General features: G+C 44.5%; 1 protein-coding gene across 1 annotated transcript; it reads right to left on the bottom strand.

The window, feature by feature from the left end:
* Nucleotides 1-88,449: 88,449 nt before the first annotated feature.
* On the bottom strand, nt 88,450-278,726 carry BICRAL (BRD4 interacting chromatin remodeling complex associated protein like). Its single transcript, XM_030195782.1, has 12 exons — nt 278,686-278,726; nt 211,537-211,582; nt 187,043-187,091; nt 186,878-186,946; nt 148,008-149,708; nt 139,253-139,361; nt 127,168-127,268; nt 126,552-126,625; nt 119,758-119,903; nt 111,194-111,288; nt 104,525-104,627; nt 88,450-89,766 (listed from the first exon to the last, which is right to left on the bottom strand). Exons 2-12 carry the CDS (start codon nt 211,575-211,577, stop codon nt 88,979-88,981), a joined length of 3,276 nt encoding a protein of 1,091 aa, XP_030051642.1. The 5' UTR covers nt 211,578-211,582; nt 278,686-278,726; the 3' UTR covers nt 88,450-88,978.
* Nucleotides 278,727-288,358: the final 9,632 nt, after the last annotated feature.

The raw sequence follows: 288,358 nt of genomic DNA, 5'->3' as shown, positions 1-288,358 counted from the left end.
TCACATTCACTCTCTATGTGTCACAGTCACTCACACTCTCTTGGTCTCATGCACTCAGTCTCACAGAGAGTCTGTGTCTCACACACATTCTCTCTCTCGCACACACTGTATCTGTGTGAAACACTCTCTCTCTCTCTCACACTGTGTCTCACATACTCACTTGCACACACTCTCATTCTCACACACACACTCTCTCTCTCACAGACACACTCGCACCCAGACTCACTATCTCTCTCTCACACACACACACTCACACATTCACTCTCTGTCTCACACACAGTCACTCTCACATACACTCTCTCAAACATACACACTCCGAGGAAAACCTTGCTAGCGCCCGTTTCATTTGTGTCAGAAACGGGCCTTTTTTACTAGTATATCATAAAGAACAACACGCATAACTCTACCTTCTTTAAGATATTCAGGAATGTTCTTTAATGTCTTCAGCTTTCACACTATCATGCACCTAACATCTATGGTTTTAACACTATCATGTATTTTACCATCATGTAATCAAAACTTCTGCTAAAACAAATGTATACTCTTTTCTATTTCTAATATTAGGTATTTCACCACCATGTACCCAAAACTTGCTGTAAAACCAAATGCACATTCTTTTCTATTTCCAGTATCCACGATGAATTGTAAGCCACGTTGAGCCTGCAAAAAGGTGGGATAATGTGGGATACACATGTAATAATAATAATAATATATAGATTTGCATGGGATTCTCAATAGCTGCTTTGGCACACAGTTAAAGCCACACAAACGCCCTTTGCGCCTTCGATGCTACATAACACCGGCTCTAACCGGTCTAAATCAAATGTTGCAACCATGGTAAGCTTTGTGCATCGGCCCCTCGGCGTGGTTTAAGCAGGCAGGAGAGGCTTAAACCTTAAAACTGAATATCGGCCATACCTACATAACTTCCAGGTGCCACTGATATTCACAGTGGTGCCCAGACAGGACCTGGCATTCAACATAAAGGTCTACTTTATCCAATGTTGGTCAGTGCATAAAACATTTCTGACCACCACAAGCTGAATATTGACAATTTTGAGCTGAATATTGACAATTTTGAGATTTTAAGCCCTCTGGGAACAGGAAAATACCTACTGTCCCTGAATGTAACTCACCTTGCACTAGCACTGAAAAAGCGTGAGCTAAAACATAGAAATATAGAAACAGTGAAAAACGAAGGCAGATAAAAACCATATGGCCCATCCAGTCTGCCCATCCATGCCATGTACTATCCCTATCAGAGATCCTATGTACTTGTCCCAAGCTCTCTTGAATTCAGACACTGTTTTCATCCCCACTGCCTCCACTGGGAGGTCATTCCATGAATTCACCACCCTTTCTGTGAAAGGGAATGAGGCTTGATATACTGCCTTTCTGAGGTTTTTGCAACTACATTCAAAGCGGTTTACATATATTCAGGTACTCATTTGTACCTGGGGCAATGGAGGGTTAAGTGACTTGCCCAGAGTCACAAGGAGCAGCAGTGGGAATTGAACTCAGTTCCCCAGGATCAAAGTTCACTGCACTAACCACTAGGCTACTCCTCTACTAGCAACATTTCATATAGAAGCCTGCCCTTGCAGATCAGCAATGCGGCCGCGCTGCTGATCTGCAAGGGCAGGCTTCTACATGGAATGTTGCTAGTGGAGCAGCAACATTAACATTCCATGTAGAATCTCAAACAGTAGCAACAGAATCTCAATAGTAGCAACATTCCATCTAGAATCTCCAATAGTAGCAACATTCCATGTAGAATCTCAAATAGGGAAATGGGATTTGATATACTGCCTTTCTGAGGTTTTTGCAACTACATTCAAAGCGGTTTACATATATTCAGGTACTCATTTGTACCTAGGGCAATGGAGGGTTAAGTGACTTGCCCAGAGTCACAAGGAGCTGCAGTGGGAATTGAACCCAGTTCCCCAGGATCAAAGTCTGCTGCACTAACCACTAGGCTCTCCTCCACTCCGCACTAACCACTAGGCTACTCCTCCACTCCTAGAGTGGTATATCCTAGAAGAAGTATTTCCTCAGGTTACTTCTGAGTCTGTCCCCTTTCACCTTCATCTTATGCCTCCTCATTCCAGAGCTTCCTTTTAATTGAAAGCAACTCACCTCCTGTGCATTAATGCCAGATTTTATTTTTTATTTTATTTTTGTTACATTTGTACCCCGCGCTTTCCCACTCATGGCAGGCTCAATGCGGCTTACATGGGGCAATGGAGGGTTAAGTGACTTGCCCAGAGTCACAAGGAGCTGCCTATGCCTGAAGTGGGAATCCAACTCAGTTCCCCAGGACCAGAGTCCACCACCCTAACCACTAGGCCACTCCTAGTGGTTAGGGTGGTATTTAAACATGTATCATATCTCTCTCTCCCGCCTTTCTTCCAAAGTATGCATATTGAGTTTTAAGTCTGTCCCCATATGCTTTATGACGAAGACCACTGATCATTTTAGTAGATGCCCTCTAAACCGACTCCTTCCTGTTTATATTTTTTTGAAGGTGTGGTTTGCAGAATTGTACACAATATTCTAAATGAGGCCTGGGCATCATCACCTCCATTTTCCTACTGGCCATTCCTTTCCCTATGCACCCAAACATCCTTCTAGCTTTTGCCGTCGCCTTTTCTACCTGTTTGGCCACCTTAAGATGATCACACTCATGTTCCGCTCCTCTTTCATGCACAAAAGATCCTCACCCCTAAATTGTACCATTCCCTCGGGGTTTTTTCAATCCAAATGCATGACCCTGCATGTTTTAGCATTAAATCTTAGCTGCCAAATTTCAGATTATTCCTCAAGCTTCGCTAGGTCCATCCTAATGTTATCCACACCATCAGGGGTGTCTACCCTATTGCAAATTTTGGTAACATCTACAAAGAGGCAAACCTTACCAGACAGCCCTTCAGCAATATTGCTTACAAAAATGGTTAAAAAAAAGAATCAGACCAAGAACTGAACCTTGCAGCACACCACAGGTAACATCATTTTCCTCAGAGTCGGCTCCGTTTACCAGTACCCTCTGTCATCTTCCACTCAACCATTTTCTTACCCAATCAGTCACTTTAGAATCCATGCCGAGGGCACATGGTTTATTTATTAGTCATCTATGCAAAACTGTGTCAAAGACTTTGTTAATATCTAAATACACCACATCTTGTGCTCTCCCTCTATCCGACTCTTTGGTCACCCAGTCAAATAAATTAATCAGATTTGTCTGACAAGACCTACCTCCAGTGAAGCCATGTTGCCTCAGGTCGTGTAATTCATTGGACTCCAAAAACTTGACTATTCTCTGTGTTAAAAGTATTTCCCTTAATTTACTTACCACAGACGTCAGACTTACTGGCTTCTAGTTCCCAACCTCTTCCTTACTTCCACTTTTCTGGAGAGTGACCACATGTGCCCTTCTTTGGTCCTCAAGGACCATTCTCAACCTAATCCCCTTTCACTTAACATTTAGCCTGTCTTTCCAAAGAATACTTACCAAAGCTTATGGGATTATTTTTCTACTTGGGTAAAGTAAACACCTGTCCCAAACAGCTTACCATACAAGTTGGTACCTGAGACAACAGGAAACAAAGCAACCTTGCTTCCCTGGTGCTCAGGTCATTATTCCAACCACGAGCCACTCTCACCTCTGTACTCTGACCTTTGTAACAGAAGCGCAGCCAGGTTGAAGGCACGGGGAGAGCGGACTGCCGATGGCACCGGCACGTATTTTAAACACGACAGATCAAAAAAAATAAGTGCCATCAGAGGTCTGTTCGGGGAAGAGGCTGCTCCCCTGGCGCCCCCCCCCCCCCCCAAGCTACACCACTGCTTTGTTGGTGTATATATTGGCTATGACGTCACCATTACTGTGCACTGTTAACCAACTGGATATAAGTATGAATCGTTTATGATGCTCTTCCAAACATTTATTTATTTATTATTTTATTTAGATTTTGCTCACACCTTTTTCAGTAGTAGATCAAGGTGAGTTACATTCAGGTACTCTGGATATGTCTCTGTCCCAAGAGGGCTCACAATCTAAGTTTGTACCTGAGGCAATGGAGGGTTAAGTGATTTACCCAATATCACAAGAAGTAGCAGCAGGATTTGAACTGGCCACCTCTGGATTACAAGACTGGTGCCCTAACCACTAGGTCACTCCTCCACTAGCAACATTCTATGTAGAATCTCAAATAGTACCAACATTCTATGTAGAATCTCAAAAAGTGGCAACATTCCATATATTTATTTATTTGGATTTTGCTCACACCTTTTTCAGTAGTAGCTCAAGGTGAGTTACATTCAGGTACTCTGGATATTTCTCTGTCCCAGGAGGGCTCACAATCTAAGTTTGTACCTGAGGCAATGGAGGGTTAAGTGACTTGCCCAAGACCACAAGGAGCAACAGTGGGATTTGAACCAGCCACCTCTAGATTGCAAGACTGGTCCTCTAACCACTAGGTCACTCCTCCACTATAGCAACATTCCATCTAGAATCTTCAGTAGTAGCAATTCCATAAATTAATAGCTCAAGGTGAGTTACTCTGGATATTTCTCCGTCCCAGGAGGGCTCACAATCTAAGTTTGTACCTGAGGCAATGGAGGGTTAAGTGACTTGCCCAAGATCACAAGGAGTAGCAGTGGGATTTGAACTGGCCACCTCTGGATTGCAAAACTGGTGCTCTAACCACTAGGCCCTCCTCAGCTTGTTATTCCTTAGGGTTCTACATGGAATGTTGCTACGATTCTGCATGGAATCTTGTCACTCTTTAGGATTCCAGAATCTTTTTATTCTTTGGGGTTCCACATGGAATGTTGCTATTCTTTGAGATTCTGAATGAAATCTTTATTCATTTAGATTTTGCTCACACCTTTGTCAGTAGTAGCTCAAGGTGAGTTACATTCATGTACACTGGATATTTCTCTGTCCCAGGAGGGCTCACAATCTAAGTTTGTACCTGAGACAATGGAGGGTTAAGTGACTTGCCCAAGATCACAAGGAGCAGCAGTGGGATTTGAACCTCTGGATTGCAAGACCAGTGCTCTAACCACTAGGCCACTCCTCCACATGATTGCTCTTGGGAGATGTGGATGACTGCATCAGTGCAGCTTAGCAAATTTAAAGGGCCCTGTTTCCTAAGGTGCGCTGGTGTTTTTAGCGTGCTTAGTAAATAGGGCTCCTAATTAACAATGTGTTCACAACAAAAAGCAAATTTGAATGACATAGAGTGAACACTAGCAACATTTCCATGGCAGACTAACCAGTTCACCTCACAACAGCAAGCCTGAAAAGGAAACATGAAATAATTAAAGATCATTCAAAGGGTAAAAAAAGGGGGGGGATTTGATAGACCACCTTTCTGTGGTTTACATATTAGATACAGGTACTTATTTTGTGCCTGGAGTAATGGAGGGTTAAGTGACTTGGGTGGTCACGAGGAGCTGCAGTGGGAATTGAACTTGGTTTCCCCTGGTTTTCAGGCCACTGCACTAAGGGATCCTTTCAGTCAGCGGCGGTAAGCCCAACATGGGGTTACCACTCGCTATACAGGAACTACAAACCCAGTGATACTTTCCACCCCTAGGACACCGTCATTTCCGGCACTACAAAAATGTTGTTGTTTTTTTTTGTAGCACCGGAGTGTACCCGGTGGTAATCGGGGAGTGCTGTGTGCTGCCCAGTTACTGTCAGGTTAATGCAAGAGCCCTTACCGCTACCTCAATGGGTGGCGGTAAGGACTCCCCCCACCCCCACCCCACCCTGAAATGGTCGCATGGCAAGTGCTTTCCTTGCCACTCGGCTACTTCCTGTAGGAAAGCAAGACTTCCCTTTTACCAGCTACGGTAATAGGGAGCCTCAGCTCACGTGTAAAACACACACCGACACCAGCACCAGCCCCCCTTTGCCGCAGTTTGGTAAAAGGGGCCATAAACATTAGGCTACTCCTCCACCGGGAAATGAAAGAACGAAACTGAAGGTGTTAGACTCTAAGATAGCCCCGTTCAAAATAGCGAGCTTTTGACAGGGATTGTAGGAGAAAGAATGAAAGGAAATATAGGCTTTCGGTGGACTAGTTTCAACCTGGAAAAAGAATGAGCTTTTGGTTATGAATAGGAACAGAATTACGGCTGTTCCCAATCAGGGTCGTCAAATTCCAATCCAGCAAGAAATTCAATATTAGGAGTTCTGCTGGATTCATCATGCTTATTTAAAGCTCCTATAAGGCTGGTTAATAGAAATGCAATTTTCAAGCTGAGGAGATTGAGGCCAGTTGGGGATACAGATGTTTTCGTACAGTATTGAAGCAACTGGTGTTAATTCCTTTGGATTATTGTAACCTGTGTAATTAGGTTTGTCTCTCTCTTCGTTACAAGTCATCCAGAATGTTGCGGCCTGCCTTTTGGCTGGAGCCAGGTTACGTGATCACATTTCTTCTGGGCTGTGCTCTTTGCATTGGCTGCCAGTCAAAATGTAAAGCAATTTGCATGATATTTAAAGCAATCCGATTAGATGCTCTGTTAAACTTGAAATTTGCGTAGAGTCTGTATTAGCCAACAAGGAGACCACGTTCTCATCACAAGGTCTTCTATCGACTCTCACTTTAAAACGAGTGCACAAGGAGGAATTCTAACATAGGTGCTAACATTTATGCAGCGCGTATGCACAGTGGTGGCCCTACCATTAGGCCACCTGAGGCGGGGACCTCAGGCGGCACTCTTGTGACGCCAATTCGCCCCCTGCCCTTCCCTACCCTGGAGCAGTTTTAGTGGGTACTGCAGTGCACTTCAGGCAGGTGGACCCAGGCCCCCTACCTGTTAAACTTGTGGTGGTAAATGTGAACCCTCCAAAACCCACCACAAACCCACTTTACCCACATCTAGGTGCTCCCCTTCATCCTTAAGGCTATGGTAGTGGTGTACAGTTGTGGGAAGTGGGTTTTGGGGGGGGGGGTTGGGGGGCTCAACACCAAAGATAAGGGAGCTATGCACTTGGGAGCAATTTGTGAAGTCCACTGCAGTGCCCCCTAGGGTGCCCGGTTGGTGTTCTGGCATGTCAGGGGGACCAGTGCACTACGAATGCTGGCTCCTTCCATGACCAAATGCCTTGGATTTGGTTGTTTTTGAGATGGACGTCCTGGGTTTCCGTTATGGCCGAAAACCGGGGACGACCATCTCTAAGGTCGACCTAAATGTTGAGATTTGGGCGTCCCCGACCGTATTATTGAAACGAAAGATGGACGCCCATCTTGTTTCGATAATAGCGGTTTCCCCGCCTCTTCGCCGGGACGTCCTTAGAGATGGGGTGCCCTTAGAGATGGTCATCCCCATTTGATTATGCCCCTCCACGCGTGCCCAATGTGCATCAATTTTGATTTACCGCCCGGCTACTTCGTGGCCCTTGCGGTAATTTCATTTTTGACGCACGTCCGCTACTCACGCAGGTGGTAATCGGGCGGTAATCGGCATTTTACGTGCACAGACCATTACTGCCCGGTTACCGCATGAGACCTTACCACTAGGTCAATGCTGGCGGTAAGGTCTCAGACCCAAAATGGACGCACGGCAATTTTCATTTTGCCACATGTCCATTTTCAGCAAAAATTTTAAAAAGGCATTTTTTACAGATGCGCTGAAAAATGCTTCTGCATGAGCCCAAAACCCGCATCTACACTACTGCAGGCCATTTTTCAGCACACCTTTGTAAAAGGTTCCCCATGTAAATATTCTGGACTCGCATTGTTCCGAACTTTAAAAGTCAATAACCAAGACTTTAAATTTGACTCTCAGTGTGACCAGGAGCCAATAACGTTTAGAATAATTTTAGACTATGTTTCTTTGTTTTATTTATTTGGATGTTGTAGTCTCTTTTGAATATGGTTTTTTGTCAGTTTCTGAGGTGCTTTCCTAGCTGATTGTCTTTTCCAATGATTATTGTGTTTTATTGGAATCTGCTGATGATAAATTATTTTACATATATACATAGTTTACTCCACACCAAAGGGGTTCAAAGGGAGAAGGTGTGGGAGGAAAGAGAATGAGCCCCATCCTTGGCCACTTTTAAATCTAGACTGAAAGCCCACCTCTTTAACATTGCTTTTGACTCGTAACCACTTGTAACCACTCGCCTCCACCTACCCTCCTCTCCTCCTTCCTGTACACATTAATTGATTTGATTTGCTTACTTTATTTCTTGTCTATTAGATTGTAAGCTCTGTGAGCAGGGACTGTCTTTCTTCTATGTTTGTGCAGCGCTGCGTATGCCTTGTAGCGCTATACAAATGCTAAATAGTAGTAGTAGTAGTAGTAGTAGCAACATTCCATCTAGAATCTCCAATAGTAGTAGACTTCGCGCCTTCTGTCTCGCTGCACCCTACGCCTGGAATAAACTTCCTGAGCCCCTACGTCTTGCCCCATCCTTGGCCACCTTTAAATCTAGACTGAAAGCCCACCTCTTTAACATTGCTTTTGACTCGTAACCACTTGTAACCACTCGCCTCCACCTACCCTCCTCTCCTCCTTCCTATACACATTAATTGATTTGATTTGCTTACTTTATTTCTTGTCTATTAGATTGTAAGCTCTGTGAGCAGGGACTGTCTTTCTTCTATGTTTGTGCAGCGCTGCGTATGCCTTGTAGCGCTATACAAATGCTAAATAGTAGTAGTAGTAGTAGTAGTAGCAACATTCCATCTAGAATCTCCAATAGTAGTAGACTTCGCGCCTTCTGTCTCGCTGCACCCTACGCCTGGAATAAACTTCCTGAGCCCCTACGTCTTGCCCCATCCTTGGCCACCTTTAAATCTAGACTGAAAGCCCACCTCTTTAACATTGCTTTTGACTCGTAACCACTTGTAACCACTCGCCTCCACCTACCCTCCTCTCTTCCTTCCCGTTCACATTAATTGATTTGATTTGCTTACTTTATTTTTTGTCTATTAGATTGTAAGCTCTTTGAGCAGGGACTGTCTTTCTTCTATGTTTGTGCAGCGCTGCGTACGCCTTGTAGTGCTATAGAAGTGATAAATAGTAGTAGTAGTAGTCTTGTAACCAGAGCTAATATTGTGATGTCATAATGCCTCAGGCCACCAATAAGAGCCAACCTCATCAGTGATGTCACAATGGCTTGATTGTCCTATACTTGGCTCACTTTTATTACATAGCTCTTTGAGCAGGGACTGTCTTTCTTCTATGTTTGTGCAGCGCTGCGTACGCCTTGTAGCGCTATAGAATTGCTAAATAGTAGTAGTAGTAGTAGAACAGGGAAGTATTTAAAGTGTGCGATTATAATTAAACATCTTTGAACACTTGAGTGGAAATTTGTCAGGAACCAAGTAGCAGAAGTACTTATAATGGGAAATCCAAAAAAAATGTTAAGATACGCAGTACAACTCCTTAAAGGCTGAAAAGCCTTGGCAGGGAAGTCTTTTGCCTTGCCTTTCTAGCAAAAGAAGGGAAAACAACTAAGCTGATCCTGTTCAGTCCCTCAAAACAAATACTTGGTTTCCTTCTACTGTCTCCTTTTTCCTGAAAGCATTAATGAAACTGGTGATCTCTTGGCCTCCTCATTAGGGCTGAGAGCCAGCTAGATTGACAGGTCTAATTTTCCTGTGGCCCAAAGCTATGTTTACGAACTGTTTTAATGTGAGAAACACATAATGAGAGTCAAGAGAGACTAAGGTAGACACCGACTGGATTAAGTTTAACTAGGTTCCAGCATTAAAAACTTCATTCCTCTTGTCTTGATGCTAGAGGGCAAAAGAGGTCATTGGAACTAAGGTTCCTATTTAGGTTTATTAGGGCCTCAGTCATTTTCACTCTCCTTTATAGCAGTTGTTTCAGGGCTGCTGGTTTGGGCAAAGGCTGTTACCTGAAATGTCAGTAACATGATATCTTGCATTTCAGTAGCAAAAAGGTCAAAACATTTTGCATTTCTGGAGCTTTTTTTTTTAGGTAAAGCTCTCCTTACAGGTTAATTTATATTCCTTAGGCACAGGGTAGAGCTATACAACATTTTGCAAGTAAGTGTTTAAGAATCTGCAAAGGTTTCATACACCAAAATATCTTTATACAACCAGCGGTAAAGTTTATAGTGTGGAGGGAAGGCTTCCGTAGAAGTGACTGACTTCCAAAGATTTCTGCATTTATGTTTTTAACATAGTAACATAGTAGATGACGGCAGAAAAAAGACCTGCACGGTCCATCCAGTCTGCCCTCATGTGTGCTACTTTTTGTGTATACCCTACTTTGATTTGTACCTGTCTTTTTCAGGGCACAGACCTGTATTAGTAGTTGTTTTGATCTCAAATATGAGAAAAATCTTTATAATCCCTGCCGGAACTGCAGACGATGCTATGAAAATTAGACCACATCTGCCTGATGTCAACGTTGACGGCCTTACGGACTGGTCATTTGCTGCAACACTATAAAACTTGGGCTTCATATGAACAATGGCTGTCCTCCCAAGCCACTCCTGACTAATGTTATGCATAGACATGACTAAAGAAAATGAGTGGAAGACATAGGTAGAGGGGGGGAGATGGGGGGGGGGAAGCATATGAGAGAAGGAAAGACGGAAACATGTGAATGTGGTAAGAAGGAGTGTTGTAAATCATACTTTGTATAATGATACGGTTTCTATGATGTTCTGCTTCTAATTGAAAATAATAAAATAAACATGGGATAAAAAACCAAATATGGCCATCTAGTAATATTTGAATTCCATATTTTTGCACTTAACTCAGCCCATAAAACATGTCCATAATTGATGACACATAGGACAGCTATTATTAAAGAAAAAAAATATTTTTTTGAGAACGAAACAGGATTTGTTTATTACAATAAAAAAAAAAATTAGCAGCAGCTGATCTCCTGGGGGGTGGCCTCATTTGAAACTTCAGTATAAAGAGTAGGATTTAAGGGACTCTGAGGCCGCTTGTCATTCATAGTTCCAATGTCAGAGGGAAGAAGAGACTCATGGGTAAGATGGTCATGGAAGGGAAGCCTTATGGAGGTTGATATGCAAAACAATTTATCTGGTTAACTTCAAAGCTAAATCATGTGAATTGTTCTGCGTGAAAATTTGGGCTATATCTGGCCAAACGTTATGCAGTTATAGGATAGCTTGCCATGTCATAGTAACATAGTAACATAGTAACATAGTAGATGACGGCAGATAAAGACCTGCATGGTCCATCCAGTCTGCCCATGACAAACTCATATGTGTATACCTTACCTTGAATTTGTACCTGTCCTTTTCAGGGCACAGACCATATAAGTCTGCCCAGCAGTATTTCCCGCCTCCCAGCCACCAGTCCCGCCTCCCATCACCGGCTCTGGTACAGACCGTATAAGTCTGCCCACCCCTATCCTCGCCACCCAATTTCAGCTAAGCTTCTGAGGATATATTCCCTCTGCACAGGATTCCTCTATGCATATCCCACGCATAGAACTCTCCTGAATGTCTTTGCTGATTTTCCTTTGTTTATTTATTTATTTTATTTGTTACATTTGTATCCCACATTTTCCCACCAATTTGTAGGCTCAATGTACCGGAGGGGCCTTTGCAGGCTCTGGTGTGAACAAATACAGGGTGATGTTGTGGTAAGATCAAGTTCATGTGGCACAGCCACATTAGGGAATTGGAGAACGGAAGAGTTGTGTTATGTCCATTACGTGCTTTAGTTTGGTTGTGTTGCAGAGATTAGGCATTTAAGTTGGATCGGTAGGGTATGCCTTTTTAAACAGGTTGGTTATTAGTGATTTCTGGAAGTTTAGGTGGTCGTACGTCGTTTTCAAAGCTTTTGGTAATGCGTTCCATAGTTGTGTGCTTATGTAGGAAAAACTAGATGTGTAAGTTGTTTTGTATTTAAGTCCTTTGCAGCTTGGGTAGTGCAGATTTAGATAAGATCGTGTTGATTCGGATGTATTTCTAATTGGTAAGTTGATAGAGTCGGTCATGTAACTTGGGGCTTCTCCTTAGATGATTTTGTGAACCATGGTATAGATTTTGAAGGCGATGTGTTCTTTGATTGGGAGCCAGTGTAGTTTTTCGTTGAGGGGTTTTGCGCTTTCAAATCGCGTTTTACCAAATATAAGCCTAGCTGCTGTGTTTTGAGCGGTCTGAAGTTTCTTTAAGGTTTGTTCTTTACATCCTGCATAAATTCCATTGCAGTAATCTAAGTGGCTTAGTACCATTGATTGTATCAGGTTGCGAAATGTTTCCCTCGGGAAGAATGGCTTCACGCGTTTGAGTTTCCACATTGAGTGGAACATTTTCTTTGCTGTGGATGCCACTTGGCTCTGTAGTGTGAAGTTACGGTCCATTGTAACGCCGAGGATTTTCAAGCTGTCTGAGATAGGAAGGGTGTGATCTGGGGTGCTGATACTTGTGGGGATGTCTGCGCTGTGTTGGGATGAGAGGATGAGACAATGAGTTTTTCCTTTAGGATGTTTCTCCACTCCAGAATATGTTCTGTTGTACTGCTTCTTGACAGTAGTGGCAGCAGTGAAATGCGCTATGAGGTTACTCATTAGAAAGCGTGGCTGATTACACGGTCAAATATCGCTCCCTCTCTTTTGCTCATTGCTCATGGATGGTCGAAAAGAGGCCTACTACTACTACTACTATTTAGCATTTCTATAGCGCTACAAGGCATACGCAGCGCTGCACAAACATAGAAGAAAGACAGTCCCTGCTCAAAGAGCTTACAATCTAATAGACAAAAAATAAATAAAGTAAGCCAATCAAATCAATTAATGTGAACGGGAAGGAAGAGAGGAGGGTAGGTGGAGGCGAGTGGTTACAAGTGGTTACGAGTCAAAAGCAATGTTAAAGAGGTGGGCTTTCAGTCTAGATTTAAAGGTGGCCAAGGATGGGGCAAGACGTAGGGGCTCAGGAAGTTTATTCCAGGCGTAGGGTGCAGCGAGACAGAAGGCGCGAAGTCTGGAGTTGGCGGTAGTGGAGAAGGGAACAGATAAGAAGGATTTATCCATGGAGCGGAGTGCACGGGAAGGGGTGTAGGGAAGGACGAGTGTAGGGAAGGGGTTGGCAGGGAGGGAGGCAGGGAGGCGGGGGGGGGTGGGAAATCGCTCCGGGCCCCGCCCTCGCATCAAACGTCATGACGTTGGGGGCGGAGCAATGGCAGAACAACGAAGGGGTTGGCCAGGGAGGGAGGGGGAGGGGGGATGTTGGCCCACCCTTTACACAGTAAAATGCACATGCGCTTCAGGGGTTCCTTAAGAAATTAGACTGTAGAATCTGTTTGTATGAGCATATATATGGTAACATAAATTGAGGGTTCCTTGGTGTATGAAAAATATTTTAGGGGTTCCACCATAGTAAAAAGTGTGGGAATCACTGCCTTGGCGCCAGTACTGTTTGTACTGTCTACTATATTATATTACTACTACTACTACTTATACTATTTTTTTCTATTTATTTGTGCTTGGTTTTAAATTATTGCTCTGATCTGTTCTGAAAGACTGGTGGTTCTTTTATTTTCTTCATTTCCTTTATTTTTCTCTTCTCTTCTCTTCTTTTATTATCTTACTAGTAAAAGAGGCCCGTTTCAGAGCAAATGATGCGGGCGCTAGCAAGGTTTTCATCGCCAACACCCCCTCCCTCCCTGGCCAACCCCTTCGTTGTTCTGGCATTGCTCCGCCCCCAACGTCATGACGTTTGACGCGAGGGCGGGGCACGGAGCGATTTCCCACTCCCTCCCCCCCGCCTCCCTGCCTCCCTCCCTGCCAACCCCTTTGTTGTTCTGCCATTGCTCCGCCCTCGAGGGGGGGGCCCGGAGCGATTTTGGTGGCTTCACCACCACGAACCTTCGAGCCTTCGAACCTTTTTGAAGGAAGTCAGGGCTTGGCTTCACTGACGTCAGTGTCCTCAGAACGTTGAGGATGAGTTTTATTATAGTAGATTTCCTCTGTAAGGGTCCTTTTACTAAGCCGCATAAGCGTCTATGCGCACCAAAATGGAGTTACCGCCCGACTACCGTGTGGCTCTTGGGGTAATTTCATTTTTGGCGCGCGTCCACTACGCGCATCTGAAAAATATTTTTTTTATTTTCTGGCACGTGTAATGGACGCGCCAAGTGGCATTTGGCATGCGTAGATCATTACCACCCGGTTACTGCGTCAGTCTTTACCGCCAGGTCAATGGCTGGTGGTAAGGTCTCAGACCCAAAATGGGCGCGTGGCAATTTTCGTTTTGCTGCACGTCCATTTTCGGCAAAACAAAAAGAGGCTTTTTTTTTTTACAGGTGCACTACAAAATGGATCGGCGCACGCCCAAAACCTATGCCTACACTACCGCAAGCCATCTTTTAGCACGCCTTTGTAAAAGGACCCCTTAGTTTATCTAAACCTTAAGAAGTTTATCCGAGATTGGGAGGCGGGGCTGGTGTTTGGGAGGCGGGGCTAGTGCTGGGCAAGACTTCTATGGTCTGTGCCCTGAAAATGGCAGATACAAATCAAGGTAAGGTATACACAAGAAGTAGCACATATGAGTTTATCTTGTTGGGCAGACTGGATGGACCATGCAGGTCTTTTTCTGTCGTCATCTACTACGTTACTATGTATTTATTTATAGCATTTATATTCTATTACAAGCATAACTTGCAAACTGAAATACAGAGATAAACTAAACACATAGTAAAAAAAAGAAAATAATTTTAAGGAACTTACAGCCAATCTCTTTCTTAGACCACTATTAGCAATAAAGAGGGGGAGAGATTGATAGATGAGGAGATCCAAAATGAAACTCAGAAACAAAATAATAAGTAAATGGCCTGGCCTGAATATTCCCACCCTAAGTTATTCCATTTATCATTCCTTCGGTATATTTGACTAGTTTCTTCATATCCAAAAATGTTCGAAGTTCTTCTGGCTCAAAGAAAACATATTTATTACCCAAGAACCGAATTTGGTATTTCCATGGATATGCCAATAGGAATGTTGCTCCTAACGCCCTCGTCTCTTCCCTAAGAGCTAGAAATATTTTCCTTCTGTCTTGCGTTGTCTTTGTCACGTCAGGAAAAATCCATATTCTATGGCCACAAAAAGTTTTTAATGAGTTCTTAAAGTATAACTTTATTACTGGGTTTAAGTCCTGTTCAAATACAAACGATACTATTAAAGTCCATACGTGCAGGACATCAGACTCACAGAAGCAGAAGCCTGCGCGGCCACATTGGTGATCTGCAAGGGCCGACCTCTACATGGAATGTTGCTAGTGGGAGCCAGTGGGACTCTGGGCAAGTCACTTAACCCTCCATTGCCCCAGGTACAAATAAGTACCTGTATATGTAAGCCGCATTAAGCCTGCCATGAGTGGGAAAGCGCGGGGTTACAAATGTAACTAAACTAAATAAAATCTGTTTAGGCTGGAAAAGATGGAAATTGACCGGACAGACCAAGTTGACCCTGCAAGGTGGAAATGGAGTTGAAAGCCGCTCCTTTAACCGTCCACTCCAACTCCCAAGGCATCTGGCGCTATGACCCGCACACTCGCTCAAATCTTCAACAAAGAACAGCTGATTAAAAGGTGGAAGTTGACAAACAGTCAAATCAGGCCGTGGTCGCAGTTGTAACTTTAGTTATAAAGTTTATATATATATGCAGATGACATATTCATCTTACTACCTGTCCTTTTAATACCTACTGAGACATCATGTAGTATCTCAGACTGCAATCCGCAAACGAATCTTTTCCGGAGATGGGAAGGCGGTAGAACGAGAGGACATGAAATGAGATTGAAGGGGGGCAGACTCAAGAAGAATGTCAGGAAGTATTTTTTCACGGAGAGGGTGGTGGACGCTTGGAATGCCCTCCCGCGGGAGGTGGTGGAGATGAAAACGGTAACGGAATTCAAACATGCGTGGGATATGCATAGAGGAATCCTGTGCATAAGGAATGGATTCTCAGAAGCTTAGCTGAAATTGGGTGGCGGAGCAGGTGGGGGAAAGAGGGGGTGGTGGTTGGGAGGCGAGGATAGGGGAGGGCAGACTTATACGGTCTGTACCAGAGCCGATGATGGGAGGCGGGACTGGTGGTTGGGAGGCGGGAAATACTGCTGGGCAGACTTGTACGGTCTGTGCCCTGAAAAGGACAGGTACAAATTCAAGGTAAGGAATACACATATGAGTTTGTCTTGGGCAGACTGGATGGACCATGCAGGTCTTTTCTGCCGTCATCTACTATGTTACTATGTATTTGCTTACTGAAAGGATGGATATGTGATCATTTTTTAAAATTGAATAAAGATGAAACAAAATTTCTTCTGATTGGTCAATCCAATGATACCTGGAATGATAGTTTGCTGTACCTAGATAATCTCAATTTTTTAAAAATTTAATCCCAATTAAAGATTCTCAGAGTAGTATTCGATAATTCCTTGATCCCGGAGATACAGATTTCTAATGTAATTTAAAAATGCTCTTTTTGTTTAGAAAATTATGTTGAATTAGAAGCTGTTTGGAACTACAAATTTTTCAGTTAGTGGTACAAAGTCTGCTAATCTCCCAACTTGACTACTGCAATTTATTATAATCTGGTTGTTCTAAACAACTTGTTAAAAGAATGCAAACAATACAAAATACGGCAAAATACTGCACATAAATCAGATAGAACCTCTCCTCTGGCTTCCAGCTGAAGCAGGATTTGTTTTTAAGATTTGTACAACGGTTCATAGAATTATTTCTGGTTTGGCTCCATCTTATCTAAGAAATGTTATCTGCATTCCAAATAGGGAGGTTTCCAGACCAATCTCAGATATTTGAATGCTTCATTTTCCTAATCCCAAAGGCAATCGTTCAAAGAGAAATTTTATTAATACTATTTCTTATCAAGCAGCTCTCTACTGGAATTCCTTACCTATTCACATTAGCAGAATAGATTCATATCTATGGTTTCAGAAGCACCTGAAGTTCTATCTTTTGAAGAAATATCCGGACTTGGGATTGCAATATATGTTGTAGATTTTTCTTGTAATATTACTCATACTTTTTAATGTCTTTTGTAGTTCCCGATTATATTTGGTTAAATCAATTGAAATCTGCATTGAATCTGGTGGTATTTGCAGAATATAAGAATATTTTGTATTTGCATTTGGAAAACACCTCATTAATATGTAAATTGAATAACAGAGCAAGCTGTGCTACTCCAGGAAAATACATGGCCTAGTGGTTAGAGCACCAGTCTTGCAATCCAGAGGTGGCTGGTTCAAATCCCACTACTGCTCCTTGTGATCTTGAGCAAGTCACTTAACCCTCCATTGCCTCAGGTACAAACTTAGATTGTGAGCCCTCCTGGGACAGAGAAATATCCAGAGTACCTGAATGTAACTTCCCTTGAGCTACTACTGAAAAAGGTGTGAGCAAAATCTAAATAAATGCCAACTCAAAGCTTGCATTATTTTTCCTGTCCACGAGTATTGAACCACTAAGAAGCAGCCCAGTGCTAGCGGGTGCCACATGTTGGCATATGTGAGCTGCAGACAAAGCACAAATCATAAAACTCCTTTAGCCTCAGAGTGAATCATTCAGTCCTTTTTGTCCTGAATTCTGTATAGTTCACCCAAATTTAGGCGCAGATCCCAAATTTCGCATAAACTAATTAGTCAATTAGGTGCTAACAATCAATTATTAGAGTTAGCGGGTACTTAATTGGCATTAATTAAAAGTTATGTGTGGATCCACCCTATTCTATAAAATGCTAATCTAGATTTCATACCAGCCGAAGTTCAAAGCAAGTTAACCAGCTGGGAACAGCTGCAAACCGGTTAACTCTTGTTTGCAGGTATCCGGTCATTTTCACTGGCACTTATCCAGTTAGTTCCAGTGAAAATGACCAGTTAGCGCCAAACTTCAAGCTTGCTATATCAGGGGCATTTACGTTTGGCAGTGAGCCCTGGACAAAGGCTGAGGCCTATGTCAGACAGAACCCACGCTAGCAAAAGGAAACTAAAAGGCCGCAAGGCCCAGCACACACAAAGAGACCAGAAAGCAGGACACAGGAGGAAAAGGTAGAACGCTCATATGAGCGAGCCGCAAGGCCGAACTGGAACCCATGTGTAACAGAATCCAGGCACATGGGCCGTAAGGTTGAACTGGAACACAAACAACAAGGAAGAAAAGGAAAAAGAACACAAGAAGTGGGCAGAAGCAAGCACTAGGCTAAAGGCAAGTCCACACAAACACAAGCAGCAATACACTGCCTAGGAATACTCAGCAAACACACAGGTAAAAGGTGAACCCACACTGGCATAAGCAGCACACGCTGCGCTGATAAAACACAGAGACGCAAGGTCAAGAAGCAAGCTCACACAGACTGAAGCAGAAATACTCAACAAGCACAGGGTTGAAGGAGAACCCACACTGAGACAAGGAGTACATGTCTCAAAACCCACAATACCGACAAACCAAGGCTGGTGCAACTTTGACACTAGAGTGCACCTGGCAAGCTACCCAAATGTACAAACATTTTATACAAGTTATTCCTGGAATTGTGGATTTTTCCCAAGTCCATTTAGTAGTGGTCTATGGACTTGTCCTTTAGGAAACCGTCCAATCCCTTTTTAAACTCTGCCAAGCTAACCGCCTTCACTACGTTCTCCTGCAACAAATTCTAGAGTTTAATTACACATTGGGCGAAGAAACATTTTCTCCTATTTGTTTTAAATTTACTACACTGTAGTTTCATCGCATGTCCCCCTAGTCCTAGTATTTTTGGAAAGCGTGAACAGACGATTCACATTCACCTGTTCCACTCCACTCATTATTTTATATAGACAGTTTCCTAAAGAACAAGTCCATAAACCACTACTGAATGGACTTGGGAAAAATCCACAATTCCAGGAATAACATGTATAGAACATTTGTACGTTTGGGAAGCTTGCCAGGTGCCCTTGGCCTGGATTGGCCGCTGTTGTGGACAGGATGCTGGACTCGATGGACCTTTGGTCTTTTCCCAGTGTGGCATTACTTATGTACTAAAGAGAAGCTGACAGAGGGTAAAGAGCAGGGAAACTACCAAAACGGGGAAAAAAGGTATCACGCTTAAAAGAATTGGTGCTGAAAAAAATATATGTCTAGACATATTCTGTAAAGTAGGGGGTACTTTTTAGAATACTCTTAAATTTCCACATGGTTTATAGAATACGCTGAGCATCCTTCCGCGTGACTAACTTTAGTCGCAGGCAGTTACACCAGGTAAAGCCGACGCCTAAATTAGGCACAGATCAGGTGTATTCTATTACAACACACATTGATTTTAGAAATGCCCACGAGCCGCCCATTTCACGCCCCCTTTTCAACTATGTGACTTAGAATTTACGAGCATCACGTTACAGAATATGCTTAGACAATTTTGTGCGTAAATTCTAATTAATGCCAATTAGTGTCAATAATTGTTTGTTACTTGGCAATTGTTGGTACTGATTGGCTTGTTAACTAATTAAGTTTGTTTGTTTGTTTGTTTGTTTATTTATTTATTTATTTATTTGTTACATTTGTATCCCACATTTTCCCACCTTTTTGCAGGCTCAATGTGGTTTACATAATACCGTTAGGCGATCGCCAGTTCTGGTATGAACAAAGTACAAAATACAGAGTGATGTTATAGTAGGGTAAAGTTCATGTGTGACAAAAACATTTGGGGATCGTAAAGAGGAGGAAGGGTTTAGTTATTTCCAGTATGGTTTTGGTTTCGTTGTGTTGCAGGGTACAGGCATTTAGGTTGGATCTTTAGGGTATGCCTTTTTGAACAGGTTAGTTTTTAGTGCTTTCCGGAAGTTTAAGTGGTCATAAGTTGTTTTCACGGCGCTTGGTAGGGCGTTCCATAATTGTGTGCTTATATAGGAGAAGCTGGATGCGTAAGTTGATTTGTATTTGAATCCTTTGCAGGTTGGGTAGTGGAGGTTTAGGTATGTTCGTGCTGATCCGGTTATATTTCTGGTTGGTAGGTCTATGAGGTCTGTCATGTATCCCAGGGCTTCGCCTTAGATGATTTTATGAATCAGGGTGCATATTTTGAACGCAATACGTTCTTTGATTGGGAGCCAACGCAATTTTTCTCGTAGGCGTTTGGCGCTGTCAAATCTCATTTTGCCAAATATGAGCCTGGCTGCTGTGTTTTGAGCAGTCTGGAGTTTCTTTATGATTTGTTCTTTGCATCCCGCATAGATTCCGTTGCAATAGTCTAGAGGGCTTAGTACCATGGATTGTACCAAGTTGCAGAATATTTCCCTCGGGTACATTGAGTGGTACATTTTCTTTGTTGCGCTTGCAAATCCAGAATACAACCACATTTGCACACGCAACTAAAGTCACACTATATAGCATACTAGCCGTTAAGCCCGTAACAACGGGCTAGTTTTTTGTTTTCCTATGGCCTCCCCCCGTCCACCAACCCTGGTCTCTCCCCTGCCCTCCCCCCAGCGTCTGTTTCCCTCAGTTCCACCCCCTCCTTCTCTCCCTGCTCCCTCCTCCTCCGATTTCCACGCCCATGTCCAAGCCCTCCTCCCTATTGGGCTGTACTGCTGGTGGAGGCGGGGCTTGGACTTCTACACTCTCAGCATTCCGACTCTACTGCGCATTTGCAGGTCACTTGCTGTTTATATGTTTGATAGGGGTACATATTTCCATCCCAGTACCAGAGAACCTGTCTGTAAGCAGCATACTCGTAAGAACAGAGGTTGCACACAGTTCCGAGGAGTTTCTAATCCAGAGCTTCCCAAAACTGTGATGGGAACCAAGAGGCAGTCAGAATATCCATCATGAATATGCATGAGCTAAATTTGCATACAACAGAGGCAGTGCATGTAGGTCTCTCTTGTGTGTATTCATTCTAGATTTCCTGAAAACCTGACTGGTTCTGGGGTCCCCAGGACAACCCTGCTCTAAGCTCAATTCAACCATTCGTGAGCAGTTCTGAGAAACCTGTTATAGGCAAATGTTCATACAGATGACTTAAATTTCAAGTTCAAAGCCAGAACAGGTCCAAATTTGGCTTATTCCTCCAGATGGATTTTAATTTTATCTGTGATACTTCTAGACTCCTCAACAGTCTGTAGGTCAGAAAGAAAGAGCGCCTGTTAGAAATCGGTCAGCTCAGAAGAGGTGTGTGAAAATCTAAGCTGGGAGGTTACAAGTATTATCTGTTTCCTTAAGTATAAACATCCACAGCTAGAGGTAAAAAGGAGAAATGTCATCCATGTGGTGCAAGTCAGCGATTTTATTTTTTATTTATTTACTAGTAAAAAAGGCCCGTTTCTGACACAAATGAAACGGGCGCTAGCAAGGTTTTCCTCAGAGTGTGTATGTTTTAGAGAGCGTGTGTGTGAGAGTGACTGTGTGAGAGAGAGAGAGAGAGAGAGAGAGAGTGACTGTGCGAGTGTGTGTGTGTGACAGAGAGAGAGTGAGACTGGGTGTGAGTGTGTCTGTGAGAGAGAGTGTGTGTGTGTGAGAATGACAGTGTGTGCGAGTGCGTATGTGAGACACAGTGAGTGTGAGAGAGAGTGTGTTTCACACAGATACAGTGTGTGTGAGAGAGACAGAGTGTGTTTCACACAGACACAGTGTGTGTGAGAGAGAGTGAGTGTGAGAGTATGTGTGCAATACACAGACTCTTTGTGAGACTGAGAGTGTATGAGACCGAGAGTTTGCAGAACTCCCTCCCCCCCTCCACCCCTGTCTGAGTTCCAGAACCCCCTCCCACTTCTTCCCATCTGAGTTCCAGGACCCCCCTCCCACTTCTTCCCCCTCTTCCCTCCCCGCTCTGTCTCTTCCCCCCCCCTCTGAGTTCCAGGACCCCCCTCCCCTTCCAGTGGATTTCCAGTAACCCCCTTCCCCCTCTGTCATTTCAGGACCCCCCCCATGTCATTCTTGACCCCCCCCCCTTTTGTTTCAGGACTCCCCTCCCACTCCCCATCTGTCTGGCCCTCCCCTTCGTAAGAGCTGTCTGCTTAAAAGTTTTTACCTCCTGCACGCAGGGACGCCGCTTCCAACAGCTTTTTCTTTCGCTTGTGTTTCAGCTGTTCCTGTGGGCGGGACCACAGGAACAGCTGAAACAGAAGTGAAAGAAAAGGCTGACGGAAGTGGCGTCCCTGCGTGCAGGAGGTAAAAAATTTTAAGCAGACAGCTCTTACAAAGGGAAGGGCCAGAGAGTGGTGGAGTGGGAGGGGGTCCCAAAATGACAGAAGGGGGGAGGGGGGTGTTTGCGGCGCCATTATCGTTGACGGAGCTCCTTCAGCAGCACTACCAGTAATTCTAACCTCCAACGTGCTTTCTTGCCTGGGACCGTGGCTCCCTCGGAGTTGGTCTGCTAGGGTCACGTCATTTGCGGCCAGTGACGTCAGTCTGATCTACGGAGCCTTCCTGACCAACTCCGAGGGAGCCACGGTCCCAGGCAGGTCAGAACGTTGGAGGTGAGAATTATTATATAGGATCTGCTGCATTTGTATCCCACATTTTCCCACCTCTTTGCAGGCTCAATGTGCAAAGATAGCAAAGTATCGCATAACCCACTTTCCTAAGATTTGATTGCAAAGTAAGCATTGAACCTTGCTCTGCAGCTCTTCTAGTTTCATGCTTGATTGTTACAACAAAAAAAGTGCACTGTTAAAACAAAATTGATTTCCATGCATATCCATATACATTGATCCTGCACTAACAAATTCAGGGGTCCTTTCACTAAGCCGCGATAAAAAGCGGCTTGCGGTAGTGTAGGCTTGGGTTTTGGGCGAGTGCAGAAATATTTTTCAGCGCACGTACCAAAAATGCCCTTTTGAAATTTTTTTCCAAAAGTGGATGTGCGGCAAAATCAAAATTGCCATGCGTCCATTTTGGGTGTCTGACCTTAGGGCCAGCCATAGACCTAATGGTAAGGAATCTGCGCAGTAACGACCTACATACGTCAGATGCCACTTGGCGCGCGTCCGAAAATAAAAAATATTTATCAGAAGCGGGTCAAAACTGAAATCATTGAAAGAGGCACGCTGTAGTCGGGCGGTAAGTTCATTTGGCGCACATTGGGCATGTGTACACGCTTACGCGGCTTAGTAGAAGGGGGCCCTTAGTCTTTTTGTTCTGCTCTGAAAATACTTATCAATTCCAGTATAAAATTACAGTTGTGCGGTAAGGTGCACCAAGTGATGTGTATAGTTTATAATACTCTACAACCTACACAGGTACCTGGGTCACATGCTCTTGCTATGCCCATGCTCTACCTATGTGTACTGTCCCCTCGCAGTTAGGCACTATGGCACTTAGATATCACCTTATAGATCAGCACCTAGGGCACATAGGATGCGCCATTTCATAGAATAGCTCCTTTAGGACCAAATTCTATATATGTACCAAAAAATCAACACTGAAAAAATAAGCGTTAAGCGCTATTCTGTAGACAGCACTCTAGTTGGATGCTGTGTTTAGAATAGTGCTTAGAGCCAGGAGTCATGCCTAACTTAGAGAAATGTAGGCAAATAAAGACCATATGGCCTATCCAGTCTGCCCATCCATGCCATCTACTCTATCACTCCCTTAGAGATCCTACGTACTTGACCCAATCTCTCTTGAATTCAAATAACTTTCATCTCCACCACTTCCAGCAAGAGGCCATTCCACAGATTTGCTACCCTTTCCATGAAGAAGTATTTCCGCAGATTACTTTTGAGTCTATCCTCTTTCACCTTCATCCTATGCCCCCTTCGTTCCAGAGCTTCCTTTCAACTGAAAGAGACTCACCTCCTGTGCATTTATGCCGCCTACGTGTTTAAATGTCTACCATATTCCCTGCATTTCTTCCAAAGTATATATATTGAGATCTTTAAGTCTGTCCCCATACGCTTTATGATGTCGACCACTGACCATTTCAGTAGTCACCCTCTGGACCGACTCCATCCTACTTATATCTTTCTGAAGATGTGGTCTCCAGAATTGTACACAATATTCTAAATGAGGTCTAAATATTCCATTTCTCCATAATACCAGTACCACTAACAGGAACCAAATTACAACACAATCCTGGTACCAGAAGCCTAGAAGGATTATTAAAGTAAAACACAGAAGCAGATGGATAAAGTCCCAAGAACTGTATTTTTTTTCAACAACCAAATAAAAAATATATATAAATATAAAAAAGTATCATAAGTACAAAGGACTAGAGTAATATTTGTAGGCATCAGGATTCACACCAACTGAAACTTGGTGTGCCTAAATTAGGTGTGGATCAGGCATATTTTTTAACAGTGTGTGCAAATTCCTGGAATGCCCCTGCCATGCCCCCTTTCCGGATCCATGCACTAGAATTTATGTGTGCATCTTTATAGAACACGCCAAGCAAGATGCGCTTGTACACGCTAATTGTTGGCAATTAATGTTGATAATTTATTATTAGCACCCAATTATAAACACTAATTGATTCATTATTCAATTAAATTGCGTGCAGAAATTGGGCACTCGTCCAAATTTCCATACACAATTTTGAGCGCCATGTGTAGAATCTGGGAGTTAGTGTCTTACAACATATTCAAAAACAAGATCACCAGACATTTAGAAAAGGACTTTATTTGATATTGTGAGGAATACGAGGGTGAGAGGGAGAATGAAGGCACATGGAGGAACGAAGAGGCTCGAGAGGGAGGGAGACTGGGTAGAGAAAGGAAGGAGTCTTTTCCCCGGGGGGAGTGGAGAAAAGGAAAAGACTACAATTCCAAGCAGCTCCTGAGTAGGTCCCATGGTAGAAACAGGGACTTCAATCCTCAACAGCCCCCAGAGGAGGTCAGGGGAAGGGCAAGAGAAGGGAGTTGGAAAAACTTTTCCCAGAGAGCCAGGATGAGGGAAGGAGTTCTGAACCTGCCCAATCAAGCAAATGGAGAGCAGCTGAGCAATGGGTGTGGGGAGGAACCTATGGACTGGCAAGGGGAAGAAAAGGGGGAGGAACTAGAGCAAGAGGAGCTGATGGAGATTGCTGCAAACTGGAAGGAAAGAAGGTGAAACAGGAGAGGGCTGCTCGGGAGGAGAGCCTGGTAGAAGGGCAAAGGTGGAGCTGAGAGAACAAGTTTACCACGGAAGGGTCATGCTGGTGGTGGTCAGGGTATAATGCTGGTCTGGTTGAGGAGGGACTCTTGCCACTCTCCCTAGGTTGATTTCTTTTGAAAGGGAGAGAGGATGAGTGGTGGTTTGGGGCATAACTGCTATACATGAACTGCTGGGGAGTTTGAACCCTTTCTGAACTGCTGTGTTTTGGGAATTGTTTTGTCTAACTGCTGACATGAACTGCTGGGGAGGGTTTGAACCCTTTCTGTAGCTACCGTGTTTGGAGAATTTCTTTGCATACCTGCTATACATGAACTTCTGGGAGTTTGAGCCCTTTTTGAGCTACTTTGTTTGAAGAATTGCTTTGCATAACTGCTTTATATGAACTGGTGAGATTCTGGAACCTTTTGGGGTTTTTTTGTTTTGAATACTATGCTGTTGAACTGCTTTGCTTCTTGAGAAACGCTGTGGTGAGAACTACCTTTGCAGGAGCAGTTGACCCAAAAGGGTTACAATAAAGTATAATGATCTGACCTTGTGGATTGCCGTGTGCTCTTTAGCAGTGGATTACAGCACACAGCTCAGCTAAAGGGCCGAGGGACTCAAGAGTCTCCCGGTGCTGGAGACTTTTCCAAGAGTCTCCCGGTGGTGGAGATCTTACAATATACAGGGCTTTTCAACTTTGTAAGAGAATGAGACGATATGAGCAATATTTTATCAGTGAAAAAGATCAGTAAAAACAAGAACTGAAAAGAAAACAATAAGCATTACAAAACAAACATCTCAACAGAATTGTGCCATCCAGTGGCCTAACAGCAGACTGCAGTTGGCTTCAACTTTTGGCTGTTACGTATCTCAACACATTTGTCTTAGCAAATCCTTTATATGAAAATATCCAAATAGTGCACATGATGGTCTAGGATGACCCAACAGATCAGTGAATTTCAGTGTATTTTCCTTCCCAGCCCAGAATTTAAGCACTCTATCTTTTGTTTATGGCCCCTAGTCTTTGTACTTTTTGAAAGAGTAAAACATTGATTCACTTCTACTCGTTCTACACCGCTCAGGATTTTGTAGACCTCAATCTTATCCCCCTTCAGACGGGTTACAGCGCCGGCAGGTAGCAGCAGCAGTCAGTGAAAAGCGTGCGAGCTGCTCGGTGCTTCCTTTCCCTCACTCAGCTCTGGTCCCGCCCTCATTTCCTGTTTCCACGAGGGCGGGACCAGAGCTGAGTGAGGGAAAGAAAGCGCCGAGCAGCTCGCACGCTTTTCACTGGCTGCTGCTGTTGCTGCTACCTGCCGGCGCTGTACCCGTCCCGACGTCAACGCGAGGTAACTTTTAAAATCCAAAGGGAGGGGGGACTGGAGCTCAGGAGGTCGGGTGGGGCGACTTCAGGCGCACCGCGCGGGGCCCCCTTGAGCACGAGGCCCTATGCGGTCGCCTCGGTCGCCTCGCCCTAAGACCGGCCCTGCTGAGGCAGATGTTTGTACGCCGAAACACGGCCCGTGTCGGGTCATTTTCAGAATAAAAGGACAACATTTATCTCAATCCTGAAGGCCCAGTGTTTGCTTTTTTTCTGTTAATGCAACTGGGTTTGACATAGGTTTGGACAAAATTCCTGGAGGAAAAGTCAATAAACTATTATTAAGGTTGACCCGGGGAAAGCCATTGCATATCCCTGAGGTTACAAATCATGGAATCTTCTTGCTTTTTTGGACTCTGCCAGGTACTTGTGACCTGGACTGGCCACTACTGGAAACAGGATACTGGCTTAGATGGACCTTTGGTCTGACCCAGTATGACAACACTTATGTTCTTAGGTTCTCTTCTTCCAATGGGTAGACCACATCCCACTGGCTGAATTTTCCAGCACTGGCTCTGTTAAGGTGGCCCAGTGGGGGAATGTGTTTAAGGACTCAATCTGCAGCCCCCCAGTACCTCTCTACACTCCTCTCCCCGTATGTTCCCACCCGTAACCTCTGCTCTCAGGACAAATCACTCCTATCTGTACCCTTCTCCACCACCGCTAACTCCAGACTCCGCCCCTTCTGCCTCGCATCACCTTATGCCTGGAACAGACTTCCCGAGCCCATACGTCATGCGCCCTCCCTGCCCATCTTCAGGTCCTTACTCAAAGCCCATCTCTTCTCCCTTGCTTTTGGCGCCTAACCACCTTCCCCACTCATGATACCTACACTGACTACATAGTTTGTTACCTTTAGATTGTAAGCTCTCTTGAGCAGGGACCGTCCTTCCCCATGTTAAACTTGTACAGCGCTGCGTAACCCTGGCAGCGCTATAGAAATGCTAAGTAGTCGTAGTAGATTTTATATGCTTCCTCACAGGGCTTCTGTTGTATGTTTTAAGTATTTTAACATGATTGGATTGCTGGTACATTGTTTTAAATTTGGTATAAAAGTAGTTTATAAATAAATAAACCAACTTAGTCCCAATTCTGGTAAAACCTGGAACTAGGGCATATAGATGCATAACATGTATGTTACATGTGTAACATTTTAGCTTTTTATGAATATAACACTTTGTTCCTTCATTAAATATTTTTAACAGGCTCCGAAAACTGATTTAAGATCTAGTTTTCTGGATATATTTTCTCTATAATAGTGTGCAATAAGATGAGATAGCTCTTATGGACATAGGAGCCAACTTTTCCAAATTATTGGGGGTGCTAAGCCCAGTGGAAATAACCCCTCCCTGGACACATACAAGGAATTTTCTCACTATTGGGGGTGCTCAAGCACCCACAGCACCCACAGAGTCGGCTCCAATGCTTATGGATACATTAAACTCGTGGTCTTCACAACTGTGAACATTCCAGTAATTATCTTATAAATTAATGGCTTGAAATCTCACCCTATTCATGAATGAATATTTAAATTGGATATATCTTATAAGATTGCAATCCATATATAAATGCACAGTATAAACAGCTTTATATATGTGTTATATAATGGCTTATTCATTGTAATATATAATGGTTTCTTCATTGTAAATACATTAGGAAGGTATCATTAACAGTTCTTAAGCAGGTAAACCTGTGATTTATCTTTGTTAAAACAGCTTAGTAAGATGACGGGAACAAAAGAATACGGTTTCAACAGTGCTAACACCAGTTTGGAATGTATTGCTGTGATTGGTGGCCCTCTAGTGGCCAGAGCAGGAACTTTTTTTTTCAATAGGGCAAAAAGACGTTTAGGGCCACTTTTACCAAGCTGCGGCAAAAGGGGGCCTGCGCTGGCATCGGCGTGTGTTTCTGATGTGCGCCAAAGCCCCCTTTTACTGCAGTGAGTAAAAGGTAGGTCTTTCTTGAGGAAATGGCTGTGCGCAGTGGCGTTCCTAGAGTGGCTGACACCCAGGATGGATCACCGATGCGCCCCCCCCCCCCCCCCGGCGAAAGGACACACCCCCCCCCCGGGTGCATTTTTACTTGCTGGGGGGGTGCCGCTCACCTGTCGGCTTCACTCGTTCCATGCTCCCTCTGTCCTGGAACAGGAAGTAACCTGTTCCGGGGCAGAGGGAGCACGGAATGAGCGGAGCTGAGAGGCATGTGGCACCCCCCCAGCGGGGTGCACCCGGGTCAGACCGCACCCACCGCCCCCCCTAGGAACGCCACTGGCTGTGCAGCAAGTAAAGCACTTGCCGTGCGACCATTTCAAGAGACAGCCCTTACTCCCACTCCAACACAAAGCAACAAGAGGGATTTGATAGTTGCAGTGAGGGAAAAGTAAGAGTACTTCCCTTTAAGGTCATCAAGTGTATTCTGGGAAGTGTTACACTCTACAGTATAATTAAGAATCTATAAATAATCATGTTAAAAGCAAAGTCAAAACAAAAATCAACCACCAAGGGGGAGAAACAAAGTCTGCTATGGGTAGAACAAAATGGGAGACAGAAAAATGATGTAAAAATGGGGTCTTTATTGAAATAGACTTGACACGGCATCGTGTTTCAGCAATAATGCTTTCCTCGGGAGTCTAAAAAATGTAATCACAACCAATAAATACATAAAATGTATATACAAAACATAAAAAATTCTCTGATTATAAAGAATAAAAGCAAATCAAAATATATGATCAAAATATATTCATAATAAAGGCACCCATTTACCAAGGTGCACTAGCGTTTTTAGCGCGTGCACAAAATTCGTGCGCGCTAACTGTGTAGGCGCCTGTAGGAATATTGTGCATGTAAATCTATCTCATGCACATTCATTGTGGATATCCTGAAAACCTGATGGGACTAGGTATGCCTCAAGACTAGGTTGAGAAGCACTGACGTAAAGGATTGGAATAAAACTTGGGGTCCCTTTTACTAAGCCGCGTAGGCACCTACCCATGCCCAATGTGCATCAATTCAGCGTTACCCCCCACCTACCATGTGGCCCGGGCAGTAATTTCGATTTTTACGTGCGTCTGCTACGCGCGCTAGAAAATCATTTTTATTTTCCGGCACACAGCAGAAACCAAGCAGTAGTCATCATTCTATGTGCGTAGACCATTACCACCCGGTTAACGTGTGAGGGCTTACCACTAAGTCAGTGGGTGGCGGTAAGGTGTCAGGCCCAAAATGGACGCGTGCCAATTTTTATTTTGCCGCATGTCCATTTTTGGCCAGAAAAAGGGCCTTTTTTTGCAGGTGCGCTGAAAAATAGACCCGCGTGCATCCAATACACGCATCTACACCAGCACGGGCCATTTTTCAGCGCACCACAGTAAAAAGGACCCCTTGGTAATTTTGAAAAAAAAAACAGGATTGTAAATATTACTATGCAAATTCAGGTGGCTATGAAAAGGTCTTTCAAATTTGAACTTTTCTATGTTTGTAATGAGTAAGAAAGTTTAAAGGTCACACCATAACGGTATGCCTCAATGGGAATGCCTGTGGTGTGACACAAGTATGTACTTGTGAAACTTGTCAGCAGCTCCATAGGAGTCCCTTACGAAGTATGTACAAATTTACTGCATACTATCTTCAGATCACGTTATGTAAAGTGTGCAGAGCAATGTGCCCTGAGAAAAGGTCAGAACTACCCCTGGACTCTGTAACCATGAAAACCGCAAGTTAAAAATCATTACCCAGACCTAAATAACTCTGAAGCGATAGACAAAAGGTTGACAACTCATGATGGTTTTCACAAATAATTTAGAAAGTTAGAAAATTTCAAGAGAGAAGGTAGTCATTTAGGCTTGTAAGATTTTTGTCAAGGTGTCTTTTCTTTGATACTAGCCGCGTGATAATCGCCGAATTATTTATTTTATTTATTTCTTTGTTACATTTGTATCCCACATTTCCCCACCTATTTCTAGGCTCAATGTGGCTTACGTAGTTCCGGAGAGGAGGTTACAGACTCCGGTGTGAACAGTACAGATTGGTTTGTACAAGTACAATTAATTAGAATTGGGGTGATTCATTCGTCCCATGCAGAATGCAAGGGTGGGAACTGCGGCAAGGGATAGGGTATTGTCTGTTTCCCAGTTTGATTATTGTGCTTCATATTCGACGTTTATGTCTGTTCTGTGGGGTATGCCTTTTTGAAAAGGTGAGCAGTGGCGTAGGAAGGGGGGGCAGAGGGGCGGTCCGCCCCGGGTGCATGCCGCTGGGGGGGTGTCGGCTCCGTTGGTTCCTTGCTCCCTCTGCCCCGGAACAGGTTACTTCCTGTTCCGGGGCAGAGAGAGCAAGGAACCAACGGAGCCGACGCAGCTCCCAGCGACGTGGACTCGGGGGCGGATCGGCCCTCCCGCCCACCCCTCGCTTCTTCGTTTCTTCTTCAATTAAGAATGCGCTCCGGGGGGACGCTGGGGGGGGGTGCTGTGCAGCACCCGGGGGGGTGCACAGCGGCGACCTGCCCTGGGTGTCAGCCGCCTTCGCTACGGCTCTGAAGGTGAGTCTTTAAATTTTTTTCGAAAGTTTAGACGGTTATTCGTGGTTTTCAGATCTTTTGGTAATGTATTTCAGAGCTGTGCGCATATGTAGGGAAAGCTAGAACCATCTTTGAAATAAACAGTATTTAGTTATGTGGTATGTGATATAGGGGAAGGGTGGGAATCATCATCTTTGAAATGGCTAACATATTCACAAAATGAAGATAAACAAATTCCATGGTTCTTCTAGAAATAAAAACGTGTGTACGATGGGCTTAAAACATCATTTAAAATCTGTAATTTCACACAATATGACCAATTATCCTCCATTTCCATGCCCTACTTGTGAACGTGTCAGATCTGAAATTCACTTCCTAAGCATTTTTTTAAATCAACCAGATCTGTAAGTAATTTAGCTCTTGTTTTCACAAAACATAAAGAAATTCTGTTGTTTACACAGGAGACAACTTTCCCTCACTTTATGCAATTCTGTTGATTAAAAAATGGCTTTATCCTTGTATAATGACAATTTAAGCCTTATATCATGACATAAAACAGATAAATGGCTGTTATAAAGGAAAGAAGGTAATGTCATTCGTATATATGTTAAGCAAAAGACAGTTTGTGAGGTCTAACCAACTACATAGAAAACGGGAACCTTTCTAACTTATCTTCTTAAGACATTCTTTAATTAACACTGAATTGTAAAATTGGAGAATTGTATATTTATGACTGATTCTTGTTAATTGTATCTTTTTCAGAATATTGTTAATTTAATTGAGTTCTGTTAACTGTAAGCCATATTGAACTGAAATTAAATTTTTGGATAATGTGGGATATAAGAACAAATTAATTAATGAATTAATAGGTAGTTCAGGTTCCTGTTACCTTAACCAAGCTGAACACAGGAAGATAGGCCATTAAATAAGGGGCCCTTTTACTAAGCCGCGTAAGCGTCTATGTGCGCCCCACGTGCGCCAAAATGAAGTTATCGCCTGGCTACGGTGTGGCTCTTACGGTAACTTCATTTTCGGTGCATGTCCGGTACGCGCGGCCGAAAAATAATTTTTATTTTCAGATGCGTGTATCGGATGCGCGCCAAGTGGCATTGGATGCGCGTAGGTCATTACCGTCCGGTTACCGCGTGAGACTTTACCACTACATCAGACTCAAAATGGACGCACGGCAATTTTAATTTTGCCGTACATCCATTTTTGGCAAAAAAAATTTTAAAAGGCCTTTTTTTACAGGCGTGCTGAAAAATGAATCGGCGGGCACCCAAAACCCACGCCTATATTACTGCAAGCCATTTTTCAGTGCACTTTAGTAAAAGGACCCTTAAGTCTCTGAAAGGTCAGTGACAAATCGAGATATGGATGGTTGGAAATGATCAGACGTTAACCAGGTAAAACGAACGAAACTGATGTGTTGAAGGTGATTCTGAAAGCAGTTGTCTAAATGTAGATGGCATGCAGTGGCATACCGAGAGTAGGGCGGTGGAGGCGGTCTGCCCCAGGTGCACGCTGCTGCAGGGGTGCAGAAAGCAGCCGTGCAGCTGTCGACTCCGCTGGTTCCCTGCTCCCTCTGCCCCGGATCAGGTTACTTCCTGTTCTGGGGCAGAGGGAGCAGGGAACCTACGGAACCAACAGCCAGGTGGCTGCTCCCAGCAGGTAAGAATGCACCCGGGGGGGTCGATGCGCCAGGGGAGTGTCGTGCTACACCTGGGGGGAGAACGCCGCTGCACCCGGTGGGGGGGGGGGGAGTGTGCGCATGCCAAGGATGTCCTTTATGGATGTCCCTCACTCAAAAAAAAAAAAAAAGGACGTCCCTGACAAGCAGGAAACTCAGAAAAGAAAGAGTTTACTGATACTGGTAACAGCTAAATGCGCTGTGATTGGCTGAGAGAGACTTGGAGGGAGGAACGTCCAAAAAGTTTTGATTTGGACGTCCTCGCAAGTCCCGATCCTGTGGGGGGGGGGGGGGCGCAAGCTGAAAACAACCTTGGAGGGGACTTTTGAGAGAACTGTGGTTGTGGTCGGTTTAGGCAGGTAAGAAAAACAGGGACATTCTTTTTTTTGTTGTTGTTCAGAGAGTCCTTCCTAATTGCCTGATGTAAGACTGCCTTTAACATGCAAAGCAGTAAACAATGGGAATGTTACACACTTAAAGCTCCAAAGGTCCAAGTGCTCGTCAGGGATGTCCTTTTTTGGTTTTATGAGTGAAGGACGTACAGTGGTGTGCTGGAGCGGGCTCTCACGGGCTCGCGAGAGCCGTTTGTTAAGTTTTTAAGAATTTTGGGAGCCGGTTGTTAAAGTAGGCCACCCCATGGCTACTTTAACAACTGACTCCCAAAATGTGGGCTTGGGCCCCCTCCTGAATTCATTCTTACTTTGCTGGTAGTAATGCTGGCCCCACCAGCCAATAGGCTGCTGCTGCTCCCAGCTCCTTGTTTCTGACTCTGAGCATCAGGCTGGGACTTTTCATGCAAGCGCAAGAAGGTTCCATCATGCTGCTCAGAGCCAGAAACAAGCAGCAGAGAATGGTGGCAGTCCATTTATTGGCTGGTGGGGCTCGGCAAAGGTATGCCTAGCGTGCCCGCACAAGGGAGGGGAGAGAGAGGCATGTATTACCCCCCCCCCCCCCAAAAAAAAAAAAAAAATTTCAGGGCCAGCTATGCCCGGAGAGAGAGAATCCGTTGTTAAAAATTTACCAGCACACCCCTGGACGTCCATGTTAGGCACTTTAGAAGGACGTCCCTGACGAGCACTTTTTTTTTCCCTTCCGATTCCCTCACAGCAGCCCCAACGAGAGGTGCAGACCTCCCATTAGGTTTTCCACGGTATGGGGATCGGAAAATGGTAGTGCATTTCAATATAATAGCCTTTGGATCATTTGCATTCCGTTTTCGTTAGCTGCTACCGTGATCGGAAAATGCCCTTTTGTGCATGTCCCTGTTTACTACTTGCACGTTAAACTGGCTAAAACCAGTTTAAAACCCACGTTGCTGGCTCGGAAAGCTTAGTGCATCTAGCCCTTACCTCATTACTACCCATCTCTGATTTTATTGCATGACCATTTACTGGCCCATTTTTTTTTTTAAACTTTTTCCCAGCCATGGTAAAAAATGACCCAGCGCTTGCCAATTTCACATATCCAAACTACCAGAGGCCACTTTTTACCAATGCTTAGTAAAAAGGCCTCTGTGTTGTGCATATTTCAGAGACTTTATATTTCGAGTGATTGGTTCCGCACTGTACAGAACAATTGTTCGTTGGACATATTCTAAGCTGGACATCCTTTCTAAAATTCCACTCCACGCATCTTTCTAAAACTCAACACAGAGAAAACACACTGTCTTATCCTTTCATCCCAATACAACACGAACAAACCCACAAACATAAACACTCCAGATTACACCCTCCCTATCTCAGACAGCCTGAAAATTCTCGGCATTACAGTCGACCGTAACCTCACACTAGAGAACCAAGTGAAATCTACAACAAAGAAAATGTTCCACTCAATGTGGAAACTCAAACGTCTGAAACCATTCTTCCCAAGGGAAACATTTCGCAACTTGATACAATCAATGGTACTAAGCCATGTTGACTACTGCATGGAATTTATGCAGGTTGCAAAGAACAGATCATAAAGAAACTTCAGACTGCTCAAAACATGGCAGCCAGGCTTATATTTGGAAAAACGCGATTAGAAAGCACAAAACCCCTCTGAGAAAAACTGCTATGGCTCCCAATCAAAGAACGTATTGCTTTCAAAATCTGCACAATAGTTCATAAAATTATTTACGCTGAAGCCTCGGGATACATGACAGACCTCATAGACCTACCAACCAGAAACACAACAGGATCAACACGAACATACCTAAATCTCCACTACCCAAGCTGCAAAGGACTCAAATACAAATCAACCTATGCATCCAGCTTTTCCTACATAAGCACACAACTATGGAACGCACTACCAAAAGCCGTGAAAACAACGTATGACCACCTAAACTTCCGGAAATCACTAAAAACTAACCTGTTCAAAAAGGCATACCCTACCGACCCAACTTAAATGCCTGAACCCTGCAACACAACGAAACCAAAGCTCGTAACGGACATAAAATAACTCTTCCTCTCCACGATTCCCTACTGTGTCTGTTACATATGAACCTTATTCCACCACAATATCAATTTGTATTTGTTCATACCGGAAATGGCGAACGTCTTTACGGTGCTATGTAAGCCACATTGAGCCTGCAAATAGGTGGGAAAATGTGGGATACAAATGTAACAAAGAAATAAAATAAATAGGCACCTTCCTGCCCAATTAAGATAGGCAACTTGTGAAATTTTCCTTGTTAAAGCGGGTTGTTAGTATCCCTCATTCAGGGGTCCTTTTACTAAGGTGCGTTGGAAAAATGGCCTACGCTGGTGTAGATGCGTGGATTGGGCGTGCGCAGGTCCATTTTTCAGAGCACCTGCAATAAAGGCTCCTTTTTTTTGTCTGAAAATGGACATGTGGCAAAATAAAAATTGGTGCACGTCCATTTTGGGCCTGAGACCTTACCGCCACCCATTGATCTAGCAGTAAAGTCTCACACGTTAACTGGGCGGTAATGGTCTACGCACGCACAATGCAGATTACTGCCCGGTTAGCGCCGCATGTTAGAAAATTTCCAGTGCGCTTAGTGGATGCACGTAAAAAAATTAAATTACCGCCTGGGCCACGTGGTAGCCGGGTGGTAGTTCAAAACTGAAATGCGTAGGACGCATGAAGGCGCCCAAAGGGTCCCTTACAGAAATGTTTATTACTTGTTGAAACGGGGTTTAATAGTGCATCCTTTGCTGAGTGAATACATTTAGAACGGCAGAGGAAGTAATTGGGTGGACTGTTGCGAGGATGGTTGTTACGCCCATTACTAGAAGGAATCATTGTATTACCACCAAAGCAAGGAATATTACATTGAAGGATAAAATATAGTATTGGGAGGCTAACACCTAATCAGAAGAAAGAGATTAAATTTAGACAGGTGTTCTCATCTATACGCTGAAATCTTCTGCTCAGTGTACGGCGGCGGTGGCTAAAAAAAGCAAACAGGATGCAAGAAATTATTAGGAAAGGGATGGTGAATAAGACCGAAAATACTATAATGCCTTTGTATCGCTCCACAGTGCATCTGCACCTTGTGTATTGCGTTCAGTTCTGGTCCCCGTATCTCAAAAAAGATATAGCGGAATTAGAAAAGGTTCAAAGAAGAGCGACTAAAATGATAAAGAGGGTGGAACTCCTCTCGTATGAGGAAAGGCTAAAGAGTTTAGGGCTCTTCAGCTTGGAAAAGAGACGGATGAGGAGAGATATGATTGAGGTCTACAAAATCCTGAATGGTATAGAAAGAGTAGAAGTAAATCGATTTTTCACTCATTCCAAAAGTACAAAGACCAGGGGACACTCAAAAAGGTTACATGGAAATACTTTAAAACAAATAGGAGGAAATATTTTTTTCACTCAACGAATAGTTAAGCTCTGAAACTCTTTGCCAGAGGATGTGGTAACAGTGGTTAACGTATCTGGGTTTAAAAAAGGTTTGGACAAATTCCTGGAGGAAAAGTCCGTGGAGGGGCATAATCGAACGAAAACGTCTATCTCCATGGGCGTTTATCTCCTAGAACGGGTCCGTGAAGGGGCGGACCGAACCGTATTTTCGAAAAAAATAGATGTCCATGTTTTATTCGACAATTTGTGAGCTGGACGTTTTTGTTTTTCAGCGATAATGGAAAATGAAAGCGCCCAGCTCAAAAACGAATAAATCCAAGGCATTTGTTCGTGGGAGGGGCCAGGATTCGTAGTGCACTGGTCCCCCTCACATGCCAGGACACCAAACGGGCACCCTAGGGGGCACTTTTACAAAAACAAAAAAAAAGGTAAAAGACCTCCCAGGTGCATAGCACCCTTCCCTTGTGTGTTGAGCCCCCCAAATCCCCCTCAAAACCCACTGCCCACAAGTCTACACCATTACTATAGCCCTAAGGGGTGAAGGGGGGCACCTACATGTGGGTACAGTGGGTTTGGGGGGGGTTGGACAACTAAGCATTAAGCAGCACAATTGTAACAGGTAGGGGGGGATGGGCCTGGGTCCACCTGCCTGAAGTCCACTGCACCCCCTAACAACTGCTCCAGGGACCTGCATACTGCTGTCAGGGAGGTGGTGGGTATGACATTTGAGGGTGAAAATAAAAAGTTGTGAAACATCATTTTTTGTGGTGGGAGGGGGTTAGTGACCACTGGGGGAGTCAGGGGAGGTCATCCCCGATTCCCTCTGGTGGTAATCTGGTCATTTAGGGCACTTTTTGGGGCCTTATTCGTGAAAAAACAGGGTCCAGGAAAAGTGCCCTAAATTCTAGCTACAAACGCATACTTTTTTTCCATTATCGGCGAAAGGCGCCCATCTCTGTTCGGGTGATAACCATGCCCCAGTCCCGCCTTCACCACGCCTCCGACATGCCCCCGTCAACTTTGTACGCTTCCGCGATGGAGTGCAGTTGAAAACGTCCAAGTTTGGCTTTCGATTATACCGCGTTATTCGTTTCTGTGAGATAAACGTCCATCTCCCGATTTAGGTCGGAACTTGGGCGTTTTTCTCATTCGATTATAAGCAGGATAGTCTGCTATTGTGATAGACATGGGAAGCAACTGCTTGCCCTGGGATTTGTAGTATGGACTGTTGCCATGATTTGGGTTTCTGCCAGGTACTTGTGACCTGGCTTGGCCAATGTTTGGAAAACCATTGGTAAAACCATTGGTCTGACCCTGTATTGCTACTCTTATGTTCTTATGTGTATGTCATCCAGCAAAAGGTTTAATACAAGCAGGCAGGAGAACCACCAGTGCTCCAGCAAAGCTCAACTTATAGAGGAGCTGCTGAACCTGAAATTTTTCTCATGATCTGGAAGTCTCGGGCAAGCAACATAAGGAACCAACTGACTCCCACACGAAGCCAAGCAGAAGTAAGAAAGATGGAAATGACCACATTGACAAACCAGGATGACAAGAGCAAGTCTTTTATTTAAGCTGTAGATAACAGGCAAAGAGCGTAGACCCAACACGGGCTATATTTCGACTGTAAAGCCTACCAGAGGAGTCTTTGTGATGCAATAATAAGCTTAAACACCTTGCATACAGAGCCTCATAAAGGACAAGAGCACGTCTCGGGAATCGCTAGGTGATCGTATCAATCACAATTGCCAAGTACCGCTGCGGATTGCGTGAAGCTTGTCAAAGACTCCTAAGGAAGGCTTTACAGCTGAAACATAGCCCGTGTTGGATCTACACTCTTTATTTATTTATTTATTTATTTACAGCATTTATATCCCACAATTTCCCAATGAGGCTTACGACAATCTACATAAACACACAACAAGTCAGGGATCAAACAATTAATGTCCTAGAAGTATAATGGAGAAAGGGCAAAAGCGAGGTCGAGAAAAAGAGAAAGAGCAGTGGTGAATAATATGACACCGGGATAAAGACAGTTCAGAAGTTAGAGATGCCAGGCGGGAGTGGTGCATAAGCTTTGCCAAATAGAAAGGTCTTGAGGCGCTGTTTGAAGGTAGGGTGATCAGGAGTAAGTTTCACCAGTTTAGGTAGATCATTCCAGAGATGAGCGCTAGTGTAGGAGAAAGTTGATGTGTAGGTGCTTTTGTATTTAAGTCCATTTATTTATTTATTGCATTTGTATCCCACATTTTCCCACCTATTTGCGGGCTCAGTGTGGCTTACAATACATTGTGAATGATGGAAATACAATTTGTTACAATTCGATTATGGGTTACATTGTGAGGGTTATGGGGAGACAAAGTCAAAATATCATTAGGGGAATAGAACAATGGGAAAATGATAGGGCGATAGAACAATAGTAAGAAACATTCGGGTATAACAATTTTATCTGTGGGTAGAGTTTTAAGTGTGGTGAAAATACGGGGGAAGAGAACTCAGAAGAGAGTGTATTGATGCATTTCTATTAGTGTGTATAGACTTCATGTGTTTTGATCCTTGCAATAGATCTTCTCAAAGAGATGAGTCTTCAATAGTTTGCGGAAGTCAGTTAGTTCGTAGATCGTTTTCAGGTTGCGTGGTAGTGTATTCCAGAATTGCGTGCTCATATAAGAGAAGGTTGATGCGTGCAGTACTTTGTATTTTATGCCTTTGCACTTAGGAAAGTGGAGATTGAGGAAAGTTCGGGATGATCTTTTAGCGTTTCTGGGTGGCAGGTCTATTAAATCAGACATGTATGCAGGGGCTTCACCGTGAATGATTTTGTGGACTAAGGTGCATACTTTAAAAGTGATACGTTCCTTGAGTGGGAGCCAGTGTAGTTTCTCACGTAAGGGTTTAGCACTTTCGTATTTTGGTTTTCCGAAGATGAGTCTAGCTGCTGTGTTCTGGGCTGTTTGAAGTTTCCTCAGTATTTGCTCTTTGCAGCCTGCGTATACTGGGTAATGGAGGTTTAAGTACGATCGTGCGGATCTGTGAGAGTTCCTTGGTGGCAAGTTGATTAGGGTGTCCATGTATGCTGGGGCTTCACCGTAGATGATTTTATGTCTCTTATCCACAGTTTTAATAAAGGACTTGCTGTTGTCATCCTAGTCACCTCTCTTACTTCTGCTGCAAGTCTTGGGCACCATAGAAAGAAGCAAATACCAGTGATATACATTTCTAAAGTGCTTGAAATTCTACTAGAGTGTTAGGTGCAATTCTACATTCTAAGAACAGCCTTAGGGTTTCTTTTACTAAGGTGCACTGAAAAATGGCTTGCGGTAGTGTAGGTGCAGGTTTTGGGTGCGCGCCGATCCATTTTTTTAGCGCACCTGTAAAAAAAAGGCCTTTGGGGGGGGGGGGGACGAAGATGGATGTGCGGCAAAATCAAAATTGCCGCGAGTCCATTTTGGGTCTGAGACCTTACCGCCAGCCATTGACCTAACGGTAAAGAATCTGGGCGGTAATGACCTACGCACGTCAAATGCCACTTGGCGCACATCCGTTACGTGCGCCTGAAAATAAAAAAATATTTTTCAGACGTGCGCCAAAAATGAAATTACCGCAAGAGCCACGCAGTAGTCGGGCGGTAACTCCATGTTGTCACGTGTTGGGCATGCATAGACGCTTACGCAGCTTAGTAAAATGGCCCCTTATTTTGTATACTTGCTGGGGAAAGACGGGTTGTTTTCCACTGTCCCTTGAAATTAATCTTGGGCTAGTTCAAACAGCTTTATCACAGAGCTCTTTATCCTTTTTCAGCTGGTGGGTGTAGTTGCAGATAAGTAGTGGAGACCACTGGGTATTTTTGTTCTGATCTCTTTATAATATACTAGTAAAAAAAAAGGCCCGTTTCTGGAGCCAATGAAATGGGCGCTAGCAAGGCTTTCCTCTGGCCCCCCCCCACCCAACGCACCTTTGTTGTTAGTGACGCCATTGCGCCGCTGTGGCCACCGTCGATGTGTGACTCTGCCCCCCCCACCCAACGCACTTTCGTCATCAGTGACGCCATTGCGCTGCCCTGGCCACTGTCGATGTGAGTGAATTGCTCCGCCCTCAACGTCATAACGTTTGACGCGCGGGCGGGGCCCCGAGACTGTGATTTTCGTGGCTTCAGAGCTTCGAACTTACGAACCTTGGCTTCAGTGACGTCAGACAATAGAACGTTGAGGGTGAGTTTTATATACATAGATTTCTGGACCTGAAGCAGCAGTTATGTCTCTAAAGCGGAGCCCACATTCATCCAACTAACTTCAATAGCCTGTTCCTGCTGGCTTTAATTCATTATAATACTAGTAAAAGAGGCCCGTTTCAGAGCAAATAAAACGGGCGCTAGCAAGGTTTTCGTCGCCAACACCCCCCCCCCCCCCGGCCAACCCCTTCGTTGTTCTGCCATTGCTCCGCCCCCAACGTCATGACGTTTGACACGAGGGCGGGGCCCAGAGCGATTCCCCCCCCCCCCCCCGCCTCCCTCCCTGCCAACCCCTTCGTTGTTTTGCCATTGCTCCGCCCTCGAGGGCAGGGCCCGGAGCGATTTTGGTGACTTCACCACCACGAACCTTCGAACCTTTTTGAAGGAAGTCAGGGCTTGGCTTCACTGACGTCAGTGTCCTCAGAACGTTGAGGGTGAGTTTTATTATAGTAGATAGTAAAAGAAGCCCGTTTCAGAGCAAATGAAACGGGCGCCAGCAAGGTTTTCGTCGCCAACACCCCCCCTCCCTCCCTGGCCAACCCCTTCGTTGTTCTGCCATTGCTCCGCCCCCAACGTCATGACGTTTGACGCGAGGGCGGGGCCCGGAGCGATTTCCCATCCCGCCGCCTCCCTGCGTCCCTCCCTGCCAACTCCTTTCGTTGTTCTGCCATTGCTCCGCCCTCGAGGGCAGGGCCCGGAGCGATTTTGGTGACTTCACCACCACGAACCTTCGAACCTTTTTGAAGGAAGTCAGAGCTTGGCTTCACTGACGTCAGTGTCCTCAGAACATTGAGGGTGAGTTTTATTATAGTAGATAGTAAAAGAAGCCCATTTCAGAGCAAATGAAACGGGCACTAGCAAGGTTTTCGTCGCCAACACCCCCCCTCCCTCCCTGGCCAACCCCTTCGTTGTTCTGCCATTGCTCCGTTTTATGATCAAAGCTCCAACAAAACACAAGGGGTGAAACTAAAAGGGGCAAAATTAAATCTCTCTGATTTCTCTCGATATTTTCAAGCTCATTCTTTGGTGGCGAGTTCAACGTGCCGATTCGTTTGATCTATTGGACATCTGCCATAAACATACAATGACATACAACCTCCAGTTATTAAGCAGTTTAATTTCTGCCCGAGTAATATCTTCCTTGTATTTATTTTCAGAGATCTATTTTTTTGTGACGACATGCTCCCATTTTGCACGTTAAGTGATAGCAGATGTTTTTCTATGGCATGAGGCGGGCAGGAAATGAAACCACGGTGTTTTGGATAATGCTGTGCAAGTAGTTTTCATATCCTAGTGGAAGAATTCTATGTTGAACAAAAAAACTCAGTTGAAATAGAAAATAAACTGTCAGGTTACCGATGTGGTGTTTAAATCTATTCCATATAATCAACTGAGAGTACTTGGAGAACAATAACCACTGCTAGTGCTACAGATAGCAGTGATACTCAACTGTCACTAAATAGATAATTTGCACCCCAAATGTTCCATCGCTGTCTGGCTGCCTGGGTTCGTAACATCTCCCCCTCACTGCCCCGCCCTCACGTCAAAACGTAATGACGTCAGACGGCGGAACGGTGAGAGGGAACGGAACGCTGGAGGCCAGCTGACGTCAGGATGTTACCAACGGAACGGAAGCCAGCCAGGAAACGATGAGGTACAAAGGAAGAGAGAATCGCGGCACATCGAGGGGAGGGCAGGGCAGAGCAGAATCGATGGACATGGATGGGAGGAGAGGACAGGAGAGAAGAGACTCGCGGGACATGGATGGGAGGGCAGGGAAGAGGAGAATCGCTGGACATGGATGGGAGGGGAGGGAAGGGAAGAATCGCTGGACATGGCGGGGAGGGAAGGGAAGAATCGCTGGACATGGAGGGGAGGGGAGGGCAGGGGAGAGACAAAAAATTGCTTACAAGAGAGCCTTTCTAGGGCCCGTTTCATTGTTGAGGAAACGGGCTGGGTTCCACTAATTGTATATAATACTTAAATAGATTTCTTGTTCAAAGAGACTTATTACTACTACTACTACTATTTAGCATTTCTATAGCGCTACAAGGCGTACGCAGCGCTGCACAAACATAGAAGAAAGACAGTCCCTGCTCAAAGAGCTTACAATCTAATAGACAAAAAAATAAAGTAAGCAAATCAAATCAATTAATGTGTACAGGAAGGAGGAGAGGAGGGTAGGTGGAGGCGAGTGGTTACAAGTGGCTACGAGTCAAAAGCAATGTTAAAGAGGTGGGCTTTCAGTCTAGATTTAAAGGTGGCCAAGGAAGGGGCAAGACGTAGGGGCTCAGGAAGTTTATTCCAGGCGTAGGGTGCAGCGAGACAGAAGGCGCGTAGTCTGGAGTTGGCAGTAGTGGAGAAGGGAACAGATAAGAAGGATCTATCCATGGAGCGGAGTGCACGGGAAGGGGTGTAGGGAAGGACGAGTGTGGAGAGATACTGGGGAGCAGCAGAGTGAGTACATTTATAGGTTAGTAGAAGAAGCTTGAACAGGATGCGAAAACGGATAGGGAGCCAGTGAAGGGTCTTGAGGAGAGGGGTAGTATGAGTAAAGCGACCCTGGCAGAAGACGAGATGGGCAGCAGAGTTTTGAACCTAAAATAAGGCATACTTTATAGAATATGCTTAGGCGAATATAAAGGACTTATAAAAAGGATCCTCCATAATGAATTAACTCCTAGACTACACCAGAACTAACTTTATTGAATTCTCCCAATTTGATTACTTCAATCGCATTCTCTATATCTTGTCCTGTTCTCATTTACGTTATGAATTATCTATTTATCAACTTCTAGTTTTTACCTGATTTTCTCACGCACCTTACTTGCAATAGACTCTGAATTTCTTATTCTGTTAATGTGATTGTTATTGCAACTTATGTAAGCCACACTGAGCCTGCAAATAGGTGGGAAAATGTGGGATACAAATGCAGCAAATAAATAAATAAATACGTTTCTATTCTAGACAGTGCTATGGTTAATTTAGTGCAATAAATAATAGTTCTGATGGGGAAAAAAGTCGTATTTCAGTACTGATACCATAAAATCTCACCTTTGTTAGCTAAATGTGGGGGTCCTTTTGCTAAGGTGCCTAAAACAATGGCCCGCGCTGGTGTAGATGTGCGTATCGGCTGCATGCAGGTCCTTCTTGGGGACCGAAAATGGACGTGTGGCAAAATAAAAATTGGCGCGCATCCACTTTGGGCCTGAGACCTTACCACCGACCACTGACATATCGGTACGGTCTACGCGCGTACAATGCTGATTACTGCTCGGTTAGTGCCGTGCGTCGGAAAATTTCCGGCACACTGAGTGGACGCGCGTCAAAAATGAAATTACCGCCCGGGCCACACAGTAGCTGGGCGGTAGTTCAAAATTGATGCATGCAGGATGCACGTACGCGGCTTAGTAAAAGGGCCCCTGAATGTGTAATCCTAACTTGCCCATGGTGAGCATCAGGCAGATTGCATTAATAAATATTAATATTTGGGTCATTCCATGTCAAGTGGTCTGGTGGTCCCTGCGCGAAGGCTGCAGCATGGGGTCAAACAGATTACTATATCTCAGCAAGTATTGCATCGGCGGATGTAAAACTTTGCCAATGTTCATTGGGGACATGTATGAATATTCACAGAAAATTTCATCGAAATCCGTGATGGTCGCGCAGGGACCACCAGACCACTTGACATGGAATGACCCATTTATATGGAGGTCAGGGCTGGGACCAGCATGAGCCGGGAGGCCAACTGACACTGTAATCCACTCACTCGGCACTCTCCTTTCAGCCAATAAATCAATCTAGGCCAAATTTTGATTTCAAAACCAAAGAAACTTGGATTCTTATGCATAACGCAGAGGATAGTATTCAGCATTAAGAGGCCCTTTTACAAAGGCGCAATGAAAAACGGCCTGTGGTAGTGTAGACGCATGTTTTGAGCATGTATAGAATCATTTTTCAGCACACCTGTAAAAAATGCCTTGGTGGAGAATTTTATTTATTTATTAGGATTTATTTACCGCCTTTTTGAAGGAATTCACTGAAGGCGGTGTACAGTAAGAGTAGATCAAACATGAGCAGGAGGCAATTAAAGCAGTAAAAATATTCGAACAACAATACAAAGTATGGCATGGTATACTACTTGCAAAGACAACACAATATGTACTAGAACATTATAATTGGTAGTGAAGGGTGAGGCAAAGTTGTAACATATAGATGAGCAAGAAAGTAGGAAGAATTAGAAAGTAAGGTGATTGATTTGAAGAAAGTTGCACGTGAGGTCAGAGAGATGGTTAAATATCATCTCAGCTAGATATTTATACATTAAATCTAATATCTGCTCCTACGGAGCTCCCTACCTTGATTCTAAACTTGGACCCCTGAGGCAAGCATTGTGTACGCCGAAACACGGCCCGTGTCGGGTCATATATCAATAAAGGACTCCTGTTGTCCCAGTCTTGAAGGTCCAGTTGTGCTTTTTTTTCTGTCTGCTATTTTGTGTATACTGTTTTACCCTCTCTGGTTGCCTTGCGCGGCAAAATGAAAATTGCCACACATCCATTTTGGGTCTGATACCTTACTGCCAGCTATTGACCTAGCGATAAGGTCTCACACGGTAACCGGGCGGTAATGGTCTGTGCGCATAAAATGCTGATTACCGCCCACACACCAGAAAATAAAAATATTTTCCGGCGCACGTAGCAGATGCATATCAAAAATGAAATTACCGCAAGGGCCACACGGTAGCCAGGCAGTAACTCAAAATTGATGCACGTTGGGCGCACGTAGGCGCCTACGCGGCTTAGTAAAAGGGCCCCTAAGTAAAGTAGAAAAAATTAGCTCACTCACTTAAAGTCTCTGAACAGAGGCTTCCCTCAACAGGTATCTGTCCCCTAAATTGATGTTACGTCAAGCTCTAAGATGCAACCTAAAATACTAAACTAGATTCTAAAACACTATTTATATAAAACCCTAACAGAGACCTAAAAGGCTACACTATTGTCTAAACTGACTTTGCTAAATAAGTAATTTAACAAAAAAAGACAATGAAATTACCTATTCAACCCCAAGGTTTTAACTTTTCCCAAGTTTGAAAGCAATTTCCAGTAGGTAAGATACACCAGTATAGTTTTCCTCCCCTCAGCAGGTCCTCCCTCATCACCTCTTATAGTTTATAGCTTTTTTCCCTTATAAACGTTTGTTAATCTAATATGATATCACATGTGAGTGACAAGCTAGAAGTAGAGAAAATGATGGAGTCGGATGGGATATTTTGAGTTCTTTTCTGAACTGAAGATAGTTGTACATGCTCCTTATGGCTTTTGGTATCGAGTTCCACCATTGGGTTTATTGAACTATTTAACTAGACCTTAATATACAGTTACCCCGTACTTGTGCACTTAAACCAATGGCGTTAGTCTATAACTCAGATCTTTATAACCTGTAACTTTTAGGGCATCTTTTACTAAGGCTCGCTCATGTTTTTAGCGCGTGCTAAAATTGTGGACGCGCTAAATGTTAGAGACGCCCATAGGAATGCATTGGCGTCTCTAACGTTTAGTGCGCCTTACAAAAGACGCCCTTAGTTTTTCACATTTTTAAACCCTTTCAGTCTTGGTTGCTGTAAGCTCCTCCCAACTTCTTACCTAAGTCAGTGTGTGGGAGTGGCTATGTTGACTAGGTCCCTCCTACTCCTTTCCTTTCAAGTCCACCCTCCCCAAGTCCCCTCAGATCCAGACCCCTCCGCTAGTGCACGAGTGAGACCTGGGTTACACTAATAATTTATTTACCATTGGGGTCAGACTTTTAAAAATTCTCTAGCTAACCAAGCAAGCCACACATGTCCTCTTTTAAGTCAAAACTGTAAAACATTATTGTAACTTACTGTAAATCGTAAGCCACTTTGAACCGAAACTTGTTTTGGATAATAGTGGGATACAAGAATGCATAAATAAAATCTTTGATCTCCCTCAGAGACGACTGCCTTGTTGGATACGAAATGTTTATGGAAACTAGAGAAACTGTCTCAGAAATATATGAAGTTGCTTTTACTGCCCGTTGCAGAGTTCAGTAAAGTTGAGTTTGATATAAAAACATCATCCTTGGAGTGGAGAGTGACGCCTTTGGGGCAGGAATGAGCCTCCTCTTTCCTACCCCCAGTGCCTGCATACTGTTCCTTGCTGACGGTCCCAGCACCGATTCAAAATGTCTGCTGAGAGTTGAAGTCTCGCGAGGCCGCTTCAACTCTTGGTGGCCATTTCAGCAAGGAACAGTATGCAGGCGCTCCGGGCAGGAAAGAGGGGGGTCTTTCCTGCCCCGAAGAGGTCACTAGACCACCAGGGCAGTATAGTAAGATAAGGGGAGGGGAGGATAGAACACCCTTTGGAGTGTATGGGGGAGGTGGGGCGGGGCAGGGCAGGGTATGTGTCCTCTTTTTGGGGGGAGCAAATATGGCAACCCTAAGCCACATAGTCCCATAGTCTTTTGTGTTTTTCCTTGTCATTGTATCATTACTGTATACTAATGTCCAGCTGTTCTGTGTCCAACAGATACCACAGAGGGAAACAACATAGGAGAAAACAGAAGGGATACGGAAGTCAGTCCCTCACAACACGAAAAGCATTAAAATAACCCCCACCACTACCAGCCTGGATCAAGGCCTGGAGGAATCGTCATCTGTAGGTTCCACCTGATGAATTGGCAGAGGAGCCACATGGCAAGCCACTATCACTAGATGAGGAGGGATGAGAAGGACCATCTGGAGGTGCCTGCTGACATCAGGCACCATCATAAGGAGGCCAAGTGCAGAGGACCACACAGCACAGGACATCAGTACCTCTGAGCATGGAGAGAGGACATGATAGCAACATTAGCAGATTACATCATGCAACAGAACAACCTGGGAAGAAGTCAGTGGCCTTCACAGGGACATTTGTGGTCTGAGGGACACACTGCAATACTCCCTGCCTATTATTGCTACAGAGTTCCAGACTCTGAATAGCTCTCCTGGCCTCGTTGTTCCCCTAGATGGTGGGGCACCGAAAGTCACCTGGAACATCCTTGTCCAGCACTTCTGCACCTGTGCACTCCAGGGCATCATTTTCCCCCCTGCAGCAACCTCTGCGGTGCAGCCGCCACCTCACACCGCTGCTCTCAAAACGTGGCCGTGCGAAAGGGAAGAAATAGAAGAAGGACAGGATGGGGTGGGCACAAGTGGGGTCCAGGGAGGGTTTAGAGATTGAGGGACACTGGGATTTTTGTTAACGGGGTTATATACATATAGTAACATAGAAGATGACGGCAGAAAAAGACCTGCATGGTCCATCCAGTCTGCCCAACAAGATAAACTCATATGTGTTACTTTTTGTGTATACGCTACTTTGATTTGTACCTGTCCTCTTCAGGGCACAGACCGTATAAGTCTGCCCAGCACTATCCCCGCCTCCCAACCACCAGCCCCGCCTCCCACAACCGGCTCTGGCACAGACCGTATAAGTCTGCCCAGCACTATCCCCGCCTCCCACCACCGGCTCTACCACCCAATCTCGGCTATGCTCCTGAGGATCCATTCCTGCTGAACAGGATTCCTTTATGTTTATCCCACGCATGTTTGAATTCCGTTGCCGTTTTCATTTTCACCACCTCCTGCAGGAGGGCATTCCAAACACCCACCACTCTCTCCGTGAAAAAATACTTCCTGACATTTTTCCTGAGTCTGCCCCCCTTCAATCTCATTTCATGTCCTCTCGTTCTATCGCCTTTGCATCTCCGGAAAAATATGTACACTTATGCACAGAAAATCAGCCTGGGCCCACATAACTCCATACAGCCAGTACACATCCGGTGAGAACTAGATCCTCAATGCCGGCGCCTGGCCACGGCCTAGCTAATTTAGCCAGCGATGGTCAACGTTTAAAAAAACTGTTGACTGCCATCGACTGAATATTGACTGGATTATTTCAATGTTATAAGCCACTTTGGGTGATCTTGTTGGACCAAAAAGGCAGGATACAAGTGTGAAGAAGAATACAGATGATGGCCCAGTTTGTCTAACGATGAAGCCAGCCCTGACAGACCCATTCGTACGGACATCTGTGTTTCCACTAATAATTCCAGACAGGCCCAGCTGCTAATTTAATTCTATCATCTTTTATGACAGTCTCTTTGTCTATATAAGCAAAGAAAGGAGTCCTTTTATCAATGGGCTGTAGGGCTACCCCCGGGGTAGTGCACAGCGAATCAGCCCAACCGCCAGGCTCGCTCAGGAACCCAGCGGTAGTTCCGGTTCCACCAAGCGCCATTTACAGCACTAGAAAATAGTTTTTTATTTTCTAGCGCCAGTGGGCAGGGGAGTAGGCGTGCTGGCAGTAATCGGACAGCGCCTCGTGCTGCCCGATTATCACCGGAGCCCTCACCATGTCCTAAATAGGAGGCGGTAAGGGCTCCTGAAGTGAACGGGCGCACGCCAATTTTTTTTAAGTAGTTCATGGACATTTACTGCCCCGACTCGGAAAATGCCCTTTTACCCCCTGTGGTAAAAGGTGGTCTTGGCGCACAGCAATCCCAAGGGCTGATGCCACCGTGGGCCACCTTTTCTTGCAGCTTGGTAAAAGGGCCCCTTACTTGCTGAAACTGTTGCAAAGTAGCATATAGTAACATAGTAAATGACAACAGATAAGATAAACTCATTTTACATGGTATGTGATACTTTATACAGTGGGGGAAATAAGTATTTGATCCCTTGCTGATTTTGTAAGTTTGCCCACTGACAAAGACATGAGCAGCCCATAATTGAAGGGTAGGTTATTGGTAACAGTGAGAGATAGCACATCACAAATTAAATCCGGAAAATCACATTGTGGAAAGTATATGAATTTATTTGCATTCTGCAGAGGGAAATAAGTATTTAATCCCTCTGGCAAACAAGACCTAATACTTGGTGGCAAAACCCTTGTTGGCAAGCACAGCGGTCAGACGTCTTCTGTAGTTGATGATGAGGTTTGCACACATGTCAGGAGGAATTTTGGTCCACTCCTCTTTGCAGATCATCTCTAAATCATTAAGAGTTCTGGGCTGTCGCTTGGCAACTCGCATCTTCAGCTCCCTCCATAAGTTTTCAATGGGATTAAGGTCTGGTGACTGGCTAGGCCACTCCATGACCCTAATGTGCTTCTTCCTGAGCCACTCCTTTGTTGCCTTGGCTGTATGTTTTAGGTCATTGTCGTGCTGGAAGACCCAGCCACGACCCATTTTTAAGGCCCTGGCGGAGGGAAGGAGGTTGTCACTCAGAATTGTACGGTACATGGCCCCATCCATTCTCCCATTGATGCGGTGAAGTAGTCCTGTGCCCTTAGCAGAGAAACACCCCCAAAACATAACATTTCCACCTCCATGCTTGACAGTGGGGACGGTGTTCTTTGGGTCATAGGCAGCATTTCTCTTCCTCCAAACACGGCGAGTTGAGTTCATGCCAAAGAGCTCAATTTTTGTCTCATCTGACCACAGCACCTTCTCCCAATCACTCTCGGCATCATCCAGGTGTTCACTGGCAAACTTCAGACGGGCCGTCACATGTGCCTTCCGGAGCAGGGGGACCTTGCGGGCACTGCAGGATTGCAATCCGTTATGTCGTAATGTGTTACCAATGGTTTTCGTGGTGACAGTGGTCCCAGCTGCCTTGAGATCATTGACAAGTTCCCCCCTTGTAGTTGTAGGCTGATTTCTAACCTTCCTCATGATCAAGGATACCCCACGAGGTGAGATTTTGCGTGGAGCCCCAGATCTTTGTCGATTGACAGTCATTTTGTACTTCTTCCATTTTCTTACTATGGCACCAACAGTTGTCTCCTTCTCGCCCAGCGTCTTACTGATGGTTTTGTAGCCCATTCCAGCCTTGTGCAGGTGTATGATCTTGTCCCTGACATCCTTAGACAGCTCCTTGCTCTTGGCCATTTTGTAGAGGTTAGAGTCTGACTGATTCACTGAGTCTGTGGACAGGTGTCTTTCATACAGGTGACCATTGCCGACAGCTGTCTGTCATGCAGGTAACGAGTTGATTTGGAGCATCTACCTGGTCTGTAGGGGCCAGATCTCTTACTGGTTGGTGGGGGATCAAATACTTATTTCCCTCTGCAGAATGCAAATAAATTCATATACTTTCCACAATGTGATTTTCCGGATTTAATTTGTGATGTGCTATCTCTCACTGTTACCAATAACCTACCCTTCAATTATGGGCTGCTCATGTCTTTGTCAGTGGGCAAACTTACAAAATCAGCAAGGGATCAAATACTTATTTCCCCCACTGTATGTATACCCGAGTTTGATTTGTCCTTGTCATTCTCAGGGCACAGACCATAGAAGTCTGCCCAGCACTGTTCTTGTACTAAAAGTTCTGAAGATTCTGGAATCCTAAAGAGTTACAAGATTCCGGAATCCCAATTAGTAGCAACATTCCATGTAGAACCCCAAAGGGTAACATAGTAAATAATGGCAGATAAAGATCTGTACAGTCCATCTAGTCTGCCTAACAAGATGAACTCATTATACATGGTATGTGATACTTTATATGTATACCCGAGTTTGATTTATCCTTGCCATTCTCAGGGCACAGACCGTGAAAGTCTGCCCAGCACTCTTCTTGTACTAAGTTCTGAAGCTAACATCGAAGCCCCTTAAAATTTACACTGAGCCCATCCATATCTATTCAGTCACAATCAGGGCGTAGACTGTAGAAGTCTGACCAGCACTGGTTTTGCTTCCTAATTACTGGCATTTCCACCCAATCTCTGCTAAGATTCCATAGAACCATTCCTTCTAAACAGGATTCCTTTGTGTTTATTTTTTTTTGTTACATTTGTACCCCACGCTTTCCCACTCATGGCAGGCTCAATGCGACTTACATGGGGCAATGGAGGGTTAAGTGACTTGCCCAGAGTCACAAGGAGCTGCCTGTGCCTGAAGTGGGAATTGAACTCAGTTCCTCAGGACCAAAGTCCACCACCCTAACCACTAGGCCACTCCTCCCACGTATGTTTGAATTCCATTACTGCTTTCATCTCCACCACCTCCCGCAGGAGGGCATTTCATGTATCCACCACCCTCTCCGAGAAAAAATACTTCCTGACATTACTCCTGGGTCTGCCCCCCTTCAACTTCAATTCAAATTCAAAGCACACAATTGTTTTAATCTTGGAGTTTTGGGGTCCATTTGCTAAAAAACGTTCACAATTTTTTCGAAAAAAGAAAAAGCCATTTTCTGTGATTCATGCAAACTCATTGCCCTGCAGAATCACAAAACACTGTGTAACAGGAAAGATTCTGGAAAGACACATGCCTTACATTTTTTGGCTAGAAATCTCTTCACATTTGGTTTAAATTACATATCTATTCTTACGGAAACAAATAACTAAATGGAAAGATATAGGACTCTTTGATGTATGTGCAAATCAAATATGAGTGATAATTAGCAACAGACAATGGAAATCTTTCATTTGTTTACACAAAAGTTGACATCTGTAAACTGACTTTTCAGTGGGACACTAAGGAATGAAATTCTCAGCTTTTTAATTCTGTTGCTACACTGTGCTTCAAAAAAAATTATACAAAGCTTGTTTTCTGCATAACTCTGTCAAAACTTGACCAATTTCAATATAATTTGGGATATAACATCCTGAATAAATTTACAATAAGCATACAGTCACGCCAGCCATCTTACCTAAACATCACCTGGTTCTTCAACTATTGCAATGTTTTCTTCAGTGTGAACTGATCGAGCCCTGCTGCTTCCTGACCGGCGTTCACTTGACTCTTGCAATTTCTTCAAAACATATTGTGGAGGTCAGACCATGGTCCCAAGGTTAGAGACCCCTGTCTTCCATTTGGAATGGTACACGAGAGCTTCAAGAAGGAATTATGGGCTCAGCAGGGAAGAAGGAAAACATGGTCTGGAATCCTGGGAATGGAGGGAATTGGAGTGTCTCTTAGCAACAGGAAAGGCACCTCAATAGGAGTAAGGTTCCAGTTACTCCAAACCCTCTAGCTGCCACTCACAGGTGGGAGGGGCCCGGGGAGGTACTGGAGAACTCCCATAGATAGGAAGTCCAAAGAGAGAGATAGGTCAGAGACAGAAGAGAGAGAGAGAGCTCCCTCCCAGCTTTGACCCCAGAGCAAGCCATTATCCAGGAAATGGGTTATCTAGCCCGGGGCAAGGAGGACCCGAAATAGATGCCTAACCAGGAGGCGGTGGACATAAAAGGCTTACAAGGGGGTAAGTGGTTATCTAGCCTTGAGCAAGTAGGACCCCAAAATAGATGCTCATGGGAGGGCAGCCTGAGCCGGAGGTGGGCAAGGAATAGCCCCGATGCTGGAGAGTCAGCCAAGAAGATAAGGTTTGAAGAGAAGTTTTATTTGAGCCTTTGGAGGCTTCTGTAGGCTAAGAACTGTGGGGTCTTTTACTAAAGCTTAGCTTGAGTTATCTGCAGCAGGCCCCATTTTATTCCTGTGGGTCCCACTGCAGATAGCTTGTTTACGTATCAATGGGGCTTATATGCAATTCTTTCAAATCTCTCGAGGTACGATACAAGGCTGCCCACTGTCCCCACTAATATTTGCGTTGGTTATGGAGCCTTTGGCTCAAGTGATTAGGGACAACCTCAAGATACGGGGGATTCAGGTAGGGGAGCATGATCATAGGATATTATTGATATCCTTTTTACACCATCGGACCCTTGCATATCTCTGCTTATAGTTATGGAGTTACTGGGTAACTATGGTCGGGTGTCAGGATTTGCTGTCAATTCAACCAAGTCTGAAATTTTTAACCTTACAATGTCTGGAGACTCTTTTCAGGCCTTGTGTTCCCAATTTCCATTTAGATTGGCACACCGCAGTATTAAATACTTAGGAGTTTTAATACCGGCTGACTTGGACTGTATTTTTCTCTTTGAACTACCCGCCACTGTTAAATAAAGTGATGAAAGACTTAGATCGCTGGGAGGGGTTGAACTTATCTTGGGTGGGCAGGATTAGTGCGGTGAAGATGAATGTACTCCCTCGTTTTTTATATTATTTTTCCAGTCTCCCCTTGCCTATCCCTAAGGCTTATTTGATTAAATTGCAAAGGAAAGTGTTCCAATATATTTGGCAACGGAGACCACCTCGAGTGTGTAGGCAACGTATGTATGTGCCTAGAGAGGAGAGATGGATGAGGGTTCCGGACTTTTGGCTTATTATGGAGCGTCCCAACTTGTCGCTCTCTTTGAGTGGCATGCGTTTCCGGAGAAATGCTGGGTACAATTAGAGCAAGACCTGTTCCAGGAAATGCCATTGCCATACGTACCGTGGCTCTCATTGCAAGATTTGCGAACCAGAATGACACAAGCACCATTTGGAGCCTCACACACTTTAGATATTTGGTATTCTAGTAGAATGGCGCTTTTCCATCAACAACAATATATGCTTCTGGATTTGATGCACCAGCCCATACTAAAGCTTTTCACAGATGGGCAAAACAGGGTTGTAAGATGTTTTGTTTTATTTATTTATTTATTTATTTTGATTTGCTGCATTTGTACCCCACATTTTCCCACCTATTTGCAGGCTCAATGTGGCTTACTCTGTTTATGATTATACCTTTTGCAATATAATGTAAGTGTTTGGTCTAATTTAACATATTACTGCGTAAGAAATTAGGTAGATAGGTCAGTAGAATTATTTACATAACACAAAATAAAACAGGTAAGATGTAATGACCAATAGTGATAATGTGATTAACATAATCAACTTAGAAGGAATCAGTATTAGTTGGTTTAGATATAGAATGGAATCAAGTCATTAAGGAGGATTTTTATTGTAAGTCTCTTCGAACAGGTGCGTCTTCAATAACTTCCGGAAGGTTGTCAAGTCATGCGTTGTTTTTATAGCATTCGGTAATTTATTCCATGATTTTGTGCAGAGGTATGTGAAGGTAGATGCGTGTAGTGATTTGTATTTGAGTCCTCTGCAATTGGGGTAGTGGAGGTATGTGATGAACTTTTGATATTTCGTGCTGGTAAGTCAATTAGGTCTGACATGGATGATGGGGCTTCTCCATGGATGATTTTATGGGTTAAGATGCAAATTTTGAATGCAATTCGATCTTTTAGTGGAAGCCTGTGTAATTTTTCTCTGAGGGGTTTGGCACTCTCATATTTCGCCTTTCCGAATATGAGTCTAGCTGCGGTGTTTTGGGCAGTCTGGAGTTTCCTAATGGTTTTTAGGTCATTTAGTGGTTAGAGGTACGATGATCCCCTTTCCAGTACTTCAAGAAAGATACAGATCAAAGGAGAGTGATTGCTTTTTCTATGGGCAGTTATATGACTTCATGAGGAGAAGGTTACTTCCTGACTGGGATCGGGGAGATCATGGCTTGTTAAAGATTTTTCATATTGGAGTGGGAAGAGGGTTAATTTCTAGACTATATCAAGCATTGTTATTTAGTCAAACTATATCCCAACAATATGAGAAGAGGTGGGAGAAAATCCCCTTACCAACTGCACAGTGGCATAGAATTTATAAGAGACTTACGAGAGTCACTATTGCATCTAACTATATTGAACATGGATATAAAATGCTATTCCAATGATACTATACCCCAGCCAGACTATATAAGATGTTTGGCACTGGGAAGAAAGACTGTTGGAGGGATTGCTCTGTTCAAGGCTCTTTCGAACACATTTACTACTACTAGTACTACTAATGACATTTGTATAGCGCTACCAGGCGTACACAGCGCTGAACATGAGACACACAGAGACAGTCCCTGCTCAAAGAGCTTACAATCTAGGTAAAGCAGACAGACAAGACATTTACGGGCAAGGGAATTACTGGTCAAGAGGAACAGGGGAGAGAAGGAGGGCACATGAGTAGGGTTAGGAGCCAAAGGCAGTAGTGAAAAGGTGGGTTTTCAGCATAGATTTAAAAACAGGTAAAGATGACTATCTCTTAATCATGTGACTAAAAATTTTAATTGAAATACAGCCCTAATAAAAAAAAAACTTTGGCTAATGATTCAGATTTATGGATAAGTCCTGAGATACACACAGTGGCGTACCAAGGGGGGGGGCGGTGGGGGCGGTCCGCCCCGGGTGCACGCCGCTAGGGGGGTGCCGCGCACCTGTCGGCTCTTCGTTTTCATGCTCCCTTTGCCCCGGAACAGGTTACTTCCTGTTCCGGGGCAGAGGGAGCATGAAAACGAAGAGCCGGCAGGCGCGCGGCACCCCCCCCCCCCCCCAGCGGCGTGCACCCAGGGGGGGTCTTTCACCAGGGGGGGGCATCGCACTGTTCCAGGGGGGCACTGCACCCGGGGGACGGGGCGCATCGGCGATCCGCACCGGGTGTCAGCCCCCCTAGGAACGCCACTGGATACACACCTAATTCTGTGCTCTCATATTTCAGATTTTGTATGGTAATGCCCCCCGATTATATGTTGCCACTTGATACTGGCTCTGTCCCAAAATTCAGTCCTATTGGCTGACGATTGCAGAGATGCTTCAAGAGATGACAGGTCTTTACTGCGTGACGAGTATTCCGAACTTTTTGCTTAACGATTATCCAACACATTGGGAAGATGCTGAAGGACAACTGCTGATGCTGATGGTGTCGGCAGCTCGCCCTTGTGTGGCGGCTGCCTGGCGAAAGCTAGAGCCCCCCTAACAAGGAACAAGTGCTGCAAAAATTAGACTATTTATATTCGGTGTCTAAGTTAACTGCATTGAAGTATGATCGGATGGGTCGCTTCTATGCAGTATGGAAGCCGCACCAGCAGTGGAGAGGTACTTTTTGAGGTGAAATTTATATTGTTTGAACTCTTTAGGTTTACTTTAATCGAGCAAGTTGGGGGGGAGGAGGGGGAGGAAGTTGATGCTGTTTTCTACATTGCTATTGTACCAATCGCTGATGCAATTCTGCATCAGTCCATGACTCGATGCTACAGTACAATTGTTTGTATTTTCTTTGCAACTTTGAATAAAGCATATTAAAAATTTAAAAAAAAAAGGAAGTGAACTTGCCACTGGGAAAAGGGAAAGTGAAAAGAAGAAGAAGGTGGGGAGAAAGCAAAGACCCCCCAAAACCCCAGAGGGTTATTTACCTTTTTCAGTAGTAGCTCAAGGTAAGTTACATTTAGGTACACTGGAGTATTTCACAGAAACAGAAGCCTGTGCGGCCACGTTGCTGATCTGCAAGGGCAGGCTTCTACATGGAATGTTGCTAGTGGAATAGCAACATTAACATTCCATGTAGAATCTCAAATAGTAGCAACAGAATCTCAAATAGTACCAACATTCCATGTAGAATCTCAAATGTTTATTTAGATTTAGCTCACAGCTTTTTCAGTAGTAGCTCAAGGTGAGTTACATTCAGGTTCTCTGGATATTTCTCTGTCCCAGGAGGGCTCACAATCTAAGTTTGTACCTGAGGCAATGGAGGGTTAAGTGACTTGCCCAAGGTCACAAGGAACAGCAGTAGGATTTGAACCAGCCACCTCTGGATGTCAAGACTGGTGCTCTAACCGCTAGGCCACTCCTCCACATTAAAAAAAGCTGCAGAACTGACCCACAGTGCTCATGGATCAAAGCCAGCTGCCCACTCATTATAATTAGATGCCCTGTGAAAATTAACTGATCAAAATGATAATAAAGGATCCCCAGAACAAATCCACAATGAGAGATGTTACAGACCACTCCATATTACTCAAAGCATAATTTTAAAAATCCACTATTTTTTTTTACTGCAGAGAAAATTCAAAACATTCATACAAATCATCACAAACATATACTCCCTTTTCATGTATTCAATATTTTAACCATTCCACGCGAATCCCAACACTCCATGTTTTCTGAAAAGACTAGCCGTTATGCCCGTTAAAACAGGCGAGATTTCCAGTTACCCTCCTCTCCAGGTCGCCGCCGCCTCTCCCCCCAAGGTCGCCGCTACCGTTCCCCCCCCCCCCCCCCCCCCAGAGTCACTGGCCAGGGCCCTCTCTTTACGATTCAACTTACAGTGCAGAAACCACAGCATGCAGATCAGCTGAGCTGCCGTTGCCCTTCTCTGCCTGTGTCCCGCCCTCGTGTGACGTAACGTCAGCGAGGGCGGGACAGAGGCAGGGAAGGAAGGCCGACAGCAGCTCAGCTGATCTGCCTGCTGCGTTTTCGGCGCTGTAAGTTGAATTGCGAAGAGAGGTCCCGGGCTGGGTGGAGGGGGGGCGGCGGCAGTGACTCCGGTTGGGGGGGAGCGGTAGCGACCTCGGCGGTTCCCTCCCTCCCCTTCACGCAGTTTCCCTCTCTGTCCCGCCCCCGTCATCACATATTGACGCGGGGGCGGGACAGAGAGGGAAAGTCTCTACTGCGCATTTGCGGGTGAGTACAGTCACTCACAATTTATATGTTTGATTTCCTCAGGAGGCATATTACAAAGTCTTTCTTCAATGTTCCACAACCACTGTTCGACAACTTCATGCACATCGTGTGCTGTATTTAAATGAAAGACAGTAATGAACCAATCACTGACATCAGCTGCCTTTCTAAGTACCATCAACCAATCACAGCAGGCATTTTTATTTCATGTAGTACATTCCTCATTAATTGTATAAATAGTCATAATGTTAATCATACAAAGTGGTGATCATCTGAAATCAAAACATGCTCCTCATTCGAGGGAAAGTTATCAATGCGGGCTACCATTAAGACATGTTATTTTACTTTTAACCTCAGTTATTAATAATTTGGTCTCATTGCATAAAATGGGACCTGTAGTAAAATAGCATGAGTTAGTGGTAAAATAATACATCTTAACAGTAGCCCATGTTGGATTCTTACAACAAATTACTTTTTTATGCATTAAGAGCATAAGAGTAGCCATACTAGGTGAGACGAATGGTCCATCTAGCCCAGTATTCTGTTTTCCAAACAGTGGCCAAGCCAGGTCACAAGTACCTGGCAGAAACCCAAATCGTGGCAAGATTCCATGTAGAACCCCAAAGAATAGCAAGATTCTGGAATCCTAAAGAGTGATAAGATTCCATGCAGAATCTCAAAGAGTAGCAACATTCCATGTAGAACCTCAAAGAATAGCAAGATTCTGGAATCCTAAAGAGTGACAAGATTCCATGCAGAATCTCAAAGAGTAGCTTCCATGTAGAACCCCAAAGAAAAGCAAGATTCTGGAATCCCAAAGAGTGACAAGATTCCAAGCAGAATCTCAGAGTAGCAACATTTCATACTACAAAACCCAGGGCAAGCAGTTGCTTCCCATGTCTGTCTCAATAGAAGGCTATGGACTTTTCCTATACTGTTTATTGTAAGCCACATTGAACTCAAGCTTGTTTGGGATAATGTGGGATATAAATAAATGTGACAAGTAAATAAACTATACCCCTCAGTCTCTTTATTAAGTTCATGAGAGACCACACTATTGAGGTGATATAGCCACGATTGTTCAATCTTATTTAATAAAGACAAAAGGTCTCTTCTCTGCCAGCTCTCTTTAATTTGTGCATCGCAAATTCTCCATTGAATGTTCAGCCATGGGGACATTCTGTACCACCCTATCGATATAATTGTGGTGTTCAATTTAACATCCCCATATGGAGTCAGTTGTGCAGCCAATAAACAGGAAAGAAGCATGAACATAGAATACAATAGATTATATTTTTCGAATGACAAATCAATTGTTTTAAAACAAATCCCTCTCCAGTGTTGGGGTGACAAACTCTGTTCCCGTTAATGCAAGCTCACAGAACTTATACTCCATGTTTTTTTCACGACAATAGTGACCCGGATGGTATTCCATTTTTGACATGCGCCCAAAACACGCAGTAGAAATTTTCTACCTCGCGGCACTTACCCGGCAGTAATTGGCAGTGTACGCGCACTGACGATTACCGCCGGGTTAATGGGTGGCGGTAAGGTCTCATGCTGAAAATGGACCCGCGCTGGTTTTAATTTTGCCACAAGTCCATTTTCGGCCACAAAAAAAGGCCTTTTTTGCAGGCGCTCTGAAAAATGGACCCACGCGCGTCCAAAACATGCGCCTTGTGATAAAGTCACATCCAGGATGGTTGGGTTGGGGCAGTGTCAGTTTTAAATGCAGGTCCCAGAGGGCATTGCGGGCAGGGAGCCAGGGGGTGAGATGGGGAACCCGGACTGTACTCCTGGCTGCAGTGGGGAAGGACAGGGGTGTGGGCTGGCGGGACGTGTGGATGGGCTGCCACTGGGGGAAGAAGAGTTGGGAGGCCCTGTGTGCAGGAGCTCATCATTGGTCTGGTGCTTGGCTCAGCTGGTGTGGGTGTGGGGGAGGCTAGTGGAGGGAGAGTGGTTGGTTGTGAGAGCAGAAGCCAGGGATTGATTAGGCAGGTGGGCCAGAGTCCCAGAGAAAAGAGAAGCAGTCGCAGGCTGAAAACCCTTGGGTAAGAGAGGTCCCTAAAGTACTGAAGCAGGCTGAAATCCCTTGGGTGTGAGGAAGTCCCAAAAGTATTTGCAGGCTGAAAATCCTTGGGTAAGGGAAGTCCCTAAAGTATTGAATTTACCAGTGAAGCTGATGCAGGGTGAAATCCCTTGGGTATGAGGAGTTCCTAAAGTATTGAACTCTCCTGAAGGTAAAGAGAGTAGAAGGTAGAAACTGCTGCTTTGTGATTTAACTGTGATGATGAATTGAATGAACTGCTTTTATTTGGAATTGAACTACTGTTTATTGTGCACTGGATAAAGTGCCCAGACTGGAGCTGACTGTGAGCCTGTATTGAATCCTGATATGTGCTGATAGCCTACTGCTTAAAGGGGACTATTTGCCACACACTTTCAGGTGGCTTGTGTGTGCTTGGGATTGAGGGTGGGCGCTGCTGTTGGAGCTGTGTATCGGGTCTGCTGGAGGCCTGCATGGAATGAAGTCCTTGGGATTGGGGTTGGTGGTGGACATTTGTTTCTTGACTGTGCCGGGAGCCTGTGGCTGGAGGAGATTTTTCTATCCTTGGCTGCATCTAGAGGTACCTGGTTACAGCCTACACCAGCGCAGGCCATTTTTCAGTGCACCTTAGTAAAAGGACCCCTTACAGAGGTGCAGTAAGCACTAACGCATGATTACTGCAGCACAAAATGGTGTACTGCGGGGCATGCTGAGGTATCCTGCAGTAATATTGCCATGTGAGCATGCTACCCATGTGCTAAAAAAAATGTTTTGACGCCTACTAAATAGATGGTACCAGGGGCTCACGTGCTAATGTGAAAATTAGCGCATGGCCATTATTGAAAATTTCAGAAAATCGGCCATTTTTACCCCAACGGTAAAAATGGCCTTAGTGCACAGGAATGATCCACGTAAGGCCGTGTTAAGGCCACATTTTACCGCTGTTTGGTAAAGGGCCTCTTTTGTCTCTTAAGTTTCTGTAAATTTGTGCCAAAATCGATTGATAAACAAGCGCAAAGATCAAGGATGGCAGCTCTGATGAAGAAACTGGTCCGGTCAGTTGGTTTCCTAAACAAAGCAGTACAAAAACCTGACCCTCTTCCTTTAATGTGCTCATATTCTGCTTTTGTTTTTTTTTAAATTTATTATTTATTAAGGGTACCTTTTACTAAGTCGTGGTAGGCACTAAGGCATATCTACCGCACAGTAAAAAGCACTGCTGCGGGATGACGATGCGGGATGACACCGCTGGATGCAGTGAGGAATCCCGCGGTAGTGTGCCCATCAGCACGAGCTAACCCTGTGCTGAAAAATATTTTTCTATTTCTCAGCGTGGGAGGTGTGACTGTGGGTGGAGAGTAGGCGCACGCCCCGTGCTCATCAGGTAGCGCAGGCGCATTCCCTCACGCTGCTCGATTACTGTTGAGGTTTGCATGGGAGCCCTTAGCACCAACAAAATAGGTGTCGCTAAGGGCTCCCATGCAACGGTCACACGCTAATTGGCAAATTAGCGCATGGCCATTTCAGAAAAATATTGAAATGCGGCTATTTTACCGCCATGCTAAAAGTGGCCGCATCACGCGGAAAACCCACGTGCTGACAACAGCACCAGCCACTTTTTAGCGTGGCTTGGTAAAAGGGCCCCCTTAAGTCATTTATAAGATTATTACTAGATACTTGAAAGGAAATACGACAGAGAAAAAAAAAAAAGAAACATTAAAGGTGATACAGTAACCTAAAAAAGAAGTAAATAATCACCTCAATCAGACCAAAAGGGCTGGGGGAACATAATCTTAAACCATTGAGAGAAGAGAGATCAGATTATCACAGCCAGTGTAATAGCATACCCTTAATCAAGTAAAAAGATTCACAGGAACCAAAATATCCCCCCAATTCTTTAGACATCAAAAATTCAAGCAGGGTTTTATGTTCAAAGATAATATACCAATGAGTATCCAAGGATATGTAATTCTCTACTTTTCAGAGGGGACTTACATACAAACAGTGTCATAGCTACGTGGGGCCAAGGGGCCCTGGACCTCTCTGCCGATGACCCTCTCAATCCCCCCTCCCGCCGCCAACCCTCCCCCGCCGTCGGCTACCTTTGCTGGCAGGGGACCCCTCCAGCCGAGGTCCTCTTCTCCTGGCGCAGGGCTTCGTTCTGTTTCTGTGAGTCTGCGTTGCTGGCTGATCTGCAAGGCTTCGTTCTGCTTCTGTGAGTCTGGCGTCCTGCACGTACAACGTGCAGGATGTCAGACTCACAGAAACAGAACGATGCCTTGCGCCGGAAGAAGAGGACCTCGGCCGGTGGGGGTTGGGGTCCCCCGCCAGCAAAGGTAGCCGACAGCGGCGGCGGGGGAGGGTTGGCGGCAGGAGGGGGTCGAGAGGGTCGTCGGCGGGGGGGGGGTCAAAGTTGTTGTTGGTGGTGGTAGTGGCGGCAGCAATGCCAGGGTGGGTCATCGGCGCCGGGGGGGGGGGCTAAAATGTGCCTCCTCACCTCGGGCTCTGGACCCCCCTCCCGCCGAAGTCTGGCTAAGCCCCTGCATACAAACACACGTTTTACAGAAATTAATTCCTCATCTCTGTTGCTCGCATCGTTCATTGCCAAGGTGCAGTCACTGTGTAATGAATTTTCTGCATCTCAGCTGAGTGTTTTGTGTATAACCTTCAGAAATATCCTTGCAAGGCACGAGATGCATTTGTATCTTAATAAAAATGCAGAATTGAACACAGTCTTTGAGGATTACAATGTCTTCCCTGCCAGTAAGCCAAGACAGCTACTCACTTCTAACCGAGCAATGTAAAAATAATAGCTTTGGTTTCATTTATCTAATGCACTGTGACAAATTTCATTTCTCTCTGGAAAAGTACATTGTACAGATGCTAAAGCTAATAAAGTGGATTCATACAGAAAAATAACAGCGCACTAAAAACCAGAGAATAATTATACATGTACTGCCGATTGTACCAAGGCAGCACTGCCCAACCCGGTCCTTCAGGCCCACACGGCCAGTCTGGCTTTCAATCTACGATGAATAGACATTAGACAGACTTCCATATGCTCAGATCCACTTATTCTGAAAAATCTAGGCCTCAAAGATCTGATTGAGAACATTCCAGCTCTGAGGGAAAGTTTAATAATTCAGGGGCCCTTTTACTAAAGAGTTGGCGTGCAGCGTTGGGCTTGCCACGTGCCAATCCAGAACTACCACTGGGCTACCGCAGGAGCCCGGCGATAGCTCTCACCGCTAGTGTGCGCCGTTTCTGGTGCCACAGTAATGTGGGGGATTTTTTACAGCGCCAGAACTTAAACTGGCGGTAAGCCTCGGGCAGCGCTGCATGCTGCCCGGTTAACGCCAGTTAGTACGGGAGCTCTTACCGCCATCTCAATGGGTGGCGGTAAAGTCTGCCCACTGAAATGGCCATGCAGAAAGTGGTTCATCAGCACCAGGGCCGCCGAGAGGGGGGGCAGAGGGACAAAATTCCCTGGGCCCGAGCCTCCAAGGGGGGCCCAGCGCCGCAGTTCCCCCCCCCTCCACCCGGCCCGGTGGTGGACGGAGGGGGGCGGCGACGATGACCTCAGGTGGGGGGCGGGGCCCCGGGGCGGCCTTGCCCCGGGCCCGGCCCAGTCTCTCGGCGGCCCTGCTCAGCGCGTGTCAACAACACATGCTCACGCTAGCGCAGGCCCCTTTTTGCCACAGCTTAGTAATAGGACCCCCCCCCCCCCTCAAAACTGATCACGTAAGGACAAAATACAAAAAGAAAAATTAAGTCGACATTGCAAAGTATTTTACTTACCAACCATACAGGCTCTTTACTAAAGCTTTCTATACGCTAATGGAATCAGCGCACGCTAAATGCTAAGAAGACCATTTTAAATCTATGCCGCAGATAGGTGCGTAGCTGATAGTATTCTATCCACCTTATAATCGAAAGAGAAAAACGCCTAGATTTCGACCCAAATCGGGAGGTAGACGTTTATCTCACAAAAACGAATAAATCGGTATAATGGAAAGCCGATTTTGGACGTTTTCAACTGCACTCCATCGCGGAAGCGTACAAAGTTGACGGGGGCGTGTCGGAGGCGTGGCGAAGGTGGAACTGGGGCGTGGTTATCAGCCGAGGAGAGATGGGCACCTTTCGCCGATAATGGAAAAAAAGTATGCTTTTGTAGCTAGAATTTAGGGCACTTTTCCTGGACCCTGTTTTTTCACGAATAAGGCCCCAAAAAGTGCCCTAAATGACCAGATGACCACCGGAAGGAATCGGGGATGACCTCCCCTGACTCCCCCAGTGGTCACTAACCCCCTCCCACCACAAAATATGCCGTTTCACAACTTTTTATTTTCACCCTCAAATGTCATACCCACCTCCCTGGCAGCAGTATGCAGGTCCCTGGAGCAGTTGTTAGGGGGTGCATTGGACTTCAGGCAGGTGGACCCAGGCCCATCCCCCCCCCCTACCTGTTACAATTGTGCTGCTTAATGCTTAGTCGTCCAACCCCCCCAAACCCACTGTACCCACATGTAGGTGCCCCCCTTCACCCCTTAGGGCTATAGTAATGGTGTAGACTTGTGGGCAGTGGGTTTTGAGGGGGATTTGGAGGACTCAACACACAAGGGAAGGGTGCTATGCACCTGGGAGCTCTTTTACCTTTTTTTTGGTTTTTGTAAAAGTGCCCCCTAGGGTGCTCGGTTGGTGTCCTGGCATGTGAGGGGGACCAGTGCACTACGAATGCTGGCCCCTCCCATGAACAAATGCCTTGGATTTATTCGTTTTTGAGCTGGGCGCTTTCATTTTCCATTATCACTGAAAAACAAAAACGCCCAGCTCACAAATTGTCGAATAAAACATGGACGTCTATTTTTTTCGAAAATACGGTTCGGTCCGCCCCTTCACGGACCCGTTCTCGGAGATAAACGCCCATGGAGATAGACGTTTTCGTTCAATTATGCCCCTCTATGACACTCTAAGCACAAGAACATCTCAAAATGGCAAAAATAAACATCCATCTGCCCAAAATGTCCAAATTCCAATTATGGGACAGCAGAATTTGGAGTCCTACTCTGCAGTGCGTCCAAATAGCAAGGGAGCGTGTTTTGGGCAGGACTAGGGAAGGCCTACAGTTAGGACGTCCAACAGCGATAATTGAACTGGAAGAAACGTCCAAGTCTAACAAGAATGAATTTTTATTTAGACCTGTTTCAGTCACATCCAGGGTGGAAGAAGGTGCGCTGATTGCGCAGCTGACCCCTGGAGGGATGAAGGCAGGAGCCCTCCTTAATCTTCCAGCGGTTTCTGTCCCCCTTCCTCTCCCATGAAGGTGAAACCAAAAGGAATACCAGGCTCTATGACAGCATTAGCTATTATGGCAGTCTGACCAAACCAGCAGCGGGTCTGAGAAGTAGCCTAGTGGTCAGTGCAGTGATCTGTAAACCAGGGTACCCAGGTTCAATTCCCTCCCCCCACCCTTAAACCGTGAGCCCTCCAGAAATAGTCATATATACCTACAGTACCTAAATATTTATGGCGCCTGAAAGCTATTGAGGTGGTGTAGAGTAGGACAGTAGATATTTCCTTGTTCCTAGACTGCTCAGCATTTAAAATTTCCTGGGTGCCTCGGTTCACAATCCACTGCACTGACCATTATTACGCTGCCCCTCTGCTCTGTAAAAATGTTGCCAGACAGACATCTTTGTCCCTGGATATTTGGCATTCATAGTTTGAATGTTTCGGTTTGTAAAATGACTGTTCATTTTGGATGTTCCCAAACAGGAACCCCCCCCCCCCCCCCCAATGTATTTCCTGTTGAAAAATGGCTATGAGATGGACTTTTATTTTTTTTGGGGGGGGGGGGGAAACGCTTCTTTCCACCTTGGCAGCAGGCATGCACTGAAAACTGAGTATGCGCAGGTGCTGGTGTTGTGGAGAATAGCATTTTTGTTACCATCAGGGGGAAATCTTCAGCTGGCGGAGCTTGGGATTCCCACCAGTTACCACTAAACATGTGCTACTGTTGGGTGGGCCTGAGCCATAAATGGGGTCTTGGCCCACCCAAGCCCACAAGTGGCTACGCCTCTGCTGTGCTGATTGCCCTTATGTGGAAGGCTGACCCCTAACGGTAGTACTTTGAGATTACTGCTAGGATCAGCATCACCATTTTGAGACCCAGAGCCAACAGGCAGGAGCAGAAATAGGGGGATCCCATTGCACTAGACATCAGATATCACCTCCCAGAATAGGGAGAAATGGATGGGGGAGAATCGCATTGGGTAGGGATCAGAACTAGGGGGATAGAATCTAGGGGGGGAATTAACCAGGGGGGGATCAGATCGTATGGGAAACCAGAATCGGGGTGAGGGCTGGGGGATCAGAGTCGGCATAGTGTTGGTAGCAGCAGCAAGCCGGAAGTTATGCAGGGGCCGGCAAGTATTCAGTGCTACCATTTGAATAGCTAAATAGCCAGGGATGGGACAGCCTTTTGTGCAGTCCTATCAGGACACTTAGCTATGCGGGCACTGACACTGAATCAGGGGCGTAGCCAGATGGCCAATTTTGGGTAGGCCTGAGCCCAAGGTGGGTGGGCATGGAATTCACCCCCCCCCCCCCTCCCGGTCCCCCCTCCAGTTTGCTCCTCTCTCCACCCCTCCCTGCCCACAAACCTCAAATATTAAATACTTGAGCTGGCGGGGATCCCCAAACCTAGGGTTACCATATGGCTCCAGAAAAAGGAGGACGGATTGAGCCAGCAGCTGAAGATTTCCTCCTCCTCCTTGAGCAGCCAGCAAATCTTCCAAACAGCAGCCAGCAGCACTTGCCTCAAACTGGCGCTGCTGCTGGCAGGCCGTGCGTGCTCAGTGCTTTTGCATGTGCGAAAACTGAGCATGTGCAGAAGGGCCGGTCTCAGCGTCAGCTCAAGGCAAGTGCTGCTGGCTGACATTTGGCTGCCCAAGGAGAGAAACTCTTCAGCTGGCAAGGTTTGGGGATCCCCACCAGCCACAGCAAGAGTGTCACAATTTTGGGTGGGCCTGAGTCCAAAGTGGGTGGACCCAGGCCCACCTGTGGCTACTCCACTGCACTGAATACCGACAGTACTTGCACAACTCCCAGTTCCTCCCTAACTCTGTCTCTGGACCATCCTTCCAATGCCCAGATTTGGATAGTGTGGTTAAAGCCAGTATTCAGTGGCACTGCCAGGTTAAATGCCATTGAACATCAGTGGTTGGCCCACTCGGTGTGGTTTAAGCAGGCATAAGCCTCACTCAGTGCCTCAGGACCCACAGATTTAAGTTCTACGGCAAACTGATGCCTGAACACATCACATTTGTACAGTGCTACATATACTCAATAGCATAGCAAATCACGGCAAACAGCAGCGGCATCCATCGATTCCATCCAGTCTTCCCAGAAAGGTGGCCAAGGCGAACCTGCCACTCTGTGCAGGTAACCCCCTCCTCCCCAAATGCTGGGGTGGGGGGGTTACTTTTTTTTGTGTAAGTAATTTATGTTTTACTTGAATAAATATGCTTTTTAGTCCATCCTCTTCCCATATAGGGGATCATCTGTGTATACTCCATGCCTTTTTGAATTCCTTCACCATTTTCATGCCCACCACCTCGTGAAGAAGAGAAATATAGGCATCCACCACTCTCGCCATGAAAATTCATTCCTGATGTTGCTTTTCAGTTTCCCCCTTGCAGTTTCATTTCATGTCTTCCAGTTCTATAGCGTCTGCATTTTTGAAAAGCTTTGTTTGTTTACGTCTCTTTACCATATCTTCCCTCTCTCTCTTCTCTCCAGGGTATACATATTCAAATCTTCGTCTGTTCTCGTACATCTTCTGACCCAAATGCCATACCATTTTTACTTGCTTTCTTCTGAACTGTTTCAAGTTTTTCTATGGCAAGATAAGGCCTCGAGAACTGAATACAAGTGGGATCTCACCAATGACTTGTAGAGGACCTCCTTTCTGCTGATTATCCCCCTCTTTATGAAGCCGAGCATCCTTCTGGCTTTGACCACCCGATTATTCATATTAGCATACTGCTCAGGTCAAGAAAACGTGACCTTGGAGATCTCAGTCCCAGTTCCCTATCATTCCCCATGTGACCTGGAAAATGTAACTGCTAACTACAAGATATAAGAAGATGTTGGACCATGACCTCAGCAGTTCATGTTCATGTTATGCAAATAGGGATGTGGCTTCAGACACAGGAAATATAATAATACAAAGCATGACATTTCAGTGTCTACTACAACAAAGATGAATCACAAAAGAGCAAGAAATCTTGCAATGCAATAAATTCATGGGCTACCCATCGGAAAATAAGTTTTCTGTAGTCTAAGTTTCTAAAATAGCTCCACATGGAGCCTGGTTTCCAGTTGTGCAGCACCTCATAGGGAGCTCATCTTGAAATCATTTGAAAGCAGTAGGAAACTGAATCACATGGAGCTGTGAAGGCAGCTGCCACATACTATTTGAATTAATTATTGACACAGTACTGGAGAAATTTCTCAAGCTAACATGGCCCATCTGTGGCTGGACATTGTATTTTGTTTCAAGGGAAAACCACAACTAAATGCACTGTGGGAATGCTTGCACAGGTCACCATAAGATTTTATTTAGTATTCTAAAGTTGTAAACAGTTTGGATAACAATAAAACAGGGCTAGTTAAAAAAAAAAATAAATAAAATAACCATCATAGAAAAGCTTAGGAGTCCTTTTACAAAGGCGCACTAGCGTTTTTAGTATGCGCTAAAAATAAACACGTGCTAAACGCTAGAGACGCCCGTAGGAATACATGGGTGTCTCTAGCATTTAGGGCGCGTGCTAAAAACGCTAGCGCACCTCAGTGGCGTAGCCAGAAGGCAATTTTTGGGTGGGCCAACAGGTTGGGTGGATGGGCACTAGAGAAACACCTGCCACCTGATATGCCCTGCCCATGCCCCTACTCCTAGCTCACCATTTGCAGACACACCAAGTCGCATGCATTAGGTGTGTGACACGCGTATTTGAGCCCCATCTCCAACCCACACACCTAAATGCCCTCTTCACAAACATTAGCTCTTGGCTGCTTCCTGACACCAGTCTGACATATTTCTCTTTCCCATTATTTCTCCCTCTATGGGGCTATACTGCTATGGATTTTTACAGCCTGCTTCACTGACACAGACTACTCAGAAATTACTGTGGATTCTTTTGGATTCGTATTAGGTAAACGAGACCTTTATTAGAGGTTCTAAAATCTACAATGATTAAGATATATACAATAATTAAGCTATATAAGTAAAAAGAAACAATACCTATCTACAAACAATCATTACATCACTGGTCTCTACATCTAAGCAATGCTAAGAATTTTTAGACCAGGAAAAGAAGCAATAATACACTATAAACAATCATCACTCGTCCTTACATCATCCAGGCTCTTATCATCAGCTGGGGGGCCCTGTTCACAGCGAAAGCCAGGAGCTTCTTTGACCAGGAGTCTAGTTCTACACGGTGCGTGAACCCACAGATGGGCTTCCCCCATCACTGCCAGAGGCCCCCCTTTTTTTATTAGGTTTAGAACTCATGTTCAGAGCTAAGGAAAATTACAGAATGCTTGAGAAATAAGCCATACTGTGGGAATGTGGTCACACGTTTCCCAGTCCAGGTGACCAATCTGAACTCGAAAACAGGCCCCACCTCCCCCTTCACATACCAAATTAATTAGAGCTGTGTCTTATCTTCTACAATCCAACTTATTTTCACACAATCAAAGTTAAACAATCATATTTAAACAGAATTACTTCTAATCAAAAATACAGACCCCGAGCGCACTGATCGGTCAAGACAGAATTGAAAAACAATCTTTAAAATTCATTTTTATTACAGGGGCCCAGCATCTCTCACTATCTATATTCCTCTAGTTACCCACCAACCTTGCCTCTCTGGCTGGCAGCACTGAAGGCCACTAGCACAGGTGCTTTCCCTCTGCCATGTCCTCCCTCTTCTGATGCAACTTCCTGTTTTTGACAGGTGGGATACAGTGGAGAGAACAGACCTCCATTGGATGTCTTCAATGCAGAGGCGTATCTGGACTCGGGCGGTAGGGGGGGCGAGAGCCACCAATCCCCCCGCCTTTGCCAGACCCCCCCCCCCCCCCCGCCACCAACGACTCTCTCCACCCTTCCCTCCCGCCACCAACCCTCCCCCGCTGCTTTCACTTACCTTTGCTGGCGGGGGACCCCAACCCCCCGCCAGCCGAGGTCCTCTGTTCCGTTGCAGGCTGCAAGTTGCAAAGCTTCCTATTCTTCTGAGTCTGACGGCCTGCACGTAGAACGCGCAGGACGTCAGACTCAGTTTCAAATTCTGAGTCGGATGTCCTGCACGTTGTACGTGCAGAACGTCAGACTTAGAAGAACAGGAAGCTTTGCAACTTGCAGCCTGCAATGGAAGAGATGACCTCAGCTGGCGGGGGTTGGGGTCCCCCGCCAGCAAAAATCAGCCATTGGTTGGCGGCGGGAGGGGGGGTGGAGAGGGTTGGCGGTAGGGGGGTCCAGGCCAAAATCTGCAGGGACCCAGGCCCCTGTGGCCCCACGCAGATACGCCCCTGCTTCAATGCTGCCAGCCACAGAGGCAAGGTTGGTGGGCTACAGTGCCAGAAGAGGAAAAGTGATGGTGGAGTGGGAAAGAGAGGAGAGGAAGAGATGTCAGGATCTGAAGGAATAGGAGGCAGAAAAACAGATGCTGGACCCTCAGGGTTAGGGGAAATAAGAGGGAAGGAGGAGAAAAGAACACATGCTGGACTTCCGGGGGGGGGGGGGCGGAAGAAGGGAAGAGTAATGTAAGTGCAAAGTGGTGCATGTGGGAAAGAGGAACCCAAACTATAGCTACATGATGCAAGGTTCCACGTTAAGAGTTACCGACCAGGAAAAGGATCTAGGAGTCATCGTTGGCGATACTTTGAAACCCTTTGCTTAGTGTTTTGTGGCAGCAAAGAAAGCAAATAGAATGTTGGGTATTATTAGAAAAGGAATAGAAAATAAAAATGAGGATGTTATAATGCCTTGGTATCTCTTCATGGTGCGACCTACCCTTTTGAATATTGTGTGCAATTCTGGTCACCGCATCTCAAGAAAGATATAGCGGAATTAGAAAAGGTACAGAGAAGGGTGACTAAAATGATAAAGGGGATGGGATGACTTCCCTATGAGGAAAGGCTGAAACAGCTTGGGCTCTTCAGCTTGGTGAAAAGACGGCTGAGGGGAGATATGATAGAGGTATATAAAATACTGAGTGGAGTGAAACTGGTAGACGTGAATCACTTGTTTACTCTTTCCAAAAATGCTAGGACTAGGAGGCACACAATGAAGTTACAAAGTACTAAATTTAAAACAAATCAGAGAAAATATTTCTTCACTCAATGTGTAATCAAACTCTGGAATTCGTTGCCAGAGAATGTGGTAAAAGCAGTTAGCTGAGCTGGGTTTAAAAAAGGTTTGGCTACCTTCCTAAAAGAAAAGTCCATAAGCCATTATTAAAATGGACTTGGGAAAATGCACTGCTTATTTCTAGGATAAGCAGCATATACTGTATTGTACTATTTTGGGATCTTGCCAGATACTTGTGACCTGGATTGGCCACTGTTGGAAACAGGATATTAGGCTTGATGGACCTTCGGTCTGTCCCAGTATGGCACAACTTATGTACTTATGTAGGTAGAGATGCTTGCCCTTGGGTAGGGACAGGAAAGAAGGAAGAGAGATACTGACCCTCAAGGAAGGGAAAACAGGAGGGGGAAAGGGAGATGGAGAGATGCTAGCCCCAAGGTGGGTGGGTGGGTGGGTGGTATAGGAGAAAGGGAAGAGTGAAGGGAAAAGCTGGATATGGGGAGGAATAGGGAAACAGAAGAGCAGTGCTAGGCACGAGGAGGGGGAGAGGGACACAGAGGGGAGATGCTGGAAAGAGGGGGAGGAATATGGGCATAGAGGGGAGATACTAAACATGGAAAGAATTAGGGCACAGAGATGCTCAATATAGAAGCAGATGGGGCAGGGACACAGAAGGGAGATGCTGAACAGGGCAGATAGGAACACAGATGGAAAATAAATGATGGACAGGCAGAGAGAAGAAATGTCAAATAGAGGAGAGCCTGGCAAGAAAGTTAGCAGATGACCAAGGAGTGTAGAAACCAGAGACTGGGACCAACACAATTAGAAAAATAAAATGACCAGACAAGACAGGAATATGTCAGTTTTTGGAATGTACATATGCCAGACAGTGGCGTAGCCACAGGTGGGCTTGGGTGGGCCAGAGCCCACCCAATTAGGGATCAGGCCCACCCAACAGTAGCACACACAGTAGCAGGTGGGGATCCCAAACTCCGCCAGCTGAAGACTTCCCCCTGATGGTAACGAAAACGCTATTGTCCACGATACCAGCACCTGCTCAGTTTTCAGCGCATGCCTGCTGCAGACAGCTAAGGTGGAAAGAAGCGTTTTCCCGCCAGCTGAGATGTTTTTTTTGGTGGTGGGTGAAGGGGAGAACACTTGGTGCCCACCCACTTCTTGTCTAGGCCCACCCAAAATCTGTTGTCTGGCTACACCTCTGATGCCAGAACCGGTTTAAGACATGGCTGGGACTCACAAGAAAAACCTCACTCATTGGTCTTCAAATCTCTAGCATTGCAGTGGTCAATCTGCATCTTTGGGATGAGCCACTCTTGTTGTTTCTGCATTTTGGACCCACACATAAATATACCTTGAGATCTCCAATACATTCCAATTTTGCTATTACATTCCAGAGCTCTCCTAGCAAGTGTGATTTCTAAGCAAAGAGTTCAAATTTTGGAAAAGTATTTTTTTAAGTTACAGGCTGCAGCAAAAAAAAAAAAAAAGTTTAAATCTGAATTTATTGAAAGAAGTTTGAATCAGAAGTACCTGAGTCTACAGTTAGTGAAAACACTGGCACTGTAAAGTTCCATTTGTGGTTTGCTGGTTTATAATTTTGGCACTCATCACATATATTTTCTAATTTGCCTGAAGATTGTGCTGTTTTTATACCCGGTTGGTTATTGGGTTTCCAGTCAGGTATTTCATCCTATTGGGAGAAGTATATATTTTGTTTCCATCCCAGCCTCTTTTCCTAATTTGTTGTAACCAGGCAGAATTCGTTTTTTCCTCAGCTACTTGACAGAGGAGTGGGATTGTGGAAGTAGGTCTTTTCCCCCTTGTGTCGTGTTCCTCAGATGAGAAGAACCTCAATACCATATTTTTTTAAAGCCACCCCATACACTGTGACAGCAGCAGGGATGCTCTGATTTGCCTAAGAGGAACAGCTCACAAAGCACTGTCATAACCATATGAAAACTCATGTACCAAAGAACGAAATGAACATCACGAAATATTCACAACTCCTTTGTTATATACAGTGTTTTCTTCATTACTAAAGCATTATTGGTGCTTACATATAAAGTTTACCATGAGAAAATCACAATGAAATACATAGGGGCCCTTTTACTAAGCCATGTAAGGTTCTATGCGCACCCAACGTGCGCCAAAATGGAGTTACCGCCTGGCTACTGAGCGGCTCTTGCGATAATTTCATTTTTGGTACGCATCCAAGTGGCCAAAATAATTTTTATTTTCGGACACGCGACCGCCAAGTAGCATTTTGCACTTATAGGTCATTACCGCCTGGTTACCGCATGAGGTTTTACCGCTAGGTTGTTGGCTGGCGGTAAGGTCACAGACCCAAAATGGGGGTGGGAAAAAATTTTTTAAAGGTCTTTTTTTACAGGCGCGCTGAAGAATGGATCGGCACATGCCCACAACCCACGCCTACACTACTGCAATCCATTTTTCAGCTCGCCTTTGTAAAAGGACCACATAGTTTAAAATTCCCTTAAAGTATTTATGCTTATCTCTGCTTACCAGTAGATGGTGCTATATGATCATGTAATAAAACTACTCTCTGATATCTTTTAAACTACTGAGCTTCTGCACCAATTTTTTTTTTTTTTTTTTTGTTACATTTGTACCCCCGTGCTTTCCCACTCATGGCAGGCTCAATGTGGCTTACATGGGGCAATGGAGGGTTAAGTGACTTGCCCAGAGTCCCACTAGCAACATTCCATATAGAAGTTGGCCCTTGCAGATCACCAATGTGGCCGCGCAGGCTTCTGCTTCTGTGAGTCTGACGTCCTGCACGTACGGACGTCAGACTCACAGAAACAGAAGCCTGCGCAGCCTTCTACGTGGAATGTTGCTAGTGGAATAGCAACATTCCATGTAGAATCTCCAATAGTAGCAACATTCCATGTAGAATCTCCAATAGTATCTATTTTATTTTTGTTACATTTGTACCCTGCTCTTTCCCACTCATGGCAGGCTCAATGCGGCTTACATGGGGCAATGGAGGGTTAAGTGACTTGCCCAGAGTCACAAGGAGCTGCCTGTGCCTGAAGTGGGAACAACTCAGTTCCTCAGTTCCCCAGGACCAAAGTCCACCACCCTAACCACTAGGTCACTCCTCCACTGTTGCTACTATTTGAGATTCTACATGGAATGTTGCTATTCCACTAGCAACATTCCATGTAGAAGTCGGCCCTTGCAGATCACCAATGTGGCCGCGCAGGCTTCTGCTTCTGTGAGTCTGACGTCCTGCACGTACGTGCAGGACGTCAGACTCACAGAAACAGAAGCCTGCGCAGCCTTCTACATGGAATGTTGCTAGTGGAATAGCAACATTCCATGTAGAATCTCCAATAGTAGCAACATTCCATGTGGAATCTCCAATAGTATCTATTTTATTTTTGTTACATTTGTACCCCGCGCTTTCCCACTCGTGGCAGGCTCAATGCGGCTTACATGGGGCAATGGAGGGTTAAGTGACTTGCCCAGAGTCACAAGGAGCTGCCTGTGCCTGAAGTGGGAACAACTCAGTTCCTCAGTTCCCCAGGACCAAAGTCCACCACCCTAACCACTAGGTCACTCCTCCACTGTTGCTACTATTTGAGATTCTACATGGAATGTTGCTATTCCACTAGCAACATTCCATGTAGAAGTCGGCCCTTGCAGATCACCAATGTGGCCGCGCAGGCTTCTGCTTCTGTGAGTCTGACGTCCTGCACGTACGTGCAGGATGTCAGACTCACAGAAACAGAAGCCTGCGCAGCCTTCTACATGGAATGTTGCTAGTGGAATAGCAACATTCCATGTAGAATCTCCAATAGTAGCAACATTCCATGTGGAATCTCCAATAGTATCTATTTTATTTTTGTTACATTTGTACCCCGCGCTTTCCCACTCGTGGCAGGCTCAATGCGGCTTACATGGGGCAATGGAGGGTTAAGTGACTTGCCCAGAGTCACAAGGAGCTGCCTGTGCCTGAAGTGGGAATTGAACTCAGTTCTTCAGGACCAAAGTCCACCACCCTAATTACTAGGCCACTCCTCCACTGTTGCTACTATTTGAGATTCTACATGGAATGTTGCTATTCCACTAGCAACATTCCATGTAGAAGTCGGCCCTTGCAGATCACCAATGTGGCCGCGCAGGCTTCTGCTTCTGTGAGTCTGACGTCCTGCACGTACGTGCAGGACGTCAGACTCACAGAAACAGAAGCCTGCGCAGCCTTCTACATGGAATGTTGCTAGTGGAATAGCAACATTCCATGTAGAATCTCCAATAGTAGCAACATTCCATGTGGAATCTCCAATAGTATCTATTTTATTTTTGTTACATTTGTACCCCGCGCTTTCCCACTCATGGCAGGCTCAATGCGGCTTACATGGGGCAATGGAGGGTTAAGTGACTTGCCCAGAGTCACAAGGAGCTGCCTGTGCCTGAAGTGGGAACAACTCAGTTCCTCAGTTCCCCAGGACCAAAGTCCACCACCCTAACCACTAGGTCACTCCTCCACTGTTGCTACTATTTGAGATTCTACATGGAATGTTGCTATTCCACTAGCAACATTCCATGTAGAAGTCGGCCCTTGCAGATCACCAATGTGGCCGCGCAGGCTTCTGTTTCTGTGAGTCTGACGTCCTGCACGTACGTCCTGCGCAGCCTTCTACATGGAATGTTGCTAGTGGAATAGCAACATTCCATGTAGAATCTCCAATAGTAGCAACATTCCATGTGGAATCTCCAATAGTATCTATTTTATTTTTGTTACATTTGTACCCTGCGCTTTCCCACTCATGGCAGGCTCAATGCGGCTTACATGGGGCAATGGAGGGTTAAGTGACTTGCCCAGAGTCACAAGGAGCTGCCTGTGCCTGAAGTGGGAATCGAACTCAGTTCCTCAGGACCAAAGTTCACCACCCTAACCACTAGGCCACTCCTCCACTGTTGCTACCATTTGAGATTCTACATGGAATGTTGCTATTCCACTAGCAATATTCCATGTAGAGGTCGGCCCTTGTAGATCACCAATGTGGCCGCGCAGGCTTCTGCTTCTGTGAGTCTGACGTCCTGCACGTACGTGCAGGACGTCAGACTCACAGAAACAGAAGCCTGCGCAGCCTTCTACATGGAATGTTGCTAGTGGAATAGCAACATTCCATGTAGAATCTCCAATAGTAGCAACATTCCATGTAGAATCTCCAATAGTATCTATTTTATTTTTGTTCCATTTGTACCCTGCGCTTTCCCACTCGTGGCAGGCTCAATGCAGCTTACATGGGGCAATGGAGAGTTAAGTGACTTGCCCAGAGTCACAAGGAGCTGCCTGTGCCTGAAGTGGGAATTGAACTCAGTTCCTCAGGACCAAAGTCCACCACCCTAACCACTAGGCCACTCCTCCACTCTAGGTATGGGGGATGAATAAAGGCTCAGAATCATCAAATATTTTAACAACCACATCAAGAAGGATTTTTAATCCCAATGACTACTGAAGCAAGCACAGGCCTTGCAGTGCCCCACCCCTCTCATACAGGCTTCTTTATCACAAAGGTAATAAATAGAAACAAAACAGAGAAAAGAAAATAAGATGATACCTTTTTTTATTGGACTAACTTAATACAATTTTTGATTAGCTTTCAAAGGTAACCCTTCTTCTTCAGATAACAAAAAAGCAAATGTTGATAATAACAGTATATATAAGTGAAACATCAAAGCATTTCAGGGGTCCTTTTACCAAGCTGCGGGACAAAGGGCCCTGCGCTAGCGGCAGGGGCCATTTTTCCCCACGTGCCAGGGCCCTTTTTACCGCAGCAGGTAGAAAGCCTCAAGACACACATGGCCATGTGGTGGGGAGCCCTTACCGCCACCCAGAATCATTACAAACCCAATAGCCGATGTGTACATTTTTTTCTATGTTGACTTTTAATACCTCCATGGGTTTGTAGAAAGAAGCAATTACAAATAACTCGATCTAGATAGGTTTTGTCCTACTTCCCTTAAGATGAACACTGCAATATTTCACTGTACCCCACACGTGGACTGTTTCACATGAGCATCCTTTCCTCACACTTCACCTATATTCTCCCATGCTGTTACTTCACACCCAATTCACAATACATATTTAACTTTAGTCCCCTTCTTTCCCACTATGTTTTTCATTTTTAGTTACCTTTCTCTTTTAATTTTTTCACCTTTCTTCTTTACTCTACCCTGTTCGTGGTTAACATAGCCTGCACATCTCATTATGCATTCTGACATCATCATTAGACTCCTCCTCCCCTCCGTGGCGCCCTTTCCAGATCTAAATACCACATACACGATCTGCTTCACTCATTGCTGTTTCAGCAGAACTTTACTCAGCGTTTATCCACTGCACTTTATTTTTTTTTTAATAAAGTTTTATTGGTGACAACAACCATAAATAATTCAAGCCTTATCATAGTAAACACAACATTTTCATAATCTCTCACATCGTCACATATTTTATTGTTTTCTCCCCCCCCCCCCCCCCCTCGAGCTAATCCCCCTCCTTTCCCTCCTCCCCTCTCCCATCCTACCCTACCCACCTGCCCGTCTTCCCCAGGCAGTATTCTGATAGTATGTTTATGCTTAACCATTGAGTACTCTACTCCGTGCTAATGGTGCTAAAGTGTCTAGGAACGGTTGCCAGCATTGGAAGAATTTGTCTCCCTTCAGAGATGCTAAATCAGGTAAGTCTTTCCGTTCCATGGCGCAAAATGAGATCAAGTAGGCCCGCCACAACTGGATCGAGGCCCCCTCCTCTTTTAGCCATAACTTGAGTATGGATTTCTTCCCCATCATCACTGCTCTCCGTTAAAAGGCTCTGTGACCTGCTTTCTTTCTTCCTCTGGTCGTATACATCTCAAACAACAGACCAGGGTGTCGGTTCCACAGTACACCCCACATCTTTGACACCTGTGTACATAGTAAGGACCAAAAGGCTAATACCGGTGGACAGTGCCAAAACATGTGTCCTAGATGTGCTCCCTGCCCTGTGCATCCTGGGCAGTCATCACTTTGCCGCAGAGTTGCTTTGTAAGCCCTATGGGGTGAGACATACAGTCTCATCAAAAGTTTATACTGGGTTTCTCTAATATCTGCATTCCCAAATTCTTTATAACATGTCTGTAGGCAAGACTGTATATTTACTTCCCCCATACGTAACCCCAACTCTAGTGACCATGCCTGTGCCAATTTAGTGTATTGTACTGGCACCTGTGCCTGTTTAATCTGTGCATGATAATATTTGAGGGGGACTGCCCTCTGTGCCTCTAAATCGTAGATTTCTATCAATTGACTGCGCACTTTGGAGGTAAGTGACAGTTGTGGGAGTGAACTTATGTAATGTTTTAGCTGAGTGTATGCGAGAAAATCTTGGCACGTTAGTCCCTCCACTGCACTTTATTATAAAAGTATTCCACGTCTCTTTTCCCCTGGCATGTTCGTTTTGCTGGTCTTCATTGATTTATATTTTTCTCTTAGTTTTTAATTTATATTCTCCTACTGGCACGTTTTGGTTCTCATTATTTTACTCCTCTGTATTGTAGTTTTTTTTTACTATCCATACAGCTCCCGTCCGCGCATTTCTCCGATCACTAGTACCTTTCACATGGGGTACTTTTACTAAGGTGTGCCAAAAGATGGCTTGCGGTAGTGTAGGCGTGGATTTTGGGCACGTGCCAATCTATTTTTCAGTGCACCTGTAAAAAAAAAAAAAAGGCCTTTTAAAAAATTCTGCCGAAAATGGACGTGTTTGCAGCGCGTCCATTTTGGGTCTGCGACCTTACCGGCAGCCATTGATCTAGCAGTAAAGTCTCATACGGTAACCAAGTAGTAATGACCTACATGCACCAAATGCCACTTGATGCACGTCCGATATGTGCATTCAAAAATAAAAATTATTTTTCAGTTGCGCATATCAGACACGTGCCAAAAATGAAATTAGCACAAGAGCCACGTGGTAGCCGGGAAGTAACTCCATTTTGGCTCATGTTGGGCGCACATAGAGCCTTACGCGGCTTAGTAAAAGGACCCCACAGTTTCCTCTGTCCTTTTATCAGTTCAGTTAGAGCGGGGGGTTTTTCATTTTTTTTCTGTTCATTTAACAGTTTTTTCATCATTTTTTAAATCCTTTCTCCTCTCTTTTCGGCTTGCTGCACTTTTCCCTCATCACGCACTGTTGTCATTAGTGAACAATCACTTTCCATCTGAGTCATATCTCTTATTTACTAGCACCTTTTACAGCTTTTTCCGTGCGTAATTTTTCATTTTATTTGGATCGCTGTTGTATGGGCTTCTCCTTCTATTACTGTAGTATCTGTTTCAATATGCAGCGTTTTTTCTACTACCCTTCTTCCGATATCGCCTTGCACAGGTATTTATCTGCATACTTTACCTACCCCCTTATTGTTGTTTTTTTATTTATTAATGCTACAGCACCTCCTTTCTATCGGAAGCGACTATTATAAAGAACAAAATTACAGAGCATATTCAAAAGCATGGATTAATGAGACAAAACCAACATGGATTTAGTGAAGGGAAATCTTGCCTCACCAACCAGAGTTTAAAAAGGGGTTAGACGGTTTCCTAAAGGACAAGTCCATAAACCGCTACTAAATGGACTTGGGAAAAATCCACAATTCCAGGAATAACGTATAGAATGTTTGTACGTTTGGGAAGCTCGCCAGGTGCCCTTGGCCTGGATTGGCCGCTGTCGTGGACAGGATGCTGGGCTTGATGGACCCTTGGTCTTTTCCCAGTGTGGCATTACTTATGTCCTCTACTTGGCTCACTTTTATTACATAGAGCAGTGATTTAACCTATTGTGATGTCATAGTGGCTCATTCCACCAATAAGAGCCAACCTCATTAGTGATGTCACAATGGCTTGATTGTATAGAATGTTTGTACGTTTGGGTAGCTTGCCAGGTGCCCTTGGCCTGGATTGGCCGCTGTCGTGGACAGGATGCTGGGCTTGATGGACCCTTGGTCTTTTCCCAGTGTGGCATTACTTATGTACTTATGAATGGGTTTGAAGGCATAGACAATAAGGGACAAAACACCAAAGAAAAACCAGGGAGAACGCAACCAATGTCAAGGCCTAAAAACAGCCCAGTGACGCAGAAAAAGAAAGGAAACTTACAACACGGGAAAAGAAAACTAAAACAATAAAGGAAAGCATGTGAAAAAAAAACACACAAGAAATTGCCGAAAGGCACTCTACAAGCTCTCCAGACCGAGCTGTGAAGAGCAGGACAAAAATGTCCACTACCCCTCACCACAGCAGAAAAACAATTTCAGTAACCGCGCTCTCGCAGCAGGCAGGAAGGCACTCACGCATGCGCTGTGGAGCGTGGCTCAAAGCTCTTAAAGCTTGTTACAAGTGCCAAACTGGGCCTACTTGTCCTTGGAGAAATTTCTATACATTTTTCTTCTTATAGTTTCAAATTTAACAGGTAAAAAATAATAGAAAGAAAACACAAAATAGATCAAATCCCAAGTCTCCTCAAACTTATTAGCAGAGATATATAATAGTTAGAGAAATATTTCCGTATTGACTATGTCTTAGTTAGAGAAATACAGTGGTGGAAATAAGTATTTGATCCCTTGCTGATTTTGTAAGTTTGCCCACTGACAAAGACATGAGCAGCCCATAATTGAAGGGTAGGTTATTGGTAACAGTGAGAGATAGCACATCACAAATTAAATCCGGAAAATCACATTGTGGAAAGTATATGAATTTATTTGCATTCTGCAGAGGGAAATAAGTATTTGATCCCCCACCAACCAGTAAGAGATCTGGCCCCTACAGACCAGGTAGATGCTCCAAATCAACTCGTTACCTGCATGACAGACAGCTGTCGGCAATGGTCACCTGTATGAAAGACACCTGTCCACAGACTCAGTGAATCAGTCAGACTCTAACCTCTACAAAATGGCCAAGAGCAAGGAGCTGTCTAAGGATGTCAGGGACAAGATCATACACCTGCACAAGGCTGGAATGGGCTACAAAACCATCAGTAAGACGCTGGGCGAGAAGGAGACAACTGTTGGTGCCATAGTAAGAAAATGGAAGAAGTACAAAATGACTGTCAATCGACAAAGATCTGGGGCTCCACGCAAAATCTCACCTCGTGGGGTATCCTTGATCATGAGGAAGGTTAGAAATCAGCCTACAACTACAAGGGGGGAACTTGTCAATGATCTCAAGGCAGCTGGGACCACTGTCACCACGAAAACCATTGGTAACACATTACGACATAACGGATTGCAATCCTGCAGTGCCCGCAAGGTCCCCCTGCTCCGGAAGGCACATGTGACGGCCCATCTGAAGTTTGCCAGTGAACACCTGGATGATGCCGAGAGTGATTGGGAGAAGGTGCTGTGGTCAGATGAGACAAAAATTGAGCTCTTTGGCATGAACTCAACTCGCCGTGTTTGGAGGAAGAGAAATGCTGCCTATGACCCAAAGAACACCGTCCCCACTGTCAAGCATGGAGGTGGAAATGTTATGTTTTGGGGGTGTTTCTCTGCTAAGGGCACAGGACTACTTCACCGCATCAATGGGAGAATGGATGGGGCCATGTACCGTACAATTCTGAGTGACAACCTCCTTCCCTCCGCCAGGGCCTTAAAAATGGGTCGTGGCTGGGTCTTCCAGCACGACAATGACCCAAAACATACAGCCAAGGCAACAAAGGAGTGGCTCAGGAAGAAGCACATTAGGGTCATGGAGTGGCCTAGCCAGTCACCAGACCTTAATCCCATTGAAAACTTATGGAGGGAGCTGAAGCTGCGAGTTGCCAAGCGACAGCCCAGAACTCTTAATGATTTAGAGATGATCTGCAAAGAGGAGTGGACCAAAATTCCTCCTGACATGTGTGCAAACCTCATCATCAACTACAGAAGACGTCTGACCGCTGTGCTTGCCAACAAGGGTTTTGCCACCAAGTATTAGGTCTTGTTTGCCAGAGGGATTAAATACTTATTTCCCTCTGCAGAATGCAAATAAATTCATATACTTTCCACAATGTGATTTTCCGGATTTAATTTGTGATGTGCTATCTCTCACTGTTACCAATAACCTACCCTTCAATTATGGGCTGCTCATGTCTTTGTCAGTGGGCAAACTTACAAAATCAGCAAGGGATCAAATACTTATTTCCACCACTGTAGTTCAGTATTGACTATGTCTTAGTTAGAGAAATAGTTCCGTATTGACTATGTCTTAGCCCCATACCTTTGACAACTATAGCATTTATGGCAAACACTCAAAATCTGATATTGTCCACAGTCACTGCTACAATCATAAATATGGTAGAGAAACATTCTTTGACGCTCTGCTAAACATTTTGATGCTGTTGCTATTCAAATCAAAACAATGACAGGAGCACTTTTTTCCCAAATCTTTGGCTGTATTGCAATGGTCATTTTAATTTTTGTATATAGATTCCAACTAAACATTTGCTAACCATAGATTAACAATATATACTTACGACTTGTTTCCTTTAACAGTATTTATCCAACATAACAAAATAAACTGCAATTTGTTATACTTTTTTTTTTTTACAAAACATTTTATAAATATTTTTACAAAAATGTATACAAAGCAATTTCAGACATACTATACAAATGAAGATATTTAAGGAAATAAATTCAACACCACACTGACAATAAGTGACATATCTTCCTTAAGTGAAATCAGTCTGTAAGGCTTCCCTATCCTAACAAATTATCCTAAACTCTTCTGAGTAAAGTTAATATTTTTATACTTGCCAGTTTCAATTTTTTTCTTCTCATGTCCAGCAATATTCCTGCAGCTCATCATATGAAACTCTGCCAACACCTACCTATAATCACATATGTTGTATTACAGACTTTATGATGTGAGAACATATTACTCGTTGATGAAACATCCTCCAGGTTCTTTCTAACCCAGTCCCTGTTGTCCTCCGACCAACAACAGGATTCAATAGAGTGTCTCTCGAAGATGACAGACTACGCTACTTAGAGGGTCTTAAGGCAATGTGGACACAGAAACAGTAGAACTCTACAATCTTATTACATTTCTACAGTTTTCTTCCTTTAAAAATAAGGTTTCTCTGCACCCCAAAGTGTACAGCACCTTACAGTAGCAACAGACAAATATAGTCGATGGCAGAGTTTCAGTTGGCCAAACAAAGGCCTTTGTTTCAATCTAGTGGATCATGAAGTGCTCACCTGAGAGTGTATTATGCTGTTTTGCAGCCTTACATGCCCTTAGAAACAAAAAATAATTTGAAAATTGATTTGCTTTGTATATCAGAGGTAGCATGGATTTGGAACTCACATTTCCCTCCCCAGAAGCATGCCAACTGCCAGAATGATCAAATGGGGCAGTACCGGGGCTGAGGCACCAGGGTGGAGGAACTTTTAACTCCTTATGCATACTACTCCTAAAATAATAAAGTAAGCATTTATTAATGTTATTTTTCATTTTTAAAGGTGTACGGCCCTATCAAATAGAATTATACACCCACGCTAGAGCTGTTCGACTTTTATATTCGCTATGTAGAAGTGCTGTTTTGAAAGAAAATAAAAATCATATTAAATATCCACAAGAAGAAATTGGTACAGGGTACCCAAACGCTAATCTTTTTCTACATTTGGGAACATACAATATGATATCAAACATCCAAGATTCGTTTTTTCAGATACTCCTGGCATCTCACTAATCAATGTATAACCTAATCAATAATTTTCAGATAAATAAATCTTCAAACATCTCATTATGCTTGATTATGCCCCAATTAAGTAAATTAATTTGGGTAATGTACTTATTCATTGCTAAGCAGATTTTACATTCCATTCAAAGACTCATTTCATTATATCCTCCCACAAAACTGAAATTCGTTATGCATCCAGCTGCTCCCTGTTGTACTACAGATGCTGGGAGGAGTAATACTATTTTAAATCATTTAAAAAAGAACACTATAAAGACTAAACTTACTTTGGGAAAACACAATTATAGGGTAAAATGCAAAGTGGCTGATCCTACCAACAACTGAGAGGGAAGAATTATGATTACGACATGACTCCAGGTCAGGCCATCAGGAACAGGCCTCAAATAACTAAGATTTTGTAAGTTTAGGATTACAGTTTTCCAAATATTGCTCCTTTCAAGCATCCAATCCTACCTTATTTTTTTACTTCTCAAATCTGCATTTTGTATTAATCTTAGTTTTATATTTTAGAATGTATCTGATTTGGTTACTTTTGAGAATTGTGTATGTTATCTTGTAACCTACTAAGGGGTCCTTTTACTAAGGCGTACCGAAAAATGGGCCGCGCTAGCGTAGGCGCGCGTTTTGGGCGCACACAGATCCATTTTTCAGAATGCCTGTAAAAAAGGCCTTTGTTTAAATTTTTGCTGAAAATGGACATGTGGCAAAATAAAAATTGGCACACGTCCATTTTGGGTCTGAGACCTTACCGCCAGTCATTGACTTAGCGGTATGGTCTCATGCGTTAACCGTGCAGTGGATGTGCAGCAAAATAAAAATTGGTTCGTGTCCATTTTGGGTCTGAGACAGTCATTGACTAAGTGGTAAGGTCTCACGAGTTAACCGTGCGGTAATCGCCTACACATGCAGAATGACGATTACTACCTGGTCTCTGCCGTGCGCCAGAAAATAAAAATTATTTTTCGGCGTGCATAGCGGACAAATGTCAAAAATGAAATTACCGCAAGGGCCACGTGGTAGCGTTGGGAGGATGTAGGCGCCTATGTGGCTTAGTAAAAGGGCCCCTTAGTGTTTAGGCAGAACAGAAATATGAAAATAAATAAAGCATATTTTTATCCTGTTCAAATTAACTCTTTCCTCACTTTTTTCAGCACACAGATGAAATGACCAGCATCCTCTGATACAGTGCTGCTCATGCGCAGAACGGAAAGTACCTAAGGGAGGCATGTTGACCTATGAAGGACTAAGATCAGTTGCAAGGCAATATTAGGGGGGGGGAAACCCTTTCCTTTCTGCTTCAGAAGTTAACATTTTGACAAGTTATGACTACTGTCAAAATGGACAAACATGGACAAAACCGTAGCAAGATAATGATAATGTAGCTTCCAGTAATCTCTACTGCAGAAACCTCTGACCAAATAAAAGATATTATTCTACCTTTACTAAAAATGTGTTCAGTTATGCTGAACAGCTGATTTTTAAATGGAGAGCACAGGGATATGCGAATTTGAATGCTTTTCACTTTCACTCATGAAACATTAACCAAGCAGAACTAACCCCTCAATTTCTTCATCATAAACAGCTGATAATTCTTACAGTGCTATAAATGGGAAAGTACATAATCACTGGCTTCTCTACGAGAACCTGCAGAAGGGAGCCATCTAAAAGTATTTGTCACAGAGTCTACATTTTATAAATATGCATACCTACATTTTAAAACTGGCAATACCAAATTATTTCTATATAAATTTCTATTTTTAAAACTGGTACAATTTTTCTTAAACATAGCTATTAAAAAATGTACAAAATGTTTCTATTTCCATCACATTAAAGGGGAATTGAATCTTAAATTATATTTGATGTCACTAACATTGTGTGGTTCTATTTAATATAAGAAGGCTTATTTTCTTGACAGATTCACTGTCCTCAAATTATGCTTCAACTTCTTATAGCTTGGTCAACTGGAGTGGCAACCACACCTGGCAAAAATGAAAATTCTAAAATGGCAATGATGGTTAATGCCTGACGAGGGTTTGGTCTGACCATTTCTTCTGCTTAGGAGGGAAAACAAATTTAGCAAGCATTGATAGGGCTCAATAAAAATCATATTTGCTCTGCTAAGGGCTTGTGACTACTGCTTATCAACATCTGGATTTTAAAAAAATTACAAATTTCCAACCTCACACAACACATTGCACAGACAGCATGCTAAGCAAGATGTCTTGATAAATCAGATAATGTACTGATTGGCAAACTTAACCTGTGCTTGCTAACTAACATTCATTGCCAGGCAAATATGCAGCATTTGCAGAAGTTCATTGCCAACTATTCACATAACCCTTCTTACAATTCTTCTTTCCTTCCAAAAAGACATATGGGCAAGAATAATTTCAATCATGACAGTACTGGGTCCTCTATCCTGCAAAGCTGCTGAGCCACAGATATCTGGATATATCAGCCTGTTGCATTTTGTCTCCTATTTGAAAACAGCTACTTGGTACAGCTTGAAGAATATTTAGGTCTGCCATGTAGAGATGTAATCTGCAAATAGTTTTTTGTGTAACTCTGAAGTTTGTGGAATAGAGAGCTGCTTGCACAACAGCACTAAAGACCGAATTAACAATGCACAGGACTAACTCATTTATAAAACTCAAAAGACAACATTGGGATTCTTTTCTTATTAACACAAACACTGACGGACTACAAAGTACCACAGAATTAGTGGCTCTAAAATTTGGGAGAATTAAACTATATTAAAATTTATAAACATAGCATAATAAATCAATATAACAAGTTCAGAAACTATTGATAATTTTGACTTCTGTTGTAGAGTATTAGGCAGGGTAAAGCACAGAAGGACAAAACAGCAGTAACCTTTCCTTTTCTCAGATGAAGGTCAATGTTCCCTTACAACAAAAACAAACAATATTCTGAAGCAGTTAAAAGAAAAGTGCTTTTGATACTTGGCCTTAAAATAAATATATCACTTCAGAAAGATTCACGCCGACTATACCCAATTACAAATCACAAAATAATTTCTGTCTAGGCAGGTTTTTATGTAACATACTTAAGCCATAATGGCATAAAATTGTGTCTTGAATTTTGAGAACGGTTTGAATATTAATGTTAACTATTATGTATGCATGCATCCATTCTGGAGGCATATCCCTTCCAATTTACTGATGTGCTGGGCATCCTAAAATCTGAACCACTGCCATGAGCACCAGCAACTCCCTCTTGGATAACAGTTAACACCACAGAGAACAAATCTTTAAAAGGAAACACTCAACATAACATTGAGCACCCAATCTTAACTATGAGTTATGAATGATATATAAACAAAAAAATGTAATTTCTAATGGGTCTGTCCATCGACATATTCCTTCATAAACAGCTGAGCAGGGCAACAAAGTAATTTGTGGCTACACCCCAAAACAATGACCCTCATAATCTACCGAGTCATAAATATACATATAGGTGTGTGATGCCTAATAGTGCCATGTTTTCCCATTACCAACGTCTAATGTTCTTTACTCAACCTAATACCATTGATTAACATATCATGACATCATGGTTAACAGTTCCCAGAAAAGTTTCACCAGCTGAAGGCAGACTGTAAATTACCAGGATCTGTTCAATGGGCAACAGAAAGTACCTTGAATAGTAATGCCCGAATCCTATAACAATTAAAAATATATCCACTTTTCAAAAGAAAACTTAGGGTTTCTTTTACAAAGCCAAGCTAGCGATTCCTACGTGGTAAATGAGAGGAAACCCATTCAATTCCTATAGGCTTCCTCTCATTTGCCGCACAGGAATCGCTAGCGCGGCTTTGTAAAAGCAGCCCTTAGTATTTTGAACATAAAGCATTGGTGAAAAACTCCAATGCAATATTTAATACGATGTTTAGAACAGTGGCGTAGCCACAGGTGGGCGTGGATGGGCCAGGGCCCACCCATTTATGGCTCAGGCCCACCCAACAGTAGCACGTGTTTAGTGGTAACTGGTGGGAATCCAAAGCTCTGCCAGCTGAAGATTTCCCCCTGATGGTAATGAAAGCTACTCTACACAACACCGGCACCTGCGCATGCTCAGTTTTCAGTGCATTCCTGCTGCCAAGGTGGAAAGAAACGTTTTCCCACCAGCTGAGATTTTTTGGGGGGGGGGCAGAGAACACTTGGTGCCCACCCAATTCTTGTCTAGGCCCACCCAAAATCTGTTGTCTGGCTACGCCCCTGGTTTAGAAACATAGATGTGTGTCTGTGTGTGTGTGTTTGCATGCATGCAAACACACATGCTTTCACCTGTCTCTGAGTTTCTTTCAATAATCTGAATTTTCATGTGACATGTGATTGTCAGGGTCTTCTTGCAGCTCCGACTGACTGACTGAATTATTGGGGTCCCACACTTCTCAGGGATGTATTTAACTGGGCATATCTCTGTAACTAACAATGAGTATTGCAGTCACAATACAGAACAAATTTTAGTTCGGAAAGGTTAGGCTAGAACAAATCTGTCAATATCACTGGCTAGAATCAAAAGAAAGGTCTGCACATTGCACTGAGGACAGTTCATTCCTGGCCTTCTGACTGAGATTCTCCAGAACCTGCCACTTGACCCCATTGGGGACACAAAACCGTTTGGATTCTGGCCAAACCAGGAGGAGTAAACTTCCTATTAAATAAAAAGAAAGAAAAATGATTCACATTTGCTTATACTCAAACAACCGTAACTTGTCCATTAGTACTATTAACACTCTAAGATGCTATTTACAGCTGCTTCTAATATCGAGTCAGTTTCTACAATGCCTTCATTTTGGTCGGAAACACATTTTTCTAGGCAGTTGTCTTGTGAAACAGATGAAAACTGGGGACACTCTGATCTTGCAGAGCTACTGTCTGTAGTCTCAGTCTCTGAAGATCCCCCCAATTTTTTCAGTTCCAAGATACTGTTGACTGTTGTTTCCAAACTCTTATTAAGTGTTACTTCTTGGAGTTCACTGGCACATTTCACAATGCCAACGGGTAAAACCTCATTCTTTGGAGAATTTCTCAGAGCTTTCTCTTGGAGGGAATTATTACAGGATATATTGGAGTTTAATTTAATAATGTCATCAGATGCTTTATTATCTTTACCATCATCCTCTTCCTTATTCAACCTTCTGGAAAGGACAGCAGATTCTGAAGGACATTCATTGGACATAGAACAGTCTGCAAGAACAGACTTTTTTGCAGTCGGATTTGTACATGGGTTTCCAGAACAACTAGCTTTTTGAACCTTTACATTTTTCAGAAGGCTTTCCATCTTAGCAGTACCAGCCTTTACAATAGGTGATGTTGCAGTATTATTAGACACCACATTAACTTTGTCATTGTATGTGGAATCAACAAAGATAGATTTTGTCGGATCTTGAAGTCTAGTTGTCTGACTAGGAGAAGTTGAGGCTTTCTTAGCCACATTGATGTTGGTGAGTTCTGTTTCATCCGCAGTTTTTTCAAGAAATTTGGAGGAGCAACAAAAATCAGCCTGGTAACTCTCTGAAAAAGACACGAAAAATACAATTTAGTTTAGTTTCTTATAAATTTAAACTATTACTGTATAAGGAGGGCACCAACATTTAGGTGCCAGGAACATGCATAAATCACCAGAATATACATGTGCACATAATAAATATAAACCACTTTGGTTGTACCATAGAAAGGTGGTATATCAACTCCATGATCCTCTCCCTTTATATGCATATGTGTGCACATATGATGTATCTTAAGTCGACCTCAGTGGCAATTTGTTTCATAAAACATCTAAATGCAATGATGTGTAGTTGGAAAGTGGGTGTACATATGGTCAGCGTCTGTGTGGAGCATGGAAAGAAAGCACAAGTACATACAAAAATTGTAGAATGTTAAAACACTTGTAGACTGCAGTCATCTAGGTGCAAGCAATTACATGAGCTCTATGGCTGATGTAAATGGTCATGCTTAAAATATACTTGCATATTTGCCCTGCTGTCCTCCTGTCCTCACCATACAACACAAACAAACCCAATACCATAAACACCCCAGACTACACACTTCCAGTCTCAAACAGCCTGAAAATACTGGGAGTCACAATTGACCGAAATCTCACACTCGAAGACCATGCGAAAAATACAACAAAGAAAATGTTCTACTCAATGTGGAAACTTAAAAGAATCAAACCTTTCTTCCCAAGAGAAATATTCCGCAGCCTAGTACAATCAATGGTGCTAAGACATTTAGACTACTGCAATGCCATCTACGCCGGATGCAAAGAACAAATCATTAAGAAGCTTCAAACCGTTCAAAACACAGCAGCCAGACTCATATTTGGGAAAGCGAAATATGAAAGCGCCAAACCCCTAAGAGAAAAACTACACTGGCCCCCACTAAAAGAATGAATTGCATTCAAAGTTTGCACACTGGTCCACAAAATCATCTATGGAGAAGCCCCGACCTACATGTCAAACCTTATAGACTTGCCTACTAGGAATGCAAAAAGATCAGCACACACATTCCTCAATCTCCACTATCCTAACTGTAAAGGACTAAAATATAAATCCACATACGCGACTAGCTTCTCATACATCTGCATGCAGCTATGGAACGCACTACCGAAGACCATAAAGACAACGAAAGACCTAACCATCTTCCGAAGGCATTTGAAAACAGATCTTTTCAAGAAGACATACAATAAACACCCATCTTAAACACTAAATAACAACATTATACACGACCTTTCAAAACCAAACTTTCTATTGCATGACTGCTTAACCTCTTTGCTTTCAATGATCAAGCACTGCCACTCTAAACCTTAAGTTGAATAGGATCTCTTTATAGTCAATGACTTAATATATGTTACAATCCAATTCATTACTCAGGAACCTTTATGCAGTACCAGAATGTATTCTTCTTCACCATGTATGTATACACAGGGTATATATATACCATGATCTGTTCCAAATATATCACACTCCCTGTATATCATCATGTATGTATGCACCTTAATCGCAAGACTATTTGTAATTCTGTTACCCGGAAATGGCAACCGCCATTACGGCAAATGTAAGCCACATTGAGCCTGCAAATTGGTGGGAAAATGTGGGATACAAATGCTACAAATAAATAAAATAAATGCCAGTGTTCTATAAAGGAAAGGTACTTCTATCCTTTTATAGAACAATCTCCAAATAGGCATCTTCTTGGCACCTAAAAATGGGTGCCCCCTTTACAGAATTATCCTTTAAGGGGAAAACTCTATATATAGCGCTCAAAATTCGGCACTGAAAAACATCTGCTCTTAATGGTATTCTATAACTGGTGTTTCAAGAATGGTGCCCTTTATAGAATAAGTCAATCACAGTGAGGGTGACAAAAGAAGGAGCAGTAGATATTGTCTACTGCTCCTTCTTTTGGCACTCTCACTGTACTTGATCTGTTTGCATGACTTCAAGGGTTTCTGGTCTTCTGTTTGTTTGCTGTGCTCTTTACAGAATAGCATGTAGCGCCGGGATTCATGCTCAACTTTGGGCACAAGGAGTTACACCAACCTAAACCAGATGTAGATCCCGGCATAAAAATTGGGCATGGAACCCCAATTTCTATAGCACTACACACATTTTAATGGAACGCCCATGGCCCACCCATGCTCATGCCCCCTTTGCAGATCTGTGAAGAAAACTTACATGCTCTTCCAGGCCTTGACAAATTTTGTTGGGATTTAGGTGTCAGCCCAAAAACTTAGGAGCCAGCTGCTAAGACTTTTCTCAACCTCCCTCCCCCTTCTCCTGTCATCATTGTCTGCACCGAAATAAAGAGTTGGGGGGGTGGTGAACTATTCCATGTGAACTCCTTCAGGGCTTATTTACTAAGGTCATTTTTCATCATCCTTGTCCATGGGAAAAAGTAAGCTTAGTAAATCAGGCTCCAAAATGTATCCCTGAATGCCCAGTCCTGCTCACTCTCTTCACCCACCCCTTCAATTACCACGCAGTCTCTTCCTCTCTCTCTTTCTCTCTCTCCTGGTCCTATCATCACTCTTCATGCCCTGTGGTCACCCAGTGTCTTTTTTTTCGCCCATTCTGCCTCATCTATCTCCTTCCTCCCTTATATCAGCCACCCCTAGCTCTACCACTCATCTCAGGGGCAACAGAATGCCTCTTTGTTTGGGGGTGCCCAATTCTGCCCAATCTCTACCACCAACCCTTCCCTATGATCCCATAGTCCCCTCCATAGTGTCTAGCATCTCTCTCCTCCCTCCCACCCCTGATCTCCAGCATCTTTGACCTTCCCTCCATCTCAACCTCCCCATAGTCTCCAGCATCTCTGCCCTTCCCTCCATCTGAACCCCCCCCCCCCCCCATAGTCACCAGCATCCCTTCCCTGTCATCCCTCCCCACCCATAGTCTCCAGCATCTCTTTCCTTCCATCCCTCTCAAAGCCCCCCCCCCCATGGTTTCCAGGATCTCTTTCTTCCACCCCTTCCCCCACCCCCACGGTCCCTAGCATTTCTCTCTTTCTCTACTTCCTTTCCCCACTTCCACGGCATTTAGCATCTCTCCCCTTCCCCCTCCAGCACCTCTATCCTTCCTTACCCCTCTCCCTGCCCATGATGTCCAGCATTCTCCCCTTCAGCATCTCTCTCCTTCTCTATCACCCCCTCACAGACAGGCATTTATTCCCTTACCTCTCACCCCCTTGTACTCCAGCCAGCTACTCACCCCCTTCCCTACCCTTGTACCCCAGCCAGCCACCCAACTCTCTTCCCCAACTTGTACCCCACCAAGTCAGGCCATCCCCAGCAAGGCAGCCCGCCTCTCTCCTCTCCCCTCTCCCAGTAGTCCTCGAAGCTACTTGCTGCTCTGAGGTCCATGGCTGCCATCAGTAACAAGAATTTCCTCTTCTGTGTATCGCACAGTTTTGTGCTAGTCTGAGCCACATACTGTAGGAACTCTTACACTAGCCTCAAGAGATTTGAGACCAGCACAAGAGTTCCTGCATTGCACAGCTCAGACTTATGCAGAATCGTGCAATAGAAAAGAGGAATTTCCTGCTGTGGGAATGTGAGTCAAAAACAGTTTTAAACCAGCAAAAAAATTCCCAGCTGCCAGGGACAAATTTCTAGCATCTGGGATTTGTCGCGCCTCATGCTATTCTATGAATGGGCAAGTTTCTGCCCCGTTTTGGCACATTGCATCTATTTGAATGCTTTTTATCTGCCAAAAATTCAGCGCGGAACTAGCATCTAACGTTTGGTGCCATATATAGAATTTCCCCCTAAGGGGGCAATTTTAAACTGGGTGCCATAATGTAGGCACCTCGATAACACAGGTGGTCAGCCAACATGTACATGCGTAAGTGTTCTCATAGAATTCTAGCTTAAGTGAGCACCAACACACCTACATTTAGGCAAACCCACTTATGCAAGGTCTATAGCAGGCGTAAACAGGTGTGCTTAAATATGACACATTTTTAACACATAATTTACAGTATTCTGAAAGTCACACACATACATGTCAGCATTGCCTATACTCCTCCCAAGCGAACACCTCCTTGCATTTACACATTAAGGGATATGTTTACTAAGGCACGTTAGCGTTTTTAATGCATCTATAAAGTTAAGGTGCATTAAATGCTAACGCGCCAATACATTCCTATAGGAGCATTAGCGTTTAATGTGTGTTAAAAACGTTAACGCACCTAGAGCGCACCTTTGTAAACAGAGGCATAAGGCATTTGTGTGCATATATTATAGAATACCACTGACCACTCTTCCATTTGTAAGTGTATATTCACCCAAGCAAGTGATAGTAGGAGCTCTGTAATAGAATTAGGGAATTAGAGTGTAATTTTATAACAGGGTGCCTAGTTTAAGGGGCAAGTATTTATAGTCACATAGGCATCTATAATGTAGATTCCCCTCTGGTGAGATTTTTCAGCAGTAAAAGATGAAACATCACAGTATATGGGTTTCCCTTTCCACGCTAAACCTACACCAACAATTTACAAAGAAAATAATGAAAAAACAGCAGATTATTGGAATTTGTATGATGGAGAATCAAATGGCCTCAATCTGACTCCTCAAATAGTTTAATTTTTAGTACAAAACTTTTCAATGGTTTTCAAGTGTCTTTCCAGATATTATTACTGACACAATGTTTTGAATTATTGTTGTGATGTTTATTATTGCATGTAAATTTTAGATGTTAAAACAGATAGTAAATACTATTTAAAACTGACAATTACCACTAGTTAAAATCAAAAGTTAAAAACATAGCTGTGTGATAAAATGCAACTCAATAAAGTGCATAAGATGTTCATATTGCAAATAACCAAGTAAAATGCACAGTCAGTTAAAGCAAATACTTAACAATGTTCTCCAACTTTTTCAGTTAATAACTGGTGACACAGCAAGAAACTTTGTTTGTTTGTTTGTAGCATTTGTATCCCACATTTTCCCACCTATTTGCAGGCTCAATGTGGCTTACATTGTTCCGTAATGGTGAGTACCAATTCCGGAAAAGAGAACTACATAGTTATAAAATTCCATTCTAAGCCCATCCGGTCCCGGGGCTTTACAGAGTGGGCTCCTTGCTATCACCAATGTCACCTCTTCTTCCTGTATTGGCCTATTCAGCGTTTCCAAGTCAATCTGCCTCAAAGTTGGCAGGTTAAGATTTTCTAAATAAAGATGTCCCGGCAGCCCCTGCTCCTGCGGTTTATCATATAGCCGACTACAGAACTTTTGAAAGACCCTGCATATATCCTCATCTTTCCGCACTACATTCCCCTGGCTATCCTTCAACTGGAGCACCCTTCCTCCTCCTCCTCCTCTGGGCTTCGCCAATCGAGCCAACAAGCGGCCCATCTTGTTGCCATGTAAATATTGTTGGTATTTATAGTAGTCTTGGGATTTGGTTGCCCTCTAGTGCAAATGCTCATTTAATGCCACTTGCAGTTCCATTAGACGCGTTCTATAAGCCGTACTATGTGTCTGACCAAACTGTTTACGGGCTTTGCATATTTGTGCGCTCAGTCTCAAGATTTCTCTATTACGAGCCACCCTCACAAAATGTGAATAACTGATGATTTCTCCCCTAAGTACCGCCTTTGCGGTGTCCCAATATAGAATTGGATCACCTACATGCCCCCCCCCATTTAAATTTCACCTATAGTATGACAATCCGCTCAACCAGAAGGAATCCTGAACTTAAAGTGAATATCAGATAATTGTTTTCATATGTCTTACTCCTGAATTGGTTTGCGATGACTATTTTATAGACACAGAGGCTTAAAACAGACACCTTTCTAGACTTTTTACATAGGCATCCTTTTATACAATTACCTCATTTGGGTATGGCATTTAAGCAAAAGCACTTACACAAACTCCATGGGCAGTGTAAGTGCTTGCACCTAAATTATAGGAGCATATTTCACCTGTTTAACTAGGCGTGAGCAAATCTAAATAAATAATAGCATTATGTATAGAACAGGTGCCACACAAGTGCCCTATCATAGAATTGTCCTCTTTATGTCCAGGTAACTTAGACCACACAGCAATTTTATGCAGATGAAGTTACCTAGACAAAGTGGGATATTTTTAAAAGGGAAAATGTCAGCATTAGCTACACAATGTTCTGAATATGGGACTCCTACTGAATTGGTCTGTGCACTACCCAACCAATATCTCAGAACATGGGGATCATTGGTAGTATCTATATTTAGTTTCATTTTACTATCAAAAATCAACATTTCAAAACCCAGTATTTCCCTTTTTTATACAGAATTAAATATTTCTAAGAAGTGTAAAGAGGAGGTGGAACGGTCTAGGGGACAAGAAGAGAAAAGGAGAGAAAGAGACTACAAATCCCAACATGCATTAAAGGAACCCAGTGGTAGGAGAGGGTACCTGCATTCCCGAGAGTCACCAGAGGAGGGCTGCAGGGAAAGGAGTAAGGCCGAGTCTCCAACCTGGTGGAGGAGGTGGTGGGACAAGTGGGCGGAGAAAGAAAAGATACAAAAGATCCTTAATGAAGAAAAGGGGAGGCAGCTGAGGGAAGGGCGGGGTGAGGAGAATATGGACTGGGCTCCTGAAAAGGAGGAGGAGGAGGCGGACCCATGCCCTATGGAACTGACTGAACCGGGGAACGCCCAGGAAGAGCCTATGGACTTTTCAGCGCTGGCTCAGCGAAAGCCCAGGAGATAACAGATGCCAAAGTGGGTCCATGCGGGAGGAGGTCAGGTGAGAGTGTGACTGACCAAGAGGGTGGAGGCCCTTGGCTTTGTTCCCGCGCAGAGCCAGAGCGAGAGAGAGAAAGAGAGGTACGGCGTGAAGGACTGGTTACATGTTTGAAAAGCTAAAAAAGGACTGTGCTGCGGCTCATGGGGGTTTGTTTCACAAGAGCCACTTACCTGTGAAGAGAGAACAGGCCAGAAGTTTAATGGGGGGGGGGGTGTTTTTTTTTTGTTTTTTTGTTACTGCAACTCTCCAGGAGAGGGAGAGGGGAAGCAGCCGAGAAATACGGGACTGTATTATTGATTTGTTTTTGTGGCAAATTTTCCTCTTCTAAGAGGTAGAGGGGAAGTAGCTGCTGAAGCCTGGGCTGTGTACCGCCCGGCTTGAAGAGAGTAAAAGTGTTGAGGGCTGGGACTTGAATAAAAGGCCAGGCCAAAAGAGAGACTCTCTTCCTATCCCCTGAACAGTTTTCTTTGTGTTTTTTTTTTAATTGAACTGTACCGGAAATTGTTTGTGATTTTTGGAGCTGCGACAGATGAGCTAAGGAGGAGCGAGCTTACAATTGGTGTCAGAAGTGGTATCTTCAAGGTTTTTTCCTGGACCTGTCGCTCAAAGAGGCCAGGACATACAAGGAGGAGAAGCCCGACGGAGGGGCCAACGCTGAGAAAAGCGCAGACCCAGCTTGGGTTCCGGTAAGCGGGGCCCAAATAGGGGAATAGAGGGTTCCTAGGATAAGGGAGAACTTAAGTGGTGAAATCGCACTTGGAGTTTTTTGTCTTCTGCTTTCTGTTCCGCAGGAGTAGCTGTTCCCAAAGCCAGGATGGACCCCAAAGAGATCTTCGCCTGGATGACTATGCAGTTCCAGAAACAGCAAGAACTGGCCGCGAAGATGGTGGAGGAGTCCTTGACGGCCGCACGAGAGCAACAACAGCCGGTGTTGAATCTGCTTCAGGACTTTTTTCAGAGGGGGATCAGTACCCCAAGGGATTTTGGACCCGGAGGGACCGAGCAGGGCCCAGGAGGAAGCGGTGCGGTAGGACCTTTATCCATGAACTCACTTACCTGGGGAAAGTTGTCTGAGCAAGATAATGTAGATGATTTCCTGACCGCATTTGAGAGGGTGGCGGTAGCCGCAGGATGGCCGCAAGAGCAGTGGGCCATGCGGATAGCGCCTTCCTTGTCCGGGGAGGCTCTGGCAGCCTTTAGAGATTTGGCACCGGGGGATGCGGCCCACTATGGGTGGTTGAGAGAGGCCATTAAGGACCGATATGGACTAAGTACCCAGGCTTACAGGCGAAAGTTCCGGGCCACTAAATGGGAAAAAGGGGAAACCCCTAAAGCCCTGGCCAATAAACTGATGGACTTAGTAAAAAGATGGTTGGAACCAGATCACCACACCATTGCAGAAATCCTTCAAGAACTGGTAGTAGAACAATACCTGCAGGGCTTACCCGGGGAGATTAGGGCAGGGCTGATCCAAAGGGGCTGTAAGACGGTGGAGGGCGTAGTAGCTGGGTTGGAGTGTTACCTGGAAGCCCAACATTGGGGCGGACCCGACCAGGGGGGGGGGAAGCCCCGACCTCAAGAAGGCTGGGGGCCCACAGTTCCTGGCCTTAAGAATGACCCCCAGAAAGGGAAGGCCGGTACAAGTTAGGTTGGTAAAAGGCCCTTAGGGCTAGAAGGCCATAAAAAAAAAGCCACCTCTTACGAGGGAACAGGGTGTTATGAGTGTGGGAAAATAGGGCACTTCAAGAAGGATTGTCCAGGGCGCGAGGGATGGGTCTCCCAGGTGGCCCATGGGTTTAGGCCACGGTATACTGCCAAGATAGAGGTAGAGGGTTTACCCATTGAAGCCATGTTAGACTCTGGGGCCGACCAGTCCATGATATCTAGGAGCTTATGGGAGCAAATAAGGAAGAGGAGGACAGGAGGTAAGGATACCTATGAAGGAGCAGTGGCCATTCAGTGTATACATGGGGCCAGTACTCGTTATACCCTCCATAGAGTTAACTTAAAGGGGCCCACAGGGGAGGTAGAGCTAGCCCTGGCGGTTCTGCCCAGGTTGCCTCAGGAGGTGATTTTAGGAAGAGACTGGCCGCCATTTGCAGACTGTATGGAAAAAAAAAGAGTGTTAGTAACTACCCGTGCTCAGGCGCAACGGGACCCCGAGGCAGAGGAAGAGGGAATAGGAGGTATTTTTCCGTTTCAGGGAGAGGTCTTAGGGGAGCCTGGGAAAGTGAGGAGGGATAGAGCTTCGAAGAAAAGGGAGCAGAGGGGTAGACGGGGGGCATTGGAGCAGGTGCAAAAAGAAAGCTACCTGCCGGCGGCCCCTAAAGAATTGAAGGAGCAGTTTCCCCAGTTTCATAGGGAGCAGGCGGCTGACCCTACTTTAGAATATGCCTGGGAGAGGGCACGACAAGGGGAGGGCATTGAGGCTCCGGGGTTCCTGGTGGAAGAGGACCTGTTATATCGTAGGGTGCCAAATTGGGAGAACTCTGAAGGAGGGAGGCAGCTAGTAGTCCCCCAGGCTTTTCGGGCTCTAGTGGTAAGACTGGCTCATGACCATCCGTTGGGGGGGCATAAGGGCTCCCAGGCTACCCTGACTCAGATACTGGCGCGATTTTATTGGCCTGGAGTTTATGGGGAGGTGGAGAAGTATTGCAAGTCTTGCCCAAATTGCCAAAAGGTGGCCGATCGGCTCCCACCTAAGGCACCGCTAAGGCCCCTGCCCAGGGTGGAACAACCAGTGAGGAGAATAGCAATGGATGTTATTGGTCCGGTAACAAAATCGCAGAGAGGCTTCCTCTATGTTTTGGTGGTCATGGACATGGCCACTAGGTATCCCTGGGCCATACCGTTAAGGAGCATATCAGCGAAGGGCATTGCCAGGGAATTGATAAAAATCTTTTGTGAGGTAGGGTTCCCCCAAGAGGTTTTAACCGACAGGGGATCCAACTTCATGTCAGGCACCTTAAGACAAGTATGGGAGGCTTTTGGGATACAGCATATTCGGACAGCGGCCTACCATCCTCAAACGAATGGGATGGTGGAACGTTTTAATAGAACCTTAAAGGGGATGTTAAAAAAAGCGCTAGGCGAAGATAGGACAGGTTGGGACCAGCTGTTACCCTTCGTGCTATATGCATATAGGGAGAAGGTGCAGGACTCATTAGGAGTTTCTCCTTACGAACTAATGTTTGGCCGGAGACCCAGGGGAATTTTAGATATATTGCAGGAACACTGGGTACCTCCGGAAATGCCCGATCAGTCCGTGGTAGAATATCTACAGGTTCTAAGGGCCAGATTGGATAAGTTACAGGAATATTCCCAGGATAGGCTAGAACAGAGCCAACACTTACAAAAGGAATATTATGATAAAGGTACCCGCAAGAGGGAGTTTGTAGCAGGAGATAGGGTCCTTATCCTAATCTCTGAGGACCCTCATAAGTTTGCCTCTAGGTGGAAGGGTCCCTGGGTGGTGAAGAGGAGGCTAGGGCCCCTCACGTATGAAGTGGCAAACGAGAAGGGTCGGGTCCAAACCTTCCATGTGAACCGGATGAAACTCTGGGTAGCAAGAGTGGGGTGGCAGACCGGGGTGGAGGAAAAGGAAGGAGAGGAGTTGGGCCCGCAAATAAGGGAAATTTTCAAGCCCGGGGAGCCAGGGATTAATCCCCGGTTGACCCAGACACAAAAAAAAGGAAATAAGAAGGCTCCTGAAGGGGTTTGATGATGTGCTAACGGCATGTCCGGGAAATACTCACCTCATGGAGCACGACATTATAACAGAAAGGGGTAAGGTGGTTAGGCAGAAACCATATAGGCTTTCCCCCTTGAAAAAGAGAGAGGTTATAAAACAGGTGCAGGAAATGTTAGATTTCGGGGTAATTGAAGAGTCAAATAGCCCCTGGTCAAGTCCAGTGGTGTTAGTGCCAAAACCTGAAGGGGAGTGGAGATTCTGCATTGATTTCCGCCAGCTTAACACCATTTCTCAAACAGACGCATATCCTATGCCCTATGTTGAGGAGCTGGTGGACCGGCTAGGATCCGCTCAATATCTCACTACCCTGGACTTGACAAAGGGGTATTGGCAGATTCCTCTTACTCAAGGAGCTCAAGCTAAGACGGCTTTTAGCACTCCCATAGGCCTGTACCAGTTTAAAAGATTGCCCTTTGGCCTGAATTCGGCGGCGGCGAGCTGTCAGAGGCTGCTGGACAGGGTTCTCCGACCACATCAGACCTACGCGGCAGCGTATATGGATGATGTGGTAGTACATAGTGCAAGCTGGAATGACCATTTAAAACAGGTGGAGGCGGTTCTGCAGGCTTTTAGGAAGGCAGGGCTTACCTTAAACCCAAAAAAATGTTATTTTGCTCAGTACCGGGTGAAGTATTTGGGGTATAATGTGGGCCGGGGAGAGGTGCGACCCTTATTAAACAAGGTCCAGGGCATCCAGGAGTTTCCCCGACCCAACACCAAGAAACAATTGCGTAGATTTCTAGGGATGGTGGGGTATTACCGCAGGTTCATCCCTCATTTTTCCGTCATAGCCGCCCCCCTAACTGACATGTTGCGAGGGAAGAATCCGGACCACTTGAGATGGGGAGGGGAGGAGTTGAGGGCCTTTGAACAGATGCAGAGGCCCTTGTGCCAGGAACCGATATTGAAGGCAGTGGACTTCGAGAAACCCTTTGTCCTTCAAACCGATGCTTTGGGAAGGGGGTTAGGGGCCGTTATGTCCCAGGAGTATGATGGGGAGGAGCATCCGGTGCTTTATTTAAGCCGGAAGCTCCTTCCTCATGAGGATCATTACTCCACCATAGAAAAGGAGTGTTTGGCCATACGATGGGCAGTGCTGGAGTGTAGGGTCTATTTAGAAGGGAGAAAATTTAAGCTGGTAACAGACCATGCTCCATTGAAATGGCTGAATACGATGAAGAATAATAATGGGAGACTGATGCGATGGTACTTAGCTTTGCAGCCATTCCAATATTCCGTGGAGCATCGCCCAGGGCGATGTTTAGGAAATGTTGATGCCCTGTCCCGGGTAGATGAGGAGATTTGGGGGGGACACCGGTGCCGGAAAGAATATTTGAAGCGGGGGAGTCGGAGAAACTAAACAAATTCTCTGTAACCTTGGAGGATGTAATGGGTCAGTTCAGCAAGCTGAAGAGTAGTAAATCACCGGGACCTGATGGTATTCATCCCAGAGTATTAATAGAACTAAAAAATGAACTTGCGGAGCTACTGTTAGAAATATGCAATCTGTCCCTAAAATCGAGTGTAATACCGGAAGACTGGAGGGTAGCCAATGTTACTCCGATTTTTAAGAAAGGTTCCAGAGGAGATCCGGGAAATTATAGACCGGTGAGTCTGACGTCGGTGCCGGGCAAGATGGTGGAGGCTATTATTAAGAATAAAATTGCAGAGCATATACAAAAACATGGACTGATGAGACAAAGTCAGCACGGATTTAGTGAAGGGAAGTCTTGCCTCACCAATCTAATGCATTTTTTTTGAGGGGGTAAGCAAACATGTGGACAATGGGGAGCCGGTTGATATTGTATATCTGGATTTTCAGAAGGCGTTTGACAAAGTGCCGCACGAAAGACTCCTGAAGAAATTGCAGAGTCATGGAATCGGAGGTAGGGTATTATTATGGATTAAGAACTGGTTGAAAGATAGGAAGCAGAGAGTAGGATTGCGTGGCCAGTATTCTCAGTGGAGGAGGGTAGTTAGTGGGGTCCCGCAGGGGTCTGTGCTGGGTCCGTTGCTTTTTAATGTATTTATAAATGACCTAGAGATGGGAATAACTAGTGAGGTAATTAAATTCGCCGATGACACAAAATTATTCAGGGTCGTCAAGTCGCAGGAGGAATGTGAACGATTACAGGAGGACCTTGCGAGACTGGGAGAATGGGCGTGCAAGTGGCAGATGAAGTTCAATGTTGACAAGTGCAAAGTGATGCATGTGGGTAAGAGGAACCCGAATTATAGCTACGTCTTGCAAGGTTCCGCGTTAGGAGTTACGGATCAAGAAAGGGATCTGGGTGTCGTCGTCGATGATACGCTGAAACCTTCTGCTCAGTGTGCTGCTGCGGCTAGGAAAGCGAATAGAATGTTGGGTGTTATTAAGAAGGGTATGGAGTCCAGGTGTGCGGATGTTATAATGCCGTTGTATCGCTCCATGGTGCGACCGCACCTGGAGTATTGTGTTCAGTACTGGTCTCCGTATCTCAAAAAAGATATAGTAGAATTGGAAAAGGTACAGCGAAGGGCGACGAAAATGATAGTGGGGATGGGACGACTTTCCTATGAAGAGAGGCTGAGAAGGCTAGGGCTTTTCAGCTTGGAGAAGAGACGGCTGAGGGGAGATATGATAGAAGTGTATAAAATAATGAGTGGAATGGATCGGGTGGATGTGAAGCGACTGTTCACGCTATCCAAAAATACTAGGACTAGAGGGCATGAGTTGAAGCTACAGTGTGGTAAATTTAAAACGAATCGGAGAAAATTTTTCTTCACCCAACGTGTAATTAGACTCTGGAATTCATTGCCGGAGAACGTGGTACGGGCGGTTAGCTTGACGGAGTTTAAAAAGGGGTTAGATAGATTCCTAAAGGACAAGTCCATAGACCGCTATTAAATGGACTGGAAAAATTCCTCATTTTTAGGTATAACTTGTCTGGAATGTTTTTACGTTTGGGGAGCGTGCCAGGTGCCCTTGACCTGGATTGGCCACTGTCGGTGACAGGATGCTGGGCTAGATGGACCTTTGGTCTTTCCCAGTAAGGCACTACTTATGTACTTATGTAAGGAGGAAGAAGGGGTGGGAGGAAGCTTAAGGGGGGGGGGGGTATGTAAAGAGGAGGTGGAACGGTCTAGGGGACAAGAAGAGAAAAGGAGAGAAAGAGACTACAAATCCCAACATGCATTAAAGGAACCCAGTGGTAGGAGAGGGTACCTGCATTCCCGAGAGTCACCAGAGGAGGGCTGCAGGGAAAGGAGTAAGGCCGAGTCTCCAACCTGGTGGAGGAGGTGGTGGGACAAGTGGGCGGAGAAAGAAAAGATACAAAAGATCCTTAATGAAGAAAAGGGGAGGCAGCTGAGGGAAGGGCGGGGTGAGGAGAATATGGACTGGGCTCCTGAAAAGGAGGAGGAGGAGGCGGACCCATGCCCTATGGAACTGACTGAACCGGGGAACGCCCAGGAAGAGCCTATGGACTTTTCAGCGCTGGCTCAGCGAAAGCCCGGGAGATAACAGATGCCAAAGTGGGTCCATGCGGGAGGAGGTCAGGTGAGAGTGTGACTGACCAAGAGGGTGGAGGCCCTTGGCTTTGTTCCCGCGCAGAGCCAGAGCGAGAGAGAGAAAGAGAGGTACGGCGTGAAGGACTGGTTACATGTTTGAAAAGCTAAAAAAGGACTGTGCTGCGGCTCATGGGGGTTTGTTTCACAAGAGCCACTTACCTGTGAAGAGAGAACAGGCCAGAAGTTTAATGGGGGGGGGGGGTGTTTTTTTTTTGTTTTTTTGTTACTGCAACTCTCCAGGAGAGGGAGAGGGGAAGCAGCCGAGAAATACGGGACTGTATTATTGATTTGTTTTTGTGGCAAATTTTCCTCTTCTAAGAGGTAGAGGGGAAGTAGCTGCTGAAGCCTGCTGTGTACCGCCCGGCTTGAAGAGAGTAAAAGTGTTGAGGGCTGGGACTTGAATAAAAGGCCAGGCCAAAAGAGAGACTCTCTTCCTATCCCCTGAACAGTTTTCTTTGTGTTTTTTTTTTAATTGAACTGTACCGGAAATTGTTTGTGATTTTTGGAGCTGCGACAGATGAGCTAAGGAGGAGCGAGCTTACAGCAGTTATTTTCCCTCTTATTTTGCTGGAAAAAAAAAAAAGAAATCATTCTTAATATTCCACATCCAAACTATAAGAATTTTGGAACACTAGGTTTCTACTAGGGTTTAAAAACCTTAACTTGGATTTCAAATGTATTACTTGACTTACATGACAATGTAGTAATCAGCTAATAAGTTATTTTTATACATTCCTTACCAGGATCCATTACTGCAAAACGTTTATCACGGGTCAAGCATGTTCTTTCTTCCTGGTTAAACATTCTGTCAATCATAACCATCTCAGCAGAAGGATTAATCCGCTTTAAAAAAAAAATTACATCAAAATTCTTGAAGGAATTCTTCAAACTAATAAAAGACACGCTAAAAAAACATATTCCTTGCATACAGGTGCTTTACAAACTTCAGGCAATACAAGCTCAATTATTTTTCTTATTACATAAAATCACTTTTTACACTATATGTATTCAGTTAAAACAGATTTCACCTCAAGATTTGTTCTATCTAGTCTTCATCCCTATATGAGGGTTCCTGGAAGCTGTTCAGTTTCTGGGTAGATGGTATTATGCCATCCAATGGAACCCATGGTGGAACTTTTCTCCAGCACTTTTCCAAAACTTTGGAGAATGTCTCACCATGCATACTGGCTTATTCCCACCTGCCACTGTCACTCAGAACCACCTCAGTCCATTGCAAACTTTGTAGAATAGAACTCTTTGGGGAAGGAAGAGGGTGGTGAGGATTCCTATCCTGCTGTTTTCGGAGAACACTTGCCACATGTAAGTAACTGTTTTCTCTGAGGGAAAGCGGGACCTCAGAATCCTCACACATGGGACTCCCTAGTTACAAGCTGCCTTCAACATAAAAAAGAGAGGAAAAATATATATATAATCAGACATGCCATGGACTAGATGGTTTTGATTCACGCAGCTTAAGAACAATTTTACAAGTCAAATTTTTTTTATTTTATTTTTGTTACATTTGTACCCCGCGCTTTCCCACTCATGGCAGGCTCAAAGCGGCTTACATGGGGCAATGGAGGGTTAAGTGACTTGCCCAGAGTCACAAGGAGCTGCCTGTGCCGGGAATTGAACTCAGTTCCTCAGGACCAAAGTCCACCACCCTGGTGGACCAAATGACAAAATAAGGTTAAACTCAAAGGGATAAGAGAGACAGCTAAACAGCCGTTAGTAAAATACTACAGCAATGGCAACTTAGATGGTTTGGGCAGCTGCGGTAAGCCATGAACAGAAAATCAGAAAGGAAAAGCGGTCCATGAAGACCAAGACACATGTGGTGTCAAATGGTTTGAAGCATTGATAAAACACGAGATTTACAAGTGTAGAAGATGCTTCTGTGATGATGGTTCAGGAAGATAGAATAATAATAAAATAAATAATGATGATGCAACAAACACCTAAATTGTTTTTGTCAGCAAAAAAGCCTTAAACGTTTTTGCATTTTCTTTCTTTTCTTTTGGAAAGCAGCCTGGAACTGAAAGTAATGGACCTAGAGAGGATGAAGTTGGATTCTAAACCCCAAACAGATTCTTAAGGACTATCTACCAAACCTAGTGGCCCTTTTACTAAGCCACGTAAGCATCTACGTGTGCCCAACGCGCACCAAAATGGAGTTACCACACAGCTACCGCGTGGCTCTTGCAGTAATTTCATTTTTGATGCATGTCCGATACACGCGGCCGAAAAATAATTTGTATCTTCTGCCATGCGTACTGGACACACACCAAGTGGCATTCGACACACGTAGGTCATTACTGCCCGGTTACCGCGTGAGACTTTACCACTAGGTCAATGGCTGGTGGTAAGGTCTGAGACCCAAAATGGATGTGCTGGAATTTTCATTTTGCCATATGTTCATTTTCAGCAAAAATTTTAAAAAGGCATTTTTTGTAGGTGCGTTGAAAAATAATTCTGCATGCACCAAAAACATGCGTCTACACTACCGCAGGCCATTTTTCAGCACACCTTAGTAAAAGGACCCCTACTGCTGTGACAGGAGTCCTGTTCTAAATAATAATGTGAAGTGAATGTATAGAGCAAAGTCCATGTTGCAACCTTTAAATTTCATCAATGGAGGTTGACCTCAAGTGGACTACCAATTCCACTATAGCTCTGACTTTATGATCCTCTAGCGTTAGACCTGCCTGGGCATAAGTGAATAAAATGCAGTCTGGTAGCCAACTGGAGAATGGGCATTTGCCAACTGTTGCTCCCATCCTGTTATAGTCAAACAAAACAAGAAACTGGGTGGACTTTTTATTGGCTTTAGCCCACTCCAGAGAGGCCGACAAGGCTCTCTTATAGTGTCAAGTATACCGTGTGCGTGAGATTCTGAAAGAACAGTTTTGTACGGCTATCAACTGGTTATAATGGAATTCCAACACTACCTTGGGCAGGAACTGTGGATGGGTGTGCAGATCAACTCTGTTACTGAAAAATATAGCTGAAAGTGGATCTTTCACTGGAGCCTGGAGCTCATTAACTCTGTGAGCTGAAGTAACCGCCACCAAAAACAAGATTTTCCAAGTCAGGTACTTCAGATTGCAGCTGTAGTGCCTCAAATGGAGCTTTCATCAGCTTGGTAAGAACAACATTGAGGAGCCATAACACTGCAGGTGACTTGATGAAAGGCTTCAACAAAAGCAAACCTGTCTGTCCCCATCGGCGCGTGGATTTGCTGTGCGCCGAGGCCCACTTGTACCGCAGTGGTAAAAGGCTTTTTAAAAAAATTTTTAAAATAAAAAAGGAAACAGCCATGCGGTAAGTAAACCACTTGCTGCACAGCCATTTCCTGGGTAAGCTCCCAACGGTAAAAAAAAAAAGAAATTTTCAGCGCTGGAAATGGCATGCAGTGAGAGCAGGCACTACTGCCAGGCTCCTGCGGTAGCCTGGCAATAGTGCCAAATTGTTTGTTTGTTTGTAGCATTTGCATCCCACATTTTCCCACCTATTTGCAGCCTCAATGTGGCTTACATTGTTCCGTAATGGTGAGTACCAATTCCGGAAAAGAGAAATACATAGTTAAAGGTATGGAGATAGAGATAATTAGGTATTCATGTACTAAACTGGCACACAACAAGCCCGCAGTGGGTTCGACATGCCTTTGTAAAAGGGCCCCGATGATTTTTTCACTTAATAGATAGAATCAATGTCATGTCAATTAATATATGAAGGTTTTTTAAAATACTGTGTTATGTAAAATATTTAAATTTCCGAATGGCATATTATTTGTGTACGTATGATTGATTTTATATATTATGATTATTTTGTTTTATCTTCTAGTTGTACTCCTGATACAGCCTGAGAACGAAAACAGCGCTGCGTATGCCTTGTAGCGCTATAGAAATGCTAAATAGTAGTAGTAGTTTTTAATAATGGAGGTCTTTTTCTAAAGATTAGTGCATATTATCTGTAGTAGGGCCAGTAGGAATAGAATGGGTCCTGTGACAGAGAACTTGCGCTAAACTTCAGTTTTAAAAAAAAGTGACTTGTTTGAATTTTTGGTAATAGTAGTGATTTTTTTTTATTTTGTTTGATAAGAAATTAGTTCAGGATGCTTAGGTTTAGAATGGGACAGAATCCTCCCATGTTTTTTGTGATGAGGAAATACTTCAAATAGAATCACTGCCTTCTTTTCCCTGGTGGAATATGTTCAACTGTATTTCCTGATGCTGAGAGCTTGATTTTGATGCTCACAGGGGGCAATTTGGAGAAACTTCCAATAACTGAAGACAGTATACTATCCGGACTATTTTGAGACTCCACCGGTCTGAGGTTACATGGGGCCATCTGTTTGCAAAATACTTAGCCTACCTCCTACAAGAAGGTCGTCCACAACGGAAAAAGAGAATGAGGCTATGTTCTCTTGAAGGCAGTCAAAACCCTGTCCCTGGATTTGCTGCGGAGTAGCCTGGGACTTCTGGGCTCTCTGCTGTCTGGGAGGACAGTGAGAACTCTGTTTAGTCAGGCAAAAGCAGGAGGAGAGAGTATACTTATGCTTTTGAGAGTGGTAAAATCTTCATTGCCCATTGCTCTGATAACTCCCAGAAGAGAAGGCTGGGTTAGAAGTGCATCTAGAGAGAGTCTTAAAGGTGCCATTAGGCTGCTTGACTAGCAGAATAGCCTCCTGCATCTGATCTCTAAAAAGATTCTCTCCATGATAGCATGGCACGTCAACAAGCTTTTTGTCTCACGCCATCAGCCAGGTGAATCTGCAGGCACCAATACCTATGGCAGAAGCTCTCGATGCTGTATCAAAAATGTCATAGGTCACATGAACCATGTATTTTCTGCACTCCTTCCCTTTCCTAATTAGCCTGCAGAGTTCTTTGGCTTTCTCCATAGGAAGAGTGTCGGCAAACTCCACTACACTGTGTACTATGTTGCACACGTGTACAACCATGAAGAGCCAATAAGATGCTATACAGGATGTGAAGACAGCATTCTGAAAAATTTCTCCCAAAAAGATTCCAATGTCAAAGCGTCACTCACAAGGGGCACTGAAAAGTGGGTCTTTTGAAAGCTGATATGTCCACCATGAAATGGTGAGGAAGCTGTTGCTTCTCAAATCAGGGAGCCTTCTGAACTCTATGCATAGAATTAACCTTTTTGTTAATAGAAGGGTCTCCCACATTTTGTGAACAGGCAGTGTTACAGTTTCCTTGGGTGGGTTGAGGAATTGGAGGATATCCGTTTCTGCTGTAGGCTCCTCCTCTATCCCTAACTTAAATGGGATGCCCTGGAGCCATTTCCCTCACAAAACTCAATGACCGAGAATTCCTCACGTGGAGATTTCCACATATTTATTTATTTATTTGTTGAATTTGTATCCCACATTTTCCCACTTATTTGCAGGCTCAATGTGGCTTACAATATTCCGCCCTGGCATCGCCATAGCAGAGTAAATATACAATTAATAATTACATAAGAACATGAGTAATCTATATATATAAAAGGCAACCCCAACGTTCTGAAGCCTCCACGGAAGTTGAGGCGCCCGAGATATCCGGTGTGCCCTGGAGTGTCTGCACCGCCCTCGCGTCAAAACGTCATGACGTCGAGGGCGGAGCTATTGACACTCGAGGGCTGAAACGGCCCACAGCGAACAAGGCAAGTAGCTTCGAGGGACGGAGGGAGGGGGCCCCTTGCTAGCGCCCGTTTCATTCTGCTCAGAAACGGGCATTTTTTCCTAGTAATTACATAAGAACATGAGTAACATATTGGGATAAAGCATTAGGTATATCGAGATCATAAATGAAATGATATATTGTGAAGTAGGCAGGGATATGAATGGAGATCTAGGAATCCTCCTCTAAGAAGATCTCAGGCTCTTCTTGAAAGTCCCAGGAATGCTCAAAATCAGACTCATAAAAATACTCCATAGGGGAGTTCAGCCAGGGTCATGGTTGCGTGAAGACTGCTGCACCCTCTCAGATGCTATGAAGGACAAGTGGTCCTCACATCAAGGGTGCTTGGAGGACATTGATGATCTCAGTGCCTTGGTGCTATACTTCAAAGAACAGCAAAGTCAAGGCATCTCAGCCTCCACCAGATGACCAACACTGGGTTCCCTTGGCACCAATGAAATAGAGGATGAGTCCGTCCACTTCTTTGGGCAGCAATGTTATCCCAGTTGTGGATGCCATGGTAACATCAAGACTGGATTACTGCAATGCACTATACAATGGTCTGACTACAAAGGGCCTGCACCAGCTCCACTTGATTCAGAATGCAGCAGCAAGACTCATAGAAGGCTGCAAGTGATGTGACCATATCACACCATTTTTGCAAAAACTACATTGGCTACCAGTACAATACAGGGCTAAATTTAGAAATCTATGTCTGATCTTCAAGGCCCTGAAAGGAAATGGCCCTGAGTATCTGAAGAATAGGATAATCCTCCACACACCGCCAAGGACACTAAGTTCCTCCCAAGGACTTTCACTAACCACACCCTCTCCAAAAGACATACCCACAAGCGAGCCTTCTCCAGAGTAGCCCCCACACTCTGGAATGCATTTCCTGAAAGGCTCTGCTTAACATAAGATTATCTCTACTTCAGGAAGCAGGTGAAAGCTTGGCTCTTCAACCAGGCCTTTAATGGAAGAACTAACTAACTTGTTAGTCTCACTCGCACACACAAGGAGTGACTCAGGCTGCACATACTGAAGCCGGACATGTTTATCCACTCCTACCTTAGCTGAGATAATATTTAACCATCTCACTGACCTCATGTGCAACTTTCTTCAAATCAGTCGCCTTCCTTTCTAACTCTTCCTACTTTCTTACCCATCTATATGTTACAACTTTGATTTACCCTTCACTATCAATTATAATGTTCTATTACATATTGTGTTGACATAGTAAATAGTATACCATGCCGTACATTGCATTGTTAGTTGAATATTTTTACTGCTGTAATTGCCTATTGCTCATGTTTGATCTATTCTTACTGTACACCGCCTTGAGTGAATTCCTTCAAAAAGGCGGTAAATAAATACTAATAAATAAAGTACAACTAAAAACTGTATAAGGTAATAACCAAGAGGGAAAAATATTGCATGACAATATCATCCAAAAACTAAAACATATAACAAGGACACATTAGATCAAGTGGCTTAGATGCACAGCAGGTGTAGATACAAAGGAAGAAGCAAAGGAAGATCAATTTGTCTTCTTTTGTTGTATAAAAACCCTTTTGTACACCAAAGGTTTACATATCAGTCATGGAAGCTAGAATTAGGTTCAGATTTTGCAGACCATCACTTTTTCTCTCTCTAAATCCAAGTCATTGCTAAACTTCTCTATCTAGGACACAGAAGAAAAGAGAGATTGTTCACAGTGCTTACCGTTGCATCCTCAATTAGCAGCCATCTGTATTTGTTTAGCATAGCCTGTGTTCTTTTCAGTAGCTGAGTAGCAACAGATTCAAAATCACTGTCCACTGAAAAAAAAAGGATTATGTTTAAACGTTTTTTATTGAGATTTCAGCATATGGACCATAACAATACATTTCACTAAGCATAGCGCACCAGCGAATCAGGCAAGATACATCTAACACCTCATGGAACAGTATCCAAAACCTTTTTCCCCCCATTTTCTCCCCTGTCCCCTGATCCCCCTCTTCCCTCCCCCCTTTATCTGTAGACCTTTCCATTGGAAAACATATTTAACCTTTTACAAACATAATTCAACATATCATAACCTGTAATCGTCACCAACTGTCTTATAAACTCTCAAGCTAATACAATGTATGTCTGTTCCATTTATCCATATTCACAGCTCTCCTAACCCATCCCTATTCCCCCTCCCTCTCCCCCCCCCCCCCCCCCCCCATCACCGGAGACAGTCATCATCTTCAAAAAAGTGGGAATTTTCTCCTTAGACAATGCTAATCCTGCATTCAGGCTTCAGTCCCTAATTAGGTCTTTGATATTTAAAGTAATCTCTAGCATTGTTATGTTTATGGAAACACCTTGGTAAACCAGATAACCAGTTGCTCAACAGGAAACCACCTTATCGTTCCTTCTCTTCTCCTCCCCTCCCCCCAAACCCCTGCTCTTCAGTGTATCATGTCATAGTCTCCCCGGTCCTCCCCTAACCATCCAACATAGTGCCCCGTCCCACTCCCACGCCATTCACTCCACGCTCATCCTAACTCATTCAATACCTGACTTCGTGCTCTAGGTGAGACTTTCCCCAAATATGCTCCCCAAACTCTAATAAAATGCTGTCGTCTTTTTGCTGTATGACGGGCTCCACGCACCTCCCATAGCATAAGCTCATGCAGCTTATTTCTCCAGTACCAATATGATGGGGCCTTACAGGAGACCCAGTAATTAAAAATACATTTTTCCCCAATATGCTTGATTTACTTAGAAATAGTTTCTCCTCCCTGGTTCCTTTATCCCACACTCCCACCACACTAAATGTTACCCGTTCAAAAGACAAATTGACCCAACCCCTTAAGACCACTGATAGGAAATGGGAGAGAGCCGACCAGAACATCCGGATGGTCCTACACTGCCATAATCCATGTGCTAATGTTGCATTCCCCATTCCGCACTTCTTACACTTCTCTAAGGCTATTACTCCTGCATACTGTAAAGCTCCCGGCCACTGGGTGATTCTGAGATGCAGCCCTCTGCTGGCCGGGGTCTCACTTGCCAGTCTCTTTGGAGTTCCCTTGGCTCCCAAGCCAAGCTACATACTGCAATCAACCAGGCAAACTGCTCAGCCACAGGCAGTTCCAACCAGAGCAGTTCAAAATGACTTGTGGTAGGTCCCTGGTAATTCCAGAAAAATAGCACAGAAGCAAACAGTTCAAAACAAAGGGGTTTCCTTTATCTTCCCCTCCTCAGGGTATTCTTGAACTAAGCCCTCTTGAAGCTCCCTGGCACTTGGCTTCAAGGCAATCTGTAAAGACACATGCCCTTCCTGCTCTCCACTGGGCCTCACTGGCCCCGGGCTCCTGAGCAGGCCTCCAGCTGGTCTTCTCCCAGTCCCTTGCAAGCACCCACCTCTATATCTGGGGCTCCTGCCTTACTCAGGGTGACTGCTCGGGATGCCTTCCTTCGGCTGGAAATCCTCCCCTGTCCAGTCCAGTGTGCCCCGGTCACCCCTCTGATCCACGGGCCGTGACCCCTCGCACACTCCTAGAACTTCAACTAGGATTCTCCAGCCTTCCTAGACTTTTAGAGTCTCCTTTTCTCTCTCTTCCATCTTCCCGGTACTCCTCCTCCAGCAGGCTTTCCAGGCTCTCATCTCGTCCCATCTCCTCTCTCCTTGGCTTAGAGGGTGCTTTATATAGGGTGGCCAATAATCCACCCCACCTCTATAAGCCTCTCCCCCCTACTTCCAGAAAGGGCCAGACCCAGAACTCTCTCCAACTTTCCAGCGTCTACTCTGAGAGTTCCCCCTGATGGCCTCTTCAGGGAAGGACAGGTCCTATATCACGAGCACCCCCTAGCTGTCCCTTCAGGTCACTACACTGGTATATCCCCTTTGGCTCCCTCTAGTGACCAGAATGGGCATATCCCAGGTTTTCAGGTGGAGAGCGCCTTCTGGCGGTCTCCACAGGGTAGGGCGGTCACTGTGTTTATCACAATACCAAGCCTGTTTACCCGAAAAATACGCTCTGTGATTCCTTTAACAGCTGCCATAATTCTCCCCTCTGTTACCCTCCCTCGAAAAAAAAAGGATTAAAAATATAATTAGGACACTTCCACGGTCTGCAAAACAGCATTTACTGATGTACATTAAAGAGGACATCAAGTGAGCTGGAGCCATCTGCACTTTCACAGTGATAGGGGCAGGCAGCGTGCTTGTCTGACATTGCTGTCTGGATGTCTCAACGCCACCTGAAATTAAACATGACCAAAACCGAGCTTCTCATTTTTGCCCCCAAACCCACCTCCCTACTCCCCCCGTTTTCTATTTCTGTTGATGGCTCTCTCATTCTCCCTGTCTCCTCAGCTCGAAACCTTGGGGTCATCTTTGACTCTTCTCTCTCCTTCTCTGATCATATCCAACAGATCGCCAAGACCTGTCGTTTCTTTCTTTACAACATCCGTAAAATCCGCCCTTTCTTTCCGAGCACTCTACCAAAACTCTCATCCACACCCTTGTCACCTCCCGTTTAGACTACTGCAATCTGCTTCTTGCTGGCCTCCACTTAGTCACCTCTCCCCTCTCCAATCGGTTCAAAACTCTGCTGCCCGTCTTGTCTTCCGCCAGGGTCGCTTTACTCATACTACCCCTCTCCTCAAGTCGCTTCACTGGCTCCCTATCCGTTTTCGCATCCTGTTCAAACTTCTTCTACTAACCTATAAATGTACTCACTCTGCTGCTCCCCAGTATCTCTCCACACTCGTCCTTCCCTACACCCCCCTTCCCGTGCACTCCGCTCCATGGATAAATCCTTATCTGTTCCCTTCTCCACTACTGCCAACTCCAGACTTCGCGCCTTCTGTCTCGCTGCACCCTACGCCTGGAATAAACTTCCTGAGCCCCTACATCTTGCCCCATCCTTGGCCACCTTTAAATCTAGACTGAAAGCCCACCTCTTTAACATTGCTTTTGACTCGTAACCACTCGCCTCCACCTACCCTCCTCTCCTCCTTCCTGTACACATTAATTGATTTGATTTGCTTTTTTTTTTTTTGTCTATTAGATTGTAAGCTCTTTGAGCAGAGACTGTCTTTCTTCTATGTTTGTGCAGCACTGCGTACGCCTTGTAGCGCTATAGAAATGCTAAATAGTAGTAGTAGTAGGGGAACAAATGTTTTTGCAATTGGATAGGATAGGTGGAGGTAGGGACATTGAGATGGGAAAGGGGACATCAGGACTCAAAGCCCGCATGCAGCTCTTTATGAGATGGGGGACAAAGGCTTTAGACTCAAAACCAGTTTGCAGCTCTTAGCTGGAAGGGCTAGCTTGCAACAGCAGGCATCTTATTAACTAAGAAAGCAGGGGAGAATTAGGCTTGCAATACCAGAGCCATGAGTAGTATAAGTTACATACCCTTCGCAAAGCTAATTTGTATATTTTTGACAGATGACCACGCCCACTTCTGGTCATACCAGCCAATCAGAATCAAGGATTCTCATACGAGAGAAGTTCCATCTCCTTTATCATTTCGGTCGGTCTTCAAACCTTTTCTTATTCCGCTATATCTTTTTTGAGATATGGCGACCAGAACTGAACTCAGTACTCAAGGTGCGGATACACCATGGAGCAATACAAAGGCATTATAGAATTTTCGGTCTTATTCACCATCCCTTTCCTAAAAATTCCTAGCATCCTATTTGCTTTTTTGGCCACTGCCACACACTGCGCAGATTTTAGTGTATTATCTACAATGACATCTAGATCTTTTTCTTCAGAGCTGACCCTCAAGGTGGACCCTAGCATCAGGTAACTATGATTCAGATTATTCTTTCCAACGAGCACCACCTTCCATTTGTCCACATTAAATTTCATCTGCCATTTGAATGCCCAGTCTTCTAATTTCCCCGCATGTTTTTTTTAACACCCTTGAATAGTTTTGTATCATCTGCAAATTTAATCACCTCACTTGTTGTTCCAATTTCCATATCATTTATAAATATGTTAAATAGCAGCAGTCCCAGTACAGATCCCTGTGGCACTCCATTGTTCACCCTCCTCCATTGAGAGAAATGACCATTTAAACCTACCCTCTGTTTTCTGTCCAATAACCAATTCCTAATCCACACCAGAACCTTGCCTCCTATCCCATGACTTTTTAATTTTCTCAGGAGTATCTCGTGACAAACTTTATCAAAAGCTTTCTGAAAATCTAGATACACTACACCAACTGGCTCACCTTTATCCACATTTTTATTCACGCCTTCAAAGAAATGAAGCAAGTTGGTGAGGCAAGACTTCCCTCAGCTGAACCCATGCTGACTCTGTCCCATTAAACCATGTTTGTCTACGTGTTCTATCATTTTATTCTTTATAATAGTTTCCACTACATTGCCTGGCACCAATGTCAGGCTTACTGGTCTGTAATTTCCCAGATCACCCCTAGAACCCTTTTTAAAAATCTGCGTCACATTGGTCACCCTCAAATCTTTGGGTACTACGGACGATTTTAACGAGAGGTTACATATTACTAACAGCAGATCAGTAATTTCATGAGTACCCTTGCCAGTGCTTATGTTGCTTCTTATTTTCTTCATTTGGCAGGCAAACTTTTGACAATATTCGCTCTCTATTGCATATCATTCATTGGGTCCATAAGTATCAAGCCCCTGCTATTTTATTGTTTATTGATGCTGAAAAAGCATCTGACCGAGTCTACTGGCCTTCTTTGTTCTTGGTGCTCCAGAAGATGGGATTTGGGGATGGCCTGGGTTCGTCTGCTCTATACATTCCACTTAGCAAGCTTACGAATTAATAGCTCTTACACTGAACCCTTCGAGCTGCATCGAGGTACACAACAGGTGTGTGCAGTATCTCCTCTTTTATTTGCTTTCTGTACAGAAACCCTGGCACAGTTAGTGCATATAACGCCTGGTATTCGGGGAATATCATGAGGGGGACAAGAGTACAAAATCATGCTTTTTGCTGACGATGTTCTGTTAACATTGACGGAACTTGAAGAGTCGCTGTTGTGGGTATCAAGGCTGTTGACTCACTATGGAAGGGTCTCTGGCTTTAAAGTAAATATGACAAAATCAGAGATTTTAAACCTTAGTTTGGAAACCTTCCACCTTCAAGAATGCTTCCCCTTTCATTGGGCTAAGAAGCATATTAAATATTTGGCTGTTTGTGTGACAGCACAATTAAAGGGGCTATATCATGCTAATTTTCCTACCAAGCTCAGTCAACTGCTGACTGAGTTGGACTGGTGGGAAGGTCTAATCCTCACCTGGATAGGTAGGATCCAGGCAGTCAAGATGATGTTGCTGCCCAAGCTACTTTATCTATTTATGGCACTCCCCCTCCCCATTCGGCAATGTTTTTTCCGCCGATTGAATCAAAGAATTTTTGCTTACATCTGGAAGAAGCATCCACCTAGAATGTGGAGATCTATGCTCTATCAGCCCAAATTCAAGGGGGGTATGGGAATGCCTCATTTTGAGCTCTATTTTAAGGCAGCACAGTTACATATTTTGGCTGACTGGATGCATGGCACTATGAAAAAATGGATACCTTGGAAGCAGCATTGAGTGGGTTCTACTCCTGTGTGGGCAGTTCCCTGCTCCCGATGAAAGATCTTCTTCATCTAGCTCGGGTATCTCCTTTGGTAGTTAGTTATCCATTACTTACATGGTATAAGGTGCGCAGGAAACGTTTCCCAGATAGGACATATCATTTGTCTACAGCCATCCAGTATGTGCCCTTCTTTGACCTGGGGCTCCATGACTTGGTTTATAAGAGATGGACTTGCAATGACTTACACTCCCTGGAACAGATATGGGAAGAAGGGGAATATGTCCCCTTTGCGGGCTTGAGGGAGGAATATGGTCTACCTTCAAGAGATGGCTTTCATTATGGTCAAATTAAGGATTATGTTCAGCATAAAGCGTGAGCAAAACTTAAGTCTACAGAAAACCTTATTAGAACAAGCTCTCCATGGAGGGGGAGCTAAGGGACGTATTACTCGCTTATATTCAGCCCTTCTGCTACACACGACCCCGCTGCACTATTATACTAGTAATGCCCCAGCCTACATGTCAGACCTGATAGACTTACCACCCAGGCATGCAAAAAAATCATCTCGCACATTCCTTAATCTTCACTTCCCCAAGCTGCAAAGGTCTAAAATACAAATTAACGCATGCGTCAACCTTTTCATACCTGAGCACACAATTCTGGAATGCGCTGCCGCGCAACTTAAAATCGATTTATGAACTAACTAACTTCCGCAAACTATTGAAGACCCATCTCTTTAACAAGGTATACCACAAAGACCAACAAACGTGAACTCCTCCACATACATCCAGAACTGTCTTATAATATCCGCTTGTCATACTACTATCATGTTTTATCACTAGAATGTTACCCAAGATTCTTCTGTAATACTAAATGCCTATTTTCTTATATAATTCCACTATTCATGATATATTGTAAGCCACATTGAGCCTGCAAAGAGGTGGGAAAATGTGGGATACAAATGCAATAAATAAATAAATAAAATAAATAAAATAAATGTAGATATAACTTTTACTGCGGAACAATGCGAAAGGTCATTTCACTATCTGTTTAAAGTATCTATTGCCAGCAGTCTGACTGAAAATAGATTTAAGATTTTCTATCATTGGTACTATACACCAACAAAAACTGGGAAAATGTTTCCAGGGACCCTCGACTCGAGTTGGAGAAATTGTGGAGAGCGGGGGACTTTCTTACATGTTTGGTGGACGTGCCCAGTCGTAGAGACCTTTTGGGCTGTGATATTGGATACTCCGCAGGAAATATTAGGGAGCAGCTATCCAAAGCAAGCAGCTCATTGTCTGTTACATCATAAACCAGCCGCCGTCACAGTTCTTCATCACAAACTGGCCATACTGCTCTTTACGGCTGGTAAACCGGTTATTGCACAGGCGTGGAAGCAGGTTGCCCTACCTCCTTTGTCTTGAGTGTTGCAGAAGTTGGACAGTAATTTTCAGCTTTCTAAGCTTACAGCTTTGTGACAGGGACATTTGGCTAAATTTTATGATATTTGGCAAATTTATGAAAAATGGAAGTCGGGATCTGGGTCCCTCTCTTCATAAGAGATAGCATTTCTGCTTATTATCACTGGTTTTGAGTCACGCTATGCATGCACCACTGTTGTCAAGAAAGGGAGGAGGGGTATGGGAGGGGAGATTGGAGTTCTGTGTTTATATTGGTACTCTATGCTATGTATTTTCTATTTGCATCACGTTAAAGATTTTGCAATTTAAAAAAAAAAAATTCAACTTAGTCTAAACCATCCATCCCCCCTTCTCCCATATTATCCATACCCAGCAATAATGTTATATTGAAATCACCCCCCTAAAAAGTCAACCCTCCGCAAACGCTAACAAATTCTTATGCACCCTATCATTAAATGACCCCTGGTCTCTACTGGGTGCATAAATATTTGTCAGCATATAATGCTGATTCTGCACCCTTATCTTTACTAACAGACACCACTCCTTCTAATCCCTACACACCTCTTGGACTTGCATCCCTTTATCCCAAGCCAATAGAATACCCACCCTGTTCACATCTGAACCATGGAGGCAAACAGAGCTGTTAGAAACATCAGATGCTGAACCAATGCCTCATGACCAGGCAACAGTTGAGCTTTCTGCAAAAATACAACTGCTTCCAGGATGAGTTTAATCCTTGCACATTGATAGATGCACTAACTTAGCATCTTATAGTCACCTTATATATATCCTACTCCTGGAGGAATTCTGCACAACGCAGAATTTGCGCATAATTCTCCACCTCCACAGACTGTGAGAATTCTGCTGTCCTGTGCAGTATTCTGTGAATTTTGCTTTCCAGTTGCCTCCCTCCCTCCTGCATACTACCAGCTTCAGTGCGGCACAAGGAGGAGCTGCCCAGATGCACAACGGGCTGCTTTCTGCTCTTCAGCTGCCTTGGTCTCCAGCAGTTCCTGCCACGCAGCTGTAGGGAGGGCTTCACTAAGATAGTCCCAGGAGGAGTGGGGAGCACAGAAGAGTGAACGCAGTGGGGGGAGAGGAGGGGTTAGGTTTCAGCCAAAAATGTACAGACATCCTGATTTCAGGATGGTTTCAGCACCAAATCCAAAACCGAAATTCGGTCAGCCTCTAATCCTTAAAACCTGGCCAGTTTGCTGCACTCAAGGCCCGAACTTCTGCATCCCTGATCTCAACTCTGACAAACCTTAAGTATCATTCTACCCAACCATGTGTGAAATTTACCTTACCTTTTTTTAAATCTTCATCAGTGGGCAATGATCCCTGGCATACATGATATGACAGAAGTCTCTGGACAACATCATTCAATGACCTGAATTTTGTTTTATCTGGTGCCACAGCTTGTGCCTGATCATGCTGTATTTGCTGAAGCATACTAGAATAAAAATTAGGTATAACGATTAAGCAATAGATTCAAGAAAGAGCACCAAAATTTAGGTATCAGGATGATGCGCACTAAGCACAAATTCTATTTCATGCAGAACTGTTGTTATAGAATATTAGTGTAAGTCCATAGTTTTGCGCCTAACTTTAGATACAAGCACTTATGCCAGGACAAAGGCTGGTGTAAGTGCTCACGCCTAACTGTTGGCAGTTAAGCGCGTAAGTCCTAGAATTCTGTAACTTACGCGCTTAAGTCCTAAGAATGCCCCTGACCTGTCCATGCCTCTTCCACGTCCATGTCCCCCCTAGAAATAATGCAGTCAATATTTGCCCACAGCCAGTCACCATCCACTGTTTTATCATGATTTTAAGATCATGACTGATGGCAGACAGCATATATGACTGTGCAGAGATTCAGTGCATTGGAACAGCATGGGAAAGAATCAAGATCCATTTCTTCTCCCTCCCTCCAGCTTCAACTTCCTTCCACTGACTTAACCACTGCCTGAACATCCACTTCCTGCTACAAGATCTGCTCTCCCTTTCCTGGGTTACCAGTCTCCAATCAAACCATCAGAGGAGGAGATGACTGCACTGCCAACTACAGGTCAGATGGTTATAAGTTCTGGGATCACATTTACATCTGAGGATAGGTAGCTGCTATTACCAGAAGTGAAGTGTCTGTTATGCCAATTGCCCAGTGCTTGCTTTCATTAGCCATAGGTATTAGTGTTAGGAATTCTTATGACAAGCAGCAATGAAGCTTTAAACACATTTTCTATGTCTTTACTGCTCTGTAAACAAATTCCATGGTTCTTCTAGAAATAAAAACGTGTGTACGATGGGCTTAAAACACCATTTAAAATCTGTAATTTCACACAATATAACCAATTATCCTCCATTTCCATGCCCTACTTGTGAACGTGTCAGATCTGAAATTCACTTCCTAAGCATTTTTTTAAATCAACCAGATCTGTAAGTAATTTAGCTCTTGTTTTCACAAAACATAAAGAAATTCTGTTGTTTACACAGGAGACAACTTTCCTTCACTTTATGCAATTCTGTTGATTAAAAAATGGCTTTATCCTTGTATAATGACAATTTAAGCCTTATATCATGGCATAAAAGAGATAAATGGCTGTTATAAAGGAAACAAGGTAATGTCATCATAAGTACATAAGTAATGCCATACTGGGAAAACACCAAGGGTCCATCGAGCCCAGCATCCTGTCCACGACAGCAGCCAATCCAGGCCAAGGGCACCTGGCAAGCTTCCCAAACGTACAAACATTCTATACATGTTATTCCTGGAATTGTGGATTTTTCCCAAGTCCATTTAGTAGCGGTTTATGGACTTGTCCTTTAGGAAATCGTCCAACCCCTTTTTAAACTCTGCTAAGCTAACCGCCTTCACACTTTCTCCGGCAACGAATTCCAGAGTTTAATTATACGTTGGGTGAAGAAAACTTTTCTCTGATTTGTTTTAAATTTACTACACTGTAGTTTCATCGCATGCCCCCTAGTCCTAGTATTTTTGGAAAGCGTGAACAGACGCTTCACATCCACCTGTTCCACTCCACTCATTATTTTATATCTCTATCATGTCTCCCCTCAGCCGTCTCTTCTCCAAGCTGAATAGCCCTAGCCTCCTTAATCTTTCTTCATAGGGAAGTCATCCCATCCCCGCTATCATTTTAGTCGCCCTTCGCTACACCTTTTCCAATTCTACTATATCTTTCTTGAGATGCGGCGACCAGAATTGAACACAATACTCAAGGTGCGGTCGCACCATGGAGCGATACAACGGCATTATAACATCCTCACACCTGTTTTCCATACCTTTCCTAATAATACCCAACATTCTATTCGCTTTCCTAGTCGCAGCAGCACACTGAGCAGAAGGTTTCAGCGTATTATCGACGACGACACCCAGATCCCTTTCTTGGTCCGTAACTCCTAACGTGGAACCTTGCATGACGTAGCTATAATTCGGGTTCTTTTTTCCCACAAGCATCACTTTGCACTTGCTCACATTAAACGTCATCTGCCATTTAGCCGCCCAGTCTCCCAGTCTCGTAAGGTCCTCTTGTAATTTTTCACAATCCTGTCGTGATTTAACAACTTTGAATAACTTTGTGTCATCAGCAAATTTAATTACCTCGCTAGTTACTCCCATCTCTAAATCATTTATAAATATATTAAAAAGCAGCGGTCCTAGCACAGACCCCTGAGGAACCCCACTAACTACCCTTCTCCATTGTGAATACTGACCATTTAACCCCCCACTCTGTTTCCTATCCTTCAACCAGTTTTTAATCCACAATAGGACATTTCCTCCTATCCCATGACCCTCCAATTTCCTCTGTAGCCTTTCATAAGGTACCTTGTCAAACGCCTTTTGAAAATCCAGATACAAAATATGAACCGGTTCCCCTTTGTCCACATGTTTGTTTACTCCTTCAAAGAATTGAAGTAAATTGGTCAGGCAAGATTTCCCCACACAAAAGCCGTGCTGACTTGGTCTCAGTAATCCATGTCCTCGGATGTGCTCTGTAATTTTGTTTTTAATAATAGCCTCTACCATTTTCCCCGGCACTAACGTCAGACTCACCAGTCTATAATTTCCCGGATCTCCCCTGGAGCCTTTTTTAAAAATCGGCGTTACATTGGCCACCCTCCAATCTTCCGGTACCACGCTCGATTTTAAGGATAAGTTGCATATCACTAGCAGTAGCTCCGCAAGCTCATTTTTCAGTTCTATCAGTACTCTAGGATGAATACCATCTGGTCCAGGAGATTTGCTACTCTTCAGTTTGCTGAACTGCCCCATTACGTCCTCCAGGTTTACCGTGAAGTCAGTAAGTTTCTCCGACTCGTCCGCTTGAAATACCATTTCCGACACCGGTATCCCACCCAAATCTTCCTCGGTGAAGAACGAAGCAAAGAATTCATTCAGTCTCTCCACTACATCTTTGTCTTACTTGATCGCCCCTTTTACCCCCTTTTACCCCTCGGTCATCCAGCGGCCCAACCGATTCTTTTGCCGGCTTCCTGCTTTTAATATACCGAAAATTTTTTTTACTGTTTTTTTGCCTCTAATGCTATCTTTTTTTCGTAATCCCTCTTGGCCTTCTTTATCTGCACCTTGCATTTGCTTTGACACTTCTTATGCTGCTTCTTGTTATTTTCAGACGGTTCCTTCTTCCATTTTCTGAAGGCTTCTTTTAGCCCTAATAGCTTCCTTCACCTCACTTTTCAACCAGGCCGGCTGTCTTTTGGACTTCCGTCTTTCTTTTCTAATTCGCGGAATATGTATGGCCTGGGCCTCCAGGATGGTATGGCCTGGGCCTCCAGGATGGGTATAGTTACATTTTTACTTGTATGTTGTGCACTGCTCCTATCTTAAAACTGTTTAATTTGTGATATAGATTGTTAGAACTGGTTTGGTATTAATCAAAGGTTTATCTGTGCCTTTGAGACTTTAAAAAGTTGTTTGTATGAGCTTTCTGACCCCTCCTTCACCTTTTCTCTGAAGTTGCTCCTTGATCTTGGAGGCAGGCTTTTGTTATAGAAGTGTAGTAAGATGGTTTATAACTTACAGAACAGGTGAAGGAAGAATAGGGTGGGGACTTGGGTAGGAATTTCTTGCTCTCTTTATTTTTATCCAGAGGTACATTAACCTCCTATACTTGAATAAAGGCAAAGAAACATCATGTCCCTAAAGCTGCTGCTCTCATTACAGCTTCTGCCTCTGTCCAGGGTCTGCAAGGATCTGGTTTCCTGTGATAAATTTATGCACATTGAATCCCTCATGAAAGAAGTACAAGAACTGAGAGAGGAGGTGGCAACACTAAGAAGCATCTGTGACAGCCAGAAATTCATCCCAGAGATGCATGTTGAAACATTGGGGATCTTCAGCAAAGGGAGAAGAGATCTTGTGGCAAAAGGACAGTTGGACATAGATTACCAGATCCTGCAAAATCAACCCCCCAACTCCATCTTCTGTTGAAGTGAAGAATCGGTTTAAGCCCTGAAGGCAGAAGAGCTGAAAACTTTTCAAGAACAGGAAGAAACAACTTTCAAGAATCCCAAAGCCACTGGATCGATGGCCAACAAGAAACAAAAGTTGGTAGAGGTTGGTGATTCTCTTCTGAGGGGAACAGAGGCACCTATCTGCCAACCAGAAATGATGTCCAGGGAGGTGTGTTGTCTGCCTAGTGCCAGAGTTCGGGATATAACAGAAAGTTTGCCAAGACTCATCAAACCTATTGACCACTATCCTATGCTTATGACCAGATGACCACTGGAGGGACTCAGGGATCATCTCCCCTTACTCCCCCAGTGGTCACTATACCCCTCCCACCCCAAGAAAATGTGATTAAAAATATTACTTGCCAGCCTCAGATGTTATACTCAGGTCAATTAGAATAGCATGCAGGTCCCTGGAGTAGTCTAGTAGTGTTACAGTGCACTGAAGGCAGGAGGACCCAGGCTTCTACCTCCCCCTAACTTGTTACACTTGTGGAGGAAACTGTGAACCCTCCAAAACCCACCAGAAACCCACTGTACCCACATATTGGTTCTCCCTTCACCTGTAAGGGCTATGGTAGTGGTGTACAGCAGACAAGGTAAGGTGAGATGTGAACATGGGAACATTTTATAAAGTCCACTGCAGTGCCCCCAAGGATGCCCTACTGATTTCCTGAGATGTCACTTTTCCACTATTCTATCTGATGCCAAGCTTTCTATTTTTTTTTATAACATCTGAGCCTTGTGTCTATTGTTTATCATTAGATTTGGGCTTTGAATTCAGATCTATAGATGAAAAGGAGGTCTCATTACATATATCTAAATAACATTGTGCTATTTTTCCATACTTCAAAGCAAGAATGTACATTCCCTAATTGCCTGTCCCAGTGCAACTGGCGCTTTTACCTCCTCAGTGCATGTAAATGGTTTCATCCCTGTGTGGATTCTCTGATGCCATCTGAGGCTTTCTTTCTAACCAAAGCTTTTACCACACTCAGGACATGTAAATGGTTTCACTCCTATGTGTATTCTCTGGTGCATTGTGAGGTTTACCTTCTGACCAAAGCTTTTACCAGACTCTATACATGCAAATGGTTTCTCTCCCTTGTGGACTTTCTGATGCACTTTAAGATTTACATTACAGCCAAAGCTTTTACCACACTTAGAACTTGTGAATGGTTTCACTTTATTGTGGATTTTCTTGTGTATTTTGTACGTTTTGCATTTGGATGTATTTGTTTGAAAATGGACCAAAACAATAAAACATCCAAATCACAAAACATTTTTCCAAACAGCATTTTCAAAAGAAAAGATAGACTTTCTTTTGTAGAAAATGAACTTTCCTGTTCTGATTTTGGACGTTTTACGATGCCCAAAGTCACAAGGCGCAGCAGTGGGAATTGAACCCATGTTGCCAGGATCAAAGCACGCTGCACGAACCATTAAGCCATTCCTCCTCTGTTTTGGACATCTTGCATTTGGATGTCTTTTGTTCGAAAATGGACCAAAATAAGGGCGTCCAAATCACAGGACGTCCATAGTATTTTCAAACACAAAAGATAGACGTCCATCTTTTTCGAAAATGACCTTCTTTTCTGTTCGGAATTTGGACGTCTTTGTAAAACGTCCAAATTCTGATTTAGACGTTTCTTTTGAAAATGCCCCTCTATGTAACTTTGTAAGTCTATGTGCTTTGAAAATACGCCTCTTAGACAGCTATGCACATAAATTCTAATTAATGCCAATTAGTGACAATAATTGCTTGTTAACTGGCAATTATCAGTGCTGATTGGCTTGTTAACTAATTAAGATGAACACACAAATCCAGAACACAACTGGATTTGCGTGTGCAACTTAAGTCACGCTATATGGAATCCGGGGGAATGTGCCTAGATTCTTTAGAATGTACAAGACTGGAATGTAGGACTACCAGTACCAGCTTCCTTGTGGAGCTGAATCTGTACCTTCAGATATAAGATTAGAGCATTCTGTTGCAGCAGCGTTCCTAGGGTGGCTGACACCCAGGGCGGATCGCCGATGTGCCCCCCCCCCCCCGGCAAAAGGACGACACCCCCCCCCCAGGTGCATTTTTACCTGCTGGGGGGGGGGGGTGCGCCCACCTGTCAGCTTTGCTCGTTCCCTGCTCCCTCTGCCCCGGAACAGGAAGTAACTTGTTCTGGGGCAGATGGAGCAGAGAACGAGCGGAGCCGACAGGCGCGCGGCACCCCCCCCCCCCCCCCCAGCGGCATGCACCCGGGACGGACCGCCCCCACCGCCCCCCCCCTTGGTATGCCACTGTTCTGTTGCCATTTTTCTGTTCAGTTGTTGGTATATGTATTTTGAATTGGATGGGTGGATTTTTTCATGGATTTTATCTTTTATTATGTATTTTTATGATGATTGAATAAGGGAATTTGGTTTGTTTTTATTTAATGATATATAAACCATGTTACGTTTCTATGACACTGCAAGAGGCTTCAACTTTGTATTAATTCTGGAGGAAAAAGTAGAATATGAGTGTAATATTAAATTAAGCTTATGTTTTACCTTAGTATCAAACATTGAAGACAATAGCAAAAATACCACTACCAAGTAGAAAAATAAAACTTACAAAGCTCCCTTAGTTAGCTGTTCAGCAGCAGGTCTCTTTTGTCCCACTGTCTGTCCATCCGACTGTCCATCCACCTGCATTGAAAATATTTAGCTAGAAGGTCAATGTCATTTTTCTAACAGTAATTCAAATAAAAATGAAAATGAAAGGATATGGTCACATGTGCAAAGTATACGATTTGCCTTTTCATTGTAGAATCATGTTAAAGTGGCATATGAGATTACAGTCCAATAACTGGAGGTGTAAATCCTCACGCATACGCAACAGCAAAAAGGATTTGAAGCAACAAAAAACGAGGATTCCAAAGATATAATGTAGCACCTTTAATGTTATCAACAAAACCAATCGTCTAGTATGTCACACTCTGTTCCGGCACATATGCCTGGATCAGAAGTCTAACGAATCTGTCATATCCAACGATGCAAAAAAGTGCAAAACAAAATATGCAGACGAAGTATAAAGCATTCAACGCTTAATGAAACTTGTGCAAGTAAACAGCATGGTACAAGCTTGCAGTGCAAAAATACATCTTTTGTTACCTCACTTCCTTTTCTTTGCTTGCACATGAAATTATACATTTTTTTATCCATATTTAGGATCTGTGAAGGTTTCCCACCTGCACAGTTTGCTGTAGGGGTGGTGATCCAATTATTTTTTCCTGCTGCAGTTGTGCAGTTCCTAATGTCTGCTGCAAGAGTTTACCTCCAGAGGCCTGTCCTATCAAAAAGTAACAAAAATAAGAATATAATAAATTTTATGGTTAACACATGTTCAAAAGGGTGATTTTGGAAGCCATGTAAACTCATATTGTTACAAGATAAGTGAAAAGTTTCTAATATTGTTCATTTTTGGACTGCATAAATACACTTTTTAAAAAATTGTTTACAAATAAGGTAAATAATTATAAACACGATATAACCATAAAGGTTTTTAAAGGTACTTAAGGGTTTCTTTATATGATACTTTATATAAACATTTGTTATTTGAGTTACAAAAGCTCTTTTTCTGCAGAGCTATTTAAAATGCGAGTCCAGGAACCAGAGGTTATTTACTACTCCATCTACCCAACTGCAGAAACATTTACCTACAAATCCATTTATATAGCTGGATTTAGCTATATGGGCTCCAAGTAGTGAAATTCAATTCCCAAGTTCATAAGAAGTATTACTATCTCCAGTTCAGACAAGAACTAAAAACCTATCTTTTCAAGAAATGTTATGGTTATGCATTCCACCAATAACTGTTCCTTACTGCTTGTAAGTGTATAACAGTAATGTAATGTCTCCCTACTGTTAAATGTAAGCCACATTGAACCGAAACTTGTTTTAGGATAATTGTGGGATATAAGAATGAATAAATAAATAAATTTTAAAAAAGGAAAATATGTTATTTGTTGTTAAGATCACTCTGACACAACAATTTTACAATCTCAGGAGGGACAGGGTTGTCACTATGACATCCTTTATAGGGGTGAAAGGGAGAGGAGATGCTACAGGGGCAAAGCTAAAGTAAGTGCCTTAGCATGCTTTTTCACTGGTCTCTCCAGCGCGATGGCCATTTTTACTGCAACCAAAAAAATATTTTTTTTTTCCTATTTTTTGTATTAATGGCCATGCACTAATATTGCCACTAGTGTGCAGTCACACAATCTCTCCTCACATGGATTTTTTTCAATGGGATACAATAACAGAACAAAACAATTCACTCCCACTGCTAAATGGATTATCGAAAAACTCAGCGGTGCAACTTGCCAGCGAATTCACACTGTTGCAAGACTTTACTGCATCCACCTCATCATCAGTTCTAAAGAATGCTTAATGCAATCTTCCACATTTTTTATATATCTATATCTATATAGACAGATAGATAGATAAACAGATAGATATAACCTTATTTCCAAAGCAAATATTGAGTTTTAAATTATACTCATCTTAAATATTTATGTAGAGCAATGTCAGACAGGGGACACAATGTCTGACATTACCATGTTTCACAAAAAGAAGTGGGAAGTGGACCAATGACAAGGACGTCGAGACTATGATGGTGTATAAAAGGGTATACTTTATTGTAGACTCGACACAGTACTGTGTTTCAGCCACAAGCCTGCGTCAGGAGTCTTGAATGGAGTAAAGAAAATTTGTATACTTGTACACCTTGAACAATACAACAAGTAATTTAAACCAAGAAGTATCCAATACTTTTAACTCCCAAATAATCATCGAACTCAAGTATAGTAGAACAACAAATTGTTACTTGTTGTATCGTTCAAGCTGTACAAGTATACAAATTTTCTTTACTCCAGCCAAGACTCCTGAGGCAGGCCTGTGGCCGAAACACGGTACTGTGTCGAGTCTACAATAAAGTATACCCTTATATACACCATCATAGTCTCAACGTCCTGAAGTCATTGGTCCAAGTCATTGGTCCACTTCCCACTTCTTTTTGTGCATCTTTAACCTTGTGGGATTTAGTGTTCATCCACTTCGTGGAGAGCTTGCCCACATTACCATGTTTCACCCATACGGGCTGTCTCAAGGACCGTCCCGTAGACTTTCCTCTAGCACCAGTTTTACTCCTAATAATGGGATTTCCCCTGCCACTAGAGAGCAGCCATTTTTTTTCAAATTACCATGTGTGCACCTACCGCCACCAATTTTGTAGGTGGTAAGGGCTCACACAATATTCATGCACTAACCAGTTACTGATCTCAAGGACAAGCAGTGGCTTTCCCCATGTCTATCTTTCTCCAGGAACTTGTCCGAACCTTTTTTAAAACTATATATGCTAACCGCTGTAACCACATAAGAACATAAACATTTGCCATACTGGGTCAGACCGAAGGTCCATGAAGCCCAGTATCCTGTTTCCAACAGTGGCCAACCCAGGTCACAAGTACCAGGCAAGATCTCAATACAGTAGGATACATTGTACGGTGTTTATCCTAGAAATAAGCAGTGGATTTTCCCCAAGGCCATGTTAATAATAGCTTATGGACTTTTCCTTTAGGAAGTTATCAAAACCTTTTTTAAACCCTGCTAACTGCTTTTATCACATTCTCTGGCAACAAATTCCACAGTTTAATTACATGTTGTATGAAGAAATATTTTCTCCAATTTGTTTTAAAATTACTACTTTGCAGCTTCATTGCGTGCTCCCTAGTCCTAGTATTTTTAGAAAGTGTAAACAAGCGATTCACATCTACCCGTTCCACTCCACTCATTATTGTATAGACCTCTATCACATCTCCCCCCCAGCCATCTTTTCTCCAAGCTGAGCAGTCCCAGATGCTTTAGCCTTTCCTCATAGGGATGTTTTCCCATCCCCTTTATCATTTTCATCACCCTTCTCTCTACCTTTTCTAATTCCACATCCTCTGGCAACAGGTATCAGAGCTTCATAAAGTGAAAAAATATTTCCTCCTATTCGTTTTTTAAAGTATTACCGTGTAACTTCATTGGAGGCAAAGCAGAAATGGGTTACTGAAGCCGCCATGGCTCTAACATTGTGAGTGGTGACACGGCCATGAAGGGTCAAGCCCAGTCTGAGCATATGTGTGTCTCTCCCTACGCCCCCCCTCGGGTACTCCATTCTGTTGATAAATCTCTCTTATCTGTCCCCTTCTCCTCTATTGCTAATTCCAGACTCCGTTCCTTTTATCTTGCTGCACCTCACGCATGGAATAAACTTCCTGAGCCTGTACGTCTAGCCCCCTCTTTGGCTGTTTTCAAGTCCAAACTTAAAGCCCACCTGTTTACCACTGCTTTTGACTCCTAACCACTGCTCACTTGCCCTGTCCTTTTATCCTCACCTCTATCCCTTACCCTTAATTGTTCTGTCTGTCTGTCTTATCTAAATTGTAAGCTCTTTGAGCAGGGACTGTCTTTTGGTGTATGGTGTACAGCGCTGCATATGCCTTGTAGCGCTATAGAAATGATAAGTAGTAGTAGTAATAGATATAGAGGGGCATAATTGAAAGGGGCGCCCAAGTTTTCCTGAGGACGTCCTCGCAGGACGTCCTGGCGAAGGGGCGTGGAAACCCGTATTATCAAAACAAGATGGGCGTCTATCTTTTGTTTCGATAATACAGTCGGGGACGCCCAAATCACGAAATTTAGGTCAACCTTAGAGATGGTCGTCCGTACAGATTGTCGTCCCTAATTTTCGGCGATAATGGAAACCGAGAATGCCCATCTCAGAAACGACCAAATCCAAGCCATTTGGTCATGGGAGGAGCCAGCATTCGTAGTGCACTGGTCCCCCTCACATGCCAGGACACCAACCGGGCACCCTAGGGTCACTGCACTAGACTTCACAAATTGCTCCCAGGTGCACAGCTCCCTTACCTTGTGTGCTAAGCCCCACAAAACCCACTCCCCACAACTGTACACAACTACCATAGCGCTAAGGGGTGAAGGGGGGCACCTACATGTGGGTACAGTGGGTTTCTGGTGGGTTTTGAATGGCTTACATTTACCACCACAAGTGTAACAGGTGGGGGGGATGGGCCTGGGTCCGCCTGTCTGAAGTGCACTGCACCCACTAAAACTGCTCCAGGGACCTGCACACTGCTGTCATAAAGCTGGGTATGACATTGAGGCTGGCATAGAGGCTGTCAAAAAATATTTAAAAAGTTTTTTTTAGGGTGGGAGGGGGTTGGTGACCACTGGGGGAGTAAAGGGAGGTCATCCCCAATTCTTTCCAGTGGTCATCTGGTCAGTTCGGGCACCTTTTCGAGGCTTGGTCGTGAAAAAATATGGACCAAGTAAAGTCACCCAAATGCTCGTCAGGGACGCCCTTCTTTTTTCCATTATTGGCTGAGGACACCCATCTCTTTTTTTTTTTTAATTCTTTTTATTAACTCTTTCTTTACATAACATCCATATAGCTAAACATATTTATCGCAAAACTTTCTCATATATATATCAACAACAGAGGACACCCATCTCTTAATCACGCCCCAGTCCCGCCTTCTGTACGGTGCCGACACGCCCCCGTGAACTTTGGTCATCCCCGTGACAGAAAGCAGTTGAGGACGTCCAAAATCGGCTTTCGATTATGCCGATTTGGGCGACCCCGGGAAAAGGACGTCCATCTCCCGATTTGTGTCAAAAGATGCCCATCTTTTGACACAAAAGATGCCCTTCTCTTTCGAAAATAAGCCTGATAGTCAGCCAGTCAAGTGGCAATAGTACGTTTGGTGATGGGAATCCCTAATCTGTTATGGTTGAAGGAAGCAAAAAGCTGGAAGGACTTCCCTATGAGGTTTTGTACTCTCCAGATAATACCCTAGAGCACACTTGCAGTCTAAGGTATGCAGTGCTGCTGCTCCAGGATGAGAGTGTGGCTTAGGGAAGAAGACTGGAAGCACAATGAACTGAATGAAGTGGAATTCCGATACCACTTTAGGGAGGAATTTTGGGTAGGTTTGGAGAACAACCTTGACGTGGTAAAACTTGGTGTAAGGAGGGTCTACCACAAGGGCTTGAAGTTCAATTACTCTTCTGGCAGAAGTAAGTGCTATTAAGAACAAAACTTTCTACGTGAGGAACTTCAGAAAACAGGAATGAAGTGGCTGAAATAGGTTTCATGAGAGCTGTGAGAATAACATCAAGATCCCATGCCCCCGGAGGTGGTTTGATAGGAGGTTTGGTATGAAATAACCTTTCATGAATCTATCAAGGGATGAATGGAAATTGGCTTATCAACTCTAGAGTGAAAAGTGCTAATGGCACTCAAGTGTACTCTGACTATTTTGAGGCCACAATCAGAAAGATGGAGGAGATACTCCATAAGAGTAGGAAGAGAGCACGTAGCAGGGTTGAGTGATCTGGCTGTACACCAGAGGGAAAATCTTCTCCACTTGAAGCAGTAACATTTTCCTAGAAGCTAATAATATTCTAGAGACTCCTTCTGGAAAGGTAAAGAAACATAAACCTATGTCGTCAAAAATCAAGCCATCGGGGCCAGACAGCGGGGGTCTGGATGAAGAAGAGATCCCTTGTTATGAGTTATTAGGGTTGAAAAAGTAGCTAACCTCAATGGTTCCTTGGACAATTAACTCTAGGAGAAGAGGGAACCAAATTTGATGTGGCCAGTAGGAAACAATTAGGATCATGGTCCCTTGGTCTAAACATAGTTTGAGAAGAGTTTTCCCTAAGAGAGGCAATGGGGAAATGCCGTATAGAAGGTCTATTCCCCAATGGAACAGGAAGGCATCTGGGGCTGCACAGCTGGGAGCATAGATTCTGGAACAAAAGTGGGGAAGCTTGTCATACTGCGGAGTGAAGAGGTTGATCACTGGGGGGTCCCCACTGCTGGAATATTTGAAGAGCTACCAGCATGCAGAGGGCCCATTCATGAGGCTGAAGGACTCTGCTCAATTTGTCTGCCACAGCATTCTTTTTGCCAGCTAGATAAACAGATGTTGTAGAGATGTTTCAAGAAGCTGCCCAAGTCCATATCAGGATTGCTTGTTGACAGAGGTGGTAAGAACCTGTTCCTCCTTGTTTGTCTATGCAATTGAGTATTACCTGATCAAGGAAAGTTTTGAGGGCACTCCAGGCTGTTCAAAATTCCAGGAGACTGATATGATGTCGTTTCTCCCGTGGGTCTAAGAACCCCATGTGTGGAGACCATTGAGGTGAGCATCCCAACCTACCATGGAGGCATCCATGCTGAGGATTTTGTGATGTGGAAGGGACTGAAATGGATGTCCTCTGGTGAGATTCTGGGACACCATCCACCACTGTAGAGAGTGGCGGAGCTGTGGAGAACTCAAACACAGGCTGAGAGCAATCCCATGGCTTGGCACCACTGAGAGAAGAGCATTCACTGAGGAATTCGGAATTGGAGCTGAGCCAATGGTGTTACGTGGACTGAACACACCAGTTATGGGGGTCTGTGTCTGAAATGGTCCTATTACATCGAGTACACTTCTTAAAGCCACTCAGTTGCAGAAATTTGGAATGGACGGCCCATTTGTGGATATGATATAAATTATACCAATCCCTTGTCTGCAGTTTGTCTTAATAATACTGTCTCACACTTTTTCCCATTGGCTAGAGGTACACAGCAGGAGTGTCCACTGTCTCCCCTCCTGTTTGTCCTTGACTTAGAGCCCTTGTTAATAACTATTCGGGCAGATCCGGAAGTTCAAGTTCTGCAGGTGGGTCAGGAAAGTATAAAATATATGGCCCTTGCTGATGACACGTTATTTGTCCTGACGCAGTCAAGGTTGCCATTGCTACACTTCTTGCACTTGGTAAAAGTTCATGGGCAGAGATATAATGTGGCATGTATCATGCATCATTTGTTGGACTGGATTAATGGTACTAATGGTATTACTTTTTTCACCCCTTTGGCCTTGGAATGACAGCATGTGGATACAACTCATCTACTTTATTTTCTTCATACGAGTGCATCTACACAGATTGTGGTTACAAAATCTTATCCTTTGTTGCATTCCATGAGACAAGGCTGGAGGTGGCTGTGTAAACAACTGAAACTTTCTACTTCATCTACCGTGCTACTTCCTTTGTAGGGGAATAAAGATTCGGACCCCGATTTCTCCAAATTATATCTGAAATAATGGAGTGCACGGGGCTTGATTTATGTTTGTGATTTGGTGAGGGAGGAAAGTACATTAAAACCTTTTGCAGAGCTCCAAGAAGGTGGCTATTTGTAGCCTACAGACTGGTTATATTACACCCAGATTCAGCACTATATTTCAACACTGGATGTATCCTCCTTGGGTGAGGATGCAGTGGACTTGTTGGTGGAAACTTTGATGCTTACTCGTACAACAAAGAACCAACTATCTTTTTTACAAATCAGCTTGAAGAGCTTTGCTACTCATTGGGATTATGAGCAGTTAGCCAGGCAGTGGAATGCGGAACTGCTTCCGGAAGAACACAATACTGGTGAAGGCCTAAGGCTGTTGATGATACATTTTAAACTTCTTAACCGGTCTGCATATTTACAGGAACATCAGTACAAATTTCTTTTGCAGTATTATTTTTCTCCTGCTCGGGCTTAAAATAGCTGATTTGGCTGCTTGCCCTAATGTGGAGATACTCCAGCAACTTTGATGAATATATTTTGGACGTGAGCTAGTTTGTTCCTTTTGGAGAACTATACTGATTTATTTGTGCTCTCTTATTGATAAATGTATTCCTTTGCAAGCTAACATTTTATTATTTTCTAATTTTATTTCATTGGGATTGCAAAAGGGACCTAATTTAGGGAGTCTTTTACTAAAGCTTAGCTCGAGTTATCTGCAGCAGGGCCCATTTTATTCTTATGTGCCCTACTGCAGAAAACTCGTGCTAAGCTTTAGTAAAAGACCCCCTTATTGTTGCATAAGGCATTCTTTGTGGCTCAGCGATGCCTTTTGTTTCACTGGTGACAACAGGACCCTCCTTCTATGACTTTTTGGACGAATGAACTTCTTTATTTCTTGAAAATGGAAAGGTTGGATGCCAGATTTGACTCTCCTAACATCTGGCATCAATTTCAACAAACATGGTCTTTCGGTTTTGGACTCCTTATCACATAGAGCCCAGAGTTCATTATTAAATTTGTAAACTAGAGCTGATTTTTTTGAGGGGGTAGGTATGGGGAAGGTGGGTGGGATTTGGTATATATGTATCTCATGTCTCATGGCTTGGGTCACAGTGAAGGAATAACATGGATGACTCAGGTTGAGATGTTCTCTGTTTTTATGCTAATTAGGTGGTAGGATTCGAGTTTGGGTGGGGTGGGGTAGGGGGTATTGAGTACATTCAACAACAAAATTAGTCACGTTTTCTAGTATTGTAAGTTATTAATTATTTTTTTTTTCTGTTGTGACTAACAAAAATCATATACAAAAAAAAAATAAGCCACTCAGCACCCTCGTTGAAACAGAGGAAAATACGGCTGACACAAAGTCTAAAGGTTCAATAGACCGGGGAACTTGAGTAGTTCTGCACCCAAAAATGGTTGATGCTTCCCGGCCAAAAGAAAGGCTCAGAGGCCTCAAAGGCAGAAAAAGAGAAAAATTAATAAAGAAAAAAAGAAAAATATGAAAAAAAATATCCCCAAAACAGGAAGGCACCAAAAAAGAAAAGGAGAGATTAGAAACCTAACCCTCTATGCTCCATAGAAAATGCTAGACTGCTGGTCCGGTGCTCGAGTGTCGGGAGGGAAGGCATCAGTGTATGCACAGTTGGGACACTCCCTCAAAGTTTTGAAGTGACAGTGCACTACGGCGGTGTCTGCACCAGGCTCCGTGGATGATGTCACCCAAATGTGAGAATATCACACCTGCTTGTCCTCAGAGAGCGCTCCTTACAGTTAACATGGCAGCTAATACAGTACAGCTAACACCAACTCAAGAGGTGTAGCTAAGTTCATCAGACATTATCAGCCATGTCATTAAAGCATAGTGCTGACTTTCTTTGCATTAAGTGCACAACTGACTTCCCCAAAGTGCTACGAATGTCTTCAACAAAGATCAGATAAGGATTGTTCATGCTTGTCTGAAAGCTTTACAGTTGATATAAAATTCTACTGCGAGGCTAGTGACCTGTGGACCTCATCAGCAACATATTACTCCTGTTTTATAAAGACTGCGTTGGTTACTGGTACAGTATTGGATTCTATTTAAAGTTCTGGTGGTAATTTCTTTTGGGGGGGGTGTTTATTATGAGTTCTCTTACTGTTTGTCTTAATCTTTACAGCTATATCAGCCTGCAAGGCCATTGAGATCTGATGGGAGGCGGGAACAGCGTTGTGTGCCACCATTCCATAGAAAACATTATGTAGATACAAGGACAGCATCTTTTTCAGCTGCAGGTCCTCTGTCTCGGAATAAGCTGTCCTTTGCTTTGAGGCATTAATGTGAAATTACAGCCTTTTGAAAACAGCTAAAATCACATTTTTTATGCAGGTCTTTGGTTGCATAAATGTAGAATTTGCTGGCAGTTATTTTAATGATATGTCTAAAAGGCGTATTTTGTTTTACCCTTGTTGTGTTTGTTCTTATGAATCTGAATTCAATGTAATGCCGATTTTTAAAAAAGGTTCCAGGGGAGATCAAGGAAATTATAGACCGGTGAGTCTGATGTCGGTGCCAGGCAAAATGGTAGAGACTATTATAAAGAACATATTCAAAAGCATGATTTAATGAGACAAAGTCAACATGGATTTAGTGAAGGGAAATCTTGCCTCACCAATCTACTACATTTCTTTGAAGGGGTGAACAAACATGTAGATAAAGGAGAGCCGGTTGATATGGAGGGGCATAATGGAACAGAAACGCCTATCTCCATGGGCGTTAATCTCCGAGAACGGGTCCGTGAAGGGGCGGACCGAACCGTATTATCGATAAAAAATAGACGCCCATGTTTTATTCGCCAATGTGTGAGCTGGGCGTTTTTGCTTTTCAGCGATAATGGAAAAGGAAAGTGCCCAGCTCAAAAACGAATAAATCCAAGGCATTTGTTCGTGGGAGGGGCCAGGATTCGTAGTGCACTGGTCCCCCTCACATGCCAGGACACCAACCGGGCACCCTAGGGGGCACTTTTACAAAAACAAAAAAACAGGTAAAAGAGCTCCCAGGTGCATAGCACCCTTCCATTGTGTGTTGAGCCCCCCAAATCCCCCTCAAAACCCACTGCCCACAAGTCTACACCATTACTATAGCCCTAAGGGGTGAAGAGGGGCACCTACATGTGGGTACAGTGGGTTTGGGGGGGTTGGACGACTAATAAGCATTAAGCAGCACAATTGTAACAGGTAGGGGGGATGGGCCTGGGTCCACCTGCCTGACGTCCACTGCACCCCCTAACAACTGCTCCAGGGACCTGCATACTGCTGTCTGGGAGGAGGGTATGACATTTGAGGGTGAAAATAAAAAGTTGTGAAACATCATTTTTTTGTGGTGGGAGGGGGTTAGTGACCACTGGGGGAGTCAGGGGAGGTCATCCCCGATTCCCTCTGGGGGTAATCTGGTCATTTAGGGCACTTTTTGGGGCCTTATTCGTGAAAAAACAGGGTCCAGGAAAAGTGCCCTAAATTCTAGCTACAAACGCATCCATTATCGGCGAAGGGCACCCATCTCTGTTCGGGTGATAACCACGCCCCAGTTCCGCCTTCGACACGCCTTCGACACGCCCCCGTCCACTTTGTCCGCATCCGCGACGGAGTGCAGTTGAAAGCGTCCCAAATTCGGCTTTTGATTATACCGCGTTATTCGTTTTTGTGAGATAAACGCCCATCTCCCGATTTAGGTCGGAACTTGGGCGTTTTTCTCGTTCGATTATAAGCTGGATAGTGTATCTGGATTTTCAGAAGGTGTTTCACAAAGAACCTCATGAAAGACTCCAGAGGAAATTGGAGAGTCATGGGATAGGAGGTAGTGTTCTATTGTGGATTAAAAACTGAGAGTAGGGTTAAATGGTCAGTATCCTCAATGGAGAAGGGTAGTTAGTGGGGTTCCCCAGGGGTCTGTGCTAGGACCGCTGCTTTTTAACATATTTATAAATGGCCTAGAGATGGGACTAACTACTGAGGTAATTAAATTTGCTGATGACACAAAGTTATTCAAAGTCATTAAATCGCGGGAGGATTGTGAAAAATTACAAGAGGACCTTACGAGACTGGGAGACTGGGCGTCTAAATGGCAGATGACGTTTAATGTGAGCAAGTGCAAAGTAATGCATGTGGGAAAGAGGAACCTGAATTATAGCTATGTCATGCAAGGTTCCACATTAGGAGTCACAGACCAAGAAAGGGATCTAGGTGTCGTTGTTGATGATACGTTGAAACCTTCTGAATGTTATGTATTATTAGGAAAGGAATGGAAAACAAAAATGAGGATGTTATAATGCCTTTGTATCACTCCATGGTGCGACTGCACCTCGAATATTGTGTTCAATTCTGGTCACCGCATCTCAAAAAAGATATAGTGGAATTAGAAAAGGTACAGAGAAGGGCAACGAAAATGATAAAAGGGATGGGACGATTTCCCTGTGAGGAAAGGCTAAAGCAGCTAGGGCTCTTCAGCTTGGAGAAAAGGCAGCTGAGGGGAGATATGATAGAGGTCTATAAAATAATGAGTGGAGTTGAACGGGTAGATGTGAAGCGTCTGTTTACGATTTCCAAAAATACTAGGACTAGGGGGCATGCGATGAAGCTACAATGTAGTAAATTTAAAACGAATCGGAGAACATTTTTCTTCATGTAACGTGTAATTAAACTCTGGAATTTGTTGCCAGAGAATGTGGTAAAGGCGGTTAGCTTAGCGGAGTTTAAAAAAAGGTTTGGACGGCTTCCTAAAGAAAAAGTCCATAGACCATTATTAAATGGACTTGGAGAAAATCCACTATTTCTGGGATAAGCAGTATAGAATGTTTTGTACTTTTTTGGGATCTTGCCAGGTATTTGTGACCTGGATTGGCCACTGTTCGAAACAGGATGCTGGGCTTGATGGACCTTTGGTCTTTTTGGTCTTTCCCAGTATGGCAATACTAATGTACTTATGTAATAGGTTGTAAACAGATAATAAATGACAAAATAAATAAAAACAGAAACGTTTTACAGAAACTGTGTGTTAATTTTGGCAATTACTGCATACTAATTGCAGCTTAGTAAATAGGAGCCAGAGAGTAGTACAACCTTTCTGTAAACTCCCACTCAGCTGATTTTAACAGTCTTCTGACCTGGCAATGATGCATTATTCAGAAGACTTGTTAACTGAGGTTGTCTCACACCATCCTGTGCCTTCAGTGCTGAAACCGGTGATGGCAGGTTAACAGCTTTCTTCGGAGTCTGTAACAATGGCAAAGATTTCAAAAAGTCTGAAGTAAAACAATTAGTTACAATCACTGTAAGGCCTTAATCTGTAACTCACAGTTTTATATGGCTCCTTAATAACAAAATTAAAAGAAGGCAAAAAAAAAAAAAGACTGAAACATGACTTAATTTTAGCAAACGTTGTTTCCTTATAGATTAAAAGGCAATTTTCAAACAGCCTCTGCGGTGCAAATTGCACAAGTGCTTTTAATGCCCACACTTTTTGCAAATTTACAAGGAGAAATTGCCTCCACTGTTTCTTTGAAAATTACAACTGCAAAATGTGTGCAGTGAAGCATCTACAAAATTTGCAACTGCTATTCGTGCAGGTGGTCAACTGGCATCAAAACAGTACTGTGTGTCTTGAGAGCTTCCTAAACTCAGTGGCATTCCTAGCCTGGCTGACACCCGGGGCGGAGCGCCGATGCGCTTTCCCCCGGGTGCAGCACAGCCCCCCCCTCCCCCCGGCGAAACAACACCCCCCCCCCGGGTGCAGTGCAGCGCTGCCCCCCTCCCCGGCGAAACTACACCCCCCCCCGGGGGCAGCGCGACCCCCCCCCCCGGGTGCATTTTTACCTGCTGAGGGGGTGCTGCGCGCCTGTTAGTTCCGAGTCTGCTCGTTCCCTCCCTGCTGCTCCCTCTGCCCCGGAACAGGAAGTAACCTGTTCCATGCAGAGGGAACAGCAGGGAGGGAACGAGCGGACTCGGAGCCAACAGGCGCACGGCACCCCCCCCCCAGCGGCGTGCACCCGAGGCAGACCGCCCCCACCGCCCCCCCCCCCCTTGGTACGCCACTGCCTAAACTTGTGGAATAGTAAAAGAAGTAGGCCAGTGACACAGATGAGGATTCTGGAAATGTCTCCTGCTCCTGCCTCTTGTATGCAAACCTTGTAGATGCAACATAATCCAGCTTTTAAAAACCTCCAAAATCCAACGCCTATAAACACATCAAGTTTTAAGAAACAGTTCATCATAACCTTTTATTTTTGACTTTTTTTTAGAGCTACACACCTGGAGCTAAACAAAATTTATCTGAGTTATATTCAGCTGCTGCTTTAAAATAAATCTTACAGATGTTTTGTACTTTTGTTTTAAAACGTTTTAGTGATTTTATAATTCTTACGAATTGCCAACATAGGGGCCCTTTTACAAAGCTGCAGCAAACTGTAGCCTTAAACAGGTCTTTCTTGCATGCTAAGGCCATTTTTACTGAAGGGGTAAAATGGCTGATTTTCTGATTTTTTTTTTCATTAATGGCCACATGCTAATTTTCCCATTAGGTGTTAGGGACTCACACGCTAAAGCTAAACTAATCAGTTAGTGCACAACAATGCTGACATGCTAACCAATTTGCATAGACACACCCTGTGAAGAAATAGTGGGTGTCTTTTACTAAAGCTTAGCTCGAGTTATCTGCAACAGAGCCCATAGGAATAAAATGCAGTTAACTTGAGCTAAGCTTTAGTAAAAGACCTCCAGTGGTTTTAAGCCTGTAAAATGTATTGGATATTTTCCTGTTTTAATTGTCTGAAGTGTATTTCTCCTATTTGGACAGCAGATGGTGCATGTTTATACTTAAAGCTGTTACCGAGGGCTGACTTCTCTTTCTTTTATTTGACACAAAGATAATAGGAAGTGACTGTAGTGATATAACCAGTTTTTATTTGAAACTTGAATGTTCTGAGCTCTGATTGGCCTGGAGTTTTCAAATTACCCAGCAGATGCTGGCTGTTGCTTCAGTCTTAGCCCAGAAGAAGAGGGAGACAGATCTCTTTGCTAAGGCTCTGTGCACAAATATATCTCCTGATCTTCCTAGGTACTGTTTAGGCAGTATACAAATGTTTAGTTAGTTTTCTAATTGATCCATTCTTCAGTTACTTGTTACTGTTTGCTATTTGCTCATTCTTTTTGCCCACTGTTTCAAGTACTGAGAATAAACACATTTGTTTGTTCGTTCTACCTCTCTAGACTGATAAAGAATCTTGGTGGTTTCAGTGTTGAGTCTGTGAGTGTTTCTCTGGGAACTGAGGGACCATTGGGAGTGTGGCCTCCAGTAACCTAGAAATCACTGAGGATAATTTGGGAGCGGGAGACTTGCCCAGAAGCGGTTGTGACCAGTTGGTAGGAGGAGGGTGCTAGCGTAGAGCATGAGCGGCAGGTGCAGGAGGACCTGAGCTGTGCTGGGGATAGACCCTCTAAGTGGCCACGGGGTAATCCCAGGCGGGTGGCTAGGCATTTCATGATAGATCTGTCCTTCTTTTTTGGTGGTAAAATGGTTGGATTGTCAGGTTCAGTGTGTGGCGTGAAGGTCACCATCCACTGAGTGGTTCAGAGTCTTTTTTATCTGTAACCTCCAGACACAGAGCACAGTGAACAAGTGCTGCAGTAACAGGGTCCCTTTCCTGTTGGTTTTTTTTGGTAGTGTTAGGAGATTAGCAGTGTGCTGATGACAACTGGCAGCAGCCAGCAGGCACTGGAGATGCCTTTCCTAACACAAGAGCAACTAGATGAGCTCAGCGAAGAAGCTACAGGACTGGCCTGAGCAGAGTTCTCCTGTGGGGAGAGCGGACCCCTTATGGACAGAGGCCTGTGAGTTGGCAGGGCCGGATGCCACATCAGCTGAGATATGGCAGATCTACATGCTAGAGCGGCAGCAGCGAGAGGAACGGAAGGAGCAACAGCAGTGAGAGGAATGGGAAGAGAGACTGCGATGAGAGGAACAGGAGGAGCAACAGCAGCAAGAGGAACAGGAGGAGCGACAGCAGACAAAGGATTAGGAAGAGCAACAGTGGCATGTGGAGCAGGAGTTCCAGTTGCAGAAATTAAAGATGGAGATGGAAATGGCTCATATCCAAACCTCCAGTCCAACCCCCTGCATTGAGGCCCGAGGGAGGATCCACAGCCTGGATCGGGCCCAACTTGTTTTCACAGTTTGATGATACCAGAGGTGATATTGATGGATATCTCACTGCTTTTGAAAAACGTTGCCGCCTCAATGAGATTCCTCAGAAAGACTGGGTGCGCTATCTGGGAGGAAAGCTCACTGGTAGAGCACTTGAGGCATTCCAAGGACTGTCCATGGAGACATGCTCCTAGTTTGAGGAGGAGTGTAAGGCTTTGTTGAACTGTTATGCCATTCCCCCCAAGACCTAGACTAAAGTTCCAGACTTTGCAAAAGGGGATGGATGATACTCACAGCGAGTTTGTGATTCAGTTAAGATACCAGCACCAGCAGTGGCTCAGTGGAGCTGAAGTTAAAACCTTAGAGGACAGCCAAAATCTGATGATCCTGGAGCAGTTTCTTCAGCATTGTCATCTAGAGGTGAGGGAACATGTTCAAGATCGCCAGCCCCATACTCCAGAGAAGGCAGCTAAGTTGGCTGACATCTTCATGGCCAACCATCTCTGGCTTCTGCTGTCCATATCCACAGAAGCCAGTATCTAAGGGCAGCCAGGGCCCTAAGCCAAATATCTCTGCCACCTCAGAGACTGTCAGCAAACCCTCAGTGTTCCCCAAAAACCTAAGACTTTAGGCATGAGCATTCTTGTTATCAGTGTGGGTGTATAGGACATTTCAAAGCAGATTGCCCAGATAATCCCAAGACTACACTAAAGAGCATTCCAGTTCCTGCTAGCGGTTTTCATGGGTAGCTCCAGTACCATGAAGGAGGCCCACACAGTTGCCACTGCACAAAATGTTACTGGTCATTCATCAAGCAAGGAAGCAGATGGATTTCCACAACACTACAGTACTCCAGTAACTGAGAACCAGACCCAGGTGACTGGGCTTGTGGACACTGGCTCTAGCATGACTTTGTTATGACCAGAGCTAGTGCCGAAGACGCTATTCTCCCAGAGCACACTGCAGAGGTAGTGTCAGCCAATGGATCCAGAGAGACTGTACCCATTGCTCGAGTATTCCTGGACTGGGGTACCAAGCCTCGATACAGAGAAGTAGGCATAATGAAAAATATGCTGGTACCAATGCTGTGTAAGATCGACATGGGTCCAATGAACATTATCCTTGATAGCGGAATCAGCATTTCCGCAATAGTGACCTGTAGTCAGGCCAGGGTGGCCCAACAAGCAGAAGCAGCAGCAGCAGAGATCACTTCTCCAGTTCTAGATCCTGTGTCAGTCCAGGTGGAACCAGCTGACCAAGCGACAGAAGGCGGCGCTTCAGTGCTTCCAGCAGCACCAGTTCCAGAGGTGACTGAGGCCATGAGTATGGAACAGCCTGACTTAACTGACACACCTATTGATCAGACTGATGACCCTGATTTGTCAGAGTCACCAGCAGAGACCCTTCCAGATATGAATACTGATATAAGACAGAGACATGCTTTTCAGGAAGCACAGCGCTCTGACCCTGACCTGGAAGCTCTGAGGCAGAGGGCTGGTCAGCCAACCAATGAGACTGGTAAAGATCATATCCTATGGAAAGGGGGCTTGTTGTAGGTCCTGGACAGCAGGGAAGCAGCTTATAGTGCCCAGGGCATACAGAGAACAACTTCTACAGATTGCACACGACATTCCACTAGCAGGACATCAGAGGGTGACACGCATATGCACAAGATTGACCCAGCCTATTGGCTGGGAGTATCTTAAACTGTAGATGACTATTGTCAAACATCTGATGCATGCCAGAGAGTGGGTAAGACCCAAGATCATCCCCGAACTCCCCTGAAACCTTTACCCATTATCAGTGAGATAATAGCTGTGGATATAGTGGGGCCTTCAGCTGTCCCTAGCCAGACTGGGAAAAGATAAATATTGACAGTGGTGGACTTTGCTACCAGATATCCTGAAGTGGTAGCCTTATCCTCCATAGAATCAGAGAAAATTGCCACTGCCCTGCTAGAAATATTTTCCCTGGTAGGATATCCACGAGAAATGGTCTCAGACCAAGGGACACAGTTTATGAACCAAAATCTGTGGGCACACTGTTGAATGAAATCTGTATGTACCATACCATATCACCCTGAAAGTAATGGGTTGGTGGAGAGATTTAATGGTACATGAAAGCACATGTTAAAGACTTTCGTAGAAACAGGAGACTGAGACTGGGGAAAATACTTACCCTACCTACTTTTTGCATACAGAGAAGTGCCTCAGGAGTCTAAAGGGTTCTCCTCCCATTTGAGTTGCTTTATGGCCGGAGAGTGAGAGGGCCCCTTGAACTAATAAGAGAACACTGCGAGGGGAAAGTTGATACCTCTGACACCCATGTAGTTGAATATGTAGTTAATATGTGGCAGAGATTAGAAGAACTTGTGGGCTTGCAGGCAGCCCAAACTAAGCAAAAGACCTGGTATGATCTTAAGGCCCAAAATAGAGAGTTCTATGAGGGCCAGCAGGTACTTGTTTTAGTCCCAGTTTGCCAGAATAAACTTCAAGCTAATTGGGCGGGACTTTACAAGGTCATAAGGCGCCTGAATGGTACAAACTATGTTATACCTATGGACTCTCAAGACAGAAAGCAGCGCACTTTTCATATAAATATGTTAAAGGCCTATGCAAATCACACAGCTATGGTGTAAGCTGTATGCAGATTACCAGAAGAGTGTCAGGATAGTGAGCCCATACCTGACCTCTTAGCAAAGACTTTACCAGAGGGATCTATACAACAAATTGTAGTGCGCCATTTTCTGTTCCAGTGAGATTGGAGACGGAGATATTTTACAGGCTTGGGATTGCGTATATTGTGGAAGATTCCCCTGAAGCAGCGACTATATCTAGCGAAACAGGACTTCCCTGTCGGGACCTTTTGAATGTCAAGAACATATTGGATACGGCTGGACTTTCTAAGCATTCACATATTGAGATAAGTACTCTTGCCAAGCTTGAATGTATATGAAAACAGTGTCTCTTATGCATCTGTTTGTTGGGACTTGAAATTCATGAGAAATTAAGTGGAGTTTTTTTTGAGACCCATGACTGATAAGGCCTCCTCATTATACAAAAGGCTTGTCCTTTAAGAACGAGGATTAGCCGAGTGACCTGAGGTCTTTTTTTCTCCACTTTTTTGTACTTTTTTGTAGTTTTATTAGAAGTGTCCCTCAAACACGTTGCATAACTGGTAGGAGAGTGACAGTATTAGAGCAATTAACCCCCCACCCAGCAGTTAGAAGCAGTATTGCAAAAGTATGCTGATGTATTTTCCACTAAACCAGGACTTACCCATTTGGCTAATCACAATGTAAAGACGGGTGGCCATGACCCGCTGAAGCAGGGTCCCTACTGAATATCTACTAAGGTGGGAAGGCAAATGAAGCAGGAGATTGATGAGATGCTAGGTGTTATCAAGAAGTCTCATACTCCCTAGACTTCTCCTGTAGTTCTTGTTCCCAAGAAAGATGGCACAACCAACTTCTGTGTGGATTACAGGAAACTTAATGATTGTACTGTATCTGACACCTATCTGATGCCCCGGATGGCTAAGTTACTAGACCATTTAGCTGGGGCCCAATACCTGGCTCCTTAGCCGTGGGTACTGGCAGATCCCCCTAACAGCTGCTGCTCAGGAGCGATCAGCATTTATTACCCCATTTGGTTTGTATGAGTTTACTGTAATGCCTTCTGGAATGAAAAATGCCCCTGGTACATTTCAGTCTTTAGTGAATCGTCTGTTAGATGGACTTCAGGAGCATGCTAGGGCTTATCTTGATGATATTGTTGTGTATCAGACTTGGAATCACCACCTGATCCATTCGAGTGGAGTACTGGACTGGAGCAGGGAGGCCTGCCCGACTATAAAACCCAGCAAATGCCAGGTGGGGATGGCAGAAGTGCAATATTTAAGGCACAGAGTGGAAGGTAGACAGCAGAAGCCTGAACCACCTAAGGTAGAAGCTATACAAACTTGGCCCACTCCTCAAACTAAAAGGCAAGTGTTGGCCTTCCTTGGAACAGCGGGGTATTACAGGAAGTTTGTGCCTCAGTACAGTACCTTAGCCAAGCCCTTAACTGACCTGACTAAAAAGAGACTACCCCAAATAGTTACCTGGTCACCAGAGTGTGAAGCGGCCTTCCAGTCATTAAAGACAGCATTAGACATTGATCCACTACTAGCTGCACCTGACTACCAACAAAGATTTGTGGTACAGACTGATGCCTCGGCATATGGCATTGGGGCTGTACTCAGTCAAGTGAATAGCAGAGGGGAGGAGCACCCCATTGTGTATCTAAGTCGCAAGCTCTTTGACAAAGACGTAGCCTATGCCACTATTGAAAAGGAGTGCCTGGCCTCTGTATGGGCCCCTAAGAAGTTACAACCATATCTGTATGGGTAAGACTTTACTGTCATCACAGATCACAATCCATTGGTCTGGCAAAGAGGGTCTCACGAGAGAATGGGAAGCTACTCTGGTGGAGCCTGTCTCTGCAAATGGACAACTTCACCATACAGCACCGGAAAGGTGGTGAACATAGTAACACTGATGGCCTCTCCAGAAAGGAAGAGCCAGAACCACCCTGACATTGGACTATTGAGACCCGATCAGCGATCTATGGAGGCTGCAGTCCGGGATCTCTCTCTTATGGGGGGATGTGTGAAGAAATAGTGTGTTTTAAGCCTGTAAAATGTATTGGATATTTTCCTGTTTTAATTATGCCTGAAGTGTATTTCTCCTATTTGGCCAACAGATGGTGCATGTTTATGCTTAAAGCTGTTACCGAGGACTGACTTCTTTTTCTTTTATTTGGAACACAGATAATAGGAAGTGCCTGTAGTGATGTAGCCAGTTTTTATTTTAAATGACTGTTCTGGGCTCTGATTGGCATAGAGTTTTGAAATTTCCCAGCAGATGCTGGCTGTTGCTTCAGTCTTAGCCCGGAAGAAGAGGGAGACAGATCTCTCTACTAAGACTCTGTGAACAATTATATGCCTGATTTTCCCAGGTACTGTTTAGCCAGTATGCAAATGTTTAGTTAGTGTTATAATTGATCCATTTTTCAGTTACTTGTTACTGTTTGCTATTTGCACATTTTTGTCCACTGTTCAGTATTTTTATGAGAATAAACACAATTTTTTGGTCATTCTGCCTGTCTGGTCTGATAAAGAATCCTGGTAGTTTGTGTGTTGAGTCTGAAGGGAACTGAAGGGAGTTTTTGGGAACTGAAGGACCACTGGGAGTGTGGCCTCTAGTAACCTAAAAATCACTGGGGATAATTTCAGAGCGGGAGACTCGCCCAGAGGCAGATGTGACCCAATCGGTGGGAGGAGGGTGCATGAGCGGCAGGTACAGGCATATCTGAGCTGTGCTGGAGATACCTTGAAGTGGCTGTGGGGTAAACCCAGGTGGGTGGCTAGGCATTTCATGACACACCCAGTCTGCTTCCCCCCACCCCAGACATGCCCCCTCAGCAAAAAATGTTAAAATATTCAGTACGTGGGTAGTATGTGCATATCGTCCCGCAGTAAGCCCTTTAAAGATGCAGTAAGCACATTAGTTCTTACTGCAGCTTGTAAAAGGACCCTATAATATTTTAATAAATATTTTAAAGACAAAATGTCTACAGCAAGCATAGCAAAAAAAATTAACATTTCAGTACACAAATGCAATACTGTATAAGCATAACAATGCAGTTCCTGTGATTCAACAGATACTTAATTAGACATACCTGACAACAGGAATGTGGCTGCTGTGTTACTGCAACTGGGGTATGACTGTATGCAGATTTGGAAGAGAGCACTGGAAGACGATGTGATACGCTGACTGAAACTTGGGTTCTGTTCTGATGGGCAAGTTGATCTCCAACAAAATTTGATTCTGATGCAACAGTCTGAAGAGGTGGCCCCAAATTATGATGTACTGTGCCAGAACTGACAACAGTGAACCGGTTAGGTACTGCCATATTGGACACTGAAGGCTGTCCAGTCGATAATGTAGTGAAATTTGGTCTACCTTGAGAGATACTGCTTTGACTGGGTGATAAATGCAATAATGTAGGAGATGCTTGTTGCAATGGCATCTGCCCACCAACAATTTGAGATGTTCCATGGTTTACTATAACTTGGTTTCCAGGACCTGTGAATGCCTGACCAGATACCAGTTGTACAGCAGCATTCTGATTGTTCAGCATCTGTCCTGCATAAGGCTGATTAGCCCTGACTAAGCTGGTAGAGTTTCTGTTCAGCATAACATGATCAGCAGGAACTTGACTAGGAACAAGATGCGTTGGTTGGGTCTGAAGAATTTGTCCATTTATGGCCTGGACATGTTGAACTGAGTTAGAATTTACTGAGAGACCTGCAGGAATCAGAAACTGATTATGATGCATGTGATGCTGCCCCATTGGAGAATGGATAACAATGTTACCTCCCGTATTACCAACTGTTTGTGCCGTGATGGATTTTCTTGTATTTTGTTGACTAGCAATATTGGTATTCATTTGAGGACCAACTACTGAACTCTGAGGGGAGTGTGCTGAAGTAAAAGGAATTCCTTGTGGTATATGATGCTGTTGTACTCCTAAATTATTCACACTGTAAGCAGTTTGCTGGCCCATTTGAATAGGCTTTGGTTGGATATTAATAGGTATCTTATTAGCATTTGGAGCTAAACCTCTCTGTATAATAATGTTATGGACAGGCAAAGATGTCTGAAAATTAGCATTGCCAAATGGAACAGTTACTGTCTGTCCTGCTGGGCTTGAATTTGAGTTTCCAAACATTGAGTTACCATTAGGAGTCTGTCTGTGAACTAGCAGTCCTCCACTCATATTTGCAGATGCTTGCTGCCCACTGCCTTTCAGAATAATCTGAGATCCGTCAAGGTTGTTAATGGTCATCATAGACGGCGGATTGTTAAATGAACCAATTAGCTGTATTTGCCCAGACCCACTAATATGGCTACTACTGGACAAATGCTGATTGGGAACACTAATTCCCACCTGTTGCATAAAACCATGTTGCACACCCACTGTATTGCTTGCAAAAGATGCTCCAACGGGATGCTGTACAACAGGCACATGAGTAAGTCCTATGGGATGCAGTGTCTGACCTGAGTAGTTACAAACATTAGAAGCCTGAGTAAAGGGTGTTGAGGAGGAAGGATGAAGCTGAGATTGTGTAAACTGTTGGTTAGAACCTATGCTGGCATCCAAATATGCTTCTTCTGCCAAATTCTGTTCTGTAATATTGGCCTCCTGCAGGGATTTTTGAAGAATATCGAAAGGCTGATCCTCACTGAGATCAGGTAAAGAAGAAGATTCAAGGTCATCCTCAAGAAACTGAAGGCTACTTGACAGCTGCAGTCCATCACTGGATCCTTCTCCAAGCTGAATGCTTCCTCCTTTACTGGATGACTTTGAATCAGTATTCTGGAACAAGAAAGAGTCATCATTTTGTGCTCTTAGAAGTACAAGGTTTAGATAATACTTAACAGAGAAGATATCAGATGGTGAGGTATGATTTACATTGCTCTGAATGTACTGCAATGAGGCAAGAGGTTCCTAGGGTTCTGTCTTGTCTGCGATATTCTTTAACATGTATACGTATCCATTGTGTGATATTATATTCAATCTTGGATTATTTTTTCAAATGTATGCAGATTATTTCTTACATCCAGAATGATGTTGCAGATTCTTTGCACACAATATACAAAACACTAGAAAATATTTTTAATTGACTCAGATTAAATTGCTCGAGTCTAAGCTACAAGAAAATCCAGGATTTTAATATCACAGACAAGGTCTACCATTGTAATCCAGAGCATGTTGGTGAATGACAAACAGCACAATAACAATACTTAGGTGTTATTTTAGATTCTAAATTGACAATAAAATCTCATGCTAAAAATTAGTTTAAAAGGCCGCCTAAGTAGAGGAGTGTGGTAGCCGTGTTAGTCCACTCTTAAGGTTATCAATAAAAATCAAACAAAAGAAAACATGGAAAAGAAAATAAGATGATACCTTTTTTATTGGCCATAACTTAATACATTTCTTGATTAGCTTTCGAAGGTTGCCCTTCTTCGTCAGATCAGAAATAAGCAAATGTGCTAGCTGACAGTGTATATAAGTGAAAACATTCAAGCATTACTATGACAGTCTGACAGGGTGGGAGGATGGGGGTGTACAAGGAGAAAAAATCCACAGACAGAATCCCCCTTGTAGTGACATAAAATCCAGAGCTGGAAAAACTGAGGAAAATCATAAGAGATCTACAACCAATATTCCAGGAGGATGAATTACTGAAAGAGATATTCCCATCCCCACCAGTACTGGCCTTCCGACAGCCACCCAACTTAAAACACAAGCTAATCAGAAGTAAACTTCCATCACAGACTGAAAAGGAACAGAAGGGCACACTTCCCTGTAATTTATCCAGTTGCAAACTATGCCAAAAAATTTCACAGGACCCCAAAGTCATCCACAAAGGAAAGATATTCAACATAAAGGGATCTTTCACTTGCTCATCTTCCAATGTGGTATATATCATTCAGTGTAAAAAATGTAACGAAGGATGCTATATTGGAGAAACAGGCCAGATGCTTAAGACATGATTCAATTTACATAGCCATCACATGAACAATACTGGTGCCAGTAGGGCTCCCACACCTGTTGGTCAGCATTTTACAGGACCAGGACACTGTACCAGTGACTTCTCAGTGAGAATCCTGAAAGGTAACTTTAAAACCATACAAGAACGTAAGACCTTTGAAGTCAGAATGATTGAATATTTTAACACCCAACAGAAAGGACTTAACAAAGATCTGGGGTTCCTAGCCCATTATAAACCATAAAGCTGTATGTCTCTGTTGATCACCCCACCCCTCACCTATCCACACCCATCCTGTTAGAATATCAATGATATGCTTTGATGTCCCCTTGCATACCTCCTACCCACCCCCATCCTCCCACCCTGTCAGACTGTCATAGTAATGCTTGAATGTTTTCACTTATATACAGTGGGGGAAATAAGTATTTGATCCCTTGCTGATTTTGTAAGTTTGCCCACTGACAAAGACATGAGCAGCCCATAATTGAAGGGTAGGTTATTGGTAACAGTGAGAGATAGCACATCACAAATTAAATCCGGAAAATCACATTGTGGAAAGTATATGAATTTATTTGCATTCTGCAGAGGGAAATAAGTATTTGATCCCTCTGGCAAACAAGACCTAATACTTGGTGGCAAAACCCTTGTTGGCAAGCACAGCGGTCAGACGTCTTCTCTAGTTGATGATGAGGTTTGCACACATGTCAGGAGGAATTTTGGTCCACTCCTCTTTGCAGATCATCTCTAAATCATTAAGAGTTCTGGGCTGTCGCTTGGCAACTCGCAGCTTCAGCTCCCTCCATAAGTTTTCAATGGGATTAAGGTCTGGTGACTGGCTAGGCCACTCCATGACCCTAATGTGCTTCTTCCTGAGCCACTCCTTTGTTGCCTTGGCTGTATGTTTTGGGTCATTGTCGTGCTGGAAGACCCAGCCACGACCCATTTTTAAGGCCCTGGCGGAGGGAAGGAGGTTGTCACTCAGAATTGTACGGTACATGGCCCCATCCATTCTCCCATTGATGCGGTGAAGTAGTCCTGTGCCCTTAGCAGAGAAACACCCCCAAAACATAACATTTCCACCTCCATGCTTGACAGTGGGGACGGTGTTCTTTGGGTCATAGGCAGCATTTCTCTTCCTCCAAACACGGCGAGTTGAGTTCATGCCAAAGAGCTCAATTTTTGTCTCATCTGACCACAGCACCTTCTCCCAATCACTCTCGGCATCATCCAGGTGTTCACTGGCAAACTTCAGACGGGCCGTCACATGTGCCTTCCGGAGCAGGGGGACCTTGCGGGCACTGCAGGATTGCAATCCGTTATGTCGTAATGTGTTACCAATGGTTTTCGTGGTGACAGTGGTCCCAGCTGCCTTGAGATCATTGACAAGTTCCCCCCTTGTAGTTGTAGGCTGATTTCTAACCTTCCTCATGATCAAGGATACCCCACGAGGTGAGATTTTGCGTGGAGCTCCAGATCTTTGTCGATTGACAGTCATTTTGTACTTCTTCCATTTTCTTACTATGGCACCAACAGTTGTCTCCTTCTCGCCCAGCGTCTTACTGATGGTTTTGTAGCCCATTCCAGCCTTGTGCAGGTGTATGATCTTGTCCCTGACATCCTTAGACAGCTCCTTGCTCTTGGCCATTTTGTAGAGGTTAGAGTCTGACTGATTCACTGAGTCTGTGGACAGGTGTCTTTCATACAGGTGACCATTGCCGACAGCTGTCTGTCATGCAGGTAACGAGTTGATTTGGAGCATCTACCTGGTCTATAGGGGCCAGATCTCTTACTGGTTGGTGGGGGATCAAATACTTATTTCCCGCTGCAGAATGCAAATAAATTCATATACTTTCCACAATGTGATTTTCCGGATTTAATTTGTGATGTGCTATCTCTCACTGTTACCAATAACCTACCCTTCAATTATGGGCTGCTCATGTCTTTGTCAGTGGGCAAACTTACAAAATCAGCAAGGGATCAAATACTTATTTCCCCCACTGTACACTGTCAGCTAGCACATTTGCTTATTTCCGATCTGACGAAGAAGGGCAACCTTCGAAAGCTAATCAAGAAATGTATTAAGTTATGTCCAATAAAAAAGGTATCATCTTATTTTCTTTTCCATGTTTTATTTTGTTTGAAAGGCCGCCTACAAATTGAGATTGTGACATCACTATAGACTTCTTTTTTTTTTTATTTTAAATTAGAATGTCTTTATTAAGATTTTCAAAATTACAGCTTATAAACAACATAAAACAGTCTTGAACAATTCATAAGAACATTTCCTCCCATTAAACAGTAAACATATACCTATCCAGCATCTCCCATCTGCAATTTTTAATGGTGCCTGACACAAGCTTCTGTTCTGAAATCTTCTCATAACTCTTAAATAAACTAACCCAATTCTACCATAAATGTACATTTAAAAGTCACCCAAATTATTCCAATGGTTAACAATAAGTTTAACGGCCACAGAAACCAAAAAAATCAAAAAGTTGTCTGTTAACCTTAGGCACACCTTTAGGAAGAAACACAGATTTCCAGACAGCTACCTTTAAGGACATAAGACATTAATTTGCAAAAATACTGAAATGTTATGCCAAACACTAGTCCAAAAGTTCTGACCATTAGGGCATTTATAAATGAGGTGTAACAAAGTCCCAAATGATCTCTTACAAGCCCAGCATAAATCATCCTGATATAGCCCAATTTTTTTGGCCTTAACAGGGGTCCAAAAAAAAAAAAGTGATTGAGTAATCAAAGCTGATGTGGAGGTATGAGGACCATGTGACCAAAAAACTACCATTGACGGTCTGAGAGCAAGTACTGCAAGTCATGCTTCCAAACCTTTTGCATATCAATAAGCCTGTAAAAATTTATAAATAGAGGAAGCCACATCTTTTGATGCAATATATTTGTCAAATAAAGCAAGCAGTCACCAACTACATGAAATACAGAAATTGGCTCAGGCCTTGATTACTTCAAAAACAGATTGCTATAATTCTCTTTTTTGGGGTTTACCTCGGGCTTCAGCTACTTCAGAACACTGCTGCCCAATTACTTTATTATAAAACCAAATATAACCATGCTACTCCTTTGGTTAAGGGTTTTATACTGGTTACTTGTGCAAGCTAGAATTCAATTTAAGACCTTATTCTTAGTTTTTAAGATTAGGAATGATCTGTGCCCTGAATATTTATCTGCATCGATTGTTGTATAATCTTTTAACTTAAATAAATACTGACTTAAGTAAAACTGTTTAAGTGAATTTAGAAAAAAAGCTAAACAGTTTATTTAAGCAACGAAAAAGATATCTAAGGATAATTATCAAGTTTTGTGGAGATTTAAAAACAGTACTGCATTAGCATTTCTCCTAGCTGCATTCCAAGGAGTGCTAAAGGTCAATTACTCTCCTTTGTCTTTCAGTTAACTGAACTGCTCAGCTCCCCTCCTTTTCCCCTTTCTATTGCCTGCAGTAATTCCAAGCCTGCAACTTGAATAAAGAGAATTATCTGGATTTGTAACCATGAGAGCTACATTGTGGCCTGTTGCCCACTCTTAACACTCCTTTCACAGCTGTACGACTGGCAATGGAAAAATGGCAGCTTGAAAGAGAAACCAGAGTGCTTAAAACCAATTAATCTACTCTTACAAATACCCGTCCTGCTCAGTTCTATATTTGTAACTATAATTCAAACATCAAACAAAGGAAAATGACAATTCTGTTACATGAGAGCTACACTGTGGCCTCTCACACACTCTAAACTCTCCCTTACTGCTGCATGACTGATTATGGAAGAATGGCAGCTTGAAGCATGAACCCTACCTAATAACAGCAAGTCACAGCATCATTTTGGAGTCTGCCACAATTAGGGTTACCATATTTTGTCCTCTCAAAAAGAGGACACATGTCCCGCCCCCCCCTGCCCCCCCTAAACCCGCCCCTTTCGCATCCTCACCCCGCCCCCTGTCACATATTCCCCTCCCCCTGGGTCACATATTCCCCTCCCCTGCCCCCCCCGTCACCTCCCCTCCCATCCCCTTACTATCTACTGCCATGGTGGTCTAGTGACCTCTTCGGGGCAGGAAAGAGCCCCCTCTTTCCTGCCCGGAGCTCTGTCCTTGCCCTGCATCCTGTTGCTTTGACGGTCTCGGAATTCAAAATGTCCACCGAGAGTTGAAGCAGCCTCGCGAGACTTCAACTCTTGGAGACCATTTTGAATCCCGAGACCGTCACAGCAACAGGATGCAGGGCAAGGGCAGCACTCCAGGCAGAAAAGAGGGGGCTCTTTCCTGTCCTGAAGAGGTCACTAGACCACCAGGGCAGTAGATAGTAAGGGAAGGGGAGGCTAGGATAGGCCTGAACAAACGGGCGGACTGGCAAAAACCCATCCAGACGCCCGGACATGTCCTCAAAAAGAGGACATGTCCAGGTAAATCCGGACATATGGTAACCCTAGCCACAATGGCACATCCACATCTCCCCACCTTATGAGCTCCTGAGACACCATGAGGCTTATTTTCAAAGCACTTAGCCTCCCAAAGTTCCATAGAAACATATGGAACTTAGCCTCCCAAAGTGCTTTGAAAATATGCCTCCATGACCTCTCCTCACCATCAGTGGCTTCTACCCTCAGGGAGGACTCTGTTCTGAAGTCTTTAACAGCGCACATTTAGGACAGATAAAGAGCACTAAACCAGACTAACTTAAAATAGCTCCAAAAGCTATCTCAATGAAGTGGCTTACATGGATTTGATTAGCCCTTTTGAGCATGTCGGGCAGCAACCTACCAGATAACTTATGGGCAAATGATCAAAAGCCCCGAGCTGTTCCAAAAAGCGCTCTAAAAATAGCGCTGGAACAGAACGAGGCGCTACTGGACCTATGATCAGAGATAATTGAATGCAAATTTAAGCATGCTATTCTCTCTGATCATGGGGTAGAAGTGTGGTAGGATTGTGCCTGAGCATGCGCTGAAGCACAATCCTCCCGCACTTGTTTGACAGGTCTGGGCTGTCAAAAGCCCAGATCTGTCAAACACAGGGGCTGGAGGTCCATGGGACCACCAGACCCCAACTACCCCTACCCCAATCCAGGCAAAACGGGGGCTGGATGTCCGGTAGACCTCCAGTCCCCCTAACCCCCCCCCCCCCACGACACAGTTTCAGGGGAGGATGGAGATCCGGTGAGTCTCCAGCCTCCCCCAGCATCCCTCAGATGTCCCTGGTGTCCCAGTGGGTGACCAACGTGTCCCCCCCCCCCCCCCCAGCGACAGGGGGCTGGAGGTCCGGCAGACCTCCGGTCCCCCTGACCACCCCCCAACACAGATTCAGGGGGTGTCTGAAGATCCGAGGGTTCTCCAGCCCCCCTAACCCCCCCCCCCCCCCCCCAGAATTCCTGAAATGTCCTTGGTGGCCCAGTGGGCCACAGAATTCCCCCACCCCCTACCTTAAGATGGTTCTGGCTTCCCTCCTTTTCCATCGGCACCGCCTGCCAAATGGCAGCACCCAGCCCTGCCCAATGCTTCCTGGGATGCGCTAGGCAGGGCATCACACCATATGAGAAACTGGTCGCTGATCATTGGGGATGAATATGTTTAGCCCTGTTTTGCATGCATTTGCATACTAGTTGCATTCAGGGCCTGTGAGCGCGTTGTTTCAACGCTCAGGGGCTCTGATCATGGGGTGGTAGCAAACGCAGGCACTAGTATGGCGCTAACAGCCTCTAGGGCCTGCGTTTGCTTCCAATCATCGGCCCATTAGTGCCTAATCCTATCCCCATAATCTATAATCTGTCTAGAAAACACTGTACAAAGAAACTGCAATGTCAGATACCTGCTAGACAATGCCAATATATACCATCAGAACACTAGTATATGGTTACAGACCAGAACTAAATGGCCTAAAAAAACTTGTTACCTTTTGAAATTATCCAAACAAGTCTCCCCTTTGGAACACAAGTCTCAACTCACTCCTGCCCCGCCATTTATATCAACGTCAGATCTGTGAAGAACAAGGCTCTCTTACTCAGGGATCTGCTAGAATCTTCAGATCTGGGTTTTCTGTTTATTTCAGAAACATAGCTCACAGAAGCTGATTGTCTGATATTGCCTCATATCTATCCACCTGGTTATGGTATTCTTCACTCTCAGGGTAAAACAGGCAGTGGATTTGCTCTTGTATTTAAGAGTTGTTTCCACATGTCTTTAGTTAGTTCTGGGGTTTTCCCTGAACTAGAATACGTGCTGTGCAAATTCTGTGATGATTCAAAGAGGCAAATCAAATTGCCCTACTCTTCATTTACAGTCCTCCAGGAGCTTGGTCCAAGGCAGAACCTCGACTTGTAGAGATTACTTCCTCTACAATGTCCCAATTTTCTAGAATTATATTCCTGGGAGACTTAAACCTACACTTGGAAAATGATGCGGACACCAATGTCCACAACTTCAAATTGTTCCTAAAGGACTGCGAACTAACTACATTCTCTGCGGGCGCAACTCATCAAAAAGGTCATACATTATGACTTCATGACTTCCTATCCTAATAGCTTGATCAGTTCATTCAAATGGAAGCCAGTACCATGGTCTGACCACTTCCAACTGGATTTCACCATTGATATCTGTATCTCATACTACAGCAGCCTAATAGGTCAAGATGATCTTGACAACAAAAAACTTGTCTTGTTAGTTAAAAAAACTAGCTTCCATTAATGATGATGAACATTCACAGAAAACATGTCCCTGCACAAAACCTAGCTGATCATTTTGCGAATAAGATCCTCAAAATTAGGTCTGAACTATCTAAAGCTACTCCAACAGAGGATAATAGTCTAAGCTGTAGTTCAGGCTCAATCGCCAAAGATCCTACAATCCAAGGACTCAAAACTGACCAAAACTGAGAATCTTTTCAACTGCTAACAGTTGAGGATGAAAGATCACTACTGTTGAAATGCTCCCGAGCCAACTGCTCCCTGGATCAGTGCCCAAAACACCTACTCTAATCCATCCCTATGGAAGCAGTAAACTGGTTACTCAATTATCTCAATGAGCTGTTAAAAACTGGCTCTCTTCTTCCTGATATGGGCAAAATTGTTCTCACTTCACTGTTGAAGGGAGCTAGGCTAGATGTAACATTGCCTGCAAACTACCATCCAGTGGCAAGAATACCCATTTTTACTAAAGTATTAGAAACCTACATTAGTAAACAACTCTATATCTGGAAAAATTTTCTATATTACACTGGTCACAATTTGGCTTCAGATCAGCAAACAGTACGGAAATATTGCTGCTAGTTCTAACTACATATGTCAAACAACATCTATGCAAAGGCAACCAAGTAATTCTTCTTCAATTCAATATATCGGCGGCGTTCGATGTGGTTGACCACTCATTGCTATTCGAATGCCTGGATCAGATAGGAATAACAGGAACTGTGATCAAATGGTTCAACGAATTCCTTTCAAATCGAAGCTATTCTGTCAAGCAAAACAGCCAACCTTCCAACTACTGGTCTCCTAACTGCGGGGTCCTGCAGGGATCTCCCCTCAAACCTATCCTGTTCAATCTCTTTATGTCATCCCTTGCCTCAATACACCTGGGTCTTAACGAACTAATATTATCCTATGCGGATGGCATCCTGCTTCTCTTACCAGTGACAGCATCAAACAAAGATACAACTCAAATGGCATTACTGCTGTTAGCACCTGGGTTCTGACCAATAAATTGAAACTGAATGCGCAAAAAACCTAATTGTCCAGATAACAGAACACATGGACTCCCAGTCTGCATAGCAATGCTGCGACTACTGCTACACATTTGGTAAAATCCCTGGGAGCTGACATGAGGCCAAAAGGCAACAAGCAGTACTGGAAGTGTTGTGTTTCCAAGCTGAAACTGCGATATTTCCTGTGAACTCGAAGAATCGGGATGTGTGTGCAAGTATCCTTCAAGTCCAGAGAGCATAGCCAATCATTTTCCTGAATCATGGGGAAAAGGGTGCAAAGGGAAAACATTCTGAACTTTTCTTTGACCAGGAATTTGTTAAGGGCCTTTAGGTCTGGGATGGGATGCATCACCCCTGTCTTCTTTTGCACAGGAAAGTACCTGGACTAGAATCCCTGCCCTTGTGGAACGAGCTTGTCCACATGGGCCTTCAAAAGGGCTGAGAGTTCCTCTGCAAGTACTTGCTCATGCTGAGGGCTCAACTAATGAGCTCTCGGTAGACAATTTGGTAGTCGCTGTCACCAATACAAGGAGTAACAGAGACTATTTGAAGAACCCACCGGTCGAAGGTTACAAGGGGCCACCTTTCGTGGAAAACTTCAGCCTCCCCCCACTGGCAAATTGTCTGGTACAGTCACTGGTACTGCATTTATGCTCTGTTGGAGCCAGTCAAAAGCTTGCCTCTTGCTTCGACTGGGGAGTTACTGGGGCCTTAAGCGCACGCTGTTGACATGAATGAGTGCACTGGGGTTGAGGCTGTTGAGGCAGGCGAGAGGAGGCAGTGTACCTACATCTCTGCACGAGTAGTAGGCACCCTTCCTCAACTTGCCAAAAATCTTCCTAGAGGAGAAGACAGATGCAGAAGGCGCCCGGTAGGAGAGAGAATGGATGGTATCAGTATGTTTCTTGATTTGGTCAGCGATTTCCTCAACCTTCTCTCCAAAAAGATTGTTCCCCCATCCCCAGAACAGGTCATCTGTCAACCTCTGCTGAGCTGCCAGTTCCAAATTACAGACATGCAGCCATGAGAGTCTAAGCATCGCTATACTTTGGGCAGAGATCCTGGAAGCCACATCAAAAGTGTTGTATGCGCCCCTGGCCAAGAAGTTATGACATGCCTTCTGCTGCTTGGCCAACTGGCGAAATGATTTGGCCTGCTCCGGAGGAAGAGTGTCTGCCAAATCTAGCAGCTTGCACACCGCAAGTACCCACTCGTAAACAGCTAGTAAGTTTGAACATGGGATACGAGTATAGAGGTCTGAAACATCTTACACCCAAAAGATTCCAAGGTTCTAGCTTCCCTGCCCTAACAGAAGCATAGTCTTTAGAACGCTTGACTCTTCTGAGGACAGATTCAACCACCAGAGAATGATGAGGCAGCTGAGGCTTATCAAACCCAGGGGTACTCTGAATCCGGTACATGGAGTGGAAGAGTGGCCTAATGGTTAGTGTAGTGGGTTGCAGACCTGGGGAACTGGGTTCAATTCCCACTGCTGCCTGATGGTTGGCAGTGGGTTGAGATCCTGGGGAACCAGGTTCAATTCCCTCTGCAACTTCATGTGACCCTGGAGAAGTTACTTAACCCTCCGTTGCTCCAGGTACAACAGTAATAGAATGTACTACTTAGATTGTAAGCCCACTAGGGACAGACCCAGTACCTGTAAAATGAAACTGTAAACTACTTAGGTCTAAGCAGTTTATAAATACTTAAAATGAAATGGACTCCCAATTCCACATGGAGCATCTTGTAAGATCTTGTGAAGCATGACTGTCACAGCCTCTCCAGGAGGGGACTCATAGTCCAGGATCGCGAGCATCTTGGTCCTGGTTTCATCTTCCACTTCCAAAGGAAATGGAATGGCAGCCGCCATTTCCTTTAATAAAAGAAGGAAATGAAAGGCTCTCTGGAGGAGACTTTCTCTTTTCTTGTGGAGGGGAGGAGTCAGATGGTATCCCATAAGACTCCTCCTCTGAGAAATATCGAGGGTCATCATGTGACTCCCAAGAGTGCTCCTCATCAGTATCAGCCAAAACCTCCTCTGGAGAAGGCCAAGACTGAGCCTGCCTCAACCTATAGGAACCATATGTCCAAGAGAGGCATCGAGAGTCGGCTCCCGAATCGACTTCAGTGAAGCTTCCTCCACTGATGTCGAGAGAGTGCCGACTTGAGAGGCAGTAAACGCTGAGGCCAAATGTAACACCAGCGTCGGAGGCCTCTCCGCAGGCTGAGGGCCAAGCGGGGCTGCAACTAGAAGCATGGCAGGTGCAAGCACCCTCAATGCTGATGCACTCTGTTGAATAAAGTCAGCCAGCAGTTCAGGGAACAAGGCCCAGATGCGCTCATTGAGGTCCGACACCAGAAAAGGTTGGGGTGTCAGCTCAGAGACAGTCTGCAGAACTGTTGGGGTGAGATGGGAGGCTAGTCCTGGCTCCGTGGAGACCGCTGTATCGGCACCTCTTGTATGGTGGAGGAGCAGTCCTCCCAGCACCAATGCTTCTTGGGTGCCAAATCCCTCGGTGCCCTAGAGCTCCCAGCACCATGTGTCAAGGAGGATCGATGCCGATGCTTCTTGGCCTTCGCCCAAAGCTCTATCTGAACTGGGCTATGAGGGGCAGAGGTAAAATGGTGTCCGCTCTCCACCGTGGTAAAAAAAGAACTGGTGGTCCTGCGCTCTCGCTGTTGGCAGGAAGGCACTCGCACATTCACAGTGGCACGTCTCTTGCTCCACAAAGCTCTTTTCAGCTTGATAGACGCTCCGGACTGGGCAATGTGGGTTGTGCTACCCACATGTGAGAATTATAGGCCTGTTTGTTCTTGGAGAAATTACAGTTTCCTCTTTTTTCAAATTAAAGCTGGTTTCATCCACAAAGAAACTTTTTAATCTTGCAGGAGTTCCCCTGTGGAATGCCCTGACATTTGAAATTTGGACTGAAACCAACTGAGTTTTGCAAGTTACTTAAATACTGGTTTTTTAAACATTTTTCTTAATTTGTATTTGATGCTCTTTATTTTTGGTATTTTATTGTAATTGGATTCTGTATTTCTAAGCCTGATGTTCTTTTTTTTTCTGTTGGAAACCATTCTGAGTCTTTGGTTAGATACAGTATATAAGATTTGTTATGTTATGTTATGTTATGTTATGTTATGTTATGTTATGTTATGTTATGTTATGTTATGTTATGTTATGTTAAATGCCCCAAATCAATCACGGAAACTTCTCAACACATTACACACAGAACTGGAGCCATGCAAAGAATTGAGTATCGGGAAGGCCAAATTCTTCCTTTAAGATTTGAATTGATTTGAAACTGCCATCTTGGAAAAGCTGCCACAAAAAACAAATTTGTTTATGCTGCAATACCAACATTTTTGAATTAATCCAGATTATCATAGCTACCACAATGCGCTGGTTCCTCTTATACAGCTGCTCCAGCCTATGAAATCCTGCACAGTTTCTGATATTACTGGAAACCTTTACCCCCTGAATAAGAATACATTCCACCTAAATACTTTAGTGGAATCGGTGCCATTAGAGTTTCCTCTAACAACAGCCAAGTTGGCTTAAGAATATCATCTTGTCCTTGTAACCAACAACCCCCTTGCTTTTAATAATAAGGCTAAGTTATAATGATCGAATTTCAGAAGATTAATACCTTCAAACTACTTTGATTGTTGCAGCTTCCACATAGCAATCTTCAACGGTAAACCCCGCCATAAAAAAATTTTTTTAAATGTTTTAGGGAACGGTAAAGGCAACATTCCTAAAACAGTTTAATTTTGGGGTCTTTACTATTTTAATTGTCTCCATACATCTCCACCAAGATAAATTCAAAGGGAACCAATCAGAGTCCACATTTTTTTCCAGAGTATCCCAAGTAGCCCCATACCAAAGTCCCCGATATTTCAAATAGGAGGCCCACCACTTAAAAAAGAAAGAATCCACACCAGCTCTACAAACTTGTTTTGTCAAAAGAAAATACTCAGTCTTTTCCAAGTTTACCTTATGAGACAGGGCCAAATTGATCTACCAGGGCAAGCAAAAAAGGAATTGATGGGAATGTAACATGCACTATTAAGTCATCAGCATATAAAGATGGCTTTATTTCGGAAGGCAGTACATGGAACCCTTCAATGCTATCAGATTGCCGAATTGCTATGGCCAACGGTTCCATGAAAAAATTAAATAAAACTGGCGATAGCAGACACCCCTGGCGCGTACCCCTAGACACACAGAAAGCCTCAGAAAACATTCTATTCACACATACTGTTGTGGTTTGGTTGAGGAACAACAACTGCATCGGCTTCCAATTGTGATATTGATCAAATTTACGATCCTGATTATTTTGTTCAAAGCATTTAGACTTAAAAATTCTCTATGGCTGGCATATCCACTGTTGAAATTACACTCCACTAGACTTCTATGTATGCAAAGTCAAGGCATATTAAAAAGGCTAGTATGTGAAATAGATCCCACCCCATTTATAGAATAAGGGAGAAGTTCTATAAACGTTATGAGGCAATTAAAAACATACCCCCAATATTCAAAGCTATCTAACCAGCCAGACAGAGCCACTGACCTGATAAATAGCATATCGGATATTCAGTGGGAGACCAAAAAATTATGTCTTACCTGATAATTTTCTTTGCTTTAGTCACAGCAAATGAATCCAGAGACTTGTGGGTTGTGACCATCTACCTGCAGGTGGAGATAGAGAGTGCTGAACTGAACTGTCATATAGGATGGAATGCTCCTTGGTCAGTCAGTATTTCTCACAACAAAGCAGAAGGAAACAGAATTATAACATTTCTCATTTCCCAAAGGGAAAAGTGATAAACCAAGAATTGCAAACACCTAAACCAATCATAACAGTCCATCTAAAATGTAAAAATGCAGCAACACGGTTCAATAGAACTAACCGATAGGAACCACTGGAAAAAAAACAGGGTGGGCCTCTGGATTCATCTGCTGTTACTAAAGGAAAGAAAATTATCAGGTAAGACAAATTTTTGCTCCTTACCATCAGCAGCACATGAATCCAGAGATTTGTGGGATGTAGCAAAGCAGTTCTTAAGTAGGGTGGGAACCTGAAGCTCCCACAGATAGTGCTGAAACTCCAAAAAGATGCGCCCAAATGGAGACACCCAAACAGTAGTGTCTGGAAAAGGTATGCAAGGAAGACTATGTTTCTTCCATATTTCCTTCCATATTTCCTCTAGGGAGATCAGATGGGCTTCCGTTCAGGAAGTTGCAACAGCTCGGGTAGAATGCACCCGGAATCTGGCCAGAAGTGGTTTATCTGCTTGTAAATATGCGGACAAGATAGCCAACTTGACCCAGCAAGCAATCATGGCTTTGGAAGCCGCATTACCTTTTTCAGGTCCCATGCAAAGCACGAACAAATAATTTGGCCAACGGAACTCGTTGGTCACTTCCAAATAGTGCAAGAGTACACGACGAATGTCAAGCAAGTGGGAAAAAAAAAAGGTTGATTGAGATGAAAAGCAGAAACGACCTTAGGAAGAAATGATGGGACTATGCGCACTGTCATCCCTTCAGAAGAAATATGGAGGATCTTGACAGGCCTGGAGTTCCAAAACCCTGCTTGGGCTGATACCCGGATCTCTGATTAAAACTAGGCCACCCCAGACGATAGCACCTGGTATCTTTAAAACGAGGGTGAGCCTGACCTGACCGGAAAGAACATTTAGACTTGTCCTCGGGAAGGCACTGAGTCTTTGAGTCACCCAGGTCTTTTACCAACTTCGCTAAGACCTCACCAAACAACAGCTTGTCCTTAAAAGGGAGCTTAGCCAGCCGCTGTTTGAAACTGTATCTGCCACCCAGTGGCACAACCACAGCAAACAACGGGCTGTGACCAGTAAAATCATCTGCTTGGCTGACACTCGAATCAAGTCATACAAGAAATCCGACAAGTACAATAGCCCCGTCTCCATGTTTAGCAATTCAGTGGGAAGCCAACCGTCAGACTTCTGGAAGTAATCCAAAATCTGCTGCATCCAGCTAAAGCACGCCCTAGCAGCATACGAGCTGCAGATAGCCACATGCAGAGAGAGCGAGAGAGAACTTCTGAACTGTCAGTGGAAGGCTGCGCTGAATCCACCAGTTGAGGATGAGCTTGGCTTGGAGAGTCCAAGAGAGATGAAGATGAACAGCTGCGAAGGGACCACTGAAATGGTCTAATGTGGAATTTGGTACATGGAAGAATGTCCAAGATAGAGGCCATTGTGCCCAGAACTTGAACATATTTCCAGACCCTGGGACATGGAAGGAAAAGTAGATCCTGACTTGGGTGTGAATCTTTTGCTAATGAGTAACAGAAAGAAATGTCTTTCCTAAGCTTATGTCGAATATCACTCCCAGATACTCCCAAGATTTGTGTTGGAAACAACTGACTCTTGGTAATTAAATAGCAATCCTAAGGACTGAAGAAGAGTAGCTATCTTGGATGGAACTTACAGACTCTCTTGATAGGAAGAATCACAAATCAGCCAATCGTCAAGGCATGGATGAACCTGCAATCCATCCTTGCGAAGGAAGGCTGCCACTACTACCGTGACCTTGAAAAAAAATGTCCATGGTGATGTGGAAAGGCTGAATGGCATGGTCATAAATTGATAATGTTCTCCAAGGATTGCAAATCACAGAAATCTTCTGTGGGAAGGTCAAATGGGAATAAGAATGCTTCCTTGAGATCCAGGGAGGTTAGAAACTCTCCCTGCTAGACACTATGGAACACTGATCTGAACATAATCTACAATCTACTCACCCCTCCTGTAGAACACAAAACCACTGGTACTATACGTCATTCTGAACCATGATATACTACTAACAATACTTCTAAAGCGTCAACTTCATCAGTCTGAAAGAAAATGGATCTATTCACGTTCTGCCTCGTCTCTTTTTAACTATAAATCACAGGCAGATTCGTAGAAGAAAGCGATACTTGCAGCCACAAAAACCTATTATTCCTCAAAAATCACCAAAGCAAAAAAGGAAGACAGACATCTTCCATCACAATCATTAGCTGATTTTTTTAATCCAAAATAGAAAAACTTCATATGTCTCAATATTACCCATCTCCTACCCTCTCCCCCCTCACTTCAGACTTCAATACACTCTTCCACAACACTTTACCTAGCTTTTGTATCCCATCTACTGCTGAGCAATCCAAAACTATTTCACAAATGCAATCCACTTTCTCTTCATTAGACCTATAATCCACTTTTCTGGTAAAAAAATATCACACTGTTCTGATCCTTTTCCTCCAGTCCATGATTTTCCTCTCTCTTTCAATAGCATCAGTTCCTCAGATGAGGAAGAATGCTATTATATATCCAAAGAATAAAGATCTCAAACTTCCAGGTACTGATCCATCTAACTATAGGCCAATCGCCACCTTACCTTTTCTTGCAAAAACAGTATAATCTATTATCAACTCACAATTTACTGCTTTGAATTCCAAAACTAATGTTTTATACCCCAATCAAACCAGATTCCATCAATATCATATACCAAAACTTCACTCTTAGCTCTTTTGAACGTTATGCGATACTTTCTTGATAAGTCTCAGTACGTATTATTTCTCTTGGCAGCTTTTGATCTTATCAACCATTCTGCTTTACTTACTCGGTTACACTCTGTAGGTATCATTGACTCTTCCTACCATGTTTGTGAATGCCAATGACATATAAATACTATGTTCTAGCAACCCATCAGACCTTAAAGATATTTCTTCCATCAATTCTCGGCTTAAACTCATTACCACTTGGATCTGCAATAATAAACGAATCCTTAACCAAGAAAAATCTAAACTGCTCTTGTTCTCTCCTACAGGTTTGGTTACTCTGTGTTCACCCATCCTTCTAAATGACTTTCCTGATAAGATCACCATATCTACACGTATTCTTGGTTTCATAATGGACTCTTCTCTTTCAATGCAAGAACAGATCTCTAAAGTAATTCAACTATCCTTTTTCAAACTGCATCTTATTTGTTCTATTAGATCACTGTTAACAGTATCGGCATTAAACATTCTGATTCATTCAGTAGTCATTTCCCAACTTGTCTACTGTAACTCACTCTATTTAGGCCTCTGGATCAAAGATTTACATCGTTTTCAATTGATTCAAAATACTGCAATTATAGTTCTTCATAACCTAAAAAAATTTGATCATATCTCACCCTACCTTAAACCTGTATATTGGCTTCCAATTTCTCACCGCATTACTTATAAAATTTTATTGTTAATCTTTAAAACTCTTGTTGCCTCTGAACCATTACATCTTTTAAGATATCTTACACCATATACTCAAACTCACTCCCCAAGGTCATCTGATTTTAATCTTCTAACTATTCCATCATATCGAGAACTTTACCATAAACACAGCAGACACTCTATGTTTTCATTACAGGGTCCAAAATTGTGGAAATCCTTACCACCTCATCTCAGAAAAATAATTTGCCTTCCACAGTTTAAAACAGAATTGAAAACTTTTCTATTTCAAGATGTGTATAACCACCTTCCCTGATACATTACTGTTTCCTGGTATTGCAGTCCCTTTGCCCTAGTGTGCTTCCTTTTTCCCCTCTTTCCTACTACTACTACTACTACTTAGCATTTCTATAGCACTACAAGGCGTACGCAGCGCTGCACAAACATAGAAGAAAGTCAGTCCCTGCTCAAAGAGCTTACAATCTAATAGACAAAAAATAAAGTAAGCAAATCAAATCAATTAATGTGTACAGGAAGGAGGAGAGGAGGGTAGGTGGAGGCGAGTGGTTACAAGTGGTTACGAGTCAAAAGCAATGTTAAAGAGGTGGGCTTTCAGTCTAGATTTAAAGGTGGCCAAGGATGGGGCAAGACGTAGGGGCTCAGGAAGTTTATTCCAGGCGTAGGGTGCAGCGAGACAGAAGGCGCGAAGTCTGGAGTTGGCAGTAGTGGAGAAGGGAACAGATAAGAAGGATTTATCCATGGAGCGGAGTGCACGGGAAGGGGTGTAGGGAAGGACGAGTGTGGAGAGATACTGGGGAGCAGCAGAGTGAGTACATTTATAGTTTAGTAGAAGAAGTTTGAACAGGATGCGAAAACGGATAGGGAGCCAGTGAAGGGTCTTGAGGAGAGGGGTAGTATGAGTAAAGCGACCCTGGCGGAAGATGAGACGGGCAGCAGAGTTTTGAACCGACTGGAGAAGGGAGAGGTGACTAAGTGGGAGGCCAGCAAGAAGCAGATTGCAGTAGTCTAAACGAGAGGTGACAAGGGTGTGGATGAGGGTTTTGGTAGAGTGCTCGGAAAGAAAGGGGCGGATTTTATGGATGTTGTAAAGAAAGAAACGACAGGTCTTGGCAATCTGCTGGATATGAGCAAAGAAGGAGAGAGAAGAGTCAAAGATGACCCCAAGGTTTCGAGCTGAGGAGACAGGGAGAATGAGAGAGCCATCAACAGAAACAGAAAAAGGGGGGGTGGGGAGGTGGGTTTGGGGGGGAAAATGAGAAGCTCAGTTTTGGTCGTGTTTAATTTCAGGTGGCGTTGAGACATCCAGACAGCAATGTCACACAAGAACGCTGAAACTTTGGTTTGGATGCAAGGTGAGATATCAGGGGTAGAAAGGTAGATTTGGGAGTCATCAGCATAGAGATGGTAGGAAAAGCCATGGGATGAGATTAATGAACCAAGGGAAGAAGTGTACATAGAAAAGAGGAGGGGACCAAGAACAGAACCCTGAGGTACGCCGACAGGCAGAGGGATAGAAGTAGAAGAGGATCCACCAGAGTAACACTGAAGGTGCGGAGGGAGAGGTAGGAAGAGAACCAGGAAAGGACAGAGCCCTGGAATCCAAGTGAGGACAGGGTATCGAGGAGTATGCTGTGATCGACAGTGTCAAAAGCAGCGGAAAGATCAAGAAGAATGAGGATGGAATAGAGACCTCTGGATTTTGCCAGTAATAGGTCATTGGAGACTTTAGTAAGCACAGTTTCGGTTGAGTGGAGAGGGCGAAAACCAGATTATAGTGGGTCAAGAATAGCATGTGAGGACAGAAAATCAAGGCAGCGGCGGTGAACAGCACGCTTAAGTAATTTGGAGAGAAAAGGAAGTAGGGAGATGGGTCGGTAATTAGAGGGACAAGTAGGGTCGAGTGAAGGCTTCTTAAGGAGAAGTGTGACCACAGCATGTTTAAAGGCAGCAGGGACAGTCGCAGTGGAAAGTGAGAGGTTGAGAATGTGACAGATAAAAGGAATAAGAGCAGGAGAGATGGCATTAAGAAGGTGGGTGGGAATGGGATCAGAGGAACAGGTGGTACATTTTGAGGAAGAAAGGAGAAGTGTAGTTTCCTCAATAGTAACTTCAGGAAAGGAGGAAAGGGAATGAGCGGGAGGAGAGAGAGGGGAACGGACTAGTGGAGGGAGAGGTGGCGAGGTAGAGAATGCAAGGTTTATCTTTTGAACCTTGTCGTGAAAGAATTCAGCAAGGGTCTGAGGAGATATCATTATTGTAGTTCTCCCCGTTTTACTCTCTTCTTATTGTTTGTCTGGTTTTAATATTTTATGTAGCTCTATCTTTTCTTATTTATAGGCTGTAAGCCACCCAGATGGATTTTCTGTTGGGCAGGATAATAAGTTTTAAATAAACTTGAAACTTGACTGAAACTATGACAGACTGTAATGTACTCTGTTGACTCTTTTGAAGTCCAAAACCTAGCTGGAATGAATCCCCCTTCTTTGGAACTACAAAGGAAATGGAATAACTCCCTGTTCCCCAATATCAACTGGGGGCAGTCTCTACTGTGCCTAAATGAAGAAGTGTTTGCATGGTGGCTTGAACTGCTTGACATTTGGACTGGAGCTGTGCATGGAGAATCCAAGAAAAAAATCTGCAATGTAATGGGAAAACTGCAGTTTATAACCCTGCTTTAATATTTCCAAGACAGGTTGATCTGAGGTAATTTTGGTCCACTCCTCGTGGAATCTGGAGAGGTATCCTGCTATGATGAAACCCGAAGAGTAAACAGAAACCCCATCATTGGGAGGTACAGGAGGCATTGGTAGACCTGGAGTTTGAAGCCGAGTTCTTTCTGTCAGCATGAAAGAAGGCAAGACTGAGAGGATTTAAAAGCATCTTTAGGCTTGTTCTCTGGCAATTTCTGAGACTTGGGCCCAGATGCATCAACCATACGTAAAAAAATCTAATCCTTAACGAAGTTGAAAAAATGAAGAATGCAGTAAAAAAACAAGTCCCACATGTTCAGTTCGGTATTCAAAAGTCGAATGCATTAAAGAAGTGTAATCCCCATCATTAATCTGCCCGTAAAGCATGCGCAGAGCAGACAAGCGTTATGCTGGCTGCTCTGCGCATGCCAAAAAACGTCAAAGAAGCTGAGAAACGGGAGGGGGCAAAGGCGTTCGTCAGGAGTGTCCTGTATGGACGGCTTTCCCCCCCACCCCCACCCCGAGGTTGCCGCTGCTCCCCGCTTCCGCCTGTATTAATTAAAAAATCAAAAGTTTAGCAGCCCCGGTCCTTCCGTTCTTCCTGGAGGGACGTCGGAGGAGGCATCACTGATCGCCGATCAGCTGTTCTTGCCCATGCAGCGCCTTCACACAGAAGTAAGGCGGAGGGGGGTCCGGCGGAGGGGGGGAGTGATGGCGACGACCTCTGGGGGGCGGGGCAAGAGAGAGAGAGGAAGGGATGGGGACCGGGGCTGCTAAACTTTTGATTTTTTATTTAATACAGGCGGAAGCGGAGAGCAGCGGCGACCTCGGGGGGGGGAGGGCAAGGCCGTCCATACAGGATGCTCCTGATGAGCGCCTTTGCCCCCTCCCGATCCTTTTTCGATTTTTGTTTTGCTTTTCTATTAATGCAGGGGGAAGCCTATGAAGTACTGCATCCACCTTGTCGTTCTTTATTGGTAGCATTTTTATTTAATCTCACTTAAACATGCCAGCTTGGATTTTTATGGTGCAGGGGGAAGCGGGGAGATGACAGCTCAGCCCTTAACGACAGGTCTGACCTCACGTTAAATTTATCATGGTAAATGATTCGTTGCAATCGTCGGTATGGTTAGTGCATCCCGAATTGTCCACATTTCAATGGTAGTTACTCGTTTGCATTCCATTTTCGTTAGCTGCTAGCGTCATCGGAAAATGGCCTTTAATGCATGCTACGGTTGAAAATGTCTTCGTTAAAGGGTCATTAAGGTTTAGTGCATCTGGGCCTTGGAGTCCACCAAGTCTTTAAGCAACTTCTCTATTTATTTATTTATTTGGATTTGCTATACAGCCTTTGTTAATAAGCAGTTCAAAGCGATATACAATAAATAAATAAAAAAGGAACTACAGTGGTGGATAGGAAAGTACAATAAGGCCATATACACAAACAATCGAGAAGGACTAAAATAATGACACAGGGAAGGGAAGAGAGAGGGGAGGAAAAGCTGGGGGAAGGGATAGGGCTAATCAAACGCAAAAGACCAACTGCACTTAATTTGAAGAAGGGAAGGCTTGTTGGAAAAGGCAAGGAATTCCATAGGGCTGGGGCAGCAAAAAAGAAGGTTCGATGCCTAGTGGATTCAAGAGACGCATTTTTAGGGCTATGAAGAACGAATCAGGCAGAAATATCCTGGAAACTGAGGGTCTAAGGAAGGTTTCTTGAGGAGCAGACAGATTATGGCAGTTTTCCAGTGAGTCAGGAATTGACTGGAGGACAGGCTTTGGTTCATGAGAAGTAGGATCTGGGGAAGGGAGACAAGACAAAAGGATTTTAACCAGGCAGACGGATAGGATCCAGTGAACAGAAGTGGCCTTCATGGATGTAAGAACCTTAGAAAGAGAGAATATGGTCTGAGGTTGGAAAGATGATCACATGGAGGTGCCAAGAGAAAAGGAAGGACATGGATGGGCTGACAGCAGATGCAGAGATAGTAGCAGTAGAGGGACTCAGCTTAAGGAGTTAGAGAGGTGAAGCCTCGTGATTAGAAATTGTCAATCTATGGAAAATTAAATAAAGTTCCTTAGTAGGATTCGGGACTTTGGTAATGCGATTGGTGAAAAAACATGGCTTAGCAACTTTTAACTGAAAGTTATAAATCTTTAGATTTATAGTGAATAAGGTCAGATGGAACCTTTGACCTTCTCCAAAGGTACTCAGCTCTTCGCAGATGGTGTTTAAGAAGGAAGATATTGGAATGGAACTGAGGATATTTTTGGCGGAGAGGAGAGTTGACGGTCAGGCACAGAGGTGCAAGCCTATCTAAAGTGTCAGAGAAAACTGAATGGAGAGAATTTGTTTGCTCATAAAGACTTAAGGCATGGAAATCGGGGGAGGGGGAGAACCAGAGATGGGGATAAACTATGAAGATTGACTTGAGCTAAATGCACAGACCAAACATTGCTTGAGTAGTTCAACAAAGTACTTGTAACGTTCAAGATTGAGAAGCGGACCACAAAATGGTCAGACCATGAAACAGGAGAAGAGAAAAAGGATGAAGAAGATAGTGTAGACCCTAGCAAAATCATCACTAAAGTGTAACTGCCTTCATGAGTGGGAAATGGAACCCATTGGAAGAGATCAAGATCAGCAAGAAATGATAGAAAGTATATGACCCATGGCTTGTCAGGCATGTCAACATGCATATTAAAGTCTTCAAGAAGATTAGGATAACGAGTAGTTACATCAGCCAAAGCCTGATAGCTCATGTCCCACTGGATTTGGAAAAGGGAAGGGGGGCAATAAAATGATGACAGCATGAATGTAGTCAAGGCAGAGACATGAATTGTAAGAGCCTCTGCATAAGAAAGCGATGAAGGGAACTCTTCAACCTTATGATTTGTGGAAAAGAAAATGCCCAGAACTCTGCCTGCCTTTGAAGGTCTGGCCAGAGAGTGATCAAAGCTGTGTGGGAGTGATTCATAGAGATAGCTTTCCTCACCATTTTTTATCCAGGTTTCACTATAACAGAGAATATCCAATCAGTCCGAACATATGAGCTCACAGATTAAAATGTATTTAGATCAGAGAGAACGGCAATTCAAAAGCCCAATGGAGAGTTGGGAGGGAGAAATAGGAGGTGCTGATGGGAGTCTGGTAAGAGAGATGGGAATTGCCTGAGGAACAGTATGTGACCTAGGTGGGACTGCCTGATGATAACTAATAAGCACATGAATTGGGTAATAGTCAAGAAGGCCACAAGGGTCTGGCACCCTGAGCGGCATCTTGGAAAGGGCTTGCGCAAGCAACAAAAGAATACAGAGAAAAAACAGAGACCAGGAGGCCATAGTGCCTGGAGAAAACCTAGGCAAAATAGGGGAAAAGGCAAATTAAGAGAGGCAGGAGAAAACAAATAGTGGTGTATGTCCCAACTGCTTAGCATTGCAAGAGGTTTTAGATATAGCGAGAGGGGAGGGCAGTTTCCGGGACAGGAAGCTTACATCAAGCAGACACATAATCAAAATGCAGCAGTAAGTCAGGAAACACTTGGAAAGTACAGTCAGAAATTCGCTGAAAACAACATAAAAACAAATATTTCTCCAAACTGAAGTTTAACTCTAAAAGGTAGCTTGCTAAATGTGACTTAGAAGCCACATCAGCTATCAAAAGCCTAAGTCAGAGCCATATTCTTGCTGAGAGTATCAAGAATTGGCTGGAGTGATTGTGCACTAGAACTGGCTAGCATCACTGCGCATTCAAGCTAACTAGTGTAGCTGAGAGCCAGAGCTAGATGGTGTAGCAGAATACGGCTGTTTGAACCATTGTGGACTACTGATGGTAAGCTGCAGTGGGACTTGAACCAGCAACCGCTAGATCTCCGTGCTCACTCTCAGCTGGCTGTCTTAACCATTAAGCTATTTCTCTACATTAAAGTAGATCTGTACTATCGCTAACTGTCCAATACAATGAAAAGGTGCAAAAGTGCAATAGAAGCATTTAGAGACACTACAACATACAGCTAGTGGCTGCAGCTGATATGCAATAGTTTTGGCCAGTGTCAGTGTGCAAAACCAGAGAGCAGAGCAGCTGTGGAAAACCAACACAGCTAACCTTTAGCACTGTAGCATAGTGTTAGCTGTCCCAACCATGCAATGAACTATTTGTCAGGCAAGAAGTATAGGAGAGTGAAGTAAAATATGCCCCATTTGAAATACAGCTGAGTCACATAGCTTATAATATTATGCACAAGCCAGCCTTGAACCTGTGATCTTCAGGGTGAAAGCCAGTCACCTTCCAGACCTTCTGCATATCAAAGCACTAACACTACACCTGGAGAAAATCCCAGCATGGCAACACTTTCCCACTCTTCCATGGTTACCATGTAGATCAGGAGACATAGGAACAGTGCACTCGCCTCAGAAAAAACTCAAGATGTAAAACTTCTCACAGAAACATGGAACCAATTGCACTTAGCTTGACTCTATACTAAACTCCTTGGTAAAGATGCTGAAAAAAAATATCTGTACTACCAATATAGATAAGAGTTCAGGTAACAAAAAGAAAGTTCCATAAATGAAGAGGGAAACTTTCAGGGTGTTTTTTTTTTTTAAAGTAACTGCCTTCTGCCAAAAAACTGAAGTGACTCAAAGCTCTCTAAATGAAAGGTATATAAGAATATGAGAATACTAAATAGGCCCTTTCAGAGGACCTAACACACATGGTGTTCAGCACTGCGTACGCTTTGTAGCGCTATAAAAATGCTAAATAGTAGTAGTAGTAGTAATGGTGCACTGTCCTGATGCTGTTTGCCAGCTCCCAGCTTAGGAACAGCATTTAACCAACTCTGGAACTATAAGTAAAATCTTAACTCACCATAGGCAACATAGTCTTCTTTGGTGACTGCTGCACACCAATGAATCCACTTTAGGCAAACGTAGCTTTTCCAACTCAGGCATGGAAATGGGGTAAAGACACGACATAGACTTCGCCACTCGAAAGGTAGCATCCGAGGTGACCCACTGAGCAGTGATGATTTCCTGCATAGCCTCAGGCACTGGAAAAGACTTAGGCAGTCTTCTAGTGCTCGCCATTTTAGGATTAGTAGATGCAGGTGTAGCAGGATCATAAAAACAAATATTAAGAACCTGGAGAGTCTTAGGTATAAAGAAAGGCAACTCTTCCTTATGAAACGCCCACACCACAGTGGGATCATCAGATTCCTCTGAAAGTAGCTCCCCCTCCAATTCCTCCTACATCTGTGCAGAAAGGGACTGCCCTGACATGATTCCCTCAGACTGAGAGGGAAACAGGGGAGCAATAGACTCTACTTCTGAGCTGGAGTGCAAATGTCTCCTCTTCAGGGCAGGGTCCATCAGGGGCGACTGGGGCAGGGAGCAATCTAGAAATCTCCAAAGGCTGAGCTAAAAAGAGACTGTCATTTCCCCTACCAGACTTCTTGAACATATAGGCATTATGGAGCATCAGAATTAACTCGGGGGGGGGGGGGGGGGGTAGCTATGTAAGGACCTCCAAAGCAGTGCCAGGTAAAAGAGCTATTGACAGAGCTGCTTCCGAATCACACTGCTGTTCTTTGATTGGGAGCCAATGTACATTTTCACGTAAGGGTTTGGCGCTTTCGTATTTGGAAAAATGAGATACGAAAGCGCCAAACCCTTAAGTGAAAATCTACATTGGCTTCCAATCAAAGAACGAATTGCGTTCAGAACCTGCACCCTGGTTCATAAAATTATTCACGATGAGGCCCCGGTCTACATGGCAGATCTCATAGACTTACCAACCAGAAACACAAAAAGGTCAGCACGCACATACCTAAATCTCCACTACCCAAGCTGCAAAGGACTAAAATATAAATCAACATATGCATCCAGCTTCTCCTACATAAGCACGCAACCATGGATTGCACTAACAAGCATCATGAAGACAATGCACGACCTAACAAACTAGCATTAAAAACCAATTTGTTCCAAAAGGCATACCATAACAATCCAACCTAAACACCTGAACCCTACAACACAACAAAACGTATACCAGATCTGGACAAAACTTAACTCTCCCTACTTGACTACCTAATTTACTCTGTCACTTATGTAACTTTAATGTAATACCACTCTGTATTTCTCAAACCGGAATTGGCGATCGCCAACACGGTACTATGTAAGCCACATTGAGCCTGCAAAAAGGTGGGAAAATGTGGGATACAAATACAACAAATAAATAAATAAAATAAATGGCTGCCAGATCACTTTCATCCCCATGAGGAGAATGAGTCTGTCTCTCCAGTGCAGTAAACTATTGAGGCCTCCCTGAACATGGCCCCCTCTGCCAGAGGAGAGCTTTCACAGCCACCCGGGCACTTCTCCGATGCTGCTCTCCACTTCCCACAGCGGAAGCAGCTTTTAACAACTTCAGCAGCCATTACAAAGAAAACGAAAGTACAACCACGACTGGCCCGAAGTTTAAAAAAAATTAAAGATACACTCACCCCGGGAAAGCCAGCCATCATTTCACAGTCACCCCTGCACGACCTTACCTCCAAGTCAGAGCGCCCTGCGTCACACGCTCTACTGCTTCCAGCGCTGCTCCTTCGTCCAGAATGCCAAAGGTTGCAAGTGCTCACTTGGGGGAGGCTGGATTCGGGCTGACGCTGCTCGAGCCTGCCCCACACTGTCATCACCCTGGGCCTTCTTCTGCAGTCGCTGATCTCTGCCTCTTTGCCTTGAAACAGATCGTCCTGGTTCCAGTGGCCTGTTCTGCTCCAGCTTCCAGTCCTGGGTCTAGCTTTCAGCACAGCTCCAGCTTCCAGTCCTGGTTCCAGCTCCCAGCACAGCTCCTGCTTCCAGCTTTCAGTACAGTTCCAGCTTCCAGTCCTGGTTCCAGCTCCCAGAACAGCTCCTGCTTCCAGCTTTCAGTACAGTTCCACCTTCCAGTCCTGGTTCCAGCTCCCAGCACAGCACCTGCTTCCAGCTTTCAGTACAGTTCCAGCTTCCAGTCCTGGTTCCAGCTCCCAGAACAGCTCCTGCTTCCAGCTTTCAGTACAGTTCCACCTTCCAGTCCTGGTTCCAGCTCCCAGAACAGCTCCTGCTTCCAGCCCTGGTTCCAGCATCCTGCTTCCTTCTATGCCTCTATTGGAGCAATCCCTTTAGCAGGGACTCACCTACCACTTGCTATAATCTGTCCTCTGGGCAGGCAGGCAGTGCTGATCCACCACAGTCCAAGGGCTCACTCACCCTGAAACGTGACACATCGGGAGTCCTGCCTATCAAACTTAGCGCTCTTCTGGAAGCACACTCACACCCTCTCCACTACTAAGCCCTTTATACAGGTCTAAACCAGTATTTCTCCCGCAGCCAAGGCTGTGAGCTTTAAAGAATTGTGCCCCAATTTTTGTATTTTTTTTCTCAGTGAGGAAGGAGAATGGAGAAAGAGCTGAAAAGGGGAGAAGCATGGGGGAGGGACCTGGTATCAACACGTGGACCTGTAAAGCGGGCACTGCTCAGCCGTATACCCCAAAGCTCTACTGAACTGAGAGATCCAGAACAGGAGCCATCATCAGAGGAGACAAGGAGCTTGTGAGAGACTGTCCATCCACCTGCTGGAGATAGAGAATACAGACTGATCAAGGAACATTCCGTCCTATAAGATAGTTCAGTTCAGCACTCTCTAACTCCACATGGTGGTAGATGCTCACAACTCACAAGTCTCTGGATTCATCTGCTGCTGACGCTAAGGAAAACCAGTAATCTCCTGTGAATATCCACAGTTAGCAGCTAGCCGCTAACTGGCCATATTGCATGACATTGCCAGTTAGGCGCAGATATTCAACACTTAACTGGCTATGTTTGGTGGTTGGAGGAGAGTGGGAACAGAATCAGGCTCTTTAAGGAGCAGACCAAGGACGTCCAATGTAGAAATAAAATTTATTGAAAGAAGACTCAACACGGTACCATGTTTCGGCACTGGAGTGCCTTCTTCAGGAGTCTTGATGTGTACATTTGACAATCACATCTATCCTTGGCAATATGTCTTCCAAAATAAACATAAGCTGGTCTTTAAAAAGACTTGATGAGTGAAAAAAAAGTATGGATAGCATGTGAGGGTTGCTTCTAGCAAGCTACTGTGTCCCTCTGATGTGAGTAGAATTAAGACATCAGGAGAATGCATTCAAGGACATAGAGCATGCTCTAAGTGTTCGGTATGTGATGTGATTCTGGAGCAATCAAGTTTTAAGAATCCTCTTGATGGGCATGAATTTAAATTAACAGTGAATACTGACTATATGACATCTTATGTTGTATATTGCACTGTATGCCCATGCCAAAAGATATATATTGGGTAAAAACATCGAGATCATTAAAGTTACATATTTTAGGGCATAAAAGTACAATACATACTTACAATGAAGCCATTAGCTCCATTAGCGGTACACTGCGCACAATTCAAGCTTGATTTTTTATCATTAAGAGTTATTGCATTAGAGTAGATATCACCTAAATTCAGAAGGAGCGACACTGGATATTCTCCCGCTCCCTATCTGATTGGTGTGAATGAGTCCTGGTCCCTGATTGGTGCAGGTTGCATGACTGAAAGTAGAAGTAATGAGAAAGCCATTCAGCAAGTTACCGCCAAGATTTGTGAGAGCAGTAGTAATGACTGTGCCCTCTGAATTTCTGAAGAGTGTGGACACGTGATTTTGAAGTAGATGATTTTTTGGATGTTCAAGGACCAAGCTTTATTATTACAGATTGAGCTCCTGCTTTAAGTATGAGCAAGTCCCTGAGCCAGAAGACGAAACGCTGGCCACCGTCAGACAATGTGGTGAAGTGAAAATTGAAAGCTAAGTACTGTATTATGCTTTTTTAATGTGGTTTGCAGTCAAGCAATGATTAAATGTGATGAAGTGTCTTTGTGATGTTTTTTATGCCAATGATAGACAATGGAATCCTTTAAGACCTTTGCTTTATAAGTTAGTCTGGGACCTTTGCTTTATAAGTTAGTCTGGGTCTGCTGTAGCTTTTCCCTCTGTGTGTTTGGAAAATAGACAGTCTCCTCTTACTTTTTGGTATTTTGTGATTTGTATATATATGTACAGCTCCACCACCTTCCATTCTGTGTTTATTAGTGAAAAGACTATTGCAACATCAGGACCTGTCACCCCAATAAGCACACCAAAGTGTGCTGGCCTGAAGAAATGAAATCATCCAGACACATTTCTTGTGCATATGTGAAGGTTTATTGAAGGTGACCCTATGCACATTATCCCAGTGTGACAATGTTACTACTACTACTTATCATTTCTATAGCGCTACTAGACGTACGCAGCGCTGTACACTTGAACATGAAGAGACAGTCCCTGCTTGACAGAGCTTACAATCTAATTAGGACAAACAGGACAAACAAGAGATAAGGGAATATGTTCTCCATATTGTGCCCCTTAGAACAAATATCCCTACCAAAAATATGCGCTTGTGTAAAAACATGTACTGTGCATCCATGAATCCTGCCTTTCCCATAGTCTGTGTTCCACTGTGCTATCCATCCCATTCCTTTTTTTTACCTCTTCCTTGGCTATGAATAAGGGGAGGTGCTTGCAAGCACATGCTGCAGCACAGCTGCTGTTCAAATGCGGAGGGCTGCCGTGAAAAGACATGTCCACTTTGCCCAACCCTGAAGTTCCACCTGGCTTCCTCATGGAAGTAAGAGTAGATCAACTGTTGATGTATGACGCCAATACGGCTGGACTCAGGGGTGGAGCAAGGTGAACAAAAGATGATTAGGGAACACTCTGATGTGGAGGTGTATGATAGGTCATCCCAGGTGTTGGCCATGCCATGAACTGGAGGAGAAGGTCAGGATACAGTTCAAGGTCTGGAGCTCACTAGAGATGACCATGAGATGTCCATCAGTGTTACCAAGTCTTTCATCTATTGTGGCTTTCCGATCCTGCACATCCCCACAAAAGGTCACTGATCTAAGCCCTGAATAAAGTATATTGCTACTGGATGTCTTTCACAAACAATGATATGATGTATTCCTCCTTCCTAGGGCTGCTGATAGAAAATGCAGCTGTGACCTCAGCCTCAGCCCCTGCATCCTCCTGATCACGGTCATTGTCCTCTGCTTGGCCCCCAGCAAGATCCTCCTCTTCCAATGGAACGTCTGCTGCTTCCTCCAACTTTGATGCTACTCCCACAATGTCATCATGATGGTCATCTTCCTCTTCAGGCTCTGATGCTATTTATGGTATGGAACCCTCCAATCCTTGGTCCCTAATGTTTCCAGGTGATAACTGTAGCTGCCTGTGGGCCTCATGCTGTTGGAAGAAATTGGCCTTCTCTTTCCTGCTGCCCTCCTCTTCTGCTGGATGCATTGTTGCTGCCTGTGCATGATGAAGATAAATGGGATATCTATAAGGATTGTAATGTGTCAAACTAAATTTCACACTACAAAAGACTACTCATATTTAATAAAGCTATAGAACCCAGGTTATTTCAACAGCTCTTCACTGAAAAAACAATAATAGATTATGCTTCACAAATAAATGAAAACTGTGGAGAAAAAAGGCCTCAGTGAAAAATGTCACACTCTTGGCCAACTAGCTTTGTGAGTGAATGCTTTTAAGTGTTGGTCAAAAAACTCCACTGATAATTAAAAAAAAACAAAAAAACAAAAAATAGGTCCCTGGTTCACATAGCAAAATATCAACAAATCGAGTCTGTTACCATTATGCTTCATATGAACCAAAATGGCACAGTCCATGTAAATTTCTTAATTTCACTTATCTTGCCAATATCATCATCATGCCAGTCTCCAAAATTGGAATGCAGTCGATCCTCCTGATAGAGGCACCCACTGTTTCACTGTAGCTGCTTCAGGGGATTGGTATTGGAGTCCTCTCACATCATCAAAGGACGGAACAGGCAGCATCCTCTCTCACAGGCACTGCGTGGGGCAGCTATGAGCTCCCTCTTGCTACAAGGACTGCTGCTGCAAGGGAGATCATAGCTGCCCAGGCAGTGCCTGTGAGGAAGGACACTGCCTGTTCCATTCTCTCCCACAGGCACCTCCTAGGACAGCTATGATCTCTCTTATGCTCTGAAGACTGCCACACCTGCAGCACTGTGCCTCTGTTGGCCCAGACAGCCCCCAGCTCAGATCCTGGTCAGTGCAGTGAAGGACTTTTAGAGATCTCCTGTTGGGGTGACCAAAGGTCCAGCACCTATACTGTGGCACTCAAAAGTCCTGCTTTGCTGACATGTGCCATGCTACAGCACAATCTTCTTCTTTGCGCTTACTCTAGAGTTAGTATTCCCACAGAGCACATTGTAGTATCTCCTCACCCTACTGACCGGGAACCTGAACTCCCCTGAAGCAAACATAGCCTTTTACATACTACCTCTCCCCTTCCCTGTCACATGGTGGCTGTTTGAACAAGTTAGCTTTGCAGGTGCCTATTTTATAAGGACATCAATCTGCATACATGTCCACTTAATAGGCACTCATTATCTAGGTACCCATAGTTACTGAACTATATAATATATTATACTATATAATCTGTATAACAGTACGCTCATTCCCAATGTGATGCCCATTAATTTGCTATTTCAGTATGTACAGGGGGATATCATCATACCTCATTACATTGAACTTTCCCTTAATGGAGCTAGCTCCTCTCATTTTGTCCTAGCTATCACTATCCCTCATTGATTAGGTGTGCTCACTATGGCTGCAGGTTGGATGTCTACTACATGGGAGGCCACTCTCCACTGGCTTCCAGTTCCAATGAGCCCACTTATACAGAGCCCCAGATGGCCTTCTAACCTCTCTCCTCTTTGCTTATCATCTGACCATCCCATCACTGTGCATCAGCAGGCTTGTCTCCCCCTAGACCCCCCCCCCCCCCAATCTAAACTGTGGATGATGCTCTCTGAGTAGGTGTGGTTCCTGCTACTGTTGCCAATTTCTAAAATTTGCTCTCCACATTGGTCATGTATCTCTGCCATACAGCCCACCAGCTTGGAGGAATTTTGCAGTTATATTTGTCTCATGCATACTCTCCTCACTGCATAGAGGTGGCCATCACCATATAGTCCAGTGTGATATATCACTACTGCAATGTGACCTTCTTATGTGATATGACTGAGCACATACTAGAAATGGCACACAGGATGATGTTGGCTGAGGACTTTCTATAGCCGCACAGCTATCATGCTGTTCTGGAGCTAAGTGTTTATATCTCATCTGGTTATAAATCACCTTCAAATGTGTCATACATGGGCCTTCCTACATTCTGCAGTACATACAAAATACTGAGAAATGGCCTTTGGACTGAGAGGGCCATTCACTGTTGGGAGAGATATGCATTGAGGTATCTGTATGGAAGACTTCTGATAGCCATGGATATGTACTCTGCATGGCATGTGGTCCACAAACATCACATTGGCTCCCACACACTCTTATTATTGCTTGTTCGAGCCTTTAGCAGTACCCCTCACTGGAATACCCTTTAAAGAGTGTATAGGAGGAAGGGTGATGGGGATGTGGATGATGGAAAGGGGAGTATAGCATTTGGCAAGGCCACAGGCACAGGGCCCTAGAACACATGACATGCCCATGTCTGTCCTGTAGGCAGAGCTTTAGGTACATTACAAGAGGTCAAGGTCTATATTTTATTGACTATGAGTGCCTGGCCTATGCCTTCATAGTAAAAACAATATTTGGTTGTCTTTACAGAAATGGCATAGGCACCCATATAGCTGTGTTGCAACATGTGTTTATTTCTGATAAACACCACTAAAGTCCTGTAGGGACTCACTGCCATGGAATGGTATGACCTCAGACACCTGCTGTGGACCTGCGGCACTATTCTTCAAGGAGGTCTGATGTCGATGCTTCTTCACCTCCGCTCGACATCAGGATCCCTCAGTGCTGACAAGGATGGTGTTGAATCCTACTGTGCCCTCGGTGTGAGATCCAAGGATGCTCGGTCCCAACGGGCACTATCGACGCCCAATGTCAAGGCAAACAGAGACCTCATTGGTGCCAGTGTATCCAATGAAGCTCTAGGACTTATGGGGACCGATGCCTCCAATGCCTATGTCGATGGACTGCACTTAGAGGTGCTAAAATGTCTCTCACACATTACTGCTTGCCTCTTTTCTGCATCTAAGGACAGGGCTTACAATTAGAGACCTTGAGGATGGGTCCTAGGCACGGCAAGCACCAGCTGTGAAGGTCAGTCACAGACATGACCTTGCCGCATTGAGAACAATTCTTTAAACCACTGGGAGTTTTTTGGGACATTGGAGGAAAAAAAACTACAGCAAAATCAAATGGCTCAAATGTTGCACAAAAGGAGAATAAATCCGGGCTGGAGAGCTCAGGCCTAAATCAGGCCAGAGAGCCATGGAAAATGAAAGGAAACTTAAAAATGTCAACAAAATTAAGAGACTGATCAGGGAAAAACAAAGAAAGGGATCAGAGAAAGGTCCTGCGCCACTTACATGAGAAGGCTAAAAAAATAAGGGAAGGTCTCCAAAATAAAAATGTGCCAAGGAAAGCACACCAAAAAATATATCCTCTCAGCTCTGCGGGAAAAAAGATGACTGCCTGGTCTCACGCGGCTGCGGCAGGCAGGAAGGTGCGTGTGCATGTGCAGCTGGTGCTGTCAAAGGCTTCTTGAAAATTAGAATGCTGGATAGCATCCATGCCAGGGCTCCGTCAACTAACGTTAACGTTACCCATCAGTGACAGTATGCACTGACCTGCTTGTCCTTGGAGAATATATGCTCCTTAACTCCTACTCTCCTCTGCATCTCAAGTTTACTGGGATGTTGTTTCATCCCCCTCCCCCCACCCCCCACACAAAGCTGAGTATTGGTACTCACTGCATGTTTGTCCTTCAGGTTCATGAACGTTTTCCCACTCCCAATGTCACTCCTGTGTGGCAATGGACCAGTGCTGTCTTTCCTATTACTTGTTCATTTGAAGGGGTATCTGCACATAGTGCTGACCAGTGGAGACAGAGTAGTGCTTCCTGAGTCCTTGCTATCCTATGACAGCATGTGGGGACTTGAGTTTGGCCAGGTGCAGTGGGCTGTGGCCTTGGGAGCATAGCTGGGTCAAATGTGCCCTGTCCACATGTGATTCCTCTCTCTATCCCCTTCCCAGCCCTAATACAATTGTGTCTGATTAAGTGCTGGTAATGTCACTGACCCACCTGCCAATGAAAGAAATGGAGGAAAAGTCCATAGTCTGCTATTGAGACAGACAAGGGAAGCAACTGCTTGCCCTGGGATTGGTAGCATGGAATGTTACCACTATTTGGGTTTCTGCTAAGTACTTGTGACCTAGCTTGGCCATTGTTGGAAACAGGATACTGGGTTAGATGGACCACTGGTCTGACCCAGTATGGCTATTCTTATGTTTTTATGTTCTTAAACCCAGGTATACCATTTTGTTCCATGGGTACAGTTTCAGACACATCTATTTCCTTTGCGTATCTAATCTATTACTCTCTTCCCTGATCTGCCCCTCTGTTGGTACTTACCTCTCTGGGGAATGCAGCCTCTCCACGGACTCGCCAGGAGAGCCTTTCCAGGCCCTGCACATTCACAGATGGTCCTTACTCCAGTCAGGCACAGGGAACAATTATGTTCCCACAGAAGGAACAGGCTGGTCAGGAGGAGTGTATCAGATGCACCAAAATTAGGGAGCCTCGTCATGGCAGCCAAGTTGTGAATGTCCCTGCCCGTGCAACATCAACACGTACATTGCGTACATACAGGCACGCACATTTGACTGCACGTGCTGATCGCTGGTCGCCCCACCACATATGAGCACTTACATTTGGTACAGTATGAGGTGTATATTCAAAGCACTTAGACTTATAAAGTTACGCATACGCGTATTTTCAAAGCACTTAGACTTATAAAGTTATATACTAACCTATGTAACTTTGTAAGTCTAAGTGCTTTGAAACTATAACTTGTAGAGGGGCATTTTTGATATGATGTCTAAGTCTGACTTTGGACATTTTGCAAAAAACGTCCAAAATCTAAATAGGAAAGAAGGTCAGTTTTGAAAAAGAAAAACGTCTATCTTTTTTTTTTTCAAAAATACTGTTTTGTGATTTGGACGTTTTGTTTTTTGGACGTTTTGTGATTTCTACTTTTATTTGGGGGGGGAGGGGGGTCCATCTTTGGAAAAAAAAAAAAAAAAACGTCCAAGTGAAAAACGCACAAAATCAAGCCACTGGGATGTAGGAGGTACAAGCATTTTTAGTAGACTAGTCCCCCTAACATCCCAAGGCAGCAATAGGGCACCCTAGGGCGGGGCCACCGAGGGGGAGGCAGGGGGAACAAAATTCCCCGGGCCCGGGACTCCAAGGTGGGCCCAGCGCCGCAGTCCCACCCGCCCATCGTCGTCGACCGTCTGCCACCGGGCCGGGACCCCTGCGTTGAAATCACAGCGCCTCTCACCTCCTTGTGAAAGCGCTGCAGGCAGCAGCAGATTGTCTCCCTTCGGACCTCCTTCCCTCCCTGTGTCCAGCCCTCGTCTGACGTAACTTCCGCGAGGGCGGGGCACAGGGAGGGAAGGAGGCCCGATGGGAGGCAATCTGCTGCTGCCTGCAACGCTTTCACACGGAGATGAGAGGCGCTGTGATTTCAATGCAGGGGGCCCGGCCCGGTGGCAGACTGAGGGGGACGGGTGGAGGAGGGAGTGGTGGCGGCGACCTCAGGGGTGTGGCAGGGGCGGGGCCCCAGGGGTGGTGTTGCCCCAGGCCCGGCCCAGTCTCTCGGCAGCCTTGCCCTAGGGGGCACTGCAGTGGACTGTATAAAATGCTCCCAGGTACATATCTCACCATTGCTCCCTTACTTTGTCTGCCGAGCCCCCCAAAACCCACTACCCCCAACTGCACACCACTACCATAGCCCTTACAGGTGAAAGGGGCACCTATATGTGGGTACAGTGGGTTTCTGGTGAGTTTTGGAGAGCTCACAGTTTCTTCCACAAGTGTAACTGGTAGGGGGAGGTAGGAATCTGGGTCCACCTGTCTGCAGTGCACTGCACCACTACTAGACTACTCCAGAGACCTGCATGCTATTCTAATAGACCTGAGTATAACATCTAAGGTTGGCATAGAGACTGGCAAGTAATGTTTTTCATCACATTTTTTGGGGGGGGTGGGAGGGGGATAGTGACCACTGAGGGAATAAGGGGAGGTCACCCCTAATTCCCTCCAGTGGTCATCTGGTTATGTAGGGCACCTTTTTGTGCCTTATTCGTTATAAAAACAGGTCTAGCTCAAAACGTCATAATTTTAGTCCTAGAAGGTTTTGTTTTGTTCCATTATGGCTGAAAAACATCTAAGTCTTAGGAACGCCCAAGTTCTGCCCTGAACACACCCTTTGAGATTTGGACGTACTGCTGATGGACTTCGTAGAAAAACATCTAAAAATAGGTTTTGAAAATACTGATTTGGACGTTTTTGTGAGAAAAACGTCCAAATGCTGCTTTATGCCACTTTTTAGACGTTTTTCTCTTTTGAAAATGAGCCCGATAGTAACCTAAGGAACTTTGTAAGTCTAAGTGCTTTGAAATTGAGCCCCTTTATGTGCACTTGTTCTATAAAGAGCACACCTGCCTATGCACCCATTACAGAATATATACAAGCATTTTTGTGCCTCCATTTATGCACAGCATCGTAAGTGAGTGACCTTTATATAATTGTCCCTTAAATGTGTTTGTGAGCTAAGAATAATGACTGATGTAAGCAACTTTCAGAAAAGTTGTTTCTCCCTTTGAAAAGCTGTTTGCTTGGTTTTGCACACACAGTTTGAAGAAACGGGGTGGAGCAGCAAGTGCATTGTATAGTTAGTACATACAATGATTATGTCTGTTTTTATATGTATTATTGTAGCTTTTGATGCTGTCTGTATTTTAATGGAAACCACAGAGAACACTGGGATCATCAGTACTAGATGACAACATTTAAAGAAAGAAAGAAAAAGAACATTCTTTTGCTCAATCACTTTCTGTAAAATCATGATAAAATACCCCTGGCTACTGGCTCTGGTCCGAACAACAGTTACTGATTGAGAAAATGAAGACAATCTAAGAATGATATATACACTATTCAAAAATGTATACAGATATTTTTAATTTAGTAATTTTCCCTTACTGAATTTACTCTAAGCCCCTTTGCCTTTTCATTTAAAGGCAAATAAAGGCCCCAAAACAGAAGCAGAACAAAGCCATATATAAATCTACTGGCAATTCTGCACATCGATATTTTCAATCAGCATACTTACGCTAGAATTAGCAAAGATAGAATTTGAGTTGGTTGCAGGATATTCTACATTAGCCAAGTCATCGTTGGTCTGTAAGTTCACAATAAATAATAGAACAAAAGTTGGCAATTTGCATTAACTATTGTTGGTATTGAAAGTCTGTTAGAATAGTAGACTGCTACTTACAGATTTCCCGCTAGGCCCATGCAGAAAATAATTTAATGCCTGAGGATCTCTTTAAAAAAAGAAAAAAAAAAAGATGTTACTTTTACGGGAAAAAATTGATATATTCACAGTATTAAACCAATTAAGAAAATAATTGTTTTGAAGCTTTTTCTTCTTAAAAAGCATGTTTTGCATGCAGAAAGGGAGCCAAATGTGAATGTTTAAGTATGAAAGTCAACAAAATCACATGAATTTATTTATTTGTTTGTTTGTTTGTTTGTTACATTTGTATCCCACATTTTCCCACCTATTTGTAGGCTCAATGTGGCTTACATAGTACCGGAGAGCCGTTTGCAGACTCCGGTGTGAACAAATACAAAGTGATGTTGTGGTAAGATAAGGTTCATGTGGCACAGCCACATTACTTATAAGATTCCTGTGGTAAGAGAGTAGGCAGAGTTACAGCACAGTTGTGATATACATATATAAAAATAGATTTGTCCATGCATAGAATACACACACACACATTTACACCTTCTTCTATTTCTATCGCATAAAAGCACGTGGAGGGGCATAATCGAACGAAAACGTCTATCTCCATGGGCGTTTATCTCCAAGAACGGGTCCGTGAAGGGGCAGACCGAACCGTATTTTGGGAAAAAATAGACGTCCATGTTTTATTCGACAATTTGTGAGCTGGGTGTTTTTGTTTTTCACCGATAATGGAAAATGAAAGCGCCCAGCTCAAAAACGAATAAATCCAAGGCATTTGTTCGTGGGAGGGGCCAGGAGTCGTAGTGCACTGGTCCCCCTCACATGCCAGGACACCAACCGGGCACCCTAGGGGGCACTTTTACAAAAAAAAAAAAAAAGGTAAAAGAGCTCCCAGGTGCATAGCACCCTTCCCTTGTGTGTTGAGCCCCCCAAATCCCCCTCAAAACCCACCACCCACAACTCTACACCATTACTATAGCCCTAAGGGGTGAAGGGGGGCACCTACGTGTGGGTACAGTGGGTTTGGGGGGCGGTGTGGAGGGCTCCCATTTACCAGCACAAGTGTAACAGGTGGGGGGGGGGGATGGGCCTGGGTCTACCTGCCTGACGTCCACTGCACCCCCTAATAACTGCTCCAGTGACCTGCATACTGCTGCCAGGGAGGTGGGTATGACAATTGAGGGTGAACATAAAAAGTTGTGAAACGGCATATTTTTGTGGTGGGAGGGGGTTTGTGACCACTGGGGGAGTCAGGAGAGGTCATCCCCGACTCCCTCCAGTGGTCATCTGGTCATTTAGGGCACTTTTTGGGGCCCTATTCGTGGAAAAACAGGGTCCAGGAAAAGTGCCCTAAATTCTCGCTAAAAACGCATATTTTTTTCCCATTATCGGCGAAAGGCGCCTATCTCTGATCGGCCGATAACCACGCCCCAGTTCCGCCTTTGACACGCCCCCATCAACTTTGTCCGCATCCGCGACGGAGTGCAGTTGAAAACGTCCAAATTCGGCTTTCGATTATACCGCTTTATTTGTTTTTGTGAGATAAACGTCTATCTCCCGATTTGGGTCGCAATATAGGCGTTTTTCTTTTTCAATTATAAGCTGGATAGGCACCTATATTGCCTTTATAAAGTAGGTGCCTTTTTTTGATGCTACACATTAGCGCCTTTTTATAAAACTTTACTCCCCAGAAAGGTCATTTTCAAAGGCATCTAGTTAATTAACTATGGAGTTAACTGGCTTGAACTAAGGACCTGAAAATTAACCTCTGCAACATGCTAAATATAGTCATTCAAAATGTTGGCATTTCAGGAAGTGGGGTTGAGTTGGGCGAATGAACTATGCATATTGTGAAATTACTCACCTGTAGCAGGTGTTCTCCGAGGCAGCAGGCTAAATATTCTCACAGTTGGATGATGTCATTCGATGAAGCCCGGTGCAGATGCTGACTAGCAAGATTATAGAAGTTTCTAGCATCCCACCCCGTACGCACTAGTGCCTTCCCGCCCAAAGCACGAGAACGGGTCCCTCAGTCATATAATTAGGTAAAGAATTTATCTCCAAGGAGAGGCGGGAGGTTTTTTTGAAAATACTTGGCCTCCTGTCCTTGGAGAACACCTGCTACAGGTAATTTCACTTTCTCCAAAGACAAGCAGGCCAGTTATATTCTCACAGTTGGTAATCCCTAGCAAACTGAAGGAGAAAGGTAGGAAGGGTACACAGTTGGATGGGTGATTAGAAAATGAAAAAGCAGTATAATTTTATGGTCTATAATGTGTTAGAAAATCCAGATCTTTGTTAAGTTCCTTCTTGTTAATTTGAGGTGCTCTGGTCCAGAAAAGCGTTTCCCCTCAGAGGTGACATCTTGGTCTACTTTGTTGCAGACAATTTTATGTTTGTGTGAATTGTTTCTTATCATACTTTATAGCCTATTTGAACAGTGTATTAGCACTTTCCATATTTTCTACATTAGAGGGGGAACTGGATAGGATCCCCTTATGCTAGATGCATTCCCCATATGAGTGACAAGAGTTATGCTCCTAAATTAACCTCTATGAAAATTTTCTACGGCCGAGTATCTAAATTTATGCTCAATATTTCACTAAACTCCTAAGTTTAGGAGCACAGAAAGTAGGTGGCAACAAGGGCAGATTTCTGCAGGGAAATAAGTTAGGAGCTTAGCACTGATTTTCATCACTAAGCTCATAAACATAGGCAAATGAATGGCAGGCTGTAAGGGAGTCTATAGGACATGACCACTTCCTCATAAGGCAAGAGATAGACGCGGGTGAAGCAACTGCTTATCCCAGGATTAAAAACATGGAATGTTGCTACTGATTGGATTTCTGCCAGGTACTTGTGACCTGGATTGGAAGCAGGATACTGGGCTAGATGGATCATTGGTCTGACCCAGTATGGGTCTTATGTTCTTATGAATTAAGTGGCTCCAAAGGAGCTTTCATCAACTCAGTGAGGACAATGTTGGGATCCCAAGACACGGTGAGAGGTTTGACAGAAAGCTTTGTCAATAGCAAACCTATCATAAAGAGAACAACTAGAGGCTGTACAGAGATGGGCTTACCTCCTACATGAAGATAAGCACTAATTGTGCTGAGATGAAGCCTTTCTAAGTTGTTTTTTAAACCAGACTCAGAGAGGTACAGGAGGTATTTACGCAGATTTTGTGTAGGGCAAGTGAGGGATCTAAGGTCTTCCCCTCACACCAGATGGCAAACTTTCTCCACTTAAAAGAGTAACACCGCTTAATGGTGTCTTTTCTGGAAGCCAGCAAGATGCAAGAGACACCCTCAGACAAATCTAAGGACCCAAATTCTATGCTCTCAACATCCAAGCCGTGAGGGCTAGGGATTGGAGACTGGGATGCAGAAGGGATCCTTCATTCTGTGTGATGAGGGTCGGAAAACAGTTCAATCTCCATGGATCTTCAGAGGATAACTCCAGAAGAAGAGGAAACCATATCTGCCTTGGCCAATAAGGAGCGATTAGGATTGTTCCTTGGTCTTGACTGAGTTTCAGTAAAGTTTTCTCTATGAGAGACATCAGAGGATATGCATACAGAAGACCTTTTTCCCAATGCAGGTGAAAGACATCTGTTGCTAGTCTGCCATGTGATCTGAGCCTTGAATAGAACTGGGAGAGTTTGTTGTTGAGATAAGTGGCAAAAAGATTGACCAAGGGAGTGCCTCACTCTTGGAAGATCTTGTGGGCAACGCCCATATTGAGAGACCAGTTGTGCAATTGCATCACCCTGCTCAGTCTGTCTGCCAGTCTGCTCTGTTTCCCTGCCAAGTGTGAGGCCTGGAGCACCATGCCATGAATGGTTGCCCACTGCCATGTCCTGACCACTTCCTAACACAAGGGGTAGGATCTCATACCCACATGCTTGTTGACATAACACATGGCAACTTGGTTGTCTGCTTGAATTAGAGTACAGTAATTTGGTTCTACAGCTGTTCTTTGAATACCCTTACAGCGTTCCATATTGCTCAGAGTTCTAGGAGATTGATGTGATAATTGGTCCCTGAGTAGACCAAACATACTGAATGTGAAGCCTGTCTAAATGGGCTCCACACTCCAGGCTGAATGCACCCATGGTCAACACCTACTGAAGTGGTGGAATATGGAATGGGAATCCCAGGACCAAATTGGGCAGAATCATCCACCAGAGAAGTGACTGGACCAACTCCAGAGTAATGAAGATAACATCTGCAATATTCCCAGTGGCTTGATGCCACGGTGAAACAACAGTCCAATGGGTGTTCCTCAAATGAAGGTGAGACATGGGACTGACATGCATAGTGGAGGCCTTGTGGCCCAACAATCTCAACATCTGCCAATCTGTGACCTGCTGCCTGCTCTGAACCTGAGTGGAGATGGCAACGAGGGCATCTGCCCATGCCAGAGGTAGATAGGCTCGAGCTTGAACTATGTCTAGCAGAGTTCCTAAGTACTCTAATTGTTGTACCAGGAGTAGATGGGACTTGGGATAGTTGATAACAAATCCTAGTAGCTCCAACACCCAAACAGTTCTCTGCATCGACTCTTGAGCACCTTCCTTTGATGTGCTCTTGACCAAATTATTGTCCAGGTAGGGAAACACATGCACCCTGAGCCTGCACTGCACTGTGACTACAAAAAGACACTTTGTAAAAACTCTGGGGGTGGACGCAAGGCCAAACGGCAAGATGTAATACTAGAAATGGGGCTTCCCTACTCTGGCAGGTGCAACAAATCAACTTCTAGCCTCTGAACATCCAAGCCATGTGGACTGAGATTGGTATACAAAAGGGATCCCACATTCTGAGTGATGAGGGTCAGAAAGCATTCCAGTCTCCAAAAGTCCTAGCAAGCTAATTCCAGGAGCAGGGGGAACCATAGTTGTCTCAGCCAGAACAGGGTGATGAGGATCACAGTTCCCCTGCCTTGCTTCAGTTTTAGGAAAGTTTTCACTATGAGAGGTGTTGGAGGACACACGTAGAGACGGCCCTTCCCCCAACTGAGGAGAACAACATCAAAGGTTAGACTGCTGGGCACTACCAGTTTGGAGCAGTACTTGAGGACTTTGTGGTTCAGATGAATGGCAAAGAAGTCTACTGAGGGGGTGACCAACTCTCGGAAGATCTCCCAAGCTGCGCTTATGTTCAGTGATCACTCATGTGGTTATATGACCCAACTCAGCCTGTCTACCAGACTATTGCTTTTCCTAGCTAGATAGGTGGCTCCAATCACCATCCCATACAGGTTGCCCAGCATCACATTCTGTTTCCTGAAACAGAAGGTATGAACCTATGCCTCTCTGCTTGTTGATATAGAGTATCACAACCTGATTCTCTGTTTGAATGAGAACAATTTGATTCAGTAGTCAGTCTCTGAAAGTCTTTAGAGCGTTCCATATGGCCCATAACTCTAGGAGGTTGATTTGGTGCTGTCTCTCCTTGATACACTGTCCTCACTTGGATTTCAGGGCTCTGTTCTTTCCTGGTTTTCTTCTTATTTCTTCCAGCGTACCTTTAGTGTATACTCAAGTGGATCCTCCTCTACTTCTATCCCACTGTCAGTTGGTGTACCTCAGGGATCTGTCCTGGGACCCCTTCTTTTCTTCATCTATACTTCTCCCCTTGGTACTCTGATCTCATCTCATGGTTTTCAGTATCATCCTTACACTGATGACTCCCAGATCTACCTCTCCACAACAGAAATCTCAGACGAAATCCAGGCCAAAGTATCAGCCTGCCTGTCTGACATTGCTGCCTGGATGTCTCAGCGCCATCTGAAACTAAACATGACCAAGACTGAGCTTCTCATCTTTCCCCCTAAACCAACCTTTCCTCCTCCCCCATTCTCTATTACTGTGGATAACACTCTCATCCTTCCTGTCTCATCAGCTCGTAACATTGGGGTCATCTTCGACTGCTCCCTCTCCTTCTCTGCACATATTCAGCAGACTGCTAAAATCTGTCATTTCTTTCTCTATAATATCATCAAAATTCACCCTTTCCTTTCTGAGAACACTAGCAGAACCCTCATCCACACTCATCACCTCTCGCTTAGACTATTGCAACTTGCTTCTCACAGGTCTCCCACTTAGCTATCTCTCTCCTCTTCAATCTGTTCAAAATTCTGCTGCACGACTAATATTCCACCAGTGTCGTTATGCTCATATTAGCCCTCTCCTCAAGTCACTTCACTGGCTTCCTATCCGTTTCCGCATACAATTTAAACTCCTCTTATTGACCTATAAGTGCATTCACTCTGAAGCTCCTCAGTACCTCTCCACTCTCATCTCTCCCTACATTCCTCCCCGGGAACTCCGTTCACTGGGTAAATCTCTCTTATCTGCACCCTTCTCCTCCACTGCTAACTCCAGGCTCTGTTCCTTTTATCTTACTTCAGCATATGCCTGAAATAGACTTCCTGAGCCGGTACATCAAGCTCCATCTCTGGCCATCTTCAAATCTAAGCTAAAAGCCTACCTTTTTGATGCTGCTTTTAACTCCTAACTCTTATTCACTTGTTCAGAACCCTTATTTTATCATCCTCACTTTAATATTCCCTTATCTCTTGTTTGTCCTGTTTGTCTGTCCTAATTAGATTGTAAGCTCTGTTGAGCAGGGACTGTCTTTTCATGTTAAAGTGTACAGCGCTGCATACGTCTAGTAGCGCTTTAGAAATGATAAGTAGTAGTAAGTAGTAGTAATGGACCACTGTCCTTGGGTGTGGAGCCCATTTACATGATCCCACCAGCCCAGGTTCGATACATCTGTCATTAGTGTCTTGTGAGGTGGAGGAATTTGGAATGGTAGTCCCTGGCCAAACTGCTGCAAATGAACCACCAAGTCAGAGACTTCTTGAGGGAAGGGGTGATAGTAATGACATCTGCTAGGCTGGGACTACTGGGAAGCTAGAGTACATTGAGGCATACCATGGGTTTAACAATTATGGTCGAAACCACATCTCAACATCTGTGGAGCCGATAACTGCTGGCTCTGTCAAACTTGTAGTGCTACAAAAGTCAGAGATTCTATGTACGCTCAGCAAGCCCCTGCCAAAAGATAACCAACAGAGCTTCTCGGTTCCAGCGCAACTCAGACGCAAGGGTCTGAAAACAAATGGCATAGGCTCCAATGGAGAGGTTCCCTTGTTGAAGCCAGAGGAGCTCGCTAGCGGCCGAAGAGAGACGCCCAAGTTAATCAAACACCATCCTGAAGCAATGAAGAAAAGCCCCAAAATCAATGAGGATGGGATCCTGCTGTTACCACAGGGGAGAGGCCCAGGCTAGGGCTTGACCCGCAAGGAGGGATATTACGTAGACAACCTTAATGCGATCTGTGGGGAAAGACACAGGCTGGAGCTCAAAATGCATGAGATACTGGTTGAGGAATCCCTGACAGGCATTAGGAGATCCATCAAATCGAGGCGGTTCAGGGACCCAGACTGGGTGCGGAGGCACCTACCGGTGGCCCTGCTGTTCAGTGCTGCACCCGGATAGCAGAAAGCTGGGAACAAACATCTAGGAGAACTCCCGATAACTGACGCAGTTGAGACTGCTGCTGCACCATCTGCCCTAGGTCAGGTAGGTCGGGCTTGTCTGATCAGATCATGACCTCAGCTATCTGTCACACTGTCAAGAGTAGAAGTGAGCCCTTGTGCTGATCCAAGGACCAGCAGTCAGAAACCCAACAATTCACCTGTGGCGACCACCGTTCCCCAGCGGTTGAGCCTCTGGGTTCAGGTGGCCAACAGGACTTAGAAAGTCAGGTGAGGAAGAGGATTTCGCTCAGACAGAAGGAGGCGAAGACAGCGCAGAGCAGAAGTCAGTACCAGGCAGTGGTCAAGGCAGTTGGCGAACCAGCAGTAGTCAGTTCCAGGCAGTAGTCAGGTCAGGCAGCGATCCAGCAGAGGTCATGTCCAGGCAGTAGTAAGGTCAGACAGAACACAACACGATAAATGCACCAGGCACCAAGAAGGTTGCAACTGAGGCAATGAAGCAGGGAGGTTCCTGGTTTTAAAGTGAAGGTGTCTGATGTCATAATAGGCGTGCCCAAAGTGTAGGGGCACCCAAAGTGTAGGCGCACCAAAGTGCAGAAATCAGAAGGGAAGTATAAAGTTTGTTTGAGGGGAGAAGGCTACGCTCCAAACTTGATGTCTCAGGTACGTGACACCATGTTGGAAAAAGTACCCTACCCAGAATGCTCAAGGCCTAAGGGTGTCTACTATGCCATGTAAAAGAAAGGAAACTTAAGAAATTACAAAACCTGACTGAGGAACTGAAAAGGAAGGTAGGCGCTGGCCTTGCACGAGCACTTACATGAGAGAAAGCAAATTTCAATGCAAAAACTGAACTAAGAAGAAAGAGGCATGAGCTGAGGGTAGATTAATGAAACCTCACTGCTCTGTGGAAAAAGACACACTGACTTGGCCCTGCACAGCAGCGGCAGGCGGGAAAGTGTGGACACATGTGCACTGCATCACCCTCAAATGCTTTTGGAAGTTGTTGGAGAGCAGTTCCTGTGCAGAGCTGTGTCAGATGATGTCACCCCATGAGTGTGGTGATTTCACCTAGCTTGTCCTTGGAGAAATGGAATTCACTCAGAAGAAATTTAGTGGTGTGCCTCAAGGAACAGGCCTGGAATTGATTCTGTTCAAGGACTTTGAGAGTGATATTACCAAAGGCTCAGAAGGAAATTTTTGCCTTTTTTCAGGTGACACAAATATTTGCAGCAGAGTAGAAACCCAGGAGGGAGTAAACAACAGCAGATGTGATCTACAAAAATTAGAAGTATGGTAAAATGCTTGGCAGTTAAGCATTAAGGTAAAGAAATACAGACTGATGCATTTTGGGTGCAAAAATCCAGAGATGCTGAAATAGGAGAGAGACTGATGTGCATGGACCAACAAAGAGACCGCTGGGTGCTAGCGTACAAGGATCACAAGGTGGAGAAACAATGTGACAAGATACCAGTCAAAGTCAGAAAGATGCTAGGCTATATAGAGAGAAGCATAACCAGAAGAATGGAGGAGGTGATAATGCCCCGGAACAAGTCACTGGTGAGGCTAAGGGGAACAAAGTTACACACTGCTGGAGACAGTTAAAACCCCATTCTTGCAGCTAGATGGAGCTTCTGGGCTCCTGGATGTCTTATACAAGATCGAGGTTCCCGAGTTGTTTGGGAGGAAAGAGAAGGAAGAAGATAGTACTAGGATCTCCATTACCCACTGCTATAAAACCTCCTAGAAAAGGAGGGTGGGTCAGAAGTGAGCCTGGAGAAGGTCTTAAGAGTATCTGAGTGCTGCTTGATGAGGGTAGCAGCTTCCTGTACATTATCTCTGAAGAGATCCTCTCCGTGGCATGGCACATCAGCATGCTTCTCCTATCTTGAGCTTGAGGCCCAAAGCTATGCAATTCTCTGGGTATTAATCCTCATTGTGGAGGCTCTCAATATTGTACTGAAAACATAAGTCACACAGACCACGTATTTCCTACTCTCTTTTACCTTGGTTATTAGCTCATGGAGTTCATTAGCCTTTTCCCAAGGGAGAGTGTCAACAAACTGCTACATTGTGAACAATATTCTGTAAGTACATGTTCATGAAGAGCTAGTAGAAGGCAAAGCACAGAACATTTTTTTCCTAAAAGACTACAAGGTCCTCTCCCTGGGGGCACTGAGGAGTGAGTCTTTGTACTCTTGGCTCTTTTGAAAGCAGATTTGACCACCATAGAATGGTGAAAAAGCTGCAGCTTCTTCAAACCCAGGGCCTGAGATCTACACATAGAATTGACCTTCTTATTAACAGGCACTGTCACAGCTCCATGGGGGGGAGGTTGTCAAGGAATTGTAGAATGTCCAATATTTCTGACCTATGTCCTTCCTCTTTCTCTAAAGAAAATGGGACCGCCTTAGCCATTTCCCTAATAACTAAACAGGAGCACTTCCAGAGAAGATCTGGGTGTCTTCGTCGATAATACACTGAAACCTTCTGCTCAGTGTGCTGCTGCGGCTAGGAAAGCGAATAGAATGTTGGGTATTATTAGGAAAGGTATGGAAAACAGGTGTGAGGATGTTATAATGCCGTTGTATCGCTCCATGGTGCGACTGCACCTTGAGTATTGTGTTCAATTCTGGTCGCCGCATCTCAAGAAAGATATAGTAGAATTGGAAAAGGTGCAGTGAAGGGCGACTAAAATGATAGCGGGGATGGGACGACTTCCCTAAGAAGAAAGACTAAGGAGGCTAGGGCTATTCAGCTTGGAGAAGAGACGGCTGAGGGGAGACATGATAGAGGTATATAAAATAATGAGTGGAGTGGAACAGGTGGATGTGAAGCGTCTGTTCACGCTTTCCAAAAATATTAGGACTAGGGAGCATGCGATGAAACTACAGTGTAGTAAATGTAAAACAAATCAGAGAAAGTTTTTCTTCACCCAACGCATAATTAAACTCTGGAATTCATTGCCGGAGTACCTGGTGAAGGCGGTTAGCTTAGCAGAGTTTAAAAAGGGGTTGGACGGTTTCCTAAAGGACAAGTCCATAAACCACTACTAAATGGACTTGGGAAAAATCCACAATTCCAGGAATAACATGTATAGAATGTTTGTACATTTGGGAAGCTCGCCAGGTGCCCTTGGCCTGGATTGGCCGCTGTCGTGGACAGGATGCTGGGCTCGATGGACCCTAGGTCTTTTCCCAGTGTGGCATTACTTATGTACTTATGTGCCACTCACGTGGAGAGATGAGGGATCTGATAGACTACATAAGTACATAAGTGTTGCCATACTGGGACAGACCGAAGGTTCATCAAGCCCAGTATTCTCTTTCCAACAGTGGCCAATCCAGGTCACAAGTACCTGGCAAGATCCCAAAACAGTACAATACATTTTATGCTGCTTATCCTAGAAATAAGCAGTTGATTTTCCCAAGTCCATTTTAATAATGGCTTATGGACTTTTCATTTAAGAAGTTATCCAAACCTTATTTTAAACCCTGCTAACTGCTTTTACTACATTCCCTGTCAATGAATTCCAGAGCTTAATTACACAATGAGTAAAGAAATATTTTCTCCAATTCGTTTTAAATTTACTACTTTGTAGCTTCATTGTGTGCCCCCTAGTCCTAGTATTTTTGGAAAGAGTAAACAAGCGATTCACGTCCACCAATTCAACTCCGCTCATTATTTTATAGAACTCTATCATATCTCCCCTCAGCCATCTCTTCTCCAAGCTGAAGAGCCCTAGCCACTAGCCTTTCCTCATAAAGAAGTCGTCCCACCCCCTTTATCATTTTTGTCTCCCTTCTCTGTACCTTTTCTAATTCCACTATATCTTTCATTAGATGAAGTGACCAGAATTTAACACAATATTCGAGCTGCAATAGCACCATAGACCAATACATAGGCATTATAATGTCATCATTTTTTGTTTTCCATTCTTTTCCTAATAATACCTAACATCTATTTGCTTTCTTTGCCACCGCCGCACACTGAGCAGAGGGTTTCAAAGTATCATCAACGATGGCTCCTAGATCCTTTTCCTGGTCAGTGATTCCTAATGCAGAACCTTGCATCACGTAGCTATAGTTCGGGTTCCTCTATCCCACATGCATCACTTTGCACTTGCTCACATTAAACATCATCTGCCATTTGGATGCCCAGTCTCCCAGTCTTGTAAGGTCCTCTTGCAATTTTTCACAATTCTCTTGCGATTTAACAACTTTGAATAACTTTCTGTCATTGGCAAATTTAATTACATCACTAGTTATTCCCATATCTAGATCATTTATAAATATGTTAAAAAGCAGTCCCAACACAGTCCCTGGGGAACCCGACTATCTACCCTTCTCCATTGAGAATACTGACCATTTAAGCCTACTCTCTGTTTTCTATCCTTCAACCAGTTTTTTATCCACAATAGAACACTACCTCCTATCCCATGACTCTCCGATTTCCTCTGGAGTCTTTCATGAAGTACTTTGTCAAATGCGTTTTGAAAATCCAGATACACAATATCGACTGGCTCACCTTTATCTACATGTTTGTTCACCCCTTCAAAGAAATGTAATAGATTGGTGAGGCAAGATTTCCCTTCACTAAATCCATGTTGGCTTTGTCTCATTAATCCATGCTTTTGAATATGCTTTGTAATTTTGTTCTTTATAATAGTATCTACCATTTTGCTCAGCACTGACGTCAGACTCACCGGTCTGTAATTTCCTGGATCACCTCTAGAACTCTCTTTAAAAATCGGTGTTGCATTGGCCACCCTCCAATCTTCCGGTACCCTGCTTGATTTTAAAGATAAATACTCTGGGATGTATACCATCCAGTCCTGGCAATTTGCTACTCTTCAATTTGTCAAATTGCCCCATTACATCTTCCAGGTTTACAGAGATTTGATTCAGTTTCTCTGACTCGTCAGCACTGAACACCATTTCTGGTACCGGTATCTCTCCCACATCTTCCTCAGTGAAGACCGAAGCAAAGAATTCATTTAAATCTCTCTGCTATGGCCTTGTCTTCTCCGAGTGCCCTTTTTACCCCTCGGTCCTCTAGCAGTCCAACCAATTCTTTTGCTGGCTTCTTGCTTTTAATATGCCAAAAAAGATTTTACTATGCATTTTTGCTTCCAACGCAATCTTCTGGTAGACTGGTAGACTCTACCTCCAAGATGACTCCTGCCTGTTCTTCAGATGCTTCGAAGCATTCTGATTCAGACCCATAAAAGTCTTCAATAGGCGATATCTAAGTCTCTGCCTACCTCAAGCAACTGACTGGGTGCCAAGGCACTGGGGACCTCCCCATACACCAGATCAACAGAAGCATAGAATCATGATGGCAGATAAAAGCCAAATGGCCCATCCAGTCTGCCCTTCCTCAGTAACCACTAGCTCTTCCGAAGGGATCCCATGCTTTCTTAAATTCCGACACAGTCCTTGTCTCCATGACCTCCATTCCACGCATCCACCATCCTTCTGTGAAACTGTATTTTCTTAGCTTCTTCATAAGCCTATTCTTCTTAACTTCATCCTATGCCCTCTCATTCTAGAGTTTTCCTTCATTTGGAGAAGGCTCAACTCCTGTGAATTAACACCACTGAGGTATTTAAACATCTCTATCATATCCCCTCTCTCCTGCCTCTCTTCCAGCATATATATGTTGAGGTTCATGAGCCTGTTCCCATATATTTTATGACAGAGACAGTTTACCAATTTGGTAGCCGCCCTATGGACCAACTCCATCCTGTTTATATCCTTCTGTAGGTGTGGTCTCCAGAATTGCATGAAGTACTCCAAATGGGGCCTCACCAGAGACTTATACAAGGGCACCATCACCTCTTTGTTCCTGCTGGTCATCCCTTTCCTTATGCACCCAAGCATCCTTCTGGCTTTGACCGTCACCTTTTCTACCTGCTTGGCCACCTTAAGGTCTTCAGACACAATCACCCCCAAGTCCTGTTCTTCTTCCATACACAGAAGCACTTCACCCCCTATACTGTGCTGTTCCGTTGGATTACTGTAATCCAAGTGCATGACCCTGCATTTCTTAGCATTAAAACTTAGTTGCCAATTTTCAGACCAGTCTTCAAGCTTTGCTAGATCCTTCCTCATGCCATCCACACCCTATTACAGAGTTTGGTATCATCCACAAAGAGACAAACCTTACCAGACAGCCCTTCCACAATATCACTCACAAAGATGTTAAAAAGGTCCAGCTTGAGGATCAATCCCTGCGGCACACCACTGATAACATCCCTTTCCTCAGAACACGTTCCATTTATCACTACCCTCTGTCTCCTCCCATTTAACCAGTTCTTAACCCAGACAGTCACTTTAGGCCCCATACCGAGGACACTTAGTTTATTTATCAGTCACCTGTGCGAAACCGTGTCAAATGCTTTGCTAAAAGCCAAGTACACCACATCTAGCGCCCCTCACACGTCTGCTTGGTCACCCAGTCAAAGAAATCAATCAGATTTGTCTGACATGACATGCCTGTAGAAAAGCCCCAAAACAGAGGGAAAGCAGCATACAAAAGCAACCAAACAAACAGAAAAAGTAAACACTGGGCCTTCAGGAATGGGAAAAATGCAATCCTTTATTAATGATGAATACCCGACACGGGCCGTGTTTCGGCGTACAAACGCCTGCATCAGGGGTCAAGAAGCTCTTCTAGGTCAGCTAGTTAGCTAGTAGATAAAGATGATTAAGAAACAGCTTATATTCTCTTCAGGTGCTGCCCTCCTCAGGGCTCTCAAGCTCCCATTCCATTGAGGTTTCTGCCCCCCCCATCCGCTCCCCTGCCCTCCCCCTCCAGCCATCCATGTCCATCCCGTGATTCCATTCGCTCCCCTGCCCCCCGTCCAGCCACCCCGCGATTCCCTTCGCTCCCCTGCCCGGCATCCATACCCATTCCGCGATTCTCCTTGCTCCCCTGCCTCGGTCGCAGCTGCCATAGTGAAAGGCCGTCAGCCTTCCCTTCATTTCCTGTCGTGCCCCGCCCTCGCGCAATGACGTCAGAAGAAGGCGGGACACTGACAGGAAATGAAGGGAAGGCTGATGGCCTTTCACTACGGCAGCTGCGACGGAGGCAGGGGATCAAGGAGAATCGCAGAGTGGGTATAGATGCCGGGCAGGGGAGCGAAGGGAATCGCGGGGTGGGGATGGATGGCTGGGGGGGGCAGGGGAGCGAAGGAAATCGCGGGATGAGTATGGATGGCTGGAGGGGGGGCAGGGGAGCCAAGGGAATCGCTGGGTGGGTATGGATGGCTGGAGGGGGGGCAGGGGAGCCAAGGGAATCATGGGATGGGTATGGAGGGCTGGAGGGGGGGGCAGGGGAATGAAAGGAATCGCGGGATGGGTATGGAGGGCTGGAGGGGGGCAGAGGAGCGAAGGGAATCACGGGGTGGGTATGGATGGCTGGAGGGGGGACAGGGGAGCGAAGGGAATTGCGGGGTGGGTATGGATGGCTGGAGGGGGGGACAGGGGAGCGAAGGGAATCGCGGGGTGGGTATGGATGGCTGGAGGGGAGACAGGGGAGCGAAGGGAATCGCGGGGTGGGTATGGATGGCTGGAGGGGGAGACAGGGGAGCGAAGGGAATCACAGGGTGGGTATGGATGGCTGGAGGGGGGACAGGGGAGCGAAGGGAATCACGGGGTGGGTATGGATGGCTGGAGGGGGGGCAGGGGAGCGAAGGGAATCACTGGGTGGGTATGGATGGCTGGAGGGGGGGCAGAGGAGCGAAGGGAATCGCGGGGTGGATATGGATGGCTGGAGGGGGGACAGGGGAGCGAAGGGAATCGCAGGGTGGGTATAGATGGCTGGAGGGGGGGACATGGGAGCCAAGGGAATCGCTGGGTGGGTATGGATGGCTGGAGGGGGAGGGCAGGGGAGTGAAGGGAATTGCGGGGTGGGTATGGATGGCTGGAGGGGGGCAGGGGAGCCAAGGGAATCGCTGTACATGGGTGGATGGAGGGGGGGCAGGTGAGAGGAGGGTTGCAGGACATGGATGGAGGAGAGGGAAGGGAGAGAGAAGAAATGCTGGACATGGATGGAGGGAAGGGAAGAGTGAGAGATGAGATGAGGGGAAAGGAAGAGAGGAGAAAATCTGCACATAGATGAAGAAAATAGGCAGAAGCTGGATCCACTGGACGGTGAAGTCTGCGGAGGACCCAGCTTTTACTTACGGATGTAGGACAAGAAATGAAGAAGAAAGGCGGAAAGTAAAGAAATAAATGAAAAGGAAGCCCTGGAAACGGAGTTAAGGGAACAGATAGAGAGCAGCAGAATCAGAGACTGGGACCAATATGGAAAGAAAAACAGTCACCAGACAACAAAGGTAGAAAAAATCTTTTTATTTTCATTTTAGTGTTTGAAATATGTCCAATTTGAGAACTTACATCTGCTGTCTTACTTTGCACTGGGTATACTGGAGCTGTAACAGCTTACAGAAATTATTTCTAATGAAAAAAAATCACGTTATTTTTTTCTCCTATACTAGTATAATATTTTCAATGATGTATGTTTATATGCGCCATAGCTGGTATAAGGGGTGTGGCTAATGTGGGTGTGGCTATCATAGGGGTGGAGCCATATGTGGTGGCCCCGCCCATAATGAGTACCGGCACCTTTTTTTCTACAAAAAAAGCACTGCTTATGTATCTGAAAAACGTCTTCTCCCCCAGTTTTACCATATTGGCCGTCTTTTCTTCCATTTGTCACTTTGCTTTCCTGACACCTTTTCCAGCTTCTCTTAGCTTTTCTACGTATGTTTGCCTGTCTTCCTCTTTCTGAATCTGAAACAGGTGGCACTGATTCCAAAGCTCTTCAAGGCCTTGGTATAAATGTATTCCATGCAGGAGTTGAATGGGTATCAAATATCATATTGGTAACTTCAAGCCTCGACATTGATGCCATTAAAGTAGCAACTTCAGTATTGAGAAAAAAAGTTCTCAATCCATTCCTCAAAACTTTTTCAAGTGCTGCTCTTGGAACGTTGCCATCAACAAAGTCAGAGGAATCGCGTGGTCACACCTTCCCGAGTTACTTGAGGCGAATCAGTAGCTAGGTCTTGGCTCCTTGGAAGCTGTTGTGCCCTCTCCAATATCATTTAGAATGAGTGGTCCTCAAACTGGGGTGCTTTGAAGATACTGATGATCCAAACACAATGCTCTCAAAGAGCTTGATGCCGGTGCTCCATACTTCCTGCCTGATGAAGATGAGGACAAATCTTTCCTCTTCCTCAGTAGAGGATGAGATATTGACTGATCCCGACAGCTTCTATCGACGCTCGAAACTGAGGCTGACTGAGGCATTCGATGTGAATGAGTCCCTACTGTTAGATGCAGCACCAGCAGCTGAGACCGCTACCAACATTGATGTCAATGGACCAGTCTTATCTCTGCCACAAATTTATTTCTACTGCTTCTCACGAACACAAAATTGCTTTCTTTCATATCTGTGAACACAGATTACAATGAGAGGGATCATAATTGGGTCCCACGCATTGCAGGCACAGACCTGCCAAGTCTTCCGCATTCAGCTTATTACAGGATCAACGTAAACAGATTTGGTCCACTCCTTTTACTTTCACTCTACTAATCGTTCTTGATAATAAATACAAAGTCCAGACTATTTTAGGACATGGCAACCACCAGCTTCCACATCAGTCTGCAGTAGTCAAATCGGCGATGAGGAAGCATAAGATGAGAAAAGAGAGTACATCCCATCCAACAAATAAAGATCTCAAATGCATGGATCTCTTAGGCAAAAAGTCTTATCAGAACACCATACTACACACCAGGATTGCAGTACATTCCTTCCACTATGTGCAATATTTATATACTGTAACGGATAATATTGCTAAGCTATAAGATACTTCAAGTACAAATAGTGCCGCTTTGCTGCCTACCATTATACAAAATCAAGAACTCTGTTTTCAATTCATGATACAGGCAGTTATGAAACAGCAGTACACGATTCAACTATTGCCAGAGCTACAAGGCACATGGCTTGGTTACGCTCCTCTGCTCTGACTGAAGATCTGTTTGATAAGGTGGCAGATCTCCCCTCTAAGAGATAGCCTTTTTGGACCTAAAGTGGCAGAGATGATTACCAGTGTTAAGGATGAATGCACAACACTGGACACTCTGGAAGAAGACCAGTCGAAAAGTTCTAAGACTACTTATAAGCATCTCCTGTACTATCAATGTAAATCATGGTTTTCTAATAAGAGATCTTATCAATATCAGGAATCTGCTAACCACAATAAGCAGTCTAGGCAAAAACAATATCTCTCGACAAAGTTTGGTCATGATAGAAAACAATCTCATGGTACTGCTCCTCAGCAGCAAAAGTCAAACCTAGTTTTTGACATGCAGTTCCAACCCAATCTTCCAGTTGGAGGTCGTTTGTTACTTTTCAGCAATGCTTGAAGGATTGTAACAACCGACTCATGGGTGCTACAAGTGATAAAACAAGGTTATTGGTTCAGTTTTCACTATTATCCACCAACCAATGGACCGAGAAAATGTGGAAAGTTAGATACGCATTCTCGCATTCTACAGGTACAGGTGAACAGGTTGCTGCAAGTTGAAGTAATCAAATTGGTACCTCCAGATCAGAAAGGAAGCGGATTCTATTCCAAATATTTCCTCATACCAAACAAATTGGAGGAATTTCAAGCCATACTAGACTTCAGACTACTCAACAAACTCATTAAAAAAAAAAATTCCGCATGTGAGCTCTGGTGAACATTCTGCTGTTTTCACATCAAGGAGCTTGGCTAGCATCTTTAGACCTCATAGATGCTTATCTACATTTCCCGATACATCCAAGTTCACGCCAGTACCTTCAATTCATGAAGCAAAATGTTCATTACCAGTACAAAGTTCTCCTGTTCGGTCTCATCTCTGCACCCAAAGTCTTCACCAAATATGCCCACCTTCGTCAGCACAGTCATATCATTTTTCCTTATCTAGACGACTGTCTCATCATCAGCTGCACTCCACAAATAGTCCTCCAAGCATTGCAGATGACAATCGCTGTTCTAAATTCATTGGGTTTCCTCATCAACTCAGAAAAATCACTTTTGCAACCCACACAGCACCTGGCGTATATAAGGGCATTACTGATCATGCCATTAGCTCTGGCACACTTGCCCCTACCCAGAGTGCACACTCTAATTCACTTGGCTCAGGATATGTTGATACTTTGAGCAACAACAGCTAGGACAATGCTAGTTTTACTAGATCACATGGCTGCAACAGTGCACGTCCTCCTCCAAGCAAGGTTAAAGATGTGCCTATTTGAGAGCTCATTGGTCACAATATCATCATGCACGCTCCACAAAAATACCAGTGACTGCTTACATCAACGAATATTTAAAATAGTGGACTCATCTACCTCACCTTACGGAAGGGGCTCCTTTTCAGCCTCCAAAGCCAACAACAGTATTGACAATGGATGCTTCCAAGATGGGATGGAGTGCACATTGCCAGAACCAGTCGACTCAAGGAGTGTGGATTCAGGCAGAGAAGAGTCACAGTATCAATTTCCTCGAACTCAGAGTCATCTGTCTAGCAACAATAGCTTTCCGTCATCTTCTCTTCAATCAGATCATTCATGTCCAGATGGACAACCAGGTTGCTATGTACTATGTCAACAAGCAAGGCGGAGTGGGATCTCAGCTCTTGTGTCAAGAACCGATCCAGCTCTGGCATCTGGTTCTCAAAATGAGCTCATCTATAACAGCAGCTTATCTGCTAGGCCATTTAAATTTGCTGGTGGATTCACTCAGTTGCAAATTATGGCCACATGAATGGTCTCTGAAGATCACAATTACACAAGACCTTTTCAAGATGTGGTGTTTCCCTGCAATAGACCTCTTCACGTCTCCTCAGAACAAGAAGTGTCAGATACTGCTCAAAGTGGCCCAGTTGCAACAGGCTAGTGTCAGATGCTTTCCTCATCAGATGGGATCAGGAACTCCTTTAAACTTATTCTCCTCTTTCTTTCATTGCAAGAACTCTACAAAAAGTGATAGCTGACTCAGCTTAGATGATCCTTATTGCTCCTCACTGGCTGAGACAACCGTGGTTCCCCATACTTCTGTCTCCCGTCCAAAGTCCCCCACTCAGTTTACCACTCATACCACACCTCACTACTCAAAACAATGGCACCCTTTATCATCTGAACCTACAATCCTTGCATCCCACTGCATGGTTTATCCAAAAGAAGTAGACAGCTCTAATCTATTTTCTTCAGCTGTTCTTCAAGTACTTCTGGCAACTCATAAAGACTACACATGACAGTTGTATGCTTCTAAATGGCGCCACTTTGTCTTTTGGTGCACAAAGAAGTCTTATCAACCAAATCCATGTTCCACATCTTGATTTCTTTACTATCTCTTGCATCTTTCCAATACAGGATTATCATATTCTTCTGTCAAAGTTCATCTGGCTGCGTTGTCTGTCCTACACGATCCGGTGGATGATCTTACACTTATTCAACATCCAATAACAAAATATTTATGAGACGTTTGCTGCATTGTAGACCACCGATACAAACTCCAATAACTGCTTGGGATCTCATCCTTGTTTTACAAGTTCTTATGAATCCTCCTTTTGAACCTCTAGAGGCAGCTTCTTTTAAGTATCTTTCATGTAAGACTTTGTTTTTAAATCACAATCATTTCTGCACGTAGCATAGGAGAGATACAAACCCTAGTCCATTACTCTCCATACCTACAGATCCTTCATGATAAAGTACTGCTCCGAATGCACCCTAAGTTTCTACCGAAGGTGGTTTCAAGTTTCCATATCAATCAGACTATTGTATTGCCTGTATTTTATTCTCCTCCTCACTGCTTGGACCAAGACAGAAGATTTCAAACACTTGACTGTGTTAGAGCTCCAAGCATATACTTGCAAAGGACACAATTTCCTAATTGTCCTTTACAGCTATTCCTTTCTTTGCAATCAGTTCATCAGCCAAAACCAATAATGAAATCTACTTTATCTCAATGGATAGCTAACTGTATTTCTTTTTTCTACCAGAAGACCACAAATTGATACCATTCCACATATCACAGCACATCACCTGCGGGCTGTGGCGACTTCTACAGCACTTATTCAATGTGCAACTCCTTTGGATATCTGTTGAGCTGTTACATGGTCACTGATGCACAGCTTTACAAAGTATAACTGAATAGATGATGCATCAGTAGCTGACTCATTGTTTAGAAAATTGGTTCAGTCCTCGTCATTGTGAGGCACCAACTCAGGTAACAGTTTCATACCTTACATATATGTCTGTACTTAACTGCTACTCTGTTACTATGTGATTTCTTTAGCTTGGGAGTCTTCAGCTGTGTGGCTAGATGATCACACTGTCCATAGAGAAAAAGAAGTTGCTTACCTGTAACAGTAGTTCTCCTTGGACAGTTGATTATCTAGCCACACAGACCCATCCTCCCACCCTGAGTTGCTGCCAGCTTAAGTATTAACTGAGTTGACAGGGGGTCTGTACGATGTTTATACTGTATTCTAGAGGCAAGAAGGTTAGGGAATGCACAGAGAGCTCTTTAGAGTTTCCTATGCTATTGGAAGACTGGGTCAGTAACATCACCCAGACCTCACTTCAGCTGTGTGGCTAGATGATCAACTGTCCAAGGATAACTACCGTTACAGGTGAGCAACTTCTTTTCCTCTGCCCCTGAAATGGGAAGCTGACGTCAGCGGAGGGCAGAGGACCAGCAGAGCCAACAGCGCATGCCTGAAGGCTGGCCCCAAGCTTGCTTTTCTTGTTCTTTTGCTGCAGCCACTGCTGCTCATCAGGAGAAGCAACAGTGACCAGGAAACACTGAGATACTGGGTGGAAGAGGAAGGGGGAAAGGTTATGAGGAGGAAGGCAGGAGGTGCTGAATAGTAAGAATGAATTAAATCTGGACAGAAAAATAAATTGAAGAAATAAAGAAAAAGGAGAGAGAGAAAAATGACAAATGGGCAGGAAACCCTGGCAAGAGAGTTAAGAGGAGATGAAGGAAAGCAGAATCAAGAGACTGGGACCAACACAATTAGAAAACGTAAATGGCCAGACAACAAAGGTACAGAAAATAATTTTATCTTTAATTTAGGATAAAGTAATGTGATAGCTGTGTTAATAATGGTTAATAATTGCAAATAAAACACAAAATAGAAAATAAGGTGATACCTTTATAGCGCACTGATTTTAATACATTTTTGATTAGTCTTCAGAGACCAACACTTCTTTCCTCAGGTCAGGAGAGGATAACATAGCAGTAGTATACTGTCCTGACCTGACCTGAGGCTAGAGGTTTTGTCCTCTGAAAGCTAACTGAAAGACGTATTAGGCTAGTACAATAAAATTTTCCATTTTCAAGAGCCTAAACTCAGTATATGTAGGAGGGCCGGAATTGGCAGCTGAAGCATGCTGCTAACTGCTGCACTGTTCAAACAGCAGAAGGCTCCTGCAATGGACCTCTTCAACTAGTGGGGCTTGGGCAGCTCCACCAGTGATTCAACCAGTGCCACAATTCTGGAGTGGGCTTAAGCTCAAAATGAGGGGGCCAAGGCCCCCTCATGTTATGTCCCTGGAGGGAATAGATGCTGGATAGGGGGGTGTAATAGAGTGAACTGAAACACTCCCTCTTACCCATCCCTGCTGTTACTGGTGTAAATAAAATAGTTTCTAGAATGGCAGTGGGCCTGAGTGTGCCATGGGTGGAGCTATGCGGTAGACTGGGTGGAGCCAAGGCAGAATGGGGCGGTGCTGGAGGCATGTACCAAAATCTCTCTCTCAAAAATCAGGACCCCTAGGCAGCTCTGGGGTATCCATTATGGATATGGTCCTGCCACACCAGAAACACTTCTGTACACTTTCTTCTGGGACATTTCCAGAAAAACAGCTGCAGAAAAATCAAATGTCTTGAAAAATATGCAATCAGATGCTTGACGCCTACTGAGGCTAAATTTGAGCCAACACCAAAAAGAAAAGAAATATAAGGACAACTGAAAAACTGAGGTAGAGCACCAGAAGTGCAAGTGTTGTTCGTGTTATGAATTTATGTATGTATTATTGTAACCCGCGTTGAAATAAAGCAGGATAAAAATACGTGAAATAAATAAATAAGAATGGTGACTGGCTAGGTCCTGTGCGAGCGCAGCAGGCAATAAAGAGCATGCATATGCATGGTGAACTCTGTCAAAAGTTTTACTACGGCTGGAGAGCTGTTCCTGCAGGGCTCCATTGAATGACGTTATCCACATGTGAGGCTCTGATATCCTGCTTCTCCTCAGAGAATGAAAGCAAAACTTAAATGATTTTCACACTTCAAACGAAGCATAGAGGGATGTAACCTGCACAGAGTGGCAGATACAACCCTCAACGAAGACACAGAGAGGATGGGTCCTGCTGGTCTTTATCTGCTTTATCTGCTGTCTGTTACTATGTCACTATGTATGTAGAGTGCTACTGCAGTTTGTCTTTCATGGCACAGCAAATATAAGATTCATGAAGGATACCAGCCTGTGTCTCAGGTTATCTAAAATTATCATCAATGTCCTGGGACACAGGAGGAATTTTGCTAAATAGGGAATCAATTTATAAGACAATCAAATCGGACCACAATACAAGAAAACTCAGGATGTGCCTTTATGTCTTTTCTGCTTGGTGCTAGGCAGTTTCAAAGTGGTTCCTAACAGGGGCAATTTTATAATGCATTTTTTGCATGTAAAGCGTGTTCAACATGCAGAAAATGGTTCTCGTAAAATTATATGGCTGTGTATATCCTCAGGAGCTTAGCAGAGATTGGATGGCAGAGGCGGGGCTGGTTGGGAGGCAGGGTTAGTGCTGGGCAGACTTATACGGTCTGTGCCCTGAAAAAGACAGATACAAATCAAGGGGCTTGTGGTTGGGAGGCGGGGCTAGTGCTGGGCAGACTTATACGGTCTGTGCCCTGAAAAAGACAGATACAAATCAAGGGGCTGGTGGTTGGGAGGCGGGGCTAGTGCTGGGCAGACTTATACGGTCTGTGCCCTGAAAAAGACAGATACAAATCAAGGGGCTGGTGGTTGGGAGGTGGAGCTAGTGCTGGGCAGACTTATACGGTCTGTGCCCTGAAAAAGACAGATACAAATCAAGGGGTTGGTGGTTGGGAGGCGGGGCTAGTGCTGGGCACACACATACGGTCTGTGCCCTGAAAAAGACAGATACAAATCAAGGGGCTGGTGGTTGGGAGGTGGAGCTAGTGCTGGGCAGACTTATACGGTCTGTGCCCTGAAAAAGACAGATACAAATCAAGGGGCTGGTGGTTGGGAGGCGGGGCTAGTGCTGGGCAGACTTATACGGTCTGTGCCCTGAAAATGACAGATACAAACCAAGGGGCTGGTGGTTGGGAGGCGGGGCTAGTGCTGGGCAGACTTATACTGTCTGTGCCCTGAAAAAGACAGATACAAATCAAGGTAAGGTATACACAAAAAGTAGCACATATGAGTTATCTTGTTGGGCAGACTGGATGGACCATGCAGGTCTTTTTCTGCCGTCATCTACTATGTATAAGTACAGAAGTGCATGTGCCAACAATAGCATGCATACTTTCACACAATGTGAAGGCATTCCCAGGGATATAGTTTCGGCAGAGCAAAATGGAGTTGCAACATACGAGTGTAATTTATAAAATACATGTGAATGAACAGACATTTACATTTTCTTAAAAGGAGATATAAATTTATGTGCAACTGGGATCATTGCAGGAGCCCTGCTATGAAATTATTCCCGATGTATCTTCACACACAAGTACTTATTGTACAATCACACTCCACCACCTGCCTTTATCCATTCTGCAACACATTCAAACCATGCACTACAGTTTGCCTGTAACCAAACATCCTTCACAGGACCGGCTAAGTATTTAACACAGATTCACCTTTCGAACGAATGCACTTATGTGCAACTCATTCCCATAATTTGCTTCATAAGAATTCACTTACCCAATAAGATCAAGGAAGCAGGAATCATCATCATCATCCATGACAACTAAAGGTGAAAAGGGAAAAAACTGGTATTTTATTCCAAATAAGACTGAAGATATCATAATAAATATAACATCATTGGCAGTAGTTAAGGCATTTCAAACACTGATCATCTAATTAGTTCCAAAACTGATCAGATACTATACAATGTTTATATTCTCATTGATATCATGTGCAAAATTCTGTAGTAAAACACAATTTATTATACAGACATTTGAATGAGAGTCACCATAGTAACTAGGTTTATTATAGCACTGTTGAGCTGCAGTATATTAAACAAGAACTGGAATATGGCAATTTCCTTAGAACCATTTGTATTTTCTGTTGCTGTGAGCAAGTATGTGTCTATATATTTTGGGGGTAATTCTATAACTGCCTGCATTAGTAAAAAAAAAAAAATAGGTAGACTGTAAGATTCACAAAGTGAAATGTACCCACACCCATTCATACTTGCTAATTGGTGTGGATACTTTTTCTAAGTAAAAATGCACATATACATATTTTTGAAATTTCAGAAGTATGCACGTAGGTCCAAACCCTGACCCAATCCTGCCTCCCAGAATGCCACCCTCTAGAGAGGGTTATAGTGTGAGCAAAATGGCACTATTTGCATACTTCTACCCACCTATAGGACAGGGATCTTTTCAAGTGTTTGTGACCTGGATTGGCCACTGATGGAAACAGGATACTTCGGTCTGTCCCAGTATGGCAATGTTTATGTTCTTAATTCTACAAAAGTTCATCTTCACATGTAAAGTACTTTTACCATGGGCCTACAAACTAATTTTTAAAGTGGAACTCCCCACACTATGAGGGGTACATACTCAAACCACATTTTTATACTGTAATATAGACTTTTCTTGTCACTCTCTGACAACTCTGTTGCAAGTTTATTGCTTTTACAGAGTCTTTAGTACATGGAGAACTGTTCATGCTAAAAAAAACAATCTACTATTTTGAAAAAGAATACTTTAGTAAACTTCAGCTATTAGCTGTATATTACATTCCAGCTTCAAGTATATTTAGCCACTCCTTGAACTATAAATTGTGCATCTCATGAAGTTGCTCTTGTCCTCTAAAGCAGTGGCGTAGCCAGAGGTGGGCCTGGGTGGGCCTCGGCCCACCCAGTTAGGGCTCAGGCCCATCCAACAGTAGCACATATTTAGCTTGGCCAGACTTCCCCCTGATGGTGACAAAAACACTTCTCTCCACGATAGTTTTCAGCGCATGCTTGCTGCAGACTGCCAAGGTGCAGAGAAACATTTTTCCACCAGCTGAGATTTTTTTTTGGTGTTGGGGGGGAGAACACTTGGTGCCCACCCACTTCTTGCCTAGGCCCACCCAAAATCTGCTGTCTGGCTACGCCCCTGCTCTAAAGTCATGCCATAGTAAATCACTTAGGGACCCTTTTACTAAAACTTAGAATGCTGACATTAGTACACACTAAATGCTGCATGTATTATTTCACACTTATGGGCTATGAGGCACTTAGCGCATGCTAATTTCTCCAGCCTCTTTGTGGGTTTTGCTACAATAACACAGCTATACCTCTAGTCTAGAAATGTATATAATTATTATGACCCAAGTATGAATTAACTACACAGTGATTTGATCCTAGGTTCCCAGGTTTACATCCAATGCCTTGCAAAATTTCTTATACTCTCATACACTTTGTAAATTCTGCTGTTTAAAAAAAAACACAATTCAAAATGCATTAGAGTAGGGATTTGTTTAATGATCTACTCAACATATGCTACACTTTCAACATGAAATAACAATTACTGAAACATACAAAAATGAATTGAGAATAAGTACCAAAAAATCTTGATTGCATGACTTCACACCTTTTGTCAAAACAAATCCAAATTAACTCTTTCCAAAACTTGTCTTAATGAGGCCCATAACAGGTTAAAAAGAGACCATCTGTGTCCAATCACAGTAGCTGAGATAGATTTTAATACTCCTGGAAGAAGAATCAAGTTGGTTCTGCTGTATAAAATGTATTTGAAGCACAGGTCCAAACATGCTGAATACAGAGCTGGCAAAAGAACTCCAGGATAAAGGCTATATGAAAATTTCAATGTATCTGAATATCTCTTAAGACACAGTCAAGTCCACTGTTGTAAAGGGGAAACAGTTGGCACCACAAAGACACTGCCTCTATCTGGCCATCCCTCCAAAGCCAATAGCGGTAGGTTTAGGAAACTGCTGGTGGAACTAGAGAGGTCTCTGGCTGAGAGTGGGGAAAATGTGTACTCTTCAACAATTTTATGATTACTCCAAAACATAGCTTATATGGGACAGTAGCATGAACGAAGCCACTGCTGAAGAAAAACCATACGACATGCCACATAGGATTTGTAAACACTGCATATGTGGGGGAAGGTTTTGAGATATGATTTTGTTCTCAATACTATGTGATACATGTGGCCTAAAAAAAACACAGAACATCACCCTGCTAAAACCATACCTACTGTAAGGCATGGTGTTTCAGCACCCCCAATATTGAGAGAGTTCCTTGTATGTGTCAAAAGAGGGGTTATTTCCATTGGGCTTAGCACTCCTATGGTGGTGATAGAAATGTGAAGAAGCCTTGCTGCAGTGGGAACAGCAGGCTTGGAAAGACCAAGGGAAAGATGGATAGTGCAAATTACAGGCAGATCTTGGAGGAAAACCTGTTCTAAATCTACCACAGCTCTGGGACTGGAGAGAAAGTTCACTTTTCAGAAGTCCAAAGATCCTAAGCCTGACACCTACTGGAAGCACCATAAGACTACCACTGGAGGTCGTAGCTACAAGTGTTAGCATGAGCAGGAGTGACTGAGGATCACTGCAGCCTGACCTCAACTAGACCACCAGGGATGTCTTCTCGAAGGTCTGGAGAAGCCTACAGAGGCAATAGGGGTCTCTGAGGGAGGGTTGGAGTACTGGTCTTTGTCAGTAGCAGCGAGCAGGACAGTTGTATTTTTACCCACGGAGGTCCCCTTTAAGATAATGCCCATAATCAGCCTGGGTTAGTGGCCAATGCTCCTGACCATGAAAGACACAGATTGCGGTGAACACTACAAACTGCGTTATTCATTTTACATAACAATGAACCACCCGATATTTGGCCAGCAGCGGTCAGTGTTTTTTTAAACATCTTTGGCTAGATTAGTCCCCAATATTCAGTCCCAGGCTATGTCCAGACACCAACACTGAATATTGGGGGCTAATTTCTGTGGGGCTGACAGCCAGAGCTTAAATTGGGTCTCAGTCAATATTCAGCTGGGGCCTGCATAAGGCAGTTATGCAGGCCCCAGCTGAATATCATCCAGAAACCAAATACCTTTCATTTTTAATTCTGCTTTCTGAAGCTGCCCATAGCCATCCCTCCCCCTCCTGTTGCCATTTGAAGCACCTCCCCCCCTTCAAGTTCTAGGTAGCTCCCCCACCCCCGGGCCTACCTATATCCCTGGTGATCCAGTGGGGGGTGATGGGTTTGCCTTTTGCAAATGGCTGCCGCAATGTCTCGTTGAAGCTCACAGTACTTGTAAGCTGTCCTAAATTAACCCACTTAGCTATGTGGATCCTGGCACTGCATATTGCCGGCACCTGTATAACCCCCAGCTTCTCCCTAATGCTGCCTCCTGTACTGTCCCTGCCTTGCCCACTTTTTGTGAGGCTAGTTAGAGCCAACATTCAGCAGCACTGTTTACTTTAGTGCTCCTGAATATTGGGGATTAGATGGTGGTGACCAGTTTAAGCGGGCAGGAAAGATTCCTGCCTGTTTAAATCACTTTGAATATCGTCCAGGAAGTGTTTTGTGTGCACTTGTATGCTTTGCATCTCAGTAATATACAGCACATCATTGCCCTTTAACATGAGTTCAGGGACAAATAATGCATTCAAAAAAGTTGAGCTCCTATATTTATGCTCCTAAGATAGGCTCTTAAATTTGTGCCCTATTTTCAGCTGAAACAATTTATGAGCATAGGACTAGATTCTGTATAAATCCTAATAAATAAATATGGCACGTAAAATTGGTGTTGAAAATATTTCCGCCTAGGCATATTCTGTAAACTGTGCTTAGATTTACGTGCGGTTTATACAGTACGCCTAGCAGCCATGCCTGTGCCTAATTCTAGGACCGTTCATTTATGCCAAGTAAAACTTGGTGTAAATTCCAAGGTCCAGAAGATCAACCTTGAATTCACCACTAAACCTTCTCCTTCTCTTCATCCTATAACGCACTCCCTCAACCAACCAACCCAGGCCTCCTTCTCCTCTTTTCCTGATATCACCGAAGAGGAAACCGCCCATCTCCTCTCCTCCTCGAAATGCACCACCTGTTCCTCAGATAGTGCTGGGCAGACTTATACGGTCTGTGCCAGAGCTGGTGGTTGGGAGGCGGGGATAGTGCTGGGCAGACTTATACGGTCTGTGCCAGAGCCGGTGGTTGGGAGGCGGGGCTGATGGTTGGGAGGCAGGGATAGTGCTGGGCAGACTTATACGGTCTGTGCCCTGAAGAGCACAGGTACAATTCAAAGTAGGGTATACACAAAAAGTAGCACATATGAGTTATCTTGTTGGGCAGACTGGATGGACCGTGCAGGTCTTTTTCTGCCGTCATCTACTACTATGTTACCCCATCCCCACCAGCTTACTTAACACCATCTCTCCTACTATCACCCCCCTATCTGTCATATCCTCAACCTCTCTCTTTCCACTGCAACTGTCGGACACCTTCAAGCATGCCGTAGTCACACCTCTCCTCAAAAAACCATCACTTGACCCTACCTGTCCCTCCAACTACTGCCCCATTTCCCTCCTACCCTTCCTCTCCAAGATACTTGAACGCGCCGTTCACAGCCGTTGCCTCGATTTTCTCTCCCCTCATGCCATCCTCAATCCGCTTCAATCCGGCTTTCGCCCCCTGCACTCGACAGAAACGGCACTATCTAAAGTCTGCAATGACCTGTTCCTCGCCAAATCCAAAGGTCACTACTCCATCCTCATCCTCCTTGACCTATCCGCCGCTTTTGACACTGTCAATCATAACTTACTTCTTGACACACTGTCTTCTATTGGATTCCAGGACTCTGTCCTCTCCTGGTTCTCCTCTTATCTCTCCCATCGTACCTTCAGAGTACACTCTCATGGTTCGTCCTCCACCCCTATCCCGCTCTCTGTTGGAGTCCCTCAGGGATCTGTCCTTGGACCCCTTCTTTTTTCAATCTACACCTCTTCCCTGGGATCCCTGATCTCATCTCATGGCTTCCACTATCATCTTTATGCTGACGACATCCAGCTTTCTCTCTCCACACCAGACATCACTGCAGAAACACAGGCCAAAGTATCGGCCTGCTTATCCGACATTGCTGCCTGGATGTCCAACCGCCACCTGAAACTGAACATGGCCTAGACCGAAGTTCTTGTCTTCCCACCCAAACCCACTTCTCCTCTCCCTCCACTCTCTATCTCAGTTGATAACACCCTCATCGTCCCCGTCTCATCTGCCCGCAACCTCGGTGTCATCTTCGACTCCTCCCTCTCCTTCTCTGCGCATATCCAGCACACAGCCAAGACCTGTCGCTTCTTCCTCTATAACATTAGCAAAATTCGCCCTTTCCTCTCTGAGCACACCACCCGAACTCTCATCCACTCTCTCATTACCTCTCGACTTGACGACTGCAACCTACTCCTCACTGGCCTCCCACTCAGCCATCTATCCCCCCTTCAGTCCATTCAGAACTCTGCTGCACGTCTTATCTTCCGCCTGGACAGATATACTCATATCACTCCTCTCCTCAAGTCACTTCACTGGCTTCCGATCAGGTACCGCATACAGTTCAAGCTTCTCCTACTAACCTACAAATGCACTCGATCCACAGCCCCTCCTTACCTCTCTACCCTCATCTCCCCTTACATTCCTACCCGTAACCTCCGCTCTCAAGACAAATCCCTCCTTTCAGTACCCTTCTCCACCACTGCCAACTCCAGGCTCCGCCCTTTCTGCCTCGCCTCACCCCATGCGTGGAACAAACTACCTGAGCCCATACGCCAGGCCCCCTCCCTGCCCATCTTCAAATCATTGCTCAAAGCCCACCTCTTCAATGTCGCCTTCGGCACCTAACCACCACACCTCTGCTCAAGAAATCTAGACTGCATCAACTTGACATTTCGTCCTTTAGATTGTAAGCTCCTCTGAGCAGGGACCATCCTTCTTTGTTGATTTGTACAGCGCTGCGTAACCCTAGTAGCGCTCTAGAAATGTTAAGTAGTAGTAGTAGTAGTAGTAGTAGTAGTAGTAGTAAATTCCGGCGCCTAAGTTGATTTTAAGATTCTTTCATTGACCTATAAAGTCCTCTACACTGGAACCCCAGACTATCTAGTCTCCCTGACAATCCTTTATGTTCCAGTGTGCCAGCTTCAATCATTAAAAGACCATCACCTTGTTCTTTCCAGTCCCTCATGTGCTTACTGAGAGTCAACTCGAAAAAGTGTTTTCTATTTTCTGGCCCCTCTCTTTGGAATGCCCTGTTCCCTCCTCTTTGATCAGAACCATCTTTTAAAAATGTTAAGGTTGATCTGAAAACATTTTTCTTCAACCAAGCCTTCAATGCTCTCTAGAATCCCTGGGAATTGAAGGGAAGTGGTATCTGTCTTAGGAGCAGGGTGCAGTCAATGTTTCTTGGTTATTTGAATGTTCTCCTGGTATGTTTGAGTTTCTTTCCTTTTATAATGAAGTTCCTTTCTTGTCATTTTCTCTTTTGATTTTATTGTACATCACCTTGATTTGCTTTGTAAAACAAGGTGATTTTAGCAAATATGAATAAACATAACATTAATCAAACATACATTTATCTATACATATTTGACAAATAAGTAAACATAAGCAGAGAGCTTGGACATTAAAGTCATAATGCCTACAGCAGAATGATAAATAGATGGCTTTTATAGAAATGAAAAAAATATTCTGGGAGGGCCTCTGGACTGGTCTGGTAGGACTAAAGGAAAGAAAATTAACAGGTAAGACATCATTTATCCTTCCTTAGCATTCTTACCAGACCAGTGCAGAAGTGTGGGATGTAGCAAAGCCATCTTTGAGAAGAGTGAGACCCGGAAATCCCTGCTCAAATAAATTTAGCTCCAGACACAGCTTCCACTTGTGCTGCCCCATCAAGCCTATAGTGCTTCACTAAGATATGATGGTAAGACTATGTTGTCAACTTGCAAATGTCCATCAGTTACACAGCAAGTGATGGTGCCTGACAAGATGACATCCCTCTCATGGAATATGCTCTCCATCTCTGAGGAGGTTACTTCCACCCTAAGACCATAGGCTGAAAAATACATATCTTATTTCAGCTGTCCTTGTACCTCCAAATAGGAGACAGAATCTAATGTTCTAAAACCAACAGCTTCCTCCTGATACTTGAGGAAAAGGTTAACAAATGCCTAACAATGGTAATGACCTAATCCCCCTGCACAATCCCCTCTGGAGAAGGAAGAACAAGGATTTGATTCACCTGGAATGAAAATGCTACCTTAGAAAGGAAGGAAAGAGAGAACTGTGCTGATAGTAACCTTCACTTCAGTAAAGTAAAGGACAGGATCCTTGCATGATAAAATCTTCAACTCTGAAGCTCAGCAAGCTGAAGAAATAGCTAGCAAGGAAAATGCTTAAAGGGAGAGGTATTTTAAGATTACTCTTAAGCATCTCAAAAGATGAGTCCTAAGGAATAGAGTGAAACTCCTCTCGGGACAGGTAATGCATACTGAGAATGGACATGCGAAACACCTCTGAGAAACTAAACTACATCTATATCTATTGTTAACGAGGGGTTTTCCACATGCCTTTGCAAGCAATATAACGTTGCCATCTGGATTAATGAAGAATCTAAAGACAGGCCCTGACACAGACCTTCTTGAAGACAAGCTAAAAGATTAGCTGTGGATACAGAAAGGGAAACACCATTGTAACAGCACACCATAATTCAAGTTGCATTTTGGAGTGACGTCATAATCCATTACTCTGAAAATTCTCTTCATCTTAAAACACGTCTTAAGAGCAAGGCCGCAATACTGAAGAGTTTCGGGTCTTACATAATCACTGGTCCCTGAATAGTAAAGCATCCCTTCTGAGGAAGGGAAGTGGTTAATCTATTCTGAGACGCAGTCTGCAACCAAGGCCTCCCAGGCCAATCCAGTGCTATTAGGAAATTCTTTGGAACCCTTGGCCCAACAATGGAAGTGGCTTAAATATATAGAGGAGCCACACAGGAGAGCAGGTCTGTAACAGCACGTCCAGACATTTGGATTTGATCACTTTCACTCAAATGCAGAAACGTAGAGCCTTGGCTTGACGACCTGAGATCCATCAGTGGCTTAACCCATCAGATTGCCATGAGAACATGAGTCTTGGGAGGTAGCTCTCACTCTCGCAAGTCAAAGAACTGACCTGATGAGAAAGTTATTGGAGTTATAAATCCCAACTAAATCAACTGCATAGAAATCGAGCAACAGTCATGTTTTTTTTGGTCACAGACACCTGCCTAGTGTCTCCTTATTTGTTAACACAGGCAACTGCCATCCCATTGTTGAAGAACATTTCCACCATGTACTCTCTGGTAAAAGGACTAAAGTGACATCCAAACAGTAACATAGTAAATGATGGCAGATAAAGACCTGAACGGTCCGTTCAGTATGCCCAACAAGATAAACTCATTTTACATGGTATGTGTCACTTCATATGTATACCCGAGTTTGATTTGTCCCTGCCTTTCTCAGGGCACAGACCGTAGAAGTCTGCCCAGCAGTCTTCTTATACTAAAAGTTCTGAAGCTAACGTCGAAGCCCCTTAAAATTTACACTCAAGCCCATCCCTATCTACTCAGTCACAATCAGACCATAGAAGTCTGCCTAGCACTGTTCCTGTACTAAAAGTTCTGAAGATTCTGGAATCCTAAAGAGTTACAAGATTCCGGAATCCCAATTAGTAGCAACATTCCATGTAGAACCCCAAACAGTAACATAGTAACTGATGGCAGATAAAGACTTGAACGGTCCATCCAGTCTGCCCAACAAGATTAACTCATTTACATGGTATGTGATACTTTATATGTATACCTGAGTTTGATTTGTCCTTGCCTTTCCCAGGGCACAGACCGTAGAAGTCAGCCCAGCCACTGTTCTTGTACTGAGTTCTGAAGCTAACATCAAAGCCCCTTAAAATTTACACTCCAGCCCACCCCTATCTATTCAGTCACGATCAGGGCGTAGACCGTAGAAGTCTGCCCAGCTCCTGTTTTGTTCCCAATTACCAGCGTCACCACCCAATCTCCACTAAGATTCCGTAGTACCATTCCTTCTAAACAGGATTCCTTTGTGTTTATCCCACGCATGTTTGAATTCCATTAACGTTTTCATCTCCACCACCATAGATGAATAATGATTTCATCTATGGGATACTGAGGGTCACTGCTGAAATGTATAACACAACTTCTTGTTGGGAGAGTGGAAAAATTCCCCATAATGTTGGAGAAGGGGTACCTTTATATGCCCTGCCCTTCTTATTTTCAGAGGTTGGTTTCACTGAATCTCCTTGGCCAGCTGTATTGAGATGGGACTCTACATTTTTCTAGCTAGTGAATTATAGTAGCAAACAGTGGATTCCGGTTGAATGGAATGGACAGGCAGATTTGCTCATCTGTGCATAGTAACATAGTACGTGACGGCAGATAAAGACCTGTACGGTCCATCCAGTCTGCCCAACTGCAGTCTGCTTGTTTAAACTTAACCCAGAAACGGGTGCACACGAGTGGCCCAGACTATGGTACAAGTGCTTGTCAAAATACAGCTGAGAGGGATTATAGCCATATTATTTGGGAGGAAATGGGGAAGTATTTCCTTCTTTACTAGGAGAGTATGTATACAAGTGGTTACCCTTTACACCCTGGTATTGCAATTCCGAATCACCCACACTATACCCCAAGGACACATTAGAAATTGGAAAAGGACTGTCGCTTCAGGATAGACAGAGGAAGCTGGTTATTGGGATGTGACAGAAGCTAAGAGGGTAGAGATGATCTTATTTCCTGTGCGTGGGGTAGCTAAAACTATTCAGATGGTGAGAAGGTTGTCTATCATTTTGGAAAAAGCCTTGAATTATACCCTTCAGCAATTGTCTGAAGAGACAAGGCAGCTGTGGCTAGTTGCTCTGCAGAATAGAGCAGCTTTAGATTATGTGCTTGCAGCCAAGGGAGGAATTTGTGCTTTATTTGGAAATGAGTGCTGCACTTATATTTCAGACAGGCCCCCTGTGGTGGATGCCATAGAGGCTAATAAAAATGAGAGGCCGTAGACCAGTTACACATTAACACCCAGATTCTATATAGCACACCTAGAGGTCTGCGCCAAAATTGGCGCGGATTCTATAACAATGCACGTAACTTAACAAGCTAATGAGCACTGATAACTGCACTTACAAGCAATTATGAGCACTAATTGGCACTGATTAGAATTTACGTGCACAACTCACTAAGCGCGTTCTGTAACAAAGTATGCCGAACTTCTAACGTGGGCTAAAAGGGGCGCAGTTACGGGCAGGGGAAATGGTCATTTTGTGGGCATTCCAAAATTTCCGAGCATAGTTATAGAATATGGCCCAGTGCGCCTAAATCTACGCAATGGGATTTACGCCAGGTTTTCACTGGTGTAAATCTAGGCACCAGTTATAGAATACAGTGAGCACTAATTGCAGCGTCATATATGGAATCTTCATCTTAAAGAGGGATAGTGCTGATGATATTCTACGAACAATAACGCAATACCGCTTTATCTCCCATTCCGAATTTGAATCTACTATGTCCTCATCAAGGCATGCTCCAACGATCCATCCTATGAACTCTTATTGGAATACCACTCTACCTCTTATTCCGAACATGAACTCTTTATACCTGATTGCTTAATCTACTTTCCAGCTTATTTTTGAAAGAGAAAGACGTCCATATTTCGACCCAAATCGGGAGATGGGCATCTTTCTCCCGTGGGCGAACAAATCGGTATAATCGAAAGCCGATTTTGGTCGTCTTCAACTGCACTCCGTCGCAGGAACAAAGTGGATGGGGGCGTGTCGGAGGCGTGGTGAAGGCGGGACTGGGGTGTGGTTATCCGCTGAGGAAAGATGGGCGTCTTTAGCTGATAATCGAAACAAGAAGGGCGTTTTTGACGAGAATTTGGTCCGCTTTATTTGGACCCTTTTTTTTCAGGTCCAAGTCCCAAAAAAGTGCCCCAATTGACCAGATGACCACCGGAGGGAATCGAGGATGATCTCCCCGGACTCCCCCAGTGGTCACTAACCCCCTCCCTCCCAAAAAAACCCACTTTACAAACTTTTTTTCCCAGCCTGTATGCCAGCCTCAAATGCCGTACCCACCTCCATGACAGCAAAATGTGTTCTTTCCTGACAGCCTTTCCCTGGTTCTGATGTGGCTCTCGGGTGAGTGTGACACCTTTTCTGTTATGCGCACTGCAGAGACATCAGCAATGCATTGTGGTGGGTGTAGGGTATTGGGCTCCGTGATTCCACTAGCTTGTGTTAAATGCTCACGATGTTGGTAGTTGGTAGGCTCTACTCCCATGGTGCTTTTCCCTCTGCTTACTGGGTCACAGTGTGCCCTGTTTTGTTTCCAGTAGTCCATGAGGTAGTGGCCATTTTTGTAAGACACTTTTAGATCCCTTTCATGTGTTAGCCACGTTACTGAAAGTGGGCATTGTACAGCATTCTGCCAGCTCTGACCTACTGCTAATCTCAGTACCAGGGAGACTCTTTGCCAGTGGGGCACAACCTCTGATCTGCAGTTAACTGTGAGTAAACGTTCTTATTCTAATAAAGGGCGTTTTCGGAGACATTAGTCTTCAGGTGTCAACTGGTGTGCCAAAATTCTACAGCAGCAACAAGTCCTAGAGGCCTGCGTGTATGCAGGTCCTTGGAGCACTTTTAGTGGGTGCCGCAGTGCACTTCAGGCAGGCGAACCCAGACCCATCCCCCCTACCTATAACACTTGTGCTGGTAAATGGGAGGCCTCCAAAACCCACTGTACCCACATGTAGGTGCCCCCTTACCCCTAAGAGCTATGGTTGTGTTGTACATTTGTGGGTAGTGGGTTTTGGGGGAGGGGGTTGGGGGCTCAGCACCCGTGGTAAGGGAGCTATGCATGTGGGAGCTGTTTCTGAAGTCCACCGCACTGACCTCTAGGGTGCCCAGTTGGTGTCCTGGCATGTCAGGGGGGCCAGTGTACTACGAATCCTGGCCCCTCCCACGACCAAATGGTTCGGATTAGGATGTTTTTGAGCTGGCCGGTTTTAGTTTCCATTATCGCTAAAAAAAAAAACAAAAAAAACCGCCCAGCTCAGAAACAAACAAATCCATGGAATTTGGTCTGTACAAACCGTATTTTCGAAAAAAAAAAAAGACGTCCATTTTTTTCGAAAATACGGTCTGTCCCTCCTCTTCACATACCCGTTTTCGGACATAGACGCCCATGGAGATAGGCGTTCGCGTTCGATTATGCCCCTCCACGTTATTCATGATCTTTATGTAATAGCTCTTATATTTCTCACTCCGGAATGGCGATCGCCATGACGGAACAATGTAAGCCACATTGAGCCTGCAAATAGGTGGGAAAATGTGGGATACAAATGCAGTAAATAAATTTAATAAATAAACTGCTCTAAACCCTCGATGGCTGGTAAACCAGGACAAGTGTGTCGAAGTCCATGTGGCCTATGGCATTAGATTGTTCCAATAAACATTCCACTTGATCAAGCTCTCATTTACAACATATGGTCATTTGGTTGCTGGGGAAGGGTAAAAAAAGTGATCATGTTACACCACTATATGTGCGTTATCAATGGTTGCCTATTTTTTTTATCGGATACAGTTTAAGGTGCTGGTATTACCCACAGGGTGGTGTATGAACAATTGCAGAGTACGCTGCTTTGATTAGGCTGTTATCAACTTGCATTCTTATGGTAAATTATTGTTGGAAGTTCCTTCAGTACGGGAGACCTGTCTTTGGTCAACTAGAAGAAGGGCCTTTTTTTATTTAGCAACTGAGCTTTGGAATGCTGTCCCACAAACATTGCAAGAAGTTCAGTCATCAGTATGCTTTAAGCAACTTTTAAAGGCCCATTTTTTCAATTAATATTTTCTGCATCATTAGTATAGATTTGAAGGAGGGTTAGTGGATATTTTATAGGCTGACATTTTGCTGTAGTGACTGATTAATGCTTGTATGTTTGATTCTGTCCTATCTTTTAATGGCACTCCTTTTCTGATTATTATTATTTTGTTTGTTACACTGGGCAGAAGATTTCAGCATATTGTCTACAGTGACATCTAGATATTTTCTTGAGTGCTAAGGTGGAACCCAGCATCAGATAACTATGATTTGGATTATTCTTCCCAATGTGTATCACTTTGCTTTTGTCCACATTAAATTTCATGTGGCATTTGGATGACCAGTCTTCCAGTTTCCTAAGATCTTCAGCAATTTTTCACAATCCGCTTGTGTTTTTACAGCTTTGAACAGTTTTGTGTTATCTGCTAATTTATTCACCTCACTCGTTCTGATTTCCAGACCATTCTCAAATATGTTAAATATCACCGGTCCCAGTACTAATATCTGCGGCACTCCTCTGTTTACTCTCCTCCATTGAGAAAAATGGCCATTTAACCCTACCTTCTGTTTTTCTGTCCCATAACCAGTTCCTAGTCCACAACAGAATGTTGCCTCCTATTCCATGACATTTTAATTTTCTCAGGAGTCTTTCATGATGAACTTTGTTAAAAGCTTTCTAAAACTTTAGATACACTAAATCAACCGGTTCACCTTGATCAACATGTTTATTCACGCCTTCAAAGAAATGAAGCAGATAGGTGAGGCAAGACTTCCCTTGGCTTAATCCATGCTGACTCTGTGTTCCATAATTTTACTTAAATCCATCTTACTGGTCTGTAATTTTCTAGATCGCCTCTGGAACCCTTTTTAAAAATCAGCATTACATTGGCCAGCCTCCAATCTTCAGGAGAGGAGAAACAGGAGTGACGTGATATAGGTGTTCAAATACAAATATCTCAAAGGTATTAATCCGCAAATGAACCTATTCTGGAGACTTGAAGGTGGTAGAACTAGAGGGCATGAAATGGGGTTGAAGGGGGGCAGACTCAGGAGTAATGTCAGGAAGTATTTGTTTCATGGAGAGGGTGGTGGATACATGGAAAGCCCTCCTGCGGGAGATGAAAATGGTAATGGAATTCAAACGTGTGGGATAAATAAACACAAAAGAAACCTATTTAGTGGCCTAGTGGTTAGGGTGGTGGACTTTGGTCTTGGGGAACTGAGGAACTGAGTTCGATTCCCACTTCAGGCACAGGCAGCTCCTTGTGACTCTGGGCAAGTCACTTAACCCTCCATTGCCCCATGTAAGCCGCATTGAGCCTACCATGAGTGGGAAAGCGCGGGGTACAAATGTAACAAAAATAAAAAAAATTTAGAAGGAATGGATCCACGGAATCTTAGCAGAAATTGGGTGGCAACACCGGTAATTGGGAAGCAAAACCGGTGCTGGGCAGACTTCTACGATCTTTGACCTGAGAATGGCCAGGACAAATCAAACTCAGGTATAAAGTATCACATACCATGTAAAGTGAGTTTATCTTGTTGGGCAAACTGGATGGACCGTTCAGGTCTTTATCTGCCGTCATTTACTATGTTACTATGTATATTATGTACATTGCTAAGATCTAACAAAAGTTTGTTAAGCAGTATAGCAAGTAAAATAAACTGAAACTGAACACAAAAATTGGAAGATGGTAAACTCACTCCTCTCAACAGATTACATGCTTGAAACCATCACCTCATGCTAAGTGTCATTTGCAAATGTCATAATCGTTTTAAAGACCAGTGACTGAATATACAGACTGTAAGGCCTCATGTGCACAAGAGCCTATGGAACTATATTCAAGACTGTCACCATCCACTCCAGGGCTGACATACAGTCCCATGCTCAAGGAGTTCACCGAGTCGGAAGCAACTTGATCTGAGCCTACAATTTCCAGTATCTGCGCATCTGGAGAGAGTATTCCTATCCAGGTGTTAAAAAACAAGCTAAAAAGTACTCCAAATCCTGAGAAGGAACTAGCCTGCTTTGCTTAGGTTGACTATGCAGAAGGCATAGGACTTTAGCTGTTACTTCGTCACCCTCCTATTGCTAGCTGGATTAAGTTAGCCAGATGACCAAGTAGAGATGAACTTTGATTCCCTCCCGCTGCACACCTGGTGCAACATGTTTCATTACCTTGGAAAAACACCCTAGGATCTCCTGCCATTCCAAAGAGAACTGCTCAAAATTGAAAGCGCTTGCACAGGATTACAATTTTCGGGACTCTTTGATAAGGAAGCCCAAGAAAAATATGTAGACACGCTGGAAACAAAGTTCATATGATTCCATCCATAAGAACGTGACTTGCAAGATGTGATTCACCCTTATGAGATCCAATAATGAATGAAATGCCTCTTCTTCCCTCCGGACAACAAAAAGATGGAACATCTTCCATTCCATTCCATGCCCTGCAGGACCAGGACCACTGCCACTAGGTCATGGAGATTCTGAAAGTGACATTAATAGCTGCCCGTTTTTTAAAATTGAAGTCAGAACCAGTTGCACAGGCCCCTTCTGGTCCACTGGGACTCAGTTCTCCAACCGATCCAGGAGGTATCCATCACACAGCCCAGAAGCTGCATGGTCCTACCATCACCATCTGATGGAGACAGAGAAATACTGAAGGCCTAAGGCTGCAAGGTGCTCTTATAAGGTAGAACTCACAAATCTTTAGTCTCTGTCTCTAACTGGTGGTTGATAGGCTTAACACAAAAGTTCTGGACTAGTCTTGTAAGAATGCTAAGAAATGAACTGGTGTAAATGATCACACTAGATTGGAGAGATATGTGTGTAGCTTACAGTATTATATAATTTTTGTGTGTGAGTCCTGCCCATGAGTAACCCACTTGTCAAATACACGCTATGTAAAATATGTGCTAAATAACAAAATAATGCTTAAGCATATTTTCAGCATTTATGCACATATATGCCAGTATTCTAATCAGTACATGTGTATTCAGCACATGCTAGTTCCTTCTTTATAGAATTATTTCCTTAGAACATAATTTTTATGAGATGACTATTTTAAGCTTGAAATTAAGCACCTACTTAGGTGCTATTTTATAAAGAAAAGTGCCTACCTTTCTTCATAAAATGTTAGCATACATAGCATTACATCTACACCAGTCCTAAAGCAGATGAAATTGCCCTTACCTAGATTTAAAAGAATTCATATAAATTATAATGTTTTTCTGTTATATTACAATCATGTTTCTTTCATTGTCATGTTACACAAAATCCTTCTGTAATACCAAATGTCTTTTCTCTTCTTATTTCCACTATTCATGATGTATTGTAAGCCACATTGAGCCTGCAAAGAGGTGGGAAAATGTGGGATACAAATGCAATAAATAAATACATAAAACTTTATAATCTACATAATTGTGTTTTCTGCACAAGCTCCACCAAAACTCTGCTCATGTGCACAACCTTGACAGAAGTACATGCCATCAATTCTGCAAGCATACTTATAAAGTCTTGCTCATTGGAAAAGAACACATTTACATATTACGTAACTATATATGTGTGTAAATAAAAAAAAAGTACCCATGCACCCTTAGCACCTAAAACTAGGCGCGCCTTATAAAATTACCTATCTTAATGATTCATGGCTATTATTGCTGAAAAAAACAAAGGAGTGTCCACCAAGTGCTGAGTCAAGGAATGCGAAGACTTTAGCGGTTTCTTAATTATATTTTCAATATTACTCTAATTGCTCCTTCATGTTAAAAGCATAGAATATATTGTAGAGAGATCAGTTAAACAAATGCCTACTTTAATGCATTTTGAATTGTATTTTTTAGATTTCAGAATATAAAAATTATCCAAAGGTATAAAGACTTTTGTAAGTTAATGTATATTCCTCAGATAGACACAATAAAAACATTCTGAGGGAACATTTTAAAGATATTTCTACACATAAAACAGGATTTTATGAGCAGAGCTAGGGCTTTTGAAAACTGGCCAACACTTATGTGTGTATGCAAATGCACATATAGCTGATGTGCATGTAAGTATATGGGTGTATCAAGGCAGGGAGGGGCATTTCCAGAGCCATTGCACGGGTAGACAGTGCACTTAACTTGCAAACTTTACACATATGTGCTTTGTTGGAAAGTAGCCCCCCTCTAAATTTAATTGATTCAAATTCAAAATCCCAAGGTTGAACTAGAAAAATAATAGTAGCATATCATTAATCTGAATGGCAATTTGAGAGACTTGGAGGGGCATAATCGAAAGGTGCCGGCCATCTCCGGCGCCGGCGCTGCAAGCAGGCGGAGCCAACTGTATTTTCGAAAAAGATGGCCGGCCATCCTTTTCTTCATTAATATGGTTGGGCCTGGCCAAATGTCAGACTTCGCCGGGTTTGAGCTGGCCGGCTTCATTTTTCGGCCATAATGGAAAAAAATGCCGGTGATCTCAAACCCGGCGAAATCCAAGGCATTTTGTCGTGGGAGGAGCCAGCATTTGTAGTGCACTAGTCCCCCTGACATGCCAGGACACCAACCGGGCACCCTAGGGGGCACTTCTAAAAATGTTAAAAAATAATAAAAATAGCTCCCAGGTGCATAGCTCCCTTCCCTTGGCTGTTTTAACCCCCCCCCCCCCCCCCCCCCCACAACTCTACACCATTACCATAGCCCTAAGGGGTGAAGAGGGGCACCTATATGTGGGTACAGTGGGTTTTGGAGGGCTCCCATTTACCACCACAAGTGGAACACGTGGGGGGGGATGGGCCTGGGTCCACCTGTCTGAAGTGCACTGCACCCACTAAAAACTGCTCCAGGGACTTGCATACTGCTGTCAGGGAGCTGGGTATGACAATTGAGGCTGACATAGAGGCTTGCAAAAAAGTTTTTTTGGGGGTGGGAGGGGGTTGGTGACCACTGGGGGAGTAAGGGGAAGTCATCCCCGATTCCCTCCGGTGGTCATTTGGTCAGTTGGGGCCCCTTTTTGAAGCTTGGTCATGAAAAAATAGGGACCAAGTAAAACCGACGAAATGCTCGTCAAGCCTGGCTTTTTTTTCCATTATCAGGCGAAGCCGGCCATCTCGTGAGCACGCCCCCCGTCCCACCTCCATCCCACCTTCACTACCCTGCCGACACGCCCCCTTGATGTTTCGCTGGCTCCGCAACCGAAAGCAGTTGAACCCAGCCAAAATCGGCTTTCGATTATACCGATTTCGACGGGTTCAGGAGATGGCCAACCATCTCCCGATTTGTGTCGGAAGATGGCCGGCGATCACTTTCAAAAATAAGCATGTTGGTGGTCATTTTAGCAGCTCTAGTCCCATTTTATTAATGCATTAACCGGCATTTATAAATGTATATTGTATACTCATATAAATTATGATTTTAGAAAGCCGGGATATACCAGTCCAAAACTCAAATACACACATTTGGCAAGGAGACATGGTCTGGGCATGTTTTGGGTGGGACTAAGACAAACCAAAAATATACATATGCATTCCCCACATTTAAGTCCGCTGACATGGACGTTCGGATTTACCTGGCAACCGGGGACACCTAGGTTTTACAAAGGTACTTGTTTTATGCAGTGCTCCACTGGAGGTATTAGAGGTAGTCTCCCTCTTAATCACTCAGTGTTTTTTGTTCCCCATCCTCCCCTAAAAGCATTACAGGCAAAAGGTATCAGGCTCTGTGACAGCTTCAGAAAAAAATATATGTGTATGTTTCTAAACTAACATAAATGCCTATGTTCCAGCACATCCACATGCGTTGGCCTTGTTCATATTTTACATGTTTACAATTATAAAATGGATGCTCTCACAGCACATAACCAGTACATAAACATAAATTCCTCAGTGTATTTTAGAACAAGCTCTGTTTACCAGATCCTGTTCTAAAATACGAGCAGAACTCGACATGTTCTGCCCTGGCTGTCTCAATTCCGATATTATTTCTAAAATCCGCCTCTTTATATGCATGTTCATGGTCAGGGCTGTTGAGTTGGAATCGGAAGCAATTTTGAGTGAAATTGGAGTCAGTAAAAATGTACCAACTCCAGCATCAAAATAAAAAAAAAAATTAATATATGGTAAACGTATCATTTTTTACTTATATATACATATCTTTGTCCTGGATCTGTGTTATGCTTACAATTACTTTAGATCCAGAGCAAAAGATTTAAAGCCTAATATTAGTAGAAGTCGGAGTCGGGCAGTAGAAAAATAAGAGTCAGAGTCGAAAGTTTGGTGTGCCAATTCCACAGCCCTGGTTATGATGCCTTACAATTATTAAAAAAAAAAAAAAGATTTCATCGTGTGGTCATTAATCCTTCACCTTAATATGCTTCGTTTCTTCTGTCATTTACTCATGTCTTCTATACCATTTTGTTAGGGTCTTTTACTTGTATACATCTGATGAACGATGACAAAATGGAGTATCTCCAACCTATGTAACTCAGCTTGAAAGCTTTTTTTTCATACATATTGAGCCATCATATTTACAGTTCTCTACCAATCCAGAAGAAAACTTAAGACTAAGTTTTAATATTTTTTTTAATAATCATTAAAGATGTAGCAGTACATCTGGCTGCTTCTTCAGATAAGATAGCAGTGTTGCAAGGTGAAAGAAACATATTTCAAGGATATGGGGTAGGAATTCTCACAACTGTGAGGATGTATCAGCAACAAATAGAAAAAAATAGTTGTAACTTTTTTTTTTTGTTTTGTTACATTTGTACCCCGCGCTTTCCCACTCATGGCAGGCTCAATGCGGCTTACATGGGGCAATGGAGGGTTAAGTGACTTGCCTAGAGTCACAAGGAGCTGCCTGTGCCTGAAGTGGGAATCGAACTCAGTTCCTCAGTTCTCCAGGACCAAAGTCCACCACCCTAACCACTAGGCCACTCCTCCACTCATTACTGTTAAAAAGATGTTAATGTAAAACCTCAGCAGAGCTGGGAATGAAAGGTGTGAAAGGCTCCCATAATGATTTATGAACCCAATGACTTAGTTCAGTTTATTTTGTTAATCTAAAAGATGAATTTATTTCAGTTGCCATACACTTCTTTTCTTGCATGCTTTAAAATTGCTTTTGAAGACTAATAAAGAAGTTGATGCCATACTTCAGAAACTGTTTTGATCATATAATTAGCTTCTGCCTCAATGAGAAATGTGCTATGTACCCGAGATACTCCAACTCCATCCTGTTGCGCATGAACATTAGTACCTTCTATCTAAGTGGCCAATCAATGTTTCAAAAGCCATATGCAAGTTCTTTCACCTTCCAACTGCAGTTTTTTTTCCACTATTCCCCCACCCCAGGAGCTTAAAACTCCTGCTTGAAATAATCCTCTTCTCAGCAAACCAGCACAAGCTGTGTCATGCAACCTCTGCGTGCGTGGTGGCTCCTGAGAAGGAAGAGAATCACCACATGCAGCTTTAAACTAGAGTTGCCTGTTACCACTTGTGCCCCCACAGCAGAATGGAAAGTGCAACAATTGTTTACTAGACACCTCACTGTTATCGCTGCACAAGTGTTCTGCCTGTCCTGGAAGTCAACATTACCACTGCACCATCACCGCTAGTGCTCTATCCGACACAAAAAGCCATACGCCAACAAATGTTCTGTCTGATCCAGGAAGCTGCACTACCTCATCTGGTAAGAGGAGGGAGTTTTGCAGTTCTGTGGCATTCACGTTGGTTTTGTGGTGCATGCCCAGTTTGACTTCTTGGGGTTCTCAATTCAATTATTGTCTTCATATTTCTAATTTGTGATCCCTTGTTCTATAGTTGATGAGGGTTTGTCTGTGTGACCAAGGTGTGGTATTCTGATTGCATGTAATTTCTGTGTAGAACTCTGCAGAAGTCCCACTTGTTCTGTTTTATCAATAGTAGGTGTAATGGTGTTCTAGTGCTTCATGTAATATTTGTAGAACTGCCTATTCTTAGGTAGGGTCCAGAAGAGGTGCTGTGAAAGGACTTTCTGAGGGGAAGAAAACTTCACTAGTGAGTATTTTACCTGATGGGAAGTTGGCATTTATACTTGGGAAAAGGTAGACTTGGGGTTAAATAGGTGTTCTCAGTGTCTTTATTTTAAAGTTATTCTGTTTATATAGCAAAGGCAGTTTAGGGAAGAGTTTAACAATTAAATTCTCTGTTGGAGTTTCAGATAAAAGCTGTTTTAGAGAATAAGCTAGAATTTAAAGTTACACTTTACCATAGCATCAGTGTAGAGGGCAGCTAATAGTCAAAGGAAGCCTCTGTTTAGAGTTTAATTTCCTCCCTCTCACCCACTCAGAGCCGTAGCAAGGGGAGCTGACACCCGGGGCGGGTCGCCGATGCGCACCCCCCCCCCCCCCGGGTGCAGCACGGTGCACCCTCCTCCCGCTGGAGCGCACCCCCCCCCCCCCCCGGAGCGCATACCTGCGGCGAGGGACGGGCGGGAGGGCCGATCTGCCCCGACTGCATGTTGCTGGGGTGTGTCGGCTCCGCGCTGATTCACTGCTCTCTCTGTCCCAGAACAGGAAGTAACCTGTTCCGGGGCAGAGAGGGCAGTGCACCAGTGCGGAGCCGACACCCCCCAGCGGCGTGCACCCGGGGCGGACCGCCCCCCTCCTTACTACGCCACTGCACCCACTCCTGGCCTGATCTTTGATTTATAGGCTTTTGAACCAAATAGGAGGTTAGACGGTTCAGCTATGGCATCTCCATTAGCCAGTGATTAGCTCTTAGCAATATAGTCTTTTAGGTCTAGATGTGGAACAAAAAAATAATAACTAAATACTAGTATAGCCTAACATATAACTAGCAATCTTAGAGGACTTCAGTTTACACACTCTTACTACATTAGCAACTTAATTAACAGCTCAACAACTCACCAATACCAAGACGCAGGCAGCAGTCCAACAGTGAGATGGAAGATATCAAGTCCTTTGCATTGTGTCACATGTTTATCTCCCATTTGATGAGAGGTCATGTGTGTGCACTCATTGCAAAGCGCTCCTAACACTCAGGGAATGAATCTGATCCATAGAGTACCAGACTTGGAGGAGCTGAGGCAGACAGGTATATAAAGGAGCATTACAAAGATATAGTAGAGAGGTCCCACCTCCATTCTAGCAACCTCTGTGCTGCCATGGAGGTGAAACATTACCTGAAGGGACAGAAGCACCTTGGAGAAGCAGAAAGTGATCATGCAATCAGGATCTGCCCACCAGGGGTTGCAGTATATCCTCTCACACCATGGATGTGTCTTCAGGGGCTTCTGCCCAGGAAGGAAGGATTAGGACAGCTGTTACAGATTGGATGTTACTTATTTAGCAGAATCTGAGTGGCCAGGAGTTGGTGAGCCTTGTTTAATATTTGGAAGAAGTGAGGGTACGAATAGCCTCCGGTTGATCCTGATAAGGAAGTTCAGGATGTGGTAAGGAGGTTTGGTCCTCTGCAATCCAGTTCATGTCTTCTGGGTGGTTTCCAGGCTTGTCCTCTGAGTAGCGAGTGGAAGCAGAGAACCAGTCAGGTCTGACAGTTGGATGTGGAAAGCAGGGGGGCCTGGTGGTTATAGCTGGGGAGAATAAAGGAACTGAGGTAATGTTAGGTGGTTGTGCAGTTCCTTGGGTTGGCAGAGACTCCTGGAGCAGAGTGATAGTCTCAGTAACAAATTTATGCAGAAACTGGAGGACCCATACATCAGAGTCCTGGAACAGTGGAGAATGCGAAGGAGCCGTGACAGCAGTAAGAGTGAACTGAAGCACACTTACATTTTCCAGTTAATGGTGCAGCCCTGGGCCCTGCACAGGAATGTTACTTCAATGTTATCTTGGAAATGGAGGGAGGCTTAGCTGCACCTCTGACTCAGAAGATGGCTGCCTTTGCTGGAGTGCTGGAGACCTTGCTGTCAGAGCAGCTCTTGTGCTCCTTCTTTGTGAAACCTTGAGCTGCAATGGGAACAGCAGCCCTATGGGTGCTATGGGAGGAGATGTGTAGTTTGTGCTGGGACTGTTCTTTTCTGAGGTCAGTAGACACTTTTGGCAGGAGTGGGTTGGAACAATGGTCTGCTCTGCGACTTGATGGTGTGGGCTGCCAAGTTAAGGAAAGCTGCTGGGCTGACAGCAAAGTGGCAGTCACTGTCTGCATTTGACCTGAGGAGGAAGAAGGCACTAGAGTTGGTTGGAGCGTGTCCCACGTGTCCCAGTGTTGACCATGAGGTGCGGCGGAGAGGTGGAGAAAGCCACATTTTCAGTTAGTGTGCAATCGTGCAGAGCTGGAGTTTGGTGAGGAAAGCTACGTGTGTGACTGGAGCAAAACCAGCAAAGGAAAATGGGAAGGATTTTGTTTATTTATTTATTTTTGGGAGGTTTGTTTATTATTTATTTTGGGGAGGGATCAACTGATCAGTCCCACCAATGGAGAAGGGACAGCTGCTGCCGCTGAGACAGGCAAACTAGGAAGACTGAGCCTGCATGGAAAGTCCTGCACATGCCTACAAACATTCAAAATTCTATAAGCTCCGACATGCTGGCTCCATCAGTGATGTCACCAACTAGTGTGCCTGCATCTTCCCTGCTTGTCTACGAAAAACCAATGTGACGCTGATACCAGGCTACAAATTATGCTAAAACAATAGAATAGGTCAAATTGGTACAGGACTAATGTCATATGTTAAGGATGGTACAAAGTTAAACAACATAAAAAAGTTCTGCAAGAAACAAACAAACCCCACTGTGGAATCTCTATGAATAGAAATTCCATTTGTGATGGGGAAGGGTATAGTGGTGGGAGTATACAACCGTCCACATGGACAGGACAGGATAAAGATGCAAGACAGTGAAACGTTAACAAAACTTAGAAAAGACTAACAAATATTATAAAACATATACAGCCTCGTTTTAGAAAGCATGTAGAAGTCAGAATTGAGATGTCCAGGTCAGGACATCTCAAGTTTCCCTAGGGGCTCATTTTCAAAGCATTTAGACTTACAAAGTTCTATAGGTTACTATGGAACTTTGTAAATCTAAGTGCTTTGAAAATACGCCTCCTAGTATATTAGAACAGAATCTGTTGGCAAAAAGGCTGTTGTTTTTGCTTGCCAGATAAGTGACGCAAAGGAGCATACCATGCCAGAGAATCTGAACAGCCTCCTGAAATGGAAGGCATGATCCGGTGCCCCCCTGCTTGTTGGTGTAATACATTGCAACCTGATTGTCCGTTTGAATTAGTACAATTTGGTGAGACAGACTATCTCTGAAAGCCTTTAGAGCACTCCAAATAGCCTGAAGTTCCAGGAGAATGATCTGGAGATCTGTTTCTTGGGTGGACCAAGCACCCATGTGAATCCCGTCATCATGTGCTCCCCAAATGAGGCGGGATGCATCCGTCATCAATTTTTGCAGCTGAGTAATTTAGAATAGAACTCCCAGAGTCAAATTGGATCGAATGGTCCACCACAACAGGGAGTGAGCAAGCTCCAGGGACACTCAGATGACATCTTCCAGGTTCCCTGTGGCTTGGCACCACTGAGAAGCTAGGGTCTACTGGGCAGATCTCATGTGAAGATGCCACATGTCCCAAAAACCTCAACATTTGCCGAGCTGTGACTTGCTGAGAGATGCAAACCCGAGAAGCCTGTGCAACTAGAGTGTCCACTCCTGGCACCAAGAAGAAGGTTCGAACCTTTTGCGTATCGAGCAGGGCTCCAATGAATTCCAATTGCTAGACAGGGTGGAGATGGGACGGGGTAGTTTAAAACAAAGCATAGTAGCTTGAGCACCTGAATAGTCCTCAACATAGACTCTCAAATTTTCCTGAATCATGGGAAGATGGGTGCCCAGGGAAACCATCCTGAACTTCTTGTTGACCAGGAATTTGTTCAGGGCTCGTAGGTCTTGGATGGGATACATCCCCAATCTTCTTTTGCACAAGAAAGTACCTGGAATAGAATCACCACCCTTCTTCCCCTGGTGGAACGGGTTCAACTACATGGGCCTTCAGAAGGGCTAAGAGTTCCTCTGCAAGTACCTGCTTGTGCGGAGAACTGAAGAAATGAGCTCTTGGTGGGCAATTTGGTGGTTTTTGACACCAATACAGGGCACATCTGAGACAGACTATTTGAAGAACCCACCAGTCAGAGGTTACAAGAGGCCACCTTTCGTGAAAAAACTTCAGCCTCCCCCCAACCGCAAGTCATCTGTTATGGATACTTTTACTACAGCTATGCTCTGCTGGAGCCAGTCAAAAGCTCTTCCCCTGCTTTAGGCACATGCTGTTGACATAAACGAGTATGCTGGGATTGTTGCTGCTGAGGCAGGCGAGAGGAAGAGGCATACCTACGCCTCTGTGAGTAATAGGCACCCCTTCTCAACCTGCGCGAAAACCTCCTAGATGAGGAGACAGATGCAGAAGGCGTCCGGTGGGGGGGAGAGAGAGAGGATGGCATCAGTGTGATTTTTGATCTCTTGGCGACCTCCTCCACTTTCTTGCCAAAAAGGTTATCACCCCTGCACAGGGCATTGGCCAATCTCTGCTGAACCGCTGGTTCCAAGTCAGAAACATGCAGCCACAAGAGTCTGCACATTACTATACTTTGGGTAGAAATCTTGGACCCACATCAAAAGAATCATAGGCGCACCTGGCCAAGAACTTATGACACGCCTTCTGCTGCTTTGCCAACTGGCAAAGCGATTTGGCCTGCTCCAGTGGAAGAGAGTCTACCAAGTCCCGTAAGTACACACTCATAAAGAGCTGGTATGATTAAATATGGAACACAAGCACAGAGACCTTAAACACCTTCCACCCAACAGCGTCAAGGTTCTAGCTTCCCTGCTTGGGGGCGCCGAAGCATAATCTCTAGAATTCTTGGCCCTTTTGAGTGCGAATTCATCCACCAAGGAATGATGAAGCGGCTGAGGCCTTTCAAACCCAGGTGTACTCTAAATCCGGTACATGGTGTTAATCTTTTTGGGAAGTACCAGGACAGAGGGGATTTCCAACTTCACATGAGAATGTCCTGCAAGATCTCGTACAGCAGGACTATCACAGCCTCTCTAGGAAGAGACTCATAGTCCAGGACCTCGAGCATCTTGGCCCTGGGCTTCTCCTCCACCTCCAAAGGAAATGGAATGGCAGCCGCCATTTCCTTGACAAACGAGGGAAAAGAAAGGCTCTCTGGAGGAGACTTTCTCCTTTCTTGTCGAGAGGAGGAGTCAGAAGGAAAGTACCTCCTCTGAGAAGTACCACGAATTGCTCCTCAGACTCCCATGAGCGCTCCTCATCAGAATCAGTCAAAAGCTCCACATCAGAAAGCTGAGACTGAGCCTGCCTTGACTTGGGGGAGTCATGTCCTCAAGAGGGATGTTGAGGAGTCAGCTCCTGCATCGACTGGAGAAGCTTCCTCCACCAATGTCGAGGGAGTGCCGGCTTGGGTGGCAGTCGACAACGAGGCTGCATGTGACACCAGCATTGGAGGCTGCACTGCAGGCTGAGGGCCAAGCGAGCACAAGCACTCCCGATGCCAATGCTGTCTATTACATGATGCCATCCAGCAGCTGAGGGAGCAAGGCCCGGATGCGCAAATCAAGGGCCAACACTGGGAAAGGCTGGGGCATCGGCTCAGAGACAGTCTGCAAAACTGCTGGGGTTGAGATGGGAGGCTGGTCCTGACTGCAGGGACACCACCTCCTGTATGGAGGGAGAGCAGTCCTCCTGGCACCAATATTCTTGGGTGCCGAATCCCTCGACACCCTGGAACCTCCGGCACCATGAGTCGAGGGGGATCAATTGAGCTCCTCAGTGCCGACGAGGAAGATGTCAAATTCTCACGTTGCCTCGGTGTCGAGTCTGACGCAGGCCAGTCCCAGGGGCCTTGCATAGCAGTCGGTGCTGAAGCAGGTGGAGACCCACTTGATGCACAACTGCTCCCAGTGTCTACAGGTCTAGCAGCCATACGTACCAATGCAACACTCAACACCAATGCCAATGTCGACATCCAGGATTTGGGCCAGGCTCCAAAAATCTTTTCATTCTGAGCCTCTCTGGCCAACTGGGTCTTTTTCTTCATGCGAAGACATAGGGCACAGTTGGAAGGGCTATGATCAGGCCCCAAACATTGAAGACACCAAGAATGAGTGTCCATGCCAAATATGGTCCTATTGCACCAGGTACAGTGCTTAAAACCATGGGAACTCTCATGGACATGGAAGGAAAAACTTCCGCAGCCAAATCAAATGACTCGATGATGACGAAAAAGGGGCAAAGCACCAGAGAAAAGAACAGGAGAATCCGACCAAAGTTAAGGCCTTAATGCGGCCAAATGATGTGGAAAATAAAGGAAACTTAAAAGCAGAAAAACAAGAAACTAAAACAATAAGGGAAAAATAAAGAGAGGTATCCCAAACTCGAGTACACAAAAGAACAACGAAAAATGACGATAAGGCACTCCAAAAAAGCTCTTTTGGACTGACCAGTGAGAAGCAGAAGAGAAACACACCCACTCCTCACCATGGTAAAAAAAAAAAAAGAACTGTGGTAACCGCACTCTTGCGGCAGGTGGGAAAGCACTCACGCATGCACAGTGGAGCATGTCTCGCACTCCACAAAGCTCTTACTAGCTTGCTATAAGCTCCAGACCTGGCAATGCGGGACCGTGTTACCCGTGTGTGAGAATACATAGGCCTGCTTGTCCTTGGAGAATCACTAAAATGACCTATCGGACTGACTGTTCACTTGTCCGTTAGATTGTAAGCTCTTTGAGCAGGGACTGTCCTTCTATGTTAAATTGTACAGCGCTGCGTAACCCTAGTAGCGCTTTAGAAATGTTAAGTAGTAGTAGTACGTAGTAGTAGTAGTGCTTGTCCTTGGAGAATCACTAAAATGATTGGGCGGAGCAGTTGGGGGGGAAGAGGGGGTGGTGGTTGGGAGGCGAGGATAGGGGAGGGCAGACTTATACGGTCTGTACCAGAGCCGGTGATGGGAGGCGGGACTGGTGGTTGGGAGGCGGGAAATACTGCTGGTCAGACTTATATGGTCTGTGCCCTGAAAAGGACAGGTACAAATTCAAGGTAAGGTATACACTTATAGGTTTTTCGTTGGGTAGACTGGATGGACCATGCAGGTCTTTTTCTGCCGTCATCTACTATGTTACTATGTTACTAGAGAAAACTACTGTTTTAAATTTTAAAAGGAAGACAATCATAAAATGAGGATATTAGAAATAAAAACTATACAGAAGTAGTGTCTAAAGTCCAAAGTTTACATGAAGTATGAATATCATTTAAAAAGGCAATTTTGGAAGCCTAGATAAAACACAATCCATGTATTAAAAAAGGATGAAAGACCAAACAACTGCCAGTGTGAGGTGAAAAAACAGTGAAAGCCAAAAGGGCATCTTTCGCAAAACAGAAATCAGACCCTAATGTGCATAAGCACTGGCATGTAAAAAAGGCCAGTAGGAACTTTAAAAAGTTTTTGCCTCTCAATCAAGCTTAATACTAAAACATTTGTCAAATACATTTAAAACAAATAGATAGCCAATGAGGGAGCCAGTTAGACCACTAAATGACCAAGAGGTAAAAGATGCTGTTATCAGGGAGGACAAGGTAACAGCAGAAAAATTGAATAAATTCTTTTCCTTGGTTTTTAGGAAGCAGAATGTTGGGGTCATATCCATGCTGGAAACTAACTTCAATGGTAATAATTTGGGGAAACTTAAGCAAATCACAGTAAATCTAAAAAATGTAATAGAGGAAATTAGAGTAAAAAAAATCACCAGGAATGCATGGTGCTCAACCCAGAGCACTGAAAGCGTTCAAACATGAAATTATTAACCTGTTACTAGTAATCTATAACTTACCATTTAAAACAGCTAAGCTACATGAGGACTGGATGCCAATTTTAACAAGTTGAAAAGTACCCACTTATGGTGTGAAAATTGGTGCATTTTCCCTTGTATTAATTTCACATAGGTAACACACTCTCCCTCCCCTCTCTTCCCCCATAATCCACTCTCTCCCCTCTCCCCTTCCACTTTCCCATTATCCAGCCTCCCCTATCCATCCTTCCCCCATAATCCACTCTCTCTCTCCTTTCCCCTTCCACTCTCCCATTATCCAGTCTCCCCCTACCCCCTCCATCCATCCTTACTCTTACTTTTTTTTTGTATTTATTTCAGCACCACTTCACCATGGCCATAGCAGCAACTGTGCCATTCACTGAAGCAGCTTGTGCACTGTTTCCTGTGCAAAGGGCTTGGGATTCTTGCAGCACACTTGGCATTTCTTTGCCATTGCCATATTCCCCATTTTTCTTCTGCCAGGGGACTTGGAATCCCAGCAGCACATTCAGATCCTCTTCACCGTGCCTCCTACTGTTCTCAGCATAGGTTTGTTTGAAAATGCAGAAAAAACCTGTGTATACAGATGGACAGATAAACCCTCATTAATAGGTGCTCTCGCTCCAGTGAAACCCTAGGGATCCGGGGGTACCTGGGATACTATAAAATGGTGAGCCTGACAACAATGCCAAGCAAAATGGTAGAAGCTATTTAAAAAAAAAATTGTGATGTGTCAACATGGGTTTTGCAAAGAACAATCTTACTTTACCAATTTATAAAATTTTCTTGAAGGCATAAACAAAGATGTGGACAAGATAAGCTGATGGATATAGTGTATTTGGATTTTTTAAAGGTGTTTTACAAAGTCCCTCATGTCATGGGATGGGAGGCCTATACATTACTGTGGACTGGAAACTAGCTAAAAAGCAGGCAGGACATTATGGTCAGATTTCCAATTAAAAAGATGTCAGCAGTGTAATACCTGCGCTATTTAACCTATTCATAAATGATCTGGAGAAAGACATAATGAGTGAAGTGATCAAATCTACAGTTGTCAAAAAATTATTTAAAGTCATTAAAACAATGGAGAATTGTGAGAAACTGCAAAAACATCTTGCGAGACTAGGAGACTGGGCATCTACATGTCAGATGAAATTTAATGTGGAGAAGTACAAAAATGATGCATATAAAAAATGGAGCAGTCTGAATTAGGTAAAGACCTCACTCACGATTTTATAAAATTCTATCATAGTTCCTCTCAATCATCTGTTTTCAATCTGAAATGCCCTGACCTGTTTAGACTTCTTTAGAAGGCACCAAGTTATAGAATTCCCTTCACATATGTAATTCTGCATCATGTGATATATTATCAGCGTCCTTAGAATATGCAAAAGCCCTCCCTATCCATTTTCCAATACAGTCAGTCATTCTCATGACATTACCAGCACCTGGAAATGGACAATAAAAGTGAAATAAGTTTCAGTTGTTCTGTTACTTCATACCAAGACCAAGTCATCAAAACTACTAGACCGTACAGTGAAGATACTTACCTGTAGCAGGTATTCTCCGAGGACAGCAAGCCTTATATTCTCACAAGTGGGTGATGCTGACCCACATCACCTGGCCTGGGATTTATAACTAGCAAAAGTAGAACTTGTGAGACACGCTCCACTGTGCATATGTGAGTGCCATCCCGCCTGCTGCAAGAGCACGGTCTCCTCAGTTGTATACTACAGCAAAAAAGTAAAAATAAGAAAGGAGACAACTCCAAGGGGAGGTGGGAGGGACTGTGAGAATATAAGGTCTGCTGTCCTCGGAAAATACCTACTACAGGTAAGTATCTTTGCTTTCTCCGAGGACAAGCAGGCCTATTTATTCTCACAAGTTGGGAATCCTAGAATCCAGGCTCACCGAAAACAACAAACATTGGTGAATTAGGACTCGAAATGGCGAGGACATAACTCAGATTAACCTGAAACTATATACAAACTGAGTGAGAGTGCAGCCTGGAACAGAATAAAACGGGTCGGGGGGGGGGGGGGAGTTGAATTCTACACCCCAAACAGATTCTGTAACACAGTCTGCCCGAACTGATTGTCACATCGGGTCTTCTGCTCAAGGCACTAATGAGATGTGAACATGTGAACTGAAGATCACATCGAAGCCTTGCAAATTCATTCAATGGAGGCTGATCGAAAGTGGGCTACCAATGCAGCCATGGCTCTGACATTGTAAACCTTGACATGACCCTCCACTGTCAGCCCAGCCTGGGCATAAGTGAAGGAAATGCAATCTGCCAGCCAATTAGAGATGGTGTGTTTCCCGATAGCGACCCCTATCCTGTTGGGATCAAAAGAAATAAAAAGCAGGGCAGGCTGTCTGTGGGGCCTGGTCCACTCCATGTAATAGGCCAATGCTCTCTTGCAATCCAAGGTGTGCTAGGCGCTCCTGCCAGGATGGGAATGAGGTCATGGAAAAAATGTTGGCAAGACAACTCTGACACCACCTTGGGCAGGAACCTAAGGTGGGTGCAGAGGACTACTCTGTTGCTATGGAACTTAGTATAAGGTGCATCTACTACTGAGGACTGAAGCTCACTGACCCTATGAGTTGAAGTAACAGCCACCAAAAAAATGACCTTCCAGGTCAAGTACTTCAGATGGCAGGAGTCCAGTGTCTCGAAAGGAGCTTTCATCAGCTAGGTGAGAACAATGTTGAGGTCCAATGACACAGGTGGAGGTTTGATAGGGGGCTTTGACAAAAGCAAACCTCTCATAAATCGAAGAACTGGAAGTTGTCCAGAGATGGGCTGACCTTCTACATGACAATGATAAGCACTAATTGCACTGATGTGAACCCTTACAGAATTGGTCATAAGACCAGAATCAGACAAGTGTAGAAGGTATTCAAGCAGGTACTGTGTAGGACAAGCAAGAGGATCTAGGGCCTTGCTCTCACACCAGACGGCAAACTTCCTCCTTTTGAAAATAAAATACCTTTTAGTGGAATCTTTCCTGGAAGCCAGTAAGACCTGAGAGACACACTCCGAATGACCCAAGGAAGCAAATTCTACACTTTCAACATCCATGCTGTGAAAGCCGAAGAGTGAAGGTTGGGATGTAGAAGAGATCCCTCATTCTGAGTTATGAGGGCCAGAAAACACTCCAATCTTCACAGTTCTTCGGAGGATAACTCCAGAAGTAGAGGGAACCAGGTCTGTCGAGGCCAGTACGGAGCGATCAGAATCATGGTTCCTCAGTCTTACTTGAGTTTCAGCAAAGTCTTCCCCACAAGAGGTATGGGAGGATATGTAAACAGCACACCTGTCCCCAAATGGAGAAGGAAGGCATTTGACACTAGTCTGCCATGGGCCTGAAGCCTGGAAAAGAACTAAGGAACTTTATGATTGATTTGAGTGGCAAAGAGATGCACCGAAGGGGTGCCCCATGCTTGGAAGATCTTGTGGAGAACAGTCATGATCAGAGACCACTCGTGCAGTTGAATAAGCCTGCTCAGTCTGTCAGCCAGGCTGTTGTTTTTGCCCACCAGATAAGTGGCTCGTAGGTACATGCCGTGATGGCAAGCCCAATGCCACATCCGGACAGCCTCCTGACACAGTGGGCGTGATCCGATGCCCCCCTGCTTGTTGGTGTAACACATAGCTACTACTACTACTATTTAGCATTTCTATAGCGCTACAAGGCGTACGCAGCGCATAGCAACCTAGTTGTCTGTTTGAATGAGCACAATTTGGTGAGACACACAATCTTGGAAAGCATTTAGAGCATTCCAGATCGCCCGGAGCTCCAGAAGATTGATCTGAAGATTCGCTTCCTGGGAGGGCCAAACACCTTGAGTGTGGAACCCATCCACATGAGCTCCCTAACCCAGGAGAGATACATCCCTCATCAGCGCTTTTTGCAGCTAAAGTATGTGGAATGGAAATCCCAGAGTCAAACTGGACCAGATGGTCCACTAGAACAGCTCAGAAAAGAACAAGCTCTGGGGACACTCGGATGACATCTTCCAGATTCCCAGGGCTTGATACCACTGAGAAGCTAGGGACCATTGGGCAGATCTCATGTGGAGACATGTCAGGGAGACACATAAACTGGAGAAGCCATGTGGTCCAACAGCCTCAACATCTGCTGAGCCATAACCTGCTGAGAGGTTCGAACCTGAGACGCCAGAGCGATGAGAGTGTATGCTCTTGGCCCCAGAAGATAAGCTTGAACCGTCTATGTGTTGAGCAAGGCGCTTATGAACTCCAATTGTTGGTCAGGGCAAAGGTGGGGCTTGGGGTAGTTTAAAACGAATCCCAGTAGCTCTAGCACCTGAAGAGTCCTCTGTGTGGACTCCTGAGCACCATCCTCCGAGGTGCTCTTCACCAGCCAATCATCGAGCTAGGGAAACACATGGACCCCCAGTCCGCGTAGCAATGCTGCAACTACTGCTAGACCCTGGGCGCTGAAACGAGGTCAAAAGGCAACACACAGTACTGGTACTGATGTGTTCCCAGCCGAAGTCATAAATATTTTCTGTGGGCTGGAAGTATCAGGACGTGAGTATATGCATCCTATAAATCCAGAGAGCATAGTCAATCATTTTCCTGAGTCATCGGGAGAAGGGTGCCCAGGGAAAAAATCCTGAACTTTTCTTTGACCAGGAATTTGTTCAGGGCTCTTAGGTCTAGGATGGGACACATCCCCCCATTTTCTTCTGCACAGGGAAGTACCTGGAATAGAATTCCTGCCCTTTTTCCCCTGGTGGAACAGGTTCAACTGCATGGGCCTTCAGAAGGGCTGAGAGTTCCTCTGCAAGCACCTGCTTCTGTTGAGAGCTAAAGGAAAGAGCTCTCTGTGGGCAATTTGGTGGTTTCTGATACCAACTGAAGACACATCCGAAACAGACTACTTGGAGAACCCACCGGTCAGAGGTTGCAAGGGGCCACCTTTCGTGAAAAAACTTCAGCCTCTCGTTAGCTGGCAAGTCGTGTAGAACAGACACTGGTACTGCAGCTGTGCTCTGCTGGAGCAGTCAAAAACCCATCCCCTGTTTTGACTGGGGAGTGGCAGGGACCTTGGGCGCATGTTGTTGATGACGAGTGCGCTGGGGCTGAGCCTAAACAGGCTGGCGAGAAAAGGAAGCATACCAACGTCTCTAAGAGAAATAAGGACCCCTCCTCGACTTGCCAAAAGATGCAGAAGGCATCTGGCGGGAGAGAGAAAAGATGGTATCAGTACGTTTCTTGATCTGGTCTGCGACCTCTTCAACCTTCTCTCCAAAAAGGTTATCCTCCCAGCATGGGGCATCCACCAACCTCTGCTGAACTGACTGTTTCAAGTCAGAAACATACAGCCATGAGAGTTTGCATATTGCTATACTTTGGGCAGAGATCCTGGACGCCACATCAAAAGTTGGCCAAGAACTTTCAACACTCCTTCTCCTTTTTAAGAGCAGATTCCACCACTATGGAATTGTGAGGCAACTGAGGCTTATCAAAACCAGGTGTGCTGTGGATCCAGTACATGGTATTGATCTTCTTGGGTATGACTGGGACTGACAGAGGGGACTCCAAATTCCAAACAAGGACTTCCTGCAGTACCTTGTTGAGAGGGACAGTCACAGACTCCCTAGGAGGAGACATGTAGTCTAGGACCTCAAACATCTTGGCCCTGATATCGTCCTCCACCTCCAAAGGAAATGGAAAGGCATCAGCCATTTCCTTGACAAAAGAAGGGAAAGGGAAAGGGAAATGGGACTTGATATACTGCCTTTCTGAGGTTTTTGCAACTGCATTCAAAGCAGTTTACATATATTCAGGTACTTATTTTTTTTGTACCAGGGGCAATGGAGGGTTCAGTGACTTGCCCAGAGTCACAGGGAGCTGCAGTGGGAATCAAACTCAGTTCCCCAGGATCAAAGTCCACTGCACTAACCACTAAGTTACTCCTCCACTCCACTAAAGAAGGGAATACTACTTCTACAATTCGACATGTCAAGCGCCTTTGACATGGTTGATCATGGAATATTACTACACATCCTCGAATACTTCGGCATCGGAGGCAGAGTTCTCAATGGGTTCAAGGGGTTCCTAACTACACGCTCATATCAAGTGACAGCAAATTCGACTACATCAGCCACATGGATACCTGAATGCGGAGTTCCACAGGGATCCCCCCTCTCACTGACCATATTCAACCTAATGATGACACCCTTGGCCAAACTACTATCGAACCAAAACCTCAACCCATACATATACACTGATGACGTAACAATCTTCATACCATTCAAACAAGACCTAAGTGAAATCTCCAACGAAATCAACCAAAGTCTACATATCACGCATTCCTGGGCAGATGCATTTCAGTTGAAACTTAATGCAGAAAAAACCCAATGCCTAGTACTCACCTCGCAACACAACATGGACAAATTTACCACCATCAGCACACCAAAACGAAATCTACCAATCTTGGACTCTCGAAAAATTCTAGGAGTCACCATTGATCGGCACCTAACACTTGAGAATCATACAAAAATCATAACCAAAAAGATGTTTCACTCAATGTGGAAATTAAAAAGAGTAAGACCATTTTTTCCAAGGACCGTCTTCCACAATTTGGTACAATCACTGGCACTCAGTCATCTGGACTATTGCAACTCACTCTACGCCGGCTGTAAATAACAAATACTCAAAAAACTCCAAACAGCCCAGAACACGGCAGCCAGACTAATATTCGGAAAACCAAAATACGAAAGTGCGACACCCCTACGAGAGAAACTACACTGGCTCCCACTCAAAGAACGAATCACGTTCGAAGTATGTACCCTAGTTCATAAAATTATCCATGGAGCTACCCCAGCCTACATGTCAGACCTAATAGACCTGCCACCCAGGAACGCAAAAAAATCTTCTCGAACATTCCTTAATCTTCATTTTCCCAACTGCAAAGGTCTGAAATATAAATTAATGCATGCCTCTACCTTCTCCTATATGAGCATGCAACTCTGGAACGCGCTATCACGCAATTTGAAAGCGACCAATGAACTGGCCAACTTCCGTAAATTATTAAAGACTCATCTCTTTGAAAAGATATACCACAAAGATCAAAACACGTAACAACCTCCAAACATACCCAGAAACATCGTAACGTGTCTAATCTCTCTATATAAAACGCACCTCCAACGTTCTAATGAAGCCTCTGTTAGCCAACATTCTAAAGTGAAGGGGGTGAGATCGCATTGTGTCTGCCCCGCCCACGCGTCAAACGTGATGACGTCGAGGGCGGAGCAATGACACTCAACCAATCGCAACGCTCGGCAGCGAAGCGTCAGGGAAGGAGGCGGCGCTCTCGACGTCTAGCCTTCCCTTCGCTGTGTTCCGCCTTCTTCTGACGTCAAGGATGACGTCAAAGAAGGCGGAACACAGCGAAGGGAAACCTAGACGTCGGGAGCGCCGCCTCCTTCCCTGACGCTTCGCTGCCGGAACCGGCACGGAGGTAAATTTAAAAACAAGAAAAAAAAAAACAAAACAACCATGTTGGGGGGAGAGAAGAGGGTGGCCACTAAAGAACAACAATGGGAGCGAGAGGGCAGGGGAGAAACGACAGCATGGATGCGAAGGGGGGGGGGGGGGGGGGGGAGAAGAGGGCGGCCCAGGCTGGGACATGGGAGAGAGAGGAGCATGGATGCAAGGGGGGTCATGAAAGGGAGACAGGGGACTTGCTGCAAAAGGATGAATGGAGGCGGCAGGGGACAGAGGAGCATGGATGGGCATGGATTGGGATGGCAGGGCTCAGGAAGAGAGGGCAATTGCTGGAAAGTGATGAATGGAGGGGGCAGGGGACAGAGGAGCATGGATGGGCATGGATTGGGAGGGCAGGACTCAGGGAGAGAGGGAAATTGCTGGATAGGGATGAATAGAGGGGACAGATGGGCATGGATGGAAATGGATTGCAGGGCAGGCCTCAGGGAGAGAGGGCAATGGCTGGATAGGGAAAAATGGAGGGGCCAGGTGACAGATGAGCATGGATGGGCATGGATTCGAAGGGCAGGACTCAGGGAGACGGGAATTGCTGGATAAGAATGAATGGAGGGGACAGATGGCCATGGATGGATATGGATTGCAGGGCAGGCCTCAGGCAGAGAGGGGAAATGCTGGATAGGGAAAAATGGAGGGGCCAGGTGACAGATGAGCATGGATGGGCATGGATTGGAAGGGCAGGACTCAGGGAGAGGGGAATTGCTGGATAGGGATGAATGGAGGGGCCAGGTGACAGAGGAGCATGGATTGGAAGGGCAGGACTCAGGGAGAGGGGAATTGCTGGATAGGGATGAATGGAGGAGACAGATGGCCATGGATGGATATGGATTGCAGGACAGGCCTCAGGCAGAGAGGGGAAATGCTGGATACGGAAAAATGGAGGGGCCAGGTGACAGATGAGCATGGATGGGCATGTATTGGAAGGGCAGGACTCAGGGAGAGGGGAATTGCTGGATAGGGATGAATGGAGGGCACAGATGGCCATGGATGCATATGGATTGCAGGGCAGGCCTCAGGCAGAGAGGGGAAATGCTGGATAGGGAAAAATGGAGGGGCCAGGTGACAGATGAGCATGGATGGGCATGGATTGGAAGGGCAGGACTCAGGGAGAGGGGAATTGCTGGATAGGGATGAATGGAGGGCACAGATGGCCATGGATGCATATGGATTGCAGGGCAGGCCTCAGGCAGAGAGGGGAATTGCTGGATAGGGATGAATGGAGGGGCCAGGTGACAGAGGAGCATGGATTGGAAGGGCAGGACTCAGGGAGAGGGGAATTGCTGGATAGGGATGAATGGAGGAGACAGATGGCCATGGATGGATATGGATTGCAGGACAGGCCTCAGGCAGAGAGGGGAAATGCTGGATACGGAAAAATGGAGGGGCCAGGTGACAGATGAGCATGGATGGGCATGGATTGGAAGGGCAGGACTCAGGGAGAAGGGAATTGCTGGATAGGGATGAATGGAGGGGACAGATGGGCATGGATGGATATGGATTGCAGAGCAGGCCTCAGGCAGAGAGGGGAAATGCTGGATAGGGAAAAATGGAGGGGCCAGGTGACAGATGAGCATGGATGGGCATGGATTGGAAGGGCAGGACTCAGGGAGAGGGGAATTGCTGGATAGGGATGAATGGAGGGGACAGATGGGCATGGATGGATATGGATTGCAGGGCAGGCCTCAGGCAGAGAGGGAAAATGCTGGATAGGGATGAATGGAGGGGGCAGGGGACAGAGGAGCATGGATGGGCACACACACACACTCTATCACACTGTGTCTCACATACACACTTGCACACACTCTCATTCTCACACACACACTCTCTCACAAACACACTCTCTCTCTCACACACTCACACTTTAACTCTGACTCTCAAACAGTCACTCTCACATACACTCTCCCAAACATACACACTCCGAGGAAAACCTTGCTAGCGCCCGTTTCATTTGTGTCAGAAACGGGCCTTTTTTACTAGTGTCTTATAATGTCTTCTGCTATACCACTATCTTATATTCCTAATGTTTGTAAATGTCTTCTGCAATACCACTATCTTATATTCATGACCATGTAACCCAAAATCCTTCTGTAAAACCAAATGTATATCCTCCTCTTAGTTCCAGTATCCATGATGTATTGTACGCCACATTGAGCCTGCAAAGAGGTGGGAAAACGTGGGATACAAATGCAATAAATAAAATAAATAAATAAATAAATAAAAGGCTCTCCAGAGGAGACTTTCTCCTTTCAGGTGGAGGGGAGGGTTCAGAGGGAATTCTATAGCACTCATCTGAGGAAAAGTACCTCGGATCCTCCTCTGAATCCCATGACCGCTCCTCCTCGGTGTCAGACAATACCTCCTGATGGGAGTGTCGAGACCGAAACTGTCTCGACATGGAAGAGCCATGTGCTCGAGAATGGCGTCAAGTAGCTGGCTCCCATCTTGACTCCAGCAGAGTCAAAAGGAGCCACATGCAACATCAGTGTCGGAGGACGCACCGCAGGCTGAAGGCAAAGCAGGGCTGCAATGAGAGGCAGGGTGGGCACAAGCACCCCCCGATACCAATGCACACCATTGCAAAAGGTCATCGTGCAGCTCAGGGAGCAAGGCCCGGATGCACTCATCGAGGCCGACACCAGAAAAGGGTGCCAGTTCAAGTGCAAGTTGCAGAGATACCATGATAGATGTGGGAGCTGGGTCTTGGGGCTGCTGGGAGACTAACGCATCAGCACCTCCTGTACGGAGGGGGAGTGGTCCTCCTGGCGCTGATACTTCTTGGGTGCTGAATCCTTTAACGCCATGGAGCTCCTGACACCATGTCGAGGGCAATCGATGGCGATGCTTCTTGGCCTTCGCCCGAAGCTTGTATCAAGGTTCCTCGATGCTAATGAGGACAACGTCAAATCCACACGAAGTCTCGGGGTAGGGTCCGACAATGGATGGTCCCAGGAACCCTGCTCAGCAGCAGGCCTCGAAGCAGATGGAGACCCACTCAATGCTTCACTGCTCCCAGTGTCTAAAGGTCTAGCAGCAGCCATGCTTACCAACACTCCTGATGTCAGTGTGATGCCGACGTTGAGGAACCAGACGTGGCTCCAAAAATCCTCTCTTGTTGAGCCTCTCTGGAAACCTGGGTCTTCTTCATACGAAGGCAGAGTACACAGTTAGCCAGGCTATGGTCGGGCCCAAGACATTAAGAATGGGTGACTTTTCCAGAGATTGTCTGATTGCACCGGGTACAGCGCTTAAAGCCACTGGGAACCTTCGTGTACATGGAAGGAAAAACTTCCTTGGCTAAATTAAATGAAGCGACGGTGCCTGAAAAAAGGGCAAGGCAATGAAAAAAGGAAGGGAAAAACCCGACCAAGGTCAATGCCTAAAAACGGCCGGATGATGACGGAAAAGAAAGGAAAACCAGACAAAATAAACTAAGAAATAAAGGAAATAGGTAAAAAGTGGGGGTTCCACAAACAGGAACATAAAAATCACTGAAAGGCACAAAAAGAGCTCTTTGGACTGAGTGAAGTGAAGAGACGGTAAAAAAGACACACCCTCTCCTCACCGCAGTAGCAAAAGAACTGAGTCCGTGCTTTTGCAGTGGATGGGAAGGCACTTGCGTATGAGCTCTACTTATGCTAGTCATAAGTCCCGGACCGGGCAATGCGGGTCAGCATCACCAACTTGTGAGAATGCATAGGCCTGCTTGTCCTCTGAACTGTCATTACAGGACCTCATTTAAATATACTCAAAATCACTTGAAAAGACCAACTCCATGAGAATCATGAAGGAAAGAAACAAAAGCCTTACCTTCTCTGTGGAGTACTGTCATAAGCAGAAGGTAAGTAAAAGGAGTTTACAATTAAGGAGGGTTCACATGGGCTGACCTGTGGCTTAGGTAATGGTGTTAAAGAGGTTAAAGAAGAGATCTGCGGCAACTGTGGCACTCCTGAAAGCCAATGAGCAATGCTGAGGTTGCAGTTAACATAAGAACATAAGCATTGCCATAACGTGTCGGACCGAAGGTCCATCAAGCCCATTATCCTACTTCCAACAGTGGCCAATTCAGGTCATAAGTACCTAGCAAGATCCCAAAAGAGTAAAAACAGATATTATGCTGCTTATCCCAGGAATAACCAGTGAATTTTCTCAAGTCCATCTTATGGACTTTTCTTTTAGGAAAGTATCCAAACCTTTTTTAAACCCTGCTAAGATAACTACTTTTATCACATTCTCTAGTAATGAATTCCAGAGTTTAATTACACACTGAGTGATGTATTTTCTCCGGGTTTTTTTTCAAATTTATTACTTAGTAGCTTCATTGCGTACCCCCTAGTCCTTCTATTTTTGGAAAGAGTATATAAGTGATTCATATTTACCCATTCCACTACACTCAGTATTTTAGACCTCTATCATATCTCCCCTCAGCTGTCTCTTCTTCATGCTGAACAGCCCTAGCCACTTTAGCCTTTCCTCACAGGGAAGTTGTCCCATCCCCGTTATCATTTTCTATGCCCTTCTCTGTACCTTTTCTAATTCTGCTATATGTTTCTTGAGATGCGGTGACCAGAATTGCACACAGTATTCGAGATGTGGTTGCACCAAGGAGCGATACAAAGGCATTATAACAGTCCCAGTTTTGTTCTCCATTCCATTCTCAGTAATTCCTAACATTCTATTTACTTTTTTAGCCACTGCTACACACTAAGAGAGGGTTTCAACGATCAATGATGATACCTAAATCCTTTTCCTGGGCGGTCAGTCATCTGTCATTTGGATGCCCAGTCTCCGAGTCTTTATAAGAGCCTCTTGCAATTTTTCACAGTCCTCGTGATTTAACAACTTTGTGTCATCAAAAATGTAATCACTTCACTTGTTATTCCTGTTTCCAGATCCATTTATATATATGTTAAAAAGCAGTAGCCCCAGCATAGACCCTACTATTAACCCTTCTCCATTCAGAATATTGACCATTTAACCTTACTCTCTTGTTTTCTCTTTTAACCAGTTATGAATCCACAATAGGACGAGGAGGCTCATTTTCAAAGCACATAGACTTACAAAGTTATATAGGTTACTATACAAGTAACTTTGTAAGTCAATGTGCTTTGAAAATGAGCACCACTGCCTCCTAGCCCATGACTTTCTAATTTCTTCAGGAGCTGTTCATGAGGTAGTCAAATGCATTCTGAAAATCCAAATACACAGTATCAGCTGGTTTACCTCTGTCCATATGTTTATTCACCCCTTCAAAGAAAAGTAGCAAATTGGTGGAGAAAGATTTCCCATGGCTAAATCCATGTTGGATTTATCTCATTAATCCATGCCTATATACATGTTCAGTAATTTTATTCTTTATAATGGTCTCCACCAGCACTGACATCAGGCTCACCAGTCTATTATTTCCCGGGTCACCTCTGGAACCCTTTTTAAAATTGGCATTACATTGGTCGCCCTCCAATCTTCGAGAACCACACTTGTTTTTTTAAAGATAAATTACGTATTACTAATAATAGCTCTGCACGTTCATTGTTTAGTTCTGTTGGTATTCTGGGATATATACCATCTGGCCCAGGTGATTTGCTACTCTTTAGTTTGTCAATTTGCCCCATTATATCTTCAACAACAACAAAAAAAGATGCACCAACTCTCAAGCTAATGACGATGAACTGAAAAGCCTGAACAAATTGGGAAAAAAGGACCAAAGGTGGTGGAATTAAATGGAACAGTTTTATTCAAAAATTCATGTGTTCATAAACAAACATGTTTAAGAGGATACAAATGAAAAGCAATAGTCCCTCTCTCCTCACATCACCAGCAAACTGAAGGCAAGTGTCATTTCTGAGTGCTCCTACACGGAAAAAAACACCAGTTCAAGTACAGCTGTCCAATATCATGTGCTTGTGAACAAGGCTTGTGTTTTCCATACTTTATTTCTTTAAATGACCAGAATATGTTATTTGGACCTACTATAAAACGTAAAGAACTGCTGACAGTAAGATGCTATAGAAACAAAATACTATTTAACGGAGATTATTTATTGTTTATTTGGTATTTACTATATCGCCCATCAGTGTTGCAACTATAAAGCGGTTTACAGACTAAAACACAGCCAGAAAAGAACTCCAATTAAATTGATAGGATATCAGAAACAGGAACAGAACAGAGTAATTCAGGAGATAGGAGAAAAAAAATCCAAGGCAGACATGCTGTCACCCCGAATCCCAAACACTGAATATTTATCTTTGCTAAATGCAACCATGAAGTAGCGGAGTCTTCAAACCTATTTTAAATTTTGCAAAAGAAAGTTTGGCCCTAAGTGCTAAGGGTAAAGAATTCCATAAAACCACTGCTAAGAAAAAGAAAGCCATAAGCCTAGTAGAGTCTAGATATGCCTTGGATAACAGCGGCAAAGTAAATAGTTGTTCATATGAGGAGCAAAGACAGCAGGCTGGAAGGTATAAAACGAGAAGTGAGGCCAAGTATGGAGGAGAACCAGTGTGAAGTGCTTATAGGCAACTTTTTTATTTTATTTATTCATTTTATTTTATTTGTTACATTTGTATGATAGTGAATTGGAAGCCAATGATGTTGATGTAACAGAAGTGACACGTGCTCATACTTCCTGGCCCTACACAGGAGCCTAATGGCCATATTCTGGAACGATTGAAAAAGTTTCAAGGAAGACCTGCATAACTACAGTGCAATAGTCCAAACGTGAGGTGACAGCAACATGTAAGTTGGTTTCTTCATCAGAAACATTTAAAAAATCTTGTACAGCTCTAAACTGATGAAGCACGTAAAAACAATGTCTAACTACAAAAGAGATATGATGACTGAAGGAAAGCCAGCTGTCTAAGATAACTCCCAGGTACCTAAATGAGTCTATCAAAGTAATAGGACCTACCTCTCAACCACATTGTAATTGACTTAGTAGGGTTAAGAACTAAATAGTTTTCCTGAAGCCACATAGAAATCACAGATAAGCAGTTGTTAAGATGGGAAAGATCTGGTGGAAAAGAATCAATCTGAAGTACTAACAGGATGTCATCTATGTAATAATACACACTGACACCACACTCCTGAATCAAAAGACACAATAGACTATAATAGATATCAAACAATAACGGTGACAATACAGAACCTTGGGGAACCCCACAAGGCAGAAGATGCTACTTAGATTCTACAGATTGTGTCACAACAGAAAATGTTTGATCATTAAGAAAGGAAGTGAACCAGTGAAGGACAGTGCCTTTCATTCCAATGTCAGAAGAGTCTACTCAAAAGACAAGAATGGTCGATAAGATAAAAGCTGCCATGAAATTTAACAAAACAACAAAGACTATATTGTTATTTTCAAATGTAGTATATACTTCAAAAACCAGATGGACATGGATGTACCTGGTTGACTGACAGGTGGCAGAGGGTGGCTCGGAGGAAAGGATAGTAAGCAGTGGAGTTCCTCAGGGGTCAGTGCTGGCTCTTCTTATATCCCAATGGCTTGATTTTGTGTGTTTTTCACTTGGACGTTTTGGGGATTTTGGGGGATTTTTTTTTTTTTTTAATGGTCCAAAAAGATAGATGCACTGAGCACAACATCTAGCCAATGACCATTTTCGAAACAAAAAGACAATTTTCTGGATTATTGGACTTTTCTGCAACATGTCCAAAGTTGGATTTAGACATCGTATCAAAAATTCCCCTCTACTATACATGGACGCATTAGCTTGACGTGCTATTAGTGGCCCCTTTTGTGTCCTCAGCTTTTTTTTCTGCTATACCGAAGCAACAAGGCAGACCCATTGCCATAGCCTCCCAGTGTGTTGCTGCTTCGAACATCGGTCCTATGGATGTTTTTACACGGAGCTCGGGGGTTACAGGAACGTCGACAGGCAGCCTGCTTGATTTGCCTAGACCGAGAGGAAAGCCCATGGCTTCTCTTGCGCTAGAAACCACTCTTAGCCCCAAAGGAAGAGTTCCCCCTCCACACCCTTGCAACAGAAGCTCGCCGCTTTTACATAGTAACATAGTAGATGACGGCAGAAAATGGGAGTGCCTGCTGGGGAACCAGGAAGTGTTACCAGTGCAGGGCAGTGTGAGGCTCCTATTCAGCTAGTCATTGCGACTGAGATAGGGGCTTTGACGTCTTCAAAACTCCCGGGAGATCTCTTGCCGGTTTCAACTCTTAGTGGAGAGGCAGGGTTCAGATTGTAATTCCTTAACATCTCAGGTATTTGCAATGCAAATTCCTTCTTTCTTGGTGGATAGACTGTATGAGGTGACTCTGGTTAATCTTTGGAACTGAATTGCTGACTTAGAGAAAGCTTTATGTCATCAAATTCTGAATCTACAGAAGAAAAAAAGTATCTGAGGTTGAATTAAAAGTGGAAAAGAATGTGGAAGATTTACAAACATTATCTAATCAAGTTGTTAAGCTTGAGTCTGATTTTGCTGAAACTCAGAAACTACAAACTGTTATGGTGAAAGATCTTGGAAATAGGAGGAGCAAAATTGAGACATTTGAAAATGTCAGACTTAATAATCTACAATTTTTTGAATTTTCCAAGTGTATTAACTCTTTCACTCTTTGGATGTTTCAGCTGTTTAGGAACTCTCAGAAAGAGATGGCCACAGTTGCACCAGATAAAAGCTGGCTTATGAAACTTCAAGAATAGAAATAAGACCTTCTTGGGCTTTAAAGTTCAGATTTTTCCAGATGTCGTCAGACATACTTTAAAAAAAAAAAAAGATGCAAACAGTTCCTATTGATGAGACCAGGTGTACTTCAGCTCGGCTTCACTTTCTTAGATAAATGTAAATACATTGTTAAATACCAATCTGTGAAGTATGTTTTCTTTGAGCATTCTCATCTTTCTGCCTTTTTAGTGGCTAAGTATGTAGTAGGTAACCAGGGAGTTACCTCTGAAGGTAGCAAACTCTTCATGAAAATAGCTGTGTACTCAGGCACATCAGGTTATTTTTCTTGACAAGTTTTCTTTTTTATTAGAGCCTCTTTTCTGCAGTCTAGGATAAATATTTGTGGACTTGAGTGGTATTTCTTTGTATTTAGATTATTGATGTTTTTATCACTTTGCTGTTCAAGTATTTACTTGGTTGATATTTGTAAATTGCATTTTAAAAAATGCCCCTCTACACTAACCAGCTTGGACTGAGGTGCACATTTGACTGTAATTTCTATTCATTATATTTTTGATGCTTGCCTTAGCATGTCTGTTGTTTCAGTTTTGTATTTAAGTTTGAATTTAGTTTCTTTTAGCTGATATATTTTACATATTTATTAATCTTTATATTCATGTTTTACTCATTTTAAGTATTATGTTTTTAATTTTGGGTTATTTTATTTGGTGGACAGTCATTGCCCCTGACACAAGCCAATGTAGGCAAAATATGGCAATGTTGGGCACAGTACTTCTTTGGTGTAAGCAAAATATTAATTTTACCTGATAATTTTCTTTCCATTAGTCCCAACAGATCAATCCAGAGACTTGTGGGTTGTGTCCCTCTACCAGCAGGTGGAGATAGAGAGAACCTCCGAGGTTTGCTATATGTGGACCTGTGCAGCCAACTGAACCTCAGTATGAACGATACCAAAGCAGTGGAATGGAAACAACAGAAAACTCTCTTGACATTGTCAGACCAACTGCCCAACGTACTTCCACCACTTCTATATTTATTTATTTTTAATCAAACGAAGGAACATTCAGAACAACGGAACCCCCCCCAAAAAACTAACCAACTGCAACAAAACCGCAGACAGTAAACCCAGGGGGGCCTCTAGATTGATCTGTTGGGACTAATGGAAAGAAAATTATCAGGTAAGAATTAATTTTTCCTTCCATGGCATCCCACAGATCAATCCAGAGACTTGTGGGATGTACCAAAGCAGTCCTCAAGTAGGGCGGGACACCCCCAACCCGGCAGAAATCACCGACGAGCTAAACACCGCATCTTGACGAGCTGCCACATCCGATAATGACGAGTGAATGTATGGACTGAAGCCCATGTAGCTTCCCTGAAGATATCTTCCAGAGAAACCAAATAGGACTCTGCATAGGAGGAAGCTTGAGCTCGTGTAGAATGAGCACGAACTTGCAAAGGGGCTTCCTTCCCCAATGCCACATATGCTGAAGAGAAGGCCTCCCGCGACCAACGGGCTATGGTGTCCTTGGACGCCATATGACCCTTCTTACTGCCTCCAAAAAGGACGAAGAGATGGTCAGAAAGACGAAATTTATTTGTCCAAATACCTGAGAAGAGCCCGTCTCATGTCGAGGCAGCAAGAGCTTGGAATTGCTCAGGGTAATCTTCCTAGTGGAAGGCCGGCAAATGCAGGGACTGCCCCAAGTGGAAACGAGAAACCACCTTGGGCAAAAACAAAGGAACTGTCCTAATTGATACCCCCACCTCCATAAAAAGCAGGAAGGGGTCTCTACAAGAAAGGGCCTGCAACTCTGAAATTCTCCGAGCGGAAGTAATGGCTACTAGGAAAATCGCCTTCAAGGTGAGATCCTTAATCGTAATCCCCGATAAGGGTTCGAAAGGAGGACGCTGAAGCGCTTTGAGAACTAGATTAAGGTTCCAGGATGGCAGAACTGGCACGTGAGGAGGGTGCAAATGATTTACACCCCTCCAGAAACGAACCACATCCGGGTGGGAGGCGATGGACGCCCCCTGAAGCCGGCCTCTAAAACATGCCAGTGCTGCCACCTGCACCTTAAGAGAACTCAACAAGAGTGATCTTTGTACAGCCTCCTGAAGAAACGCGAGAATAACAGATACTGAAGCCGAAGCTGCTGACAATCCCGAACTCGCACACCATGAATCAAAGGTACACCACACCCTAGCATAAGCTATCGAGGTGGATCTTTTCCAAGCCTACAGTATCGTAGCAATAACCACGTCCGGATACCCTTTTCTTCTCAACCTCACCCTTTCAAGGGCCAGGCCGTAAGACCAAAGGGGGAGGGATCCTCCATCGTGACTGGCCCCTGCAGCAGGAGACCATCCTGTGCCGGAAGCAGAAAAGGACGATCGAACAGAAGCCTGATCATATCTGCGTGCCAGGGTTGTCTGGGCCAATCCGGGGCCACTAGGATCACTTGACCATGATGACTGGCCACGGGGGAAAGGCGTAGGGCAGGAAGAAGGGCATCAATGCCTTCTAAGCCCAGCTCTCGTCCCCTGCTGAAGAAACGGGGAACCTTCGCATTGAATGCGGTGGCCATTAAGTCCATCTCTGGCATCCCCCAACGGGCAGTTATCTGATCGAAGGCCAAAGGAGACAGCGTCCACTCCGCTGGCTCCAACTGATGGTGACTGAGAAAGTCCGCTTGCACATTCTGTGACCCCACTATATGAGCCACTGTCAAGAACGAGAGATGAGTCTCTGTCCAACGGCAGATCAGAGCCGCCTCGCACTCCTGGTGCCTCCTGACGGTTTACGTAGGCGACGCTGTCGCATTGTCCGAAAGAACTCGAACTGGGCAACCGCAGAGAAGAGACAGAGACTCCCAAAGGGCCAGACGAATTGCCCGTAACTCCCAGCGATTGATGGACCATGACGCCTCCGTCAAAGTCCAAACGCTCTGAGCTGTCTGTTGCAGGCAGTGAGCCCCCCAGCCAGACAGTGACACATCCATGGTCACTATCTTCCAGTCCGGGGTTGCAAGAGGAATGCCCGACACCAGATTCTTTTGAATGAACCACCAGTGCAAGATTGTGTGAAGACGGGCCGAACCTGGCGCCCGAACCTCGTAATACTCTGAGAGCGGAGACCAACGGCTCAGAAGGTGCCACTGGAGGGAGCGCATGTGAGCTCTGGCCCACTTTGCCATGTCCAAGGTGGAAGCCATGGAACCTAGAACTTGTACATAGTCCCAAGCCCGCGGGTTCGGAGTTTGAAACAGCACTCGTAACTGAGCCTGTAACCGCTGTGCTCGACCTGAAGAAAAAGAAACTATCCCTGTTCGGGTATCGAAGCACACCCCTAACGAAGGCGTTAGGCTGCACTTCGGGAAGTTGATCACCCAACCAAGTGACTGAAGCAACCCAACCACTTTGTCAGTTGCCCGCTGACTCTCCTCGAAAGAAGACGCCCGCACAAGCCAGTCATCTAGATAGGGATGGACATGAATCCCTTTCTTCCTGAGATAGTCCGCCACTACTACCAGGACCTTGGAAAAGGTCCGAGGCACTGTGGCTAGGCCGAAGGGCATTGCTTTGAATTGAAAATGACGACCGATCACTGCAAAGCAAAAAAAGCGCCTGTGGGGAGGCCAGATTGGAATGTGTAAATAGGCCTCTTTGAGATCGAGAGTGGTCAAAAACTCCCCTGGCTGTACCGCTGCAATCACCGATCGGAGGGTTTCCATGCGGAAAAGCCGAACCCGTAAGGACCTGTTGACTCACTTGAGATCTAAGACAGGTTGTCAAAAATCGCCCATTTTTGGCACCACAAAATAAACGGAGTATCGACCGCACCCTCTTTCTGTTGGGGGTACAGGCTGGACGTCACTCAGCCGTTGTAAGTTGAGGAGGGTGTGTCGAACAGCTCACAACTTGGCGGGACATTTGCAAGGAAATTCCAGAACAGAGTCTAACGAGCCAATTCTAACTTGTAGCCTTCTCTGATAACCTCCAACACCCATTCGTCGGATGTTACCCTGGTCCACTCCACCAGGAATAGACAGTCTGCCCCCCAATAACCGGCTGGATATAGATCAGGGCCCCATCATTGGGCGGACCTGGCTGCGGGCTGGTTTCTGTTACCGGAAAGGAAGGCCCGCCTGTCACCTCGAAAAGGGCTGAGACCTCTGAGAAGACATTGCTCCCTGAAAAGAGGCCCCCGCGACCTGGACGATAAAGCCATGTATCCCTAAACTTAGGTTAACTAAGTCCCGCCAGTCGTACAAACTTGGACCTGTCGTCCGGGAGGCACTGGCCCTTAGTCACCGAGGTCCTTCACAATCTGTTCTAAGTCTGTCCCAAACAAAAGCTTTCCCCTAAAAGGAAGACTTGCTAAACGTGACTTAGAGGCCACATCTGCAGCCCAATGCCGCAAACCACTCATAGAAAAATTGAAGTGGCTACCAATCAAAGAACGTATCACTTTCAAAATCTGCACAACTGTTCATAAAATTATTTACATCGAGGCACCAGGATACATGACAGACCTCATGGGCCTGCCAACCAGAAACACCACAAAATCTGCACGATCATACCTAAACCTCCACTACCCAAGCAGCAAAGGACTCAAATACAAATCTACCTATGCAGCCAGTTTTTCCTACCCAAGCGCACAACTATGGAACGCATTGCCAAAAGCAGTAAAAACTACACTCGACCACCTAAATTTTCAGAACGCACTAAAGACAGACCTGTTCAGAAGAGCATACCCCACCGACCCAATATAAAAATACCTGGTCACCTGTGACACAATGTAACCAAAGACCATAACGGACATTATGTGACTCTTCTTCCCCCTTTCCCTCTCTAAATTCCCCCAACTGTACCTAACATACATGTACCTCATTCTACCTGACAGAAATCTTCTGTTTGTTTGTTTTTTTTGGGGGGGAGAGGTTAACACCAAATGAAGGCAAAGGAGCTCTCTTGGTTTTTGTTTTTTTTTAATGGTGAGGAAGGCTAGAGCTCTAAAGATCGGGAGGCAAGGGGGGAAAGGGTGAAGCAGGGACTCAGAAGACTGAGTATGTCCTCAAAGTCGGCACCACCAGCCAGACACCCTTAAACTCAACTGGCCCACAAAACCCAGGAGTATCCCCAACAGACAAATCCAGGAGCTGCTGAAGAGCAGTCCACCACCTGCTGGAGATAGAGATGTACTGAGGTGAAGGAGGAGATGGCCGCCTGGTATCCTGCCTTCAGCTTTGTAATCTCTATCTCCACCTGATGGTAGAGGGACACAACCCACCAGTTCTCGGATTCATCTGCTGCATACGCTAAGGAATATTTGCTATAGGTAAACATCTTCGCTTTCTCAAACAGGCTCCAATATTCTCACATGGGGAATCCCTAGAATCTAGGCTCAACCAAAACAAACACTGGTTAACTGGGCCTCACAACGGCAAGGGCATACAACAGATTAATCTGAAACTATATACAACTAAGTGATAGTGCAGCCTGGAACACTGGGCCTAGGAGGGTGGATTTCGATTCTAGACCCCAAACAGATCTGCAACAGTCACTGCCGGAACCAACTGTCGCGTCACTTTATCCTGCTCAAGGTAGTAATGAGATGTGAATGTGTGGATCAAAGACCACATAACAGCCTTGCAAATTTCTTCAATAGAGGCTGACCTCAAGTGGGTACCAACGCAGCCATGGCTCCGACATTATGAGCTGTGACATGACCCTCTAAGGCCTACCCAGCCTGCACATAAGTGAAGGAAATGCAATCTGCCAACCAATTAGAAATGGTGTGTTTCCCGATGGCGACCCCCATCCTGTTGGGATCAAAAGAAACAAAAAGCTGGGCGGACTGTCTGTGGGGCCTTGTCCGCTCCATGTAGTAGGCCAGTGCTCTCTTGCAATCCAAGGTATGCAAGCTGCTTTTGCCAGGATGGGCATGAGGTCAGGGAAAGAACATTGACAAGACAATCGACTGGTTCAGATGGAACTCCGACGCCATTCTCGGCAGGAACTTAGGGTGCGTGCGGAGGACTACTCTGTTGTGATGAAACTTAGTATAAGGTGCATCCACTACTAAAGCCTGAAGCTCACTGACCCTAAGGGCTGAAGTAACCGCCATCAAGAAAACAACCTTTCAGGTCAAATATTTCAGATGGCAGGAATTCAGCGGCTCAAAAGGCGTTTTCATCAGCTGGGTGAGAATGACGTTGAGATCCCATGACACTGGTGGAGGTCTGACAGGAAGCTTTGAGAAAGCAAACCTCTCATGAAGCAAACAACTAGACGCTGTCCAGAGATGGGCTTACCCTCTACACATTGATGATAAGCACTAATAGCACTAAGGTGAACCCTGACTGAGTTGGTCTTAACTGTAGAAGATATTCACACAGGGCCTATGTAAGCAAGTAAGGGGGATCTAGGGCCTTGCTCTCACACCAGACGGCAAACCTCTTACATTTAAAAGAGTAGCACCTCTTAGCTGAATCTTTCCTGGAAGCCAGCAAGATTTGTAGCATTTGTATCCCACATTTTCCCACCAATTTGCAGGCTCAAAGATCCAGGAGACACCCTCCGAAAGACCCAAGGAAGCAAATTCTGGGCTCTCAGCATCCAAGACAGCCAGAGACTGGATGTTGGGATGTAGAAGCGACCCCTCATTCTGCATGATGAGAGTCAGGAAACACTCCAATCTCCTCAGTTCTTCAGAGGATATTCCAGAAGAGGGAATCGTATCTGCCGAGGCCAATATGGTGTGATCAGAATCATGGTTCCACAGTCTTGTTGAGTTTCAACAAAGCCTTTCCCACTAGAAGTATCAGATACGCATACACAAAGCCTGTCCCCTAATTGAGGAGGAAGGCATCTGATGCTAGCCTGCCGTGGGCCTGAAGCCTGGAACAGAACTAAGGGGCCTTGTGATTGAGGTTAAGTGGCAAAAAGATCCAGAGGAGGAAAATCTTGCGGGCTGTGCCCATATGGAGAGACCACTCATGCGGTTGCATTATCCTGCTCAGCCTGTCGGCCAGGGTGTTCTTTGCGCCCTCCACATTAAATGGCTTGAAGAAACATGCTGTGATGGTAAGCCCAATGCCACATACGAACAGCCTCCTGCCACAGAGGGCAAATTCGGTGCCCCCTGCTTGATGGTGTAATACACTGCAACTTGATTGTCTGTTTGAATTAGAATAATTTGATAAGCCAGCTGATCTCTGAAAGCCTTTACAGCGTTTCAGATCGCTCAAAGCACCAGGAAGTTGATCTGAAGTTTCGTTTCCTGGGTGGGCCAAGCACCTTGGGAGTGTGAAGCCCATCTACATGAGCTCCCCAACCCAGGAGAGATGCATCCGTCATCAGCACTTTGTGTGGATGAGGAATTTGGAATGGCAGTCCCAAAGTCAAACTGGATCAAATGATCCACCACTGCATACAAGCTCTGGGGACACCTGAATGACATCTTCTACACTCCTCATGGCATGATACCACTGAGAAGCCATGGTCCATTAAGCTGATCACATGTGAAGACGTGCCATGAACGTAACATACACTATGGAAACCATGTGGCCCAACATTCTCAACATCTGCCGAGCTATGAGGCATGAACCCTGGACGCTAGTGAGACAAGATTGTCCGCTCGCGTGTCATCGAGCAGGGCTCCTATGAACTCCAATCGCTGAACAGGGTGGAGATGGGACGGGGTAGTTTAAAACGAACCCTAGTATCTCAAGCACCAGAATAGTCATCTGCAATAAACTCCTGAGCACTGTCCTCTGAGGTGCACTTCACCAGCCAATCGTCGAGATATGGGAACACATGGACTCTGCGTAGTGATGCTGCAACTACCGTTAGACACTTGTTGAAGACCCTGGGAGCTGACGTGGGGCCAAATGGCAACATGCAATGCAGGAAGTGATGAGTTCCCAGCTGATGGGCTGGAAGCATCAGGATGTGACTACATGCATCCTTTAAATCCAGACAGCATGGCCAATCATTTTTCTGAATCAGGGGGAAAAGGGTGCCCAGGGATACCATTCTGAACTTTTCTTGGACTAAAAATTTGTTCACGGACCTTAGGTCTAGGATGGGACGCATCCCCCTGTCTTTTTCTGCACAAGCAAGTACCTGGCTGTGCTTGCCCTTCCTCCACTGGTGGAATGAGTTTAACCACAAGGGGCCTTTAGAAGGGCGGCAAATTCCTCTGCAAGTACCTGCCTGTGCTGAGAGCTGAAAGAATGAGCTCTCGGTGGGCAATCTGGAGGTTTAGAGAGCCAATTGAGGGTATATCCGAGACAGACTATTTGAAGAACCCACCGGTTGGAGGGTATAAGAGGCCACCTTTGGTGAATTTTAGCCCCCCCCCCCCCCCCCCCCCCCACTGGCAAGTCATCCGGGGCAGACACTTTTACTGCAGCTATGCTCTGCTGGAGACAGTCTAAAGCTTGCCCCCTGCTTTGACTGGGGAGCAGCAGGGGCCTTAGGCGCACACTGTTGACGTGAACAAGCACAGTGGGGCTGAGCCTGAGTAGGCTGACAAGCTGCAAGAGCGTACCTATGCCTAGAGTAGTAGCAGAGACCTCTCTGTGGCTTGCCAAAAACCCTCCTAGATGAGGAGGTGGATGCAGAAGGCGTCCGGCAAGAGAGATAAGAGATGTTATCAGTGTGTTTCCTGATTTGGTCAGCAACCTCCTTAACCTTCTCTCCAAAAAGGTTATCCCCACGGCAAAGGGCATCCGCCAACCTCTGCTGAACAGAATGTTCCAAGTCAGAAACACACAGCCATGAGAGTCTGCGCGTTGCTATACTTTGACCAGAGATCCTGCATGCATCTCACTAAGTCGCCTCACCAACCCACTCAATCACGAAAGCTCACCTTATACAACTATCCTAATCACTCCCTTACTTCTTCCCTCCTCCCTACCTGATCGCTACACATTACTAATTGTAATGTATCTGATATCTTGTTATGACAAGGTCAACAAATCTATGTAAGCCACATTGAGCCTGCAAATAGGTGGGGGAATGTGGGATACAAATGTAATAAATAAATAATCTATATATATAAAAGGCACCTCCAACGTTCCAATGAAGCCTCAAGCCGGATGAGGTGCCCGAGATATCCGATTTGGCCTGCATTCACTGTAGCTCCGCCCTCGCGTCAAAACGCGATGACGTTGAGGGCGGGGCGGCGAAGGCACAACGCCCGAGTCTGACATTCACTTACACAGTGGGGAGAGCGCTGCGAACATTCATCACAAACTCGCAATTGGAGTGAGAGAGGGACGGAGGAAGACGGGGGTGTGGAACTCGGAAGGAACGGACAGAGGGAGGGTCTGGAACTCAGGAGGGAGGATGGTAGGGGGGGATTACCTTGCTAGCGCCCATTTCATTTTTTCCCGAAACGGGCATTTCTTACTAATAAATAAATAATGCTAGATCAAAAGTGTCATAAGTGCCCCAGCCAAGAACTTTCAACGCGCCTTCTGCTGCTTGACCAACTGATGAAAAGGTTTGGCCTGCTCTGGAGCAAGTGTATTGACTAAGTCTGACTGCTGTCTCACCGAGTTTCACAAGTAAACGCTCGTGAAGAGTTGATATGACTGTATACGGGAGATCAGCATTGAAGCCTGGTATGTCTCCCTCCCAAAAGAATCCAGGGTTCCAACTTCTCTGCCTGGGGGTGCCGAGGCATAGTCTCTAGTACTGGCTCTTTTGAAGGCAGATTCCACCACCAAGGATTCCACCTTCACGTGAGGCAACTGAGGCCTGACAAACCCAGGTTCACTGTGGATCCAATACTAGGTGCCAATTTTCTTGGGCACAACAGGGACCAACAGAGGGGATGCCCAGTTCCTGACGTGGACTTCCTTGAGTACCTCATGGAGAGGTGCCATCACAGCCTCCTTAGGAGGAGATGTATAGTCCTGGACCTTGAGCAGCCCAAAACCAATATTTCTCTCAATGCAAATTCAACCGAGTACCTATTCAGCATAGTAAACAGCCTACTTCAACTCCCACAACAGAACCAGCCTACCCAGTCAAAACTGAACTGCAGTGATTTTGCTGTATACTTTGAAACAAAATTAAAAGTCTCCGCAAGGATTTACAGGCAGTCCCCCTGGTCTCCAATCAGTTAAACCAGGCGCTCACAAGCTTACTCCCCTCCTGACACAGACATTTACTCTTTTAACCCAATAACAGAGGAGGGCCTTGACAAAATCCTAAGAGACCTTTCACCAACTACTTGTTCCCTCAAACCCTGTCTATCAAAGATAGTGCAGCAGGCAAGTAGAGGCCTCAAACAAGGTGCCACAAAAATCATGAACAACTCTTTCTAATGGGCAACTACCAATAGCATTAAAAAGGGCAGTGGTGCATTCTTTGCTGAGGAACAACCTTGACCAGGACAAACTTCGGATGTTTTAGATACTGACCGGAATCTTTCATTTCTAGGAAAACTTATAGAATCAACAGGCTGCGATCAACTCAATGATTTGCTAGATCTATGTCAATTTGGATTCAGACCTAGTTCTGGAACAGAAACGGTCCTTATATCCCTACTAGATGATCTTCACAGAAGGTAAAATTATGTATCATACCTGATAATTTTCTTTCCATTAATCATAGCTGATCAATCCATAGACTGGTGGGTTGTGTCCATCTACCAGCAGGTGAAGATATAGAGCAATCCTTTTGCCTCCCTATATGTGGTCATGTGCTGCCGGAAACTCCTCAGTATGTCGATATCCAAGCTCCATCCGCAGGACTCAGCACTTAAGAGAATTACACCCACAAAGGGACACTCTGCCCAGCTCACCACCGCCGAAACGGGGGAGGGGAATTAACCCAGCTCATCCCCACACAAGTGGGGGAGGGGAATCCGTCCAGCTCATCCCCGCGGAGCGGGGGGAGGGACACCACCCCGCCGATGCGGGGGGATCTGGCTTATCCTGCAACCGCAACCGCGGGAGGAGCTGACTGACCCTAACACCGCCGAAGCGGGAGGGGTACAAAGCTGCCCTACAGCCGCACGAAGCGGGAGGGAGCGCCGACAGAATTTATGTCTCAATCCAGCCCCGTAAAACGGAGGGGAGAGGAATGCAGCAGCTCACTGTAACACAAACTCGTCTCAACTCTTGAAGAATCCAATTGAAAAAACTTGAACACGAAGTCCTCCTGAACAGGAACTGAAGACTAAACTTGAACCTGAAATGCAACCAGAATATAAACAGTACAGATATCTGGGAGGGGCTATGGATTGATCAGCTATGATTAATGGAAAGAAAATTATCAGGTATGATACATAATTTTACCTTCCATATCATCAAGCTGATCAATCCATAGACTGGTGGGATGTACCGAAGCAGTACTCACCCAGGGCGGGACATTGAAATCCCTGACCGCAACGCTGAAGCTCCAAACCGGGCCTCCGCCCGAGCAGCCACAGTCAAGCGGTAATGCCTGGAGAAGGTATGGGCCGATGCCCAAGTTGCCGCCTTGCATATCTCTTCCAAGGAGACGGACCTGGCCTCTGCCATCGAGGCCGCCTGAGCTCTAGTGGAGTGAGCCTTCAGCTGAATAGGCGGCACCTTCCCCGCGGCCACATAAGCCGCTGCAATGGCTTCCTTGACCCATCTTGCCACTGTAGGCTTAGCAGCCTGCAGACCCTTACGAGGACCTGCAAACAGGACAAACAGATGATCCGATTTCCGGAAATCATTGGTCACTTCCAAGTATCTGATGATGACTCGTCTCACATCCAGATATTTGAGAGCAGAGTATTCCTCTGGGTAGTCCTCCTTACGAAAGGAAGGGAGACAGAGCTGCTGATTCACATGGAAGCGAGAAACAATCTTGGGCAGGAAGGAAGGCACTGTGCGAATAGTCACTCCTGCCTCAGTGAACTGCAGAAAAGGCTCTCGACATGAGAGTGCCTGGAGCTCGGAAACTCTTCTGGCTGAAGTGATAGCCACCAAAAAGACTGCTTTCAACGTCAGGGCTTTCAGAGATGCCCTCGACAAGGGTTCAAAAGGCGGCTTCTGCAAGGCTCTTAGCACCAGGTTGAGATTCCACGCAGGCACCACTGAGTGCAGAGGAGGGCGCAGGTGATTAACTCCCTTGAGAAAACGTACCACATCTGGCTGCGAAGCCAGGGAAGCACCCTTCAGGCGGCCCCTGAAGCAAGTCAGAGCCGCTACCTGGACTTTAAGGGAACTGAGCGACAGGCCTTTCTCCAGACCTTCTTGCAGGAACGCCAGCACTGAAGAAATTGGAGCAGTGAGGGGAGAAAGTGAGCCTGCTTCACACCACGCTGCAAAGGTACGCCAAACCCTGGCGTAAGCAGTAGAAGTAGAGCGCTTCCTCGCTCTCAGCATAATGGCGATGACCTTGTCTGAGAAGCCCTTCTTCCTCAGACGCTGCCGCTCAATAGCCAGGCCGTAAGCCCAAAGGGGGAGGGATCCTCCATCACCACGGGACCCTGATGCAACAGGCCCTGCTCCACTGGCAGCCGCAGAGGGTCGTCCACTGAGAGCCTGATCAAGTCCGCATACCAGGGACGTCTGGGCCAGTCCGGACCCACCAGGATTATTCGGCCCGGATGCTTTGCCACCCGGTCTAGTACCCTGCCCAACATGGGCCAGGGCGGGAACACATAGAGAAGCTCTTGTGTCGGCCACTGTTGGAGAAGAGCATCTACTCCCAGAGATCGAGGGTCCCGTCCTCTGCTGAAAAAGCGCGGCACTTGGCATTTGGCCGATGACACCATCAGATCTAGGCTCGGCTGGCCCCAGCGCTTCGTGATGTCCAAGAACGCCTGAGCCGATAACTGCCACTCTCCGGGATCCAAGGTATGGCGACTGAGAAAGTCCGCCTTGACATTCATGACTCCGGCAATGTGGGCCGCTGACAGCTGTTCCAGGTTCGCTTCCGCCCACTGGCATAGATTCATGGCTTCCTTGGCTAGAGAGGCGCTCTTGGTACCACCCTGGCGGTTGACATAGGCCACAGCCGTGGCATTGTCCGACAGGACCCATACTGGCTTCAACGCCAGTACCGGGAGGAACTCCAAAAGCGCCAACCGAATGGCTCTGAGTTCCAGGAGGTTGATAGACCACTTTGCCTCTGCAGGAGACCAGAGCCCCTGCGCTGTCCTTCCCAAGCAGTGGGCTCCCCAGCCCGACAAAGAGGCGTCCGTCGTGACGACAATCCACTCCGGGGTCACAAGAGGCATCCCTGCAGACAACTTGTCTGTCTTCAGCCACCAGCTCAGCGCCTTGCGCACTGCTGGGTCCAAGGGAAGGCGCACAGCATAATCCTCCGACACCGGAGTCCAGCGCTGCAGCAGAGAGTGTTGTAGTGGTCTCATATGAGCCCTGGCCCAGGGCACTACTTCCATCGTGGCCGTCATAGAGCCCAACAGCTGCACATAGTCCCAAGCCCGAAGCGGAGAGGCTACTAGGAACTGGTCCACCTGAGCCTGAAGTTTGACAATCCGATTGTCCGGCAGGAACACTCTGCCCACTTGGGTGTCGAATCGAACTCCCAGATACTCCAGGGACTGAGTCGGGCGCAGCTGGCTTTTCTCCCAGTTGATGATCCACCCCAGGGAGCTCAAAAGAGCAATCACCCGGTCCACAGCTTTGCCGCACTCTGCATAAGAGGGGGCTCGGATCAACCAGACGTCCAGATAAGGATGGACTTGTACTCCTTCCTTTCGCAGGAAGGCCGCGATGACCACCATTACTTTGGAGAAGGTCCGCGGAGCAGTAGCCAACCCAAACGGGAGGGCTCTGAACTGGAAGTGTCGGCCCAGGACTGCAAAACGCAGAAAGCGTTGATGAGGAGGCCAGATGGGAATATGCAAGTACGCTTCCTTGATGTCCAAGGATGCCAGGAACTCCCCTGCCTTCACTGCCGCTATAACAGAGCGGAGAGTCTCCATGCGAAAGTGCCGAACTTTCAAGGCCCGATTGACCCCTTTGAGGTCGAGGATAGGCCGTACAGAACCTCCTTTCTTTGGTACCACAAAGTAAATGGAGTAACGTCCCTTGCCAATCCGATTTTCTGGTACCGGAACGACCGCACCCAGGCGGATCAGATTGTCCAAGGTCTGCTGCACTGCCACAGCTTTGACCGGAGACTTGCAGGGAGAGAGCACAAACCCGTCTCTTAAGGGTCGGCAGAACTCTAGCTTGTAGCCGTCTCTGATGACTTCCAGCACCCAAGCGTCTGAAGTTACCCTGATCCACTCGCCCAGAAACGAGGACAGGCGTCCTCCAATCTGCACTGGGCCATGGACCAGGACCCCGTCATTGGGTACGAGACCCTGGGGGAGGACCGGAGGGCGCACCTCCGGGACGGCGGTCTCTGCGAAAGGAATGCTGCTTGGGGGAGAAGTTCCTCTTGAAGGAAGAGGGGGCAGAGGAGCCCGACTTGCCCGGGTGGTACCGACGGGCTTCCTGAAACCGTCCTCTGGAGATACCGGGGCGAGCAATGGCCCGAGCCCTGACCTCTGGTAACCTCTTGCCCTTAGACGTGCCGAGATCGGTCACAATTTTGTCCAGCTCGACCCCAAAGAGCAGCTTGCCTTTAAAAGGCAACTTAGCCAGGCGGGACTTAGAGGCGTGGTCAGCAGACCAATGTTTCAGCCAAAGCCACTGCCGCGCAGAGACTGTCTGAGCCATACCTTTAGCCGAGGCTCTCAAGACATCATACAGTAAGTCTGCCAAATAAGCCAAGCCCGATTCCAGGGCCGGCCAATCAGCCCTCAAGGAAGGATCCGAGGGGGAAGCCCGCTGCACAATCGTCAGGCACGCCCTGGCCACATAGGAGCCGCAAACTGAGGCCTGCAAACTTAAGGCAGCCGCCTCGAAGGACCTTAAGGCCGCCTCCAATCTTCTGTCTTGGGCGACCTTTAGGGCCGTGCCACCTTCCACCGGCAACGCCGTTTTCTTAGTCACCGCAGTGATTAAAGAATCCACGGTAGGCCAAAGAAAGGCCTCCCGTTCACTTTCAGGCAAAGGATAGAGGCGGGACATAGCCCCAGCCACTTTGAGGCTCGCTTCCGGGACATCCCATTGAGCCGAAATTAAGTTGTGCATGGCATCATGCACGTGGAAGGTTCTAGGCAGGCGCTTCGTCCCCAGCATAATGGCGGAGCCAACAGGGGCTGAGGGAGAGACGTCCTCTGGAGAGGAAATCTTCAAAATGCTCATGGCCTGCACTAACAGGTTGGGCAAATCCTCTGAGCGAAAGATCCACGCTGCAGAGGGGTCATCCGCTCCATCCGAGCGGGAATCCGTCTCCTCCAAGGAATCCCCAAAGGACCGTTGGGAGAACTCAGATACGCTGCCCTCATCTACATCAGAGGAGACAGAGTCCTCTAAGGCCTGGGAATCCACCCGAGGGCGTTTACTTCTGGGGGCCTCAACCCCTTTATCGGACAAGGGAGCAGGGGCAGCGTTTTGCATAAGGAAGGCCTGATGCAGCAGCAAAATAAACTCGGGGGAGAAACCCCCCAGACTATGCACTTCAGCAGCCTGGGCCACAGCCCTAGACACACCCTCAACCGGCGCTCGCAAGAGCGGGGGAGAAACATGCTGCGCATTCAAGATGGCGTCCGGCGCGACACTCCGCGAGGGAGCAGCGCGGGAAGAACGGTGCTTAACTTTAGCCGCTTTTTTGCCGTCGCCCAAATCAAGGGCGGCCATGGCATTAACGTCTTCCAGCTCAAGGGCAGCCCAAGAAGAAGCCGTCCGAGCAGAGTGGCCGGCCAAGATGGCGGAGACGAGCAGCGGGGGATGGGCGTTTATGGTGGGAAAAACCGCCGCACCGGAGGAAGACCTGGGACACTGACCGGCCTCCAAACTGACACCCAACAAGGGCGAATCAGACTTTAAGACCCCCGCATCCCCGCTAGAAGCGCACACGCGGTCCGGGGAGCGATTCTTCGCGCCCTCGCCCTCCGACGCCATAGGCCACGTGGAGATCGATCGGGGAACCCCCTGCCCGCTATAAAAAGGTAAAAATTACCTGCTTCTCGCTCCGAGCTGTAACGAACTGGTGTCCCAGTGAGTAGCTGCAATAAACGTTTAAATAAACGTCGAAATAAACGCCCTTAAGGACGTCCCATTTTTTTTTTTTTTTTACGGAGCCAGCGGGAGGGGGGAGAAAAGGAGGGACCTGGCGCCACCAGGTTTGCACTTGCTCAAGAAGAGCCCTCAACCTCAGGTACTCAACAAAACCTAAAAATTAGGCTTGGAGACCTAGCCAGAGCTGCTGCTGTGTGTGACCACCACCTGCTGAGATAGAGAACATACTGAGGAGTTTCCGGCAGCACATGACCACATATAGGGAGGCAAAAGGATTGCTCTCTATCTCCACCTGCTGGTAGATGGACACAACCCACCAGTCTATGGATTGATCAGCTTGATAATATGGAAACCGAGATTTACCTCGGTGTTAGTACTGCTAGATTTCTCAGAAGCTTCTGACACTAAGGATCACGATATCATGCTAGCACGTCTGGCAGAAACAGGTATGAATGGAACAGTACTTGCCTTGTACAGACAAGAAACAGTCCATACTGTTCAGCAGCACCTCATCATCACCATGGGCACTGACCTGTGGGGTACCACAAGGATCGATACTGTCACCTATTCTGTTCAATATCTACCTCAAGCCACTAGCCAAGCTGATTCTGTCAATGAACACTCTGTTCTACATCTATGCGGATTATGTGCAGCTACTCATACCCATTGAACCTGAATAAGCCCTGAATAAACTGACTACCTAACATCAATTCAAGAATGGGCAAAAACAACAAACTTTGCCTGAACCCAAGTAAAACCAAGTTTCTTTGGGCTCATATCTGGCATCAAAATCTCTTTTGGGAAATATGAACTCTCCCTCAAATCACGTCATGAACCTTGGAATACAGCTAGATTCAACACTTACTCTGATTCCCCAAATCCAAGCAACCTTCAAAAGCAGCCACTAACACTTGCGACAACTACAGTGCCTGTCTTCTACATTGAGAGGGTAAGTCTCATCTCAGCTGTGCATGCCATAACATCCAGACTGGATTACTGTAATGCACTCTTAAACTGGTCTGACTACAAAGGGTCTGTACGAGCTCCAATTGATTCAGAATACTGCAGCAAGACTAACGGGTTGTAAGCAACATGACCACATCACACCAGTTTTGCAAAACTTCACTGGCTACACAGGACCAAATTTATTTGATCTTCAAGACCCTTAAAGGAAATGACCCAGAGTACTTGAAGAACAGGATCTACTTCTACACTCCTCCAAGGTCAGTAAGGTCCTCCCAAGGAGTATCCCTAACTACACCCTCTTCAAAGAATATCACGATTTGATACCCACAAGCGAGCCTTCTTCAGAGTAGCCCCCACACTCTGGAATGCACTCCCTGAAAGGCATCGCTTAACACAAGACTATCTCTACTTCAGGAAGCAGGTGAAAGCATGGCTTTTCAACCAGGCCTTTAATGGAAGAAGTAACTAACTTGCTATTCAAACACACACACACAGAGGGAATGACATTGGAGGAGTGGCCTAGTGGTTAGAGCACCGGTCTTGCAATCCAGAGGTGGCCAGTTCAAATCCCACTGCTGCTCCTTGTGATCTTGGGCAAGTCACTTAACCCTCCATTGCCTCAGGTACAAACTTAGATTGTGAGCTGAGCCCTCCTGGGACAGAGAAATATCCAGTGTACCTGACTGTAACTCACCTTGAGCTACTCCTGAAAAAGGTGAGCAAAATCTAAATAAATACTATAGGATATGTTTATCCACTCCTACCCTAAGATAATAGTCAAGCACCTTTCTGAACTCATTTGTAACTTTCTTTAAATTAGTACCTTATTTTCTTACTCCAGTTACTCTATCTTATCTATATGTTCCATCTTTGCTAACACCCTATGGAGCTCATTTTCAAAGCACTTAGACTTACAAAGTTCCATAGGCTATTACGTAACTTTATAAGTCTAAGTACTTTAAAAATGTCACTATCAGGCTCATTTTCAAAGCACTTAGCCTCCCAAAGTTCCATAGAAACCTATGGAACTTAGCCTCCCAAAGTGCTTTGAAAATATGCATCTATGTCACTTTAAGGCATATTTTCAAAGCACTTTGAGAGGCTAAGTTCCATAGGTTTCTATGGAACTTTGGGAGGCTAAGTGCTTTGAAAATATGCCTCTTTGTAATCTAAGTGCTTTTAAATACACCTCTATACTGTCCATTAAAGCATTGTGTTGACATCATAATGTAGCATACATCATACTTTGTATTGTCTGAATATTTTTACTGCTGTAATTGTCTATTGCTTATGTTTAACTTATTCTTGCTGCACACCGCCTCAAGTGAATTCCTTCAAAAAGGCAGTAAATAAATCCTATTAAAAATATATATATTTATTTGGTGTGAAATCAAGCAAACTAAATAAAAAGGTGTGGAATGGAAACCAAGCAAGAGATGGTTCACCTCATAACAGCAATAAAATGATTATGTGCTTCTAAGAACACAAGAAAGGGTGAGGGAAGAATTAAGCAACACATACAACTGTACATGAAGGAATGGAGCAAGAATAACATTCCTAATACCTTACATGGCAGATTGGATGGGCTAGCCATTTGTATTTACCTGTTGAAATCTAATATGTTATTTGGTATTAAAGAAAAGCCAAAAGACAGTGGAGAAAGAGGATGAGATGAAAACTGTATACAGGAGGAAAAAAGCTGCAAAAGACTGGGGTGAAGGGCACAAAAGGGGCCAAGAACATGAGGGACACTGCCTTTCACTAGTCAGCCACTACTGGATCTTAAATTTCCACAATCACTACTGCACCTTTTGTTTCTTATTTATTTTATTTTTATTTATTGCATTTGTACCCCACATTATCCCACCTATTTGCAGGCTCAATGTGGCTTACAGAGTACAGTTATGACAAAGTCATGACAGGATATTGGATACAATCAAAAGTAAATAGAAGATGGATGAGGGGTTAGGGAAGATGGTGTTAGGTTGGATACTTTAGGAGGTGATTTGTGTCTTTATGTCCATTCCTTATGTTATCTCTTCTGCCTATACTCACCTCTTTCTGTCTTAACTGTATTCTCAGTCTTTTTTTAAATCTACCTAGCTCCCTATATCTGAATCATCTTTCCTTTCAGGTTCTTTTCTTTTCTAAATCCTTTTAATTATTGTTGTGGTTTTAACTAAATAGTGGGTTTAACTGAATCAGATTTCCATACTCCTGTGCAGATCCTATATATAAATTTACATTTACAATCTCTCATGATCATGTATATTAAGTACTTTAAAAAAGCCATTATGTAAGTGAAAAATATCAAATGGCTAGTGCACTTATTAGGGGGACAATCCAGAAAACATGAACACAAAACCCTATGAAAACTCGAGAGACAGTTAAATTAAATAAGATATACATTTATCTAGTTTTTAGTCTGAATAAAGATATTCGTCTATCTAAAAGCAGCCTAATCAGACGAACATAGCAAACAAGTAAACTAGGATTTTTTTTAACAACTTTTTATTCTGGCGTAGTCTGAGTTAACACTTTTATATTGAAGAAATTAACATATAGCAGAAGATGAATTATATTTACTGCTACGGTCAGGAAATGATGCTTTTAAATGGATTCTGGTGTCAAAACCCCTAAAGAAGTCACGAATACTAAAACTGTCCCCGTACATCTCTTAACAAGAATTGGGTACGTAGACTTTTTTTTATTATTACCATATAATACTGGAAGTAATAAAAAAAAAAAAAAAGTTCAATAATTTGTTTTACTCCCTAACAGCTTTACTATACATAAAAAGAAATGTAATGTGACAAGTAACCGCACTTAATTCTGACAGGACCTCTGTTTAACCGAAGGACATTACATCAAACGTACACAATGTGGCGGAAAATAAGAATTTTAATTTAAAAATATTTTCACAAAAACCATATAAACAATTTTAATCAGTATTTTTTTTAATACTACTATTTTTGATGGATTTTTTTTTCTTCCTTTCCGTTTAACGAAAATAAATAATAATAAAGTTAAAAAAACAAACAAATAACATGACAGAGAAGCCCGGATCCGCCCAGTAATTGTGCCAAAATGGCGACCGTCCAGGGCGAGTCAAAGTACGCCACGGAAGGACGGTGGGCAGAGCGCCAGAACCCAGCGCCATCTTATCCCGCCCGAGGGGGCTTCCAACAATTTTGCAAAGAAGAACAAAAAGCAGACGACGGGGGTGGGAGAGAAAAAAAAATCCCACTTCACACGTCTACTTTTCTGCTAGTGAAAAAGAGCAATAAATTGTACACCGACATTCTTGCTGCTCCTGCAACAACAGCAACGTCCATAGCCCAAAGTCAAATGAAAGTGGAGGCATCCACGGCCTGGCCGGGCCGCCTCGTTCCCACGTCTCCTTCTTGGTTATTCAACCATTTTAGAATTTAGTACATGAGGCCCTATTTGTGTCCGTTATTTTATGAAAAAGAAAACCAAAGAAGTCCTTGGTTTTTTTTCCTGTCCCTCCTTCAAACGCACACAAAAAAAAAAGTCATTCAAGGCCCGACGACCGTAACCTGATACGTTTAGGCTGGTAAACAACAAAGAGGCGCTGCAAAAAAAAAATCTCAATTTTGTTTTTTTTTTAAATCGTCCACCACTGTACTTTTTTTGTTGTTTCTATAATAAATAACGTTAAGCGGTTGGCGCCCTCCCCCTCCCCCAATAACTTAATCGCTCGGAAGCCTAAAAGCTGGAGGCAGAAAAACCTGCTCCTCCGCGAGAAGGAAAAAAAAAAAACCAACCACTCCAGCTTCTTCTCTCACTTCCAAATCATTAAGCGACTGTCTGTCTGTCTCTCTTGTTTTCACTTTTTAACGATGCTTCATCGCCCCCCCCCCCAACCCCGAAATCACAAACACGAAGCCTTCCAGGTACAGAGACGGGTGGGAAAGTAGGAGAGAGAGAGAGGAAAAAAAAAAGGAGAAGAGGAGCCGGCGCTGAGGAAGGATTAGTCTCTCACTGACAAATACGGCGGTAATTATCTCCCTTTTTTTTCTTCACATTAATTACGATCCAGAGATTTTTTTTGTTTATAAAGAGGAAAAGCAGACCAGCTACGCCGAGAATGAAAAAAAAAATATATATATATCGCTTCGGGACGGGGGGAAGAGGGGAAAAAAAATGTTGGCGCCGGATGGATCATCGAAGAGCTGAGGAAAAAAAGCTGGAAACGAAAGGAGGGAGGGAGAATAGAAAAAAAAAAAAAAGATTATTTTTCTCTCTCTTTTTTTTTTTCTTCCTCCCTCTCACCCTCTCTCTGATGGTGATCAAGGGGGCGGAAAATAAAAAAAAAAAAAACCCAACTAATTTTAAACCGGCTCAAATCAATGAGTCACTGAAAGATTTTTTTTCTTCCCTTCCCTCTTTTGAATTTGCATCGCATCAGCAGAAAACAACCTCGACCTGAAACCCCAGTATCTCTCTTTAAAAGTAAACTTTTTTTTTAAATTCTCCTACGCGCCTAAAATAGCCAAAAGCAAGAACACCCAAGAAAGAAAGAAATATTTTATTTCTTTTTAAACGTGCGTTGCAGCATCTGCCACACACAAAAAAAAAAAAGAAGAAGAAGCAGCCGAGCCAATAGCTCGCTGGGCTGAAACCTAATATCCTGGGTTTTGGCAAGTCCTTTTAATTTGCTCCTCTCTCTTTTCTTTTTCTGTCTCTGTCTGGAGATAGATTTTCCCCCCCTCTCTCTTTTTTTCCCCTCCCCGAAGGAAGGGAGGAAGGAGGTTGTGTGGGTTTTTTTTTTTTCCTTGAAATTTTTATCACAAAATTATAATACACTCAAAGGGAAACTCACCGTCATGAAAAAGCAGTGCCTTGTCAACGGGGTTTCTTCGCCATCGCATCAGGGGCTGCTAGTGTGCAGAGAGCAACAAGAGAGTCTCAGCCACAAGGAGAGAACAGGCAAAGGGGAAAAATTGCTTTCAAAGCTTTGGGGCTCCCGGTACCAAAAAAAACTTTAGATATAGAAATACATCCCCCCCCCCCTCAAATAAGAAAAAAAAACTATTCTTCTGAAAACTAAGTTTTATGTTGTTTCCAAAATATTTAATGGCATTTCCTGTAGTATAATTTTTTTTTTCAATTTGGAGGGGGGGGGGGGACTTTGAGAAGTTTGCTTTCAGAGCTTGATCTATTCATCCTTACTTTAATTAAGAAAGGGGGTGCGAGATGCCCCCTCCCCCCCATAATAATAATGCTGGTTTTCATCCAAACCCCACTGGGTGACAACACACGTGCTAGCCTATGTTTCATGAATCACATGGGTTCAAAATATACAGCGGGGTGGGGAAATGCTTCTGCATCACTATAAAAAGTTTTCAGTGTGTGATAGAACTGCTTTTACAAACTTTTTTTTTTTAATTTTGTGAAGGTAGCTTGGCACATCACGATATAAAACTAGAAATCAAGAGTATTTGATACTTGTTTGTATTTAGCAGAGTACTTCATTATTTGGTCCACAAGCTGTGTTGTTGCAATGGGCATTTCGTTGCCAACATAAACACTGCTTCCAGAAGGTTAACTTTCCTTTGCATAAATTAGCATATTTTCCCACACCTGGTACATGTGACATTGCTTTTTCAGTTGGCTTTCGGCAAGATTTTGGACTGAAAGAAAACTGCACGTTGATTGGATGGAGTCTAATTAGTAACCAAGTATCTCAGCCGTCCAAAGATGTTTCAAGACGTTTCCGCATTACACATTACAATTAGAGCAAGTTTTACAGCTTTAATATTACAGCGCCTCCTAGTAAATATTAATGAGCCTTACCAGCACATTCCTATAGCTGAACACAAACGTGACAATACCCTTCAATTATAACAGAGCTAAGCATATATTCGATTTATTTTATTAATGGCCTCTTTTAGTCTCCAAGAGTAAATAGGTTATTTAAGTTTAAGCAAAGAACAAGGATCCCATCATGCCAGTTGCATGAACTTTTCAATACACATGAGGCAGGAAACAAAATTCATGTGCTTGTTTAGTCAAGTTAAGGTTTAACTTATTACTGAGAACATGGATTTGATGGCACAAAGCAAAATGTTCTGTCATTCAACCCCAGCAGCTTCCTTCTCCCACTCTTTTGGGCACCCAGCTAAATTAGAGTCAGGGCTGGGATCCTGGCACCATAATGTCATGATCCTAATTTTGCAAATAACTGGGAATTACTTCCCTTATTTTTATAATGTTTCTTCTCCCACCTTATTTGGTGACAGTCCATGCACCAGGGTTCCCCCCCGAAGTCCAACAACACATGTGCTGAATTTGGCCACTTAGGGGTCGTTAATGTGGGCTACTATTGAGAGGGGTTATTTTACTGTTAATCTGGGTTACTACAGTAACTAGGGGCCCTCTTTACTAAAGTGCTTAGCGTTTTTAACACGCAGTTAGTTCGCACTCTGACCGTGTAGGTGCCTATAGGGATATTGTAGGTGCATACATTGTTAACGCGCCTATAACGCAGCTTAGTAAACAAGGCCCTAGGTCTCATCCTATATAATAATTCTCACCTCCAACGTTCTGTGCTTGGGACCGTGGCTCCCTGGAGGTGGTCTGCTAGGCAATCACGCACTGACGTCATGACAGCTGATTCCAAGGCAAGGGGAGGAGTGTTTCCCTACTCCTCCCCCTGCCTCGGAATCATCTGTCACCCGCCGCGCTACGGCCCCCTCAACCCCCCTTCCGCGAACCTGTCGACCCCCCCCCCCCCCGCGCCGTTGTGGACTACCTGTGCTGACGGGACCCAAACCCCCGACAGCCGAAGTGCTGTTGTGCCCTTCGCGTTGCTTCCTTAATCATCTTCTCTGCAAGTTTCTCTGCGTGCGTCTGACGTCAGAAGCACGCAGAGGAACTTCCAGAGAAGATGATTGAGGAAGCAACGCAAACTTCGTGAAGGGCACAACAGCACTTCGGCTGTTGAGGGTTTGGGTCCCCCCTCAGCACAGGTAATCCACAATGGCGGCGGGGGCGGTTTTCGCCGGCACGGGGGGGTCGAGGGGGCTGTAGTGCTTGGGGGGGGGGGGAATTGCCTGCCTAGGGCCCGTTTCCTTGCCTTCAGAAACGGGCCTTTTTTTACTAGTAAGTACATAAGTAATGCCATACTGGGAAAAGACCAAGGGTCCATCGAGCCCAGCATCCTATCCACGACAGCGGCCAATCCAGGCCAAGGGCACCTGGCAAGCTTCCCAAACGTACAAACATTCTATACATGTTATTCCTGGAATTGTGGATTTTTCCCAAGTCCATTTAGTAGCGGTTTATGGACTTGTCCTTTAGGAAACCGTCTAACCCCTTTTTAAACTCTGCCAAGCTAACCATCTCGGTGCATAAAATGGGACCTGTGGTAAAATAGCATGTTAGTGGAAAAAAATAATCTACCTTACTGGTAGCCCATGTTGATAACTTCTGCCTAAGAGTTATTTTATAGCAGGGCATCTTGTTTGGCATAAGTAGGCATGTATTTAAGACACTATTTTATAAAAACACATAAGACATCATATCGAAAATGCCCCTCTAAGTCGGACTTTGATATTTTGCGCTAAACGCCCCAAATCCAAATAGCAAATGTAACCATTTTCAAAAAAAGAAAAACGTCTTTTTTTTTTTTTCTCGAAAATACGGCAGCATTTTTAGTAGACTGGTCATCCCAGGGGAACAATGGGGCAGCCTAGGGGCCACTGCTATGGACTTCATAGAAATGCTCCCAGGTACACATCTCGCCATTGCTCCCTTATCTTGTCTGCTGAGCCCTCCAAAACAAAACCCACTACCCCCAACTGTACACTAGTACAGTGGCCCATATGGGTGAAGGGGGCACCTATATGTGGTTACAGTGGGTTTCTGGTGAGTTTTGGAGGGCTTGCAGTTTCCACCACAAGTGTAATAGGTAGGGGGAGATATGGGCCTGGGTCCACCTGTCCACAGTGCACTGCACCCACCACTACAATACTCCAGGGACCTGCATGCTGCTCTAATGGACCTAGTTATAACATCTGAGGCTATCATAGAGGCTGGTGAATACTTTTTCTATTTACATTTTTGGGAGTGAGGGGAGGCCATCCCTTAATCCCTCCAGTGGTCATTTAGGGCACCTTGTTGTGTCTTATTCATTAGAAAAACAGGTTTAGACGAAAACTTTTAAGTTTTCGTCCTCGACCAGTGATTTTCAACCTTTTTCATCTTGCGGCTCACTGACAAAGTGCAAAAATTGTCAGTTTTTTTTTAATTTTTTAAAATTTTTGTTACATTTGTACCCCGCGCTTTCCCACTCATGGCAGGCTCAATGCGGCAGGCAATGGAGGGTTACGTGACTTGCCCAGAGTCACAAGGAAGGATATACGTTATCATTTAAAAAGAGTATTAAGATTATGTTTAAAGTTCAGTAATTACATTTGTAATCATTGTGTTGTTATTCTAGTCGAATATTTTTATTGAAGAAACAAGTTGGCAGAAGGACAACACTTCAAAGACAACAAAATTTTCCACAAATAACATGCATTCAAAAACATAGAAGGCACCATTCAAAAAAGATTCTCATGTCATCTGAGCCATAGCAAAATAAAACAAATAAAACTCTCCACTACTAAGCACATTGTGAAAAAATACAAAACCTTAAAAAATCCTAATATGCGTAAACAAATATGTCATACAACAGTAGCACTAATTCCTATGATTCAAATAGCAGGAACCCTAAAATGAATAGGCAGCACTACAAATATTACACTGGGCCCAAAAACATCAATACACCTCCCCCTACTGTTGAAACAAAACAAGTGAAACACATACAGATCTCTACACAGAAGCTGCATGCCCACAGAATACCATATCTCAGTCACACACAAAACACAAACAGACCCTCACCAAATACAGAACAGGATCACAAATTAGAAATAGAGATATACAGACAAAAATTGAACTGGGAACCCCAAGAAGTCAAACTAGGCATGTACCACAACACGGGAGAAATAAAGCAGAAATGCGTTTCCTCTTTTATAGAGCGTAAATACAAAGACATCCATGATGTACATTTCCTAAAACTAACATAGTTAATAAATTCAAAATAAAATACTTTTTTTCTGTCTTTGTTGTCTGGACATTTTTCCCATAATGTTGATCTTAATTCTTCTTTTCTGCTTTCCTGTCTGTCTTCTATCTTTTCAGGGGCTGCTGTCCATTTCTCTTCTCTCCTGTCTTGTTCCATTCCTTTACATCTGTCTCTGACATATTGACCTTTCTCTTTTAGCTCTTTCCTCTCTTTCTTTTTCTGCCTCTCTGTCAACTCAGATTCCAACTGCTTTCTCATCCTGCAGTCTTCCATCTACTTATCAACTTTCCATCTCCTCCTCTCCCTAGCAAACCCAGTTCCCATCTCATTCCCCTGCCAACATCTTTATCCCTCCCCTCCACCTTCAGGTCCATCATTTCTTTCTTTCTGATCCTCCACCCCTTGGATCCATCATTTCTTCCCTCCTTCCCCTCAGGTCCAACACTTCTCTTTCTTCCCTTCCACCCCTTGAATCCATCACTTCTCTCTCTCTTTCTTCCCCTCCACCCCTTGGATCCATCAGTTCTTCACTCCTTCCCCTCAGGTCCATCACTTCTTGCCCCTCTGCCCCCCTCCAGTCTATGGCTTCTCCCCCTCTGCCTCTCCAGTCCATGGCTTCTCTCTCTTTCTTTGTTCCCTTCCCTCCACCTGCTCATGAATCCAGGCCTTTTCTCTTTTTTCCCTTCCCTCTCCCCCTGAGTCAACCTCTCTCCAACCCCCACCCTCCCCGTCAACCTCTCTCCCTCTCCCCCCCCCCCCCCCCCACCATCTACCTTAAACTGTAAACTGTGTCTTCAAGGAGGTTCCCCGGTGGCAGCAGTAATTCACCGCCACTCTTGCAGCCTGCTTGGAGCCTCTCTTCTGCCGCAACTCGCCCCCTTCTGACAACTTCCTATTTACGCAGGGGTGGACCAGGGCAGAAGAGATTCCAAGCAGGTTGCAAGCAGTGGCGGTGAATTACTGCCTCAGAACTTCCCTCAAGACGTAGACTGGTGGTGCGCTGCTTTACAAGAAACAGGGAGAAATGCGGTGCTGAGCTGCTCTGGGTCTTCGGTTGTGGTTGCCAGAAGTCGATCTGCTTCTGCCTGTGGCACACTTGGGGAACAGCTGCGGCAACTGGTTGAAAAATGCTGTCCTAGAGGTTTTGGTTTTGTTCCACTATGGCTGTAAAACGTCCAAGTGTTGGGGTGTGCCCTAATCCTGCCTTTGAAACATCCCCAACATGCCCTCTTGTAATTTGGATGCACTGCAGATGAACTGCATAGATAAATGTCTACAAAATATGTTTTGAAAATACCAAGTTGGACGTTTTAAGAAGAAATTCGTCTAAATGGTGCTTTTTGGATGTTTTTTTCTCTTCTGAAAATGAGCCTTATAGGAGCTCATTTTCAAAGCACTTAGAATTACAAAGAGCTATAGGTTAGTATAAAACTTTGTAAGTCTAAGTGCCGTGCAGGAACTGCTAGCGCGGTTTGATAAAAAAGGCCCTTACTTAGGGCCCTGTTTACTTAGTGCACGCGCTAACCATGTAGGCGCCTATAGGGATATTGTAGGCACGTACGTGGTTAACATGCGTTAAAAAACGTTAACGCGCCTATAACACTGCTTAGTAAACAGGGCCCTTACTCACTGACGTCATCCGTGATGTCATTGCGTGTTGATAAAATGTAAAAAAAAAGATCAAGTTTTAATTAAAATACTCGGAGTTAAAAAAGGATATGGCACGAAAAGATCAGATTTAAATACAGGGACTGTTCAGGTTGACATTAAGGGACTTATTCTATAAACATTACGCTCCTAAATTTATGAGCATAATTTATGCTCCTAAATTACAAACCATCTATGCTCCAAAATAGATTAGGTTCGTAATTTATGAGCATAAGGTTTAGTAGCATAACATTTATTTATTTATTTATTTAATTTTATTTCATTTGTATCCCACATTTTCCCACCTATTTGCGGGCTCAGTGTGGCTTACAATACGTTATAGTAATGGAAGTACAATCTGTTACAACATAATTATGGTTACATTGTGAGGAGTTAAGTTAAAACAAAGTCCAATTAGCATAACATTTATTGAATAAAGCCCAAACTGTGTTAGATACTCTAACTTTTGGGTAGTGTTATTTAAAATTTGACATCCCAATAACGTTACAGTAGATTTCTATGAAACCACACAACATTGTTTGAAATAGGTGTCACTTTGTGTGCGTAAAATTTTAATTAATTTGATGGGGGGGGGGGGGGATTTCTTTTTTTCTCCAGACACGGTGGAGCTCATTTTCAAAAGAGAAAAACGTCCAAAAGTGGCATAAATCTGCATTTGGATGTTTTTCTCACAAAAATGTTGAAATTGGTATTTTCAAAACCCAATTTTTAGATGTTTTTCTATGAAGTCAGAAGTGCATTCAAATCACAAGGGGGCGTGTCAGGGGTGTGCTAAGGGTGGGGATCTGGGCATTCCTAACACTTGGACGTTTTTCATCCAGAATGGAACAAAACAAAACCGTCCAGGACTAAAACTAAGACCTTTTGAGCAAGACCTGTTTTTATAACGAATAAGGCACAAAAAGGTGCCCTAAATGACCAGATGACTACTGGAGGGAATCAGGGGTGACCTCCCCTTACTCCCCCAGTGGTTACTAACCCCCTCCCACCCACCCCCAAAAAATGTGATTTAAAAACATTACTTGCCAGCCTCAGATGTTATACTCAGATCCATTAGAACAGCATTCAGGTCCCTGGAATAGTCTAGTGGTGGATGCAGGTCTATATCTCCCCCTACCTGTTACACTTGTGAAGGAAACTGAGAGCCCTCTAAAATTCACCAGTGTGTTGGCGAGTGTTTTTGGGGGGGGGGGGGGGGGGGTTCAGCAGACAAGATAAGGGAGCAATGATTAGATGTGTACCTGGGACTATTTTATGAAGTCCACTGCTCTCCCCCTAGGGTGCCTTACTGCTTTCCTGGAATGTTTGGGGTACCAGTCTGCTAAAAATGCTGACTGCTCCTACGTCCCAAAGACTTGATTTTGTGTGTTTTACACCTGGACTTTCTTTTTAAAATGACTAAAAAACAAAACATCCAAATCACAAAACCTTGTTCATAAAAGGATTTAAAAAAAAAAAAATAAGACTTTTTCTATTTTGAAAATGACCTTCTTTCCTATTCAGAATTTTGATGTTTTTGGCAAAACATCCAAAGTCGGACTTAGACATCATATCGAAAATGCCCCTCGGTGTGTCCTTTCCAAGTGCAGCACATATGCAAACACAGCGGTGGCCGTAGCCAGAAGGATGCTAGGCTGTATAGAGAGAGGTGTGACCAGCAGAAAAAAGGAGGTGTTGATGCCCCTGTACAAGTTGTGTTGGTGAGGCCCCACTTGGAGTATTGTGTTCAGTTTTGGAGGCCGTACCTTGCTAAGGATGTAAAAAGAATTGAAGCGGTGCAAAGAAAAGCTACAAAAATGGTATGGGATTTGCATATAAGGAGAGACTTGCTGACCTGAACATGTCTATCGACCACCAGCTAACACTCAAAACTCATGCAAACAACACAACCAAAAAGATGTTCTACTGCATGTGGAAACTGAAAAGAATAAGACCATTCTTCCCAAGATCCATCTTTCGCAGCCTACTGCAATCCCTCGTACTCAGCCATCTGGATTACTGCAACTCACTATACGCAGGTTGCAAAGAGCATATACTGAGGAAACTTCAAACAGCCCAGAATACAGCAGCCAGACTCATCTTCGGAAAACCAAAATATGAAAGTGCAAAACCCTTAAGAGAGAAGCTACACTGGCTTCCACTCAAGGAACGCATTACTTTTAAAGTATGCACATTAGTCCACAAAATCATTCACGGTGAAGCCCCAGCTTACATGTCTGAGTTAATAGACTTGCCACCCAGAAACGCTAAAAAATCATCCCGAACTTTCCTCAACCTCCACTTCCCTAACTGCAAGGGCTTGAAATACAAGACGCTGCACGCGTCAACCTTTTCTTACATGAGCACGCAGTTCTGGAATACACTGCCGCGCAACCTGAAAACGATCTACGAGCAAGCCACCTTCCGCAAACTATTGAAGACCCATCTTTTTGATAAAATTTACGGAAAGAACCAAAACACATAAAGTCCACACTCACTGTTCAGTAATGCATCAATACATCCACTTCTGAACTCTCATCCCCCGTAATCTCACCTCACTTATACCTTTACTCACAGAAAAATGTATACCATATGTCTTCTTGTTATTATAAATTGCCCTTTTAGCTTCCCGTTGTCTCCTTCCAATGTTTCACAGTTCTTTTCCATTGTTATATTCCTTAACGATACCTTGATTTTGTCTCGCATAACTCTTCACAATGAAATCCATAACCGAATTGTAACAAATTGTATTTCCATCATTCATAATGTATTGTAAGCCACACTGAGCCCACAAAAAGGTGGGAAAATGTGGGATACAAATGCAAATAAATAAATAAATAAAAATACCCTGGAAGAAAGGAGAAACGGGGTGATATGATGCAGACGTTCAAATATTGAAAGGTATTAATCCGCAAACAAATCTCTTCTGGAGATGGGAAGGCAGTAGAACTAGAGGACAAGAAATGAGGTTGAAGGGGGGCAGTCTCAAGAAAAATATCAGGAAGTATTTTTTCAGAGAGAGAGTGGTGAATACTTTGAATGCCCTCCCGCGGGAGGTGGTGGACATGAAAACGGTAACGGAATTCAAAAATGCGTTGGATAAACATAAAGGAATCCTGTTCAGAAGGAATGGATCCTCAGAAGCTTAGCGGAGATTGAGTGGCAGCACCGGTGGTTGGGAGGCGGGGCAAGTACTGGGAAGACATCTACGGTCTGTGCCCCGAAAACGGCAAGGATAAATCAAGGTCAGGTATACATATAAAGTAGCACATATGAGTTTATCTTGTTGAGCAGACTGGATGGACCATACAGGTCTTTAATCTGCTGTCATCTACTATCTCTCTATATAAAACGCACCTCCAACATTCTAATGAAGCCTCACTTTCCCAACGTTCTAAAGTGAGGCGGCAGAGACCACTTTTTGAACATCATTGTTTGCCCCGCCCACGCGCTGCTGATTGGCTGTGCCTCAGGTGATGCACACAAAGTACGATTCCACCTCCCAAACACTCACATGGACTTAGAAACCACCAAGCCTTTGAATGGGACCGGTGCTGCAGAGGAGCAGGAGTGGGACAGCGAAGAAAATGCAGCGGCGTTCAGGAAAAAAAAACACATACACACGAGTCCCGCCCCTTCCTGAGGAGGGGGTAGCTACCAGCACGGGGACCCACCGCGAGGAAAGCGCGGACGAAGAACGCCACTAAACAACCACTACATCGCGGACCTTACTCTGCAAGCTGTTCATGCGGTGAGTCTCCAAGCCGGCGTTCAGTGC

Source organism: Microcaecilia unicolor, chromosome 3 (assembly GCF_901765095.1).
Source record: "Microcaecilia unicolor chromosome 3, aMicUni1.1, whole genome shotgun sequence".
Lineage (NCBI taxonomy): Eukaryota > Metazoa > Chordata > Amphibia > Gymnophiona > Siphonopidae > Microcaecilia > Microcaecilia unicolor.
The sequence above is the reverse complement of the archived record's forward strand: the minus strand, read 5'-3'. Positions and strand labels throughout refer to the sequence as shown.

Coding starts and splice junctions, on each gene's coding strand:
- BICRAL (XM_030195782.1), bottom strand. CDS start 211,577: ATGGATGATGATGATGATTCCTGCTTCCTTGATCTTATTGG. Junction 187,092..211,536: donor TGCTTCCTTGATCTTATTGG/GTAAGTGAATTC, acceptor CTTTTTTTAAAG/AGATCCTCAGGCATTAAATT. Junction 104,628..111,193: donor TGCTAATTGAGGATGCAACG/GTAAGCACTGTG, acceptor TTTTTTTTAAAG/CGGATTAATCCTTCTGCTGA.